At 39.8% G+C, this 288358-nt stretch overlaps 2 protein-coding genes and 1 pseudogene across 10 annotated transcripts in view; 1 reads left to right on the top strand and 2 right to left on the bottom strand.

The window, feature by feature from the left end:
• Positions 1-26259, top strand: part of Crb1 (crumbs cell polarity complex component 1) — a 181398-nt gene extending 155139 nt beyond the window's left edge. Inside the window, exon 11 of one of the 2 annotated variants that reach the window (XM_087580807.1) lies at positions 24344-26259. In XM_087580807.1, coding sequence (XP_087436933.1) covers positions 24344-24725 — 382 coding nt within the window. In that variant the 3' untranslated portion in view covers positions 24726-26259. 2 annotated transcript variants of the gene reach the window in all.
• Positions 26260-32241: 5982 nt separating this feature from the next.
• Positions 32242-33568, bottom strand: LOC148001650 (glyceraldehyde-3-phosphate dehydrogenase pseudogene; annotated as a pseudogene).
• A 19699-nt stretch (positions 33569-53267) lies between these two features.
• On the bottom strand, positions 53268-284783 carry Dennd1b (DENN domain containing 1B). 8 transcript variants are annotated; one of them, XM_087580156.1, is made up of 23 exons: positions 284584-284783; positions 278156-278220; positions 219486-219529; positions 199440-199489; positions 197462-197581; positions 180655-180724; positions 179821-179901; positions 174809-174868; positions 173596-173649; positions 170895-171005; positions 147981-148081; positions 142409-142454; positions 137789-137890; positions 126359-126484; positions 116389-116490; positions 88966-89056; positions 86374-86414; positions 85285-85353; positions 79973-80029; positions 79044-79151; positions 61074-61150; positions 59844-60060; positions 53268-59164 (listed from the first exon to the last, which is right to left on the bottom strand). In XM_087580156.1, the coding sequence occupies exons 1-23, from the start codon at positions 284637-284639 to the stop codon at positions 58631-58633; spliced, it is 2382 nt and encodes a 793-aa protein (XP_087436282.1). In that variant the 5' UTR covers positions 284640-284783; the 3' UTR covers positions 53268-58630.
• Between the last annotated feature and the right edge of the window lie 3575 nt (positions 284784-288358).

Raw genomic sequence — 288358 nt, 5'->3', positions numbered from 1 at the left:
CGGATGTAGATCTCTCCTGAGAGACACACCCAGAATACAGCAAATACATAGGTGAACGCCAGCAGCAAACCACTGAACTGAGAACGGGACCCCTGTTGAAGAAATCAGGGAAAGGACTGGAAGAGCTTGAAGGGGCTCGAGATCCCATATGAACAACAATGCCAACCAACCGGAGCTTCCAGGGACTAAGCCACTACCCAAAGACTATTCATGGACTGACCCTGGGCTCCATCTTCATAGGTAGCAATGAATAGCCTAGTAAGAGCACCAGTGGAAGGGGAAGCCCTTGGTCCTGCCAAGACTGAACCCCCAGTGAAGGTGATTGTTGAGGGGAGGGTGGTAATGGGGGGGAGGATGGGGAGGGGAACTATATAGAACCCATATAGAAGGGGGAGGACTTAGGGGGATGTTGGCCTGGAAACCGGGAAGGGGAATAACAATCGAAATGTAAATAAGAAATACTCAAGATACTTAAATACTTAAATAAATACTTAATTTAAATACTTAATAAAGATGGGGGGAAAAAAGAAAGAGCATCCATAACGAAGACTGAGTGCAGTGCTTATCTATGAACATAAATATAAATATTCATAAGATACTTTAACACAAGCATTTAGAAAAACAGTAAGAGTAGTTTATCCTGGGACCTATGATCCCACCAAGCACAGACTCTTGACAAAATTTACAGTACCAAGCATGAATTCCTTCCTTTGGAGCAGGTCTCAAATGGAATCAGAAATAAGTTGGCTGTCCCCATAATAGTCATGACACTACTATACCTAAGGCACAGTTTCCCTGGCTAGAGTTTAGTCTTATGCAATTGTAATCCCTCATAGCTCTTAGGGATTAGAGTCAGATATGATGATTGATAACTTTTCTCTTAGCATGGCACTGCCTCTATGGTACCATGAACATTAATTAGCCTGTAGTGAAGAAGGAATTTCCATTGTAGTACCAACTGGTTTATCTGTGTAAATATTTATCTATATAAAACTGTAACTATGTAGTATCTTCAGCCTTAGGCTCTTATCATCAAGGTCTGGTGGGCAACCAAGAGCAATGGGCATACCTTAAGCATAGTTTGGCAGAACCTTTGAGGTCTCCCTAGGTGCCATTAATGTCATGTAGTGTGAGGTTTAAAAAATGACATATTGATTTTAGGAAATGAAACCAGCTCTTATCATTTTTGTAAAAACAAATTGGATAGAAAACTAGATATATGGTAGGAATTTAGCATTTTAGCAATTATAAATACTAAAAAAAGTGATTTGTGGGGATGGAGAAAATGCTAAGTAGTTAATACCTTTACTCCTTTGTTCCTTCAGAGATTCTTAGTTCAGTTTTCAAAACTTAATTTAACCCAAGCTCCAGAGGATCTGACACTCAGCTTTGGCCTCCATCGGCATCTACACTCAAGTGTGTGAATGTGCATGTGTGTGCGTGCACGTGTGTGCACGCACACACACACACTCACACACACACATTCTAAAAGAAAATAATTTTTAAAATACAACCGATTTAAGACTGTTAATTGATTTATTATAATCACCTAAAACCTTTATGCTCATAATATTTATAAAATAAAATAAATGTTTATAAATATGATCTTGATCTTCATAATCTGTGAAAGAAATCTTTATTTAAAAGGATAATCATTCTATGATGATTTTCTTTTCCACTCGGTTGTTAAATACAGATTAGTTTCATTTGAATTGCTTTAATCTGTTTAAAATTAATTACAAGTTCTATTTATGCCTTATAATTGTGGCACCAGAGACTGATACAGAAGAATCCCAATCTTAAGATCATATTAAACTAGAGGCAGTTCAGGGTCAGTTCAGGCTGTAGACCAACACCAGGCAACGAGTAAGCAAAAATAAATCAAAATAGTAAGAAAGAAAGAAAAAAGAAAAAAAGCCATTAAAAGACCACATTTATGCAGAAAAAGAGCAATATATAGAAGTATCACATCTAAAGCACAGAAGAGTCTTTAATATTAAATTCTGTTCTTATTATTTTTGTACGAACAACTTGGTTTCTTCATACAGAAATTGCATTCAACATGTTTATTTGAGAAGTCTACTCATGACAGTTCTACCGTCTCATGTCAGAGTCATGATCAGAGCTACTTCCAAATATGTCTAACATTTCCACTATCATTCTATTTGACTACATTATAAAGGGAAATTGAATTGTTTAAATATGTCTTTTTCCATTTGACAAAGCTCATATTCATACCTTATCAATGAATAAGATCAATTCTAGTTGATACCTAACCCTTGGAGAAAATGTAGTTTGGAACTAGTGGCTAACATGCTTGGCACGCAAGCAAGAGATCAGAGGTTTGGATCCTAGTACTCTCAGAAATGCCTGATTGGCTTGGCCACCTGCCTGTAACACTGGCCTCAGAAGGACAGGGGATCCATGGAACAAACTAGCAAGACTAGCCATACACTTTTAACACACTCTGGGTTTGCCTGAGAGATGTTGCCTCAAGGAACAAGGCCATAAGCAGCTGAGAAATATTCCAGCATCAACTTTTGGCCTGCACACTCACACATACACACGTGTGCCTACACACATAAACAGACATACATACGCTTATGTTCACATCACACACATTCACTAGAAAAGTAATAGAACAAACAAGCAAAAAAAAAGAGCCCCAATATGTCCCTTTGAATTTTCAACAGCCAACCACAGATTGTGAATATAGAAATTACTAATAATTAGCTAGTTGATTGAATGAGTGCTTTTGTAGTTCAAACATCAGTTTCTAGCCTTAACATCCCTGTCTTTGTGTTGAGATCCCTCACTGTTATTAAATTCAGATACGAATAATAATATGTAATAACTGCAGAAGAGTGTTCCATTTTCTTTTTCAGAATAGGCTTGACCAGGAATGATCTCTGTACTATGACAGTGTCTTGGGAATCAGTGAAGCAACACTGCCCATCAAAGTATCATTGCTATCAAAGGCTTAAATTCTCAGAAATTACACTGTTCATGTTTAATTGAATTGTTCTTCATTTTTTTAAGTTTTATTTAATTTTTTTTATACTCCAGATTTTATGGCCTCCCTCCTCTGTCTACCCTCTGACTACTCCACATCCCATACCTCCTTCCCAAGCCCCTGTCTCCACAACGATGTCCCTAACCTTCCACTCCCCACCCCACCAGACCTCTAAACTCCCTGGGGCCTCCAGTCCCTTGAGAGTTGGGTGCATCTTCTCTGACTGAACCCAGACCCAGCAGTTCTCTGCTGTGTATGTGTTGAGGGCCTCATATCAGCTGGTGTATGCTGCCTGGTTGGTGGTCCAGTGTCTGCGAGATCTCGAGGATCTGTGTTAATTGAGACTGCTGGTCTTCTTAACAGGGTTGCCCTCCTCCACAGGTTCTTCCAGGTTTTCCCTAGTTCAACCAGAGGGGTCAGTAGCTTCTGCCCATTGGTTGGGTACAAATATCTGCATCTGACTCAGCTGCTTGTTGGGTCTTTCAGAAGGCAGTCATGTTAGGTCCCTTTTTGTAAGCACTCTATAGCCTCAGTAATAGTGTCAGGCCTTGGGGCCTCCCCTTGAGGTAGATCGCCCTTTGGGCCTGTAGCTGGATCTCCTTTTCCTCAGGCTCTTCTCCATTTTTGTCCCTGCAATTCTTTCAGACAGGAACAATTATGGGTCAGAGTTTTGACTGTGGGATGGCAACCCCACCATTTACTTGATGCTCTGTCTTTCTGCTGGAGGTGGGCTCTACAAGTTCCCTCTCCCCACTGTAGGGCATTTCATCTACGGTCCCTCACTTTGAGTCCTGAGAGTCTCTCTCACCTCCCAGGTCTCTGGTACATTCTGGAGCCCCACCCCTACACCTGTAACCTCCTACCTGCTGAGATTGCCTGTTTCCATTCTTTCTGCTGGCCCTCCCCCAGCAGAAGGCTTCAGTCCTTCTTCCCCACCCAATACCAGATCATGTTCCCCTCTCTGCCCTCCCCCAGGCTGTCCCCTTTCCCACCCAGTACCTCTATCCCTCCTGCCTTGTGATTGCTTTCTTCTTCCTCCCAAGTGGGATTGAGGCATCCTCACTTGGGCCCTTCAGTTTGTTGACCTTTTTGAGTTCTGTGAACTAACATGTTGAGTATTCTATATTTTTTTTGGCTAATACCCACTTATTAGTAAGTACATATGTTGCACGTCTTTTTGGGTCTGAGTTACCTCAGGATGATATTTTCTACTTCCATTCATTTGCCTGTAAAACTCAGGATGTCCTTGTTCTTAGTAACCGAGTAGTATTCCATTGTGTAAATGAACCACATTTTCTGTATCCACTCCTGGTGTTGAGGGACACCTGGGTTGTTTCCAGCTTCTGGCTATCATAAACATGGCTGCTATGAACATAGTGGAATACATGTTCCTGTGGCACGGGGGAGCTCCTTTTGGGTATATTCCCAAGAGAGGTATTGCTGGGTCTTTAGATAGTGCAATGTCCAATTATCTGAGGAACCTCCAGACTGATTTCCAGAGTGATTGTACCAGTTTGCAATCCTACCAGCAATGGGAGGAGTGTTCCTCTCGCTACGTTGTTGCCAACATGTGCTGTTGCCTGAGGTTTTGATCTTAGCCATTCTGATTGGTATAAGGTGGAATCTCAGGGTCATTTGAATTTTCATTTCTCTGATCACTAAAGACTTTGAACATTTCTTTAGGTACTTCTCAGTCATTTGAGATTTTGCTGTTTTGAATTCTTTGTTTAGTTCTGTATCCTATTTTTTGATTGAGTTGTTTGGATTTTTGGTGGTCAGCTTCTTGAGTTCTCTGTATATTTTGGATATTAGTCCCCTATTGGATGTGGGGTTAGTAAAGATTTTTTTCCCAATCTCTAAGTTACCAATTTGCCTTATTGACTATGTCCTTTGCCTTACAGAAGCTTTCCAATTTCATGAGGTCCCATTTATCAATTATTGATCTTAGAGTGTGAGTCATTGAAATTCTGTTTAGGACATTTCCCCCTGTGCCAATGAGTTCAAAGCCCTTTCCCATTTTTTCTCTTCTATTAGATTCAGTGTATCTGGCTTTATGTTGAGGTCCTTGATCCACTTGGACTTGAGCTTTAGGCAAGGTGACAAATATGGGTTTATTTTCATTTGTCTACATACAGTCAGTTAGACCAGCACCATTTATTGAAGATGCTTTCTTTTTTTCCATTGTATATTTGACTTTGTCAAAGATCAAGTGTGTGTAAGTGTGTGGTTTTATTTCTGGGTCTTCAATTCTATTCCATTGATCAACATGTCTGTGTCTCTACCAAAATACCATGCAGTTTTTATCACTATTGCTCTTTAGTATAGCTTGAGGTCAGGAATGTTGATTCCCCCAGCAGTTCTTTTATTGTTAAGAATAGTTTTTGCTATCCTGGCTTTTTTGCCTTTTCAGATGATTTTGAGAATTGCACTTTCCATGTTTTGAAGAATGGTTGGGATTTTGAAGGGGACTGCAGAGAATCTGTAGATTGCCTCTGGTAGGATGGCCATTTTTATTAGGTTAATTCTGCCAATCCATGAGCATGGGAGATCTCTCCATTTTCTGAAATCTTTTTCAATTTCTTTCTTGAGAGACTTGAAGTTATTGTCATACAAATCTGGACAAAATCAAACTCAAATCTATCTACCAATACAGTTCTAAAGAGATTCCTAGAAGAAAAACTCCAGCACAAGGAGGATACCTACACCAAAGAAAAGACAAGATAGTAAACATCTCACAGCAAAGCCAAAAGGAGAGACCACATGCACATAAAGTCACCTACAAATACAAACATACAGTCATCTACAGGAACTAACAGTCAATATTAGTGGACTCACCTCACCTATGAAAAGACATACACTAACAGATTGGATACACGAATAAGATCCAGCATTTTGCTGCATATAAGAAACATACTCCAATAACAATGACAGGCATTATCTCAGAGTAAAAGGATGGAGAAAGGTCTTCCAAGCAAATGTTCCCAAGAAATAAGCTCAAGTTACCATCCTAATATCCAATAAAATAGACTTTCAACCAAAATTTATCGAGCATGATGTGGAAGGACACTTTATATTCATCAAAGGGAAAATCCACCAAGAAAAAGACTCAATTCTGAACATCTATGCCCCAAAGGCAAGGGCTCCTATATTCATAAAAGAAAATTTACTAAAGCTCAAAATACCCATTGAACCACACACAATAATAGTGGGAGACTTTAACACCCCACTCTCACTAATGGACAGGTCACTGAAACAGAAATTAAACAGAGACATGGTGAAACTAATTGAGGTTATGAACCAAAAGGATTTAACAGATATCTACAGAACATTTAACCCTAAAACAAAAGAATAGACCTTCTTCTCAGTACCTCATGGTACCTTCTCCAAAATCAACCATATAATTGATCACAAAACAACCCTCAACCGATACAAAAAGATTGAAATAATTCCATGCATCCTATCAGATCACCAAGGACTAAGGCTCATCCTCAATGACAGCAAAAACAACAGGAAGCGCACATACATGTGGAAACTGAATAAGTCTCTACTCAATAATAACTTGTTTAGGGAAGAAATAAAGAGAGAAACTAAAGACTTCCTGGAATTTAATGAAAATGTTGATACATCATACTTAAACTTATGGGACACAATCAAAGCTATACTAAGAGGAAAATTCATAACACCAAGTGGTCTGGTAAAGAAACTGGAGAGATCTTGCACTATCAACTTAACAGCATACCTGAGAGCTCTAGAACAAAAGAAACAAACACACCCAAGAGGAGTAGAATGCAGGAAATAGTCAAACTCAGGGATGAAATTGACCAAATAGAAACAAAGAGAACAAAACAAAGAATCAACAAAACCAAAAAGCTGGTTCTTTGAGAGAATCAACAAGACAGATAAACCCCTAGCAAAACTAACTAAAGGGCCCAGAGGCAGTATCTGAACTAACAAAATCAGGAATGAAAAGAGAGACCTAACAACAGAAACTGAGGAAATTCAAAAAATCATCAGATTCTACTACAACAGCCTATACTCAACAAAACTGAAAAATCTAGATGAAATGGATGGTTTTCTAGACAAATACCACATACCAAAGTTAAATCAAGAGCAGGGAGGCCATCCAAATAGGTCCATTTCCCAAAAAGAAATAGAAGAAGTCATTAAAATCCTCCCAAGGAAAAGAAGCCCAGGGACAGATGGATTTAGTGCAGAATTCTACCAGATCTTCAAAGAAGACCTAATACCAATATTCCTCAAACTATTCCATAAACTAGAAACTGAAGGAACACTACCTAACTCTTTCTATGAAGCCACAATTACTCTGAACTGAAATTTCTTATAGATGAATTTTTTCCACAACCAATCCCAGAGGAAGTTTAGATCCATAAGTCATAGCTTATGACATAATTACAGATACCCTAGGTCCTTTCAGAGCTCTGACTCTACATTTATAAGAGCATTTCATTATGTCAGTGGATGAGGTTACTCAAAATCTTGGAGATTTGGAAAGAGAAAGGTAATGTTTTTTTTTCATATATATATATATATATACACACACACACATATATATATATATATTACACACATACATATATATTGATCATTAATACATATGTAGTCCTTTAATACATCTGCTGTAAACCAATAAGAGCCAAATAGCATGACACCTTTGAAAGCACACGGTGCCCATTGCTATTTATAAAACCTTCGCTTCATTCTTCTCTGCCTGGTGGAACATATTTGTCTTCAAAACATTCCAATAAAGAATTCTTTGCTCAGTTCCTGCCATCCCCATTGGTAGTGTCTGTCCCTCGAGCAACTTAAACACTTTGCTGTTGTGCATTTTATGATTAGAGGTGCCTCAAATTTGCAGAGTGTTTGCTCTGAACCCTTATGTACATTATTTTACTATGTACAAAAGTCTTAGGAGTTAGCCACTCCCTTTTACTGATGGGAACCCAAAGACACGATGAAATGTTTTCCTTATCCTTACAAATTCATATCAGTCAATCACGTCTGCAAAACAGCATGCCAATGTTTGTTGCAGGAATGACAAGATGGATGACAGGAATATGGGTATCTCGGAAGAGGAACGTGTAACCTTGCTAGGGTAAGGAAGGCAGAAAAACCTCACAGGGCAGATATTTAGCCCAGGACTTCAATGATAAAGAGGCATTTTCTTTACAAAATAAAAGCACATTTTCCCTTGATTTCATTTTTTTGCCTTGTATGATTCTCTGTTTTCAAAATGTGAATTTAAATTGTTTTTCACTAGAAAAATTGAGTTGCAAGGAAAATCCTGCTCCTGTTATCAGAGAGAACTTAGGATACCTGTGGTACTGGAGCCTCATAATGTTTATAATGGAGCTTTGCCGTGATTGATGGTTTAGTTCTCTCTATAACTGTGTTTTATTTCTGAGTTTAGAGAGGGAAAGCCTGGGAGACAACCATTAAATCCATTGACTTCCTTAGGGATCATGGAACAGGCTTTATAGAGTGGAGCGAAGGACTGAACTTTACAGTGCTAGACTGAACTCCCTCAGCAACAAGACAGAGTGACATGCCAAGGAAAAGCAACTGGCTATGGGACAAAACCAGAAAAAGCTGGTTGTGTTCCTGGGCAGAAAGAGCACCAGAGTCTCAAGATTTGGGGGCTGTGGCTGGGGACTTCTGCTTTTGCACCGAATGTGCCTTAGTAATTCCAACACTGACCGTGTTTCAAAAATCTCATGGTCAGAAAAGACTCACACCACCTTTCCCAAGTGCTCTCTCCTTCAGATTCAGCATATCTGGGAGGCACTGTGCCTTCCCTTCTCGTCTCCTCCCTGCCAAGCCATCTTCACTCTTAGCTGCCTTTGTCCAAATTTACTGTTCCCTGGGGGGCTCACTGACATTCTGGACTACAAGGCAGGAAGTCCAATGCCCTGTCCTTTCATATGGCCCATGACAAAGTTGGGAGTGACTAGAATCTGTGCCTTCTCTGTTTCCCCTGCAACCCAGAGAATGAAGCATCTTCCCAAAGTAACCATTTCAGCATGCTTGTCTCTTCAGTCCCTCTGGTAATGGGAATCACATGGAAGACAGAGTCAGTGAAATATAATACACGATTTTTATCACAGTAGTTTCAAGGAAAGCATAATCTCTCTTTAGAGAAAAAAACTAATTACACAACATACGTCCAAACAATCCCTAATTTGTGTTTCTGAGTTGAAGCAAATCATAAATTCACAAAAGCCCAACCAATGAGAGTGATTGCATCAGGAGACATTTTCATTGAGGATAGGGGGATTAAGTTGAGAGCCTAAACTACCTACTAGAAGGAATTTTACAGGACAGAAAGTAGGTAACACTCAAGAGATGGAAAAATGTCCTAAGTGATGAGATCCTGGGGATTATGTGAGGAGCAGGGGTGGACAGGCATGAGTGGAACAGCAAAGTTGGAAAATATGAGAATGTCAACTCAAATAAAAGAAGGGTCGCACAAGACTGAGGCTGTAACTGCTCAAACTTCTGTGACCATCAGGTCCCCAATGGAGAATCTTTAGAAGGGATCCTTCTTGGTCTCTGCCAGATAGTGGGTCACTTACTGCTGAGAGACATTATCTAGAGTTCTGGCATATATAGTCCAAGGTCACAGCATCAGAAACTTAAGTGTCTGATGAATCCTGCTTTCTTGTCATACTGGACATTGACATCCCTTGTGGCATCACATCATGAAAGTGGCCTCCAGGCCACTTTAGTATGCACGCTAAAGTGTAACTGTCTTCCAAAGGCCCCATCTAATATCATAACCTGGGGTTTGTTCAGGTTTCAACACATAAGCTTTAAGGGAAGTGAACACATATCACAACAGGACCTTTTCTAGCCCAAAATTTAATTTTGATGAGGAAAACATTTCTTGCCATAGTTTTGTCATTGTGTTGATTTAAACCTTCTTTAAAAAGTTTCATTTGAATACTTGGTAAAGTTAGTCATTAAAGTTTTAAGACATGATGCTGTCTATCTTTCTCAAAGGACCCAAACCAATTTTGGCTTGGGAAGTTTTAGATATAATCACATTAGGTCTTCCTTCCGGAAAAAAATAATGAGAAAAATTCCTGTGTCCAACCACTAAAAAGAGTCTCAGGGGTAATAGACTAGTGCACTTTTTACCCATCACCCTAAAGAGCACAACAGTGAGAGCGTATGTTTACTCACTTGAGAAAATGGCCCTGTTGGGTACTGAGCAGAGGAACATAACCTATTTTCAGAACCAGAGAACCATAGATTACAAAGCCGAACCCTGACTGCCCTAGGAGAGTTAGCCCAGGCACAGGAGACCCTGCTGGTTCCAGGACCAAGGGTCTAGGGTTCTTCTGGATGTCTTTCCCTGCAAAGAGATGCACGTGATGCTCTTTCAGTGCTAAGAAGCATCTACCATCCACCCTCTCCTTTCATACAGCCATGGGGCGTCTGTGTTCTCTCAGCTTTATACGCAAACCTAAGGCTCAAAAAACGTGAGTAGTTTTCTCCAACTCACATGGCACATCTAACCCTAAACCTGATTATATTTCTCCCAATATGTAGTTCTGGGCTTCTAATTTATACAATGAAGCCTTTAGAGGTTGTTTCAAGTAAAGTGCCATAGTAGAAAGTTCTCAGAGAGTTGACATTTCTTAAGGGCAGAGTGAGTTTTAAGTACATGTTCTTATTCATACAAAAAAATGTGTACTTCATGAGGTCAACAGTGTGCAGGGAACTCTGTGGAAGCTTTTGAAGAACAGCTCAAGAGGCAAATAAGGAACATAAATGTGAAGGTGATTGCAGAGTTTGCTCTATGCCCCAATGGGATCAGGTATGGATTTGTTTTTACCATTAATCCCCATGTATGCAGAAGCTAATTACCACAGGCAGTATGTAAATTATCCTAATTTGCAGCTTCCTAAGGTTGAAGGTTGTGTTTGTCTGGCTGCTTTAACTGCTTTACCTCTTGGTTACAAATATAAATACTCTCAAATAGTAGAGACTAACATAGGCTCTGTAATTTAAAATATTACTTTCAGAATCCGTAGGAATGACACCGCATCGCACTCACCTTGGGAGGTGAGCTGACGAAATGTGTGTGACTGTTTCATCGGTGACCTGACTGGAAGCAGAAATGGAGCTGTTCGCAGGAAGCTACCATGGCTAGGGAGGACAGTCAGCCTCCTTCTGATGGGAAAAATGACTTGAAGGAGGAGGCATTCTGATACGGGTGGAGAGAATGTCACATGGGTACCGCTCACATGTATGTTTTTCTGAGTAAAGAACTGGCCAGTACTGTTGGTTATCCAGAGTATGACAAAGACACCTTCATCTATCCCACTCCCTCTTCAAGATTTGTTCACCACAGGACTGCAGATTTTAGTCCTAGTCAGTATTGGTTCAGAGGTAGCAATAGATCAGGTCCTACACAGAGATCAGGCTAGCCCTCTCCTCTATCTGGCAGCAGAGAGCATCTCCCCATGTCTTTGTCTATCCTGGGAAGTTCCACTTGAGTTTACAAAGCCATCCCTTGTCTGTCAGTCCAGTTCAAAGTCACTTGAATGACTGCAAACCAACACAAGAGGCTTAATTGCAACGTGACAGGAGCAGAAGGAATTCAAGAGTAGCACAGTCAAGCACTGCGAGTGTCTACAGCCTCAGCATCAGGAGGGCTAAGAATTCAAGGCCAGCCTAAGTTCAATGACAGAAGCCAAAATTTAGGAAGGGGGTTGTTTTCTATGGCTTGGCAAATATAACCGCACATGGATCTTGAAAATATATTGCCCAGAGTGCTCTGTAACATGGACTGCAGGAGCTCAAGGATAGTTCAATTTTTTTTTTTTGCAACAGAAATGTAAGTGTTTTCTTCTGAATTAAACAGTTAGGCCGTTACATATTTTATACTTCTGATACTGTCTTCCTAGATTCTGTAAAGGACGATGCAGAATAACCTTATTTTTATCTTTCCGAGACTACAACATTACTATTGCCATGAGGTTGTTTAAGTATATTGTAGGGAGCATGGTGTCAGCATCCTTATCAAATGAATTCCCCATTTTTGCATGCTTTCTATACTTGATGGATATTAATGCTTCTAGAATTCATATACTTAATCACACTGGCACACCTTACATCCTTTATAAATAATAAGACATATATTTTTACATGCAATGAAATGTGTTCATGTTTTCCCATAAATAACATTCCAAATATCCCAGTCTCCTTTTTAACATTCCAGTTATGAGAAAATGGGAACTCCTATATAACGGTTTTGAAACTCTACCGAATGGCCCACAGGGAATATAACAGCATTGCCCTTCTCCCATGCTCTTGGAAACCTTAAATCTTTTCCACATTGGGTCAAGTGTCAAAGGCATTCTTAGTTTGTCCTAAATGTGCTTCTTTGTCCTCAAACCATAGTAAAGCACTGTCGTCAGTCAGAGGCAAAGGAACCATGTGTTTTGAGGAATCAGATATAAATGCTATGACATCCAAGAGGATTAATTGCCTTTCTTGAGACATTAGGAAATGGTTGTATAATTTTTAATTATGCATAAATTTCAAACTTTCCATCAAAGTCAAATTATGCTGATGTTAGTCAAACCTACGATCGGCATTGATTCAAGAACCTGCTGATGGAGTGAAAATACACAGAAACTTGTTAACAAGAGGTACAATTATCTGCGTCTCAGCAAATAGCGCCAGAGTGGCATGTAATCTACTGAGCTCAGACAGCCATGGCGAGTGAAGATCTCTTTCTTCGCTTCCCCGATAGTATTTACAGTTGGAAGCAATACATGGCTGCAATCTAAGTGCTGCACCTAAAAAGGGGAGCTGATGGCTTGATACTTTGTTTCCTGACACTGTGAACAGCTACTTTCTTACCCACAGCCTGCTCTGCTGTGTTAAGACTGGGGAGCAGCACAGAGCTGTTGTCTCTGAGCAGCAACCCTGGAAGATTTTCTGCATTGTTTAGGTTGTTTTGTTTCTTGATAGACATGCTGGGTGTTAAAAACATAGGACTGAAAGTTGTGAATTATGGGTCTCTTTCTTTGTTCTTCTGCTGAGTATTTCAGTGCCTCTCTCTCTCTCTCTCTCTCTCTCTCTCTCTCTCTCTCTCTCTCACACACACACACACACACACACACACACACACACACACACAGTGTAGACAACTTCCTTCCTAGTCACCAACTGTATACTTACTACGCACCTTCCTAGAATTTATAAAGAAAACCTTCCTACACACTAGCTTGTTCTACTGAAGCTTGTTCTCCTACGTAAAACCCTAAAAGAATTAAGGAAACAATGACAAGCCAGGAAACATGACTATGAAAGTATTCCCCCTAAGAAGACACTTGAACAACCATGCCACCGTGTAAATATGCCACACACTGCTAAGAACTGAAATTTCAGGGTAGATTTGGGTTTTTAATTCATTCGGTTTCCTACAAGGGATGCAGCTCTCTGTGACTGAACACGCTCTGTAATTTGAATACCAAGTTTTCAGATTGCCGGCTGTGTGACTCTGGATAAACTGTTTAAATAACCTTTAAGCAGTGTCTACATTATTAAATTGGGAAAATTTAGATGCAATGCCATGCAAAAATGCCGGAACATATTAAATCCTTAGTGTGTAAATTAATTTTCCCTTTTCCTTATACCACCCTTTAGTTCTCAAGCACTTCATGGGTAAAGCCATTGTCAAAAATGAGCACTGTGTTAGAAACATGGATCACCTGGACCGAATGCACTAGTAACCAAAGGTGTAGATGTCATTTTTGTAAAAATAACACATTTATTCTAGGCTCCGGAAACTAGGAAAATGACCCTTAAAACAGTAACAATCAAAAATATTAGTAAAAGTGGGCAATGAAACTTAGTGACCGAGGACCAGCAAGTAAAATCCACTCAAGTACACAAGCTTCTTTTTATGTCGTGGTGGTTTCTGCCCATGTGGACCACACAAAGAAGAGGACTCGAGCTGAGTTCTGCTGCGGCTCACTTTCTCCTGTGGAGACTGCAGCGATCCCATCCCAGTGTTGTTAAACCATAGCAGATGGCTTCCTTTTACACCCAGTGCTGTCAGCGGAATGTAAATGTGTCTCCTCACAACACTGAAAATACCAAGGCTGTGTGTTTAATCTGTGCTGTTCAGGCAGGGTGACCCTGAAAAGAACGCGAGCTCCCAGCACGTTTGGAGAATTGGCACTGATCCTGGTAAACAGGATTGGGGAGGATTTCTCAAGGTGGTGACTAATCACGGATTTTTTTTCCTGGGGTTCCTAGCCCAGACACATCCCTGAGATGAACAGTCCACATGGTGACTGGGTTGAAAAATTACAGGACCCAGGGAAACTCATTCCAAAGGAGTAAATGGGTGTGATCTAAGGTACGGGAATCGTTCGGAGGATGAATTAATTCCAAATTCCTTTGGGAGATTTAAGAAAACAAAAGCTCCCCCAGATTTCAGATCATTTAACATAGTAAAGGTAATATTCTTTTTTTAACAATCACTTCAATATCCTGGGGGTATAGAGGGACAGTGTCAAATATTGGCATGCTGCAGATGGGACAAAATGTCCTTAGCCATAACGTTGTCTGGAAAGAAAATCCTGTTTTGAGACTATTACTAGCTAACTGGACAAGCAAAAGTATGATGAAGGCACATTATTTAATTCCCTTAAATAGGTCTCAGCTGAATCAAAAGTAAGAGCTCTGATCTACATTTTATTAAAGTAGACCTTGACAACTGACCAGAGGTGAAGAGGTGTTTTTTGTAACTTGCCCTTGACACTTTGTCACGAAGGGGCAGGGGTCTTCTGCTCCCCACCCTCTATTGACCAAGTGTCAGCTACATTATTTCACTGTACATCTCACACAGACTTAGAGACTCAGAAATGTCAAGTGTAATTTCCAGCTGCATTATCAGATCTAATTTTTAACAGTCTATTATATTTTGTCTTAATTTTATGGATAAAGAAAGATCTGTTGTAGTTTGACAATATTTTTAAGTTCATAGGAAATGCTGTTAGATTTTGCATTTGCTCTCCTCCAAGAAGAAATACTTAAGACTCCTCAGTGCTAATAGAAACAAAGTATTTACCCAATTGGGCACTTGAACATTGAGGTAAACTGTTAGTAAAGTCAAACATAATTCTTTTTCTTCCCCCAACCCTGCTGATTTTAGACTTTTACCCATTTCAAATACCAACTTTGGGAAGGACTCTTCAGCTCTAAAACTAGGTACAGCTTTAAGAACTCCTCGAAATGGGAAGATTTCTATCTTTGCCGGCTGGGAATGCAAACCTACCCCACCTTCAGCAGCCCAGTGCCCTCTGTTTAGATGCACTAAGTCTCAAACTTGGAAAAGCAATGTCCGTGCCGTGAAAAGCTCCCCATTGCGGCGCCATGCACATCCTTCATCTTCCGAAGGCAGAGCTTAAACCCGAAAGTCTGATAATTTGATGGAAGCCGACAGTGACGATAGAAATAGCCAGTCCCAGGATTATTTACAGGAAGGTGCAATGTGCAGGCATCCATCAAGGAAACACTAGCAGAATGGGTTTTAGTTCTACGTCTTCTCCTTAAAATAAGAATAGACTAAATGGCACAATAGATTATATAAACAAGGACTTCAATGACAGGCTGTCAAAGTTAAAGTTATACATTTTACATGGGTGACTTGACGCCATACTCTATCACCTACACAAGGGGAAGCCAATTTGATTCTGGTCAATAAAATACAACCCCTGGAGCTGAGTTGGGGCCAAGCTGACATGGAGTGGCAGATTCTGACTATCTGCCATCCACTTATTCTGGGAGGGGATTCAACAGGAATTGGCACTTGCTACCATCTGGGGTGTGTCCTGTAGTTAAGTCCAATTTGATTAATAAACACTTAGCTATGTCAAGGGGACGAGGCAGCCGCTCGTGCCCCCATGCCGTCCTTGCTCCGGTAATTTAGTGCAGGTCTGAGTCTAAGTGGGACTAGTGATTCAAAAGCTGAATTTACTGCAGTCTCACAACTGTTGAAAATTAAACTACATGTGCTGTAAGTTAGGGGTTTACCAGGCTATGTCATTAGAGGAGGCTTTCACCCCCCACCCCAAAGGTTGGAATCTTTGCTGAATTACCGACGGACTTATTTGAATGTAGACTTGGACCAAATAATTTTCTGATAAGTTGGTCATAAATCCTCAGTAAAATAAGCTTGGTGTTCTCAGCGTATCTATTGGCTTTTTGATCATTTTTATGGCCTTCCTTTTACTGGTCAAATTATCCTTATATGCTCCTACAGCCTCTCTGACATGGATTAAGTCAACACAAACCAATGGACCTTCATTACTTTGGCAACTGGTTTTGATTTGGGGGCAATAAATGCAATGACACAGACTAGATTACCTCTGCGGAAGGAATATGCGATAAGCCACGGGGATGCCAGAAATTTCGCTCTCCCCGCCTCCCCCCACCACCCTCCCCCATCGTATAATGTAAAAAGAAAGGAAAAAAGAATCTACAGCACCCTTCAGCCTGCTGAGGAAAGTTGGAAGAAAGAAAGAAAGGTGGATGAGAAAAGAGCAAGGTACAGGTTTTATTCTAAGAAGGGCAATGGACACGCAAGGGGATGCATTGACACTGAGCGCCCAGGATTGTCCGTCAGTGAGAGCATTTGCTGTGGAATGAAAGCACAGGGGGGAGGGTAATGGAGCAAGCTCTAGAACAGCCAGGGACAGGGCAATGGGAGGAACATGAACTCCAGTTGGAGGTACAATCTCATAAAGAAAATCAGAAGGAAATGGGGGAGCAAAAGAGCCTTCCCCGAGATCAGCCAAGTTTCTGAGATTTTCGCCACCTTTGTTTGGCCTTCTCTGCGCCCATCCTTTATTTTTTCAAGCAGTATCGGTTGCAGGCTTCACACTTCACCACCTGGTATTTCAGCAAGCCTCTTCTTTGACAGCAGGCTTTTCTCTTCAGCTACAACACTGCTATTTCACCCAAGAAATTTAAGTTCTCATACACTTCATATTTTGATTTCTACAGTTACCTAATAATGTTTTTTTAAGTCTCCTTCCCGAATAAACCAGGGTAAAATCAACTGCACTTAGCTGTCAGTTGTCATGGGCCTCAGTATTACTCAAGTTCAAAGTGTCTCTCTGCTTTTTAAATTCATTTGATGCTGAATATGTCCTAATGTTTGAGCTTATGTATAAAATAATTGACACAATCGTTGATCACTTCCTAAAATGTATATACTATGGCAGATGTAGTTTATAAGGAAAATCAATCTTAAGAGAAGACTTCTTGGCATATGAAGATACACACACACACACACACACACACACACACACACACACACCACCACCACCACCAACAACAACAACAACAACAACAGGAATAATGAAGCCAGTGTTTCAGATAACCGGCACAGACAGTATAGATTAGGAAAAAAAGAAACAGGAGAAAATATACAGGAAGCTACTCCCCAATTCACTGAGGAAGAACAAATAGAGCTGCCCGTGATGTCCACAAGTTGTTCTGTGCCTAGGATGAGTAAGAGTCTCTCTAGCCACTCTGCTCCATCCTGCATTTGTGGCCCTGCAGAGGGACCTGCCTAACTAGGAAATATCCCAGTACTATGGCCATGTTTGTTGTTCTCCTTAAAGGAAAAGGATTATGATATTTCTTTCTGCTTAAAGAGCTTCCCCTCATCCTCCCAGCAACTGCCTCAGAGAAAACGAAGCCATGCCAAGAGCTCAACCTCCCTCCTAGACATCCTTTATACCTACCTCCAGCCTAGCATTTGCCATGCAGAACACCGATTGCTTGTGGATTTGTTCCCCAATCCCCGACACACACACACACACACACACACACACACACACACACACACACACACAACTATTGAACAGTGAGAACCTCTGTTAGACAATGGTTATTACAACTTCATTCTCTGCCTCCAATATCTTACAGGATCTCTGCGGCTTAGGAGTCATTCGGTAAAAATGCAAAAGAGTGACTGCATGGCCAGATGAGGAAATGGCCCCACCCTTAAACATTCTGGGCACTGTAGAAGTCTTCTTGTATGTAAAAATAATTTAATAATGCATCAAGCAGTTCGATGAGCCTTACAGCTGTGAGTCAATAGTGAGTGGCCAACCACTTTGTGCAAAGCTCTGCGTTTTGTATTATTGGAAAGTTCCAGAGTAAATAGATACCCTTTCCTCATAGTCGTCTGGGGTAGAATTTTGCCTGTGAGCAGTAGAACAAATGAGTAATGTTCTAAAAGTGGAGAGGACTGATTGAAATCCTGTCCTGCTGTGCTCTCTGGTGAACTGGAAAATGGCACCAGCAGATGACTCCTGATTCTGATGTGGCAAAAATAGAGAGTTACTTTGTTGCGGAAAGTGGGTGCCATCTAGGCTGTAGCCAGAGACACTAATCCTGCAATTTAAAATAAAAAGACTCACATAGAGAGAAAATAGATTTTAAAATTAGCAATTTAGACTGGCTATGCTAAGGTGTGGTGTGGGTTAGTTTTTACAGGTGCCTAAGTCTGGTAAGGTCTGGTTTCGGTTTTGGTTTTAGTGTTTTGATTTCCTTTGTTCTTTCTTCGGGCTATAGGGGTGGCAACTCAAGTGGAAGAGAAAGTGACTGGAGGGTAAATTACTCAGGTAGGTCAAAGATAGCGTTTACTAAACCAGGTCTAGGACTATGGAAATGAAGAAAAGACAAGAGAGAGTGGCGGAGGAGTTGGCTTTGGATGGGTCTGACCCCAGAGTACCGAAGAGAAGGAATCAGGGTAGAGACCTCTAAGTGTTACCTCTAAGTGGTATTGCATCATCCACACACACCGGATCACTCATCGGCAAACACCGATTTCTAAAAGGAAGCACAGAGGGAGTACGAGCAAGGAAGCTTTTGTGAGACAAACACGGACCTTGGTAATGGTTTGATAGATTGCCTAATGGATGCAAAGAAATATCCAGGTCTCGGAAACTGTTGCTGGTGGCAGCTTCCTTACTCTTTTAGTCTTCAGTAGCTCCGCTGCCACCAACACCCCAGGAAGTAATTACCTAACAGCTTTACTGGGAGCCAGGGGAAACTGTCTCCTCCTTCTGTGGAGTACACGCTTAGGTTTTGGAGAGATTTAAATCTCAGGAGAAAGGAAGTGTTTGGGAAGTGAGCAGCTCCAGAGGTGCTGCTGCTGGATGGGTACTTTGTTCACCCCTGTCACGTGACCATCATCCGCGGGTGGGATCCGCACTGTTCCAGTGCGTAAGGGAGAGAAGGGAGCATGGAGGGGAAGGAGAGAGAAGTGAGACGACGAGCATCTGTACCTCAGCGGAGTTCCTGTGGCAGCAGGGCATGTGGACAGTGGGCAGACGCCACAGCACCACGCACTTGAGAGATTAAAGCTAACTGCAGGTAAAAAGGGTGACCCCAGGGAAGGCCTTCCTGGGAGGGTGACAGAAAATAGTCACACCTCCATCATCCATCTGCATACTGGGAGAATTAAAGCTGTTTTTGTGTAGGAAACATCTGGCAAGCCCCCAACCCAAGGTCAAAAGAAACGGCAAGCTACTATCTCTAGTCAATAAATTTGTAAGGCATGTTGCAAGCTAAGTGAGTTTGGAAGACTGGAACTTGGTTTTTGCATGAGAGGAGAGATAATTTTTATTCATGAGGTCTCATGTTCCAAGGCAAACAGTGATATTGTTCATACCACCTGTTTCGAGAAGTAAAATATGAAAGCCATGTTCTTCAGACTCCTAGCTGCTTTTAGCTTTTGCCTAATTTCTGTGTCTAAAGTTGAAAAGAGTCAGGAAACGGCACAAAACTTAAGTCATAGTGATTAGCCCCGAAACTCCAGCAGTCCTGGACTTCCAGGGAGCTCATGGTTTGAAGCTCAGATCTTGGTTTGCTGAATTCAGGAATTGTGTTCCTTTCTCGTCACCATCACAGCACATCTGGAATGAGCATTTTTTCCTGAAAGTCTACAGAACTAAACAGGCCACAGTTGGGCTAATGAGTGTGTAAGTTAACTTTATGCTGGATCAGTTCATATTTTTCTCATTGATTCCCATACAGCCCCCAATATAGACCCGTCGGCAGTGCCTGGCATGGACACCCATGAGAAGGTCCCTACTTTCCAGCTTGTGTCTGTCTGAGACTGTCCTATATCAGTCTTGTATTTTCTTTTTTCTCCTGGGTAATCCTAATTTCAAACAGCAGAGCTGTAAAGACTTGCGACTATGTGGTGAGCGTTTATGAGAAAGACTTTATATTCCGGTGAGGGACTTTGAAGGCTGCCAATTGCATTCTTACACAGTTCTGTGGGGAATGGAGGGGGGCGTCACTGTTTAGATGTTCTCAACAACCCCAGAGAGAGCTGTGTTTTAGGGAGCAGCAGACCCAACTGATGAAGATGTGGGTACAGTTTAAGTGCCAGCCCTCCTCAGCTGCCTCCTGTCCACCGTGGCTGCTCCTAGGGAGAGGTGTATGAGCTCTCTGGGGCCACTGTTTCTTCTCTTTCCTGAGTCTTACATTCGGTAGAAGGAACATCTGCCAAAATCCCCTCCTTGCTGTTTGAGAACAGTTCCCAAGTCTCTTCCTTTAAATTTTCAGTACAGTATTCCCCCAACCCCCAAACTGTAAAGTGAACAGTGTATTTATGGTTAAAAATTGGCAGCTGTCACAATAATAATCTTAAAAACAAAGCTCTGGCACAGTCAGCATTACTATGGAAACGCCTGTTTCTAGCAACTCGCTGATAAGATGCAGTTCAAGGATTCAGGCCTGCATGGGAGTGTTTCACCGTCCATAAGTGAGGATCTAATTGTTACAGTGGGGATTCCCAGGAGCTGCTCTCTCCAGTCTTAAGGCTGGGTTCTTATCGCTTCCTTTAATTTGGCAAGAGAGTTGACGTGATGCCTTTCTACTGCTTTTGATATGCAGGTACAGATAAATATTCTAAGTGGTGTTTGGAAACACTCGTGGGAAGTAATTTTTCCACTAACCGCCAATTCACATAATAACGTTTTATGGTTATTTGCGCAACATTTAAATGTATACGTCACGCACAACCAAAACTCACAGGACGAAGCTGTACCCTAGACTGCCATCAAGTGACACAGTTTCTGTTTTAAGACACAATCCCCACACCTCATTCACTGTCTCTGCATGTTCCTACTCACCGGACATGGAACTGAGCTTCAAGAAGAATTTGAGTCAATTCAATCCACCATAGCCTTTTCCAGAAGCCAAATAGCCACTATTTTTAACCACAAAGGCTCATTAAAAAAAAAAAAAAGAAAAAGAAAAGAAAACCAGCATCATCACCACTCGGTGGCAGTTCATGGGGGTGGGGACAAATTCACAAGCAGCCCCTGTTCCAGGTGGCAGATGTCAGGTTAGAGGTGAGTGTAAAGGAGGCCAGGAAGAAAGTGGAACTCTTGATTGCTTTTTCAAGTTCCACATTTGGGAGAATGACCTACCTGGTAACACCATCCATTTGTGACTCTCTTCACTTTAAATGAACACTGGCAAGTTTTTTTTTTTTTTTTTACCTCCCGCTCCTTGAAAGAGTGAAGTGAGTCTTCATAAAAACCCTTATGGCCCCACAGTTTTTCAAGGCTGCTTCTAATACACTTATTGTTCCACGTTCTCCCAAATGGCTACAGCTAAGCCAAAGCGTTCAGAATCAAAGCAAAACATTTCTTTACTTAGTTCTAAGGAGTTAAAGATAATCACAGTTTAGTCGTAAATAATATGCACGTGTACATTTTAAAGATACCAGCATGAGAATGGGACTATAGATCGATGAAAATCTTTTAGAAAAGTAATCTTTATTATATAGTCTCTTTAAAAATTATTAACCTGGATATACCATTGCAAGAAAATGCTGACAAGCCCAGTGTTAGAACATGGCCTGTCCCTGCCGTTCTGGTCCTATCTTTTGAAAACTGGATCATGAGTCCATGTATCATTGAGGTTTGAGTTATCATAGGATCCATCTGGTTCTATATTCATATAGGATTGTTGAAGAATAACAGAGTAAACGATAGCCCTTCAATCATGGAAACTCAAAAGCAAAAAGTCTTCAAAGCAATTTGAAAATGCTGTTTACTTCAGCCCATGCTTAATGCCATGGTTTGAGAGAGTCAGGAGAATTATTTCACCAAAAATTTTTTTTGCAGGAGACCTAGAGTGGCTGCTTAGGTTCGTAGATGGTCTTCATGGTCAAGTGCTGAGGTGTTCCTGTACAAATCAATAGACCTGGAGATCCTAAACAATAATATGCCCTGTCTGCTGACAGCTATTGAGAACACACAGCCATGCTTTGTATAGTTTAGGCTTTTGTCTATTGTTTAGTCCCATCTTTTAGTATATGTGTTGCCCAAGTGAGCCCAGTCCCATCTTTTTAAGTCATTAGCAATACCCATCTTTACAGGGGAATAAGCAGTTCTCCAACTGTGAAATAAGTTGTTGATGTTCACGTAAATAAGAGGCAAAGCCAGGAATCCAAGCCTAGCCTCTTCCCCTTAACCACGTCAGTGTTCAGCCTAGAGTGGCAGAGGTATAGCCAGAGTTCAGCTCTTGACATCGCTCCCTCATTTGTTTCTCAGGGTGGTGAGAGAGCTACAGACAAGGTCTTGATTTCTCACAGGCCACCAAGTAAGGGAAGCAGGTTTGCACAGGGAAGTGTGGGCACCATCGAGGTCTCAGCCCAGGTTCCCTGTGACCATCTCCAGATACATTGTGCTAGGGCATAGGGGTTCTACTTCCCCAGAATAATCAGTCTTTCTAGTGACACACAAAAATGTCTAGAAACATTCAAAAAACAGAAGAAAGCAAAATGATTTGTCTCCTGCCTGTGTGGATATAAGCGTCCTATCTCATTCATCCAGGACAACAGCCGTTTACTCCCAAAAGGACACAGCTGAGTTCGGACAGTGACAACAACACCTTAAGAATGCTTTGTCTTAAAGCCCCAGGGAATAGTGCCAAGGGTTGTATGCTGGTCTACAGGTGCTTCTGATTTTGTCTAACCTCCTCTACCCTCTCCCCCCCAAATCCCACCCCACCTCTCTCTCTCTCTCTCTCTCTCTCTCTCTCTCTCTCTCTCTCTCTCTCTCTCTCTCTCTCTCTCTCCAACCTTCCCTCATCCATCAGATGTTCTTTTTTCCCCATCCTCAAAAATGAAGATCTAGATTCAGCCTTGATATCTTTGTATTTTTATATTCTAGCTTATAGATACCTACATAATTGATATACACTGATGATAGAAAACCACAAAAGAGCAAGGTTTATAGTAACTAGATCAAAGAAAACATTACAGGGACATCACTGTGTGGTATTGATAGTATTATTTGAACCAAACTCTGGGACAATAGCAACGATAAAAATGATTAAAGACAGCAAGGATATTAAATTGCCCAGAACATTTAAACACTGTCTGCATAGGTAACATTCTGTTGTCTGTAATGAGCAATGAGACAAGGCTCATACAGATAGCTAAATGGAAAGTGGGACGGCAAAACAGCTTATTCCTGCTTTTGTGCTCCAGAAGTAGTAGTCTCAACACATTATTTAAACAATCCACACACTACTGCCTCTCTCCTTAATGTTTCTATGCATATTCCTTATAACCTAGTGCTAAACCGAAAGATTGCTGCTGCTTTGCTAAAGTAACAAACACACTGCGATGGACATTGTATCAACCTCTGTGTACTAGGAAAACCCATTGCTGTCCCGGAGGGTTCTTGCTGATGTTTCTGTGTCTGGGCTCAGCATGAAACACAGTTGCTTTTACAAACATCAGTTGTTACATCCCATCCAAATCAAAATGATGACCCAGAAACCGATTTTGAAAGTCGCCCATCAGTCTTCCTTCTCTAGGGAAGTGTTCTTCAAGACCCAGCTAATTTAATCTTTCTCCCACAGGCTTTAAAACAATCACGTTGTTGCTTCAAAATCATAAGCTTGAACAGGGAAGGAAACAAATCATGAATGTCACAGTCCAATAAATTTAGGATGATTTTGCACATATATGGGTTCATCTTTTTCTGTTTAAATGAAGGATCTTAGTCATCCAGACAGCAGCGCTGAGTCAACAGAGTATTTCACACACATTTTCTCACTGCAGACCTTAGAGGCTACGTCGAGCGCCGTGTGTGCATGACTTGCTAATCAGAAAAGTCTGGAACTCCCTGGTCTTGTTACACTGCTGCTCCATCTCCTTGGTATCCATCCCATAGTACCACCATCCTAGCATGAACCTTTGCTCTAGAACTCACATAATCATCCCTTCAATCCTTGCAGTTGGCTGATGACAGGCTCGTGGGCATTATCACCGCCGTGGGCTCCGGAACGTTGGTCCTGTTATTCATCCTCTTGCTTGCTGCAATTGTTTCTCTTATCGCTTCCAACAAGAGGGCGACTCAAGGAACCTACAGCCCCAGTGGTCAGGAGAAGGCCGGCCCTCGAGTGGAAATGTGGAGCAGGATGCCGCCCCCAGCACTGGAAAGGCTCATCTAGGAAGCCCCCTGCTCCTCTCAGAACAGAGCAGAGCATGTTGAGTACCCTGGTCATGCCGGACCGAAGGTGGTTTTACATCAGTAGAGATACTTACTGGAACTGTCGGAAGGGTTTCCATAGATACCTCATAGACCTTCCTGAGGGTTCGCCTTACATGACTGTTTAGTTATGTCATCCATTCACAGAAGAGTGTCCCTGTGTCATGTCTGTCAGCCTCAGAATTAGCAAACCATCTTCCAGACAGAGAACACAGTATTTTAGAAAAACTCCAGAGGCTTCCCCTTAGACTCTTTCTTGGGTAATCCACATAAAATGATTAGTAACTAAGTGCCGTTAATTCTGTAGAGCCAAGAAGAAAAACTAGAATATAACTTTCACTTCTTATTTTGTAAGGAAGGTTTTATGCTTTGCTTTGGTTTGATGTTGTTTGTTGTTGTTATTGTTGTTTTACTGACAGTGACTCATTATATAGACCAAGCTGGCCTCAAATCACATGGACCCTCCTACTTCAGCTTCCTGAACTCTGGAAATATGTGTGTCCGACCGTGTTCAGCTTAATTTTGAAACTTCTATCCTATGGTAAAAGATTCCAATGGGACCTGAGGAGATCCCCTAAGTAAAGCAAGTGGTGTGTAAGTGTCAGAACTGGAGTTGAGTCCTCCTTACCCACAGAAGTGTCAGGTGAGTATGGCCCCTGCCTGTCATCCTAGGCCTTAGGAGGTGAGATATAAGGGCTCAATGGAGCAAGGTGGTTAAACTGTTACAGCAGATAAGTTCTGGCTTCAAGTGAGAGACATGACTCAATATGAAAGGCAAACGGTGAGTCAAGATGACTCTGTATGTCAATGTCTTGCCTGTACATGCATGTGTACACATTTACATGTTTGCCCAAACATGAGACCATATGCACACCACTTATAGATATAACACACAGGTGCGCGCGCGAGCGCGCACACACACACACACACACACACACACACACAGAGAAAGAGAGAGAGAGACAGAGACAGAGACAGAGAGACAGAGACAGAGATAGAGACAGAGAGATAGAGACAAAGAAACATATACATTCTGATCTAATTGTACGTAGCAATGAGAGTATGCTTTATCCTTCAATCACAGATTTAGAGAAAGTTATGAGAAGTATGTATGGTTTAAAACATGACTCAACCATAACATAAGATTGAAATAGAGCTGTTCTGCCCAAGCTTGCCTTTGTTGTTGTTCCTTCAGTAAGTTGGTTGATTGGTGGTTGGTGGTCTGTCTGTCTGTCTGTCTGTTTGTTTGTTTGTTTGTTTGATTTGCCTGGGATATTACATGTAAGAGAAGTAAAGAACAATTGAAGAACTTGGTTATGAATTACATCTTTGCCTACGTCATTTAGAGTCATTATTCTTTATGCAGATTTGCTTGCAGTCAGGACACTTCCTAGACAGAATTTAAGACAGTAAGAAAATTGTTTGCCAAGTCTGAAAACAGAGGTACTTTCCTCCAAGGAACTTTTGATAATGCCCAACAGAGATGGCATCTAAAGAGGACCCTGCAGTGAGATGGGCACTTGTGTACCCTCAAGGAGAAAATATTGTGTCTTCTGTTTGCCTATCATCTATTCTGTGATGGCTGTATCCTATATATGCTTTGAAATGCATGTTACACTGTTATAGTATAAATGAAATAAAATGGAAATATATGTACATTTATATTGGACATAAGCTAAATGAAATGACATAAACTTTAAGTCTTTCCCAATGACTGTCAATGCAGACAATCATGGAGCTTGTTTTGTATTAGCAGTTTCCCCACAGTACAAGAAGTCCTATAACTTCAAATGTGGGATCATGGGATCAATCACTGGATTCTCTCCCAAGAGCCATTGCTTTCTTTAAAACCTCCTGTTCCTCAGCTTCTGTTGTCAGCTGAGTATCTACAGAAGAGATTTCCCTGTTTCCCTGTCTCTGTCTTACTCCCCGCACGCAGACACTTGTTTCTCCTTCCCACTCAGATACTTCACGCCACCAACATGGCAACAGGCTTCCCTGAGCTCTCAGATTAGAACAGGAGACAACCATCTTGGACAACTAGGCCTCTTGGCCTTCCTCTTGCCTCTCTTCCCAGCCCCGCAGTACCTTTCCTGCTTTGCCCCAGTTAGCCCCAACTGTGCTCTGTTTCTTTCCCCACAGCATCTTTTCTCTTTCTGTTTCCTCTCATTAGACTGTAGTTGGTCGGGGAAATTCGTTTTATGGGAATTGTTGTCCAGCAACATGTATCATCTTGAAGAGATTTAACTCAGTGAAAGTGTGACCAGTGTTTCCTGAATATACGAACACAAACCAAGTCCCAGTGAACTCAAGATGCGTGCCTTCTAGATCAGTGAACTCCCTCAAGATATGTGCCATCTAGCTCTATAGCTGATCTAGGGTCCTAATCTCTGATCCCCCTCAATATTCAAATTGTGTTAAGCAAAAATTCCAGAAGGCAGATGTCTGTGGATGTCTACATGTGAAGTATGCCAATAGATACATTTTTGAATCCCACTGGGGCAATAACCTGTTAATAGAAGGTTTATAGAGGAAAAGCAAAATGAACTTTTACTTAAAAAATTCAATTTCTGAGTTTTTTAAAATACAGAATATAAATTGGTCTAACTGGTATTAGCACCAGTATGGAAAATTAGAACTAACTCCAAAAGTAATGAAATTCATTTAGGAAAGATGTTGAATAACCCAGTTTTTAACCTTCCTTTGGGATAAGCTTAATGTCACCAACATAAATGCTACATACATATACACGGACACATGCAAGTGGTCATAAATTATGAGTGATTCAATATTGAAAATGTCCCAACATGTACACAGTGATTTCTTACAAGCTGCCTTAGCTCACCGAGTATGTGTATCCAACACAAGCAAAATAGTAAAAACACTCAACGCTGGCAGAGCTAAAGAATTCATCTTACAAAGGATTTGCACCAAATGGTCTTTAAAAGGAAGACTTCATCTTAAATCCAGAAGTCCAACTCTGACATCACAAATGGTGTGCCCTTTAGCTCAGATTGCCTCTCTTGCTGCTCATATTAGGATGATGCTTTCCATTCTCTCATCTCCTGCTCACCTGAGGGGTGGAGTCTGTCTTCCCCCTGAATTTACACTGGCTCTGTGATCCGTACTACTGTTCTAGCCGACAGGATACCCTGGAAATGAAACTATGGTGCTGTACTACCTTGAGATCAGGCACCAGAGCCTTGCAGCTCATAGAAGGTGTCCCAAAGACTGCCGTGTGGCAAAGAAGTCTGGAGGGATTTGGGGGAGGTGGGAGGCAGCGGGAGGGAGAGTGTGTCATGCTGTCTGAGCTTGCTGCCTGCTGTGTTAAGTCAGAGAATGAACCAGTCATGGCAGATTCCTAAGAGTCAGTCATTGTTGAAAGCACTACTTAAAGGTTCCAGGGTGCAGTTATAGATAACTGAGACACAACCACTCCTATCAATGAAGTAGCTAAGACCAATGTAAGTGCTTCTGTGGTTGATTTGTCCTGAGTCTTCTGTATTTATTTGCATAGCGACAACACTTAGTATATTATTAAAGGACCACATAATTATGCTCAACTTCCCTCTGAGTGGTGAGTTTCCTCTCAGGTCCAGAGATGCTAAGGGTCACAGAGGCTGCAGTACAGCTCTGGTATAGTGGACACCACCCTCCTCCTTCCTGTCCAGAGAAACTGTGGTCCTGGGACAGTCCATGTGAAAGATACATCTGGTGTGTGTTTACAAGGAGCAACAGAAAAGCTGCTGCCGGAGGCCTCTCATGTGGCTTCTATAATCACCATGAGGACAAAGGGCATCCGGAAATGACAAGTGACTGTCACTTAAATCAGGCGTCAAGCTTGCCCCCACGAAACTCCTTACATGACTACTGTTCAGCAAGTCCTCTTTCCTCTTAAAGAGAGAGGGAAATGGTCCCAGGGGCCAACTCTGTTCAGTCACTTACCATGATTGAAATCAGCATCAGCTGCAGAAACTGAAGAACAACAGTCATGGGGCACAGAGGCAAAACTGGAAGGCATCAACGTTGTGATGAGGATTCTGAGGATAGGAAGGGATCCTGGCTGGACTCGCTGTGATGCTAGTGTGGTACCAGGCTGTGCTAACAGATGCTGCTAAATGAAATGCATTATGCCTCATCTAAGCAGGAAACAATGTTGAAAAGAAGACTTTGGCTTTTATTTTGGACAGTTAGGGGGTTAAGAAACAGGTTTCAATTGATGACTGGTCCTACCCAGGCGAATTGAACTAATCTGTGAAATGAGAAGCACGTCTCCATTGCACAAACACATTGTAATGATTATAACTGAAATGGGCCTATCTACAGTAAGCACACTTGGTAGATGGAGTACCTGTTGTCCCCGTGGCTAAGGATATTGAACACTTCTAAATATATTTATTCGCCATTTCGGTTTGTTGTTTAGGGAAACTTCAAGCCAGTTCATTACTGTATTTGTTGGCTATAGCATTTTGGTATTTAATTTTTGTAGTTCTTTATACATTCTGGATATTAATATGAGTCTGAAGTGTAATTGCTAGATTTCTCCTATTCTGTAGGCCATTCACGCACTCTGTTGACAGCTTCCTTTGCTGTATAGAAGCTTTTTAATTTTGTATAAATCTCGTTTGTCCACTGTTGGAGTTATTTCTTGAACTATTGGAGTCCTTTACAGAAAAATCTCGTCTATTCCGTGTTTTGGGCTGTTTCCCTGAGAACATTAGGTTTGGTTGTTTTGTAGATGCAATGGTGCTGTTGCTGATAGTGACTACTGGGAATTTTAGGATTTCTATGAGCATCAACAAAAAAAAATATTGATTCCTCTATCCTACTTTCTTTACCTTCCTTGTGTTTATTCAATTTCTGGCTGGATTTATGCTCCATGGTGTTTGATTCAAGCAATGAAATTTTCAATTCTGAAGAGAATATGACTTTTGATTTCAACCTACTTCCAGTGAACGTGAAATTTTCAATGCTTGGAATTGTATTGACCAGTGATGACAAAGAATTCATGTTTTTAATTTTAGCCCACTCCTCTGTGATTTGATACCCAGGCTGGAACACTTTCTGTGCTTCCAGAAGCCTGGGAACAACACCTGTCAAGTGTACTTGGCAGGGCTTGCCTGTGGCGAGCTGCTTTAGGAAACAGACATGGGGACTCTCCTTATGTTGGGCAACGGCCTCCCTTCAAAAACTGCTCCCAAGTACATCTTCCAGCTCTAAATGAAAATGTCTTGGAGTTCTTCACAGTTTGCAGCTTGAAGTTCTTTGCTCAAAAATGATTGAAATAAGGCAGACCCTAAATAGGAACATTCATGTGGCGTTAAGAGTCTCCAAAAACATTTTCCAGAACTCTGTTTCAACCCAGCCCTCTGGGTCACATTTGCATACAACATGACTCCATTCACTCAGTGCCTGCTCCCTGGCCACTGGAGAACGTCCACATTAGTTTTTCTACAGCAAAGCTAACAGACAATGTCCACCACTTGAATTAGTGATAGATGTTTAATTTTTTCAAAAGAAGCCACAGTTATATTAACCCCAGAATCAAGAACATTTTTGTTTGAATCATACACTGACAGAGCATAAACTCATGTGAATGCTTTTATTATTTATTTCTATGCTCACTACTTTTTATTTTACCGGGTTACATAAGGCCATTTTACAAAGTACACTTTAAGCATGCTCCCCTGTACCCTTGTACCTCCATTTTCTTTTCTTACCCTTCTATCTTTCTGTAAGTCCTCCTGGTCTCCCTGGACAGACTTAATTCTAATTTCATACCACCTGTATATAAAACCTAGGACCCATAAATGTCATAAAACATATGACATTTGTCTTTTTGAGCCTGACATAGTCACTTAATGTGGTTCTCTCCAATTAGATTCATCTTCTTGCAAATATTAAAACATTCTTCTTCTTTATAGCTGAGAAAAAGGGCATCTTATCCACAGGTCACATTTTCTTTATTGATTCCTCTGCAGGATGGGTTGGCGCCATAACTTACTTAATGTGAATAGTTCTGCAATATATTGATATTTAATAAGTATCTCTGTGAAATGTTGACTGGAATCTTCAGGGTAAACACCTAATAATGGTATATTGGGCTATATGGTGGGTCTCTTTTGTAAGTAACCTCCGTCATGGTTTCCATACAGATGACTAGTTTGTATTTCACTATCAGAATAAAGGGGCTCTCTTTTGTCTACATCATTACCAGCATTGGTGACTACTTTTCTTGATGATTGTCATTCTGACTGGTGTGAGATAGAATTCTAATGTGGCATAATTCTCATTTTTCTGATGGTTAGTAGCATTTAATACTTTTCACGTGTTTAATGCCCATTTGCTTTTCATGTTTTGAGAACTATTTCATTAGCTCCTTGACTGATTGGACTGATTTCTTGTTATTTGTCTCCCAGCCTGACTTCTTTTAAAGGAAATGTTTCTACATTCAAATGTTGAGGATGCATTTAAAACCACCAGGAGTAGGTTTAATTTGAAATTTTTTATAAAGAAAGCTCCAGTTAAGTCTAACTTAACTTGAATTAAGGGATAAAACCTTAAAGAATGATTTTTAGGGTAAAATCTGTAGATATCAATGTCCCCATGTAAAGCCAAATTCAATTTTTCCTAAAAGCATTTGACTTTTTTTTTCTTCAAATTCATTGATATTTACTTCTGTGAAAGAGAAAAATGGAAATCTGTCTTGGTTTGTGATTAGAATAATATTTAGTTTTAATTCACTGTCCTTCCACTGACAAATACTAATTGAATAACTAAATCTTACATAACAGGATTTAAGTGTCTCAAATAGAACAAAGATAAGGATAAACTACTTTACTATCTATAGATATTTAATCTGAAGAATGAGTGGCTAGGCTTACTGATAGAAATTATAATTATGATGTCTTACTATACACATACTGTATTCTTAGAATGAGAGAGGAGAAAGTCACTCCAAACTAAAAGTATATGAAAAAGCCATAGGAAATCTGATGATTCATAAACTAGCAAGAATTCATTAAAACAAGAAGTTTAAGAAGAGTTACCCTGTGGGGATGATAAAGATGGTCCTAGAAACCATAAATTATTAAAAATATTCCAAGGATAGTGCCAGGGATAGGATAGCTCCCTGTGAGCTTGTTGGCTAAGGAGGCCCCTTTGGTCACAGAAAATAATGCAGACAACTGATACAGCTTTTGGTTGCCCAATAGGATGAGTTAGTAAGAAATTATTAGTGAAGACACGACATGGCTCAGTTCCAGAACAGAGAGAAATCATACTAAACCTGAAATGAGGGCTCCCAACCTACTGGGTCAATCTCTTGAGTGTCAGATGTTCTGTATGCTGCTGGAGGAGAATTGTCATCTCATGAGTCTTACTTAGCTGTGGACTTGTCAGGTAAGATGAGCCTACTCATGCAATAAGCATATTTTTTTAAATTGATATGATGCTTGTTACACAGGAAGAAAAGTGTAATCTAGAACTATAAACTAGTCCACAACCCATGACTTTGAAGGTCTTAGATTCTGGTGGGGAAGCTGCTATTAGTATTTTGACTAGTGAACACGATGTGGTGGTCACATTCTACACAATGACAGTACTGTTGTAAGCTTTGGTAAAAGAACTTTTATTTGATGAATGCAGGAAACTTTATTGATGATATCCAAGAGAGTAGGGAGGGCTCCCTAGCCCCCCCCCTGTTTTTATGGGGCTCTGAGATGGACATTGTGAGGGAGATGCTCAGTGTTGGGGGCTGAGTTGGGATGGGGACTCCTCAGCAACTGAGGACCTTTCTCTTGCTCTCAGTATCTTTGCTGGGGTGGGTGGTCCATGGTTTCTTACTCCTTGGAGACCATGTAGGCCATGAGGTCCACCACCCTGTTGCTGTAACTATATTCATTGTCATACCAGAAAATAAGCTTTACAAAGTTGTTATTGAGAGCAATGCCAAACTCTGCATCAAAAGTAGAAGAGTGGAAGTTGTTGTTGAAGTCACAGGAGACAATCTGGTCCCCAGGATGCCCTTTAGTAGGCCCTCAGATGCCTGTTACACCACCTTCTTGATGTTATAATACTTGGCAGGTTTCTCTAGGTGGCATGCCAGATCCACAATGGATACACTGGGGTTAGGGACATGGAAGGCCATGTCAGTGAGCTTCCCGTTCAGCTCTGGGATGACCTTGCCCACAGTCTTGGCAGCACCAGTGGATGCAGGGATGATGTTCTGGGCTGCCCCACGACCATCACACCACAGCTTTCCAGAGGGGCCATCCACAGCCTTCTGAGTGGCAATGATGGCATGGACTGTGGTTATGAGCCCTTCCATGATGCCAAGGTTGTCATGGATGACCTTGGCCAGGGAGGCTAAGCAGTTGGTGGTACAGGATGCATTGCTGACAATCTTGAGTGAGTTGTCATATTTCTCATGGTTCACACCCATCACAAACATGGGGGCATGGGCCAAAGGGGCAGAGATGATGACCCCTTTGGCCCCAGCTTTCTCCATGGTGGTGAAGACGCCAGTAGACTCCACAACATACTCTGCACCAGCACCACCCATTTGATGTTAGCAGGATCTCACTTCTAGAAGACAGTGATGGGCTTCCCATTGATGACAAGCTTCCCATTCTCAGCCTTGACTGTGCCATTGAATTTACCATGGGTAGAGTCATACTGGATCATGTAGACCATGTAGTTGAGGTCAATGAAGGGGTTGTTGATGGCAACAATCTCTACTTTGCTAGATGCAGAGAAGGTAGCCCTGGTAACCAGGAGCCCTGGTAACCTGGTAACAGCCAAATCCATTCACACCGACCTTCATCATTTTGTCTATGGGACAAGGCTGGCACTGCATAAGAAGATGTGGCTGTCCTTGGAACAAGGAGGAGCAGAGAGTTGAGAACTTTTTTTTAATACAGTGGTCATTGGTGACTGCTGAGATGCATAAGTGGTCAAGGGACAGAAAATAAATGAGCATTGAATGATCAGACATAAATGGGATATCTATAACACTCCAAGGCTCTGGAAACATCACAGAACTGTCTGGGCACCTAAGAGCTGGACAATGGGGATCGATGGGGAATGGTAATGGCCAGGAAAAGCATGGTTATAACATTCGAAATCATAGCAGCTGTTATTATTTGTATAAGATCTCCACAAACTTGAGCCTGTTGACACCCTGTCATAAAAGAAGAAGCTCATGGGCTCCCACTCCTTCCTGCGGATTTATAAGCAGCTACAGGTAGATGAGGAGGGAGAGGCATTTTCTTTAGTGGTGTAGCCACTAGCAAGGTGAATATGATCTTATAAACAAACACCTACCTGTGTCGCCATAAAAAGCACTAATGAAACTTACTGGGTCTCAAAAAGACATAAAAGTGTAAGGGGGCTAGTTGGGAAGAGAAATAGGATGGAGAAGAGAATCAGAAAGAGGAAACAGGAGAAGGCAACAGGATGAAGTGTGAATGAATGTACACATGTGACCGTATCACAGTGAAAAAATTATGTGTACTTAACATTAAAAAGACATTTTAAAATGAGCCAGAGGCCTTTTTATAAGGGGAAGATAAAGAAAATTCTATTAACAATTAAAAATTAGTAAATCTGTTTGATTGATAGAGGATAATTTAAATCACTTGACAAGAAATATAAATTATTTTACCATCTCCCCTTTGAAGAAACAAGAGAAACACAGTGATATAATAAAAAGATCACACTTACTTAGATTTACTAGATTTCTAGTGGTGTATGGGAATGTCATTTGCTCTTTTTTAAGGTTTCATATATTTAACACCTACTTCAAGAGATATGTCTCAACCATTAAAAAAGAATCAGAGCTGTTCTAATTAAAAAAAACTTAATTTAAAAAGATGATCTTGTCTCTTCTCATATCAATTGCTTTATATTGTTATTTGTTTTTGTGCTTTTGGTTAAGAAGCAAAATGCAGAAATAAAGCCCAGTAAGAAATATTTCAAGATTGTAGACCGATGTGTAGTTCAAAGTTCAATGTTGACCCCTAAATGTTTAAAAACAAATTTGGTCAAAATTAGTCACCTATCACAAACTTGCTTGCTTAGAAGAAACTAGATGGAATGGTTTGCATCAGTATGCCAATTGTTCCAGTGCAATCCATTCTTGTCACTCTGTACAAAGCTTAAGTCCAAGTGGATCAAGGACCTCCACATCAAACCAGATACACTCAAACTAATAGAAGAAAAAGTGGGGAAGCATCTCGAAACATGGGCACTGGAGAAAATTTCCTGAATAAAACACCAATGGCTTATGATCTAAGATCAAGAATTGACAAATGGGATCTCATAAAACTGCAAAGCTGCTGTAAGGCAAAGGACACTGTTGTTAGGACAAAACGGCAACCAACAGATTGGGAAAAGATCTTTACCAATTCTACAACTGATAGAGGGCTAATATCCAAAATATATAAAGAACTCAAGAAGTTAGACCACAGGGAGACAAATAACCCTATTAAAAAGTGGGGTTCAGAGCTAAACAAAGAATTCACAGCTGAGGAATGCCGAATGGCTGAGAAACACCTAAAGAAATGTTCAACATCTGTAGTCATAAGGGAAATATATTAGAAAACTCAATTCTCGACACAGTTCAATGTGATTTGACTGTCTACCAACGGCCATTGTAATTGAAGTTCTTCAGGGTGACACTTTGGGACAGTAGCAGACATCTGTGAAATACAGCCTAGTGAGAGATTGTCCCCTCCCCTTTCTTCTTTCTATAGCTTTTTTTTTCTTGTTTTCTTTTTAAAAAATTAATTGGTTATTTTATTCCAAATTCGGTATCCCCTTCACAAACCCCCAGCCCAGCCCCGCTGCCCTTTGCCTCTCAGAGGGCACTTCCCCCATCCATCCACATTGGCTCACTCCCCTGAGAGGATAGAAACCCTGTCTCACCGTGACTTCTTGAATGGTGATGGAATTTCTTTCCCTACACAGTATAATGGGCTGCTATGCACCACTCTTGACAGTCAGCTAAGCCCCCAAACCATGAGCAAATCAAACAAAAATTTTCACTTTTTATATAGTTACCTGCCTCGGGTATTTCATTATAGTAATGAAAAAGAACTATCGAAGTTCTTAAAGTCAGCTTTTTACCTCCAAACTCAAGTATTTGTGATAATGATCTAATTATAGCAATAATTGATGAGGGCATAGGCATACGTGTGAACTTTCTAAAAAAAACTGTATTTAATATCCATGAAATTTAATCCAACTTGGTGTAACAATTATAATAAGGGTTTTCTCTAGTTTGTTTCCTAAGGTTAATGCTACTGTAAGTGTGGCCCCAGTGTTAAGTTAGAAACTTAACAGGTGAGCAGGTGGGGTTATCGTGGAGTTGAGTTCATTCTTTTCCCCTTTTTAAAAATGGGCTCTTGCTGTGTATCCCTGACTGGCCTTGAACTCTGGCTTCACACTCGGAGATACACCAATCTCCGCCTTTCAAGGGCTGGGATTAAAGACCGTATAATACCATGCCCAGCTAAATTGGTGGGCCAAGAAAAGCAAGACCTAATAAAAAGCTTGTCTGAGCCTTGAATCCCTCAAGGGTTCATGTCTCCTGACATGAGAACTTCCGCTCGTGTTCCTACCATTTAAATGCCATCAGTCATGAGTCTTCCCCAAAGCCAAGATACTTGTGCTGTACTCTCGAACTCATGAATTAAATAAGCCTCTTTCCTCTCTATATATATTGCCTATCTCTGTGAATTTTCTGAGAGCCATATAAAATTGGCTAATAACTCAGTATCAATGAATGAGAGACAGTTGCAACTACGATGAAAATGTGGACTCAGCTTTGCAGCAGGGTGAAGAGGCATCCTATAAACTATAACAGAGGCTGTGTAAACATCGTTTGCTTAACCCCTTCATCACACTCACCCGACCTCAGGTCCTCCTTGGTCCACTGACAAGCCTTCCTCACTGACAGGCAAAGATGGGAAAGATTCCAGAAGACTCATTACATGCCGCTAATGGGCACAATTCTAGACACACTGTGAGCTTGCAACCCCAGGCGTCCCTAGGTTGGATAAGCCCACATCACTCTGGTGACTTACACAGTTTGTGAATAATGAAAGGTGAGCAAAAAATGTGCCCTTTATATGAAGGTCTATACGCATTTCAAGCTGTGTTTCCTGGATCGGGGTTAAGTGTCTCAGCTAATTACCTCTTATTTTAATAAGGTCACCATTTGCCATATATAAGGAACCATGTCCTAAATTTTTCTTAGTATTTACTCTCCAGAGTGTTGTTTTAAACTTTTATCTCTATTTATTAAAATATTTCTTCATATAATATAATCTGATCATTCCCTTTCCCTACATCCTCCAAATCTTCCTAGCCATCAAACCCCAAACCATAGTAAAATTTAAACAGCACAGAAAGCAAACATACAGAAACACACACACACACACACACACACACACACACACACACAAAACCCATAAAAGGACAAGATAAGAAACCATGCGATACAGGCAAAAGACCAATGATACAAAGACTGCTGCAGCAAAGTTCTATAAGGTAAAAAAATCTACAAAAATAACATTAAATTTGTCTTGTGTTTTCCATATGCTGCTGGGCATAGGGCCTGGGGCCTACCCTCAAGTATGATTTACATACACAGACTTCACTGGGATAAAGTGATTTTGCTTTGTAAGCAGACATCAATTGGAGGCAGCTTCTTTGTGAAGTCTGAGAGCCACTGTCCAGTGCCCCCTCTCAATACCAGCAGCCCCTCTCCAGCTTGAACCTGTGTACGACTGGTAGTCTCTGTGAGTTCATACTTGTGTCAGTCTGAAAAGCACTGCTTCAACAGTGCTATTCATCCCCGCTAGCCCAGATGTATTTTTTTTCCTTCTCTTCATAGTTCACTGATCCCCGAGGGGAGGGGAATTGTGAAGACATCCTTCTTAGGCCTGAGTGTTCTGAAGTCTGTCACTCTCTCCACATTGTCCAGTTGTAGATCTCCATGCTGATTATCATCTACTGCAAGAGGAGGCTTCTCTGATCATGGCTCAGCAAGTGAGACACGGATTTATTGGCACAGCAGAAAGCCATTAGGAGTCATTTTACTGCTATATCCCTTTAGCAGAACAATAGTATGTGGATGTCCCCACAGGCCCATGTTCTAGTCTCAGTTTCTTGGCCACCTTGGAAGTGCCAGGTGAACACTATTAGCTAGCAGCCTGCGGATACCTCTCCTAATTTCTGTAACTCTCATGGTCTACGTATCAGATTGCCGAAGCTAAATCAACTGTGGGGCTTTGGTGGTCTAGAAAAAAGTCCCTAAGTCACTCCTTTAACAATATACAACTTCTACGATGCCCAGATCTTGGAGACTTAAAACTAATACCTGTCCTAGACAGGGTTCCAAATGCACATTTAAAAGACACCCAGTCAGTTTTGGAATATAAAAACATGGTTGCAAAAGAAACAAAAACCAATAGTGTTGCCCCATGTTTATTCTGGGTAGAACTTTTTATTTTACCCAATTATATGTATTTGCTAATTTCAAAAATATCAGAATGAAAACCAATCACATTTTATCCTGAGCACAATACAATTGATTGAAATCAAATTTGGTAAGAAAATCTTGCCTTAAAGAAAAAGATCTCACAAGATGTAGATGTTTCTGAATGAAGTTGAATAGGTAATTATCCAGAAAGGGTTTTTTTGTTTTTGTTTTTGTTTTGTTGTTGTTGTTGTTGTTTGGTTTTGTTTTGTTTCTACTGCCCAGAGCAAAAGAAATGTTCTCATATTAAGGGAGGGTTTAATAAATAGAAAAGAAAGAGAAAGGAAAAGCCAATTATAAAACACTAGCCTGTTGACATTTAAACTGTGACAAGTGGAAAAACATTTTTAAAAAAAGTTAAATCTGGAAGATAGGGCACTCAAGACAAACAAGAAATAAGATGCAAGTTATAAGGTTGAATTTATAAGGTTGAATATCTACCACACCAAGACATATCACAACCTGCATTGCAATATACTTTAGGGTCAGATTTGTAAAGAATTCTATCAAATAATTTAAATGTAGAGTAAGTTTTAAATGACCTCAAAACTCCTTCCTGCTGTTACCATTTTCAAAATCATTAAATAAATGTGTGAACAACACTAGAACAAACCAAATGTCAGTTCCTCTCTGCATATCATTCCACTTAGAAACCGAAATACATAATGATATTCAGTGTTAGCGCAGCACTTCTTCGGCAGAGCTTGTATAAAAAGAGAGACCACTGGACTTGGAGAAAAGGGTCCACATGGAGTTGAGACTTTGCTTAGATAAAAAGGGTCCACATGGAGATGATTCAGACCATGGAAAAGGAGGGACCAAATACTAGATCTTCTAAAACTACATGTACTAGAGCCTTTCTGTTGTCTGAGAATTTTGCCCACAGTTATTTGTAGAAATTACAGGGTTACCTTGCTGTGGAGTTTGTCCCTGGCCTCTTGTTTGAGCTTTGCCCTCACATTTCCACTGTAACTTCGGAGGTGAGATTTACTGATCATTAGTAGCTCCACCCCTTTCCTTTCATTTTTATTCTGCATCTCTAATGTAACATAATGTAGTGTAATGTTAGACTGTTCCAAAAAAAGAGAACACTGATTGATTTTTACATATGGAGAGGTAATCTAGAGGTATAACAACCTCCCAAAGTTCCACCATTTTGAACTAATTATGATCTACTTAATTCTACTTCAATACCACGCTATTAGAAAGCTACCATAAGCCTGATCGATTAAAAGCTGGAAATTCCAAGAAGAGCGAAGCAAGGTTTGTGTTTTCAAGGGAATAGAGTGGGCTGAACCTCAGTGCAGAAATAAAATTCATGTCTGGGAAAATTAGTCATTAACTCCACTTGCCCTCTGGTGCCTGACCTAGAAGCAATATGTACAGTGTTTGACCCCCATGGTCTAGAAAAGGAGTAAATAGGAGGCCAATCACAAACACTGGTAATTATGATAAATCTCTGGGGCTTCCTCATTAGTTAAAAGTGAATTCACTAGTTAAAGTGAAGTTACAATTACCTGAACCATAACCAGAAAGTATCTGTCAATGCTGTCTTCATGAATTCTGTCTTGTCTAAACAGTATATTTTCTTTCAGTCTTTAATATTTAGTCAACAGTCTTAAATTGCTTTGTGCCCTCCTCCAACCCTACTAGTTCTTAAAGAGTAAATTTTCTTCAAATATTTAGACTCATCTAAATTCTTCGCGGATATTTTCTGTGGTTAATCACATATCCTTGAAACGCAAGCACAGAATGAGTTTAGTTCTGAGGTTCCTAGAATTCCTACTTGCAATATGTGTAAGTCTGGACATTTGTGCTGTGTACAGAATTTCTAAATCTACAGTCATTAAGAGTCTCAGCTGACTCTTCCCCAGCACAGAGTGGATTTTTTTCTAAAACCAGTGATTTTTTTTTTTTCCTGTGAGAGTCTTGATACAAGGGTTTAGAGCTGTCATACAAAACTCTCATTGGCCAATGCTGTAGCTACAGAGCTCACAACTACACTTAGTAAGATTTGATCCACATGAAGTCTACCAATGTTTTACCTGCTCTCTCCTAGCAGAGTCTCACTGAACTGCTGTAAGTTTGTTTTCCTGTCTCAGACCTCAGTAATTTATGTTGGAAGTATTAAAGAGATATTTGGGATTTTGTTCGTTTGTCGTTTTTAGACAGGGTTTCACACTGTAGCCCCAGCTGGCCTTAGAGTTGATATGTAGACCAGAGTGACCATGAACTCACAAAGATCTACTGTGATGGTTTGCATATGCTTAGCTCTGGGAGTGGCACTGTTAGGAGGTGTGGCCTTGTTGGAGGAAGTGTGTCACTGTGGGGGTGGGCTTGGGGACCCTCCTCCTAGCTGCCTGAAGATTCGGAGTCTGTTCCTGGATTCCTTCAGGTGAAGATGTAGAACTCAGCTCCTCCTGCACCATGCCTGTCTGGATGCTGTGATGCCGCCATGCTCCCGCCTTGATAATGGACTGAACCTCTGAACCTGTAAGCCAGCCCCAATTAAATGTTATCCTTTATAAAATTTACACTGGTCTTAGTGTTTATTCACAGCAATAAAACATCTCCTTCTACTACCAAGTGTTGGGATTAAAATGTTTTATTTCATGTTCTTGGTATTAAAAGTCAATAGACTTATCTAGAAGTAAGTAACTAGGGGTTGGGGATTTAGCTCAGTGGTAGAGCGCTTGCCTAGCAACCACAAGGCCCTGGGTTCGGTCCTCAGCTCCCGAAAAAAAAAAAAAGTAAGTAACTAAATGAGCAAATGATAAAAAGTAAATCAAACTAATGATATATTGGTATTATAATTTTTAGGTAGTTTGAATGTACTGGAAGAAAAGTTTGTCCACAAGCAGAAACACTGATGTGGGCAAGAGCCTTCATAGAAAACTGCCCACCGACAGAATGCTAAGTACTAGCCTACATATAAATAGATACAAAGGACACCTTTTCTACAAAATCAAAATGAAAAATCATCTTTTAAAATGCAGACACAAGATGTTGTGGTAGTCTGAATTAAAATGGCCCCACAGACTCACAGGGTGTGCATTATTGGAGGTGTAGCCTTGTTGGAGTAAGTGTGGCGTCTGGCAGAGGAAGTCTGTCACAGGGAGGTGGGCTTTGAGGTTTCAGAAGCTCAAGCCCAGTTTCAGTCTCTCTTCCCGCTGCCTGTGGACCCAGCTACTTCTCCAACATCATGGCTGCCTACGTGCCACCGTGCTTCCTGCTATGGCATGTAGTAAACCTCTACACCTGGAGGCCAACCCCACCTAAATGCTTTCCACTATAAGAGTTAGCATGGTCACGGCATCTACGTGCAGCAATAAAACCCTGAAACATTGTTTCAAAACAAAACAAACAAACAAACAAAAAAACCCAACTTATTACCTTGTTCACTGTTATTATCATCAAAACTCAAACACAATGCATAAAATATGTTTCAATTGTGAGATAGAAAATGCAGCAAAGGACCCCAATCCATGACAGAAGAGAGAGACACAACATGGCAGGCAGCTGCCGGGAGCGCATAGCAGCAATGAAATCAACAAGTGGCATTTTCACTGACTTGATGGGACATGGATAGGATCTGAAGAAGCCAAAGAGTGAATCTATAATTGTAGAACAGAGCTATGGGGGGAAGAGACCTTCAGGAATATCCATCCAAGTTTTGTTGCAGATCTACACATGCCTGTGAAGTATATATCCAGCGGTAAAGACCTACAAGAGAAAATTAGATAGAACAACTCCCACATAAAAGGACCTTAGCTGGGGCTGGGGATTTAGCTCAGTGGTAGAGCGCTTGCCTAGGAAGCGCAAGGCCCTGGGTTCGGTCCCCAGCTCCGAAAAAAAGAACCAAAAAAAAAAAAAAAAAAAAAGGAAAAAAGGACCTTAGCTAGAAAGGCCTCAAACCTGAGACATGGGAGGATTACCCTGTAGAAACTGACTTCAAGGAAAGCCTACATCATAGCTACAATTAAGAATCACTGAACCCGGGGGAAGTAGAGGGTGAGAGGGACTTGGGTAGGGAGGATGAGGAGGAGGGGAGAGAGAGGGGCAGAATCAGGCATGGGAGGAGATGTACAGGAAATTGAACAGAGGTGTGTAGCAATGGGGGACGGGGAACTAGGTTAGCAACCAGAAAGTCCCAGATATCAGGAAAGCGAGAGCCTCCAGAACCCCCCTATGGGATGATATTAGCTGAAATACTCCACAAAGGGGAGAGAGAACCTGAGGTTAGGCATGCCATCCCCCCTACCTCCCCGGTGGGGGGATGGGACCATCCACCCATCTTCAAAATTTTAACCCAGAATCGCTCCTGTCTAAAGGAAATACAGAGACAAAGAGTGGAGCAGAGACTGAAGGAAAGGCCATCCAGGGACTGCCCCACCTGGAGATCCATCCTACATGCAGACACCAAACCCAGATACTATTTCTGATGCCAAGAAGTGCTTGCTGACAGGAGCCTGATACACCTGTCTCCTGAGAGGCTCTGACAGATCCTGACCAATACAGATGGGGATGCTCAAAGCCAACCATTGGATTGATTATAGGGACCCCAATGGAGGAGTTAGGGGAAGGACTGAAGGAGCTGAAGGGGCCTTATCTGGCATCAGTGGGCAGAAAGGTCCTGGGTCCTTTGAAACTTGATGCTCCAGTGTAGAGGAATGCTAGGGCGATGGGATGGGAGTGGGTGGGTGGGTGAGAATCCTCATAGAAGCAGGGTAAGGGGGGTTGGATAGGGGGGTTGCAGAGGGGAAACAGGGAAAGAGGGTAACATTTGAAATGTAAATAAATCAAATATCCATTTTTTTAAAAAGAAAAGAATCATTGGACCCATAATAACACAGATGAACAGCCAATTTTAAAAGATCAAAATGTTTGCTAAGACCTTAGCAGCATCCAAGAATAAAATTCAAAACTACTCAACAGAATATAATGAACACTATGATTGAAGAATATTTGCTATCTAACAAAACAGTACCAACTTTGTGGAAACAAGGAGACTTTACTCCATCATCAGACATGGTAACCAATAGACAGAGGCCCTGAAATGACAGAACTGATAGTTTGAGGACAAAAACTTGACTACTGTAAATACTGAAAACCATAATGCAATGAACACAAACAATTGGAAAATATAAAATACACAGGTTATGAACAAAAGTAGACTATCTGAAACCAAAAATAGATTAGATACAATTACTCAAAAATCATGAGATAGCCTCGAATATGCTCAGTGATGAAAGACTACAAAGGGTGAGTGGAGCAAACGTCCCCCTGAATGTATGCAGGCTGTAAGTTTATGAAGTAACAGGATTAAATATTAGAAAAAAGATAATTGTTAATCTGGAAAGCCAAAAAAACCCCTCAGAATGTGTGCAAAAGTAAGAGTGAGAACACTGAAGAATAGATGAGTTTTTGTAATGGAAGGTGAGATAAGTGATCGTCCTCAAACCCGAGGTCTAGAGGTCAAGGGAGGTGTGTGAGGTTGAACTGCGTGTGGTTGCAACAACCTACAGAAAGGACCGCAGAGTGCCAGAGACGGTGACAATGCGTGCTGTATAAAAACACTCTTCTGCTCTATCAATAACTTTCATGGGCAACTGTTTCAAGCAAAAGTCACAGCATTTTTAACATTTATGAGATAATTAGATGAGTAAAAAGGAACTGGATGACTATTGCACCTACAATTTAAGCAAGTAGCATATTTTTGAAGACAGACTGGTACACTCAGGATGAATATTTTAAACCCTAGCGCTCCTACTAACTTTTAAAGGGGACAGGAGTTATGCTGGTATAGCAAAGTGGTGGTAACACATTCTTTTCTAAGGTCCATGACGCTGCTATCCCCGAAAGGTTGGTTAGGTTTCTAATAAGCCGTGCTTTGCTCCTGTGGAGTAGGCATTTAGCCAATTAGACGGCTGCTGGTTGTCACTGGTGGCAGGACCTCTTATTGCACATAAATAGTCCTTGGTGCTGCCTTAGTACATTCTAAATCCCATGCTCACAGATAAGTGTACCTTTCACCCATCATCAAAGAAGCCTCTTTTTACAACAAAGGAGACCATCACAGAAAACCACGACTGGATACGATGCAAAAATTCCATGGATCATGGGGAGCCCAACCCCAGCAGATACATTTATACCACGGTTCCTTCATCAATGGCTCAGGGAGCATTTTGGAAGAGGGGCCAGAAAGATTTTAAGAGCCAGGAAGTCTTCTGTGAAACATCTCTCCTGGAAATGGCTGCATACACAAGGCCAGAACAATGGACAACAAGTTATAGTGGAAGGGGAAAATTGTCACAGGGTCTCACTGCTAGACAAAGATCTACAGGCAACTAATGCCTGCTGGGGAAAGGAAAATTAGTCTTTTCACAGGGATGAGACTCCTTATTGGTTGCTCAATGAGGAGTGGTAATCTCTGAGACAACACACATAAAGGAAACAAAAAATAGACAAATCCGGTTACATTTATATATTTGTGAATATGCATACAAACACACATTTATGTTACATATATGTATGTAACAATAATAAAAGAAAAAGAGGCTATTGATTTGAGAGTGAGGGGGACATGGGAGGGTGGAGGAAGGGTACCCAGAAAGGGCTGGAGGAAGAAGGGAGATGTTGTCATTCTGTTTCAATTAAAATATTTTAAAGGGAGAAAAAAGGATTAAACCACCAGTTATTATGATAAAGTGTAATCATGAAACAATTCAAATTTAGGTAGAAGTAAGAAAATAATGGAAAAAAAAACAAATAGGTCCCACTTATACCCATTCACACCAGTAATTAAATTATGCAAAATAACTGACCACAAATGGAAAGGCAAAGACACTTAGTTGGATCAGGGTAGAAAACTCCGTGAAATTTAGTACTAATAGGAAATAGAAAAATAGGGTCTGCCTTAGTCAATGCTCTGTTTATGAAGAGACACCATGACCACGTCAACTCCTATACAGAAAGCATTTCTTGGGGACTCGCTCACTGTTTCAGAGCTTTCATTCCATTTTCATCACAGTGGGAAGCATGGTGGTACACAGGCAGACATGGTGCTGAAGACGTAGCTAAGGGGTCTACCTCTGGAGCTGCCGGAAGAGAGAGCCACTGGGGTTGGCCTGGCCTTCTGAAAGCTCAAAGTCCACTCCTACTGATACATTTCCTCCAACAAGGCCACACCTCCTAATCTTTTCAAATAGTGCCACTCTCTGGTGACAAAGCATTCAAATATGTGAGCCCATGGGAGCTGTTCTTATTCAAACCACCACACTTGGCTGGGGAGAGAGGAAAGGTAATACTGAGGAAAACGAAAGGAGGGGGATTAAAAACACTAAAAATGCTTTTAGAAGACAGAGGGAATTATTTTATTTTATTCTAACTTTATATATAAGCATATATATACATACATATATGTATATATATATACACACACACACATATATATATATTTTTTAAACTGAACTTATACCATTTGAGGTGGCAGTGCTCATGCCCAAAGTCGCAGACTAACAAAAACCTCAGTACAAGGCAAGGAAAACCTCCATTCAAATAATTGGTCAGAGGAGTTTAAGATACACACACACACACACACATACACACACTCCCCTGCAAAACAGCATAGACCATTGCCATTGTTCTTCATGCCTCCCAAAAATTACAGGTAAAACCATACTGCTGAAGTTTGAGAGGAATGGAACAATTGAGCTCGAACTAACCTAAACGCCTTTCAAGATCTCATATATGGGGAGGAGCTATGCAAACTGACAAGGAAGGAAAGCAACCCAGCAGTAACAGCCAGACACCAGGCTTCTGCTGTAAGGCAGTGCCTTTCTACCTAAGACAGGAAAGTCTGACCCATGAAACTCAGCAATATGACTGCCTAAGCAGGTGCAGAAAAATGACACGCCAACATCGGTGAGGGCAATCTTTCAAGACACCACCTTCAAATGAAGAGCTACAGGGAATGAATGGCTGCTGAGGGAGGGAGAGACGACCTTCTCCAGAGATAGGGCCCCTTGGTCAGTTATCCAGTCCCATTTGGTCAGCCCTAAACACATGTACATATGAGCAAAACTAAACAATTTGACAGGTTGTATTTATTAACTTTTATCTGTATATAAATGTGTGTATGTATGTGTATGTATGCATGTATGTGTAAGAATGTGCGCAACAATAATATTAAAGAGTAAGAGGAGTTTGAAAGGAAGGGATGGAGGTACACAGGAGTAGTTGGAGGTGGGAGAAATGATATCAACACAGCACCCGTATATGATAGCCTTAGTAAATAAATCCATTTATAAAAACATTTAAGTCTTTAAACAGAAAGACATAAATAATTTGAATGCAAAAGCTCAGAATATTATACACTGTTCTGACAAGAAGAAAACTAAAGGTGAGTGCTGTGTATGAATATATTGTATATATTCTCTCAGAAGGAGGAATATTAACCTGCATGTTCAGAGAAATTTCATGGTGATGTAAAATAGGTCAGTCAGTCACGAAGACATAAAACTTCAAGCAGTAAGGGACTTGCTATCAGCTCTTTTAATCATAAGGTAAAAATTGAAAGGGCTCAAAGGAAGGATTAAACAATCTATAAGTTTCACTTGAACAATTCCACATTACTTTCAATAACTAAAAGACCACATAAGACACAAAGTGAAAAGAATGTAAGAGGTTTGAAGCTGGGTGCATTGCTGGGCGTCAGGAGCCCCAGATGTAGCTGAGGTAGGAGTGATTAAGCCCAGGAGCTCCAGAATAGTGTGGCCAACACACCAAGATCAATAAACAAATAAACAAACAAACTTAAACATCACTGTCAAATTGACTTCATAAGACTTATAGACCACAGAAGAATGCACATTTTCAACAACGTACAAAACATCCACTATGAAACAAGTCGAGATACATAAAAGTGCCTAAATTATGTAGAATATTTTGGTTTTACAGAAGTCAATAATAAGAAATTTATTCAAATCATAAGAAAGCCACACTTGTGAAAACATTTAAAAGTAGTGTATTCTCAACTAACAAAGAAGGCAGTGCCACATGCTAATGTGCCAAATCCTAATTTAAGAAAAAAAATTAAGCTGAAAATAAGCAAAGGGAAAGATATCAGGTTTATAAGTTTCCAGGAAAGGGAGTGAGTGACAGTTGACTGAGTGCCTAAGGCTTTCTATGGGGTAATAAACATATTCTGAAAAACACAGTGATTACTTAAGGCCATAGCACCCTGAAGACAGGCAGTTTCTGTTTGATCTCAGAAGCTAAGCAGGGTTGTGTCTGGCTGACTGCACCGATGAGACCCAGTTGGACATTTCAAATGGTTATATGTTCATGTGTTATGTGAACCTTGCCTTAGTTAATCAAAAATAAGAAGAAATAAGTGGTATAGAAACAGATTTAAATATTGTTAGTCTCTTAAAACAATTTAAGAGAAAAAAGAAGGAAAGAAAGAAAGAAAGAAAGAAAGAAAGAAAGAAAGAAAGAAAGAAAGAAAGAGGGGGAGGGAGGGAAGAAGGAAGGAAGGAAGGGAGAGGGAGGGAGGGAGGAGGGAAGAAAGAAAGAGAGAAAGAAAGAAAGAAAGAAAAAGAAAGATAGACAGACCGACCGACCAACCTTAGGCAGACTGACCAAGATCAGAGAAAAAGAGTCAAATCACTATTAGCAAAGATAAGGGGAGTTGTGGGTGAGGAAGCTGTTTTAGAAGATAAAGACACTTGTTGCTAAGCATTTCATGGTGGACGGAACAAGTTTCTGCAAGCTGTCCTGACTTCCAAATGTGTACTATGCCACACACTCATTCATGCACACAGGCACACAAAGGAATGTACAGAACAAGTTTAAAACGTCATCATCGATTCTATAGGCGTTAACAGAATAGTGAGCACGTATTTTTAGTAGACTGATGTAAATCAGTTTAAAAGTAGGCACATTGCTTGAGAGACACAAGTTATCATCACCCACACAATCTGAAGAGCTGGGTGTCTAAGGAAACGGAATTCAGTTTTAATCATTTCCTTACAACTCCACACTCAGATGACTTTGCACCTATTACTGCTGAACCAAACCAACATTTACTAGAAGAACTAATTCCATTCAACACGTTTGTTCCAGAAACTAGGGATGGAGAAAAAAAAAAACCCAAACAACAACAGCAGCCCCAACTCACTCCAGGACTCCTGTGCTGAGGTTGATACTGAAACTATGCAGATGCTGATAAAGACGACAGAGACATTTCTCAAGATGTCAGCAGCGGAAGTCTTAACCAGATACACTAACACACTGAATCCAGTGAGCCGTGTTTGAAGACAATGGGCTAAGCTCAGTTTAATTTAGGGATTCAAGGTTATGTTAACTTTGAAAAAAGAAGCATATCCTTAATGATATTATTGGACTAAAAGAGGTGAATCCTCTCAAATAATATGAGTATAAACACTTGACAATATTCAAATATTTAACCTGTGCTGTTGCAAAGACCTCTTGATGAACTAGGAACATAAGGAACATTCTACAACCTAGCCTTAACATCATTCTTAAAAATAAAAGGCTTGGTATCTACATAGAAGAGAAAGCTTATGGGTCACTTTTAAGCTTCTGATTGGTGGGATTCAACCTGAATACCCATAGAGGTTAGGTACCTGGTAAGAGACAAAGCGGGAAAGGAAGGGAAATGAGTGGAGAGATATGAAGAGATATAGGGGCAACTAGCATAGGAGTGGGGCAGTGGGAAGGGGGAGAGGATAGAGAAGGGGACATGGGGAAGGAAGACTAACAAGGACCTATAGAACAGTCCTATGAAAACCCACTACTGTTAACACTTTCTAAACTATATATACACATGAAAAGAATTTAAATGGAGTCACTGTTATCATTTTAAGCTACCCCCCACCTGCCAGGTACCTGGCCAACAGCCAGGTATGCTCAGCCCCACAGTTACCTGGCAATAGCCAGGTATGTCTGACACTCTAAAAGGGGCTTGCTTGCCCCCTCCTCACTCTCTTGCTCTTGTCCTCTTCCCCTCTTCCCCTTTGTCCCTTCTCTCCCCATTTCCCTCTCCTCTACCCTCCACATGCTCATGGCTGGCCTCTACTCCTCTCTTCTACTCTTCTTTCTCTCGTCCCTCTCCCTTGCCTCGTCCTTACATTAAACCTCTCCACGTGGAACCATGTTGGCCTGGTGTGGTTTGTCCAGATGCAAGCCGAGATTTCTACACCAAGTCACCGTGTAATGGGAGAGACAATGCCCAAACTAGACAGACAGCTCATGCCACAAAATAAAACGTCCAGTGCCAGGAATGGGTTACGTAGTGTTGTCACTGGCCAAGACAGTCCAATAGACCATCCGAAGCATCACAAACTATTTCTAAGTTTATTGTTTACTCTGCACAACCTGACAGTATGGCCCTGTTGCTATAGTCACTGCTTACTGATGTCGTGGAACATGGAGAAAGCAAGGGGCTGCCCATCTCGATTAAAAACATTAAAAGCTTTGAGAAACCCTAGCCACACTGACTGACCAAGAAATCGGTAAAGGGGATTCAAATTACCAGTATTAAGAATAAGAGAAAGACTATTAAACCATCAAGATGGCTCAGCAAACCAAGGCCTGCAGACGGTACTTTCTGCACACTACTGCAGGGGCAAAGCAGTCATCTGCCACTCTCACCCAGGTACAAACGCTGCGACCTAAAACAGAGATCTGCCTGCAAGAGATCCCTGCCGCAATGGAGATGCACACGTTAAAACAACGTGAGAAACCACTGTGCACCTAGTAGGTGCTAAACCATACTAAGACTGGGGTGGTGGTCCATACTTGTAAGTCCAACGTTCAGTAGACTGAAGAAGAAGGTTCACACGTTTGAGAACCCAGCCCAAAAAGACCAAAAGGAAAAAAAATGGTAGCACTTTGCCATTAAGTGATTTCCCTAAGAGCAAAAGGAGAGTGAAAATAAATGAGTGGTCCTGGGTGAACTTAATTAAGTACTCAAGAATCTTCTAATCAAATTATCCAGCGAGTCCTGGCTCACGTTACATTACAAAATGTTCACTTTTGATATCAGAACGCCATCCCCAAGAACAGCACTCTGATTTTTGTGGAAAAAGAGTTTTTATAGAGTGTGTATGACTATCAATCTTAACAACAGTTATATATATTACAATAGCTTCTGAACATTTTTTTTTACTAAGGTTTTTAAAGGCACACCAATTCCAAGTGTCAGCTGTCATTTGCTAGGAAACTGAAATGATTTTCTAACGGTTTGTTAACAAGCACATCTCCTCTGCAGGAAGCTTGTGAGATACAGTACAGCATTTCTCTAACATCTGTTTCCAATGTTGGGCATTGCCAAATGGTTGCAATTTGGATACTTACCAAATCTCAGAAAGCTTAACTCATCCTTTATTTAAATATATGTTAAGTATTAGGTTTGGGGTGGGGGAGTGCTGAAATATCAAATGAATATTATCACTGTATTTAAATATTTCCAACGTTAAGATTTTAAATATTTCAAAACTTTTAAAATTAGAAAATGGTTATTAAAAATAACTGCAAATCACAATGTTTACATGGCAATACTTTAACACCACCAGAATTATGAAATACTCGGCATGATTATAAAATAACGAAATGGAAGGCTTGTTTTCAGAGCTGTTCCTTGAATTTATAAAAATTCCCCGTGATAGGTAACATCTGTGGGTTTTCTGGAAGGCTTGCTCAGACGTTCTCAACAGCTGTAAATGTAAATGTCAGTAGCTGGCTCTGCATTACAAAACTCACAAAGTACACCTGTGCTGTTCTTCAAAATGATGCCAGCAAACCTGCTCCAGCAGGTATCCCATTTATTTGAGGAAGGGCTTCTCTCTTCCGTACTCCAAAGAAAATCAAGCTTTTAGAGGAACAGAGAATGATAGGCAAGCATGCATGATTAAGGCAGCATTAGGCACCGAGCCGGGAGTATGAGAAAAGGGAAAAGGTAAAAAAAACGCCAAATAATATAGTTTAAAAAAAAACCTATCAGGAAACTCAATACTGATATTTTAAAAATGTGCAGTGTTTCTGTCATGAAAGGGTTGTGCAACACGTAAGGGAGAATGTTGAGACAGGAAAAGGAGTTTTTCAGCAGAGTCCCTGAGACAGGACTTTGTGTTCTGTCCAACAGTGTGACATATCTTGGGACATGTCTTTTGTTTCCAGGGCCTGTGATAAAATATTCTGAAAGTAACTTAAGGGAGAAAGGGTTGTTTTAGCTCTTAGTTACAGGAGATTGTCCACTGTGGCAGTAGGAGCTGACAGGATCTGGTCGTGTTCTGTCCAGAATCAGGAGAAAAGAACAATGAATTCATGCACACTAATGCTCAGCTTGACTCCCACACAGCCGAAGATCCTCTGACCAGAAAACGATGCCCCACCCCACGGCAGGCGGGTCTTCCCTGCTGTAATCAGGATAGCATCCATACATTCCCAAAGGCCCTTCTCCCAGGAGAGTCTAGGTTTTGAAAGTTGACAGCTCTGACCATCACAGGGTTGCAGCCACACCCCAGCATGGTTATTTGTACTGCGGTACTTCAGGATGTTGTTGATGTTTTTGTCATAGTTACCTCATCTCTATAGTGCACTACCTATAGTGTCTACTCCAGAGATTGTAGATCTTCCTGTGCTTTGCTTGAGAGTGTGACTTTGATAAAAATCTGTAATTTTATAGTTATATTTTATACTTGAATATTCCAAATGCCCAGACATTTGAACTTAAGTGGATATTTAGGAATACATTTTATCCCCTAAACCACACATCAGTAGCTATATACATAGAGGTTTCCAAGAAATATTAAGTAATTCTAAAACCAGGTACTTTTGTATTAAACAGAGAAAGAAGGATGATGAAAGGTTTACTGTAGCTCATGGTTGCAGGGATATTAGTCTGAAGTCCTGTGTGATAAGGCAGAGTCATGATGCTGGGATCATAGGCTGGGGGCTGCTCACCCCAGGGCAAAGAGACAAGACGAAGAGGTTTCTGTTTACCTTGGATGACGTGTTATATTGTTGTTATGCTATCAATGGGTCCCTCTCCATTCATGTACTGTTAATGACCTGTAGACCATGGTATCACTGGACTCTGAGCTTCTCAGGCCCATTCTTCAGTACTTTAAGCTATATTCTTTAATTTATATGCAGTGACAAGTTAGAGTTTTCAGTTTCTGAATGTATAGACTATATATAGGGCCATCTTCCACATAAAGACACCATCAAGTACTGAGACGCATCTTGCCAAGGTAGCCAGGGATAACATCAAAGTCACCAAAAGATGCATACAGGCTTGTCAGGTATGTCCCTCCCCTCTCAGAACTTTGCTTTCCAAGTTGAAATGGGAGAAGTTCTTCACATTGTTCTCATACATTCGGAGCCCAAAGGAAAACACGCTTATTTCCTCACAAACCTCACCTCTGCTCTGTGTGGAACTACACAGCTTGCAGATGAAAATTCACCTTTCGGGTCCCGGAGCTCTGCCCACTGTGGCCTGACGACTTTCCCTGTAAGAGTCTCCGTGATTGCTAACCGGGTGGGAAATGCTAAAGTGTGCCTGTGAGAGCCTTTCCACAAATGATTTCATCATAAGGGCTCTAACCTAGTGGGTAGTATAATCCTTTGGATTTAAACTTCGAATAGATTATTGGGAGAACAGAGAACCTCTGCTAAGTGGAGACGTGTGTGTGTGTGTGTGTGTGTGTGTGTGTGTGTGTGTGTGTGTGTGTGTGTAAGTGGGTGGCTGGGGCTTGTCCTCTTCCTGTTTACCATGCTGCGCTCTCTGCCTTGGGTGAGCAGCCCCAGCCTATGATCTCACTGCTGTGACAGCCTTATCGAAGAGGACTACAGACTAATATCCCAGCAACCACGAGCTGCAGCAAACCTTTCGCCTCATCCTTTCAAGTTACTGTGTCAGTCCTCTTGCCACAGCAACAAGAAGGCTGATGGTCTTTCCGAACAGAACAGGTGCCGCTCCCACAGGGCAACCAGAAAGGAGGAGGCTGAAGCTGGTTTACACTGCAGCACTTCAAGGCCATTCTCTGGTAGCAGTACGGGACCACTGGTTAATTAGAAGAGCCATCACCACGACACAATGTTTGATTGTGACCAATTTTATTTTCAACGACATTGTTGGGTACTTTATGGCAAAGCAGAGTTCATCCAACATTTTATTTTGCATATTAAAAAAAGCTCCCAAGCAGTACCTTTATACAGAACATCTTCCCATAGGAGTCTCGTTCCGAGATGGCGGCCTGTAGCCGCAGGGGCAAGGACAATGAAGCACATCTCACCGTCTTGTTGCTCGTGGTTGTTTTGTTTTTGCTTAGTTTTGTTTTCTGAGCTACAGGTTATGTTGAATAAGTAACTCTTCAGCTAAAGGAACGAACACACACTTTGGGAACATTCAATCCTGAGTCCCTCATGTGGCCTTCATGACTAAGAGTTTTTAGGCACAGCTAAGGAATAACTGATCTTTAAAAATTTAGGTTTTAGTTTTTGGTATATGATTATTAAAGAGTTCTCAAAGCTACCTATGAAAGCTACTCCATCTAAAACACAGTGACTTCACACAGACAGTGCATCTAATATGCACAATGTAGTTGGTTTGTTCCGTCCTAGACACTGAGTGGTCCGAGGAGGGAGCATGGATGGCCCTCAACTAAGCTATCTAAGGACTGATACGGAAGTTTAAAAAGGACACACACTGTTGACACATCGAGGAGGTAATCATTTGAGACTATACTGTCTAGATAAAAGACTGTATTATCTTCAATTACTTCATTTCCCTAAAATGTGGCTGGAAAAACACGGACTCCTGGACTATAAAGCACTCCGTCAGCATTGCTGTTCAGTACCTTGGTTTATTTTTGGTTTATCTGCAAGTTGCATCCTGCCCACAGTGCTTCCTGCCTCATTCAAGTATAATAAAAGTAGAAATCTATAGAAGCTCCAAGGCTAAACAAACTATACATCATACAACAATTAATTTACAGTCAGAAGGTACTGGCAATGCCCTTCAGAAGCCTCAACAAAGACGCATCACAAAGTGTCCTAATCCACACACATGGCTATCACATAGATAGACCGTTCAGATCCATGTGCCGCAGAGTAGCTGTTAAAGGAATACAGACAGCCAGCGCTCGGTAGCACACACATTTCTGTTAAAGTAACAGTGTTGTCAATACTAATCAAAGGAACGTGATTTTCTTATTGCATATTTACTGTGGCTGAGGCAGTTAGGTATGATACAATAATGCAATCTCCACAATTATTTTAAATAAACAAGAGCACTTCTGCTAACAATACAAAGAGTAATTTTTTTTTCTGAAATCACATAGAACATTGCTACATACAGTTTTAGGCAAATACTGAAAGACATGACCTTAAGGCATCTGCCAGAAAAGCAGATGTGCATATTTATATAAACTAAACGACGCAAGAAAAATATTGCACAAAATCCTATGTTTTAAAATAAAATATTTCTGTCTCAATATACATAATTCCCTATTTTATAAACAAATCATAACATCAACTGGCTGTTACAAAGCCTTTCTAGTCCTTGAAGTTTTAAAAAACCAACACTAACAGGACTCTGGGCTCAACATGGGGAAAATGCTCACAGAGAATTGGCTTGCTAAAAAAAAAAAAATGACTACCTACATTAAGAGATGCTTGGGGAGACCCTACGTTTAGGGGTTCATTTTCCATTTTGAATTTTTATTCTGATTTTCAAATATCTTCTCAGACTGAAGACGCATTGACAGCAAGCAGTGGGGTTTTCAGGAGACAATTTACTCATAAAAGGGATCAACTTGTCCTGGAAGTCTGAGCAGAGAATGAATGGCTGTTGATTGCGAGAATGTCCACAGTCATTTGCTGTTGACCAGGAATTTTCCCTTTGTTAACCAACAACTACTTCATGGTCATTCCTGGGTCACACCATTAGCATTAGATCAGCATAGGATCTTAGTAACAGTCACACCTTTAGCTAAGAAGAAAAAGGCTATCTAGAAAATGTTGCTACCAAGATTTTTTTTTAATGTAAAATCTGGACTCCCATCAGCATGCTAGGTTCTTCCTTTATGTACCCTAAGTTACTCTTGAACTTGGGGACGTGGCCATCGATACTGCATGTCCTGTGGATGGTCAAAGCAAGGACTCAGCCTAGCAGTGCCTCCAAATCTATCCTTTAAAGTGGGATCTTAGCAGCATTCTAGTGGCTCACGTAATTACTCAAAGAGTTAATGATTCTGTCATTAGAACATACTTTAAATACAGCAGCAGTTCTTGAAAAGCATCTCTTGGTGTTGATTCTTGAGCAAGTACCGTGTAAGCAAATACATCTTTTCTGCATTTTATTATTATTGTTAATTATTATCTTAACGCCTGCACTTCCCTTCCCTTTTAATTGATTCCCTGGAGCTGGGTAATTGTTTATTTCCACACCCTTACATCCTTAATTATTATACCTTGCTCCTGACTGGTACAAAAAAATCAATAAATATTTTCTCAGTGAAGGAGAGTTACTAACTTTGAATTGGAAAAGTAACCCTGCAACAGTCTGATACAGGAGAGGCTAAATCAGGTGACCACCACTGTACTTTACTCAGCGACATCTTCACTTTAACAAAGCTGCGGCTCCACATCTGTTCTCCTATCTTTAGGCCCCTGACTCCGTGGATGCAGAGCCTGAGAGAGACTCAAGACCAGGCACAGCTCAGGGGTTGGATTAGCAACACATGAAGCACAAGATGCGGAAGCCAGAGCTCAAGTCTCTAGAGGAGCAGAAGCGGCTTCTCTGAAATGTTTAGTTTGGGAGCTCTCAGTTTCTAACAGACAGTGCAAGCAGAAACATGTATTCTCAATAGCAGGGAACTTATATTTGGTTTGGTTTAGGCAAAGCAAAAGATATTCCCTGTTTTTTTAAATTTCAGAACTCATCTTATAGTCTCTTACTTTTTTCTACTGTCTCCATCATAATACTGCGAAGTCTCATTTAAAAGCCAACTTCAAATACTCAAGGTTTGTGAAGCACCCACTTGCTTCCAGTTTTCTGGACATTTTTTAAAAGAATAAGGTGTACAGTTTTGTTTTTTCTTTTTAACATAAAGTAGCTGTTTTTGCTTGTTACAGTAAGGCACAGATCACTTAAGTGGCTTAAGACATTATTTGTGAGTGGATAAATGTTTCCAAATAGCCTAGTGCGACAGTGGAGCATCTCACAAGCTGACTCAAAGCAGAGAACCATGAACCTGTGGCCATAGGTTTATCAAGGACAAGGACTGGAAGCCAGTGTTTTAAGCTGCAATCAGGATGGTCTCACTTTTAGACAATGAATTCTGACATGAAAACAGAGAGCTCACTTGAAAAATCACATTGAAAGCTCTACACTCTGTCCAGAGCCCTGTGAGAATGCTTGCCCAGCACCCTGTGAGAATGCTTGCCCAGCAATGGAGCCGCCACACCAACCTTCCTCCTCCCACTCATATCCCCTTCCGATATGTGGCTTTCCTGTTATTCAGTAAACTGGGAATAATGAAGGGCACACGCAGGCAAAATCTCACAGCCTTGACTGCTATTAATGTGCAAAAATGAGGATTAAATATGCCCTTCTATAACAGGCCCATCCTCATAACGACAAGCTCCACCGTCCACTACAAAGGAGGGAATTGTTACCTCAAGCACAACTACCTATTTATATTTTGGAATGCAGTTTTAAAAAATGACCTGTGTAAATATTTTAAGGGCTATGTTAAACAAATCTCCTAAAATTCTGGCTAAAATTCTATTCTTTAAGTAAATACTTTAGAGTATGGCCTTCAATGGCTTTGCAAACTTTTTTTTTTTACTAAAAGATTTCTGAAAATCAATCATCACGTTTGAGGATGTATAGAACAGAAACATGGCAGGTTCAAATAAACCAACTGCACATCTAGCATGAGGGACCTGCATGTGCTTCAGATGTGCTCCAAAGGTAAACTGTGAGGGAGGCAGGTACCATAAAGAACTACAAGGGCTGTATTCTGATACTTGTCTGCCCTAAATAATTCTCTGTGCCTGCTCTTCCTTTCTTCTCTCTCTCCTGCTCTACTGCCACAGAACAGGTGAGGGACACATTCCTAGTGGAGAACCCCACAGGCGTTCCAAGTCAGCACAGCATGGCACACCCCTTCAGACGCTGTGAAAATGGTACTTCTCTTCTGTAATCTTCTCCCTCAAGCCTATGAGCTCATGCAATAATGAGAAACATACTACATACTTTACAGGAGCTGGACATCTGATCAATATTCCTAAAAACTTCAAGGCCATCAAAACTAAGAAAGTGAAGTGCCAGGGTGAGGAGACACCTCAGCAGACGTGATCGCAGAGGTACTTGAGAACTCTGAGGGGGAGAACGGGACAGAATGGGACACCAGGGAACAGCCAGAGCTCTGAATGCCATGCCGTGCAGCGAGTCAACAATACGGCAATGGCAGCATACTACACAGGATGCTAGCAACAGCAGACACAGGATCCATGGCTATGGGAACTCAGTACCATCTTTGCATTTTCCTACAAATCTACAACGTTTAAAATACAAAGTTAATTATTTAAAAAGCAAACACAAGGTAAGGCTATGAGCATCTTCACAGCAAGTCAGTTAGGAGAAGAGCTGGACAACTGCCTATCTGGACTCCACAGGGCATTTGGCTTTCTGGAGGTGGACTGTAGTTAACATGTACACAGAGATCGAACATTGTCTGCGGGGCTTCTTTGTAAGCAGAAGCTTTTCACTTCACATTGTAATTCAGCACTTAATATAGTTCACTGAAAGGTGAATACACACATTCACTTGTTTGGAAAACATGGCTGCATGTCTTTATAAAAAGCACGTAATTTCCACTAGAGTGCATTTGAACTTGAAAGAAATGGTGAGCTTAATTCCTGATAGAAAAAGGCATTATTGCTCTGCAGGACAAGACAACTCCTCTTTCAAGCTTCGCATGTAGCATCACGTGTTATCTGTATGCTTAACATAACTGGAGGATTAAGGCAATTAGTGGGTTAACAGTTTCATCAGTGTCAGGCTATTTTTGTTCAGTTTTGACATCTTGATCAGTTCATGCTCAGCCAGATTAGTACAGTACCTACTGGCTATATGTAGGGGTTATATATGCACACTTATTTTAAATAAAATGAACAGCATTAAGCACCAAATACTGGGAAAGCTTAAGTTCAAAACACACTTTCAGCCTATGTACAAATTAGTACCTGATTTAACAGCACAGTAGAATTCATTTTATGCTGGGGAACCAATGGTAATATAGATCCATGAGATGAACAGACAGGGAAACCAACTAGACAGCAGTAAGGTTATCATTCCTATCAGTGATTCTCTTTACTGTTCCCATCATGGGGAAGTAATTCCATGTCTCTGGAGAAGCCAAGAGGCAAGCAACTGACCCCTCTACTGGTACCTTAAGTTTGGTTTTCACTTTTGCTTTCTTCTGAAATGTTTAAACCTTGTTGGAAGTCACATGACATGTGACACAATGACACTACTTCTTGGAGAAGTCCAACATCTTTTGAAGGCTTCGTCTCCTCTTTCCCAGCTTTTTCCCAGGGAACAAAAGTAGACTGGCGGTTCCCAGGGCTGGGTACCAGCAGATCATCTGAAGCTTGACTTAGTGTTTGCTTCACCTCTGGTTTTCCTTTATGCGTCTGAGAAGCTTCAGGAGTGGCTGGCTGGAAACCGGAATCTGAAGTAGAAGCGGACTTTTCCACCACAGTAGGGACACTTACACTGTCAGCACTGAAGGGCTTCTCAGTGTTCTCCTCTTTCAAGATAAATAGGGAATCTGTCAACCCACTGGAGCAAACTCTTTTCCTGGGGGATGGAGGGAGGTGCTTGCCATGGAGGGCGCTGTCATCCTGCCCGAGATTCCACTCTCCCTGATCGCCAGAAGCACACAGTAGGGTCAGGTTATTCTCACTGGGAGCGTTGGACTTGTTCTGAGAAGGGAAATAACAACTTCAGAATACTTACAATAAAATTACTTTAGTAAATTGGTGTCCACTTCGAAAACCAGGTTCCCCTGTTTCATCAGGGACCTGAGCCTCGCCCCTGGGGTAGGAGAGCATTGACTGAATTCTGGCAGCTCCTGCCAGCTCCATGAAGTGGAATGAAGGGATGTCCGGTGGGGTCTCCACAAACTCTGGTTTCACATTCAAATTCACATAGAACTTTCAGTCAGAATGGGGTCCCCCTGCACATAATTCTACTTTAAGTTTTTAAAAAAGACTTAATTTAGTTCATTTGGAACTGCTCACTTTTCAAACAAGATACTAGAAGAAAAGATTTTAAGACATATTAATTATTGTATTTCTTAAAAGCTCAGAAATTTTTATAAAACTAGGAATTATTTCACATAAACATTTCTTCACAATGATGAATATTAAATTAGACACCGACATGGAAAAGGGCATTGTCTGGTAGCGCCAGGGCAGTGGATCCTGCAGCAGTTTTAGTAGCAGGAATAATCTATACGAATTACATTTTTTATCATACTTTGAAGTTTCTGTACCTACCTAGAGGGAAAATGCTTCTGTGAACTAAGTTTATTTATCTGATTGGGTGGCCTCGGCAAGGGCAAGAGTGCTTCCATTCCTCTGTAAGTTAAAGTCAACTAACCGTGGGCTTGTAGTCAATGTCGTCCATGGATCTGAAGAAATCCAGGCTCTTGGCGGGTGCCAGCTTTCCTTGGTCAGAGCTGTGTGTGCTCAGCGTGTCCAGGATCTCGCCCAGTAAATCCATCTCACCTGAGTAAGGAGCCTTCACCTGTGCATCAACAGAGTCGTCGCTCTCATAGAAATAGGCAGATGTTTCTTCACCGTCTTCAGAAGATATCCTGAGGAGAGAAAGAAGGTGGAGGAGTCAGCACAGGCTGAGTCTCAACTCACTCACTATGTCAGCAAAACAACAAAATGACAGCTGAAGGGGAGGGTGATGCTCCCTTTTAATCCCAGCAGTCTAGAGGCTGAGGCAGGAGGATTACAAGTGTGAGGCTAGTCTGGGTTACAGAAAGGAAACAGGAGAAGGGGAGGGGAAGGGTTAAGAGGAGGAAAGGAAGGTGGGGAAGAAAGAAGAGGGAAACAGGAGACAGAGAGAAAAGGAAGGAGAGAGGAGAGGAGGGGTTTGAAGGGCTGGCAGGGACATGGTCAAAGTCTCCACAGTCATGCAAACATCTATCTCAAATACTGAAAAACTGAAGCACACACGGTAAGAACAAATAAACACAAAGTCATGGCTTGATAATCTGAAGTCGGACTTCCATCAATCTCATGCTATAGGATTTGGGGATTCCCTAGAAACATTAGAATGAACACTTAGAAAGTTTGCAACATTCCAGTATACTCCAGTATATGGTTGTCCTTTTCTTACTCTATTTTAGAGAAGAATTGATATTCTCCTATGTAGACAGATTTATTTCATATGTAGAATGTCCATTTTATTAGAATGTATCTTAAAATTGCTAAACAAAGTGAAGTTTATACAGTTTTCCATCCTTCGTATCCAGTAACATTCTGAATCTCCTTCCTGGGATGGCTGTGGCGGTATCCTCCCCTTAAGCCTGCCTTGGCTCAGTCTGACTGACTGTCGCCAACTTCTTTCAGTGTGGGGTGAGAAGCTGACCTCATCTGTGCCATACTTTCCCCTCCTCGGACACCTCTGTAGATAACTCTGCTTCCCAAGAACATGGCATTTCAAGTCTATTGTGCCTGCCCTGTCCCAAGCCTCACTCCTCACAGTGTTGCAAGGGGTGCCATTTCTGTTTGTTGATGGACATTGTGAGGGAGCAGAGCATGGACTTTACTGGTGTCTAACACCATCCACTGGATAGGCCCAAAGTGCTGGACTCACTTGCTTGCCCTTTCGATGTCATCATCATCATCATACAGGGTGCCGTCGAGGCTCTTATGGGGCCTTTTCAAGTGTGCCTGAAAGATACATTGACAATAAGCTGAGTTACTGATTTGAAATGCCTCTTTAATAATTTTAAAGGAACAATGTGATTTTTAGAAGAAATACTTAGAAATATGTTTTCAAAGCTTTGAATGTCATCCACTAACCTGACAAATTAGATAGAACAAGGAGAAAAAGAACAAAGCAGCATTTAAAAAAGAATCAGCACTTCCTAGCTTTGCAAGAACAACTGGAAATACACATGTGGACAGTCACACCATGCATCCACATGCAACCATCACATTTTTAAAAGACACACCAAGAGTTGCCAATTTTATTCCCTATCACATCTCCTTCAAGTCTAAGTGTTTTAGAAAGTGCTTTCAATTCTAAGTATATAAATGAATATAATGCCAGGTGGTTTATAAAGCTGCAAAATGTAGGCTCTGGTTCTCCAGAGGTTCTGCAGCGTTGGGGCTCCGATTGTAACATTTTTAGATGATCTCAGTGTTGGATCTGAAGAACCCACTCTCAAAACCAAGATTTTAAAAGTAATGATTTATTATTTTTACCTGAAAATACTATATTATATATTCATTAAATGTTCTAAAATGTAAAATGTTCATGTTGACTGACTGATTTGTTTGTATGCACATGCATTCCATAATACACATGTGGAAACCAGACGACAACTTGTGGGAGTTGGTTCTGTCCTTCTACTCTGTAGGTTCTTGGAATTGAACTCAGGCCATCCGGCTTGGTAATAAGTACCTTTACCTGCTCGGCTGTCTGGCCAGCCCTAGGTATGTATTTTTAACAAATATTTGTTTTTAAAGATTTATCTTATGTGTATGAGTGTGTGTATGTATGTATGAATGTATGTATGTGTATGTATGGATGTTTGTGTGTATGTATGTATGAATGTATGTATGTGGATATATGTATGTATGCTTGTGTGTGTATGTACATATGTACATATGTATGTATGTATGTATGTATGTATGTATGCATGTATGTGCACCACTGCATGCCTGGTGCCTGCAGAGGCCAGAGCAGGGTGTCAGATTCCTGGAACTAGAGTTACAGACTGTTGTGAGACTCCATGAAGTTTCAGAGATCTGAGTCCTCCATGAAGGGTTTTTAGCGCTGAACCATCTTTCTAGCTCCAAGATGTCTTTAGCGCAATTTAAAAATTGTGACATCTACAAATTAACAATTACCTTTAATATTTTATATCATATAGACTATATCCATACATTTCATCTTTGGGTCAGATGACACAGGTCGGTGCTGCCTGTGGTTGCCATGTCTACAGTCTCCTGGACACCTTCACTTTCCCCTTTCCTTTGTGCCAGCCATGTAAAACATGTCTAAAACATTGTGTCCTATCCTCTTTTCCTGAAAACTGGCAGTTTATGTGGTGGTGCAGATTCCATTTCCAGTGACTGATGTTTGTTTCTGGTCATCATGAGCCATGTGGTGATGGGCATCTTTACAGTGTACTGTAGGCATGTGATGCTGAGTTTTGTAACATGCTTTGGGCGCGGCTGGCCTTGTCACTCATTCCAACTTACCTCAATTTTTCCCTTGATGGTTCCATTCACCTGCCATAACCACTGGTGGGTCTACTTTTCATTAGCATGATTATTCCTTTCATACTTGTTAGAATTTCATAAAAATACCTTTATTATTTAGCACTATATTAAAATACAATATAGACAAAAAAAGTGTAGAAGTTGTTGATGGGCTTTTATTTCTAAGGGTAAGTCACTGTCCCAGTATCTCTAAACTGATGACAATATGAGGTTATTTTAAATATTGTCATGGCTTGTATATACTTAGTACATTTCAAACCACCAGTTATTATTAATATTCGAAACACCCTGTCTTTGAATTTTGACTTAAAAGATGTTTATCTTCAAGACACACATCTTAGGAAAGTCCCAGGTTAAAGGATTCACGGTTAGGTTTTCTCTTGAAAATAATCCGGCGCAGGGGACTGGCCTTGACCTCCCCACTGAGAGTTAAAGCTACATAAAGAAGACCTGAGGAATTCTAAAATGTTTGCTTTACTGTTACACATGCTTCAATGTTTCAAACATAAGGTTTATATTTTTAAATCATCTGCCTTTTACCTGTTGAAGCAGGCCCATGTCTTCTCTGACATGATCTCAGAAAAGACTTTGGATAATGTCACTCAGAGATGAAAACTTGGTGTCATGGTGCTCAAAACCGTGTACCATCCTTCTGGGTGGGGAACTTTCACCTTGAATTTGCCCCTAGCAACAACCCCTAAGGGGAGAACTGCCTGTCTCCCAGCCCACAGACGTCTCCATTTGTTGCACTACAGAATAAGTCTTTTGGGTGTCAAGAACTGCTCCACCTGCTCACCCCTTGGGGCCAATGCTCCTAAGGTGAAGAAACATTGACACACAGACACACAGACACACAGACACACAGACACACACACACACACACACACACAGAATAAGCACTTGTGATCTGTGACTAAAATGTGTAACAAGTTCCCCATGAGTCTAATGATTAGAAAGTACTGAGGACAGGAGGTGGGGCTGGTTGGAGAGGGGAACAATTTTGTAGACGAAGGGGAGAGGGATGGGATAGGGGACTTAAGTCCGGGAAACCGGGAAAGGGAATAACATTTGAAATCTAAATAAAAAAATATCCAATAAAAAAATTTACTCCAAAAAAAGAGAAGGAAAAAGAAAAGAGAAAGTACCGAAGGACTAAGACTATGTCAGTTTGCCACATAAACCAAAGCTTCTTCAGTTGGACAAAGTTCTCAGAACTATCTAGAAACAACACCTATGTGTTGATACCACAACATTAGTTCTGGGAGGGAAGATCGATCTTACTCTGCTTCCCAAAACAGCAAAAGCAAGGAACAAACGATGTGACGCTCTAGTGTCATTGCAGTGAACTCTACCTGTGTGAGCATGGCTGCCATTTGCCACGTTCTAATAAACAACTGAAATGTCAAACAAAATGACTAACTCAGTTGCCGCTTGTTAAAGTCACACTATTTAAGAAGAGGAGAATACTAAGCAGGAAGTACATGACAATATTTTTGCTAAGTATTCTGCAAAGCCCCCACATACACACAGTAAGGTTCTTCCCACTTACCATTTCAGAGCCTAAATGAACTCCACAATAAATCCAAGTCCAAGTCACACACAGCATGAGAACAGGGACAGCGGCAACAGAGGACACACCATTTCCTGTTGTGCTGCAGATCCTGGATGCCCCAAGGTGCCTTAATCCCACAGCTGCCTGCCTGACGACAGCTCTCAAGTATTTCACCCAAAACACTCTTTGCACAATCTCTTAAGTCATGAAAAGAACCTCATCAGAAAACCTGTTATTTCACACTTCCTACCTCTATCAATTTTCATGGAGATGCTACAAACCAGTGTACTTTACAAGAGAAATTCATGTGAGATTTTTAGGAACACATAAAACCAACCAATAACCAGTTTCCTTTTTTGTAGATGTTAACCTATATCCAATGAAGACTCGAGCCACTGCTGGCATCTGCACTGTGGGCCTCCTGTGTGTCTTCCCCTGCACTGTTTGCTGTCTTGTCTCATTGGTGCCTTCATTTCTCCGGGTGATGGCTAACCTTGACTGTCAACTTGACACACGTGGGAAGAGAGAACAGAAGAACTGCCTTCTTCACATTACCCTGCTGGCATGTCTAAGGGGGCAGTTTCTTAATTGTTAACTGATGCAGGAGGCTCTCTGCCCATTGTGGGCAGTGCCACCCCAGGCAGGTAGACTTGGGCAACATAAGAAAGGTAACTGAATGCATGCCTGGGAACCAGTCAGTAAGCAGCATTCCTCCGTGATTCTGCTTCAAGCTCTTGCCTTGCCTTTTGCTAGGATAGACTGTTACTTGTAAGTGGAAACAAACACTTTGCTCCTCAAGTTGCTTTTGGTTTATCATAGCAACTGAAAGTAAAACAGAACACGTTAGAAGCTAAACAGAATAGGTATGTGATTTTTCCCACTGACATCGGCTTGTCCTTTCTCCAAAGCAGGCAGCTGACGCTTCCTGAACAAACAAATATCTGCATATATAGCAGGTAGGTTCTTGTCTTAGGGTTACTTTTGCTGTGGTGAAAGATCACGGCCAGAGCAAGGTGGGGAGGGAGGGTTTATTTGGCTTACACGTCATCTTACCGTCCATCACTGAAGGAAGTCAGGACAGGAACTCACACAGGGCAGGAAGCTGGAGGCAGGAGCTGATGCAGAGGCCGTGGAGGGGTGCTGCTTACTGGCTTGCTCCGCATGGAAGCTCTGTCTGTTTCAATACCAGCCCAGGGAGGGCCCCACCCACAATGTGCTGGGCCCTCCCCATCAATCACTGATTATGATTATCATTCTCTTACTTTAGGTTCCCTCTTCCCTGATGACTTTAGTTTGTGTCAAGCTGACATAAAGCCATTCAGCACAGTTTGTTGAGCATTTTTCTGGCTGACATCAGCCGCTTCAGTGTTCCTGAGGCACAGAGGGGCATAGGCCCATTTATTACCTCAATGAAGACTGAAGGACCATCTTTCTGTGCCCAGGCATTAGGCTATAATTGAGGCACAAGAATCAGCAAGAAGAGGGCTCTGTGTCCTTATGCATGTTAGTCTAGTGAATAAAAACTACACAAACTCTGACCATCACACCAACAAGCACAAAAAGTGTGACTTAAATTAGCTTCTACTAAGCTATCTCTGCTGTGAGAGCACTTGGTAAGAATCTGACCTAACAATGAGAGCCCAAAGGAACTCCATTCCCTGAGTTCTGAAAGGTCACAGGTGCTAAGGAGCTGATGATAAATAACTACAAGGTCCCTCCACTGGGACAATCTGGAAACATGGGAAGTTCATCCTGGCTTGGTTCGTTATCATGGTACTCATGCTTTCTAGGCCCCTAAAACTTGCAGTTACTCTTTTGATCACTAGGTGGCACACACTTATTACAAAGACAGCTGGACCTATGTAACACGGTGTCACAGAGAGTCACCATAGATTTAGCCGGAGAATGTGGGGGATGAGAATGTTGGCAAAGGTGGCCAGAAAGAACCAACGCTGGATTCCCAGATGATGTAGAGCACAGAAGGTCACAGGCTCAACTGTCTTCTAGGATCTTACTAAACGTTGGATCTTCACGTTAAGGGTGCATCTGTTTTTAGTTCTTAGCACCTCTTCATTCCACAAACATGCCGTAAGCACCAACTATATGCATTTCCATGGCGCACATTCAATAATAATAATAACTATCTCCTTTGCATGAGGAATAAACATACTGCAAACAGGAAATAAACCCCGCAACCCATTAGTCACTTAGAGTTACAGACAGGAGGGCGATTACCACGCCTTCTCGGATCCAGGTGTTACGCAGGGAAGAAGCACCCTGGGAATATAAAACAGAGGCTGGATGGCTCCATGGCTAAGAGCATGTATTGTTTTTGCAGGACTTGCATTCATTTCCCAGTACCCTTGGGTGTCTCACAACTGCCTGTAATTTTGCAGGCTGCTGAGACTTCTGGTCACGTTTACAAACCCTCACACAAACTGATGCACACAGACACATGGTTAAAAATAAAAAAAAATAATAAAATAAAATAAAAAGAAGATAAGGCAGGCAAAGCTTCTATCACTTAGAAACAAGAAATTAAAAATGAGACTTAGAACTGAATGTCACAAATCTCAATCTAAATTCTGAACATGTATAATTGTAAAATACAAGTCTGCTTCCATGAAAATACAGAGTGCATATTTAGTGTGTGAAAATTCACAAGGTTATTGCTAGGACGGTGGGAAAATGTTACAGTATTGAAAAGGAACGTCTATCTGTGCAATGAAAGCTGACGATGCTTCTTTCCCTTCCTGGAGCTGACCCCGTGTAGACACTGAGTGAAATAAAGAAGACTGATGCAGACAGGAACTGTTTAAAGGAAAGAAAACACACACGATCTCACAGAGAAGGACTAAGTCACAAGACCCCACAACTCAGTGTTTGAGGAGAACTCAAGAAGCAAATTCAGTCTGGTTGCAATAGCAAGAGAAATGCTCCCTCCCTTGCAATGCCTTCTGGGAAGCATATCAGACTGTACAATGGCCAAAGCCAAGGAGCCTGGTAAGCTTGCACTTACCGCTCTGATCACTAGATGGCAAACAATGCTAACGAGGCAAACTGCAGCTTAAGCTCAAGGGTGGGGTAGGGTGGGGATTGGGTTGGGGGTGGGGTGGGAGGGATAGGATTGATATGAGCAGGTGAAACAGCAAACAACTTGTTTCGCCTTCACAGAATTGAGATTCTGATAACGTATGTAACATTTCTGAGACAGACTCTGTGAAGTTCAGATTGGCCTCGGCTGCTTCACAGTGCTGCACAAGGCTGGGATTACAGGGGTGTGTGTGTGTGTGTGTGTGTGTGTGTGTGTGTATGTACTATGTTTTAGAAAACATAACCTAATCTCTTTTTAAAGATTTGTATGTGTTACTGCCTGCATGTATGTAAATCACCTGTGTGGAGTGAGGCAACCAAAATCCAGAAAGGCTTCTGCTGAGACAAAGTCTACAGCAAACGCCCGGTGTTATGCATAAAAGCCATTTTGGAATATGGAAATATCACAGAACAGTGCCTTGAACATGCACAGTGGTTTTGTTATTTGAAAAGAACTTTAAAATATTTTTTAAATGTTTAGTGGTAGTAACTGAAGCACAGGTAAAGACTTGCAGACGGTTTCTTTCCTTCCGTTTTAGATGTTTCCTTGAAGAGCTCACTTCACCACAAACTGTGCTGAACACTTTCCAGGTGTGTATGATAGGGCAAGTGTTAGCAAGTACTTGGGTAAGAATCAGAAAGGACAGAGCTGGGACTCTGTCCCAGGTGTGCAGAGCCCACTGACACTCTCTTTTCTATTATCACCTGCTTCCTCAGGGTGTCCTGGAGCTGTGAAAGAAAGGCTGCCTACAGAGCGAAGTCTCAACCTGACTTTAAAGTGGGGTTGTACTAGAGACGGGGATGATAATGCAGGAAGGCAGGACGCAGTGAGGCAGGAGGCTGCACCGAGCCTGAGGATTGAACAGCCTCCTGCTGGTGCACTTAGGGGGACTGGAAGGACTAACAAGTCTGATGATTTGTGAGATTGAATGAATTGAGTTGATGATTCTTGTTTCATTGGGTAAAAAGCTAAGGTCTTATGGAAGCCTGACACCAGTCATGAGAAGATGGGACAGTATCAAAATGTGTCCTTACTTTTAAAGGCTGGAGAGACGACTCAGTGATTTAGAATAGGCGCCTCGTTCTGTTCCCAGAACATAAAGCAGTTAGCAACACTCAAATTCTAGTCCCAGGAAATCTGTAGTGCTCTTCTGACCTGCCCTAAAGCCTGCTGTGGAGGTAAAGGGACATGGCTTACCTAAGACTGAAGATATACCAGAGCACAGAAAAGCCACAAGGCCTGGACCAAGTTCAGCCCTGCCCGAATGTGGCTCATGTAGACAGGACTTCAGAAACTTAGGATGAATCAAGAAAACTGAGAGAACTAGAACTTTCTCCAGAAGTATTCTACAAAAGCACAAGATCATAGCATTCTACTGATATGTTTATCAATAATAAAATCCAATTCCAGACACACAAACCCTCTTGTAATAATGCCATTAGAAAAGAAAAAGCACACTCATTTACAGATGCAAATATAATACTCTCTACATAAAGTCCAGAATTCAATTAAGAATTATGAGACAACAATGAACAGATAAACAATGCATGAGGAATGAATGATAGCAAAAATGGGAATTTTAAGAAAGAGTCAAGTGGAATTGATAGAAAACAAAGCAATACATCATGATAGAATAGATGAAAAATAGTTCCAGTGACCTCATAAGCAGATTTAATGAACACTGCATTCTGAAACAGGAAAAAAAAATGACCACAATTGAATAAAACAAAAAGAAAATAAAGCAAAACAAGTGAGATGAAGAACATTAACAAGGAAATAGGGTGCAGAACACCCAGAAGCTGAGCCCCACCATCAACGTGTACAGTGCATTCTGTTTCCAGAGTAGACGTTCTGTCTGTACCCACCTCTTTCCCTCCCTCCCTTGTTTCCTCCTCTCTCCCCACCTCCCTCTCTCCACCTGACCTCCTCATGTGTGTATAGTTATTGTAAATAAAATGGGAAAATATTACCTTAATATGAAACTGAGTGTCGTGAGCTTTGAAAGCAATGGGTAACAGACTCTAGTTCTCAGAATAGCCCACAGAGGCCATCGCTCACCATCATTTCACAGCTCATCAGGCTTAGGTTAGGAAAGGTGTGTGTTCACAGACCATCCATAGGACAGAGTTGCTATTCTTGTCTGCGTTCGCCATACTGTAAAGACTCAGATATTTCTGTTCCCTCCTCTTAAGTGACAAGGCTGATTGGCAGAGAGGGAATATAGAAGTCTTCCTGTATTTGTAAATCATGGCCCTTAAGAACTTCAAAAAAAAGCAAGTGATCTTCAAAGCTAAACTGGCAGGACTAACAATACTGGAGGTTCCGAGGAGACACATGGCCTCGAAAGCCAGGAAGTGGCTTACTCTGATAGTTAAATGGGACTCTCCTGGAGGATACATTCACTCTGTCCAAATCACACCACCAGTGCATTAACAGAGGCTCAATTTAATTTAGTCTTAATCTTTTCTAGCTTTCTTTTTATTAACTTAAAAAAATCATCAAGTGTTGGAGTTGACAAGACCCCTGGTTTGGCAAAATACTCATCCTGGAAACAGAGCGCTTTAGGGTTCACTCTGCCCTGTCGCTCAGAGACTATGATAAGCTGGCCTGGTAATATTCCAGGAGGCTAAAGCATGGGAACTAACTCACAGGATGCACGAGCACCTGCATCAAACATGGCTTCAAGCTCCGTATTAGGAAGCCAGCTTTCAAGGGCTGTACATGTGCTGGGTGACACCAACTGTGTCTTAAATCCCACTACCCTTTAGGTCTTTAACATTTGAAAATGCAAATTTGACCAGCGGTTTTACAGCTAGCTTTTCAGTGTAAGAAATTACTAGTTATCACAAAACAATATGATTAAGCATTAAATACCTCAGTGAAGAAGAAAAAAATTAGTGATCCTTTGAGAAGTGGCAGTCTAGTCGAAGATCCTGAATTTATAATGGGAATAAGCTACTATTAAAAAAAAAACCTTAAAAAGATAAAGGACAGAAAACAGAGGGAAAATATTTTCCCACGTTTGTATATAAAGTCTATAATGGCAATATTCATTAACTAGATTTACTAAATGGAAAAACTGAGTACATTTCATCTTTGTTTTGAGATTTTATACTTGTTATTTGAAGAGTAAATTCTCACATTAAAATGTCAATTTTTAAAAAAATTATGTATGATATATTTACACAAATATGACCACTTTCTGTTATGCTTTGTAATATACCAAGTCTCTGCAAAGTTTAATTTAGGTTAAATCCCAATTACTGAGTGACAGACAGCTAATGCTTCAGTGTCTGGCACTACAAATTACTTTCTAATGTTGCACACAACTTCCACTAGAGGGCATACTTGTAATCCAGAACCCATTTGTTTCTTTTTGAAACAATTTTAACTACAACCAAATATGAATGTTTGAAAGAAATACCGTTCCATAGGAGAAAATAACTTCCTCCTAATTAACAATACCCCACCTGTACATTTTACCAGAAAATCAACTGTGTAAGTTACAGGGTAAATTAGGTTAAATCCAATTTGAGGAAAACCTGGAATATACATTGCTATAATATAGTTTTATTTAGGCAATATTTTATGGTCATGCTCACTTAACGTATTTCAAAAAGTGTTATCCTTTAAAGCATTTAAAACATTTCCCCAGTACGTCAAGTAGCAATTTACCCTAATTATGCTTTCAATATCGAGCCAAAATAAAATCAAAAGTGGCTGCTTATCATGGTTGTTACTCATTTGTCTTCATAGGTCCTGTTCAGAGAGAAGGAAACTGTTCCCGGTGCTGAACCTAGCCATCTACCCAGTGCTAGTGAAGTCATCGATCTTGAAGGAGAGCCTACAATCACCTTACTAAGCTAGCATGAACTCTAGCTACATTCTAAATATCTGTCGCCATATCAAAGATATGTGAGGTCCTCAGACCTCATCAAGGAAACTTTTCTTTGCAACAGATGAAAAACACTGCAGAAAGTCACTACAGATCAAAATGCAGCGTTGTGGAACCCAGTTTCAATGTGATACATACATACATACATACATACATACATACATACATACATACATACATATCAAACAAACAAACCCGGCAGCAGCTAAGGCTCGGGACATTGTGGAAGAGGGGGCAGAAGCAGAGGTCCTGGAAGTTTACTGTGAGAGGTGTCTCCTAGCAATACCAGAACTGATGAGTACCTAACCATGGGCTGAACAAAGACGACAGCAGACATGTCTAATGTGGACAGGAGAAAGCCCAAGAGTTCTCAGCTGCACACAAAGAACAGGCAGCTATCAGAGCTGAGGTGGAGGAACTTGCTTCTCCAGTGAAAAGCACCAGCTGGGTGTGGATACCAAGTGGTGAGTCCTGAAGACATGTGTGTAACTAACAATGCACAGGCTGAGGAGAATATGTACATACATATCTGTACGCAACAATTAGTGAAAGACCACAAATCTGAGGGACAGTAGGAACGGGTATGTGGAAAGGCTTGGAGGGAATGATGTAATTTCAAACTATAAAAGTAACTGTATGTCTTATGTAAAACTTATTTTACAAAACTGCATATTCTTAACTTTACTTGCCCTCCTCTAACCCATGCCAACACAATTATTTATCTTGATTTGTTATTTATTATTATGTTTTCCTGTGAAGAAGTGAGTGGTTACTTCCTTCAGAATCATGCTATGTAACTTAGGCTGACTTTGAACTTGTGACGTTTCTGGCATGTGTCACTACAAGTGGCAACTATAGCAACTTTGTACACTCCCTAGGTCTTAACAAGGAGTGCTACCATTCATTAGTTATGTTTCGGAGTCCGCTAACTCTTATAAAGAAAACTTTGACATTAATATGTTACTGTAAACTACACACAACACATGAGTTTCTTGCTTTTTTATGAGCTACATAATTTAACAGCATCTAAGTTTTATATTTTAAATTGCACTTATACTGTAAGAACACATTGTATACATTTGTAGTGTGTAAAGCAGTTACTACCCATAAAATATGAACTGTCTGATTATCATATTCAATGAAGATAATAAGATGGTGGGATTTTGTTGTCATCCACACACACCCTTCTGTGGCTATGAAATTACGTGTGTGTGTGTGTGTGTGTGTGTGTGTGTGTGTGTGTGTATGTGTGTACACATATACATGTATATATACATATATCTACCTTTAGGGCACATTTTTTAAAGATGAAAGTATACTATTCATAAATTATAAACTTGTCCTAGCTATTTAATTCTGTTAGAATGACTTTTAAACAATTTGACATATAAAGAAACATCAAAATTTCATTTTTAGTGAGCATGTATATAGAAAAAATTATCAGTCATATCTTATAATGAAAATTTCTTCATCACTTACTTAAGGAAGAACTGTTCTCATTTCAAACTGCTAGTTTGTATATGAGCATTGTATATGAGTTTGTATATGAGTATTGTAGCGTGTGATAGTAACAAGGCTCTTAACCCTGTTCCGTTCATGAGCACTGTACGAAGTCCTGACTCCATTCCTAGTAGGTATTCATTGTAAAGGACATTGTAGACTGTAAGGGAAAGACCAGCCTTTCCTGCAAAGACTTACATGAACTGTCTGGATGGTGGAAAGGGGCAAACTCTGGCAGACTGGCTTTTGTCTTGGGCATGACACAGTTAAAAGTGATATGTGTGCCAGGGTTTTACTCAGGCTTAGCAACAGAAAGCTTCCCCAGTCCTCTTCCACAAGATTTTGTCACAGTGAAATGCTTTGCTTAGGGCCATCCATCTGTCAGTGTTGACTCATGATGGCTGAGCTCTCATGCTTGTTCACTAGTAGAGTTGTTAGCCGAGTGTGTGTGTGTGTGTGTGTGTGTGTGTGTGTGTGTGTGAGAGAGAGAGAGAGAGAGAGAGAGAGAGAGAGAGAGAGAGACGCAGACAGAGAGAAAAATTGCTGGACTAAGCCAAAAAATGTTTTAATCCTTTAAAGCAGATCCTAGTTCAGGTTTACAGTTTAAAATTTACTGTTAAAAGGGATTTTTCTCTTATTCTTAAATTTTTTCTATGCATTTTAGACAATTTCTTATGACAGAATTAGAATGAGTGGTCTAACATTGTTCACTAATGCTTTAGGATTCCATTAATATAAAACTGACAAGGGGTAAGTCCATAGGACGAGAGCTGCTCGGCACCAGGACCGATAGCAGTATTCTCGCTGGACCAAACAGGCCCTACTTTCAATAAAATCAGAGAAGGATCCTTTCCCTGGAGTCCTGTTAGGCTAGGGCGGCTGTTAGAACTGTCATCTCCACACAAAAGGGGAAGGGCTGGATTTTACAAATGTGAAGCCTAATTGGGAGCTCTTCATGGCTGTACCCTTGACATTTATTTAAGCCTCATCAACAAAACAGAAAATAGCCATACTAATTAGCAGACCAGCACACAAATTACTATTTGCTGGGAATAGATTATAGATTCACAGTCTACTCCAAAGCAAAGTATATTTAAATTCTTCTTGATAGCACGCACACTATAGACTTTGCTTGTGTTAAATAGAGATACATTCTTATAATGCAAATGATGACAATTTCACTTAATATTCCGAAAATCAAATAAAAACAGTCTTTCATTGGCAAGTCTTGGTGGACACTGGAAAAGCTTTTCACAGTTGGGTCTGATAATTAAAAAAACTCAGAAGAGGATGAGACAAGTCCATTCAGAGTCACTGTTTAATGTAGCTGACAAAAAACCAAACACCATCTTACAAAGTTACAGACGAGAGATTTATTCATAATACAAGATGCATACTGCTTTTCAAATCATATGCTAAAGTCAGCAGTCAGGACACCACTTAGAAAGAAGATGAATACCTGCTACGTCTGTGGCCGCAGTGCTGTCAAGTGACTAAGGACAGGAATTTCACAAGAGAGAAAAGTCTAATAGGGCCATTGTTACAAAAGACTTGGCACTCAAGACATACGTGTGTATATCAGCTGCTACCGACTGTAGACTATTGTACTTATTATTTATGAAGATAATTTATTCATATTATTTATAATTCTTACAGCAGCCTAGGAAAATAATGTATGGTGTTAACAATATATCAATTAAAAATGCAGAAAGCAAGACAAAGGGATATTTTATTTCACTGAATGTCAAACGCAATTTCCTTTTTAAAACAAAGTTCAGTCTAGCTCTATACTAATTTTTCTATCAAATGCACTTGGGAAAGATCACGGTAATGAAAATGTATCTCATATTGGAAGAGTGCTCCGTATAGGCCTAATGTGCTCTTAGGAATCACAGAAAGTCATCTGTGAAGGCGATGGAGAATTTATTTATTGCTTAATTTGCTTAAATATAATCGTTTTGCCATTTTGTATACCTTAAATATATACAACTTAAAAATCCATTTCTAGAAATTAACATGAAATACAAAAAACAAGTTAATAAATTATAATTGAAATGTCTTCTGTTATGAAAGCAAATCTTAATAATTAGCGTATGAAGATTCTCTTAGATGTTTGGAAAAAGCATTCCTGTGATTTAAATGTTTTCATCTTAAGGAATTCTATTTAAAACAAAGTATTTTTTTCTCATCAAAAAAATCTGTTCTCTCCGGTAAATATCATCATTAACATACTCTATTACAGAGCTGATAAAAAATAGTTTACAAGAGTGATTTAGAGCACTGGAACTTGTGAGCAGTCAAGAACTGAGCGTATTAGTGATGTCCGAAAAGCAGAGAGAAAAGCGCTGCCTGGTTTAATGTGCGAATGTGATGTACCGGCCACTTTCTAAACACACCATGACTTCCTTCAAAGACTGCTTTAGTAACACAATCAGAAATTGATAATGACACCTGAAATTAATAATAGTCTATGAAAAATAAGCTTAATAAAAGGAAAAATAGAGAAATTAGTTTGTTATAAAATAGTCTCATGAATTCAAAATATTTCCATGTTTCTCTTCTGTTAACAGCTGGTAGCTAGGAAAGGTCCTGGACACAATGGGTGCTGAATTATTAGATGAGCGGTCTTCTTCATAAAGACCTACTAGCCTCCTTCATTCCTAAGACGGCTGAGGCTCGACTGTTCCTACCCAAAGTCATGTAACGCCACCATTCCTACCCACACGTCCTGCCCTTCTGCCTTGTGATAATGTAGCCCATTATCTTTATGTCTTTATGACACATGAGCCTTTACCCAGCCTTCAAACATCTACAAAATACTTTTCAGTTCTTTATGCAGTGCTCAAGCTCAAATATTCTGTTACAAGGGTATAACACTGGCCAAATCAGACACGCAATCACACTTTATTCCCATAAACATTTCACAGCACTGGGATTATTCATCTTGACTGTTGATTTGAGAGCTTTTAAATGATCACGGCAGGTCTGTGAACTTGTTCTAGATCGACAGGGCTAATATGAAAGGAAGATCCACCTGCACGTGGGCAGCACCGTCCCACAGGTTGGGGCACAAATTGAATGAAAAGGAAGAAAGAGGCTCAGGCTCTCACTCACTCCTTCCTGACTGCAGATGCTATGTGACCCGCTGCCTTAAAGTCTACAACACCCCCACCCCCAGGGCTCATGACTTCACACCATGACAAAAATAAACCCTTCCTTCCTTTCTTAAAGCGATTTTGTCCTAGAAATGAGAAAACGATAAGAACCTTGGAATGGTAGCAGTGTGATCGCTGTGATCAATCCTACTATGTGATTCATAGTCTTTGGAACAGTGGTATAGGAAGAATGTGCAAGAATTTGGAACTTTGGGATAAAAACGACCATGAATGCTATACGTAAAGAGGAGCAGGCCATTCTCCCTGGAGCTGGAAGACAGGAGTGCTGACAAGAATGTGTGCACACAGGACTGGCTCATGAAATTTCAAATAGCAAGGGCTCTACTGGGATCTGAGCTCTTCTATTCATGTGGTAATGACATCAAGAATCGGGCTGTACTCTTCCTGTTTTCTGAAAACTCGTGTGAGGCTGACTATAGACGAGATGAACTAACTCATGTATATGGTGGAGGGAAATATCAAGGCAGGAGAGAACTCAGGCTGTGGGCTGCTTTCTTCCCTCATCCAAGACCACAGTGAGAGAGAGCAAAAAGTGGCACCAACTATGGATAAAGTACAGTGTGGTAAGAAGAGAGCATGGGCAAACCTCACCTTACAGACGAGGCTGGTTTAAAAGCAGCCAAGATTGCTAGAGATGGATGACATTAAGGATGAAACCTAGATTGATCACTGGGACAATAAGAAATGTGTTTTGAGGGCAAGACCTAACTTGTCATAGGCTCCACGTTGTGAAAATGCAAGTTTATCTGAAAGTAGATGGCCTGTATTGAGAATTTACTGAAGGAGCTCTGTGCTCTAAAGGAACTATCTAGAGATGTGTTTTCTCAGGGTCAGCAGACAGATGCTGATGCCACTGTGGTCCAAGGGAGCCAGGCACACGCACAGCTGGCACCTGAACTTGGCAGCTTTGTTCACCTACTGGTTGTGCAGGCTTAAAAGATAGAGAACTAAGAGTGTCAGGAATGAACACCGAAGTTCTAGAGAGCTGCTGAGGTGAGGCAATGAGTGACAGGGTTGCAGTCCCAGTACAGATATCCTAAGGAGCCATTTAATGAAACTAAGAGGGTAGAAATCGCAATGCAGACTCTCGAATTTTAAAGATCCAAAGTGTGGGAGACATCAGCTGAAGAAAATTGAGTGTACATACTGTAGCTGGTTCAACACAGACGCTATGGTCCCCCAGGTTGCGAAGCTAGAGGGAAGGGGCTACCAAGCCTTTTATCCAGATGATTCTATCATGAGCCAGATACCGGACATGAAGCTGCAGGATTTCTTACTTACTGGCCGCTGGTCTCATTTGGTTAGCTCATTGCCGTCCCATCATTCTTCCTTTACGGAGTGGCATTGTATAGTACAGTTACGTTAGTTAAGAGAAGGCCTGAGTCTCAGATGAGAGTAAGATTCTGGCAGTAGTAAAGGCTCTAGGGACTTCTGGTCGTGTGCTAAATGCATTTGGATTGTGGGATAGCTATGAGCCTGTGAGGACAAAAGGAAGGAAGGAAGGAAGGAAGGAAGGAAGGAAGGGAGGGAGGGAGGGAGGGAGGGAGGGAGGGAGGGAGGGAGGGAGGGAGGGAAGGAGAGCATGGTTTTACAGTTATATGTTTGGGTGTCAGGATGACGAAATCTGGAGTGGAGATGGCTCCTTTTGACTTCCACATTATGGTGTTTAGAATCCCATGGTAATAACTGGGAGGGAACTGGGAGGACTCCCTGTATTGCTTAGGTTCTCTAGACTGCTGGGTGACACCATTCCACGGGCTGTGATCCCAGAGTGAACTAGAGTGGAAAAGCAGAGCGGACTCTCAGTGCTCTTCTCATTTGTTCTCCTGACGTAGGCCATGTGACCAGCTGCTTAAACCTCTGCCACGCAGACCTCCTGATCCAGTGGACTGCACCCCAAACTGTGAGCCGGAGAAGCCCTTTCTCCCTAAGTTGTCCTTTTCTGGCCCTCACCTTGTGCGAGCCATGACTGCTGTCAGAGAAGCTCTGCAGGCACCGTATGGATTTCACTCCAAAGCTCATTTCTAAAGATGCAAGGTTTAATTGGTTAAAACCTTTAGGAGCCTACTCTAAAAGAAGAGATTACATTGCTATTTTTCTAAACAGTTTGCCAATATTTTTAGTGATATCAGCATTTGCACAGAAGTTTTAAATAGTTATGGCAAATAAAATATCTAGGCGTAGAAAAACATGCACACAGTCCCATGCCTGGATGGTTTGGCTTCAGGGCTGTTTAGGCTTACTATGGAGAAAAGCAATATACTTTAAGTAAAAATTAGTACTGTTCAACCTTTGAGTTGCTCCCAGCTAGTGATAAATGATACAGAACTGTTCCTTGATCCCGGGCAGCACAGGGACGCAGCTTCCTGTCACAAGGGAACAGCCCTACAGTGTACAGTGCTGTTAGTTAAGATGTTCAACCAGGGAAGCATCCTCAAAGCATTTTCAGCTCCAACATGAGCAGCTGTGCGGGGTCCATTAAGAAGCACCCATCACAGGATGAGGATCATTTACACAGCACTTCACCCTTGGATTGCCAAATATTGTTTTAATATCGGATGTCTGGGTTACACATTTATGTTTGCAGTAAAGAGCGTTTATTATCATTGTTCTATGATACTCTTTTCATACTGCACATAACCACAGATTTAAATGTCTCCCAGACTCACTGGGGTATAATAAACTCTTTGAAGACACGACGAGACACAAGTTAAGTAACCCATGTGCAAAAGGCTTGGGAAGAGCCCTGCCCCACAGTCTGTACTCTTTTTTTAGGTGCTACAATATCTGTAGATACATATGGAGATACCTTGTGGACATGAATGATCCTAATACCAAACTAATTATTCAGACAGCTTACACACAGAGTCCATATTGTAATAAATATTATAATAAGATTATGTTTAGAATGTCTGTGTGGGATGTTCCATGTCTGTATTAAGATGGGATTGTCAGAGTAGGTCTATTTGTTTCTCCATTATGTAAGGCCTGCGTGTGCTACTCTCCCACTTGACCAGCAATGCTTCGTTGAGAAGAATCAATGGCTCAAATGACTCCTAAAGCACTTGTGAGGCCCTGTAGTCTGAGACCGGGGCACAAAGGGTGAGCATCCTTACCTGGGAAAGCTTCTGCTTCTCTCTGGTTTCTCCCCTTTCATGGTGCAAGGTGTACACTGGTGTGTACTGTACCAAACCAGAACAGGTCCCATAATCCTCCTCATTGTCCTACACATGAGGAACAGTACAATTATTTTACAATACTCCATTTTTAAGCTAACGTTATTTCATTGGTAAGGTTATCTGTTAAACATGAAAAGAAAAAACATTATAGGTATAATTTTAAAGATTATGCTAAGGAAGAAATGATTTTCTATGGTGTGATCTAATCAATTTAAAAAATAATCCATACTTTGAGTAGTTGAAAAAAATTATATGAAGATAAATGTTCACCACTATTAGAATAGAATACTTTAAATAGTTTGTTTTCTTTAAAAGTAAAAATTCAGAACACAAATTATTAATAAAATTGCAAAGACGTAATTTGTAATCAAATCAAACACAAAAATATAGACTTATAAGCATTCATATGATATCTGGAATACCCATAGATTCAAAATCAAATTATCATATGTGATCTTTTATAAATTATGAATGTTCAATGTAGTGACCACCATTGGGATGAACCTATAAAGCCAAATGGTGGCATTTTTTATTAATTTCAACCCAAAGATATTTTTTTAAAATGATCAGCTGGAAGCAAGATCTCCAATTGTAGTACAAAGGCAATCAAACTTATAAAAACATATATCCTGCTAAAAGCATCTTAGAAGATGTCCACATTCTGGGATAAAGAATATGAAGATTTCTGCAGTGGATGCACGAGCGGAGCTGAGAGTTAGCTGCCATTAATACACTCTTGAACAAAGGGAGAGCATGTCTCAGAGCCATTACAGCATGAATCTCACACGGTTTGTAGAGCAGGGGTTACAGACTCATACAGTCAGGGTGAAGTAGGATGACCATGAAAACAGACACACGCACCGCACCTTGTGTCTCAGTCTGCTCTTCACCTCCTTCAGACCCAGTCTGGCGTGACTCTTTGCCTAGGAAAGGAAAGTCAATGTATCCAGCTTCTTACACTTCTATTATCATGTGCTAAATAAACAGCCATGTATGATTATCTCTAATAAGATTTGCCAACTAGCCATATTACTTAGAAAAGAAACAAATTATATCCTAGCGCTGTTTCCAGGGAGGCCATCTAATTACCATTTCATTAAGCCTAAACTGCTGTTTAAAAGGGTCAGTCTGTATTGCATACAAACACACAAAGGTTAACATTCAGCCTAGAGTCAATCACGCACCTAATCCCCATTATTAATTTAAAATTGTGACCAATGAAAGAGAGAGACAGAATCACAGCATTGAGTTATTTGGGCAAATGTGTAAGCTTCAGGAAACTGAAGTAATTTTATAGAGTGTTGTTGACGTGCTTTTTCAGACACATACTAGCATAGGCATCTTAGGGGAGAGCTATTTCACACATAGATTTTCCAGCAAAAGTTAAGTCACTGAACAAAGTTACACTACCTTCATATTTCTCTAGGGTTTGTCCTCATAATTCGGTGTAGGGTCGAACTTAAGACAACTAGGAGCTTCATAATGGTGGAGCCTTGGTTGCCCTGGAGAGTTTTACTCAGAGTATTCCAGGTAAAAACAGACAAGAGGAAGCCTCACTTATTTCGTGTTTCCTGACTGTGCCGGGTCTCAGATACACTGCACTGTTTGTTGCCCCAACTCCAAGATTACATAGCTCCCAAGACACCATAGAAAAGAGTAGTGATCCAGGAAGATTAAGTCTCTATTGTCTAGATTCAAATCTGGGTTACAATTAGTTGTGAAATCTAACTTCTCCATTTTCAAGGAGTAAGGAAAAAATAATGTTTTTAAAACACACCCATGTTTCAAGGCTCACCAAAAAGAGGACAGCATGAGTTTTACCTACACACACACAGTCTGAGGTCAGCCCCAAGGCCTTGCTCCCACGGTTAGTACTCACAGGCAGTACCTGTGCAGCTTCCTAAGTTGTTTTTGAGGAGAGTCAAAGTCAAGTTCTCTGAGGGAAAGGACCTTTCCACATTAGCAAGCATAAACTCAGAACACCATTGACATATGGTTAAGCGCTCAAGCCATGTTCTGAACTGAATATAACAATTATTTTCATATTACTTAAAAATAAAACGGAAAAATATTATAATAGAACACAATCTCCAACTGTCTAACACTAGAATATATCCTGGATTTTTGTGCTGTTGTTTGTTCAGTTTTGTTTTTGCATTTTGGGAAGTCAATAAAGACATTTCATTTCTTACCTTATTGGTTAAGCAATTGAATCAAAGGGTCCTATATCTAAACCTTTGTAGTGATAAAGAATGAAATCACCAAAGAAAAACTCTTTTGCCCTTACCCCGTGGACTTCGAGGCTAGCTTTACTTTACGTGCTGTTTCTCAATTATTTTCTAGCATCACAGTTCCCTTCCTGTCTACAGGGTACAGAGTTGAGCCTAGTGTCACTTCCTCTACAATGTCCGAATTTGTCCACTGGTTACTTTTAATGTCAAGCTGGAGGATGGAGTAAAGTTTCCATCTATCGTGCAGCTTAGGCACACAAAGTTGTGTGTTTCACTAATAAAATAACCTGATCAAAAGATACTTAAACCATTTAGCCAGATTAAATATGCATCTGGTTATGACTGGGTGTTTGTTGTGTCTTGTTTTGTTTATGGTTCCTATAAGCATGAAAGGGCACAAATTCAGTGAGCTTAAAAATATTTCAGCAGGCTGTAGTACAAAGAAAACCTCTAAGTGCAAGACAGAAATCATATCCACTTAAATGAAAGCACATATGTAACAATGGGGCTGTGACTGACCACTATTGACAGTGTCTCTCCTACAATACCTCTCATGGTCTCCGCTCTGACTCAAGATGAGCACAAGGCCTGACTTACAGTGAGTGAGTTGGGATTTCTATTGCTGTGGTAAAACACCATGACTAAAATCAACTTAGGGAGGAAAGGGCTTATACTGTCTTATAAGTCAGGGCAGGAACTCAGACAACGCAGGATGGTGAGAACAGGCAGTGGTGCAAAGGTCATAGGAGTGCTGCATAGGAGTGCTGATCCTGAGTGCTGATGCTAGCTAGCTCCTCCTGAGTGCTGATGCTAGCTAGCTCCTCCTGAGTGCTGATGCTAGCTAGCTCCTCCTGGCTTGTTCAATGTGCTTTCTTACACCACCCATGACTCCTGCCCGAGGACTCATTACCCACCATGACTGGGCCCTCATACAGCAATCACCAGTCAAGAAAATGTGTTCCAGGCCTGCCCACAGGACAGTCTGCTGGAGGGGTTTGCTCGATTGAGGCTCCTCTTACAAATGAGTCTAGCTAATGGGCTTGTTTAATAAATAACTCAAATAAAAACGTGTCTCATTATTTAAAAAATAGCCATTTATAGAGAAGCTAGGTAAACAAATACTGTCATATCCATATAATAGAAACAGGGAGTTTTATTTGTTGCAACTTATTTGTTGCCTTATTCTTACTTTAGTGAAAACAAGTGAATGCAAGCAGAGAGGAACGCTTATTTGGAAGGACAGTGTAATTGTGTGAGCCTAAGGAAACTTGTCGGGACTCAGCATCAAAAGGGCCAATGGCAGTTCAAGCTCATTTCTCTGGCTGCTGCTTGTAGTGAATTTACAGATTTGCTGGTGTGACAAGAAGCTCGGTGTGAGTTTGTTTTCAGAGGCTGTGCCATTGCATTGTGGGAAAACCCTCCTTCAGATCTAGACTTGCACCAGTATCCGGGGACAGTGGTGGATGCAGAAGGCTTCCAGGAAAAGTAAAGGGTTCCCAGCAACGGTTACAAGAAAACCAAAGTATCCTTAAAGGCTGGTGTTTCTAAAGAACACTATTACTTTGTTACACTTTAGTGTTATACAACTGTAGACAACTCAGAACAGCAGAATTGTTTTTGAAACAACTCTGTTGATTAGCTTCCCTGCCATAAAATGTAACTTTTAAGGGATTTATTTACAATAGGAAGGGGCCCTAAATACCACAATCCTAAGGCCGGATTAATAGGCTAAACCTTTATTAAAGTTGTTGTTGTTGTTGTTGTTGTTATTATTATTATTATTATTATTATTACTACTACTACTACTACTACTATTACTATTATTATGTGAATCATACATACATTTTACTGAGAATGCATCTAAAGATGGATTCTTATAGAATCACAACTGCCTTGGAAGCTTTCAGAAACAGAGAATACATATACCCATAGAACCAGTGAGAACTGGTCTCACTCAATACCAGTTCATTGCATTTCCCTTAAGGAGCTCATTGTCTTGAGATCAATATGAACATAAGTGACAAAGCAAATCCTACAATCTTTATGGAACAAGGGAAGGGCTGCACTTTTCTGGGGGGAGAGAGTAGTGGGAAGAAAACTAGGTGAAGCCTGGACCTAACCAGAGTCTGAGAGGTAAGGTGGTGTCACCAGTTCAGTAAAAAAAAAAAAAATAAGATGGATAAGATGGACGTTCCCAGTAGTGGGAATGGCATGAGCAAGGATAGAAAGTCAAGCATCCGTCCTTGACTGCAGGCAATAAGGAACAGCTGATGTGGACTGTGAGGGATGGGAGAAACCTCCACAGAACAGAACACAGGCGGGCTGGTCTCGGCTGGTCCCAGCCATAGCTGCTGTAGTAAAGAGTGCATTTCAGCATTTCATTACTCCTTTATTGCTGCTCTTGTCACCTTACTCTCTCGGCCAAGGGGAATCTCTGAAGAAACATGGAGCTAAAGCATCATCTAGTGAACAGATAGATACCACACAGTGTTCTGCTCATGTTCTCCTCAAGCAAAGAAGGAATATATAAAACATATTGTATGAATTGAACCAATTTCCCATCTGGGGCATTTGAAGCATCTCCTGTGGACTGCTTCAAAATTTACTAAACAATTTTGTTGATCCTTTTAAGTAAAACAGGATATACTTAGATTGTATAAAAAATAACTTTCCATACAATATTATTTTAATAACAGACTTTATTTTGTTCCATATGAACTCTAACCATTTTGTAAAGCTTATTTTAAAAATGGACAACTAGCTGTAGCCAGAGCTCAGGGGTAACAGTGCTTGCCACACCGGCATGAAGACCTGCATTTGATCACCAGACCTGAGTAAGGCTGGATGGACATGAAGCTGCACTCGTGTTCACAGTGCTGGAGAGGAGAAGGCAGGCAGGTTCATGAGGCTCCTGGACCTACCTTGCCTGACCTGGCCAATAGCGAGCTCCACACTCTAGTGGGAGACTCTGTTTAACATTATAAAGCCACAACTGGTCAGAACTCTGAGAACTAGCACCATGGGTGCCCAGCCCAACACTAAACCCACAGCACAACCTCACAGCTGAGGCTCAAGGAGGATCATGGAAACATTCTAGGGGCCAGAGGACCGGGGCAGGATGTGTGCTGCAAGATAGTATCTTCTACTGGAGACAGGAAATCTCAACAATATGGTTGCCTAAACAACTGACGTGTCCGTGGATGGAAAAATTCTAACAGGGACTGATTCCTAGACAGTGAACTACTAGACATTAATGGCAGTGAGAGAGAAAGAGAATCTGTCTCCTCCAGAATGAGGTTAGCTAAGCCCAAGAGATTATCCCTAACCACATGAGAAACATTTATATACACACACACATAAATAAACACACAAAATACATACGCATGTAACAATTCTATTGTAAGAATAGGAGGACATGATTTTAAGGAGTGGAAGTCACACCAGAGGAACTAGAAAGAGGGGAAGGAGGAAGAAGAGGGGAAGGAGGAAGAAGAGGGGAAGGAGGAAGGAAGGGAGGAGGAAGAAGAGGGAAGGAGGAAGGAAGGGAAGAGGAAGAAGAGGGAAGGAGAAAGGAAGGGAGGAGGAAGAGGGAAGGAGGAAGGAAGGGAGGAGGAAGGAGAGGGGAAGGAGGAAGGAAGGGAGGAGGAAGAAGAGGGAAGGAGGAGGAAGGAGAGGGGAAGGAAGAAGAAGAGGGGAAGGAGGAAGGAAGGAGGAAGAAGAGGAGAGACATAAATACAACAGTCATCTATGAAACTCAAGAAAATATAGAAAGTAAATATACACTGACCTTAAGTAAATATAAATACCATAAAAAAGAAAGCAAAAGACATGTATGCATGCAAGCACACACACACACACACACACACACACACACACACACACACACACACACACATACTACATGTAATTTCATCAGCGGAAGACTGAAATTCAGAGAGGAAACTCACAAATTTGTAGGCTGTCCGCACAGCAGGAGTCGCTTTGGTCACTGCTGTGTTGAACAATGCACCTCCTTTCTGAAAGAAGAGAAACATTTTTAAAGACTTGTGGGCAAACTGTCCTAGAAAAATGAAACATTGTCAGTAATACAGAAGAATAATTGTAAGTTAAAAGCCCATAAAGTTATGTCAATTACATGTATATTTTATATTTTATGATTTAAAACGGTTGAAATATTCTTCTCGGTTCCCTTTAGTTGGTGTAAAGCATCATCAAGTGTCATTTCATCGTGAGGTTGAAATAAGAGTAATGTGGACAATACTGAGTACAAACTTAAAGCTTCTCAACAGAGAGACGACAGTGATCAGCTGGCTTGATGTCGGGCAATAAAGACTTCATCTGTGGGAGATTTTCTTCATAAAACATAGCATACTAACAAAGCATTATTATCCAATAAAATCCTTGTCAAACCCTACTACTGCACCCTAGTCCTTTGCTTGCTTTCTGTTGCCATGACACTGATGAAAATCACCTTCAAGAGAAAAGGATTTATTACATCATTCAGGTCAGAGTTCATCATCAAAGGAAGCTCGGGCAGGAGCTCAAGCAGAAGCCTGAAGGGAGGAGCGTGGCTCACTGGCTCCCTTCCAAGCACCCAGTCAGCTGCCGTTTTACACCTCTCCCGAGCACCTGCCCAGGGTGGCACTGCCCACTGAGGGCTGGCCCAACAAACATTAGTCAAGAAAATGCCATACAGCCACGCCCACAGGCCAATATGATAGATGCATTTCCTCAACCAAGGCTCCCTCTTCCCGAAAGTATCACATTGTAAGAAACAAAGCAGCACACGGGTGCTCTGACCTATAATACAATTCGCAGGCAAATGCTGGCTTTGAGTAAGACTTTTACTTCTGAACTAAAGACTTCCAATTTAAATTTCCTTTATAATTATCAACAAAGTATAAACGAAAAACACTTAGTGTGATAAAATATACACATTTCAAATTAAACAGTGTTAAGTATAGCCAGAATACTTTTTCTGAACTTTTCTCTGCACTTTCTAGAGTGAAAAGGGGAGAAACAAGGCATATGCTTACCTTGACTGTATACACCCACTGTTGATATGACCGCGGGCTCCCTGGAACATATAAAAATTAGATGCCAGAGATAGCTGCTAAAAGGTAAAACCAGACACACTGCTAGCCCAGAAACAGCATGCTCAGCAGTCCAGCATATGTCCCTTTACTGGCCTGTTGTAAAAGCAGGACCAGGGTGCACCATACAATCAATCAGGGCTCATCCCAACAAGCCCTGTTCTTCATCCACACATGACCTAAGGCTTCACTACATTCTCTCAGGAGGTATAAGTTCATATTCAGCTTTTTATAGGTTATGAAATGTTTTCACCTACTGTATATGCTCTGCATTTCCCTACTGTAAAGTATGCAAAACAGGCAGTGCCAATGAGAAAGATAGGTTTCTGGTTGTGCCCTGGACCTCTAGAGTGCAGGGCCACCTGATGGATGACTAGTTCCATTGGCTGCCAACAAAAGTAAGAATTGAGTATTTTCAATCCTGATTCTTTGTTTCTTCAATGCAAAAATGCCACCTCTAGGACTGCTTAATAACAAAACAGGACAGATCAAGTTATACAGGGACTCCCTCCTTCTAAGGGAAAGGGGGTTGCTCAAAGTTGGGGCTCTAAAAAGAACACAGGTCAGGAAAATGGCCAGGCGGGTGGATGTCAGGGAGGAAGGGGTTAGAGGCAGGCAGTAAGAAGAGGGAGGGGAATAATGGAGCAGGCTGGGCTGAGTGGGGGATGAATAAGAGAGCAAGGTAGAGAGGAGAGCGGGAAGGAATAATCAACAGTAAACACTTCTATATGTACCACAGGGAAACCTGCTAACAGATGGTTCCCAAAACATGCTGAAATGCAGAGTTAACGTGGAGTAGCCTTATAATGGAGTGCAATGGTTTTCCTAAACAGCAGAGACAGAACAGTACCAAATTAAAAAAGAAAAGAACTCCTATTTTCTTTTCCATTTCAAATCTTCTGAATCAAGCATTATTAATATTATTTGCTAAGAACAATGTAAAATACAAATAAAAGTAGCACTTGACTGGCATCCCTTTTAAAAATACTTTCTTATTCCCTGAAAGTGATAACTGTAGAAACGGGCTTCCCTTTTGGTTAAGCATTTGTTCCCTCGGATTAGAACATTGGAGTTAGAAATTTTAATTAAAATAAATAACTGGAATTAAGTAGAGTACTACCTAAGTCAGATGCTGACCAAGCCTCATATCCTTCTAGGATAGAATGTAAATACCCATCATATTCACTATAATGCTACTATTTTTAGTGAATATCTAATAAAAAATGAATTAGCTATCCTTTCTTTCTGTGGTTTCTGGACTAGCAGTTATTACAGAATTTAAGTATATAAAAGGATCACAGCTCTACCCCATTACTGTCACAAGATGTCATCTTCAATTCTACAAAAGCTACCAGCCCCACGGGTCATAAAGATAATGAGACGGCAGTTATGTAAATACTGCGTAGAAGCCTCGAGCAATGTGTCCATAAGCTGACAATATTTTGCTTGTCTGAGTTGAAAAGTAAAAAGGTATCATTTTAACACGAAAGTTCCATTGAAGCTGAATTTCTGCTCAGGAGCTGAGGAGCGGGAGCTGAATGAACGAACCCACGTCGAGTTTGCTGAGTCAGACAAACTAACTTTCCCAAGCTCAGTGCCTCTCACGAGGGCAAGCACTTCTGCCAGGTGAAGCCCTATGGCTGCCAAGTCCATCTGCTCTTTGAGGAAATCTCTGTGCCCATTTACTTCTATGCTTTATGGCAAACAATAGGCACCATTTAAGAATAAAAGTAAGATGTGAAAGTAGCAGAGATGTACTTATTTCTCTCTATTTTCTTCTCAATTTTAGTAACCATTCAAATGACTATCGACCTGGCTATCAAAGCAAACCAACAAAGAGGTCAAAATGAACACAGCAAGACATGGAGGGCAGATGTGCTGTTCACAGGGTTCTCACAGCAGACAGACAGAGCAGCCCCAGTGTGCCCTCAGCAACCCTACTTGGAAGCGTCACTAAGACAATGGAGGACTCAAAGAAACTCTCTGTATGCCAGGGCTACACCTGCTGACAGCATGGTGACTCAGAACTCATTGCTTGCCCTCATAATACAACGTGGGATGTCACATTTGGAAGACATTCTAGTTTTGGAATGGTAAACTTAAAACTTTTCTAATCTTACTGCAGTCAGTTGACCAAAAATTGTAAACACTAAACACTTCGTGAAACAGGAAGCACGCGCACAGATATTCCCGCATTCTCGGCCACACTACACTACAGTGCACTATTCCAACCAGAGTCTCGGTTCCAACCTGGACACAGTCAGCACTCATCACTTTCTAGCAGAAGCTGCCATCGGGTGAGAATCAGGTAAAGGTTACAAATTACTTGGTTTTCTGTTATTTATTTTCAATAATACGAAGAGATTACTAAAGCCAATAACTACTAAGTTATAAGCTACCCTTACTGTGATAAGATGAAAATTGTACATAAAACAGTGTATGTTTACAAGAAAACAACTTTATAAAGGACAGATATCAGAGACAGACACGAAACTCAGATACTGTCTAGGTAATTACTGCCGAGATTATCTTTACCTCCACAGAAGCCACCTGAAGTGATCTCCTCTTCGAATATATCAGAGAAACCTCTTCCTGCATTGAGTTTTGCCAGTCGACCGTCAATAAACTGAAATTTAAAAGTTTCAAATGTTAATTATTCATTTTTATAACTTTAAAAATGACTTATAGAAAAAAATGAGGGGAATGCATAAAATAATGATGTCTAAAACCACAGGAGCCATGTTATTAACAATTTATCTATAAGAAAACCTTATATTACATGCAATTTTCTGTACAGATACACATATTATCGTTTTAATAATCTTTTTCTTCCAGACTGATAGTGTTTAATCCAAGAGCCAAACCACCTAACAAAAACTCTAATACCAAAAGAAGTCTTCTCTTAAGTTGTTGGCCAGGGCTAAGAGTCTCCCAAAACATACGGCTTATTGCAATTGTCTTTCATTGTACTCAAAGGTTGACAGTAAGACACCATGCACTTAAGAAACAGGGCCAACTTGATGTGCCTAGTTCTGCAGTGAACTGATGTGTTGGAGGGTGATATCCAGGGGATTCCCCCTTCTCAGAGGAGGGGAGAGGGAGTGGTGGGAGGAGCTATGGGGGAGACTGGGAGAAGTGGGGCTGATATTGGGATGTAAAGTGAAGAAGCAAATAAATTAATGGAGAACTAATACATAATACAATGAAAACCATTCCAAGCACTATTAAAAAATAAAAAACAAAACAAATAAACAATAACAACAGACACAGAGCCAACAGACCCTTAAGTTGGAACTAGCGTGTATGCCTTCACCCCGAGGACTAGCTCTCGCAGCATCAGAAGGCACCATGGAAGCTTCCAGAGGAGAGAGACATCCAGTCTTAGCTAGCTAGGACTGCATCAGAATAAGCATGGTACAGTAACCCCGAGGGTACAGAAGTGGCACACATTCCATGTAAACAACAGCTTTCAAATGGTTAAGACTTAATAAAAGGGAAACGATACCTAGTATTGGAATCCTAGGGAACTCCCAGTGCTACTAACATCATGGTAAATGGAAGAGAATCTGCAACCACTAATTTACGAAACCAGCACAATTCCTAACAACAATCTATAAACATTTGTCCTTATGATCACGGGTGACCATAGTCCTCACTTCTCACAAAGGAAACCTCTCTTCGCCAGATAGAGATCACAACAAAAAACTACAAGCAAACCAAATGCAGAGTTGTGGAGCCCAGTCCCAGTGGACAAATCCACAGACTACTCCACACCTAAGGCTCGGGGAACGCTGCAGAAGAGAGGGTGGAAAGACTGTAAGAGTCAGAGGATCAGCGAGTTTGCTGTGTGACTGTGTCTCTTAGTAATATTAGAAGAGAAGCCAAACCCATAAAGGCTCACCAACATGACTGCCCAAATATAAGGTGAACAAAAATGGTAACAATGGACATGCCAAAGTGGATGGGCAAAAGCCCAAGAAGGCCCAACTCTACACATGAAGTACAGGCAGAGTAAAGCTGGGAGCAGGAGCTGGGGCTTCAGCACCAGGGTATGGCACAAATGCCTAGCATACACTCCTAGTGCGGTTCAGTGCTGGCTGGAACACAGTCTTAGTCTGCTCAGGCCCCGACACAGTTTAAATGGAATGCAGCTGAAGGGGTAAAGATATTCAAAATATGTTAAAGGCCACACATTTTTACATTGATACACTGTATCAACATTTTATCTAGAGATCAAAGTCAGGAATACGATGTTGGTGTCTTCATTGTATATATACAGTAAGTGATTAATTTGAAAATAAGACAGTTAAAGACATGTAAAATTTCACTTGCACATGTTTTAACACAGGAGTATAAATCAAATTTGAGTGATGTAATTCCACAGACTAAGAGCCATTTTTTAAAATATAGGGTGAAAGGAAAATAATAAATTTAAAGCAATACACTACTTGCAAAGAGAACAAACTAAGGCATCCTTTTAAAGGACTTAATTTGTTCTAAGAGATTAAGAGTTTAAGACTTTTTAAAAGGTTTTTCTTTTTGTTTATGGAACATAATCCATTCATTTTATTAAATGAGTGGAATAGTTTGAGTCAAAAAAGAGATAAATCCCAAACCTATCTAGGGATTGTGCACTTCTGAGCGTGGGTAACCAGTTCATGTAACTAAACTAGTGAGTTGGGCCAACAGAAATTAATCACACGATAAAATGACACGTGCTATCACCGACTTTGCAAACATCCTGTCAGTGCGAATCAGACACTTCTCAACGTACACAGAGTAAGGGATGTTTTTGAATATACAGATATATAAATATCGACACCAGGTATAGATATCTATAAGAGTATTAATGGAGTGGAGAGTGGGACACGGAGTTCTCTGAACTCCTTTAACAATGTATAGTTCAATGACAGCGTTTCCTTTTCCCAAATCCATGTGGCTTGTGTCATCCCACCGTGCTATCTCTATACCCACTCGCAGCATGCGAGAGACCAGTCTTACGTACTGCTGCATACAATTTTGAAGTATACACACACACACACACACACACACACACACCAACTGATTTCTATTGCAAAAATGAGTTCATCATAATATATTGTTTGAGTTATAGTGACTATTTCATTTAGCAAACATGTTGTGTTCAGATAACTGAAAGACAGTTTTAAATTAGTTTTTTTTTACTGCTAGTAATAACAAGTAATGCTGTCAGCAGTAGTGACAGATAGAGCATCAGATAAGCAATCAGTAGATTCGGAACACAGTTGGAAAGCCTGTTTTGAAAGATGGTAGACTGAACTCATAATTTTTTAAAAGTGGTAAATTATAAATGGTAAATTGACATGAGGCTGAGGAGATGGCTGGTGAGAAAAACGCTTACAATTCACACGCATGCACACATGTGCACATGCACAACCCATCACACTGCTATCACTACCACTAATGACATCATCAAAAGAGGCTGGGTTTTGAGGAACATCTGAGGTTGTCCTCCGGCTCCGAACATGCACACACAGACAAGTACACTCACGCGTGCGGACAGACTGATAGACAGATGCACTGCACACAGTTCTCAGGACAAGTGAGGTCACATACAAGGAACTGTTCCTGTTCTGCATCTTCAACAGTGCCAAGGACCAGGTTTTGTCAACCCATACGGTATATCATATGAGGTAAGATTCTCAAGTACTGGAGTGTTTTTGCTTTTGCTCCTGGTATCACTAAAATCTGTATAAACAATTGTTTTATAGGAACTGGTTTAATGTAAAGAAATCATTGCTCTAAAGGCACTCCAGCATATAGTACTATTCACAAAAATCCAGCAAGGAAAAAAGGTCACAAATTTGCAAAAGAACAAGGTGGGTATCTGGAAAGGTTTGGAGGGAGAGAAAGGAAGGGAAAATTATGTAATTATAATTTAAAAAATTCAGAAACCTATTGAGTTTTCAAAATACAATTAAACATACAGTTAATTGGAAAATGTAATGCTTTTTAGAAAATAAACATCACGGCAGACCTCACCACCCCCTATCCCCCAACCCCGCCGAGCCAAATTCTATTATAATGTATTGTTCTGGTCAGATTCCAAGATTAAAGCTGAAATGAAGGGTCAGCTGACTGGCTCTAAGAGGTGAATGTATGTTCTCCTTTACTCAATTACCCACTTTTTCTGGTGTATTTCCAGAATAAATCTAAAAATCCAAAATAAATCATTATAAACATTCCATTACCTTTAGGGTCTACACAGGACAGAAATATTTAATTGTAATCCATCTAACAAAATTAGGATGTCAATAATTAGATTTCATGATTTTGATATTTAAAGTGTAGTATTTCATATGGGGAAAAAAACCTTAAAAATCACTGGGCTATACATCTATACAATGGAATATTACTCAGCTATCAAAAACAATAACTTTATGAAATTCATAGGCAAATGGATGGAACTGGAAAATATCATCCTGAGGTAACCCAATCTCAGAAAAACACACATGGTAATGCACTCATTGATAAGTGGCTGTTAGCCCCAAATGCTTGAATTGCCCTAGATCCACAGAACACGTGAAACTCAAGAGGGATGACCAAAATGCAAATGCTTCACTCCTTCTTTAAAAGGGGAACAAGAATACCCTTGGCAGGGAATAGGGAGGCAAAGTTTAGAACAGAGGCTGAAGGAACACCCATTCAGAGCCTGCCCCACATGTGGCCCATACATATACAGCCACCCAATTAGACAAGATGGATGAAGCAAAGAAGTGCAGGCCGACAGGAGCCGGATGTAGATCGCTCCTGAGAGACACAGCCAGAATACAGCAAACACAGAGGCGAATGCCAGCAGCAAACCACTGAACTGAGAATAGGACCCCCGTTGAAGGAATCAGAGAAAGAACTGGAAGAGCTTGAAGGGCTCGAGACCCCATATGAACAACAATGCCAACCAACCAGAGCTTCCAGGGACTAAGCCACTACCTAAAGACTATACATGGACTGACCCTGGACTCTGACCTCATAGGTAGCAATGAATATCCTAGTAAGAGCACCAGTGGAAGGGGAAGCCCTTGGTCCTGCCAAGACTGAACCCCCAGTGAATGTGATTGTTGGGGGGAGGGCAGTAATGGGGGGAGGATGGGAAGGGGAACACCCATATAGAAGGGGAGGGGGAGGAGTTAGGGGGATGTTTGCCTGGAAACCGGGAATGGGAATAATAATAGAAATGTAAATAATAAATACTCAAGTTAATAAAGATAAAAAAAATTACTGGGCTAGGGACAGCAGTCAGTGGTGCCTTATTTAGCAAGCATGGCAGTTTGTATAAGAATGGCGTGAATGCATAGTCTTTAGGGTATGAAACTCGGCCATAGGATTAGAAGGATTAAAAGGTATGGCCTTGTTAGAGGAAGTGTGTGACTAGGGGTGGGCTTTGAGGTGTCAAAAGCCTATGCAAGGCAGACCAGGTCTCAGGGTCTGTCTCTCTCTCTTCCCACCTCTCCTCTCTGCCCCACCCCCCTCCGCCCACCAAGCCACCTCCCACTGGTCCATCTCCCTATAGCAGAAAGGTAGAGGATGCAGATGAAGGGAGATGGGGGAGAAGTGAGAGTAGTAGAGGGAGAAGAAACCAGGTACATTATGTGGGAAAGAATCTATTTTCAATAAAAGGAAGAAAGAGAAAAATATATACTAAAAAACGTGTGGCTGGAGAGATGGTTCAGCAATTACTCTTTTTCTTTCTTTTTCTTTGGAAAAGAACCAGCAATATTTATTTCACAAGAAATTATTAGAAATCCGTATTTCAGTATCCGTTGGTCAATTGGCTTAGGACATTAAATGCTTGCTTTATGTATATGTAGCTGCAACAAAGACCTCCAACATTTGTATATAACTTTTCACAGAAATTGTCAGCTTCTGTTTTAAGTCACAAGTTTTAGGTTCCTATACAGGAGACACATAGCAATAATGTCCAAAGGCAATTCTAAATTTGCAAATGAAATATCTAAGATCACATTTAATATGGTAGTTAATTCTTTTTTTTTTGAACATTCATTTTTTTGGGGGGGATATTTTCTTTATTTACATTTCAAATGTTAACCCCTTTCCCTGTTTCCCCTCTGGAAACCCCCATCCTATCCTCCTCCCCCTGTTTCTACGAGGGTACTCCCCTACCTACCCGCCCACTCCCTACTGCCTGCCCACCCTGGCATTCCACTACACTGGGGCATTGAGCCTTCACAGGACCAAGGGCCTCTCCTCCCATTGATGTTCAACAAGGCCATCCTCTGCTACATATGCAACTGAAGCCATGGCTCGATCCATGGGTATTCTTTGGTTGGTGGTTTAGTCCCACAAAGACCCAAAAGTAGAAAGAGAACTTCAAATTAACTTCCTTTTATGACTATGATGTAAAAGTACTCAATGAAATTCTCATAAACTGGATTCAAGAACACACCAAAATGATCATCCATCATGATGAAATAGGCTTCATCTCAGGGGCACAGGGATTGTTCAATATACAGAAATCCATCAATGTAATCCACTATATAAACAAACTCAAAGGAAAAAAAAAAACCACATGATCATCTCATTAGATGCCGAGAAAGCATTTGACAAAATTCAATACCACTTCATGTTAAAAGTCTTGGAAAGATAAGGAATTCAAGGCCCATACCTAAACATAATAAAAGAAATATACAGCAAACCAGTAGCCAGCATCAAACTAAATGGAGAGAAACTTGAAGCAATCCCACTAAAATCAGGGACTAGACAAGGCTGCCCACTCTCTCCCTACTTATTCAGTATAGTTCCCGAAGTCCTAGCCAGAGCAATCAGACAACAAAAGATGGTCAAAGGGATACAGATTGGAAAGGAAGAAGTCAAAATATTCTTTTCTTTCTACTGCAATGTCCAGACATTTCCCCATTCCCTAGAGTCTAGGCAGATAATTTTGTTTCCTAATTTCCCCAAAGGAATAAAAAAAGATCAAGTAGAGAAAAAAGTATTCTGAGGAGAGGAGAAGAGTTGTTATTTTATCCCCTGATCTCACCTCCCTAAGTCCACTGCTGAAGCTCCTTACAGAAAAAGGCAGAGGAGCTGGCAGTCTCCATGTCCTCCCATCAGGCCTTTAATCACCATCCCCACCTCCACACCAGCAAGGCCTCTCGGTTATTTGATTAACACCCTAAGCATCTGACAGTCTAGCTCCTTGGCAAGCTCTCCCTGATTTCGGCCCATCTCCCTGCTGGACCACTCTCCTCCCACAGCTCCTTACCACTCTCCCAGGCTTTGACCTTGCTCATCTCACTTGGGAGTAATCTGATGGCTACAAAAACACTACTATCTGCTGAGGAACCCAGTTCTTTATCTCCAGTCAGTTTTCTCCTGTGTCTTATTTATCTGTTTGCCTACCCAATATCTTACTTGAATATCTAAACATGCTAAATTTAGCATTTCTGAAGCACAGTTCTTGTAAGAACATTTTTAGCCACAATCCCTCCAAGCTCCCTTACGTGACACCAGCACCTGTCCAGCTTCCTGACTCAGAAAGCATATGATTATCTTTTTTATATTAAGTCTTTAGAAATATTGCCTGGCCTCCTGGTCAAGACAGATGTATCATTCCATTCCACTGTCTGTCTGTTCCCCATTGCTGTCAGCTCTAAGCTGCAGCATACAAACAGCCTGAATCTCTTTGGGGTTCTACCTTTGGTTACCCCACAGGAGGGCACTGCTTATACTCAGACCACACCATTTTAAGTGATGCAGACAGAGACAGGGGCATGTATTTAAATGTGTGTACATACCATTGCTTCTGCTAGTACCATTTCCCCTGTCTTGTCCTGCTCTGTTTATTTCTCTACAGTGTTTACATGTTTTAAAGTTCTACAAAGTTATTTTGTTGCCTCACTCCCTCCCCTTAGGAGTAAAGGAGTTTCACCCCTACTTTGTTCTCTGAGACATCCCATTCAGAGCAGTGCCTTACAAGACTATGCATACATACTGTGGAGTGGTGGAAAAAGGGGAGAAGGGGTAGTAGCAGTCTCTACCTTGTTAGTGAGACTTCAGGACACTGGGGTTTAAGGACAGATCTGAATTGGTAAATTTAAAGGGAAGAGTCAATAATATGCCTGTTTTGCACACTCTCTAGGATTCTAACAAAGGAGGACTGACAGCCATCTTGAGTGCTACTTGAACTCAAAGTGCACCTTTTGTCCTGCTATGCTACTTGCCCTTAAATTCTTCTGCACCCAAGTGCTCTGTCCCTTTGCCTCACTTGCTGCTTTATTCCTTTGACACTGTGGAATACATTCCTGGTGCCACCTAATGCTGCAAGAGTCTGAAACCATCAGGTTACTCATGTATGTGCTGCTCTTAGCTGCAAAACGCATACCGGGAATAGCTACCATGACAAAGGTCAATAAGAAAACATGGAGAGTTATAACAATTTATTGTTTAGGTTAAAAGCTTTTTAAAAATCTCCCCAAATCCCTAGTTAACATAAAAGGAAAGTATTTGGCTTCTGACCCATTCCTTTTATCTAACAGCTTACCAAGTCAGGGAAAAGGGGTCATGTCATAAAATATGGTGAGCTAAGAATTTTGCAGATTTTCCATTTCTACACAGAACAAGAAACTGCAAATATCTCCAGTTTATAATACTAGTTTATAGCAGTACTAGTTTTGATGAGTTTTATTATATTAAACTTCAGATTTCTTAGATACTAAAATTGTCACAGTATTTTTTAGGCCTATTCCATATAGTAGATAGTTACTCCACTGTTTTTAATTTATCCATTACTATTAAATACATATTAAATAGATATTAGGGTACAGAATTACTTAAGACATAAACCATCATCGGTATCATTAAAGAGTCTATAACTCTTTAAAAAGAGTCAAACAAAAGAAGACATGTTTTGGCACAGGCCCAAAGATCCTAAGAGGAAAGGCTTATGAAAAGACAGAGGCCCAAACCGGAATGAGACACCAGTCAGTCTGAAAGCTAAGCTGGGGAACGTCAGGCAGGGATAGGGGATATTTAGAGCAGAAGGGACAGTAATGAGCACACAGGCAGAAGAGAATAAACATCGATGGCTTCTTAGACCTACTGCATGAAACTCACAGCCCAGACAACCCACAGATTGCTTAACCACGGGAGCTGGCGTTATAGCTTCAGAAGTGGAGCGAGATTACTTATGGTTACCTTGAATATTAAGACAATTAAAGAGGCATTCGAAAAGCACCTACTATAAAATCAGTTTTAACAAAGTTCATTTGTATTTACTCATCTCATAACTCACTCAATATTTTAGTCCTCAATTATAATTTAGACTCAGAAAAATGAAGACATGACATAATTATCACAGAATACATGCCAAGTATATCATTATGGCTGGAGCAAAAGTATTTGGTAAATGTAAGAGATGAAAAGAAAATAAAAATCAAAATCTTTTTGTTCTACAGAGGAACTTGAAACAGTAAGCTTGAAGTTCTCTATAGACCAAAAAGAGTGAAGAGAAATAAATACTCCAAAGAGATAAATACTACAAATGGATGTTCTTTCAATAATAACAATTCAATGGAATTGTTACATTACTAAAAAATAGAATGACTATTTTTCTTGGGTTTGAAGGTCACATGATGCAATTATTTATGTATTTACTTAGTGCATATTATCTGTGATTTTGTTTCCCCTTACGTGAAACTAAAGTTTTCTTTATTGAAATAGTAATCTTTTTTACCTATCAAAGAATATCCATTAATTCTTTATGGTGGTTATCACAGTAGTTTATGAATATTTTAGATTTGAATTCCCTAGTTATGTAAAAAAAGCATTACAGATAAATTTCCTTCTGACTTACTTAGCACTGACCACAGGCAGCATTCTGTGCAAGACTCCAGGCAAACATTTGATTCAGAAGTGCTCTCAATCTTAGGGAAGCTCATAACATAGTAAGAAAATAAATCCACTAAGATGGCATTTCAATTCTTAACATCTACGTCCCACGTACAAGGGCACACACTTCTGAAAAAGGAACAGTCCTACTAGGAACAATCATATATTGACATTTACACAGTGACGGTTGGAAATGTCGATATACCATTTATTCACCAACAGACAGGTCATCCAGACAAAACCTAAACAGAGACATACTGGAACAACACGCTATAAACCAAATGGACCTAACCGATATTTAGAGAACATTTCACCCAAACATAAAAGAATATACCTTCTTCTCTACAATCATAGAACTTCCTCTATAATTGGCCTCATACTCGAATGCAAAGAAAGTTTTAACAAGTACAGGAAAATAGAAATAATTCCCTGTGTCCTATCAGACTCCCACAAATTGAAGCTAGTTTTCATCAACAGAAACAACTGAAAGCTTACAACCTCACAGAACCTGAACAACTCTCCACTGAGGAAAAGTGGGCCAAGACAGAAATAAAGGAAAGAAATTGGGCTGGAGAGATGGCTCAGTGGTGAAAAGCACTGACTGCTCTGCCAGAGGTCCTGAGTTCAAATCCCAGCAACCACATGGTGGCTCACAGCCATCTGTAATGGGATCTGACACCCTCTTCTGGTGTGTCTGAAGACAGCTACAGTGTACTTATATATAATAAACAAATAAAATTTTTAAAAGAAGAAAAAATTAAAGACCTTCTAGAATGCAATGAAGATGAATACCCAGCATATCCATACCTATGAAACTCAATCAAAATGGAACTGAGAGGAGAGTGCAGAGTACTAAGTGCCTACATTAAAAAATTAGATAGTGCATGCTAGCAACTTAACAGCACATTTATAAGCTCTAGAACAAATAGAAATAAGCACACCCAAGAGGAGTAGATGACAAAAAATAATCAAACTGAGGGATGAGATAAAATAGAAACAAAGAGAACGATGAAGAAAATCAATGAAACAAAGAGTTGTCTTTTGAGAAAAATCAACAAGATAGACAAACCCTTATCCAAACTAACTAAAAGACAGAAAGAGAATATTCAAATTAACAAAATCAGAAACAAAAGAGGGACATAACAACAGACATCAAGGAAATCCAAAGAATCATTACATACTCCATAGAATTGAAAAATCTAAAAGACATAAATAATTTTCACCATAAGTACCTCTTACCAAAGTTAAAGCACAACCAGATATATAATTTGAATAGATCTATAACCAATAAAGTAATAGAAGCAGACATTAAAAGTCTCCAAATCAGAATAAAAATGCCTAAGGCCAAACAGTTTTACCTCAGAATTCTACGAGATTTTCAAAGAAGAGTTAACACCAATACTCCTCAAATTACTACCCAAAACAGAAACAGAAGACATATTGCCCAAATCATTTTATGAGGACACAGTTACTCTGATACCCAAATCACATAAAGAATCAACAAAGAAAAGAGTTGCAGACCAAATTCCCACATGAACAAAGATGCAAAACTACTCAATAAAATGGTAAACTAAAGCCAAACTAAATAAAAAAATTATCTACCATGATCAAGTTATTTTCATCCCAGAGATGTAAGGATGGTTCAATATATGAAAAATCAGTGGCTGTAATCCACCCTATAATCAAACCGAAGACAAAAACCACATGATCGTATCATTAGATGCAGAAAAGACCTTTGACAAAATCTAACACCCTTTCATGACAAAAAGTCCTGGAAAGATTAGGATTACAAAGGCTATACCTAAACATAAAAATGACTATAGCAAGCCTAGAGCCAACTTAATTAAATAGAGAGAAACTCAAAGTAAAAATCTATTAAAATCAGGAACAAGACAAAATTTTCCACTCTCTTTACATCTATTTAATATAGGATTTGAAATATTAGCTAGAGCAATAAGACAACTGAAGAAGAGCACAGGAATACAAATTGGAAAAAAAGAAGTCAAAGTAGAATTTTATATAATATTATATTATGTTATATTTCACAGATGATATGACAGTGAACATGAGTGACCCTCAAACTTCTACCAGGGAACTACTACAGCTGATAAACACTTTGAATAAAGTGGCTGTATACAAGACTAACTAAAAAAATAATAAAATGAAATAAAATTAGTATCCTTCTTCTATACAAAAGACAAAGAGGCCTAGAAAGAAATCGGAGAGGCAATGCCTTTCAGGATAGGCTCAAATAATATAAAACATCTTGAGGTAACTCTTACCAAACAAGAGAAAAATAATTATGACAAAAAAACCTTCGTCTTTTAAGAAAGAAACTCAAGAAGATATCAGAAGGAAAGATCTCCCATGCTCATGGATTGGTAGGATTCACAGAATAGAAATGGCCATCCTCCCCAAGGGTTTTTACAGATTCAATGCAGTCCCTATCAATCCTAGTCAGAGCAATTAGACAACAAAAGGAGCTCAAATGGATATAAATTGTTAAGGAAGAAGTCAAAATATCACATTTGCAGATGATATGATACCATATTAAGTAACCCCAAAAATTCCACCAGAGAACTACTAAACCTGATAAACAACTTCAGCAAAGTGGGCTGGATATAAAATTAATGCAAACTAATCAGTAGCCTTCCTCTAGTCAAAGGATAAACAGGCTGAGAATGCAATTAGGGAAATGACACCCTTCACAATAATCCCAAATAATTTAAAATATCTCAGTGTAACTTTAACTAAGCAAGTGAAAGGTCTGCATGACAAGAACTCCAAGTCTCTGAAGAAGAAAACAAAGATCTCAGAAAATAGAAAGACCTCCCATGCTCATGGATTGGCAGGGTTAATATAGTAAAAATGGCCATCTTGCCCAAAGCAATCTACAGATTCAACGCAATCCCCATCAAATTTCCTACTCAGTTCTTCATAGAGTTAGGAAGAGCAATCTGCGAATTCATTTGGAAAAACAAAAAACCCAGGATAGCAAAACTATACTCAACAATAAAAGAACTTCTGGGGGAATCACCATCCCTGACTTCAAGCAGTATTACAGAGCAATAGTCATAAAAACTGTATGGTATTGGTACAGAGACAGGCAGGTAGATCAATGGAACAGAATTGATGACCCAGAAATGAACCCACACACCTATGGTCACTTGATCTTTGACAAAGGAGCTAAAACCATCTGTCTTAGTTAGGATTTTATTGCTGCGAATAGACACCATGACCAATATAAGTTTTATGAAGGACAACATTTAATTGGGGCTGGCTTACAGGTTCTGAGGTTTGGTCTGTTATCATCAAAGCGGGAACATGGCATCATCCAGGAAGGCATGGTGCAGAAGGAGCTGAGTTCTACATTTTCATCCGAAGGAAGCCAGGAACAGACTGATCATCCTCAGGCAGCTAGAAGGGGGATGTCCAAGCCCACCCCACAGTAACACACTTCCTCCAACAAGGCCACACCTTCTCATAGTGCCACTCCCTGGGCCAAGCATATGTAAAGCATCGTACCATCCAATGGAAAAAAGACAGCGTTTTCAAAAAATGGTGTTTGCTCAACTGGTGGTCAGCATGTAGAAGAATGCAAATTGATCCATTCTTATGTCCTCGGATAAAGCTCAAGTCCAAGTGGATCAAGAACCTCCACATAAAATCAGGTACACTGAAACTAATAGAAGAGAACACGTTGGGGAAGAGCCTCAAACACATGGGCACAAGGAAAGTTTCCTGAACAGAACACCAATGACTTATGCTTCTAACATCAAGACTCCTCATAAAATTGCAAAGCTTCTGTAAGACAAAGAACACTGTCTTTAGGAGAAAATAGCAACCAAGAGATTGGGAAAAGATCTTTACCAATCTTACATCTAATAGAGGGCTAATATCCAATATATACAAAGAACTTAAAACGTTAGACTCCAGAGAATCAAATAACCCTATTTTAAAATGGGGTACAGAGCTATTCAAAGAATTCTCAACTGAGTAATATTGAATGACCAAGAAGCACCAAAAAAAATGGTCAACATCTTTAGTCATCAGAGAAATGCAAATCAAAACAACCCTGAGATTTCACCTCACACCAGTGAGAATGGCTAAGATCAAAAACTCCGGCGACAGCAGGTGTTGGCAAGGATGTGGAGAAAGAGGGACACTCCTCCATTGTTGGTGGGATTGCAAACTGCTACAACCATTCTGGAAATCAGTCTGGAGGTTCCTCAGAAAATTGCACATTGTACTACCTGAGGATCCAGCTATACTACTACTGGGCATATACCCAAATGATGCCACAACATACAACAATGACACGTGCTCCACTATGTTCATCGCAGCCTTATTTATAATAGTCAGAAGCTGGAAAGAACCCAGATGCCCTTCAACAGAGGAATGGATACAGAAAATGTGGTAAATCTACACAATGGAATATTACTCAGCTATCAAAAACAATGACTTTATGAAAATCATAGGCAAATGGATGGAACTGGAAAATATCATCCTGAGTGAGCTAACCCAATCAGAGAACACACACACACACACACACACACACACACACACACACACACACACACACACACACACACGGTATGAACTCACTGATAAGTGGATATTAGCTCTAAAGCTCTAATTAACTCAAGATACATCCATGGACCACATGAAGCTCAAGAAGAAGGATGACCAAAGTGTGGATGCTTCACTCCTTCTTTTTTTTTTTTTATTTTATTTTTTTTATTATCTTGAGTATTTCTTATATACATTTCAAGTGTTATTCCCTTTCCCGGTTTCCGGACAGACATCACCCTCCCCCCTCCCCTTCCTTGTGGGTGTTCCCCTCCCAAACCTCCCCCCATTGCCACCCTCCCCGCATAGTCTAGTTCACTGGGGGTTCAGTCTTAGCAGGACCCAGGGCTTCCTCTTCCACTGGTGCTCTTACTAGGATATTCATTGCTACCTATGGGGACAGAGTCCAGGGTCAGTCCATGTATAGGATTTAGGTAGTGGCTTAGTCCCTGGAAGCTCTGGTTGCTTGACATTGTTGTACTTTTGGGGTCTCGAGCACCTTCAAGCTCTTCCAGTTCTTTCTCTGATTCCTTCAACGGGGGACCTATTCTCAGTTCAGTGGTTTGCTGCTGGCATTCGCCTCTGTATTTGCTGTATTCTGGCTGTGTCTCTCAGGAGCGATCTACATCCGGCTCCTGTCGGTCTGCACTTCTTTGCTTCATCCATCTTGTCTAATTGGGTGGCTGTATATGTATGGGCCACCTGTGGGGCAGGCTCTGAATGGGTGTTCCTTCAGTCTCTGTTTTAATCTTTGCCTCTCCCTTCCCTGCCAAGGGTATTCTTTTTCCTCATTTAAAGAAGGAGTGAAGCATTCACATTTTGATCATCCATCTTGAGTTTCCTTTGTTCTAGGGATCTAGGGTAATTCAAGCATTTGGGCTAATAGCCACTTATCAATGAGTGCATACCATGTATGTCTTTCTGTGAGTGGGTTAGCTCACTCAGGATGATATTTTCCAGTTCCAACCATTTGCCTACGAATTTCATAAACTCGTTGTTTTTGATAGCTGAGTAATATTCCATTGTGTAGATGTACCACATTTTCTGTATCCATTCCTCTGTTGAAGGGCATCTGGGTTCTTTCCAGTTTCTGGCTATTATAAATAAGGCTGCCATGAACATAGTGGAGCACGTGTCTCTTTTATATGTTGAGGCATCTTTTGGGTATATACCCAAGAGAGGTATGGCTGGATCCTCAGGCAGTTCAATGTCCAATTTTCTGAGGAACCTCCAGACTGATTTCCAGAATGGTTTTACCAGTCTGCAATCCCACCAACAATGGAGGAGTGTTCCTCTTTCTCCACATCCTCGCCAGCATCTGCTGTCACCTGAGTTTTTGATCTTAGCCATTCTCACTGGTGTGAGGTGAAATCTCAGGGTTGTTTTGATTTGCATTTCCCTTATGACTAAAGATGTTGAACATTTCTTTAGGTGTTTCTCAGCCATTCGGCATTCCTCAGCTGTGAATTCTTTGTTCAGCTCTGAACCCCATTTTTTAATAGGGTTATTTGTTTCCCTGCGGTCTAACTTCTTGAGTTCTTTGTATATTTTGGATATAAGGCCTCTATCTGTTATAGGATTGGTAAAGATCTTTTCCCAATCTGTTGGTTGTCGTTTTGTCCTAACCACAGTGTCCTTTGCCTTACAGAAGCTTTGCAGTTTTATGAGATCCCATTTGTCGATTCTTGATCTTAGAGCATAAGCCATTGGTGTTTTGTTCAGGAAATTTTTTCCAGTGCCCATGTGTTCCAGATGCTTCCCTAGTTTTTCTTCTATTAGTTTGAGTGTGTCTGGTTTGATGTGGAGGTCCTTGATCCACTTGGACTTAAGCTTTGTACAGGGTGATAAGCATGGATCGATCTGCATTCTTCTACATGTTGCCCTCCAGTTGAACCAGCACCATTTGCTGAAAATGCTATCTTTTTTCCATTGGATGGTTTTGGCTCCTTTGTCAAAAATCAAGTGACCATAGGTGTGTGGGTTCATTTCTGGGTCTTCAATTCTATTCCATTGGTCTATCTGTCTGTCTCTGTACCAATACCATGCAGTTTTTAGCACTATTGCTCTGTAATACTGCTTGAGTTCAGGGATAGTGATTCCCCCTGAAGTCCTCTTATTGTTGAGGATAGCTTTAGCTATCCTGGGTTTTTTGTTATTCCAGATGAATTTGCAAATTGTTCTGTCTAACTCTTTGAAGAATTGGATTGGTATTTTGATGGGGATTGCATTGAATCTGTAGATTGCTTTTGGTAAAATGGCCATTTTTACTATATTAATCCTGCCAATCCATGAGCATGGGAGATCTTTCCATCTTCTGAGGTCTTCTTCAATTTCTTTCCTCAGAGTCTTGAAGTTCTTATTGTACAGATCTTTTACTTGCTTGGTTAAAGTCACACCGAGGTACTTTATATTATTTGGGTCTATTATGAAGGGTGTCGTTTCCCTAATTTCTTTCTCGGCTTGTTTCTCTTTTGTATAGAGGAAGGCAACTGATTTATTTGAGTTAATTTTATACCCAGCCACTTTGCTGAAGTTGTTTATCAGCTTTAGTAGTTCTCTGGTGGAACTTTTGGGATCACTTAAATATACTATCATGTCGTCTGCAAATAGTGATATTTTGACCTCTTCTTTTCCGATCTGTATCCCCTTGATCTCCTTTTGTTGTCTGATTGCTCTGGCTAGAACTTCAAGAACTATATTGAATAAGTAGGGAGAGAGTGGGCAGCCTTGTCTAGTCCCTGATTTTAGTGGGATTGCTTCAAGTTTCTCTCCATTTAGTTTAATGTTAGCAACTGGTTTGCTGTATATGCCTTTTACTATGTTTAGGTATGGGCCTTGAATACCTATTCTTTCCAGGACTTTTATCATGAAGGGGTGTTGAATTTTGTCAAATGCTTTCTCAGCATCTAATGAAATGATCATGTGGTTCTGTTCTTTCAGTTTGTTTATATGATGGATCACGTTGATGGTTTTCCTTATATTAAACCATCCCTGCATGCCTGGGATGAAGCCTACTTGATCATGGTGGATGATTGTTTTGATGTGCTCTTGAATTCGGTTTGCCAGAATTTTATTGAGTATTTTTGCGTCGATATTCATAAGGGAAATTGGTCTGAAGTTCTCTTTCTTTGTTGGGTCTTTGTGTGGTTTAGGTATAAGAGTAATTGTGGCTTCATAGAAGGAATTCGGTAGGGCTCCATCTGTTTCAATTTTGTGGAATAGTTTGGATAATATTGGTATAAGGTCTTCTATGAAGGTTTGATAGAATTCTGCACTAAACCCGTCTGGACCTGGGCTCTTTTTGGTTGGGAGACCTTTAATTACTGCTTCTATTTCCTTAGGAGTTATGGGGTTGTTTAACTGGTTTATCTGTTCCTGATTTAACTTCGATACCTGGTATCTGTCTAGGAAATTGTCCATTTCCTGAAGATTTTCAAGTTTTGTTGAATATAGGTTTTTATAGTAAGATCTGATGATTTTTTGAATTTCCTCTGAATCTGTAGTTATGTCTCCCTTTTCATTTCTGATTTTGTTAATTTGGACGCACTCTCTGTGTCCTCTCGTTAGTCTGGCTAAGGGTTTATCTATCTTGTTGATTTTCTCAAAGAACCAACTTTTGGTTCTGTTGATTCTTTCTATGGTCCTTTTTGTTCCTACTTGGTTGATTTCAGCTCTGAGTTTGATTATTTCCTGCCTTCTACTCCTCCTGGGTGTATTTGCTTCTTTTTGTTCTAGAGCTTTTAGGTGTGCTGTCAAGCTGCTGACATATGCTCTTTCCTGTTTCTTTCTGCAGGCACTCAGCGCTATGAGTTTTCCTCTTAGCACAGCTTTCATTGTGTCCCATAAGTTTGGGTATGTTGTACCTTCATTTTCATTAAATTCTAAAAAGTTTTTAATTTCTTTCTTTATTTCTTCCTTGACCAGGTTATCATTGAGTAGAGCATTGTTCAATTTCCACGTATATGTGGGCATTCTTCCCTTATTGTTATTGAAGACCAGTTTTAGGCCGTGGTGGTCCGATAGCACGCATGGGATTATTTCTATCTTTCTGTACCTGTTGAGGCCCGTTTTTTGACCAATTATATGGTCAATTTTGGAGAAAGTACCATGAGGAGCTGAGAAGAAGGTATATCCTTTTGCTTTAGGATAGAATGTTCTATAAATATCCGTTAAGTCCATTTGGCTCATGACTTCTCTTAGTCTGTCTACATCTCTGTTTAATTTCTGTTTCCATGATCTGTCCATTGATGAGAGTGGGGTGTTGAAATCTCCCACTATTATTGTGTGAGGTGCAATGTGTGTTTTGAGCTTTAGTAAGGTTTCTTTTACATATGTAGGTGCCCTTGTATTTGGGGCATAGATATTTAGGATTGAGAGTTCATCTTGGTGGATTTTTCCTTTGATGAATATGAAGTGTCCTTCCTTATCTTTTTTGATGACTTTTAGTTGAAAATTGATTTTATTTGATATTAGAATGGCTACTCCAGCTTGCTTCTTCTGACCATTTGCTTGGAAAATTGTTTTCCAGCCTTTCACTCTGAGGTAATGTCTGTCTTTGTCTCTGAGGTGTGTTTCCTGTAGGCAGCAGAATGCAGGGTCCTCGTTGCGTATCCAGTTTGTTAATCTATGTCTTTTTATTGGGGAGTTGAGGCCATTGATATTGAGAGATATTAAGGAATAGTGATTATTGCTTCCCGTTATATTCATATTTGGAAGTGAGGTTATGTTTGTGTGCTTTCATTCTCTTTGTTTTGTTGCCAAGATGATTAGTTTCTTGCTTCTAGGGTATAGCTTGCCTCCTTATGTTGGGCTTTACCCTTTATTATTCTTTGTAGTGCTGGACTTGTAGAAAGATATTGTGTAAATTTGGTTTTGTCATGGAATATCTTGGTTTCTCCATCTATGTTAATTGAGAGTTTTGCAGGATACAGTAACCTGGGCTGGCATTTGTGTTCTCTTAGGGTCTGTATGACATCTGTCCAGGATCTTCTGGCCTTCATAGTTTCTGGCGAAAAGTCTGGTGTGATTCTGATAGGTCTGCCTTTATATGTTACTTGACCTTTTTCCCTTACTGCTTTTAATATTCTTTCTTTATTTTGTGCGTTTGGTGTTTTGACAATTATGTGACGGGAGGTGTTTCTTTTCTGGTCCAATCTATTTGGAGTTCTGTAGGCTTCTTGTATGCCTATGGGTATCTCTTTTTTTAGGTTAGGGAAGTTTTCTTCTATGATTTTGTTGAAGATATTTACTGGTCCTTTGAGCTGGGAGTCTTCACTCTCTTCTATACCTATTATCCTTAGGTTTGATCTTCTCATTGAGTCCTGGATTTCCTGTATGTTTTGGACCAGTAGCTTTTTCCGCTTTACATTATCTTTGACAGTTGAGTCAATGATTTCTATGGAATCTTCTGCTCCCGAGATTCTCTCTTCCATCTCTTGAATTCTGTTGGTGAAGCTTGTATCTACAGCTCCTTGTCTTTTCTTTTGATTTTCTATGTCCAGGGTTGTTTCCATGTGTTCTTTCTTGATTGCTTCTATTTCCATTTTTAATTCCTTCAACTGTTTGCTTGTGTTTCCCTGGAATTCTTTCAGGGATTTTTGCGATTCCTCTCTGTAGGCTTCTACTTGTTCTCTAAGGGAGTTCTTTATGTCTTTCTTGAAGTCCTCCAGCATCATGATCAAATATGATTTTGAAACTAGGTCTTGCTTTTCTGGTGTGTTTGGATATTCCGTGTTTGCTTTGGTGGGAGAATTGGGCTCCGATGATGCCATGTAGTCTTGGTTTCTGTTGCTTGGGTTCCTGCGCTTGCCTCTCTCCATCAGATTATCTCTAGTGTTACTTTGTTCTGCTATTTCTGACAGTGGCTAGACTGTCCTATAACCTGTGTGTCAGGAGTGCTGTAGACCTGTTTTCCTGTTTTCTTTCAGCCAGTTATGGGGACAGAGTGTTCTGCTTTCGGGCGTGTAGTTTTTCCTCTCTACAGGTCTTCAGCTCTTCCTGTGGGCCTGTGTCTTGAGTTCACCAGGCAGGTTTCTTGCAGGGGAAAAGTTGGTCCTACCTGTGGTTCCAAGGCTCAAGTTTGCTCGTGGGGTACTGCCTAAGTCCTCTCCGCTGTGGCAGCAACCGGGAAAATCTGTGCCGCTCCTTCCGGGAGCCTCCGTGCACCAGGGTTTCAGATGACGTTTGGTGTTTTCCTCTGGCGCCTGGATGTGCACAGAGTGCAGTCTCTTCTGGTTTCCCAGGCGTGTCCGCCTCTCTGAAGGTTCAGCTCTCCCTCCCACGGGATTTGGTTGCAGAGAACTGTTTATCCGGTCTGTTTCCTTCAGGTTCCGGCAGTGTCTCAGGCGCAGGGGTCCTGCCGCTCCCGGGCCCTCCCCTACGGGAACCCAGAGGCCTTATACAGTTGCCTCTTGGGCCAGGGATGTGGGCAGGGGTGGGCAGTGTTGGTGGTCTCCTCCGCTCTGCAGCCTCAGGAGTGCCCACCTGATCAGGCCGTGAGGTCTCTCTCCGCTTCACTCCTTCTTAAAAGGGGTAAAAAAAATATTCATAGGAGGTGATATAGAGGCAAAGTTTAGAGCAGAGACTGAAGGAATGGTCATTCAGAGCCTGCCCAGATCTAGCCCATATATTTACAGCCACCAAACCTAGACAATATTGCTGATGCCAAGAAGTGCATGCTGACAGGAGCCTGATATAGCTGTCTCCTGAGAGGCTCAGCTAGAGTGTGACAAATACAGAGGTGAATGCTAGCAGCAAACCATTGAACTGAGAATGTGGTCCCTGTTGGAGGAGTTAGAGAAAGGATTGAAGGAGCTGAAGGGGTTTGCAACCCATAAGAAAAACAATGCTCCAGCTGCATGTGTAGCAGAGGATGGCCTTGTTGGGCACCAATGGGAGGAGAAGCCATGGTCCTGCCAAGCCTGGACACTCAGTGTAGGGGAATGTCAGGGCAGGGTGGAAGGGGGGGTGGTTGGGAAGAGGGAATACCCTTGTAGGAGAAGGGGGATGGGCATAGGATAGGGGGCCTATGAATGGGAAACAGGCAAGGGGAATAACATTTGAAATGTAAATTAAAAATATCCAAAAAAGAAAAAGAAAAGGAAAAAGAACTGCTAAAAAAATTTTTCAGCATCCTTAACCATCAGAGAAATACAAATCAAAACTTCTTTAAGATTCTATCTTACATCTGTTGGAATGGGTTAAGATGAATATCACAAATGACATCTCATGCTGGTGAGGACATGGAACAATGGGAACACTCCTTCAGTCCTGGGGGTGGGGGGCTAGAGGTGGGAACCTTGTACAGCACAATGGAAATCAAAATGGCCGTTTCTCAGAAAATTGGAAATTAACCTGACTCAAGACCCAGCTCTACCACTCTTGGGCATCTATCTGAAGGACACTCTTTCTTATCACAAGGACACTTGCTCAGTCATGCGTACCATGGCTTTATTCATAAAAGCAAAAAGTGCAAACAATCTATACGTTCTGCAACAGAAGAATGGATAAAGAAAATCTGGAACATTTATACCATGGTGTATTATTTATACCATGGTGTATTATCTATACCATGGTGTATTATGTATACCATGGTGTATTATCTATACCATGGTGTATTATCTATACCATGGTGTATTATGTATACCATGGTGTATTATGTATACCATGGTGTATTATGTATACCATGGTGTATTATGTATACCATGGTGTATTATGTATACCATGGTGTATTATGTATACCATGGTGTATTATGTATACCATGGTGTATTATGTATACCATGGTGTATTATGTATACCATGGTGTATTATGTATACCATGGTGTATTATCTATACCATGGTGTATTATCTATACCATGGTGTATTATCTATACCATGGTGTATTATCTATACCATGGTGTATTATCTATACCATGGTGTATTATTTATACCATGGTGTATTATTTGACCGTTTTTTAAAAAAATGATATTGTGAAATTTGCAGGCAAATAGATAGAACTAGAAAAAAAAGTCATCCTGAGTGAAGTAGCCAGACCCAGAGAAACAAAGAAGGTATGTATTCTCTTATAAGTGGATATTATCTATTAAGTAAATAATAGCCAAGCTTTAATCCCTAGATGCATCAAAGTTAGGTAAAGAGAAGGGCTCTAGGGGGATGTAAGAATCTCCCTTGGGAAGGGAAGTGGGAGTGAGGAGGAAATGCATGAAATGGGATCAGGATGAGGGTGGGAGGGGCACAGAGAGAGGGGGAGGGGCAGTATGGAGGAGTAATGTGAAAAGGCACTGCAGTGGAAACTTTCCGCAATCTATGAAGGGGTCCTAGTATTGACTGGTGTAAGGCGGGATACTAGGTCTGAACTAGCTATCTCTTGTAGTCAGCAAGTGTCCCAGTGGCAGGACTGGGTTGCATCTGGTTGAGTTGAATGAGGGGGTTCAGTGGAGATCTCCCAACAGTCAAGGCTGATGCTAGGGCAGAGGGTTGCTCTCAGCAAACTGACAGGGGAGCACAGGGGAGCCTCATTGCCTAGGACAACATCCACACCAATCACTGAACATGGAGAGGGCAAGCTGGTGCCTGTATGGAGCCTTCTCTGATTTCAATTTATTAAGTATTTTTCATATCTTCTATTTGATAGCTATTAAATTTCTCAGTCCTAATAAATTAGCTGAAAATCAAGTATTTAAAGTGATTCTTCCTAACATAAAACAAATGATCAATATATTCTTAACAAAATGGAAAAACATAGGCGTAGAAAAATACTGCAGATTCAATGACATATGGAGCTAGGGAACATAGAGAACTAAAATTCTGAGGGTAACAGAAGTAAATACCAGAGACAGGTTTGTGGAGAGAAGCGGTGGGCCTTGGTGACCCACATATGAAAAGAGGGGTGTACGAGAGGGGCCAGTACGCATATGTAAAACTGTCTAAGAACAAACTGAATTGATAAGAAATGTACAGTCCTTGTACATTTGAACATGAACAGGTACTTGTTATATAAAAATGTTGAGTAAATACATATTTAATTAGCGTATAAAAGATAAAGATTTTAGATGATTAATAAAAGAAAGTTTTAACTGAAATCTTCCCTACCATTTTCCTCCTCAAGTGAGGAATTAGCAATTGCATAAGCTGAATTGTTTTTCTCTTTTTGGGGATGGAGGGTGGACTGCCTATGTAAATGAGAGATCCTTTACTATTAATCAGACTACCTAACTAATCTACACTGCCAGTCAGGAGGACCTATAGTCATGGAGAGGTCTTAACTGCACAGAAGAAACCTAGAGTTTAAGGTTAACATGATAAACTCAGCCATCATCCTAACCTTGGGAAGTATATAAACAAAGGAACGATTTTAACCAGGGGATTTAGTAGCAAATAATACACAAAGAAAAACTTCCTTATTGTATTAGTATAGTATTAAGTAAAGGCTTAAGTCTTCATAAAGCTGCAATGTAGAGAAGTATGTGATGTCAAAATCATGGATTTGAGGAATTACGTCTGGAATTCCATCGAAATGTATTATCTAAGCAGGAATTAGTGCACATGGAACCCACTGTCGTCTGTCTGGGCCATGTGTTTACTTCATGGTATCATGTAATATAAGAGGTAAAGGTATCTGAGGCTTAGCATTCAAGTTCAATTGCTTTCAAGATGTGGAAGCAGAGACTCAGGGGGATTTACAAGTCAAACGTCAATAAAAACTCAACCCATGGAAGGGGAAGCCCTGGGTCCTGCTAAGACTGAACCCCCAGTGAACTAGACTGGTGGGGGGAGGGCGGCAATGGGGGGAGGGTTGGGAGGGGAACACCCATAAGGAAGGGGAGGGGGGAGGGGGATGTTTGCCCGGAAACCGGGAAAGGGAATAACACTCGAAATGTATATAAGAAATACTCAAGTTAATAAAAAAAAAAACAAAACAAAAAACTCAACCCATTAGAGCCTAAAGTGGAGACATGACCAAAAAATGCCTTCATAAAATATCAAAATTAACAGTGACTCTAAGTACCCGATAGTCAATGCTGATGATACAGTACAACAGGTAGCAACCGCTGCTTTGCTAAGGAAACCACATAGCTGCAGGCTGGGCTAGGGGTGCAGGGATGCTGAACGTGGGGGCATGTTAATAGTCAAAACACGTTTCCGAGAACTATTCTATAACATGGCTGTCACAGGTTATGATAACTCAGTATTTATTCCCAATTTGCTGAGTAAATTTTGTGTGTGCTCACTACCAAAACCATGTCAGATTAGTTAGCTAACAGAATGTGATTGCCCCACAATATGTATGTGGACACATATGTGTCTAAGTAAATATACATCAAGCCATAACCCTTAAACAGTTTTGTCAGTTAACGTTTGCAAAGCAAATATAGGATAGGACAATTAAATAAGTCAACAGGACTTAAATGTCCCTCTCTGTGCATCTGTTTCAGTTAGGGACTCCTATCCTGGAAGAATGAGAAGCATAGAAGCAAGCTGGGGAAGATGGGCTGGTTCATCGCACAGCTCGTAGCCCACCATCTAGGAAGCAGAGCAGAATTCTCGGAAGACACCCGGGGGCAGAGTGGATAGAGGCCATGGAGAAGTGCTGCTTACTGGCTTGCTCAGCCTGCACCCAGGACCACGAGCCCGAGGTGGCTCTATGCATGCTGTGCTGGGTCCACTCGCATCAATCACTCACTGAGGAAGTACCCCACAGGCTTGCCTACAGCCAATCTCATGGAGGCATTTTCTCCACTGAGGGGTCCCTCTCAGACACTCCAGCATGTTTGAGGTTGACAAAAAACCTAAGCAGCACAGCCTCTCTCTACAGAAAAGACCACAATCATTTCAGCTTGGTTTTATTTTTTTTACCTTATGTTTTTTTATCATATTTTATCATATGGCATAATCACATACCATAAATATAATTTTTGCTCATTTGGATACTTTATAAAAGAGCTCAACACTCAAATATGCACAACTTGGTGATATTTCATTCATTTTTACTTTTTCACAATTAATTTATTTTCCTGATACGGTGTTCTAGTCCATTACAATTTATTTAAAAAAATTCCCAGGCTGGAGAGATGGCTCTTGCAGAGGGTCTTAGTTCACTTCCCCACACCCACTCTGGGAGCTCACAATCTCCCCTAATTCTAGCTCCAGGGCATCTGCCCTCCTCTTCCAGCATCCGTGGGCACTGCATCATGTGAAACTAAAATAAATAAAAAAATTCCCTTCCTCTTTCTCTATTGTTTTATGGCTAAATTACATATGGATATAAATTCCTTCCTTCTTCAATTTGGATACACTGAACTTTGCAAATCAATTACATGGAGTATTTCATGGGTTCAGGTATGATTCTTGCAATGAGTGCCTCTGCTCTGTTTTCTGTCCTACCTACTAGAATTACATGGGATGTAGACCTTTCCCTTACATATTCTCTCCTGACTTCCTCCCTTATCTACTGTTTATCGCTATCACTGTATTCTGGGAGGTTTCTCCTTCATATAGTTCTTCAGCTCAAGGAATCTCCCTACACTTAGATCTAACATAGATAAATGTTTCCTTTAAGTTCAGTGATTATATTCTTCTTTAATTTAATATGATGTTGTTCACTGCTATCATAAGGATAGAACTCAGGCTGTCAGGTGTGGTGGCAAATACCTTTACCCCAGAGTCATCTCAGTAGTCCTTAACGTTTTTAATAATGTAATGTATTACAGTTTCTTCTTAGTAGATTAAACACACGCGCGCGCACACACACACACACACACACACACACGCACACACACACACGCACGCACGCACACACACGCATGCACACACACACGCACACACACACACATTAGATGACCCTGCAGTGCACCATTATGCTCTAGCACTTAACTTAGTATCAGCTCGGAGACAACAAGAGACAGGGAGCTCAAAGGAACAACTTCATCTTAGGAAATACACAGATAGAGATCTGAACTCATATATTGCTGTCTTTGAGGTAAAACTTCACTATTTAAAAGACAGTTATATTACCACAAAGTATATTTACCCACAAATTATTTTTAATTCATCAAAATATGAATAGCATTAATTAATCCTCATACCTAACTTGATACCTAATTCATACCTAAAGTGAAGGTAATTTTCAACTGGATGGCATATTCCCCACTAACAGTTTGTTAGTCTGGTGCTTCTCAAAGGCACTGATGTTCGGACCCTAGCTTCGAACTGCTCACAGCACAGTGTGGGTACATGCTGCATGCAGAGAGAGGCTTGCTTATATTTAAAGCTGCTGTGCGGAATAAGATGATCAAGTAGTTCTAAGTAAATTAAGTATGTAAACAGGATCTAAGACAACCTGATCTAAGATTTATCATCACACAGTACAAACAAATAAAACATACTGCCCAGAGCTGCAGGGGGCTCAGCAGTTAGAAGCACTTTCTGCTGTGGCCAAGAACAGGTTTCAGTTTCTAGAATCCACAGTAGATCTAACCTCCTCTGGGCTCCAAAGGACCCTGTAAACATTTGATAGACAAAAACTCACACAACATACACATATAAACATAAAAAACAAAGCAAAAACAACAACAACAACAACAACAACAACAACAACAACAACAACATAAGAGGCACATGCCTTTAATCCCAGCATTTGGGAGGCATGGGCAGGCAGAGCTCTGGGAACTCGAGGACAACCTAGTTTGCTATTGTGTTCTAGGCCAGCCAAAGGTACAGAGTGAGAACCTGTCTCAAGAACAAAAAGCCTAGTGTCTCTGAAAATTAAAACACCTGAATTATAGTGTCCATCTTGTCTACTCTGAAATAATAATTAGATGTCCTGAACAAAGCTCAGGACATACACGATAACTGATTTAAATGTATATGATCAATTGGATTATACTGTGATAATCTCAGTGCGTTCGTTCAGCATGCAGGTCCGTTTCTGTGATATACAGCATTCTGCAGTGCATCCCTGAGCTTATCAACTTTTCCTGAGGCATTTAAGATATTTTTCTTTCATTTTTGAGATTATAATATAATTACATCATTTCTTCTTTCCCTAACCTCCCTTCAAACCTTCTTATATGTCTCTCTTTCAAATTCATGGCCTCTTTTTCCATTGTTATTCCAAGGATGCACGTGCACACATACACATACACATAGACCCCTCAATATAGCCTGCTCAGCTCATACACTGTTACTCAGATATATGATTTCAGGACCAAGCATTGGTGTGCTCGTCCCTGGAAAAGAGGAAAAGAGGAGTGCTCTCCCCTTCTCACCTTCCCTAGCATTTCAACAGCATACGTGTTTCAAGAGTGCGCCACCACAGGAGCACGGCTAGGCATTCTTCTTTCTACTATACAAAGAAAACCCCGATTCAGAAAAGACATTCCTCAGGACATCTTGTTGCTGTGGTTGTCGTTGGTTAAACCTGAATGTAGTTTTAGGGCAGCAGGAATACGTTGAATGGCAGCGTTCCCTGTACAGACCAAATGTGTGTAGGCCCACTCCTACCTGCTTAAACAGCTGAAGGTTAACTGCAGTCTCCAGGAATTGTTTCATCACACTTGAGCGGTGCTTTACAAAGCTCTCCTCACAGAAGGTGATGGGCTCGCCCTAGACAGAAGCAAAGATTTTCAGGACATCAATGAAAGGTCAGTCAGAAAGAACTAGTCTCTTTAGGAGACACACTGAGTGTCACAGGGTGTATGAGATACAAAATCAACAATGGATCCTGCATAGCAGTGCAAGCTTGGAAGGAATAGTATTCTAGTGAAAGGCCTGTACGACAGGCCTCCTCTTGGGAAGCCCTGACACTCTTAAAACTGCTCAATCTCAGCCACCAGAAATCTAGCCTCAGAAAAGAATGTGTCACTTAAATGTAAATATTTAACATTAATAGCTTGATTTTTAAGTATAAAAATATCAAGTATACGTCAACAACTTGGAAAAGTCTACAGTTACTTTGCTTGCTGATTAGATAATTTTTTTAACATTTTTCCACATCAGATTTATTCATTGTTGTATGTGATGTTTGAATATTTTGCCTGCATGTATGTATGCTTGATGCCTTGGGAAGTCAGAGGACAGCATGAGATAACCTGTATCTGGAGTTATGGGTGGTTGGTAACCATCATGTGGGTGCTAGGAATCAAAACCAGGTCCTCTGTAAGAGCAGTCAGTGCTCTTAACTGCTGAACATTCTCTCCAGCCCCAACACCATTCTTGCTGTAAAGAATGTTGCATGTAATATCACTCACAATCACTGCTTGGTTTTCAAATAATGAAAATTGTTATAATTACCTTCCCTTAATAACTGCAAATACAATTCTGACTCACTGTTCTGGGTCAGGTTCCACTTGGCAACTGCCTTCAAGCTGACCAATGGCATCTCTGAAGGGTCTGAGGGGTACTCGACCAGACGCTCCGTCTCCTACCCACAAGGACTCACACTTCACACCCGGTTACTCTCATACACCTGCAGTCATCCCTTGCTGGCTGATTCCTCCCAATGCCTATACCCTAGCACATTCACTGTCCACTTGGCATACTTGTCATGTATACAGATAAGTGATTATAGTTCATGTTCAAAATGAAAGCGGAGACCAATGACAATTCACTTGCTAGAATGAACTTTGTAGCAATCCTTATATTGTAGTAAGGCATTAAAAACCATACTAGAACTGTGAAAACTATAAATTATAATTTAATTTTAAAGAGACTCTGATTTTAAAGTGCTCTGATTATAGGAATTTATAAGTAAAATGCTAGAAATTGGCTCTGGCGTATAAAAGTAATGACTAATAACATGGTGATTTAATTGCTGCCTTTTCCAGTGGGCTTAATGATGTCACACAACTACCATTTCAAGCAAAGTAGCTATAGTCACATGTGGGCATTAGTTAAAACATAAACATTAGACAAAAATCAAAGATTTGGTTCCTATGATTTGTTCATGGTAGCCTCATTTGAAGTACTCATCCTCATGACTAGTAGCAATTACAACATGTGTTCAAGAGATTTCCTTCAACATAAAAACCTCTTGGGCAGCATTGCTAGTAAAGAGAGATAATATGAACTATAAGGGAAGGCTGAAATAATCTATCAAGTATTGTCATAAACTAACATTCACCAGGCAATGACTTATCACAAAAATGATATTATACACTTGTAGTGACTTTTGACAGAAAGAGCTATAGAAGATTTCTGAATCTTACATATACAAACTGGATGACTTTACACAAATAATCTCTGGGTAAATCAAGTAGACCATAATTACTCATCCCATAAAAATTCCATCTAAGGGTGCAAGGTCAACAAAACAAACAAAAGAAAAAGAAAAAAAAAGACAATCTTGTTATAGACATGTCTACTGTACTCATGTTAATACAATCCTGTTATAGAGATATGTACTGTACTCATGTTAATACAATCCTGTTATAGACCTAGCTACTGTACTCATGTTAATACAATCCTGTTAGAGACCTGCCTACTGTACTCATGTTAATACAATCCTGTTATAGACATATCTACTGTACTCACATTAATACAATCCTGTTATAGACATATCTACTGTACTCACGTTAATACGATCCTGTTATAGACTTATCTACTGTACTCACGTTAATACGATCCTGTTATAGACTTATCTACTGTACTCATGTTAATACAATCCTGTTATAGACTTATCTACTGTACTCATGTTAATACAATCCTGTTATAGACTTATCTACTGTACTCATGTTAATACAATCCTGTTATAGAGATATGTACTGTACTCACATTAATACAATCCTGTTATAGACGTATCTACTGTACTCATGTTCCTATAATCCTGTTAGAGATGTGTCTACTGTACTTGTGTTATGAGAGCCAGCATCACAACTACTCACACTGGAAGTAGAGTAAATACTGAATGAGTGAGAGAATCAATGAAAATATGAGTGAAAGAAACTGAAGGTTCAGGAACACTTATATAGGAGGCCTATTTAAAAATTTATTCTTTGAGAACTTCAGATAACAGAGACTATAGCATAGGGACGTAAAGGACAAGACTTCACCTATTAAAGGATCCAAATTCCCTTTTTAAACTTTCATTTAAAAGGGCAAAGTTGGGGTTGGGGATTTAGCTCGGTGGTAGAGCGCTTGCCTAGCAAGCCCTGGGTCCAGTCCTCAGCTCCAGAAAAAAAAGCGGGGTGGGGGGGCAAAGTCTGAGAAAAAAGAAAAAACCTGAATGCCTGAACACACACTGCTACTGCCTAAGAATCTTACTCAGAGACACCTAGGGAATTGTTTTGCTGGATTCAGTCATTCAGGCACTCACAAGATCACTGGATCTATGTCTCCTAGGTTCCCAAATATATCTTATACAGGTAGCAGAACTGGGTGTCAACCATATGGTGCTGATTGTACAAACATACAGAATGTAAAAATTATTGGATAGAGGCTTGCACCAAGGTCTCAGAAAAAAAGTAAAGAAATTATTATAGAGTTGGGTCCACTGTAGGCTAAAATGCAATGGAGTCTAGGGTATAGATGTCAAGAAAACAGTATATCTTCCAGGGAGAGCTATAAGCACTGACTGAACGTGGTAAGAGAGAGATTATGTGTGTTATAGGTAATAGGTACATTGGATGGGGCTACCCAAGCCTTGTTGGAGCCAAGATAATAGAATAGCATCACTAGCCTACAAGTGTCAGACATGGAGCTTCAAGTAGATTGGTCACCCTGCTGTTTCTTTCTTTGACTCAGAATTTCCTTGCAATTGCTCTTCTGTTTCAGAATGCGAACAATCATTGTGTTTAGCTGTATACTGGAAATATAGATCTTGTTTTTACTTTTACAGTGGGCCATAGCCATCAGCATAAAGACTTTGTAATCTGGGCTTGAACAGGCTTTGGACTAATAAGACCATAAAAACTCTGGAGCTGTATCAAGTGCTTTAGAACCCTATCAGACACCTGTGAACTCTGGGCTATAGGCAGCATGAAATAGTTTACTATAAAGCCCAATCCGCTCATCTGCTTGAACAGCTAGTTTCAACTGAGGGAGCTTCAGTTGGAAGACTGAAAACTGTTTGGGATCTGAGACCCAGCTAGCAGAAATGGGTCAGAGCAGGCTTTGTGGGGTTCATTTTGATTCAAGCCTGGCTCTTTCCTTATTTACAAAAATATAAGGAACTTCTGATGTATGCATACTTGCTGTGAATTCCACCACTACGTCCACTAGACCTCTCTGTGCTAAACTCAATCTTCCCTTTGTAAGGTGCTTCGGTTCTTTATTTTGTCATAGCAAGAGAAGGACCTGTGCAAATAGAATTTCCTTTCAACTAGAAAACAAAAGCACCAAGAGTTCAATTTGCATGAAGTTATAAAACTCCTCTATCAAAGATTCAAACCCAGATTGAATGGTTCTTATGTTTCTATCAATTTTCTTCATGTCATATAGCATAGGAGTTTGAGGTCATATATTTGCATTCTTTAAAAAAAAGTTAACTTGTTGCTGGCTAAACGAAAAAACTAAAAATTTTTTATTTTGTGTAAGTCTGTTTACCATAACTACACTTGGTTCTATGTTTTTCTTTGTAAGGAAGAGGAAGAATAATCAATTTTCAATTGAATAAGCATGCTATTTACAAAGCATAAGTTAGATACCATAAAAAAGGTAGAATTGCTTCTCAGACATCTTAAAATGCTGTATACAAATTTAGAATTTGTGTAGGAATGTATAAATTACTCTGCTGGAAATTCCCTCAAAAATCTACCTCTAAGTAGTACCAAAATACCACTTCTACCTCCACAACATCTTTCAGATTTGGGCCTCCTGGTCAACCTTGATGCTATTCACTAGAGTAATTTCTTCTTTTTTCAATAAGGATGAAAGTCATACCTATCTCCACCCTCACTCAGCTCTGACCTAAAATGATATTAGTATCAAAACTGAACTTTGTGCAGATAGGAGAGATGGTCCGGCAGTTAAGAAAGAGTATCTGCTCCATCTCCAGCACACACATGGTGGATCTCAACTACCTGTAACTACATCGTTCTAGAGTGGCTGATGCGCCTCTTCTGCTCTCTGCAGTTACCAAACATACACATGCTGCATATACATACATGCAAGCAAAAACATTCATATACATACTATAAATAAAGTTTAAAATTAGCATAACCTTCTAATGCTGTGCTCTTTGTTGTTATAATATAAAATAAAATAAATATTATTCGTTAACTATATTATGAAAAAGGGAACAATACAAACTGCTATAGAAAAGCCACTGCAACTGCTATTAACCAATCCTGTATTAATCTTAAAATCTTGGCTCCTATCCCCTTTGGGAACCTATGGAACGTTATGATCATTTCCCTAGCAAAATGCACAAACTCAACTGGTGGCTTGCCAAGGTTTGTCTTAGTTTCATAGGAAGTCATAAGAATGCATCATGTGCTTATTATCTCCTGGTAGAAGAAACTGCAACACTACCCTCCGTCACCATCAGACATATTTAATATCTTATTCTTGTTGAGAAATCTCAGAGAAGGCCTCATAGAGCAGTGCTATACTAATATTTGTTAAGTTTCAGTTTCATTTACAAAATATCTCAAGCAGAATGAAGTGTATTCCTTACTTGCATCCCACCACTTAATTCTACTTTAGATGATAATATAGAATACCAACAATGTGATAGATAAATCACAAATATTTCCAGTATAATATATTCCTTCCAGCTGCTTAGAATACTGAGAAAAAGGAAAGGAATCACAGAGAAATGATATTTGTGTGCTCTTAACAAAATCCAAAACACCTATTTACCCAATATATTCCCCCTGAACCCCTTATTTTAAATATCACTGTCACATAATACCTGACTGAAATGACTTAACAGAAGAGAGGTTATCAACATGACAAATGAGGTGTGACAGTGTAGTTTCCTGGCAGCAGGAATGTGAGGTTGCTAATAACACTGCCATCATAGTCAAGAGGGAAACTCCAAGAACATGGTTTCTTCAAGATACAACAGCCCAAATGCACAAATGAAACCTGAGACTGTGTCAGCATAGACAGGGCCCACATAGATTCAAGTTAGATGGGGTCCCAGAACTGAAAGAAAGGAGTTAGCATGGGCTCCTACCTCTAACAAAAACTATTTGCCACTGACGGCAACTTGCAAAGGAAAAATTAATTTTCACCAGTGGAGGCCCCCTGGGTATATTAACCCAAGGCTCCATGCTCAACAGTAGGCAGTTAACATAGAATAACTCAGTGATAAAGATTTGTCTATGTCATAGTACTATGGTAGGCTTTTTGTGGAGGGGGTCTATTGGTCTTTTGCTTATATATTATGCTTTTGAACTTTGTGATTTTGTGGGGCTTTTTTTTTTAAAGACAAAAAGGGTGAAGAATTGGGTAGGTGGGGAGAATCTGAAGGGGGCTGGGAAGAGAAAGGGTAATCAGAATATATTTTATGAAAAAAATTAATTAATGAAAGAGAGACAGAGGGAGGGGAGGGAAGAGGAAAGAGAAGAGTAGGGGAGTGGGGAGGAACAAGGGTAGGGGCAGGGGCAGAGAGAATAGTGTGGAGGCAGAGAAAACTAGGCCAGAAATTAATACATAAACTCGACTAGTGCCTTGGAGGACCAAAACTGAAACTATCTGTCACCAAAGGGTCTATTTCCTTTAGTTTGATCCTCCTCAAGTTTTCCGTCTTAGATCATCATGACACACCACCGTAAGTCAGAGAGCAGGTGGGCTGTGAGTGATCCTTCCCCTTTAAACTCTCACAGTCTACCTACCCCTGTTAGGTTCACTGCATCTCACAATGCAAGACGCAGTCAATCCAACCTCAAAGGTCTCCCTTTCGTCAGGTTCAGCTTTGTCCAAAGGGCCAAAGTCTTCTTTATGTCTCAAGGCAATCTCTTACCTGTGAGTAGACCAGGCTCGCCTCAAACTAGTGATGATGCTCCTGCCTCAGCCTCCCTAGAGCTGGGATTACATGAGAATACCACCCTACCTGGCTTCAGTCAAAAATTTTTAAAGCAATGCCTAGTCAGAGAATCCATACTCAAAGCTTGTTAGAGGGTTCTCCCTTCACAGTTGCTCTATTGGACTGAGGCCACCAAAATATATTTTTGAAGAGATAAGATCATGAAATGATTATAACTTCTATATTTGGTTCTTTATTTTATGCCTAACAAAATATAATAAAAGATATAGGTCAAATATATAAATGATCAAATAAGCTCTGAAATAAACAAGCAAACGCTGTTAATGAATTGTGTACTGAGTAATATACAAAGATAACATGTGTGGTGGTTTGAATGTGACTGACCCCAGAGGCTCATATATTTGAATACTTCTTTCCCCAGTTGGTGGAACTGTTTGGGAAGGATTGAGATGTCCCTGTTTCCCTCCCTCTTTCTCTCTCTCCCTCTATTCTCTCTCCTTCTCTCTCTCTCTGTCTCTGTCTGTCTCTGTCTCTGTCTCTCTCTCTCTCTGTCTCTCTGTCTCTGTCTCTCTGTCTGTCTCTCTCTCTGTCTCTGTCCCTCTCTCTCTCTCCTTCTCCCTGTCTGTCTCTCTGTCTGTCTGCCAGCCACTCTTGTGGTTGTAGATCAAGATGTGAACTTTCAGCTAGTCCTTCATTCCACCATCATGGACTCTAACCCTCTGAAAGTTTAAAGCAAAATGAAATGATTTCTTTTAGACGTTGCCTTGGTCCTGGTGTTTTTGTCACAGCAATAGAAAACTAGGACAGAGGTTGGGCCCAGGAAGGAAGTTATTGCTATCGTAGGCCTAACAATGCTGTTTTTGGAGTAATGTGGTAGACTATGAAACTTGCACTAGGGAAGTGAGGAAATATTGTAACAGGATATCCTAGTGGGAGCTAGGAATAAAGTACCACTGAGAGCAATGTGGACTGTGGAGGCTCAACTCAAGAGGTTTTAGAAGGGAACAATAGCAACTGGGCTAGAGACTTTTCTTGTGCTATGTTGGAAAGGAATGTGACTGCCTTCTGCTCTTGTTCTAATAATTTACCTGGACTAAACTGAAAAGTAATGAACTCATTTCCTTGGTACAGGTGATTTCAAGACAGACTACTATTGACTCATCTTGATCCACAATACAAAACGGAGGGGTTGGGGTGGTGGCACATGAGGAATTGCATGAATCTTTTGAAACATCAAAGCCTACCTTAGCGACAGTTATTACTAATCACACTTATGCAGGTCTACGATGAGAAAGAACAGGTGGAGCAAAAGAAATAGGAAATAGACATCTTAAGAGAAAGAGAGCGGGGTTGGGGATTTAGCTCAGTGGTAGAGCACTTGCCTAGGAAGCTCAAGGCCCTGGGTTCGGTCCCCAGCTCCGAAAAAAAAGAACCAAAAAAAAAAAAAAAAGAGAGAGAGAGAGAGAAAGAGAGCATCAGGAAATGTAACGTTGGAGCACAGGCTTGTGCGGAGAACACTAGGAAGGCTGAAGAGAGGCCTGGTCTGAAAGGGAATAAAGGAAGTAGTAAACTCCGGGCAAGACCCCGCCTACCCAAATAAGTTCCCAGCCCGTGAAAAGAAAAGGTCAGATTTGCTGCTCCTAAAAATAAACATCGACAACATTAAAGCTGCTATTGATGTGACTAAAGGGCGCCGGGGTTCACCCCAAGTTGGTAGTCAAGCTTGGAAATGTCTACCACATGGTTCTGGGCTTTCGAGTTCTGAAAGGTACGTGAGTAAAGCGGTTATAGAATCTTCCTCCATGGCTGAGAAGAGCCACGGAGGCCAGGCATGTTGCACAGGAGTCCTTGAGAGACCAATGCATGAAGCTGAGATTCTTGGTTTGTGTTGGAAACGCCAAGATCTGGGTTCCAGATCCATGGGGCATCAGTCAGGAGAGCCACATGGCAGAAGTGGAGTCGGCAGAACAGAGGGAAGTGTGTTGTGGAAAGCAAAGCTAGAGGAGTGGGGCCGTCCACGCCCTTTGACCTCAGGCATGGAGCTACAGGACTGAGTTTGTAGTGGGGGCTTCAGTCTTGCATTGGTCCCGTATTTCCTCACTATGCCCACATTCCCTCCTTATGGAACGGTAAGGTATATTTTGTGCCACTGTATGTTGGAAGTAAGTAATAGAATTTCTTATTTTACGGTGGGAAAAGTGAGGAGAGTCCCTTGGGTCACAGAAGAAACTTCGGACTTTTAAATTGTGTTGAGTCTGAAAAACTGCGGGGATTCTGGAAGTTGACCTAGATGCACTCTGTATTGCAATATGACCACAGCCTCTAAGGCCAGTACATCATGTGGCAGTGTGTGTGAGAATGGCACCAAGCCCACAGACTTGAATATTTGGTCCACAGTTAGCTGCAGTTTTGGAAGGATTAGGAGGTGTGGTCCTGCTGGAGGAGATGTGTCACTGGGGTCAGGGCTTTGAGACCGCAAAGGACTCATCTAATCCCCACTGCTCTCTTGGCCTCACGAATGTAGATCAGAACGTGGGCTCAAAGCTGTTTCTTTGCTTGACCACCATGGACTCTAAAATCATAAGCCAAATTAAATTATTTCTTTCATAAGTTGCCTTTGACTCAGTGTTTTGTTTTAACAACAGAAAGGTAACTAGGGGTTGGGGATTTAGCTCAGTGGTAGAGCGCTTGCCTAGGAAGCGCAAGGCCCTGGGTTCGGTCCCCAGCTCTGAAAAAAAAGAACCAAAAAAAAAAAAAAAAAAAAAAAGAAAGGTAACTAATACAGTATATAATGATGTGTTTTATTTTTAATAAAAGAAGAAATTGTTTTCCTTAATAAACAGGAGTCCTTAAAATAGTAAAAGTTACTCCTCATAAAGAGAAAACAAAGAAAACTTATCTAAATACGGATGATTATTTAGAAGATATGTTTTTAATCTAAGATTGTCAGAGAATCAGCCTAGCAGCCTTCAGAGAGAAACAAATGCACCTGACTTGTGCCATTCTAGACCAGCTAAATTCTTGGATATAATTTAGTACTTTTAGGGAATTCAAATAAAAGGCAAGATGTGACAAGATATGCTGAATAGGTAAGGCCATTTCAGAAAGGGTTATGAACCAGGAAGGCAGTAAGCACTCAACTATCGCCACATTTTAAAGTGCTAATTTCCTTACCTTCTGCTCTCTCCTGCCCTAACTCCGCTATAATTAAGTTCTACTCTCTGTTGAGCTTCGTGGTGACTTAAGAAGATCAGGTAAGTGATTTTAAGTACTTGAACATAATTTATCAATTCACTCAAAAGTAAATATTCCACGTCTAGGACCCTAAGTGGGTGACAGGCCGAGGATCATGGGAATCTGGGCTGGCGATAATGAAGAGAGATAAAGCAGGAGTTGGTGGGTGCTGCAAAAATAATCTTTGAAGCACACGTTTTTGGTTTAAAGGAAAGCCCTGACGACTCCGTCAGCTGTGATATTAAGACGTTTCCTTTCTGTTGCCTCATTCTGGGGGCAGTCAGAACAGTTGATGAGAGGATTGCTTACAGGCTTGTATCTCAGAGCATCTCGGTAGGAGCCAAACAAAGCTGCCTGCGCCCTCAGAAAGGCCCGAGCCACTCCATCTCCCGTAGCTGTGGACTGCTTCTTCAGCTTATTTTTCAAGGCCGAGACCTGCATGGCAGAGAGGAACAGTTAAATTAACACCTCAGAAATTGGTACAGCGAGGTACGAACCCAATCAGCAGGCAAAGCGCAATGTCTGCAGGTCAGCCAAAATCCATCCCCCTCCCAGATAGCTTATCTTTTTAGCTGTGCAGAGCACCTGCTGCTCTGTTAATTGAAACAAGAGCGGGAGAGGATAGCAATGTGCTAATGCAAATTGGTTCATGCTCTCTTTTTTCTCCCAAGGCCTCTTGACATAAATAAGCTTTAATTATTTACAGTAAACTGCTTGTGAGGCACTTCTCTGCAGATTTTTAGCAATTATAACGTGTGTCTACTTGTTTGGAGATAAAGCTGGTTCAGGAGTGTTCATTTCTGTTGTGCATTGTTATTTGTTATGAGTCCTTCAAGATCATTTACAATTTTAGTTTCAGTGTGGAGGCATCATTTGCATAAGTAATTTTCACTTTTACTATCAACAGAAGAAAAGAGAGGACAGATAAAGTTATAGAGACCATATCATGAGTGGAAAATTATGTAATGCAAGTATTATATATTGTCTCATTTAAATTTCATCACATTTTCCTAAAAAAAAATCATGCTCTCATTTAGAAATAAAAAAAGTTAGGGCAAATGATAAGAACGACTTGGTTTTTACATCGTGACTGCTCTGGGGGCAAAGTTGTGATACAAATCTAGTGTCCACTGTTTCTCACCACCACATGCTAGACCGCAGTTCTGTATCACTGCCACATGAATCAGTGATCAGAACAAAATACAATGTTTTGAAAACAGAGATACTTTATCTGGGATATGCAAAGCTTAAAAACTGTTGAATTATTACAGTACCTTCTGCCAATTCTATCTTCTCATTTCAAGTGCTATGCACTTAAGAAGGCAGCCACGCTCCTGGGCTGATTTTCGGTGAGCGTACACTCAGAATGTTAACTCTTTTATTCATTTTACTAACTACTGTCAATAGAAAGCACCAAATTCCATATACATTCCCTATCGATGTTTTGAATAGAAAAATGTGGGGGAATAACCTGTCAGAGGTCATGGGGAGGGGAAATGGGGGAAAGAACTCTGTGAGGGGGACTGAGAAGGGAGGAAGCATTTGGGATGTAAATAAATAAAATAATTAATAAAAAATAAAGAAAATGTGAAACTGCATTACAAGTCTATTTTCTTATATAAATAAAAGTAAATTCAGTTAGATTTGAAATGTACTGCTCCCTCAACAGCATACTATCTGTATAGACTCCCGGGTAATACAAAAATATCATTTATCCTTTACCTACATGCAAAGGGGAATGTTTTTATTTCTTTGTTCAAGTAGTCCTGACTACTCTTGTAGATGCTGACTGTAATTGAAGTATGGACCTAATTAACAACTAAACTTTGAATAATGCTAATGAGAAATGAACACAGCACCAGAGGAAAGACCAGCTCTACAGGTGATAAACCTTCACAGTAGTGACATTTTCCAGTGTAAAGTCACAGTTACTGTGATCTCATCAAAGAAACAGACCCCCATTGGGTCCAATTATAACTATAGTTTTGAAAAATTATCGAGTTATGGTATTCATAATCTATGCAGAAAGGCCTTTGTGGTATAGGTCTTCTCCCCACAGCTGTGATCTTTTCAATTTATACCCTAACTCCACAGATTCAGATGAAAGTTTAGAGCCTAATTCATATAGTCACAAAGTACTAGACCTGATTCATTGCAGAGAAAGCTTTTATTTTAAAAATCTCACCTCACTTTAGGTAATCCATCTATTCAAACAACAATGCGGTTCAAACACATTTCAGACTTAATGTCCTTTAGTCTGCTTTGAAATGTTATTTTTCTATATTTAAAAAACATAGAAACAATCATAAAAATATATATTTAATAATTGTTCTTCTCATAAAGATTATGATACAAGGAAGATATTTCCAGCAATTAAGAACATTATGAAAGCTAAATGAATAGTTGGTTTTTAATATCTTTTCTACAAAAAAAAAAGAAAGAAAAAAGAAAACTCCACCTATTTACAAAAGCCATCACTTGTATCTTTAAAAAACAAAGTTCCTTGATTTATAATTCTCAGTAAAATGGACATTTCAGTTCTTCATAAAGCCAGGAATCAGTACTGACAGGAGTCAGTGTGCACTCGAGAAAAAGTGCAGCGTCATACATTCCAGCCTTTCTTTCACCAGGCTCTTGACTACGAAGGTTACCCAAACTATCCAGGAGATTCTGTCACAATGCCAAGCCCTTCCGAACCCACCAGACGAGGACACTGCCTTCACTTGTACAGTCAGTCCCCACTGAACATTGTGTGCTTAGGCTCTCTTGGCAGACATCCAGTACACAGGGAAGGAAAGGTGACTGCTGATGGTGGCCATCAGCTGCCTGGGCAAGAGATGTCCCTGTCCAAGTCCATATCTTCCCCAAATATAAAGGAGACCTCACATCTAGAATATTCTGCACACAACATGTTCTCACAATACATTTTATGTTCACTATGTTTTGAAACACCACTTTGAGCATGGAGTTAAATAAAATACACCATTAAATCAATTTCACCTATTCTTTGAATTTATAAATCAGAACTTGTGAGGTGTTGTATGGCTCTCATCCTCTTTCTCTTGGCTTGTGCTATGGTAAATAACCATCCTATCTAATCTCATATAAGTATGTAAGGGTTAAAATTTCCCAACAAGAAATATGCTAATTTTTCTTTATTTCTACATTATTTCAAGTACATCTCTAGGATTTTTTTCTTTGACTGTTCTATATTGCCATAACTGTCACTAGATCTGAGCAGTTCCAAGGGGCAGAGGGACAGGTGAATTCCAGATTTCTGTGTGTGGATACAGATGCTCAATAGTCTATCAAGATGAAATTGTTTTTAAAAACCCATTTCAGACATAAGTGAATTAATCTAATACAAACTGACTGTACTGAGCCTTGTTTTCATTGGCCTTTAGATCACTGCAGTAAGTCAACACTGGTTACCATTGCCCTTTGGTGCTAATTAACTTTTAGCAGTTTATAATCTATAATCTGATGGTGTCTCTTCTGAACCCTGGGTAATATCTGCTCTGGGAAACAGCTTTTCTATTTTAGTTCCAAGCTTCTACCTTTAGGTGTGAAATAAATGTACATCTTCCTATGTACTTGGAAAACTTAACATATAACTCAGAATTCAGAAAAATATTTAGAACTTTGGTTATGAGACTACCACAAATCCTGTTACACACTAAAAAATGCATGAGTCATTTTTCCCTTAGGAAATTGGCTATACTGAACTTTCACTTGCTAAAGATTGCGTTACAATTCTTATTACTCTTTATTTTAGACACTTTTCTGCCTATAAATGTATTTTCAGTCTAGTTAGATATTCATAGGTCAAAAATATTGAATAAAAAAACCTTTAGAAATAACTATTTTATTTCTCATCTTGAAAGATTGATGCCCTTTATATACGGAGACTTTGGGCATCGAAGCTACCATTCCTAGCATTAGAAGCAGGATTTTAGCAGTAGGAGTTTACAGCAAAATCAATAATATTGACACCAACTGTCCACGTTGTCCCTCTTAGCAACGAAGTGACTGTGAAGACAAAAGTCCCCAAGTAAACAGGGCAAAGGGTACAAATAGAGTGTGGGACCATGTGTTCATCAGAGTCGTGCAAGGGAGTCAGTAAGTCTGTACGCCAGGCACGTCTGCAGGGTGTTGTCAGAGAATCAGCGGGGGTTTCTCTTCACTTCTGTAGATCATTCTGATGAAGGAAAGTGACTCCTTTACCTAGATATTCTAATTTGATTTTCAGAATCCTGGTAAAGAACAAGGATGAAAATGTTCAGCCACAACAGTGATCAGCATGGCATAACCTCGAGGAACCATAACTGCCATGCATACCTTGGCTAATTACCTAGAGACAGTTAAGTCGTTCAAACTGCTAAATACCTAACTATATTCTACAGCTAAATACCTAAACTCTAAGTTTTTTTAATAAATGTTATTTTCACCTGTCAACAAGGAAACTTTGCAACCAATGCAGACCATTACAGAAAAGCACAACTGATCAAAATGCAGTGTTGTGGAGCCCAGTCCCGAATGACATATCTATAAGACAGCACCGGTACCTGGGGCTGAGAAGGAGCAGAGGTCCCTAAGATGGGTTCGCTGAAGCTGTGACTCCTACAAATGTTAGAAGGGATAGCCATAAAGTCTCACCAACATGGGTGCCTAAACACGAGCAGAATAAGGGTAACACCAATAGACATGAAAACACAGTCAGAGGAAATCCCCAGGTCCTAACCCTAGATAAACAATGCCAGGTTACTAAGAAATTCTAAGAGTAGAAAGGCATAATTAATTACTCAATACCAAACGGTCATCCCGGGAAGCATACACATACAAGTAACACTATATAGGCCAAATAGGCTGTATTTATACATTCAGAAATAAGCACACACACATGACAATCATTTTTAAGAGTAATACATTGACTCATGATGTAGGCCACTGGAATGGAAAAGACACAATGAGCTCAGCTGTGCTGAGAGTTGTGCTCATGTAAGTTTTCGTGCTGATAAAGATGGCGTCTAAACTCTGCCGAGATGACTTCGCTTCAGTCTCCTGGTTGCTGAGGTGAAAGCTGCCAGTGCACAACCATCCGTTCTCCCTGTCTTCTCTAATGGAAATTTGAAGGAAGCACGAATGACCTAGCTATTGCCTTTGCCACAATGGAGTATGAGCTGGGGTGGGCATACCTTACCTGCTTCTCTCATTTCTTCTGAAGCACAGTAGAAAACAAATCCTGGAGCAGATACCTTAACCCTGGAGGGAATTCTGTGTCTTAAAGACGGAAGTTGCCTCACAGCTCAGAACAACACTCCGTTTAATTATTGAACAGTAAATAAATTTTTAACATTTTGTAAGTGATCGCCTTTTTATTTGGATACTATAATTATAATGGTATGCCCTTTCCTTTCCCCCTTCAGACCTTCCCACACACTCTTCCTTGCTCTCCTTCAAATCTATGGCCTCATTTTTCATGAAAAGTTGCTCCATGCATATATGTATACACCTGCATATTCGTAAATATAACCTTCTTCGTCTGTACAATGTTACCTGTACATGTGTTTTCAGGTCTGACCATTTGGTATTGGATAAGAGAAATATTTTGATCAAGACTGATGAATTCTCTTTGCTACGACATCTTAACCTGTGCCCTAATCTATTTATCACTTTAAGTAGAAACAGGGTTATATAATAGCATGTTCGTCATATGAGATAAGAGCATAGACCAAACTCTGACTTCTGTAGTTCCTCATACCAGTGAGCCAGACTTAGCATTTAATGGACTGACACATCATCAGTTGCCAGCCAGGCCATGAGGAAATAGTCACATTAAGCCAGAGAACACTGAGCTCTCAAAGCTCCGTACATTACTATGAAAGGCAATTCCCTCAGGGACCATAAAGGCTAATGCTTAATTTATGTTCTCTGCATCTAAACCTAGAACAGGTCTATTCTCCATGTCTCAATGAACTAGAACTGCACGTCAATCTCTGCAACTGCACCTGTCCCTTTTCTTTATAACATCTGTTTACATCTCTAAAACTACATGAGTCACTGTCACAGTACGTGCCTTTAAACTGCAATGTGTGCTTTCTTATTTATCACTGTATTATTAGCTCTCTGCAGGATATGAGAACACAGTAGGTGTTTGATAAATACATGTTGAGCCAATGAATGTCTCAAAGTGAAGTAAACAAAACGGACTGTTCCAGAGATGACTTTACCTTAACCTTGTTTTCTCGAGCAGAACATCTATGGATGAGCATTGGATCATAATACATTCCAAAGTTCACCAAGTCATTACAATACGAGCAAAGTTTAGAACAGTTCCAAGGAAGTGTGCTCAGTATTACACACCACAACACTGTCTTCAGTATTGGGAGTCAAGGCTTCACAGGACTAGACTAAAAGGGAGAAGACTTGGAAAGATGAAAATGAAAGTCAGCCATTCTGTTGCCCCTCTTAATTAGCAGTAAGGGAGCAGACAAGCATGCCACTAATAGAGCATACGTGGAGAGTAACCGGGGAAGGGGAGGTGGGGAGTGACAGCCTTTAAAATGAAAGGCTTGAGGAAGTCCATGGAATCCACAAGCACTTATAGACACTAAAGGGAGGAAACACTAAATCAACTTCATAAATGACAAAAGAGAGAGGTGTAAAGAGGAGACTCACTAAAGCTCCTACTCAAGTGAGAGAAAACCAGGATCCTTGAAATATTCACAAGCATACTGAGGGTTGAGGGCATGTTTCTATTTTTCCCTGTCCTCTTCTTATATTTGAGCTGTAAATATTTAAACTACTCAAGAAAAGAGAAATAGTACTATCTGTAATATTTAACTTATTAGCAAACAAAAATCTCTTCTTTTAATATGATCACATGTAAGAAAATAATCATTTTAAAAGATAGAGTTTCACAATTAGAAAGCTTTCATAGTGTGGGCTTTTCCAGTCTGGCAAAAAACAAAATTTAAAAATTATATGTTATATTATTATAGGAAAATTCTGGATTTCTTTCTTTTTTCTATTATGAAAATCAAACAAAGGTATTCTTATATAGTAGTCTAGACAATAACTACACTGAGATTTTTAAAAGCAAACTTCTGTGTCAAAAAAATTAAACAGTGTAACTGTATTTCTCATCAGTGATCACTCAGCTAACGCTGACTAATTACAAAGCACAGTAGAGAGGCTGGTATGGCAGAGGGGTGTAACTGATGCCTGAGGGTGAGCATGCGCACTTCTCAGAGACAAATGAAACCAGTTTATTTCCTCAGCTCTATTCTACCCACTAAATGTCCTCCATGTTATGCTACAAGTTGAAGAAAGTTCCATTGTCTTCCCAGTCTAGACTACTGCAAGCATTTGTTAGAGACTTCCCTAACCATTCAGTACAATCAGGCTTGTAGCAGAGCTGTGACAAACCTAGAACTGATATCATAGCCTCCAGGGCCTTATCTTCTTTGTAACATATACTGTGTCATTTAACTTGTTAAAGCCTCCATATTAAATTAGGGGATCCAGTCAATGAGCTAAACATTTATTGATAATGTTCATGGCCACAAGAGACTAATTTATATATTTTATAATTTTAAGTTAATTTTAAAATCCTCTAAAATAGCCAATCCTTTCCTAAACTGATAAACTCTCTTAAATGTAGCTACTCAAAAATTTAACATAATGTCTCTTTTTGGGGGATTTTCTTTAGTTCTTTGGATTGCTCATGAGTTTTGTTGATGACTGGAAAATTATGCCTTTCCTTAAAATCATTAGCATATTCCTTCAAAAGATATTCTAAAGCATACGTGTAACAAGAGTGAGCTCTTACATAAGACCATTTATAAGAAGCACTTCCTAATACTTTAGTAATTTAAAAGGTTTTATACCAAACATGACTATCAAATATAGCAGCACGTAAGTTAGAAGGGTACACAGTGGCTGTTTGATATTTGTGATTTTAATTATACTGACTATTACACCTAATAACATTTAAAGGCAGTAGATACTTTTATAAATCCCTATCATAGAAAAAATATTTTCTAGTGATACTATTTGCAAGATGAAAATATCCTAAGAATGGTGCTGAAAAAATTTAAATAAAGTCTATCAAGTTCTGATTGCTTTCACAGGAGCAAGCTGCCTCTGAATGAGACTGAAAGCGAGCTACTCATTCCTCACAAACCAGCTGACAGTTCCTGTGAGGGATGACACTCTGCTGGTTGAGACACAGATAAAAGGACCAACCCTATCCACCACAGCTCTAGTTACCAACAGTACTTTCTGTGCTTCAACTTTCTTACCTAAACTAAGAACCAGCTCTTCAATGAACTAAAGTCATCTAAGAAGGGTAATGCACACTGCGGCTTTGTCAGCTGTCACTTCTCAGCAGCTTTCTTCTCTAAAACGTGGGTTATAATTGCTGATCTTAGCATCCCCAGGAGAACATATTTCCTAAATCATACTATAATTCTAATTATCAACCTGCTTTTCCAGCAAGCAAATAGGTTACGTTCTCACTTTATGAATAGTAACATTTTCCAAATTATTATAAAATACTAATAATGACAAAAATTAGGATGAACAGTAAAACTAAGAAACATAAAATTTTAAACTGCTACATAATTAAACTAAGTTTGTCTATAAATATATGAAATGAGAGATTTCAATAGTTCATTTTGTGAAATTAAATGAACTCATTTGAAATTTCCCCTGTTACATATAATTGAGCCTTTCTTCCCACTCTCATAAACACTACAATAACACTAACTTTGATTGATGGTTACTTAGCCTTAAGGTTTACTTTTTTATTTCAAAATACTCGAACTACATATGTTTGAAAATGTCTACATGCAATTATTATTAAAGTGAAGTCACATTATGTTCATACACAAGCTACAACAGCGTGTTTCAATGTGTCCCAGTCTCCCTCTGTGTTATCCTTAATGACATTCACAATAAAACACTTGAGTTCACTTTGTTTCTCTTTTTCCTTTCTTTCTTTTCTTTCTTTCTTTCCTTCTTTCTCTTCTTTCTTTCTTTCCCTTTTTATGATCCAAATCTATAGTGAAATGATGGAATCAAAAAACAACTGCTCTTGTCAGAAAACAGGAAGAAAGTTTTTTCCCTCCCAAAAGGAAAACAAAGGATTCCTGAAGCTTGCTCTGATTTATTTTTCCAATTTTAAATACCTTAAGAGCAGCGGAAGTGCTACTGGCGTGGTAGTATTTCTAACAGTCAATAAATCTAAAATATTATGTGTGAATATTGGAATGAAGCCATTAAGAAGATTACAGCATGCAACGCACCCGAGGGTCCACAGGAGAAAAGGGCTGGTAATTCAGGACAACTGTGACCACTGACCTTTGAGCAGCCTTGGCCACTGGTCAATGGGACACAGTAATAGAGTGCACATGCACACAGTCACCCAGCCTCTAAGCATAATTTAAATGCTTTGGTGGGTGATTTTAAAAGAACCTCCTTTTAAAATTCAGTTAACTTATTAACTAATCAAACAATGCCGATAGTAATACCTTTCAGACTTCAAGACTGAAAATTAATGTAAGTCAACACAGTCAGGGTTTCATCAGCTCTTTCTAAAGCGTCTGCCGTTTTACACTGTGTTGTATGTAATACGTTATTGTGCTTCCTATAGAGCTCTAAAAAGGCAGTCCTGGAAACTGATGATAATGAGAACTTTATTAGAGATTCTTTGAACAACAGTCTAAAATATTTTAAAAATTCACCATAACCTTAATAATGCACCTCCTATTTCCAACAAATGGCTCTCGTTCTATCTCAGAGCTTTTATTTGCCAAGTGTTCAGCATGCACAAGTGTGAGGCCATCAGACAGCAGAATCCCTGCAGTCCGTGTGCCGGGCCGGCTGGCAGGGCTCCTTCTACCTACAGCCTTGCAATGGCAGTTAGGCTAATGTGCTAATGAGGAATCTGCATAGACTCTTTTGTAATCTCATATTTGTATCTACACATCTCTGAAAGCTGGTCAGCATCCCTACACATTTAAATCAATATCTTAATTACAAAAAAATTATGTAAGAGAAGTACTTCTCAGTTCAAAGGAATTCCCATTATGCTGAGACTTCAAAGGCTCGTCTCAGGGATCGAGCTCGGTGCACTATACAGATTTTAATATTGTGTAGAGAAAGGCCAAGTTCCTCTCTCTTCTTTTTAGTAAACAACCCTTCCTCCTAAAGCCTAACAGTAGGTACTGTGCAGAGCATAAGGAAAGTGGTTAGAAAAGCTGGAATGCTATTTTCACAATTTCACTATGTAGTGAAAAATATTCGGATGGATTTCTAACCGCATAGCGCATGTATCCCGGCAGTCTGCAGAACTCCGTAAAGAAGCATCTGGCTGCATTAGGTAACAAGAGAGCATCAGTGTCCACTGGTCTGAGTCTGGACTGTTCACACAGAGCAACGTTACAACAATGAGAACATAGTTCAGCTTAATGAGCTTAAAGGTCAGAGAGTGGTTTGGTTATTGATAAGCATAAGTAATCTTGCTTTAATATTAAACTCCCATTTTTCTACCACTGGCTATAAGAATGAGCTAGGTTACAATTGGTTTGTTTTTTAATTGGATATTTTTAATTCACTTTTTGAAACTCCTTAATAATAAAGAAAAAATTTTGCAAAGTTTATTTTTAATTCTCAAATTTTAATAACTTTGAAAAGAATGGGCTTTTTGAGGGTTTCTAAAGAAGGGAGTCATTTTAAACTCAGTACAATCTTATTAAGATATTTAAATAGCCATTAAATACCTACAGAAATAGCACTAGTTTGCAATTTCGCCCTATATTAAAGAGCATAAAAGCCAAAACTGTAATTTTATACTGACTGTTTAATATAAAATACAAAATATATCCTATTAAAAACTGCAAGCAAACACACACACACACACACACACACACACACACACACACACACACACACACTCTGCAAGATCAAAGACCAAAAGAGAACTGGCACTTAATTTATCAGCTTTACAGACAAAAGACAGTTTTCGTCATTTCAAAAGGATCAGATGTCTTTTATGACAAACTGGGTTTGCAGTTTAATTTACAAATAGAATCTAAGGAAGCCTTCTCTGCTCTGCCACAGCACATGACCAACTGGAGGTTTTCATTCTTGTGGCCCTCAGCAGGACAGGAAAGATTAAAATAAAACTGAAATAATTTAGAGAAAACAAATAAATGTTTCAGAAAGTTGAGAGAGATCAAAGCCAGAATTTTCTGACCCCAACTGTACAAGCATTTCTTATTATATTGACCAGTGCCATCAGATCATTAATTAAAAGGAAAGGCGCTGGCAGGTGGCAGGGAAGCAAAAGCCGATAATTGGCCCCTTCTTCTTCTTGCCTTCAAAAACTCTCTCGTTCTTTCGCAAGACATGCCACTAGGCAGACAGAATGCCTACTTTGTAATATAATGATTAAGATGAGATGAAGAGACTTGATGTTTAAAGAAACTCTACCTAATGAATGCATCTAGCTTTTTAATTATGATCCCTTTCTACAATAAGGAATATGGTATTCCATTTAATATCTCAACTGCCAAAAGGAAAAAATATTAAAAATAGAACTTACACTGATCCTTCTTATAACCGTCATATACAATGACTTTAAAGGTCCAGATACAAAGTTAAAAACACACACACACACACAAAACCCATAACTTGAGAGTCCAGCAAAAAACATCCTTGACCCCTTGGACTTACCACATCACTGGGCAGGCTGTTCACGTCATTAAATGGTGATTCTAATGTGTTTGTGTCAACATTTAACATAACCACATCTTCCAATGATTTATTTTTCACTCTCTGTTTAAAAAACACAATTATGAAAATAACCTTATTATATTTTTCTTACAAAATTAAGATGAGTTTGGAAACAAAATGTATCTTGGTACATTCAGCTTGGGAAAATTCAATATTATAAAATAATGCAAATGGCTTTGCTTTTTGAGAAAGAAAATTTGACAATAGTTCATTTAAAGAAATTTGATTAGAATGCTTATACTTGAAAATTTCCTCATCTACTCTTAAATTAATATAACTGCCAAAAATTTAGCCCAACGAAAACTTGTAAAATAGGCAGAGGTATATCAAATATAAAAACTGTAGCCTTTACCATTTGAATGTTAATTCTATGATATGGTAATTTGTTCCCAGCTTCATATCTATTTTAGCATAAATACACTGGAGAGATTATATTTATATACTATCTCTCTAATAATTATATTTATAACAACTATGACTCCAGTACTGACCTACATTTCAGTGAATAAATGTGGTCCCATACTGCTCTACCAATATGCATCAAGGGGTGGGACTGAAAGTGAACTAGGAAGACAATGGAGAAACTACTCTCATGTGATTTCCCAATCGTGGCCTCATATGAATTTCTGTGTAAAGAGTAATACTTCACAGTCCATCAGATTGGCCGATCTTTCCATGTCGTTTGAAAATTTCGTCAGAGTATCTCGGTAAGTTTCCAAAAAATGGTGAACAATAAAAATTTTATCTAATTGTACCTAAATGGGAAATAGGTACAGATTACTCTCTGTTTGACATTATCTACTTAAATTACTGAATTGGTATCACAACACCCCTCAGAGGTAAGTGATGCAGTCAGAGAATGAAATACAATCCCAAATCCAGAATTCCACATTGATGTAGGCTTACTGGTGAACGGAAATGAATAATCTGAATACAGACTTTAAATATCCTTCTGCACAAGGCACTTTGTACTTTCAGTTAAGTGCATCGAGATTTTTTGCTAGAGAGAGAACAAAAGAGGAGGTCTCTCCATGTAGCCCTGGCTGTTCTGGAATACCGTGTAGACCAAACCAACCTTGAACTCACAGGGATCCTCTTGCCTCTCCCTTCTAATGCTGTGATTAAATGCATGCCCTACTAGCTATGTGTTTCAAACTTAAGTAGTTTAACCAGCTGATTATTAATAAAGTGCCTCTGATACATTTTGGATTTCAAGTCTTTGAGTATTTAGCCAAATGTCAAGTTTCCTAAACAAGTGAGACCTGAGATGAGGAATGTCTATGTGGTAAGAAATCCACACTTTAGACTGTGTGTTCTTGAGGGACACTGGCTCTAAAATTTGTTTTGTAAAAGACATAATTACTACAAATTCAGAGTTAAGATATGTCTACCTCTAAGTTATTATCAAAAAATCATTTTTCTGGTGATATAATTAAAATTCTATACACGTCTATAAATATATTTATTTCCTTTTCCTTTCATGTGTCCAAACACTCAGACATAGTGACTACCTGCCACCAAGACCTTCTGATGACATTAGCACAAAAGTCTGAACAATGGTATCACTGTGATATATAGACTTTTCCTATTGCTTTTAGATTTTAAGGCAGATGTCAACAATATTAAATTATATTCAAGGGACTACTGAAGAAACCGAAGAATCTGCTCAGTACTAATAAATAACCTAAAACCTTAACATCAAGATAAATTTATTTAAGCAAAAGGCGCAAAGTAGGTTGCTAGCACTCTTGTTCCTCTCCAAAGTGAAGTGTTAGCAGCTCTGTTTTCTCTGACTAGGCATGCAAGTCAAAAATGGTATCTCTTCCTCTGTCTCATATTTTTATATCTTTTGAGGGATGCAATTTAAAAGAACACATGAAAATGACTTTTTTTTCAGAAAAGTAAGAACATACTGCTGGACCCAGAATGAGAAGCTGGTGAAGAGCAATGAGGTCTTGAGTGTGTAAATCTCCCTTGTCCTATAGATTCAGCCCTTGCACACTGTGGCTACGTACATTATACACACTGGTGTGCACAGGGCAGCAATCACAGAACCCTTCCAAGGAGTTACTCAGGTAAGGACTTAGTCAGCACTTAACTTCCCCAGAAGGCTGGAGTTCAGGGAGAATAACATCTATTTCCCTTATTTCAGAATAAATTTATACTTTGAAATGATACTTTTCAACATTCTTTACTGGCAGTTATATTAAAAACAAGTGAAAGGAGGTTTCAAAGGACATAAGTTTATAAAGTTATAAAGTCATGCTTTAGAACCTGGAGGGCTTTCTACAATTAATAATATTAGCTGAGACTGTGAGGACCAAAAAGAGGAGAGCACTTTTTTAGATTTTCTTTAAAATGTTGCAATTGCAAAATATATATATATGGGGGTACGAAAAGTTACTCATTGTTATCTCACAGAATAACTACCCAACTACTTACACTATTTTAGAACATGTATTATAAAAATAAAAAAATAAAAATTTGAATGTTTGATAGTGACATAATTTAGAATGAACTTTATAGTTTAAGAAAATTGCCCAGATTTTTAAGTTCATTGGTGTTTTGTCTGCATGTATGTATGTGTGAGAGTGTCAGAAGCTCTTTACAGACATGTGTGGACTGCCATGTGCGTGCTGGGAATTGAGCCCGTGTCCTCTGGAATAGCAGCGAGGGCTCCTAACTACTGAGCCATCTCTCCAGTTCCTTATGCACTTGGTTTAAAGGAAGTTCAGATGCATCTTCTCCTCCCCGTCAACATGCAGAACACAGGCTGAGAAACGACATGCTCACAGCACAGGAAGGTGGAGCAACTCCACACAGTCCACCATGGCTCTAAAAACCCTACTTCAAAAGAGGAATCAACTGAAAGTTAAAACGGTTTTCTTCAAAACAGTAATTTTCAAATATTAAAAAAATCAAAAATCAATTTCAGAAGATTGAGGGAAAAATAATTTAAATATATCTTAATTTTTCAAAAAAATTTAAATTTAAACTTTCTTTTTAAGTGGCCAATAAGTATGTAATAAATTAAATACTCAATGTGTTTCCTCACCCATCATAATTTGGAAAAGACTAATTATTTGTTTTAAAGGTGGTTTTAGATGTATTCCACACATAAAAATTAATATAAGGATACCAAATACTCTCACCAATTTTAAGTATTGTATCTAAGTAGATACAATACAAAATTATGTGTGGAATTAATACATTTACATTAATAAAACTTTATTACTAATAAGAAAGAAATCTGAGCAATTAATTGAATGAAAGTCAATGTAGCGAAATTCAGGTTATATACTACCTGATCTAATCACAGATAACACCTACCTGTTCATGCCTCATTTCATATACTTCATCCTTGGCTTATAATAGTTTCTTAAAATTAGTAAAATATAAGGAGTCACAAACTTATCCCACTCTCACTTCAATCCTAAACACATGTCAAACCTACTAAAATCCATTAAAATCTAAACTTTAGTAACAATGAAACAAAAGAATTATTGCATTAAGATTTTGAAAAAACTTCTCAAACCTGAGAATAGGTAGAATTCTATAATCAAAGGTTTTCTCAAGAATTGGGCTCTATTTTAGCACAGAGCCGTCTCAGATCAAAGCAAAGCCCAGGACTGGACACTAGCATTGACACAGTAGGCAGAGCAACCTGAGTGGTCAGCGCGCTCACTAGGTCCTGTACTGCACTGCAGAAGCTACCCTGTACAACAGCAACCGAGAGATCCGTTCCCATGACACTGACATCAGCTAACAGAACGATGCCACTCAGATGACTCAAACCTGTGTTTTAGCCTTTTGGTAATTAATCTGATAATCTTACAAGAAGCCTTTTCTAGAAATCTCATAAACTATAAACCCAAGTGTTTAAGTTTAATGAGTTGCAGTTTGGGGATAAAGTAAACAACAAAACTCATTTTGAAATTATGTGATGACAAGGAAAAAACAAGAGCCCTACTAACTTCATCTTCTACAGTGGGACTGAAACTCTGAAGGTGAAGGATATTCCTTGCCCTCTTACTTCTGCCTGTCACCAAGGCCTGGCCTAGCATTGGGGGCACCCTTGCTCAGCCTGTTAAAGACTTGAACCACAACAATGAACCACCAAGACTGGTTAATACATTTATCATTAGTATGTTAAACTCACATTCTGCAAATCAACTGATAAACTGAAAATAATGAAGTGTAAAAGAAACGAAAACTAACTTGGTGAATCATAAACATAAAATTTAATTTCAAAATATTGTACCAAATATAAGATACAGAAAATCTCAAGTTGTAAGAAATCACTATCAGGGAACAATGATTTTCTTATTTAAAATGACCACATGACTTCAAGCACAACCATTCCCATAGGTTTGACGGTGTCACAGGGCAAACTAGTACACTTCATTAAAGGGACACTTTCAGAAAATATTCTCTTGAGTATATCCATAATGTCAATCTAATACATCCTAGAATTAATCAAATATGCTTTTTAAAAAACCTTTTTATCTATTACTTCTAATTAATTAGTTTTATAACTATCTTACTGTAAAAGATACTCACCTCTATGAGACTGGAGTGTATTCCAATCAGGTATGGCATTGGGGCACTAAATTAAAAATATATATGTGTATATAGATTCATATAGTTCATTAAAACTGAAACAACATTAACATCATTCAAATGCTTAAAACTTAATTTCAAGTGCTCAGTCCACCATAAGACATTACAAATGTTCAAAATTATGTAATATATAAAAGTTAAATTTCATTTTTAGGCCATTAATATATTTAAGATTGGTTGATATAAAAATCTCTAAATCCCTTATTTTTAAGACAAAAGTTCTATACCTAAATAACATTTTATTTAAGAAGACTATCAAGGTGTAGGTCAAATATTTCTAAATAACTATCAAAAGTATCTCCATTTCTTTTCCACATTATCTCTTGGTCAGTTTGATTATTTCTGCTAGTTTAGTGGTTTCGTTATCCTGTACCTATGATGTCATGGACACTTGGGCACCAAGTCTGTATCTTGTGTTTTCTCACTGCTCTAGAGCCTGCAAGGCAGACACTGTCAGTCCCCTCTGTGCTCCTTCCCTCAGCCACCTTCAATTTATTCTACTTTCATTGCTACTGAACTAATAATTTTAATAAAAAATTTAAGCCTAATAATGATTTTAAATTAACTATTTCAGGTCATGACTTAGGGACCATACAAGATCCAGTTACTAGGAAAGAAACTTGGATGCAGTGAAAAACACTGAGGAAGGGACACACTTTCTCCTGGATCTTACACTCTAGCAGAAAATCCAGACACTAAATCAATTTAATATGTTAACATATGTTAAATTAGGTAAATGTTAGACATAATTGTTAGGAAATAGAAGATGCAATGTATTCATCTTGAAATTTTAAAAAAGAAAAAAGTGAGGGCAGACAGATATCCATGAAAAGGATAAATAATATGAGAAGAAACTATTTTTTAAAAAACACATTTTTGGGAATCATTTATAGATATCCCTGACCTTTAGCCTTTTGGACTAATGCAAATCCTGTTTCGCAAAGAATTACTAATGTTCTGAGCATCACCGTTACTACACGGACCTGCCCAGGCTCCCACATTTGCACTGTGCTGCAGAGGAGAAGTACCAGGTGATGCTAACAGACATCTGACCACTGCCCTCCTCTCAAGACACCTCAAAGTTCAAAAATTAGTTAAGGCTAACTGAACAGTAATCTGTATAGCCACAGTTCCAGAAACCATAAGCCATGCAGCTTCTCACTCTCGTAATTCACATTCCAAGTTGCCTTTTTCTTGTAGCCAAGCTCCTTCATATTCTTTTAAATGTCTATGCTACGGGTCATCTGGATGGAGTTGGTGTGATGTTCTGGAAACATCACTTGACTGCTTACATGCCTTGATCTCCTTAGGAACTAACACCTTTTGTACCTTCAAAGGGGAAGAGAAACAGAAGAGGACGGTTGGACCTTGCTGAAGAAGGGGAAGCTGATTGGTGAGCTAGTCCAAGTTCTCATCCCTGGGTTCTTTCTATGACCCCACATTAGACATAAAATGCAAATCACTATCCAGGTCTCCAAGAGCAGCTTTGGGTAACTGTCACAGAACAAGATGGCCAACTTCCAGTATTTTAAATATGACACGTCCACCAAACTTCAAACTTCAGTATGGCAATATTAAAATCTCTACGGGAACATCCAGGTCCTCTGAAGTTTAGACTATCTTACCGATAATATTTACAATACAAAAATGCCCACAGCATCTCTAATTGCAAAGGATGTTTTAAGGAGAGTTAAATAAAATACCCAAACCTTGTAAAACAAAGAAGTATATCCATCTTACAAATGTTGGGCAAACACCAAGTAGAATAGCATTTCATAAAAGAGGGGCCTAAACTAAGACAGTAACCTTAGGAAATATATCCATTAAAAGCTCTTCAAAATGTTTTTAAAAGCTACTTTCTTTCTAAGATGATGCTTTGTACATCAATTTTGCTTTTTACAAATGATGTGTTCATATAAATTAAGGTATAATTAAAATTATAAAAATGGAACCACTGAGCATTGCTTTTCAGTTCATTTTTCTCACTAGTTTTTTGTAAAATCCAAAATGTACAGTTGCTTGAACTAAAAGCACTGGAGTCTAATTTTCTAAAATCATAATTGACAGAATGAAGTTCTGATAGTCAAATACATAGGTGCTTCTTTCCCACTGGATGGTATATATTTCCCACTGGATGGTATATATTTCCCACTGGATGGTATATATTTCCCACTGGGTGGTATATATTCTACTGGGGCATAAGCCAAATCTCCTGGAAAGTCATTGTGCAGTACTAGCTGGCCATCGTACTCTGATGAGGGATTTGGTACATCAGGAGGGCCCAGCGTGGACCCGATGGTCTATTATCTACATGCAAGGCTGTCTCAGGGCCCACAGTCTGGGGAAATGTTAGAAGAGACAGTACAGGTAGCTCAGAACTAATTCTTCTTTGTGATAGAACTCTACTCAAAATCACTTTTTTCCTTCCTGAGCTTACTTATAAAGAAACTGCCCTGACACATACTATTGCAACAATCAGGTAGTCTGAAAGAATATATTTTTTAAATTTTATTCTTCTCTTTTAAGCTAAATTTGAATATTTAAAAAAAATCAGAGAAGCCAACTAAATGACCAACTTAAATACCACTTGAGCAGATTAAAAACTCCATTATTATCTTGGTGGTCTTACAGTAACACTTCTTCCCATATACGTCATAGGTTTTAAGCATCTGACAATAGATGTACTATATTGGAGGACAGTTACTTTGCTTAAGAAGAAAACACAATAATATCACATAGCAAGAGTGCTGTCCACTACTGCTCAGATGTCACCTGTGTCTCCTTTGCGTGACTCTGGATAGTAATTGGAATGTTATAGGACTATTCTATACTTGGATGTGTAGAGAGAAGTGAACACATAGCCATGTGCATACATTAGCAACTTTCAGTAAATAAACAAGTAAAGAAGTTTATTCATTGCTTTACATATTCACAGCTTGCCAAATAAGTGGCCTTTAAATGTTGGATGGGTGAGTGGGTGAGTATGTGCATGAGTGGGTGGGTGGGTGGATGAATGGATGGATGGATGGATAGACCAACGAGGTAGTAAAACTGTCAAAGGATCAAGATGTGATGTTCATCTATGGTCACAAGAGGGCATTATGGTTCTCCAAAGTCTAGGGCACGTTACCAATACGGGGTGCAAACATAGATAGGTTTTATGAATCCACAACTATTTCAAGACTTGCAATAACCCAATCATTCTGGAAAGATAACCAAGATATATATATTTATATTTTTTTCCTCAGAAAATGTGGCCCATGTGTAACCTGGTATGAGTTATTTGCTCAATAATATTGAGACCCATGGGATAACTTTTATTTTTTTGCTTCCTTCAGCAAATATCAGTATGATCCTAATATCAAGGATATAAATAGAGAATCATTTTCCTAGGAAACTATTAAATCTACTTGCATAGATGGGTAGACAAAACTGAGACTATCACATGACTTTAAGCCTCAGAAAGTTTCAAGTAATAACTTGTTTGGACACTACTCTCTATTCTGAACTAAAGATTACTGACACAAAGGCTGTTAGGACTTGACCTAAGGACGATTTCTACCATTAGAATTAAGCAAGCAAACAAGTAAAAGAGAAAAAATGGGGAGGAGCTTTTTTACTTATGGTGGAAGCAACAGTGAAGATCTGATTGCAGGGTCATAATCAAGAAAATAGTTCTGGAAAGAATTTGTGCATTGTTGAATACTTTTAAATTAAGCTTTAGAAAAGTTTAAATATATAACACTACAGAGAATTGACCTTAAAGGTGTGTTAACCCAGGCAGCTAGAACATGTTACCAAAAAAAAATTATGATGCAACTAATATTGCAAAATATAATTCTATTATTAGTTCTCAAATGTTTAGTTCTAGGGTTTTGTATATAACAATCTATTGTCTATGTCAAAATGAACAAACTATATTTTCTACATTTAATGAAAAAGAGGGGGGTTGGGGATTTAGCTCAGTGGTAGAGCGCTTGCCTAGGAAGCGCAAGGCCCTGGGTTGGGTCCCCAGCTCCGAAAAAAAAGAACCAAAAAAAAAAAAAAATGAAAAAGAGGTTTTAAGTGTGTTGGTCAAAGGAAAACTTTTAAAATGATTAACAGGAAAGCTTACTCATTGATCTGACTTTCTACTTACGATCTGTGTGTGTTGCACTTCGTGATATAATGACGTTACATCCTGTAGTCTCCTAAACTATTTCTCCTTTCAAGTTCCCCAAGGAAAGAACCCCAGTAGTGAGTCACTGCCTACCTTCTTCACAGCATGAGCACTGCTCTTACTACACTATGGAAACACACAGTACAGCAGCGTCACCAATCTGGACAAGTGCATGCATTGTTCTGAAGATGGCTTGTCACAGAAACTTAACAGAACACCTACCATACTTTTGTATAAAGATGGTGTATTTAAATAATCACAATCCTTAAGTAACTTTAAATAATATCTTTCATGACATTTTTAAATAAATACATCAATTCCAAAGAACTTTGATTTTTACGAATACTGGCTTTGATATAAAGAAACCATCAATGTCAAATGATTTCTTTCCCTCTCCTCCTAGCTCTTTCCCCTGCCGTGTGTGTGTGTGTGTGTGTGTGTGTGTGTGTGTGTGTGCGCGTGTGTGTGTGTGTGCGTGTGTGTGTGTGTGTGTGTGTGCGCACTTGTGTGTGTGTACACATGTATCATACGTATATATAAATTCATGATTTGGAGAAAGAAATCTCAACAAATTTATTCAAAATTAAGCTATGCCTACAGGTGATTATGCGATGAAAACAATTCTTTACCCTCCAATAGCAAAACTATTACAATGGAGTCTAGTTCTTCTGTTGCTTCACCAAATACAACCAAGGCTTCTGCTCTGCCGTCTACTCCTTGTCTGGCCTCACAATATACAAGCCTTGCTATATTCCAGTCTAAGAGAACAAGAAGGCCATTGGCCATTGTTCTGGTTTCTACTGGCCCGACTGGACTCAGATTACTGAGCTCACTGGGAGTGTTTCTGAAGCCAGCCAGTTCTCTCAGTCACTTTCACACTTTCTACGCTGTCTTCATGGCTACTGTAGGCTGAAACTTTGCCTTCTACCAGACTCAGAAAAATTCTTGTCTTAGATGCAACCTCTTTGACAATGCTGTTGTCAGGGTGCTGATAAAAAGAGATATGAAGGAGAAGGTGCTGCTGGTGAGGTATGAAGCTTACCCTGAGCGAGCAATGGGATTATGGGTAGATTAGGAGCCGTGTGTAAACTTTGAGCCACAAAATAAAATTATATTTCTTACTTACACATTATTTTTTCTAAATAACTATTGAAGACATTTGCAAAATTTAAAGAACTAAGTTTGTCAAATCTGAATTTTTATTTTTGGGAAAAGATACTCTGATATATAATAAAGTACTCCTTAATACTTACAATTAATCTGCAAGTCAAGTTTCTGTGATTTCTTTAATCTATACTGACCATAATATAAAGGTCTTTTTCCAATGGTGAAATCGGGCGAAGGCCAGCTTACCAGCAGTAGTCCAGCAGGTGTGGAGGAAGCACAGGGATATATATGTGTTGCCAGTACATCGGGTAGAGCAGAGCGGCCGATCCATGGAGACAGGCAGTTAACTAAAATTCACAGAAGGGTAACAGTGATGAGGAGCTGCTGACCCTCTAACAAAAAGGCATGTTCAAAGTATCAAAGATAAGTGGTCATCATAGCACAATTTACACGGTGACATAGCTCACACTGTTTTTACCAACTCTACATGTAAAAGTCTGTGTCTCAAAGGTCTCTCTGAAAAACACACAAACCGCAAAAGAGCTTTCTTGGGAATCATATGCAGATTGCTATATTCAACTTGAAAACCTAGTTAGGGTCAAATTTTGGACCATAAATAAAATTTGAACGGAAAAAACCTCAGTGAGTCTCTCAGAAAATATTATAGGAACTGACAATTTGTGCAGCACAGTCTGCGCATCGCTCAGATTAATACAGCACGATTAAATATGGGAAGAAGAGAGGCTGAAAGCTCCTGAGGGATATCATTAGGGCAAATTGCCAAAGAATGAAACATGAGCCAGTCAGGAGAGTCTGGAGCTGCGCGAATACCAGGGGACTTCAGTGTTCGACAGTCGGAGCCTCAGTAACGTGTGAACTGTGGGTTATGGTATCAAGAGACTCTGTTCACTGACACACAGAATGTCACTATTGACCAGCGAGCTGCCCAAGCTTGACAGCTGTACTACAGGAAGCCAAGTATATCATAATTTCATATTTAAACTGCTCATTCCAGATTAACATTTTGTTTCCTAGCTTTCTATCAAGCAGCTGCAATTACACTGCTGCTACGTTAGACATAATTGCCATTTTAATTGTTGTGTTTTGGCAAGCAGTAAGTAAAGAATTCTAATGCTTAACAAAGGGATACCATTTTTTTTCTCCCTAACTAATCCTCGTTCACATTTCTTTCTATGTGGCTTTTATTTTTAAAATTATTACAGTTATAAAGTATATTCTTGGTGGTTAAAGGAGTAATTAAACCAGTGTTCTTTTTCACTGTGCAGTGTTTTACAATAGTCTCCATGTCAAGGTTCTCAAAGAAGTCCTTTTAGCTAACTTGAAGGAGGATTTTTTTTAAAAAACTATATGAAACTAAACCATATACTTTCCATAAGAAAATTGCTCCATCTTTTTAAAAGAAGTCAAAATATACACATAATAGCTACATTTAAAACAATAATACATGGACACAAAGCAATCAAAATCTCATTAACAGCATCACCATTCTACATGTAAGTATAAAATGACTTCATTCAATATAAATCAATTACAGTAGTGTGACCTAAAATAAAAATATTTCAATTTTCAATCACCTGTTCATGTACATTATGCATTTTCCAGTAAGACCTTTTATCGATGTTACACGACAATAATGCAGTCTGACTCAGACTCTGGTACCAAACCAGAAGCACTCAAGTGCCTTGCAAACTGGCTGTGTTAGTTTATCACAGTATTCTTTCAATACACAATATTTTTCATTCCTTAATTACAGGAAACACTATGCCACTAGGAGGCATTAAAATACTTCTATTTAACACGGACAGACCAAAGATCTGAGCAGATTATAAAGCAGATTAGAGACTAAAAGTGAGGCTCAACTACACACTGCCAAATTCTCCAAGAGCTTTCAGACGCTGATTGTGAACTGTACATTTTTACGTCTTTCTAAGCTGAGAGTTTACATTCCTTAGAGAAGCATAGTTATGTACCTTGTGCATGTGGAAACAAATTACTTTTGTAACATCTCACTTAAACTTTTAAAAAGGAAAGCTTACCTTTCTTACTGAGAAAAGAAAGTGAAGCAAAAGGAACAGCTTATCTAAGAGGAGGAGCCGCCATGAGGGCGAGATTCCACTGAGTGCATACCTTGCAGACAAACGCCCAACCCCTGCAGCTACCCTACCCACACGCCCAAGCCCCTAAGCATGTAACGCAGTGTGCACCAGCGAGCAATGGCGCTAGGTGGTGAGAAGGACTGGCTTCCTAGAAGATGGCTTCTAAGACCATACATGCTGTGTCACAAATCCCTGCACTGCTCAGAGTTTGGCAAGTGACACCCTTGCTAATCAGGCCTACTCAAGGAGAACTGTCACCCAGCCCTTGGAAACATTCCAGACAAAAGGACAGGGAGAAGGTTAAGAATACAGGACAATCTCTTTTTAGCTCATGTCTGCCTTAAGAAACCCCACTCACTGTATCACTTGAATGAATACACATACTATAGGGCTTATTTATCTACTATATGTAGGCTTCAGACTTCCATAGGTCTATAAGGAATTATACTTCCCCAATGATAGGAATATTAATTAAAAGTTGTTCTCAAGTACAAGACATTCAAGCACATACTTATGAAGACAGAAGACCAAAGAAGATCCAATGTGCACATTTGACCAACAGTACACAGAGCTGTAGTGTTTTAAAAATTGAGCAATTACATCATGAAGTTGAATAGAAGACAGCAAAGTTACAAGTAAATAAATATCATAATTATAAGAAAATAGATGACAGTAAGTCACTAAGCACAAACATGTAGGTTGGATGAAATCTAGCAATCAGTTTTCCAAGTGCAGAGTTTGGAGACGGGTAGAGCTGCATGGCCTGTGATAGCTGCTCAGAGAAGCTGGTCTCAAGTGCCTGGTCATTAACACAAAACGTTTGCAGTGGATGGGGTACAAGTACGTTCTGTCATTGTCAAAACTCTATGCTTAGATGACATGAATTGCAGTATTTCAATTGCTTAGTGAAAGATTATCTGAACCAGATGGCTCTTCGTATATATAGTCTACCAACAAAATATATACAAAGATTAAGTTTAAATGTTTTAAAGCCTTCTAGTAGTTATGAAATCAGGAAAATCATAACATCTTTACTTACACCAACAAAAAAGTATTACCTTCTATATGCTATCACATAAGACACACAGAGACCCAGTGTTAAGAGGCTTACATGTCTTGGGGAAGGCTAACTGTAAGGCTATCATACTTTGCAAACTGAGCATCCTTATCTAAAACCTCTAAACCCCAAAAGATTCCAAATTCTTTAACTTTTTTCAACGCCAACATGACACTAAGTAGAAAACTGCACACCTGGTCTCATGTAACAGGTTCCAGTCAAAATGCATGTGTACTAAAAATATTGTTTAAAAGTACCTTCAAGAATTAAAAATGGAAATAGAAGCAATCAAGAAAGAACACATGGAAACAACCCTGGATATAGAAAACCAAAAGAAGAGACAAGGAGCTGTAGATACAAGCTTCACCAACAGAATACAAGAGATGGAAGAGAGAATCTCAGGAGCAGAAGATTCCATAGAAATCATTGACTCAACTGTCAAAGATAATGTAAAGCGGAAAAAGCTACTGGTCCAAAACATACAGGAAATCCAGGACTCAATGAGAAGATCAAACCTAAGGATAATAGGTATAGAAGAGAGTGAAGACTCCCAGCTCAAAGGACCAGTAAATATCTTCAACAAAATCATAGAAGAAAACTTCCCTAACCTAAAAAAAGAGATACCCATAGGCATACAAGAAGCCTACAGAACTCCAAATAGATTGGACCAGAAAAGAAACACCTCCCGTCACATAATTGTCAAAACACCAAACGCACAAAATAAAGAAAGAATATTAAAAGCAGTAAGGGAAAAAGGTCAAGTAACATATAAAGGCAGACCTATCAGAATCACACCAGACTTCTCGCCAGAAACTATGAAGGCCAGAAGATCCTGGACTGATGTCATACAGACCCTAAGAGAACACAAATGCCAGCCCAGGTTACTGTATCCAGCAAAACTCTCAATTAACATTGATGGAGAAACCAAGATATTCCATGACAAAACCAAATTTACACAATATCTTTCTACAAATCCAGCACTACAAAGGATAATAAATGGTAAAGCCCAACATAAGGAGGCAAGCTATACCCTAGAAGAAGCAAGAAACTAATCATCTTGGCAACAAAACAAAGAGAATGAAAGCACACAAACATAACCTCACATCCAAATATGAATATAAAAGGAAACAATAATCACTATTCCTTAATATCTCTCAATAACAATGGCCTCAACTCCCCAATAAAAAGACATAGATTAACAAACTGGATACGCAACGAGGACCCTGCATTCTGCTGCCTACAGGAAACACACCTCAGAGACAAAGACAGACACTACCTCAGAGTGAAAGGCTGGAAAACAACTTTCCAAGCAAATGGTCAGAAGAAGCAAGCTGGAGTAGCCATTCTAATATCAAATAAAATCAATTTCCAACTAAAAGTCATCAAAAGAGATAAGGAAGGACATTTCATATTCATCAAAGGAAAAATCCACCAAGATGAACTCTCAATCCTAAATATCTATGCCCCAAATACAAGGGCACCTACATACGTAAAAGAAACCTTACTAAAGCTCAAAGCACACATTGCACCTCACACAATAATAGTAGGAGATTTCAACACCCCACTCTCATCAATGGACAGATCATGGAAACAGAAATTAAACAGTGATGTCGACAGACTAAGAGAAGTCATGAGCCAAATGGACTTAACGGATATTTATAGAACATTCTATCCTAAAGCAAAAGGATATACCTTCTTCTCAGCTCCTCATGGTACTTTCTCCAAAATTGACCATATAATTGGTCAAAAAACGGGCCTCAACAGGTACAGAAAGATAGAAATAATCCCATGCGTGCTATCGGACCACCACGGTCTAAAACTGATCTTCAGTAACAATAAGGGAAGAATGCCCACATATACGTGGAAATTGAACAATGCTCTACTCAATGATAACCTGGTCAAGGAAGAAATAAAGAAAGAAATTAAAAACTTTTTAGAATTTAATGAAAATGAAGGTACAACAGACCCAAACTTATGGGACACAATGAAAGCTGTGTTAAGAGGAAAACTCATAGCGCTGAGTGCCTGCAGAAAGAAACAGGAAAGAGCATATGTCAGCAGCTTGACAGCACACCTAAAAGCTCTAGAACAAAAAGAAGCAAATACACCCAGGAGGAGCAGAAGGCAGGAAATAATCAAACTCAGAGCTGAAATCAACCAAGTAGAAACAAAAAGGACCATAGAAAGAATCAATAGAACCAAAAGTTGGTTCTTTGAGAAAATCAACAAGATAGATAAACCCTTAGCCAGACTAACGAGATGACACAGAGAGTGCGTCCAAATTAACAAAATCAGAAATGAAAAGGGAGACATAACTACAGATTCAGAGGAAATTCAAAAAATCATCAGATCTTACTATAAAAACCTATATTCAACAAAATTTGAAAATCTTCAGGAAATGGACAATTTCCTAGACAGATACCAGGTATCGAAGTTAAATCAGGAACAGATAAACCAGTTAAACAACCCCATAACTCCTAAGGAAATAGAAGCAGTCATTAAAGGTCTCCCAACCAAAAAGAGTCCAGGTCCAGACGGGTTTAGTGCAGAATTCTATCAAACCTTCATAGAAGACCTCATACCAATATTATCCGAACTATTCCACAAAATTGAAACAGATGGAGCCCTACCGAATTCCTTCTACGAAGCCACAATTACTCTTATACCTAAACCACACAAAGACACAACAAAGAAAGAGAACTTCAGACCAATTTCCCTTATGAATATCGACGCAAAAATACTCAATAAAATTCTGGCAAACCGAATTCAAGAGCACATCAAAACAATCATCCACCATGATCAAGTAGGCTTCATCCCAGGCATGCAGGGATGGTTTAATATACGGAAAACCATCAACGTGATCCATTATATAAACAAACTGAAAGAACAGAACCACATGATCATTTCATTAGATGCTGAGAAAGCATTTGACAAAATTCAACACCCCTGCATGATAAAAGTCCTGGAAAGAATAGGAATTCAAGGCCCATACCTAAACATAGTAAAAGCCATATACAGCAAACCAGTTGCTAACATTAAACTAAATGGAGAGAAACTTGAAGCAATCCCACTAAAATCAGGGACTAGACAAGGCTGCCCACTCTCTCCCTACTTATTCAATATAGTTCTTGAAGTTCTAGCCAGAGCAATCAGACAACAAAAGGAGATCAAAGGGATACAGATCGGAAAAGAAGAGGTCAAAATATCACTATTTGCAGATGACATGATAGTATATTTAAGTGATCCCAAAAGTTCCACCAGAGAACTACTAAAGCTGATAAACAACTTCAGCAAAGTGGCTGGGTATAAAATTAACTCAAATAAATCAGTTGCCTTCCTCTATACAAAAGAGAAACAAGCCAAGAAAGAAATTAGGGAAACGACACCCTTCATAATAGACCCAAATAATATAAAGTACCTCGGTGTGACTTTAACCAAGCAAGTAAAAGATCTGTACAATAAGAACTTCAAGACACTGAGGAAAGAAATTGAAGAAGACCTCAGAAGATGGAAAGATCTCCCATGCTCATGGATTGGCAGGATTAATATAGTAAAAATGGCCATTTTACCAAAAGCAATCTACAGATTCAATGCAATCCCCATCAAAATACCAATCCAATTCTTCAAAGAGTTAGAACAATTTGCAAATTCATCTGGAATAACAAAAAACCCAGGATAGCTAAAGCTATTCTCAACAATAAAAGGACTTCAGGGGGAATCACTATCCCTGAACTCAAGCAGTATTACAGAGCAATAGTGATAAAAACTGCATGGTATTGGTACAGAGACAGACAGATAGACCAATGGAATAGAATTGAAGACCCAGAAATGAACCGACACACCTATGGTCACTTGATTTTTGACAAAGGAGCCAAAACCATCCAATGGAAAAAAGATAGCATTTTCAGCAAATGGTGCTGGTTCAACTGGAGGGCAACATGTAGAAGAATGCAGATTGATCCATGCTTATCACCCTGTACAAAGCTTAAGTCCAAGTGGATCAAGGACCTCCACATCAAACCAGACACACTCAAACTAATAGAAGAAAAACTAGGGAAGCATCTGGAACACATGGGCACTGGAAAAAATTTCCTGAACAAAACACCAATGGCTTATGCTCTAAGATCAAGAATCGACAAATGGGATCTCATAAAACTGCAAAGCTTCTGTAAGGCAAAGGACACTGTGGTTAGGACAAAACGGCAACCAACAGATTGGGAAAAGATCTTTACCAATCCTACAACAGATAGAGGCCTTATATCCAAAATATACAAAGAACTCAAGAAGTTAGACCGCAGGGAAACAAATAACCCTATTAAAAAATGGGGTTCAGAGCTAAACAAAGAATTCACAGCTGAGGAATGCCGAATGGCTGAGAAACACCTAAAGAAATGTTCAACATCTTTAGTCATAAGGGAAATGCAAATCACAACAACCCTGAGATTTCACCTCACACCAGTGCGATTGGCTAAGATCAAAAACTCAGGTGACAGCAGATGCTGGCGAGGATGTGGAGAAAGAGGAACACTCCTCCATTGTTGGTGGGATTGCAGACTGGTAAAACCATTCTGGAAATCAGTCTGGAGGTTCCTCAGAAAATTGGACATTGAACTGCCTGAGGATCCAGCTATACCTCTCTTGGGCATATACCCAAAAGATGCCTCAACATATAAAAGAGACACGTGCTCCACTATGTTCATCGCAGCCTTATTTATAATAGCCAGAAAATGGAAAGAACCCAGATGTCCTTCAACAGAGGAATGGATACAGAAAATGTGGTACATCTACACAATGGAATATTACTCAGCTATCAAAAACAACAAGTTTATGAAATTCGTAGGCAAATGGTTGGAACTGGAAAATATCATCCTGAGTGAGCTAACCCAATCACAGAAAGACATACATGGTATGCACTCATTGATAAGTGGCTATTAGCCCAAATGCTTGAATTACCCTAGATCCCTAGAACAAACGAAACTCAAGACGGATGATCAAAATGTGAATGCTTCACTCCTTCTTTAAATGAGGAAGAAGAATACCCTTGGCAGGGAAGGGAGAGGCAAAGATTAAAACAGAGACTGAAGGAACACCCATTCAGAGCCTGCCCCACATGTGGCCCATACATATACAGCCACCCAATTAGACAAGATGGATGAAGCAAAGAAGTGCAGACCGACAGGAGCCGGATGTAGATCGCTCCTGAGAGACACAGCCAGAATACAGCAAATACAGAGGCGAATGCCAGCAGCAAACCACTGAACTGAGAATAGGTCCCCTATTGAAGGAATCAGAGAAAGAACTGGAAGAGCTTGAAGGGGCTCGAGACCCCAAAAGTACAACAATGCCAAGCAACCAGAGCTTCCAGGGAATAAGCCACTACCTAAAGACTATACATGGACTGACCCTGGACTCTGACCCCATAGGTAGCAATGAATATCCTAGTAAGAGCACCAGTGGAAGGGGAAGCCCTGGGTCCTGCTAAGACTGAACCCCCAGTGAACTAGTCTATGGGGGGAGGGCGGCAATGGGGGGAGGGTTGGGAGGGGAACACCCATAAGGAAGGGGAGGGGGGAGGGGGATGTTTGCCCGGAAACCGGGAAAGGGAATAACACTCGAAATGTATATAAGAAATACTCAAGTTAATAATAAAAAACAAAAAAAAAAAGTACCTTCAAGGTTTCATGTCCAAGGAATATATGAAAGTTGAATGAATTCTGTTTGGATTCAGATGTCAAACTCAAATATTTTATAATGTTTCTTCAAATATTCTAAAAGTCAAAACACTCTGGTACTGTGTATTTCAGACAAAGGATCAACAACTGTCAGCTAGAAATGCTATGAAGAAATCTAAAACAGAGTAAGTGCTGAATAACAGAGAAACTTGTATAGACAGAGGACTGGAAGAGAACTCTGATGTGACTGAATGGGGCCCAAATGAAGTATGAGAACAGTCTTGTAGACCTAGGGAGAACATTCTCTCTACAAATGAAACAGTAGTCAAAACCCTTGGCATAGTCTCTCCAGAGCACGAGGAGGCTGCTCAGATTAGACAGAGCTAGCAGGAAGACGGTAGGAAATGAGATCTGGCAGGAAGTGGATCAGTGGCAGGATACGGCAGAGTCTACACTTCACTCTTCCACAATCTTGAAGAGTGGGAATCATGTTAATACAGTACTAAGATGTTAAAATATACAATAAAGGAGTGCAAAGGAAAGTATATATGTAGGGACACTTGTGCAAGAGTGAAGGGAGACCAGTGTAACAAGCCAAGGAAGAAGAATCACCTGTGTGTGTTACAATTAATAAATCTCTACACTTAAAGAGAATGCACAGCTCAATGGTCTTTCTGTAAATTAATACTACCTAAGATTATTTGGCTGGCTAGCGACAGGTCTAAGAGTCTACACTGCTTTTCTACGAGTTAGTAGTTTCTTTACTCCATCAGCTATTTCTTTCATATTTGAATCAAGTGAATACTATAAAGAAATGTTTGGAGAAATACCAATTTTACATATGCAAAGGCAGATTCACAGCAAAATGCACAAAGCATACAATCCTCTCATATCTCCACATATGCATATCTTTGTCATTATCAAGATCTCCCAGCAAAATGGTACCATTTACAGTTAGAGAGCCTACATGAACACAGTATTTATGCACAGTCTTCTCCTGGGGTTCTACACTCTAAGGATATGATTAGGTTTACAGTGATTCATACCCACATTATACTACCCTAAGACATTTATTAAGAAACTAGGCATAAACCTACAAAGTATACAAAAGAATTTATAGAGGGAAAACTACAAATTGATTATGAACCCTAGAGCATTGTTCTCTGTACATCTATAAGTTGACTAATACCTATATGCAAAGCAAAATCCAGACTAGCACGTGCATTCTTAAAAGAGAAAAGCAAAGTTGGAGGACACAGACCATCTGGTTTTTGAATGCAAGTGTAATGCCACACAGTGATGAAGACAGGTTAATACTAGTGAAAGCACAGACAGATCTCCTGAGCAGAAGAGGTGTTCAGAAAATGACCTCCATAAATACAATCAGCTGAACTTTGACAAAGAACCAGACATTAAAACCAAGTGATGGTAGTATTTTCAACAGATAGCATTGGAATAACCAGACAACAAAATTGAGTCAAGCCTTATTATGCCTTTCACAAAATTTGGCTCAAACAGATAACTGGCCTCGATGTAAATGCAAATTTATAATTATCAAAAAGGTAGCACAGCAGAAAAATCTATATGCCCTGGGGCTTGACTTTTAGACAAGACACCAAACGCATGATACATGTCAGAGACCTGAGAAGCTAAAATTAAAAGCAAAGGTATGTTCTAGGGGTTGAATGTGTAGCTCAATGGTAGAGCATTTTATCCACATGCGCAAGGCCCTTGAGTCAATCCTTACCACCATAAAAAACAAACATACAAACAAAAACCCCACTGATTTATTTTGTAAATAAAAAGTGGAACAGAAGGAAAAAAGGAGTGGAAGGGAGAGAAGGAGGGAGGGAGGGAAGGAGGAAGGGAGGAAGGAGAGAGGAGGGATTGCCTAGTAAAACAGCAGTGAAAGACACACGTGAAAGGGGACTTTGGTCGTGTATACACACAAGCCCTCTAGACTTCAGCAATGAGAACCTCCATAAGCATAGGCTAGAGACCTTAGCGCACTTCATCAGGCAGTACACACAGATGGCAAAGGAGCACGGGGTCGTATGTACACCATGAGGGAAAGGCTCAGAAAGGCAGACTCACAGCACCCTGCTGTCTCCACTGATGGCCAAAGCCCACAGCAGGACAACACTGGAGAGAGTGTCCTGAGCCAGCAGCTTTCAGAGGTTTCTGGCATGGATGCAGATGAAACGGCTACTCCAGAGGATAGTTTGGTAGCTCTGCTTCTTTTTCTAAATTCTTCATTAAATTAAAATACTGTTTTACATTTCATTCTCTCCTCTACTCCCTAGGAGGACATGATAGTCCATTAGAACTAGTCTAAGAAAATATTTTAGAATAGACCATTTTAAACATAAGCCATTATCAAGAGGTCTGGAGACTGATCCAGACTGGAAGTCGAGATCTGGGAGCTGGTGGATTCGTTGTCTTGTGGGACCCATGTTTCTTCTCCACACATGGCCCCTTTGTTGCAACCATACATAAGGGAAGTGTGCAGACATATGAGAGGACCGCACCTTTTATACGAGCACTGTATCTATTCATGAGTATTCTTTTCTTAATTAGGGTTTCAATTGCTGAAGAAACACCATGACCATGGCAACTCAACTTTCTTTTTTCCATTTCAATTAACTTTAAAAAATATTTATATATTTACATCCTAAATTCTGCCCCCCCCAATCCAGTATACTCTCTTCCAGGGTTCCTCCCCCCATTCCCCTCCCCTTCACCTCTAAGAGAGTGCCCCTCCCCCGTACTCCCCCACCCTGGTACAGCAACTCTCTGCAGGATTAGGTGCATCCTCTTCCACTGAGGCCAAACAAGACAGCCCTCTGCTGCATTTCTCCAAGCAACTCTTAGAAAGGAAACACTTAATTGGGGTTGGCTTACAGTTTCAAAGGTTTAGTCCATTATCACCAAGTTAGCACAAGGCGGTGTGAGGAGAGATACTGTGCTAAAGAAGAAGCTGAGAGTTCTACACCTTGATCTGTAGACAGTAGGAGGAGACTATTCCACACTGGGTGGAGCTTGAGCATAGGAGACCTCAAAGCCCACCCCCACAGTGATACACTTCCTCCAATAAGGTCACACCTACTCCAAGAAGGCCACACCTCTTAATAGTGTAACTCCCAATGGGTGATCATTCAAACAGATGAGTGCATGAGGGCTAAACCTACTCAAACTACCACAGTTCTCATCTCAAGTTAATCAGTTTCTAAAAGTAATATTGTCCCACTGACAAGGTCTATGTATAAAATTGGGGGGGGGATCACACTCAGACTAAATAGGACCAACTGTGATGCCTGATTCCTAAAAATACTTCCTATCTCTTTACATCACACCTTTGGATTACATCAAATCTTTGGAAAGTTCTAACCATGTCATCGTGGCCACTGTTACAGTTTCTCATACATAGTCAAATGACTAAATTTTTCTTGTTTTCAGCCTTTAGATGTTTTTCTGTCTATCAGGAAGTTGACACAACACTGGTCATCAAGAAAACAACCTCCAAATGTGACCATTCCTGGAAGTGTGACAGGAGCTACAGTCACAACTGCAATATGAGTTGCTTCAAGACGCTAACATTTTCATCTTCTTGTACAATCCCTGCCTACTGTCACCTTCATCTGACTTGGCTTTTATCCGTTAAAAGTCCATTGCTTTTGGTTCCCATTTCAAAGCCTATTCAATAGTAATTTGGGTACATTTTCCTCAGGTGAAATTTGAGTACATTTTCTTTGCAGTCTAGAGAAGGTGAATTTCCTTTTATTCCACTACAACAACCCTTAAATCTTCGTATATGTCTTCTCCGTTCACAAGCACTTAAAGTGCAATTAAGGACCATGGAATTCCCATGTGGATAAGATAATTAGGCAATTTGTCCTTATTTATAAAAAAAAAATTGAATGGAAGAATTATTGTTTGTGACTAGGAAGAACCATATAGAAACTCTTTATTCAGATTTATTTTTGTCATTTTACTTTAGTTAACATTTTATTCTGTATCTTCTTATTTCCTCTGAATGCCTTTCTCCTCTCCTAATTACACACACATATGCGCATGTATCACAGAGGTTTACATACACTAATCACATATAGGTCGCTTAGATATGCTATAAATTCCTTTCGAGAATTTGACTTTTATGAACTAAAGTAGCAAGAACCATCTTTGCATTCCACAAGAACTCTGAGTGTGTTTTTCTTTGTGGCAGTGACTGCAAATGGCAGGCTTGCATTCTAATTCCACTGATTTCCACTTGGACATGACAGCTGACTGAGTAGGCTTGCCACACTGACCCACTTAGAAAAGGCTTGTTTGTTTTTTTTTAGTTTCAGGTTTTTGTCTGGGAAGAAGGGTATGTACCCTGAAATTTTTCTGTTCATAATTGTACTAAGAGAAGAGGATGGAGAAAGAATATGAGGCAGAGGGAATGGAGGAGACCAAATAAATAAAGCCTTCTAAATCAACATGAGCAAAACTCCAATGAACTTACAAAGACTGAAGAAGCATGCACAGGGTCTGCACAAGGTCCTCTGAGCTTATTTTATATCTTGCAGTTCAGTGTTTTTATTGGACTCCTGAGTATATGAATAAGAAGGCGTCTGACTCCTGCAACCTCTCTTGGACTCTTATGTCAATCTGTCTTATCCAACATTCACGTGACAATCTTGCTTTATCTTATATTTTTATATTTAAAAAATATATATCAAATCATCCCATTATAGTATTAATTAATATGCAAATTATATTTCTATACATCAAGTATAGTTTAAAAGTAAAACTGAGTGTCACTGAAGTGAATTTTCTATTTCCTATAGAAAGTGTGTGAGAGGTATTTACCTGTGTGTGCACACGTGTGTGCAGTGCATGAGTTTGTACATGCTAAAGCAAATACCACATATAGTTTTCTATTGCTCTCCATCCTTAAAGGGGGGAGGAGTGTCTCTTCTGATTCTAGCTAACCATGTCTGCTAGAACGGCAGCCTGTGAGTCACTAGGAGCAGTCTGTCTCCTCTCCTTCCGTGTCAGGCTAACACGTGTGGCCATCGAAGCCCAACTTTTACACAGGTCCTAGAACTCTAAAATCAGCTCTTTCTGCTTGGGCAAAGGGAACTCCTAGCTCCTGAGCAATCTCCCCGTTGGGAAAGAGCTTCTACTAAAATGCTAGGCTTGTGTCACTGACACCACTAGAGAACAAAATGTAAAGTTTAACATCTTCAGACATAGCAACTGACATCATAATTTTAACAAAGTCACCAGGTGGATCAGTAGGTGCTAGCCTCCAAGACTGAAAATCTGAGTGGGTCTTCAGAATCCGCATCAAAGAAGAGAAGAACTGACTCCTCCAAGTCACAGGAACAGGTACATACAGGCAAACAAAATGTAAACAGGTTAACTTAAAAAAATTCATCAATTTACAAAGAAATCAATACTTTAATTAATACCCTAGCTCTAGAAAAATTTGCCAAATGTCAAGTATTTCCTATAACATAAAGATCTTCCTTTGTTTTGGGGTGTTAACTATTTTAAATTTCCTTGCACTTCATGGCTGTCCTGTTTGATTTGGGGTGCTGTGGTAAAACACTGAACAAAATCAGCTCCACTTACACAGTAAAAGATTTAATTACAATTGTAGCCTACAATTCCAAGCCACGGTCCTTCACTGAGAGAATTCAGATCACAAAGTGATGCAGACTCAGTGGGAACACCACTTCCTGGCTTGCTCAGCTAGCTTTCTTATACAGCCCAGGACACCTCTACATAGGTATGGTGCTGTCCACAAAAGACTGAGCACTCTTTTGCTAACGTGCCAACAAACCAGTCTGATAGAGGCAATCCCCAACTGAGACTCCATCAGAAAAAAAAAATGGCAGCTGAGCTAACTAGGAGAATAAGGAGCTGTTTCTGCATTGGCAGATAAGGTTACTCCCCGCCTTATAAAAGACCTAAATGCCACGAAACCTATTTGCTAAAGAAGTGTTGGCCACTGGCTGCAGTGACTGGCTTCCATAGACAAGAGGAAACAGGAGTGAAGAGGACTAGAAGTGGAGTCAGGGTTGTCTCTCTGGTAATTCTTGATACTTTTCTCGTAATGCAAATGAATGGAAATTTTCAATAACAAGACAACAACAAGCCCCATGATCAACTTGGAGATCCTTAAGGAACAAAAGACTGTGTCATTCGACCAAGAAAAATCTCAGCCTTCTGAGGTGCTGACAGAGTATGAAATGAAGATGGGATGGACAAGAAAAAGCCACAGGTATCAATCACAGCCTCAGGGCCAGTTACAGGAACAAACACAGCAGTTTCTTTTGCCAAGCAGATGAAATCAGAGAGTGAATACGAAACAGTCTTTATTGAGAGTCCTACACTGACCTCATACTATATATACAGAGGCCAAAAGAACCCTAAGTCACATCAGCTCATATACTGAACAAGAATCAATTCTGCAATATAAATTAACACAACAAAAAAGAGCTCAAGATGTACTGATCCTTTTCCAGAAGTCATTAGCATTGAGATCAGCTTCTTTAAAAATTAAAAATCCTGTAACAGAAAACATATACACAAACCCATTGTTTAAAAAGACAAAGTTTACATAGAAATTGGCCTCTCATGCATAAAAACACAATTTTTAATTTAAGAAATTGTAACTTAATAAAAAGCTCAAGGACTTCACTGATATTTCAGCATCAGCCTTACACAGGATATAGGATGTGTAGGATAGGAGGAGCTGGAAAACAAACATTTTAAAGTACTCAGAATCTTGCAAAGGGAACACGAAAACACACCTGGAGAAGAATAAAAGGCATAATTTCCTGTATTCACTCAAATGTTCTTTTGTTAAAGCCTGCAGTACGTGATTACTCCCTGACGAGTCAGTCTCGTGGGAGCAACCACATCTGACAAGAGGTCCACTGCACAGTTAGTTCCTCAGGAAGCTGGGAACACATTTGGCCCAAAATCTAGCTATTCCACTCTTGGGAATATACCCAAAGGACACTCCGTCCTACTACAAAGAATAGCTCAACCATATATATTGCTACTCTATTCATAGTAGCCACAAAACTGTAAACAGCCTAAATGTCCATTAAGAGATGAATGGAAAGAAAATATACATTTACACTATGAAATGCTGCTCAGATATTTTTAAAAAATTACATCACGAAATTCTCAGGTAAATAAATAGAGGTAGAAAAGAATCATCTAATCTAAACCCAAAGACAAATATTGTTACGCATGTGCTTAGTGGATATTATTTGTTATGTATTTAATAAACAAGCTACAATCCATAACAACAGAGATTAGGTATAAAATAAGGAAAGGGGAAGGGGGCAGATAGATCTCTCTAGAAAACGGAAATAGAATAGAGAGTTCTAGATGGATGGGGGAAACTAGAATGTAAGGACCAAGTGGGGAGAAGGAGGAATAGGTAGATGAGGAAAGGAATGGTGAGGGACAGCTAAAAAACTAAAAATAAGGGCCATGTGAGAGATAACATGAAAACCTAATAGAAGCTTTGTAAATATATAAATATATGAAGGCAATCTAAACAAAACTGCCAAATTATGGGGGACATGGGGCCCCAAGTGGACATCTATAGCCACCAAATGACGTTTCTAGTACCAGAATTAGGATGCGTCTAATTGAGTTGATGGCCAAACAGGTCCCTTAAGAACCCCAGGTTGTTGCCAAGGCTATGGGTTTGGCTCTCCACAAATTGACAGCAAGGTCCTATTGCTGAAGACAACATACACGCCACTCATTGAACACAGGAAGTGATGGTGCACAATACCAAAGGAGAAAGGTAGGCACCAGCACAGCTACAAACTACTTGATGTACACAAGTTAGCCTGCCTGCAACATACGCTGGCACAATAGTGGCACAGGCCTTGTGGGAATAACCAACCAGTATCTCTGTGAGATGGAACCTATCCAGACACTGCCCGGCTTGCCAAGAACCTGAGAAGAGATAGTCCAAGGACCTAGAGAAAAGCAAACGCTACTAATCTACTACAGGAACGTAGTAGCAATTAAATGATTGCTTAAAAACATTCTGCTATTCTTAGATCAGTGCCTGGCTTACCCATCATCAAAGGAGCTTCCTCTTGGAGTAGATGGTATGGGAACAAATAAAGACCTACAGCCAGGTAATGTGCAGAGGAGTGAGAGATACTCAGTTCTCTTTGGGATGTCTCCTCAAATCCCTACCCTCAGGGCTCAGGGAACCCTGCAGAAGAGGAAGCAGAAAGAGGGTGAGACCCAGATGGAATGGAGAACAAAGAAACAAGGCCTTCTAGGCTCAGCAGAACTGACTGACACACATATGAACTCGAAGGCTGTGGCAGCATGCACAGGACCTGCCCAGGTCTGCACCAGACGGGAGTCCAGGCTCTGTGAAGACGAGTGGGCACATGCCCTCACCCCAAATCCAGAAGCTATGTCCAACTGGTAAGGGACCACTTGCAAATAAAAAATCAGTTCAGGCGGATAGAGCCCCACTGGGGACACATACCAATGCCCGACAGTAAATGGCCAGCACCAAGCGAACTCTACGGCATCTTTGGAAGTACTTTATTTCATAATACTCTGTCAGGTTTTTGTTTTGTTTTTCTTTTTTTGTTTTTTGTTTTTTTTTTAACACCTTACATTTCTTGTGAATAAACATTATGGCTTTAGTATTGTTTTTTATGGGATTCCTGTCTGTACGAATGTGGATTTCTTATGTTTTTCTCCCTTTGGATCTTCTTTCTTCTGTTTGTTTCTTTTGTCCTATCCTGGTTTGTTTGTTTTTGTTTTGTCTGGGTAGGGTAATGTGGCATTTACTGTCAATCCGGAGCATAGGAAATGGGCAATAAACAGGTGACTTTTCAATCTAAAGCACTGAGTAATTCCACACAGACAATCTTAGGAGTAACCTAAGCAGGAGGTGAGTATGGGCACTCAAACTCATTAGAAATAGGGAAGAGGAAACAAAGTGAGATGCTCAGAGGATCTTACTAAGCTCTGCTAGAAAACCTCAAGCTCACTAGTAGGAATGAAATTATACAAGGAAAAAGCATAAAGATATTTGGTTTTATAAGATAATCATGGTAAAAGGGCAAAACTACATGAAGGTTGAAAATATATTCTTTAAGAGTCAGACAGATTAGTTTAACTATACACTAGTTTTATGAGGATGGAAAGTTTGCCTAAGTTTCAAAAGTTGTTTTTTAACTATCCATTTTAGACACCAAGAATACTTATCACATAGTAAGTCATAATTAAATCATTTAAAATTATTTGGTCATAAGAATGGCTAACTCATACTATGCACGTCATAGAGATGATACTGATAACATCATATACAAATCGAGATGATGTTAGCAATCAATATATGTCACTAAAAGGAATGTTTGCAAGAAGTGAGAGTTTCCTTAACTAAGATAGTGGGTAGCTAGAATGGAGACCAGGATCAGAGAAAAAGAATTACATAAGCAGAATCTATGCATTTCTGTTGGGGAAGATGCATGAGTGGGTGAGGCCATTTGCCAAATCAGCCCTAAACACTAAGAGGTGATTATCAAAACAGATGAGCTCTCTTTGAAATGTTACGTATGGTATCTACGGTCAGTTGCTTGACAGTTTATAACTGGAGGACACACATCGAAAGAGAAATGCTGCTAAACTCCAAAAAAAAATAAAACAAGAAGAAAAAAAAACCATAGAAATACAGAAATCAAGTTATCTTCAGCAACAGTCTGGTCAAAGAATGGAGACAGACAGATGATAGATAGGTAGACAGACAGACAGACAGACAGACAGACACAGATGTTTTCTTACACTTCAAGTTTATCAATAGCACAAAATTAAGTCATCACTCTATATAAAAGGTAATTGAGCTAACAGAAATCATCCAGGATCAATTGTGTTGAGCCACATTGTAGGAGTTGATAGAATCTGCATAACTGAATGCACCACTCGAAGGACTCCATGGCTGTCACAAGAAACCTCCTGCTGTATGAAGGGAAGGCCAACTGTATGCTTTCCAAAGACAAAGGCTGCTAAACTCAACCAGAAAAGGGTGCACACTTCCCTGGAAAACAGGAAAACTCAGAGAAAGGGGAAATAGAGTTGCCGGTAGTTTTATTTTTAAAGGCCTCCTCCTCTTCCTCTTTATTCTCTTCTTCCTCCTCTCCCTCCTTTTCTTTCTTCTGCTCCTGCTCCTCCTCCTCCACCACCACCACCAGCAGCAGCAGCACCACCACCACCACCCTGCACACATGCCTTCCTGAAAAGCATTTCCCAAGGGCCTCATCACAGCCATTTCCACACTTAGTCATAGTCACAGAGAGATAGATACACTGTTGGGCAAGGCAACACACATATATCAAATAACACACTGGGAAACAGAGATATTATCCGCACTTTCATCAACTTATTCGGATCATAGAGATTTTAGGATAATGCAAATTTTAAAATTGTTCCTAGAAGACCTCTAAGAAAATTCCAGATACAAAGTTTTCACTGTACTTCTCTGCTGCAGTCTGAAAAACATAGGGCAAAAGCACTTCAATAATTGCAATCAGGAAGCAAAGCTGGGTACATTCTGTTTTTTCCACAACTGTTCAGTCTTAATCTCCAGGAAAGGACACCATGCTCGAAGCTTCAGTTAAATGAAGATACACTAAGAGAAGAAAAGTGAATATGTACAATGCAGATAATGATGTCAAAGTGCTCTGGACTCTCTCAGTCAAAGCCTACGGAAACTACTAGTTAATAGCTGATTTTCTGCTCATAAGTATGTATCTTTCTACATACACCCTTGATGGAATTAGTGAGAAGGTGAGAGAAGCACATGCTTGCATGCCTGGGGGCAGCAAAAACAAAGACGAACGTACACTTTATTAACACAATTCCAGCACTCACTCTAAATATCCCAGAAATGCATATATAATCAGAAGTCCGTAAGTGGTACGGATACATCATGAAGATGATAGTTACCATCTATATGTTGGTCAAAATAGTGCTAACATTTAGACATCTGCTTTAAAGAGATACATTGTTTTACCTGCTTTTACAAGCCATAAATGTATACCCTAGTTAACATATTACTGACAGGATGATGAGAAAGAGCTCCTGTCAGATGCTGGCCAGCTGGGTGTTTGAGACAAAATGCACAGCCCCAGCTGACTAGTTAGAGGAAGTCTGGTGAGGTACAATTACAGAGGCATATGACAAGGCTTCACGCCTGACTGATTTGAGAAGCCATGACATGGCTTTAAACAGCAGTCCTCCTGATCTACAGTCACAAAACAGCAATAAGTCAACTGATACAACTGTGTAGTATCATGATTTATTCCTCTGCTTTGAATATATGAGACCATAAAACGATGTGCTAGTCTGCTAGGATTCACTCCGGCTTAAAACATGAGGCCTGCCTACAGCATGCATAAAATCAACGAGCTTGTCTGGGACTTTCAGAAGCCATTCAGTGTACTTAGCAGTACGTACATCAAAGAATACAAGCAAAACTGATGATGTCCTAACTCAATACACTTAAGCATGTAAACACATGGTAACACGAACACTACACCACACTTCCATGAATGGGAAAGGGCTCATTAAAAGTTCTGAACCATAAAAGAACTGATGACTGCTTTACATAACTTAAAACTAATGATAACGTGTATACCTTTATGAAAACTACACATTATCTTAACTACAAACAGAATATGAAGAATGTCATCTTCAAGTTACCACCAATGAAAATCACCAGCAAGTTCCAAGGCTGGCACACATTTTAACTGTGAAAATTATGATGGACAAAGAGTAATGGCCAAGGGGAAAAAAAATCTCACAAAGTAACAATAAAATTAGGAATATTAAGACACTTTAGCGTGCATTCATTCTTAACAGTAACTCAAATGCTTACTGTATATGTACAAAATAAACAAGGGATGTAAAGCAGCTTCATGCATTAATGTGGAGCATGACAAAGTGTCTACGATATATGAAAATACAAAACAGAAAAAACTTAGAACCAAGGCAATTATTACTCTTCCTTTGTGTGTTTTAGTAATTTCATTAAAGTTTTTTAAAAAAAAGTTTTTATCTAATTTATGTTTTAAGACCTTGGCCTTATAAGTCACTCCACAAGTAATTTACAGCACTTGCATTTATTCAGACTGCATATACAAGAAAGCTCTTCAAGGTAGCCCCTTCCCACAGATAAGAGTGTAGAGATTATAAAAGCAAATCTGAATTACCAGTAGTTTTCAAAACCCTGGGTTCAGATTTACTCGTGCGTTTTCCTAAAGAGCTGTTATATTTTACCCAAAGAGCTCACACACAGCTTTGTCCCAAACTGTTTGAATTGTACCTCATTAGAGAGAGATTCCATACAAACACACACACACACACACACACACACACACACACACACACACACACACACACACACACCCTTTGTACACAATACAAACCTACCATCCACTCCAGCTTGTACATACTTATTTCACCTTTTATAACCTGGTACACACTCCACATGGCATAACAGCTGCTTTTTCACTCGGCTGTTATTCATGCCAGTTTAACAAGAGCACACAAACCGGCCTTGGTTGCCTTACTGCTGAATTCATAGTGTCGAGGACACTGACAGGCACAAAAATATTGTAAGCATGAATTTCTTCCTAAAACTACAAGACACCTCATATAATATTCTCTGTCATCGTGAAAATAATTCCCATCAGAAATATCCTTAAAATCTTGAAATTATTATGTGTGGAAAATAAGGAGGAGCAGGAAGGGGAAGATAAAGAATGGTCCTGTACGAGTGGCCAACCTGAGAATCAGTCAGAAGGATTCCTCAGCAGCTCTAAGAGGAAACCATAACGGGGGTCACTCAATAGTCCTTATATCCTGATGCTATCTCCTCATATCTACATAACTTACTTCCAATATGCACATATTTTCAACTTAAAAGATAATGATTGTAACAGTATTATTTATTCAGTATCTCAAGTTCATGTGAGTTTGACGCGAGGACCGTAGGTGTGTTCCGTATAAGGAATGACCACCTGATTTGGTTTACACTTTGGATCCCCTGCAGCTTTAGGTTTGGGAGTGGGCATTTAACTGCTTTGAAATGCTTTGGATTTAGTTTTGTTTTTTTTCAATTTTAAGACATACAAAGTTTACCTCATATCTGCATGCACCACGTGTGTGCCTTGGGCCCATGAAGGCCAGAAGGAGGCATCAAGTCCCCTGAACTGATGTTACCACCACAGTGAGCCACCACGTGGGCGCTGGGACCACACTGGAGCGCTCTGCCAGAAGAGCCAGTGCTAACATCAGCCACTGAGCATCTCTCCAGCCCAATAAACCTCCCTTGTAATTAAACATTGACTCGATAACCTGGAAGAATGCTAAAACTGTAAAATGTAGTCTAAAATGCTACAGTTTTCTAAAAGGAGAATTTTATTTCTAGTATAGAATAAAATACTGAGGATACTTTTGTATAATTTCTATTTGTATTTGTATAAAATTTGTATAAAATAAATGAAGAAACAATATATTTAATAATGGTTTTAATATAGGACAGTTTATTCAATTAACTTATTTTATACATTCTGAATTTGAAAATACTTAAATTTTATACTTAATGAAAAAATATTCACTGAAAATATGAACTCTAGCAAAATACTTTTGAATCTTCTTCTATAGCCTAAGAAAAGCTCTTGTATTCTGCCTTTCTCACAGTAATGAAGAGCTTCCAGGAGAACATCAGACTGAGTGCCATAAAACCTGTGATTGATAAAAATGCTACTTTGACTTTTAAGTTATTATCAGCCTGAAGAGCTCCTCCAAACCAGGACTATTATAGGCTCCCCTCCTAGGCCCCGAGGCGACAAAGATGAATCTGCTATTACCTGGTTAGGATAGCAGCTATTATCATGACCCGAAGTGTCTTTCAAGTAGCTCCGATGGAAAAGCTACAAGTGAATAGTAAAGATCTCATAATAGCTCTTAAGAATTCTCCACGTGGTCAAGGCACTAAAATGAACTCCAGAGAGTTTAAAAGGGGGAAAAAACACCTCTTCTCCTGATAAGGAAAAATAATTAACCGACTTAATGCATCTGAGAAGCCTTCTATAAATCAGACCTTTATACTTCAAGAGCCAGATAAAAACCATATATTAAAAATATGTAGATATTGTCTTTTAAGTACACAGAGCACAATTCTAAATCTGCAGACATGTCTAGGTCTTTTTGTGAAGCACTCAACACGTGTTAGTCAAAGGGGCCCGAGTGAAGGACTCACAGTGCTTAATTTGCTCGAGGTAATAATGATGCGCCTCTCGTGCAGCATGCTGGCGTACAACCGCAGCATGTTGTTCACATCCACAGCTACGAAGTACTCCGTCAGGTTTCTCTGCACAAAGGAAAGGACTGTTAGAGCTACCGAACACATGAATACAAGGGAAAACATTTTATACATTTATCAGTTCAAAAGATGGTATTATTAAAATGGCATTCATTAAAAATAATTAAATCTAACACTATTCTGATGACATAAGCAGGGTATATTCTACTGTCATTTAAAGCACTACCTATTATATGCAAGCATTTCTCAAAGGACGATCACAGAATCCCACATCCTAGTTTTCCTCCCCACACTGCAATCTCCCCAGCTCCAGCCGAAACCTCATGAATTATCCTTAAAGCATGTATTCAAGGATCCCAGTTTTAACCAACTACTCCTGGTGATTCGCATATCCACCAATGTCTGTGAAACTACTATGCGGGAAGACGGCACTTGAATTACTTCATTTTTACCATGCCTTCTCAGTACCAAAGGTACCCAATGGAGAGGGTGGGTTATATACATTCTTTTGCTTCATTACTAAAGAAAATATGTAGGTTTTACAGCCCAACAGGCTTCCTTTTACTACTATAATCAAATGTAACTTTGTGATGTTCTAAACTGATTCAAGTTAGAGGATGCTGGGTAAAGATCTGAAAGGCTGAAATGTTTTTGAGCAAGAATATAGGAGATCTATCTCTCAACTAAATAAAGTCCAAAGGCTCACTAAGTGGTGTTCAACTGGTGGGAAGAGCTTGCTTCCCACTTTCTCTGAAGCTTCCTTCGCCTTCTGACTCAACATTACCTTTGCAACCTACAACCGAACTACAGTTTGATAGCATCACAAAGACTGGCCGTCTCTACGTGAAAAGTCACTGCCCTCAATACTCAGCACTGTGGATGTTTATAATCTGTTTCCCTCAACAGGACAGTGGAAAAGTGTGCCGGGGGGGGGGGGGATAAAACTTCAGTTTCTTATATTCTCAGTAACCAGACTTTAATAGAATGCTCATTTCTTTAAATATTTTAAAATATTAGTATGGAAAGATGAAATTAGAGCTTTCCTTTAGCTCAGCAGGTAAGCCATTTGCCTTCAAGCCTAATGACCTGAGTTCAACTATTGGGGCTCGAATGGTAAAGGAGAGGGCTAAACTCATAACTTGCCATCTGACCTACACAAATTCTATCATATTCTCCCTCCCTCCTCATAGATATGCACATACATACAGACAGAGAGACATACATAATGTGTGTGTAAAAAATTGAAATTAAAAAGCAAAATTAAAACTATAAGCTGTTTGCTAGTGAATGTAAGATAGGGTAACTAGAGAGAAAGAAAGAGAGTAAGTCTGTATGAGACTTCCAAGTGACCGGATCATGGCTGAGCCCGACCACAGTAAGCAGCCAAGATTCTGTGCTTCTCCAGCACAAAGGGCAAGGATTCATTATTAGACCTGAGAACCTGGATGGCCTATCCCAAACCCACATTGTAAGATCAAGGTCGTGCAAAGCCTTTTCCTAGGATTTATTTGAGAAACCCTTTCAATGGAATTCATAAGACTTATCTTTCTAAAAGTTTTAATTTGATAGACTTGATTTAGTATTAGAAAAATTACAGTTGTGGAGCTTGGGAGGTGGATGACTTGGTAAAATGCTTGCCGCTCAACCATAAAAACCTGAGTTCACATCCTCAGGATCCAGGTAAACCTGAACACCAGGGCAGACTCCTAGAAAGGTAGCACTTGGGAGGTACAGGCAGGTGGGTTTCAGAAAGGATTGGGAAGCACCAGCTGCAGCCCTTCTCACAAAACAAGATGGGGATCACAGGACATCAAACGCTGTCCTCTAGCCTTCTTATGCACTCTCACGGTACATATACATGTATGCATACACATGGGTAGCCACACAAATGAACCCATCCACACATGTACACAAGGAAAATTTACATTTGCATTCTCTGCCTTCATTCACTGAAATGTTTGACAAAGCAAATGTTATGATAGTTTGAAAACCAAATGAAAATAGCACGCACCTGAGGGAAATACAAGTAATTTATGGAAACAGTACCCATCTGAGTTAATACATGTGTATCTGAAGGAAACCTCCCTGCCGACCTTCCTTTCATTGATGGCTTATAACAGATTTATTCTAATGTTCTAAGAAAAACTAAAGGGAGTCTTTCCTTTCCCACAGTTAGTAGACAACGTGGAAGGATATCTATCACTTCTACTTATCTATTGAGAGCTCCTATAGAAAAATATTAACCTTTTTAGAAAAATATTAACTTTTGAGAAACACAAAGTGTTTCCAATATAGCTACAATTAACAATGTAACAAGCATTATTTTTTACAATATCCTCAAGTCTAATAAAATGCTTACTGCATTAAATTAAAACCAGGCAATCAACAACTGGGACACTAACAATTTAAACAGTTACAAAGAAGTCTAAAATCCAGTGGTCTACTTACTAAGGTGACTGTAAAGGGCAAAATTTCCCTGTTAGCATTCTTCCCCACTGGCAGAAGCCACACCTTAACACTGCCTCACATTTCAGACAGCTACCCTCAGGAGCTAAGTATTTATGCTTGTCCCTTAACTGACCACCCTGGTCACAGACGTCTGTAACTGCAGTTATAGAGGTAGAGAGCAGACACTTACACTCTCCGGGATGGTTGGAAGTCCAGTTATGTCCGGTGTGATGAAACAGGAGTGCTAGTCGGCAGAAACAAAACACAGCAGGAAAAGATTACATTCCATACCCCTTATAATTTGCAATCAAAATAAGAAAGAGCACTTTCTGGTGAAGGTCACAGACTACCACTCTGGACTTGGTGAATGTAAAGAGTCTTATATAACATGGCAGATCTAAGTAACTTTACTAATGACAGTCTGACTCAACAAGTGATGGTCCCAGAATAGACTCTGAAACTGAACAGAAGCAGAGTAAGAATCTGTACAAGTATTAAGTCAAAAAAGAATATATTACCAAAAGGCTACATATACATACATATACATATACATATATGTATAAAAACATGTATTTTCAAAATATACTTATATAGACTGAAAAATAAAAGCAGGTTATTTGAAGAATCTATAAAATCTACTGGCTCCTGGGTTTCTCTGATGAGCTCTAGTAAATCCATTTTGTAACAAGTATACTTGTACAGAAAAGAACAATGAAAGATAATCTTTCAATAATTAAATTTTTAAAATGTATTTGCTATCCAAAACTATGACTTTATGGTACACCAATAAATAAGTATTAACTTGCAGAATATACAAAGCAATAGCACCAGATATTTACATGAAAAGGATACTGAGTCTCTACATTCCAGTGTCCTAAAAACATTGTCTACCCAAATCAAACTGCAATCATCCAACCACTCTATTTCTGTTAACAGTATGCTAATGATGTCAATGCCTTAATTATATAGGGATTGACTCAATATTGTCTTAGATCTAAAGTTAAGAAGAGAAACGTTAACAGTATTTTGAACAGAGCAGAACTGGTCAGAAGCTGTTTCACAGAGTCATGATAATTTTCCAGGGAGGAAGAACAGTATGAGATAAGTTACAAGATTATCTTGTGATAAGAAATAATTGTGACAGGAATCTCATGCAGTGAATGTACATCAGCATACTACTGGAAAGAGAAAATGCAAGATTGGATCTATTAAACACCTTTATTTGTCTGTTTTTTATATTATTGTGCCTCAGAAAAATAGGGAAAAGGAAGAAATAATAGAAAACATATTCTAATTGATTACTGTTAATAGTCCGTTTCCATTTTCCAAAGAACCATAGTGAATCATAAAGGCATAGTGATCTCAGCAGAGTGATTGCAGAAGGCAGCGTCCTGTTCACTCACCGGCATTAGTGAGGGGTCATCTTTCAGAACTTGCTCACTGGCAATAAATAGCTCTTGGTTCTTATGAGAGAAAAATGAGTATTTTACTTCAAAGGGGAAGCTTACACAAAACCATTCCTGTGTCCTGAGGAAAATCCATGTTGCTACATTATCCACTGAGAGTATATGGTGACATTCATTAGCTAGGACATTCTAAATTTTGACCTGCTAATCTATCCTGGAAATGCCCTCTGAAAAATTTTGCACTGTGTGTAGAAAGGCAGTGGACATTTAATCATTTTAAAGTACTTTTTAAAAATCACCTATATAGTAACTTTTCATGAAATCTGCAATATTTCAGTCATTAATAATCACTTTCAAGAGTTCCAGTAAAGACGATACAGAGCATCAGTTTTAACTGTGAGATAAAATTAGTCTCCAGGGCAAGTTCACAACAAGTACTGCCCAAACTGCCAACCACTAATGGACAGTACTGAGTGCACAGCAATCTGCTATTGAAAACAAAACAAGTTACTGAACTTCAGAATTTACAAAACTGTGGCTTGGAAATGAGTACACAAGATTTGAAAACTGTTATAAACTATTAATCCAAAAGTCTAACTGCTCACTATACCTATATAGAAAGGTGTTTAACATCAGCAAGCTCTAAAGACATCCAACCAAAACTGTAATATGCTACTTCACTCCAGTTTGGCCAATATTGTAAAGCAGAAAACAAGGAGAAATACTGAGGAACCTGTAAAGAGAACACTGATACATAGCTGGTGGAAATGGAAATCTGGAAAACCACTATGGGAAACAACATGGAGGCTTCTCCAAAGGGTAAAACCAAAACTGTCCTATCAATCCAGAAATCACACCCTTTATGCACTCAGAAGAAAGGATATCAGTAAACCTGCAGGTCATGTTCAGTGCAGTGAGAGTGCACACCCTTGTTCATGGAAGCACTGTTCACAATAGCCAAGAAAGAAATCAACCTTACCTTCTACCAATAGATAACATTTTTAAAGGTAATTTTATTTATGCACATGCACAAATATGGCAAATGACTGTCTAGCTATTAAAAGTAAAATTTTGTCAATTATGGTAATATGGGAAAATTGGAGATTGTTTCATTAAGTGAAACAAGACAAATAACCATGATTTTATTCACATAGTCAATCTAAAAATATTTAATAGAATCAGAGAGATATCACAGCATAGCGTATCAGCAGGTACAGTTATTTTATTAAAAAGAAAATAAGGGTTTGAAACACAGTTCAGTGGTGGAAGACATGGCCCGGCTACCACACCAAAACCAAATATATTAACAGAGTTCAGTATTTGTAAAGATTTATTTAAATTTATATGATGTGTGTTTGTATTTATGTACACACATGTGAAGGTGTCCATGGAGGCCAAAGGTGGGCATCAGATCACCTGGAAAGAGGGTGAGAAGTACGAGGAGCCAGTGACTAGGCCCTGGGAATAAAGCTATCCTCTCCAAGAGTAGCCAGGGTCTTCACTGCTCAGCCATCTCGACAGCGCCAGCGTCCATCTTCACTATGTAGGAACCCTCTGCGAGTGCTACCTCGCTACTTAATTAAGCACATATGTGATCCATCGCTCTCTGACAAGCATCTGGATTACTTAAACACACAATAGTTAAAAAGAGCGATGTCTTCTTGTCGTAAACTCCAGGGCTCCTCTGTTGTCCTCACTTCTCCCTCCCCCTCCTGCGTTCCCACCAACCATGGTGTCTACATTATTTGGATTTCAGTGCCTTGGGAATCTTGAGTCTCTCCTTCCTTGATCTTTTCTTTAGTTCTCACAGAATTTCCATTCTTTTTCATGACAGTCTGGGTGAAAAGATCTTAGCTTTTCCTATATACTTCCAATAACCTATTTAGAAAAAAATCCCAAGTCTCCTGGGTTTTCCAGTCCATAGTCCCCAGTGGAAATTAATTCTATCCACTTGGACAGTTTGCAGCAAATGAAAACACACAGAGAGAAGTCAGCAAAGGAGAGAACAAGCATGGTCAAGTGTGTGGTAAGGACTTCCTAAGAGCAGGAACAGGGCAGGTTCTACAGAGAGTCAGACCACAAAGGGCTTTGCAGTGAATGGAAAGGACGGTGTTCAATTAAGATGCTGACTAGAATGGTAAGACAAGTGAGGTACAAAGTAGTGAGGCAGAAGAAAAAAAACTTAAGAGTAAAATTAAGTGCTAAATGGACGACCCTGAAAGTCTAAGCCAAAAGCTTAGAATTTTTCTATATAAAATGGGAAGTTACAGTAGGTATACTGTCTATTTGGGAGGCTAAGACAGAAGAATTGAAGACTGGATGTCATCAAGACCAACATAGTGAGGCTCACAGCCACCATGAACTCACTACTCTGCCTCAAAATTTTAAAAAAAATTAAGGTTCTTAGTCACTTTAGTAGTATCAAAGGGTGTCCACCTATCTCATGGAGTGGTTTTCCTACGGAAAGACTGAATACCACTATTCTGTTGAAGGAACGTAGCAATAAAAAGATTCCTGATGACATATTGCTGTACCCATACATCCGTGCCTCACTCAGCCTTCATCAGGCAAGATTCTTCTTTCAAAAGATGGGGATTAAGAGAGACCCAAAGCTGGAGCCTGTGCAGAGAATGAGCGACATTAGAGTACTCCGCCCTAACGAGGATGCATTTATCAACATGTTTCCTTCAAGACTCAGAGATCTATGCAGAGGAGGAAGCAGAAAGAGTTTAAGAGCAAGAGATGATGAATGACTCCAAGTAAACAGTGTCTTCCAGACCAAAACGACTGCTGCACATAGAAACCACAGAGACTGTACCAGCATGCACACAGCCTGCCCTGGGCCAGAGACTGTACCAGCATGTACACAGCCTGCCCTGGGCCAGAGACTGTACCAGCATGCACACAGCCTGCCCTGGGCACAGAGACTGTACCAGCATGCACACAGCCTGCCCTGGGCACAGAGACTGTACCAGCATGTACACAGCCTGCCCTGGGCATAGAGACTGTACCAGCATGTACACAGCCTGCCCTGGGCACAGAGACTGTACCAGCATGTACACAGCCTGCCCTGGGCCAGAGACTGTACCAGCATGCACACAGCCTGCCCTGGGCACAGAGACTGTACCAGCATGTACACAGCCTGCCCTGGGCCAGAGACTGTACCAGCATGCACACAGCCTGCCCTGGGCCAGAGACTGTACCAGCATGCCCACAGCCTGCCCTGGGCATAGAGACTGTACCAGCATGTACACAGCCTGCCCTGGGCACAGAGACTGTACCAGCATGTACACAGCCTGCCCTGGGCATAGAGACTGTACCAGCATGCACACAGCCTGCCCTGGGCATAGAGACTGTACCAGCATGCACACAGCCTGCCCTGGGCATAGAGACTGTACCAGCATGCACACAGCCTGCCCTGGGCCAGAGACTGTACCAGCATGCACACAGCCTGCCCTGGGCCAGATGACACCAAGTACTGAGAGAAGGTAATGGACACAAGGTCCCACTCCTAACCAAGAATCTATCTGCAACCGATACCTACTGGGAAAGGGAAAATTAGTTTTCTCCCATGGAGTGTCACTGGATACCAACCATACCCAGGATAGGGCAGTCCCCACACCCAGGTGTAGCTAGCCAACATAAAATAGATTCCATTTTTGTTGTGTGTGTTTTGGTTTGTTAAAGTATTTTTGTTATACTTGTAGGGTTTTGTTAGTTGTTTTGTTTTTGGGTTCCGTTTCTGTTGTTGTTGTTGTTACTGTTATTATTTCTGAGAGAAAGAGGGATAGAGAAAGGAGGGAGGGAGGGAGGGAGAGAAGGGAGGAGAGGGAGTGAAGGAGGGAGGGGGAGGGGGAGAGGGAAAGAATGAAATAGGGTGGGTGACAAGGGCAGGGATGATATAAGAGTTTGAAGAAGAAAAAACATGATCAAAATATACTATATGAAAACAATATCATATAAGTTTAATTTAACATGTGTCTCTGAGGGAGAGTGATTGTCTAGAATACCAAACAAATACCATACAGGTCCATTGACAATGTTTAAATTTCACACAAAGCGAGGAATTGCAATGTTTTTAACAGAGAACTTTATATCATTTAAGAACATTTACTCTGACAGTCTTTAGAAGAACAAACTTAAGGGGAACCATGGAGAATCTGAATCAAACTGACAACTGTGGGGACTTCAAAAATGGATTAAGACAGGACTGTTATTGCTGATGGTGGAAGCAATACAGGCATGAAGACTGTTATTTTATGATCATAACAATTTCATTATCACTCAAAACTGCAAAATGTCTTACATGAATAAAGATTTCAAGTAGGATTTCCTAAAACAAAAAAATTTCTTAGCCTATTAAATTTTCCTCTGTTCTTAGCAAAAAAAAAACAAAAAAAAAAAAACAAAAAAAAACAAAAAAAAACAAAAAAAAACAAAACACCCAACATAATCACAAGAAATAAAATTTAGCCTACTTTATTTGAAAATTTAATAAAAGATATGAGTGAAAGCTCCATACTTTGTTATCAACAACTTTTGATATGAACAAGCCCCACAAATCCTGGGCATATGCACCTAAGTAGATGTTTCTGGTGAAGTTCGCCAACAGTACCCCAGCAAACGGGCACAGTAGGCTTGCTGCTCACACAAATGCTGATCAAAGGTCCAGGGATCAGAACTACACTTGACGGTGTGTTTGCATGCAAGGAAAGACAGAGCATTTTAGCTAGAATTCTGCATTACTATAAAACTTTCTCTTGTGATGCCCACCTTATTTTAGAAAATGTGTGTTTATGTGTGTTTGTGTGTGTGTGTGTGCATGTATGCATGCATGTATGTGTGTGCAATTGTATAATTTTATTATTTATGGATTTCACTTCTTGATATTAGCACCAGCAAGGTTAATACCATCACTGACATTTTCATAGAAACACGGTGATTTGCAAATGACTCCTGGGTCAGCTGTGTATTCTTAAGTCCCCGAAAACAAATTTTGCAGCACTCACCACACTCAAGTGGACGGGAGTATTTGCCTTCGGTACTGGGTGGCTATAAAGTGATTTAAGAGTTTCATTCAAATCATCTTCCTGAAACAAAGAAAAGATCATTTAATAATTAAAACACAGAGGGGCTAAGTATAATGTAAAATACCTTTGGATATTACTAATAGGAATGTAAAATGGTATAGCCATAGCAGAAAGTAATATGTATGGTCTTTCCTCAAATAATGAAATACACAGTTGTCCCAATACCCAGTAGTCACACCTCCAGATCTAGAGGGGAAAACAAATCCAAACGTAACTACAAGAGTTAGTTGTTTGGTTTTATTTGAACAAAAGGATTTGTGTATGCCTGAAAAGCTCGCTATCACCATGAGTGGGTGATGAGGGAGGCAGTTGACCAAGCATCCATGTGAATGTCTTCTTCACAATGGACACGAGGCTGCGTTCATGTCTACTAAGAGATGAGTGAGGGAACAGCCCCTATGTCCCCATGCAACTAGCCAGCTGTACAGCAACAGCACAGGACTGGGGCCTTAAAGCTCGAAGTTAAGTGACATCAGCAAGGACAGACATGGGTCCACCTGTGTGGTGTCCTCCAGTTAAGAAGGCATATAGACATCATGGTGGTTGAGAGGGTAGAGAAGAAAATTAAATAGTAAGTTATAATTCATTGAATACAGAGTTTGGGTTTGTTTGGGTGTGTTGTATCAGGGATTAAAACAATATGACTGTGATAAATACCATAAAATTCTAAACTTTAAAAATGGCAAAAACTGTTCATTCTATGCTATGCATATTTTAACACAATAAAACAAGAGAGAAAAAAAATCAGCTTACCAGTTCCTTGGCCAAGTAATCTGCCAGAGTATTTAGAAGTTTATAATACACTTCAAACCATGGCAAGTAACTGTAAGAAGAATTTAAATGTATATAAAACACCTGAAATTTAAAACTAATAAATAAACAGGTAAATGAAAAGTGAGTTGCTATTCTTTAGAACTGGTTGATCCTGAAAACAGACAAGAACGATACCCAGGTTTTCTCTAGCCATTCCCTACTGTTAGCCAACCCACTTCCGTTTTACATCGACAGCCTGTCCCCAGTGATTCATTCCTATCTCAAAGCAACCACCGCTTGAGAGTATGAAAGGTATTTATTATGGTATTGATTATGGTATTTGCTGTGGAGATGTAAGACCATCTTCATGTGAGTGTCCTAGAATGCACACACAAATTAAGATAGCAGCAACGTTAGAGGACACCACAGTGCAGGAGTCACATTGCTTTACACAGAATACAGCACATACTTGAATCTCTTTTAACTATTACCCAGCTGATATATAATGCAATAGAACCAGGTATAGAATTTATTCTTCAGAGAGTGCACCCATCATTACAGATAAAGACTACTCTAAAACGTATACACATAAATTGATTTTCAATGACAAACCTAATTATGATTTAAAATTCATTTTGTTATATCAAAATATTCTTCATTTATTTGCTTATTTAATGTTTTTATTTGTTTATTCCTATATTTTCAAGCAGAATCTTACTATTTAGTCCACAATTATTTTCTAATTCAGTTTGTCACTTTTCTCTCAATAAAAATTAACAGCCTATTTAGTCCACAATTATTTTCTAATTCAGTTTGTCACTTTTCTCTCAATAAAAATTAACAGCCTAGGAACAATGAGGTGGCTCCCTTATAAGCATGACGAGTTTGATTCTTGGAAGCCACATAAAGAAGGAACAAAAGCAGTTCCCCAGAAAGTTGCCAAGTGATGTACATATGTGCAACATGACAGGCATGTACCCACACTCCCACACACTATTTATACCCAATAATATTAAATTATGTTTTAGAAACAGCTGAACCCTGAGATACATGAAAACAAATGCATAATGAACAAATGAAAAGCTTGACAAAAACAGCACAGCACAGGACTGGGGAACTTAAAACCACCTGGAAAAGTAACTAACAGAAAACAAGAAAAAGAGAAGGCAAGAAGGCCTCTGGGGTCAATCCCTGTGATCATATGATGTTGGCTGGAGAGAATCACCTCAAAGTTATCATCTGACCCCACATAGACTCTATAGCTCACAAGCCACAACCATTCCCCCACATTGATAATAATTACATTTTATTCTTCTCTCATACAAAAAAAAAAGTTTTCAGAAATCCTAACAGATGAGAAAACAAAACAAAACAAAACTCAAAAGTAAAGAATAGCGTAATTAGGAAATTATGAGAATAGCATCATAAAATCTCCTGGGATCTAGACTAAAAAGAGAGACACGGTAGCTAGTAAGAGGGGAAACAGCACATCAACCTGTATCCAGCCCGGGAATAATGGTAGCTCCCAAAATAAAAGTAAAAACAGCACTTCTTAAAATACTACCAGAATGGCTCCCTGCCCTTCAGATCTGAATCTTCTGACTGAAAGTGTGGTGTCACAGGAAATGGAGAAGCCACACTTCAGTTTCCCATGAAATTCAAGAACAGGAATAGAAAGGAATTGGTATCCCCTAAAGATAAAAAGGAGACTCCAATAGAGCATGCACAAATTTCACCAAACCCCCGCACCAGAGACGCTGCAAGTGAGAAGGCAATGCTTTCGAGCCAGAGGCAGGGAAACAGGAATAGAGTGTGAGGGGAGGACCACACCATGCTCACCCACACAGTGACTCACAAAGTCTCCCCCCCCCCACCCCCGGATTCAAGGAATCAGGCAAACCAAGGCAGAATGCAGAGTCATGGGAAACACAGCAGGGACCACAAACAAAAGCCAAGTCCGGGGACAAGAGTTGTGCAAAGGCCTAAGATCCAGTCTCACAAGGGATGAACTTGGGGGAGAAGACTGGACAGCTTCACAGGAGGCATGTTGATGCTTTGTGAGGGAGCCTAGAAAACTGGATAGATGCATGACACTTCTGAAATCATTTAGAGAATGTGAAAATTTGAAATATTAATTAAGTGACTCAAACCATAGCTTTTAGATAACAATTCAACTATTTTTTTTAAAAAAATATATTCTTTGAGATTACAGCTTTTAAACTAACAACTCAATACAACACAGGTTAACCCACCATGGTTTCTACATTTGCTGGTAGTTTAAAATCATTTGCTCAGCAGGCCACACCAAATGGAGAAGCAGGAAGACCAATTGCAAATCTTCACTCCTCCTCCTCTCCTGCAAATCCCTTCTCCCTTTCCTATCTGTAGCTCTGAAGCAGACCACCAGCTGTGGTCTCTCTGCCCCCATCTCTGGTGGAGCACAAGGAACTTCTCCAAAGTTCCTTAGCCTACTCTTTCTCCCCCCTCTCCCGCCCCCCATTCTATATCCCAGCCCCTATCTCTAGCAGACATTCCCTGGAAACACAGCAAGCTGCTCAGGGAAGCCTGTAAGCTAACTGTAGACATTCCTCACCTTTCCGTCCACATCCAATCATGTAGTCTTGTCCCTAGCTCTGTAGAATTCCTGCTGTTGCCTCTTTCTCTCTAAGCCCCAGTCTCTAGCAGATCACAAAGAACTCTAACCTCCCTCACCAGTCATTCATTGTCCCAGCCCCCAACTCTAGCAGGCTTGACCTGTGAACCCACCACACAAGCCTTCCAGAGAAGCCAGAAGACCAGCCACACAGGTAGACAAGTGACAGTTCTTCACTTCTCCATATTCAGTCCCCAAGTCCCATCCCAAGTTCTGAAGCAGGCTACCTGTGTGGATTCTCCTCACTCTCTATCCAGGGGACTAATTGGATACATATAGAATCCCAAATTTTCCTCCCTCCTGTATACCCTCTCAGTGCCCCCCACCCCATCTTTTAGCACATTCACCTTCCTAAATCTCAGTTCCCAATTCCTAGAAATGCCACTTCGAAACAAACTGCCAGTGGCACAGCTAACAAGATCCCAGAAGAATTCTCTACCAGGCAACACACGGCCACCACACCTTCCTAAGAACCAGACAAGGCAACAGAAAGCAAGGAATGAAACATCCACCACAACATAGACAAACCAGATATCAGCACCTAGAATTGCAATCAATCCAAACCTCGATGCCTAGACCCAGTGTAGAAACACAGTGAGAGACAGAGCCAGAGTCTCCACTAGGGACAGGAACCCTCTAAACAAGGTCCTGAGAAGTGAAACATAACTGAAGCACAAGGAAATACAGTAAAATAGCCTTTATGAGCATAATAAATGTTCTTAAAGAAAAAACATATAAATCTACTTTTAATACAAACCCTATGAAAACAAGCAGTGAAAGGAAATAAATAAAAATAAATGCTCGAGGCCTGGAAGTGGCAATAGAATCAATAGAGAAAACCCGGATACAGGGAAAATAAAAAATTCAGGAACTCAAACAAGAAGCTCAGAAGCAAGTCTCAACTACAGAAGATGAGAGACAGAACAAAGACTCTTCGTCATTGAACACAAGATAGAAGAAATGAAAACTTTGGTCAAAGAAAATGTTAACTGTAAAAAAAAAAATCTTGTGACAAAAATCCAGGAGACCTAGAAACTATTAAAAAATTACATCAAAAAATAATAAGGACAGAGAAAGGAAAAGAAACTCAGGTCAAAGGCAAATAAATATTTTCAACAAACTAATAGAAGAAAATTTCCCTAACCAAAAGGATGAGATGCCTATCAAAATACAAAAAGAATACAGAAAACCAAATAGACTGAAGAAAAAAAATTCCCCTCAGCATATAGTTAAAACACTGAATAAAAAACAAAATAAATAAGAAAAATATTAAAAGTTGCAAGGAAAAGGGACCAAGTAAAATATAAAGGCAGACAGACCTATTAGAATAACACCTGACTTCTCAGTTGAGACTCTTAAAAGTCAGGAGGGCCTAGACAGTTGTTCTACATTCTAAGAACCACACATGCCAGATCAGACTACTATAGCCAGCAAATCATTTAATCACAATCGATGGAAAAAGAAAGGCACTTACACAGTAGGTATCTATAAATACATCCCTACAGAAGGAGCAAGAAATAAAATTTCAGCCTAAAGAAGATTAACCAAACCCAAAAAAAGGGAATAATTCCAGAATAGCAAATCATAAAATGAGGGGAAAGAAATAATGGAAATCAACAGAAACTCTCATCAATAATTCTCAACATCAGTGCTATCAGTTCCCCACTTCCCTCAAAAGACAGAGACTAACAGAATGGATATAAAAACATCCAGGGAGAATGGATACATCTCCCTGTTGCCTCCAACAAACACGCCTTAACATCAAGGATAGATATCACCATGGGGTAAAAGAATGGAAAAACATAATCCAAGCAAATGAACCTAAGAACCACACTAGTGCATCCATTTTAGTATCTGACAAAATAGACTTCAAACTAAAATGAATCAGAAAAGAGAAGGACTTTACATACTCATAAAAGGAACACTCCACCAAGATGACATCTTGATTCTTTACATAGATAAGCCCCAAATACAAGGGCAGCCAACTTGGTAGAAGAAACACTACTACAGCATAAATCGCCTACTGACTCTCACACACTGACAGTGAAAGACTTCACTATCCCACTCTTGCCAGTAAACAGGACATCCGGACAGAACTAAACTGAGAAAGAGCCCATTTACATTATGACCCAAATAAGTATTTATGGAATATTTTTCCGAACACAAAAGACTATACCATCTCAGGACTTCCTGGAACTTTCTGCAAAATACATATAGTCAAAAGCTAAGTGTCAACAGATACAAGAAATAATTGAAACAATACCCTGCATCCATCTACCATGGATTAAAACTGGATATCAACAACAACAGAAATTACGGAGCTAAGGTAATAAAAGCAAAATGATTCTGGCACAATAATAGACATGATAGTGAATGGAGTTTAGTTGAAGACCAAGTAAAAGTCCACACACCTATGGACACTTCACGTTTCATAAAGAAGTCAGAAACACACTGGAAGAGACGGCATCTTCAAAAATGGTGCTAGTCAAACTAGATGAATGCAATGGGTCCATACTTACCGCCCTGCACAGAACAACTCCAAATGGATCAAAGACCTCAAGATAAAACCAGATACACTAGATCTGACAGAAGAGACAATGAGGAAGAGGCTTGAACTTATTGGCATAGAAAAAAATCCTTCTGAACGGAGCACCATTAACACAAGCACTGACATCAACAATTAATAAATGAGACCTCATGAAACTGAAAAGTTTCTTCACAGCAAAAGACACTGTCCTTTGGACTAGGCAGCAGACTACTGACTTGGAAAAGATTTTTACCATCTATACATCCAATAAAAGGCTAATCAATATCCAAAATATATAAAGAACTCAAAAGCCTGGATATCAAGAAAACAATTTAAAAATAGAGCATAGACCTAAACAAAGATTTCTCAAAAGAAAATCAAATGACTGAGAAACAAAGAAATGTTCAACATCCTTAGTCATCAGGAAAATGCAAGTCAAAACTATTTTGAGCTTCTATCTTACATCTTCAGAATGGATAAGATCAACAAACCAAATGACAGCTCATGCTGGCAAAGATATGGAATAAAGGGAAGACTCAACCGTTGCTGGTGGGAACGGACATTTACAGTCACTATGGAAATCAGTATGGCAGTGCCTCAGCACACAGGAATAGATCTATCGCAAGGTCCACCTATACCACTCGAGCACATCCCCAAAGGACTCTCTACATCCTACTGTAGAGACACTTCCTTAACGACATTCATTGTTCCCCTATTCATAATAACTAGAAAAAAACCAGTCTAGATGTGCCTCAATGGATGAATGGATAAAGAAAATATGATAGATTTATTCAATAGTACTACCAAGCTATTTTTAAAGTATCATGAAATCCCAGGCAAATGGCTGGAACTAGAAAAAAACAGACACAAAAAAACAAATATATGTATTGGCTTATACATGTGTATTAACTGTTAACTTAATGATAAACAAGCTGGATAGAACCACAGAGGCTACAAACAGAGTGAGGGATTAGGACTTATAGCTAGATCTCCCTAGGAAAGAAAAACAGAACAGATATTCATGGATGGACAGAGAGCAGGGGAAGAGAATGATACTGGAATGGGAGGATTAAGCAGGGCGAGGCTAAGGAAGAGGGAGGCAAAGGACAGATATGGGGAGAGACAGCTAACATCAAGGGCCATTTGAAGGGTAGCATGAAAACCCGCCACAGTAAAAGCTTCTTAAAATACACACATAAGTAAAGGAGAACTCCATGAAATCACCAAAACACAGGGAGCGGAGCCCCAACTGGACCTCTCTTGTCACCAAATGAAGCTTCCAGTACGAGGAATGAGTTATATCTAACTGACTTGTACACCAAAGGGATCCCAGGAGTCCCCCCCAGAGAACCCAGGCTGTGCACGGCTGCCCTCCACAAACTGACAGCAAAGCCCTACTGCTGAAGACAACACCTCCACAATTCACTGAACACAAGGGAGCCAGGCTGCTGCCGAGCTAGAACTTGCATCACTGTGGGCTAGTGTTTTGGTAATGGAAAGTACCCTCCATGCTGCCGAAGGAGAAATGCAAATGCCAGCGTAGCTAGAAAGCCTCTGTTCTGTCCTACTTACAAGATACGTTAGTGCAATGACGACACGGAGCTTATGAAATTAACCAACCAAGATCTGATATGATTTACAGTCCATTCCTCAGACTAAATAGGTCAGAGACCTGAGGTAAAACAAATACTGTTCAAAAACAGACAAGAAGGAAGAGTAGCAATAAAAAGGCTCCTAGCAAGCTCCTGCTGTAGGAGTATTCACAGCTCAGTGTCTTGCTCCTCCTCCACCACACAAGCTTTCCTTCTAGAGAAGATGACAACAAACTCAGAGACACACCCCTCCACAATCAGACATATGCAGAGAACGAGAGACCTTGGAACAGTCATCTCTAAATGATGGCTCCATCAACCCCCCCCCCGACTCAGAGAGCCCCTCAGAGGAGGAGAGAGAGAGTGAGAGCCAGAGTGAACGGAGGACACCAAGAAAACAGGATGGAAGTACACGAGTTCACAGAGAGGAGACAAACCAACAGGGCTGCACCGGATGGCGGACGGTGGACGGCGTCCCAGAGCTCACAGGCGAAGACAAAGGCACTCAGCCCAACCAGAAGCTATCTCCAAGCGGACACTTCCTGCAAGTAAGATTTAAGTTTTCTCCAAGAGAGTCTTACTGGGGAAACAAACTACTCTTTAAAGGTAGACTGCACGCCCAGTAGTAGACGGCCAACAGAAAAAGAACTCAATGGCACCTTTGGAGATTCCCTGTCTCATAATATGTGGTGGGGGTGCCTCCTCCTCCTCCTCCTCCTCCTCCTCCTGCTTCTCCTCCTCCTGCTCCTCCTCCTCCTCCTCCTCTTCATCTTCCTCTTCCTTGTCCTCGTCCTCCTCCTCCTCCCCTTTGTTCTCTACATGGCCTCTGTGTGTGTGTGTGTGTGTGTGTGTGTGTGTGTGTGTGTGTGTGTGTGTGTGTGTGTGATCAATCTGTTTCTTGTGTCTTTTCCCTTTGTTTTGTCCTATTCTGGTGTTTGTTTTGTTTTATACTATTATGTTTTATTTTCTCATTACCCCTTAGATGCCTGTTTGTTTTCTGTGAGACAGACAGGAGATAGGCCCTGATAGGAGGGGACATAGAGAAGTGGGAGGAGTAGAGAGAGGGAACACCATAATCAGGATATAGTACATGAGAAAAGTATTTTCAATAAAACAATGATTTGTTCTTCTAACAAGACACATAATGGTGTAACAATGAAATTCTTCCATTTGTTTTTACTTCATATTAACAATTTTATCTGGAAAAAAAATACTATTTCAGGAAATTGCAATATGTCCCATCCCTCAAATCTATTTGTCCAGGTAAGGAAACTCTGTCCTAATCTGCTCTCAAATACCTCAGGAAGAAAAGAAGAAGAACTGGTTGCAAGTTCCCAGGCTACTATAAAAACACTCTAATTTCCTAGTTATACACCATTAGAAAGTCAGTTAGTCTGCTCTGTGGACGAAATGCCTGTGCAGTCCTCTCAATCGTCGTGCTCTCCTCCTACACTACTGTTTTCATTCGCTAGCCACCAGTCTCAGTTTATTTTCAAACTGTGGGGAGAAAGCAGAACTCAATTTTCATTAAGCACCTAACGGGACTATTGACTTATTTTTAAGTGATAAATTATATTTATAAATAATACCTACCTCCACATTCAGATATTACATCAGAATTTTTCAAAGTTCTTATTTATGATAGGAATTGGCACCTACATATCTTACTGCTTTGTGAGCATCCAACAATATTAACTTTCACAGTATCTCCTCCTGATACCAGACTGACTCTGTCTATTGCAGATTAACATTGTTTAACAACAAAGTTTACCTTTATAATGCATTTCTTACACTCTCTTTGAGGCCGGCTCTGATTTATATTGTGAGTGGGGAGTATAACTCAGAAGCAACAATGAGTCCCTGGGTGTAGAGAGGAGAATCTAAGAGTCTCCACATCTATAATGTCATTACAGGAACTACAACTTGAAAACAAAGCACTAAAGGTACACAGAACCCAATGCTATATATTTTAAATGAACTAGCTCATTCAACCATTACAGTAATAAACTCCAAAGTCTGCCAGCCTTGTCACCATGAATAGTGGGCCATAGCTTAGGAGATTCAACGTGAATGGCACCCTACTCAGCCCGCTGACTATTATGAGCTCCTGTCCATTACACACAGCTAAATATATCTCAAGTCAATCTGCTTTCAACTTTTCACTCTTTTGGAAACAGGACCTTGATCCATGTGCTAGTCTGGTGTTAAAGTGGCTCCCCTCTTGACTCAGCCCCCCAAATGCGGGATATTGCAGGCATTCACTACTATGGCTGGCCGAAGCTTACTAAACTTAAATAAGCCAACATATAGTAAAGCAAAAACAAAGGTCAAAATACATGGTTAGCACTCAAAGCATTACTTTTACACCTTTCAAACCACAGGTTGTCCAGAAGGTGAAATTTTCTCAGATCCATTTAATTATTTTGTCTAACAATTTGGTAATCCTTGCCAACTCTAGGTTCGATAGCTTCTATGTTCTTTATACTGCTAACATTTAGAAAAGGACTTAGCTTGCAACATGGTAAAGATAGCAAAAATCCATGTGTCAATCAATGCACAAGCCTAATCATAATACTCATAATGATGTTATCAATTCGACAGTTTTCTTGGAACATAATAGACTTTTGAAATACTACAACACACTCGCATCACTGCAGGATCACTCCCTGACACACCAGCATATACTATCACCACAAAGAACCAAGTGCAAGCATGTACTGGTTCTCAGCGATGAACTGCTCATTGCAATAAATCGTTCACAATTTTAATAGAAAGAGCACTCATAGCCGAGAGAAATTAGTCTGTAAACACCCAGGTGCGCTCCTAGGAACATGAGGAAGCAAAGGCATTCTTTTTGTTGCAATTCCACAGCCATCCAGAGGAGAGGCTGCAGACTGGCCATCTGCAGGGGCAGCCAGCCAGCTCAGGGCTCCCTTTTCTATACCAGTAGTTCTGTGGCTTTGTTTAATGTAATAAATTGTCAGTTTCTAAATCTCAGATAATACCTTGAGAAAGTCTCATTTTCTTTTCCACTAGAAATCATAGTAAGTGGAATCTGGCCACGCACCATTGCTCTGACAAAAGCCTGGAGCTGAGGAGCTCCTTGGTGCCAGCCATGTGCTGTTCAGAGCATGCACTTTCCTCAGTTTCCTAACCTCCCGCTCATTCGAGTGCTCTACCTAACGGATCCCTGAAGGAAATTTAATTCACAACTCATGAAGCAAGTGCTAAACAGAAAACACTATTCCTAACTACATTTTCTGATGCTCCTCAAAGAGTGAAATAATCCCAATGTTTTAACAAGATTCTACTTCACAGATTTGTGGCAAAATAAATAACTCCCCCTTTTTTGAAAGCATTTTGTATAAAACTTTTTATTTAAATATAACACTACACAAAATAAATATTATAAACCATGTATGCCTTCAAGGGTTTGAAATATCATGGGTTTGAAATTTTGGGCTGTTTGTTTTACTGTGGTTTCTTGTATAATTTCTAAGCAATATATGTTCAAAATACATAAGTTCACTAACATATAAATTCTTAAACTGATTACCACTAACTGAAATTTCCCGTTTCCCCCAATTTGCAAACATATTTTTATAACCAACAAGAATCCAGAAAGTTAAAACAGACAACAAAATGTAGAAAACAAATTTGCTTTTTCATTTAAATATTTTTAAAGTTAAAATTTAACCTCATGAACAAACTGTGTGACTAATAGATTTGCAAATATATGAACATAAAAACTTTACACTTCTAAAAGCAGGAGACTGTAAGTATAACCTGTAAGACTGCTTTAAATTTCCAATGAAGACAAGAGGCAAAAGACAGATGCATACACAAAATCAGGAGTTCATCTGGTGGCGTCGGAAGACTCCCCAACACTTGGATTTCCACTATAGCGCTAGTAAAATTTTTACATCCTAAAGTCAAAGGTTAAATAAAGGAAAGGAAATGCTCTTTGTCAAATAGTCAGCGACTGTTACCAGTCGGAGAGATCAGCAGGAACCTAATGCAGAGTAATCAAATAAAGCTAAGGCAACTGCCTTTCCTTAGGAAACAGGAAAGCTCCTCATGGCTACAAGCTGTTTGTCCACTAGAAAATTGACACAAAATGTGTAAAATTGAAACATTCTGCTTCTAGGGGATTTGTCCAAAGGAAGAGCGGAAAGTCTTCAAGTTTAGTATGAGTTCCAGGTACCAAAGGGGGAACAAAAAGCCTTAAACAGAAACCTGCCCACCTCATTAGAGTATTTCATTTTGAACTCTTGGTGACGTTTTTATAGTTGTAAATTTTTGTTAATGAAATTAGATGTGGAAGAGTATTTCTTGAATCTTTGCTAGCATATGAAAGCAATTCTAAACACAAGCAGTAAGACTTAAGTTAGTGGTCTCTGAGGACAGCTTTGAAATCTTGTTAAACCAGGAGAGACGCTTCAGAAAAAGAACTCAGACACACAGGCCTCAAACTAAATGTCGTTTTAATATTAAATTGAACTGAATTTTAATTTTTCTTTCAAAAATTAAACAATATAAATAGAAATTTTAAAAACATTAACTGGCAAATAATATGAGATCATTCTAGGAGAAAAGCAACACATTCTTTTAGTAGCGTGGGTGCAGTTCCAACTATCAGAGGGAAAGAATAAAAGTGGACAGAAGATGATAGTTTCAGGAGCTATGATGAACTACATTAAAAATAGTCATGCATTCTGCAAATTATAAATACTGACAGTTGATTTATATTTTAACTTGATAAACTTCACAAAAATGTAGACATGTGGAAAGAAGTCTGCAACATAAACGACACAATGCAGGCATTATGTACCACAAATACAAACAGGGTTTGTTTGGGGCTTTTGTAGACGTGTGTGCTCTGTGACTTGCTGAAAAAAGCAAAATTTCAGTAAGTTTCAGTTATATTAAGTATAAAAATTCCAATTTAAAGGCTTTGGCAACCTCACTATAAACATTTCCTAAAGCTTCCTCGGCATCTAGTCATAATCAGAAGAGCTGTTCTCTCGCCAGCTGGAAGCTGCTACAGATGGCAATGTCTGGGAAACTTTGAGTAGCTCTGCAGTTACTCTTATATTCCTTCCCTGGCTCTTACAACAAAAATTACTATTGACTTTGAGCTTTAAATGTGTATATAATTGTATGTTATATGTGTGTGTAGTGTTTGAGTTATTCCAAACTTTTTCCTAATATATTTTCAGTGTACAGTACAAATCTAGCAAAGCTTGCTTCAAGGTAATAAAAAGTTTCAGACATATGTAATATCATTTCCATTTTACATGGACATCAGAGGAAAGCAGCTATAGCTGGGTTCCTAACTGTCATAGTCACCCCGCCAGTCCGGTTCTTTTCTGTCAGAGGTCATTATTTCACATCCTGATCTTAAATTTCAATGGCACAGAACACAACTGTCCTGTCTATCCTCAATTCTACAGCACTGCCCTGACCAGTCTTTGCCTGCCATGCCCACTGCAACACTAGTAAGAAAACGTGCATCCCACAAACACACCATAGATATTTACCTGACCAAAGATTATCTGGATACATTGCTACCTATTTGTAACATAATGGCTAAAGTTCTTATTATATTTGATCATCTATATAATGATGGCATCTTAGAATTTTAGGTCAGTAAAATGCTATATAATACAATTTTTATATTTTACAATATTTTTTTTGGAGCTAAAATGTGATTACATTGTTTCCCCTACCCTCTTCCCTTTCCCCCCTCAAAATTCTTCCATGTACACCTTTGATTTTTGTAAAACTCCATGGCTGACTTTTTTCTTAAACGTTGTTGCACAGATATATTCAAATGCCTGATCAGTCTGTATACTGTTACTTGTATATAAGTGTTTCCAGGGTGACCATATAGTATTAGATAACCAATCTGTATGCTGTTTCTATAAGACTATTTTAATACTATTTCATTAATTCTTTGAGAATTTCACCATTTTGTTTTGATCATATTTCCCCCACCCCCAGCCCCAACTCTTCCCAGATCTACCCGCACACCCATACCCGTCCAACTTTGTGCTCACTTACTTTCCTTCCTTCCTTCCTTCCTTCCTTCCTTCCCTCCCTCCCTCCCTCCATCTCTCTCTCTCTATCTCTCTCTCTCTCTCTTTCTTCCTTTCTTTTCACACCAGTGCGTGTTGTCTAAATATTCTTTAGGACAGGGTCTGCCTTAGAGAGAATGGCAGTTTACCTACCAAGAGTCATACTCTTAAAGAAAATTGAATTTCCCTCTCCAAAAGCTATAAATGATCACTAGTTTTCTAGCCAAGGGTTGCACTTCTGACCCACCTCACCATTCCATGCTGTGACTTTTATCTGGCTTGGGTTTGTACTCGTCATGTACACGCTGTCAACATTACTGTGAATTCTTCTATGTATCATCCTTGTCATACCTTGAAAACACTGTTTCCCTGTAGTCATCCACCATTCCTGGCTCTTATAATTTTTAGCCCCCTCTTCTATGATGATCCTTGAGCCTTGAGGTGGCAGGAAATGTGATATACACATGGCCTACCATCTTTCATTCTCTGCGTGTTGACTACTTCTGGATCCCCATTTTAGTTTCCACCTACTGAATGAAAAGCTTCTCTGATAAAGGCTAGGATGTGCACTAATCTGTGGGTATAGTAGTCGATAACTAAGAGTCATGGTAATGCTATGTTCATTTAGTAGAATAAGTATACTGTAGAAGTGTCCTGAAACATACAAAAGATTATAAATGCAGTTACTCTATAGTGGGATAAAACTCCAACTAGACAACAAATAAAAAAATAGCAAAAAATAAATGAGAAAAAAACAATAGGTTATCCTTTTGCATGTGTATGAGATATTGGCCAGTCAGGTCCCAGAGACACCCCCCACTGCAGGATACTGTCATTGTTTTTGGTTACTCTCCAGAACTTGCTAAGACCCTGCTGCTGAAGACATCACATTTATCAAGCTGCAACTCTCCTTTTCTCAATCTTTTCATTTACTTATTTGTCAAACACCTCTCTTTAGACTATGAAGAATCCCTTGGAGGCCAGATGTTAAGTAGATGCTGGGGATGCCAGAAACAAAAGAGTTCAAAAATCTGATATTATCAAATTTCCTTTCACAGGACTATGCTACTTGATAATCTTTCAAAGAGTATATAATATAGCATCCATGTCTCCTCATGATGATTAAAAATACTTACATTGTGCAACACGGAGCCTCACTATGTAACCATTGATGGACTGAAACTGTCAATGCCCTGCTTCCAGTTCCTCACTGCTAGAATCGCAGGAACGCCCTACCATGCTGGGCAAATCTGCCTACCTAAACGTGCTCATTTCTTCTGCCCTCAGGAAAACCAGCTGTTTACATTATTTCTGTTCCTTGTAAGTGTGGTCCATTGTTCTCTCTACTTAACAGATGCTCAGTACGAAGTTGCTATCAAGCCCTACCTAAGTGCTTCTCAATCTACTCCTACCAATTTACCTCATGAATTTACTAAAATATGTCCTTCTGTTACATACTGTACAAGCAAATGGCTGTCACTGTGTGATCAAGCACACCTTTCTCTAAGGTTTCAGGATTTCCTGTCAGATACACAAAAGCATTCATTACTATAACACATCGTTTAAAGTGGACAGTAAGTTCCTAGAATATTTAAAGCTTTATCAATCTTTTCAGTGATTGCATGGGTGGTCAAGTACTGTCACTCAGAGTGGCCAAGCTAACCACTATAATTCTTCTCATGGTAGACTTCAAAATTATTTTTGAAAAGATAAATCTGACTACAACTTAAATACATTCATTTAATCATTTAATACAGCAACATTCTGAGTAATTTGTTGTGATCATTTATTTCTTATTTACTGTTGAATAATTATATAAATTAGCTATTCTCAAAGGCCACTGTAATGCCCTGACTTTGAAGACAAAGATGGAGACTATCCATGAAGCCTGCGACACTTTTCTAATCCCACAGAAAACAAGGAGTTCCCTTTAAAAGTTTCTCCAGGATATTTCACCAAGTGTGAATCATCCTGTCCCTTATGCACCAGAATCACAGTCAGGAACCAAAAAGAGACTAAATATAAAGGACCATTTTAATAAAAAGCAAATAATCAATGACGCTTATTGTAACACCATCTTAACTGACATGTATATTTTCACTTTTCACTTCTTATATTCACATATTACAATCAGATTTTTGCAGGTAAAACTATTTCTAACTCAGGAGTCTCAATATTCTGCTGTTCTCCCAAATGTACAAGTTTGTGTCAACATAATAACTTCTACAAATTAATGACAACTGGCTTACAAATATACATACTACACATTTTTATCAATTATTCAACATGAAGTTTATTTTGTGTTTTACATAAATGTTTTAAAATAATGACAGCTTTCCTAAGTTTAAAAACTATCAGAAACGTATTTAAAATACAGTGAATATTCAGTATTTATTTTGGCTTGCTAACAGTTTCAATATATTCAAGATATTCTGAATTAAAAAAAGAAAGAAGTTCAAACTCTTCAATTATATATAATATTTGAAATTCAATTTGAAGGTAATTGGGGAAACTACTGAATCCAGAGTCAAATCTAACAAATGATGTCAGTAACTCATTCTCTGACGAGTTATCAAAAATGATAGGGGACAATGGATTATCCAGCTCCGTCATTTCTTTGGAGTGTTCTTATTAAATCCCAGGTCTCACTATATAGCAGAGACTCACCTCAAATTTACAGTCCCCTGCTTCAGTCTCCAAGTGCTACTATACTATTACAGGCATGCACTACCTACCATACATGGCTCTCAATGACAGACAAATATAGCTCAGTAGCAAATGGCCAGAGAAGCCATTAGTTTCACACCAGAATGTGCTGTTTAATGAGACCCTCAGTAGTTCAGGCATTTGAATGCTTTTGGATACTTGGTGAGTTGGTCTCCAGTTGGTGGCTGTCTTGGTAGTCTTAGGAGATGTGGCCTTGCTGGGGAATGTGTGTCACTAGCGCTGGGCTTTGAGAGTTAAAAACATTGGCACAATTTAAGTTGGCTCTCTGATTTCCTGCTTATGGTTTGGAATATGAGCTCTCAGCTGTTCCTCTCATCATGCCTGACACATGCTGCCTGCTGCTATATCTCCCTACCATGATGAGAATCGACTCTGATCTCTCTGAAACCATAAGTCCAAGATACAACCCTTCCTTCTATAAGTTGGTTGGTATGGTGTTGTGCCACAGCAAAGCAAAAGTAACTAATAATCAAGGTTTCCCTCATAGATGTTAACTATAAAATGAGTGCTATTATCTATGGAGGCTAGAATTACCAGTATCCATATTATAAAGTGAAGAATTATATCTTTATAGGCTACATCAACTGCCAACAATTCAAATCAGTCTTATACAGGAGGGCACCATGACGTCTAGCACAACCAGCACATACCTAAAACCCCATTTACCTCCAGCTTATTGTCTCCACGGGGATGGGTAATATGTACAATGAGCAGATAGCCCTCCCATTTGTCTAAAGAAATTAGGAATATAAATTTTACACAAAGCTTCCTAAAATATATAAGGTTAACAACATCTTTTAAACATTTTATTCTCTAACTTCTTCCCAAGTACAAGTTTGCAATCTTTGTCTTAAACCAGCAACTGATTCACAAAGATCGCATGTGTATCAATGACAGAAAAGAGCATGTTAACTTTACTAAGTGTTATCCTACTTACATATCACAACTCACGTGTTAATATCTGATTTTCAGTACTAAATAAAAATAACTAATCCTTACAATATTTAGTTCTTTTTAGAAAAATTTTAACATGTTACTGGTAAAGAATTTACTCTATATGTGGGACAGAAGGGAGAGTACTTATCTTACTTGGGTTTAGACTGAACAGGTAAAGAAAATTAGAAAAATTATGAAAAGTTGCTTTGTTTTTATTTTTTGAAATCTCAAGCATGATACAGCAGGGCAGAGGCACAATCTGTTTTGTAGCCATGTTTTGATTGTAATTACTCACCTAAGAATACACAAACAAACTCTGCCTCCAGATGTGAGCCTGCAGAACCCAAATCGTTGCTTACTTTCCATGTCTGTCAGGACGAAGGTAAAGTGCTGTCCAACTTGATTCTGAGACACCCTAAGACATAACAATATCATAGTATTAAATCTGTGCTGATTTTCTTGAAGATAGAAAGACAAGACTAGCGTTTGGCCTTGGCTTCGCCTTTCCAATACTGGGTTCTAGTAGCTGAAATGATGTTCTATAACTAGAAGGGTCATGAATCTATTATAAACCAACTCATGAGTCATGAGTCAAGCATAACAATAGTTCTAACAGTCCATGGGGAGAACGCAACACAAATGCCCCACGTAGAGGTCAAAGTTCATCCTTACTGTCAAAAGAGTAAGCTACGCATAAAATACATCATGAGGTTGGAGCCAGAGTTACTCACTCTGGGGAAGAATCAACAGATTCAGTCTCTACACTCAAATTCTAGCCCTCCCCTTGTCTAAATTAACCTACTTTTCACAATTTTTAACTGCCTGCATAGCAAACCATGTTTTTCATCCTCTAAAGGTGATCACCGCCATGTTGAATTGCCTCTTCTGTTGACATTCTCACCCAATGTGCATCAAGTACTACTGTTACTTTTCTTAGCATTGTTTTTTGGAGCTATCAAAAAGCTGCATAATCAAACTTCAACTAAAGAATACAATCCTGACTAAAGAGCCCTACTGGTGTTCTACAATGAGTTTTACCTGATTTTAAAACTGCACTTCAGCATAAAGGATGATGTAAAACTAAGCAAAATATTTAGCCCTGCTTAAAATGCATCAACATACTTCCAAATACTGGCTCATAAAGCCACAAAAAGACTTCATGTTCTTTGTCCCAAAACAAAATATTGATAACATAAATTTTGGTTTTAAAAGAATTGTACAGATTTTGAAATTAAATAGATTACTAGCAGTATTCTAAAACTGTAAATTATTTTGTCACAAACAACAGTTGCTGAACAAGAACACATATAAGTGGCCAGGACAAATACATATCTAGTCTTATGCATGTAAATTAAATCCTCCAGTGACTAATATGTCCTCTAGTGCTCAAGATTTAGAATATCCTCTTGCAGTTTTTCTTCCTCTATTTTATCATTACTATTGATTTAATACTATAATTTTGAAATTTGACAGAACAACTAATTCTCCAGAAATAAGATAAGTAAATAATTTTTCATCAGCAACATTTATTAGAATCAACTAACCCACTATGAGATCTCTTTACTCTCTATATACTAAAAATTCAGTCTCACTAATATTTGGCAGACCGTCTTCATAAAATGATTTTTAAAAATGTTTTTATAGTACATTCCAAAAATAAAACTGACAATACTGATCAGCCACATGAAAGACAAGAAATGTCACTATTTCCAAAGAACTATCTATTGTGTTAACTTCCAAATACATAGAAGAAGTTCAGTTGGCACTGGCAGTGAAACACAACCACGATGAGATTGTTGAAGCTAGTGGGGACGTTTCCCACAGCCGCTCTCAGTAGCACATTGTTGTATGACGCTGTTCTTAGAACCAACTAACAACAAGTTACAACCTGGCACAGACGCTCTTCCAGTTAGGATGATCAGGAGTGAGCAGCAAAATCCTAGTTTTAAAAGACCTTCTGAAGGCCCCAATCAAAGACCAATGACATGTTTTTCTCTAATGCTTACATCTATACCTGAAAACTAAGGAGAAGAATCAGAACTGCGGCCAATGTTCCTTTAAGAACACCTGTCTGGCCAGGGTAGAGGAAGCAAAGGACAGAATAATCTGAAAGGCTATTTCATTGTGAGTATTATCTAATTCTGAACCTCATGCCTGCCATATTTGCATAGAAGAAAAACAAAGATATATGCCATTCTTTAAATGCTATTTGATCATTTTGAGGTGTTGCTAACAAGGAATAGCGTTACCTTACTCATTAACTCATACTATACCTTTCCACATCGAAGGGAAAACAGAACCTGGGCACACTCTGCAGAACTTCCTAAAAATGCAAATGCAAAATAAAGAGGACACTTTACAATGCTTTTTAAACATGCAGTTAAAACTTTTTTGAAACATTTTCAAGGAGCCTGTGAAGTATTTTTAAGACAAAGGCACTGGTTCTCAGACTGAAATAATTGATTATTAAAAAGGACTTAAGTGTGTGCTTTGGCAGATTGCACTGACAATGCCCGGCAGCCCCAGGAGGGAAAGGGCTGGCCTGAAGGGTATTAACACCCTTCGCATCCCCGCGGGGATCCTCTTCAACAAGGCCATATGGATCTCACAGGGAGCAGAGCACCATATGGGCAAGCTGTGTCTGCCTGCCACAACTAGTACCACAGGCTAGCCACAGGGATTTTTCACAGATCCTGGCTCACAAACATAAATGTTGTTTCAATTAAAACGCAGGCAGAGAAAAGGGAATGAAGTTGGCAGCAGAATGAATTACTAAGAGGCCTGATAACTCTGTACATCCCAATACACAAGTATTCAAAAAATTCAAACGTTGTATATTCTAAAATGCATATTTATATCTTATAAACACTTGTTACTAAATTTATTTCAAATAGCCCTCTTAAATGTTAGCTTAAAACAAGTATCTGTTACAATGTAGCTAAAGATAGAGTATTTAAATATAAAAATCAATGTTTTAGTAAAACATAATAATCTCATTAAAATTACAACAAAATGCAAACAACGGTAAGATAGTTGGAAAAATAAGGGAAGATGTAGTTGATGTACCTGAACAACACATTAAAATTTAACTCCAAATCTATAGTTCTACAGATAATTACAGACATCATACAAATTAAAGGTAGGGGATCTTATAAAGGAGCAGAAACTGAAAACAATTCCTATGAGGAAGCAAAGGAGCAAATATCTTAGCAAAGCTGTCACTTCTACAAATGTTTTTTTACAAATAAAACAAACACCCAGTAAAATGAGACAGATCCTAACACTTAAACCTATGAAAATACAATACCAAGTATTTCCAGGTAGAATTTCTTAACTTGAAGAGATAGATAGATGGATAGATAGATAGAGATATAGATAAAGATATATACATCAATTATCAGTCAAAAATAAAATGCTGTAGAAATCCAATAGCAATACCTAGGAAAGCTTCAAGAGAACTCACACACAGACCAGTAAGAAGGGGAAAAAAGCGCCTTAGGGCAAGTATGCAGCCTTGCTTATGAATGTGTACCATTAAAAGTTTGAGCATAGGCCCATGTTTAGAGAAAGTTATTTTACTCTTGACAATATTTTGCTAACTGTAATTGAAGAAGTCACTAGACATGAAATAAATTGCTAGAAAACAGCTTATTACAAAGGAGGACAGTTGTTTTCATTTGACTGTTGCTTAATCATTAGCTTGTGTCTCATAATGTAGTGAGGTCATTTACTGTATTTACTACACCTTTAATTAGTGGTCAGATAAACTGCTACAAAATTAAGCACATAATTCAGAAACAATAAAAAACATCCAAAGTCAATGTCTACCTCTAAATATATGTAAATTCGCTATATATTTCACATCAATTTTAGTGCTCAAATTAAAGAGGAAGCCTCTCTATCAGTTGCTTAATCTTTCACAAACGCCCCCTCTTTTCCATAAGCAACATGCATGCCACACTCTTCTGCACAACAGCAGCAGCTCGCTTCCCAACTGGCAGGAGCATCCCTCAGGGGACAAGTCTTTAAACCTCTTCACTCTTTAAAATTCAGCCAGCCAGCAGGTCTGTAGAGGAGTGTATAAACAGTATAGGAAAAAATCCTCCTCTCAGCTCTGTCAGTGACAGAGCAGCTCCGCTGTTGACAGTATAAGCAGGGTACACACAGATCAATCGCCCAAGTCCCGCAGCTCCTAGACTGGATTTCCTCCTTAATTACAGGTGCAATACAAAGGAAAGTTAGGAAGAGGGGGTTGAACTGAGAGCGGAAATGGATTCAGATTCAGCATTTGTTCCTTCAGTCATTGTAATAATAGTGATAACTGAAAGTTATACTTCTACATATATTAGAAATAACTGAGGTTTTATATTCTCATTCTCTTTCTATTACACACACACACACACACACACACACACACACACGGAATTACTTTTAGATATGTATTCATAGGTTAGTCAGGTTTGCCATACTACTCAATGTAAACATGAGACGTTTCCTGTGTTATTGAAAATTTTTATTCCTACAGAAATTTCCTTTACCAAGAAAAAATTTAGGGTCAGAATATTTTTTATAAAAATATATTATTCTCACATAAAAATAATTGCTTATACATGTCAAAGATAAAAACAGAAAGAACAAAGAATGAACTAGAATATGAAATTATCCAGAGGAAGGTACCAATGGGCAATAATGGATACTTTGTACATGTTCTAAAATAAGACATCTAACTATCATATTAATGACTGGAAATAACTCATGAAACTTCTTAATTGGGTTATGAATGTGGCTCACTTATAGCCTTGTAGAGAAGCCAGGGCCGTGAATGAGAAACTGCCCGTTAGATGGACGGTTTCCCCGCAGAGCCTCTAAGCAGGAACAAGCAGTTAAGACACAACCCTTTCTTAAATATTCTAGAGTCCTCGGTGAAGCCCCAGGTCTGCTTTGGACAGGCTGAAGATGAAACACATCATTTCTGAACCCTGCTTCCACCTGCCCACCGCTTCCCAGGGACAAACGGCAGCTCGCTCTGAGGGGCCATAATCCCCCCTTCCTGCTCTGCAGAGGAAATCTGATCTACACTCATGATTTCAGCTTTATGGATTCCCACTTCATACAGCCTAGGCCTTTTTATGAAGCCCATAATTATCCATATATACTTTCCCACATCATTTTCTGAAGTCCAACATCTCACATTTACACTGTTTAGAACTGAGCTTGTCTCAGTGACAGCCCTTGAAATATAGTGACAGAATCCTCTCTGAACACACCCAAACCAAAATTATGGCATCATTCAGACCCTCCTCTCTCCCATATATAACCAATCATTCACCAAAAACCGTAATTCAATTTCATAACTAGCCTGCTCCCCACAGCTGCATTTGACAGAGTTCCTCTTTCAGTTAACCTTTAAACCTGCACTCCTGTGACTTTATTCCACTAGGACAAAAATACCCACTACAGTGGAAGTTGCAGATTGGAGTGACTGGGTCCTCTCTTCTGGGGGTCAAAAGGCCCAATCCTGAAGGTTTCCTGTGGGTGATCATTGCTCCTCCAATTAACACTATAATGAGTGATCCTAGGACATTGTTCGACAACTGGCTACATGATAACCAACAGCTGGACACACACAAGCGGAGAGACAAGGCAGATTATTCAGGCTCTATTTAACTCGACATCTCCCTCCAGGAACCAGGAATCTTCTCCGGGTCTACTCTAGGCTGGCTTTCGTCCTTTCCATGTGCTTGTAGAGTGACCCAGAGCTTTCAGTACGTCACACAAGCACGCAGCAGCAATGCCCAGCATCCAGTGAAGACACCATCTCTACCCACCTTTCTACAGCTCACCGTGTGTCATCTAGTTAGACCAACAGCCCCTTCCTGAGCCAGTCATGGAAAGAGGTGGTTACCTCTGAGTCCTGCCACAGGCATGTGTGGAAATGCCAGAATTCAGTGTCATTTAGCTTTCAAATGAACTTGAGAAAGATAATTTCAGTAAACTAATGTTTGTAAGGCTCTGCACAATAACAGTATAAAATAATAAATTTACATTAAAATTCTTAATGTAAATATAAACACTATATGAGGATAGTTCTCAATATCCATAATTGTAATTTATAAATTTTTTTAAGATTTTATTTTATTGTATGAGTACACTGTAGCTGCCTTCAGACACACCAGAAGAGGGCATCAGATCTCATTACAGATGGTTGTGAGCCACCATGTGGTTGCTGGGATTTGAACTCAGGACCTCAGGAAGAGCAGTCGGTGCTCTTAACCACTGAGCCATCTCTCCAGCCCCCCATAATTGTAATTTATTTTAAAAAAAGATTCCAGAATCTCTTTTTTTAAAAAGAAGTGGCAATTTTAATCTATTTGGCAATTTTAATTCAAAGTTTTCAAAAAGGGCGTGGTTTTCTAAAGATAATATATAAATATAATCTTTAGCATAATAATTTGCATATCATTTTATCTATCTGTACTTTATAAAAAGGACCTATAAACTCTACAACAACAACAAAATAACCTACCACCCAGCCACAGGAGTCTGAGGAACAGAACTGAGGCTGAGCCCCACAATGTGCACTGAGATGAGACCGGGCACCTGAGGGAAGTGCCAGGGACACTGTTGGACACATCGCTCACTACATCTTCTAAGGAAAGGTAGGCACACAACATATGGTGACTCCTTATTAGCAGAGAGGGCATAGGAAATGACGACGAGTCGGTTTAAACATCATATCCTTTGAGAAATGTCTTAAACTCAAGAGTCTATTTAAAACTTGAAAGAATGGGGAAAAAACAAGCTAAGCCCAATAAGATATGTTTCCTCTTGGTTTTCACATTTTTCTGTTTTGTGTTTTTAATTAGAAATAAAACTCATCTTTACCCTTCCTAAGTAAAAAAAAAAAACACACAAATCTGTGTGTTTTTACATTAATATTGTTTAGATTACTAATTTTAATTGACTTCACTATCAAAAATTCACAATAAATTATCAACATTAGACTTCAGTAGGTCCATGAGGCAGATGCAGCCAGTGAGAGATGTGTGGAATGTATTGAGAAGAGACCATGCTGGTAAGACTGTGTCAACTAGACATCAACTCAGGCCATCTGGAAAAGGGAACCAGACTGAGCAAATGCCTCCATAAGCTTGGCCTGTAGACAAGACTACAGGTGTTTTCTCCTGTAACAACTAGGATGGCAGAGTCAGCCCACTGTAGGTAGAGCCACCCACAGGCAGGTAGGTGGGTCTGGGCTACATTAAGGGGAGTGAGCCAATGAGCAGCACTCCTGAGTGGTTTCTGCTTCAGTGTGTGCCTCCAGGATGCTCCTTCTGCCCTGATGTACCTTAATGAGGGACTATATGCTATAAGATAATATAAAGCCTTTCCTCGCCAAATTGCAACTGAAAGCAAACCAGAATACATACATACACACACACACACACACACACACACACACACACACACACACACACACACACACACACTGAGGGAGGGAGGGAGGAAGGTAGGGAGGGAGAGAGGGAGGGTGGATGGAAGGGTGGGAGTGAGGGAGAGAGAACGAGTGTGTGTGTGTTTGTGTGTGTGTGTGTGTGTGTGTGTGTGTGTGTGTGTGTGTGTGTGTGTTAGTTGTATATTGAAATATCTCTGCGGTCTCCTGTCATCTTTGATTGATCTAATTCACAACCTAAAACATGCTTATGCACAAAAGGAGATGGGTGCTGTATCTGGCAACAGAAGGCATAATTCTTTACCTCCTGTGCATTTAATAAGAGAAGCTTTTAAAAAGAATGAAAACTGTATATAAAACAAATGAAGATCTAGAGATTTTAGTCAAAAATTCCATCAGAAAATACCTTTAATGTTTGGGGTTTTATCATGTTTTTAACTTTTCATAAAAGTGTATACTGTTTATCTTGAACTTATAGCACCCTATTCTGTCCACCCTCCTTTTCATCCCCTTCCCCTCCTGTTAGTCCCCTTTGTTCTGCAGTTTCAATTGTTATCAAATACACATATATTGTATATGTCTATATAAAACCTAGGAACCACAAATGAGAAAAAAGACGCAAATATCTTTCTGAGATTGGCTTTATTCACGCAATTTCCCTCCAGTCTAATCTGTGAGCCTGCATTAGACATACATACCTATATTCCTCTGAACGGCTGACAAAGCAGTCCATTGTGTGTCGATACAATGTTTCTGTTCCCAGTCCTCTGTTGACACATACCTAAGCTGGCACTATGACTTAGCTATTGTGAATACTGCTGCAGTAACTATTGACACAAATTGTCTCTGCAGTATGTGACCTGGGAGTCCTCTGGATAAATACCTACATAATGGATTTACATTCACACTTTTAAAAAGCCTCCATACTGACTTGCATAGTGAAGACCAACATTACATTCCCACAAACACAGTATAAAAGTTTTTGTCCACATCCCCACTCTCAACAACATATTTTGTCATTTGCTTCCTTATTGAATATCTTACTGACTGGGGTGAAATATAATTTAAAGGAATTTGGATTGGACTTATCTGATTCCAGTGAAGTTGAACATGTTCACTCGCCATTTGCATCTTTTTGTGAACTCTGCTTATTTCATTAGCTGTGTTACTGACTTAGTTGTCCACTGATTAGTCTTCTATATATGTTGATATTAATATAACCCCATATATACAGCTTGTAAGTACATTTCTCACTTTATAAACTGTATCTCCATTGGAATAACAAATTCCTTTGTTGCATAGAAAATTTCTAATTCATAAGGACCCATTTATTGGCTACTGCCCTGAATTCCAAATCAACTGGTGTCCTTATCAAAAAGTTCTGCCTTATAATACCTTAAAATACTATCCTTTTTCCTAATAATTTGATAATTCAATCTGTATACAGAGCAATAATGAAAAAATGCATGATATTGGTACAGAGACAGGTAGGTAGATCAATGGAATAGAATTGAAGACCCAGAAATGAACCCACACACTTATGGTCACTTGATCTTTGGCAAAGAAGCTAAAACCATCCAGTGGAAAAAAGACAGCATTTTCAACAAATGGTGTTGGTTCAACTGGTAGTCAGCATGTAGAAGAATGCAAATCAATCCAACCTTAACTCCTTGTACAAAGCTCAAGTCCAAGTGGATCAAGAACCTCCATATAAAACCAGATACACACAAATTAGTAGAAGAAAAAGTGGGGAAGAGCCTTGAGCACATGGGCACTGGAGAAAATTTCCTGAACAGAACACCAATGGCTTATGCTCTAAGATCAAGACTCTACAAATAGGACCTCATAAAAAAATTGCAAAGCTTCTGTAATGTAAAGGATACTGTCATTAGGACAAAATGGCAACCAACAGATTGGGAAAAGATCTTTACCAATCCTACATCTGATAGGGAGTTAATATCCAAAATATACAAAGATCTCAACAAGTTAGCCTCCACAGAGCCAAATAACCTATTAAAAATGGGGTACAGACCTAAATGAAACATTCTCAGCTGAGGATTGTTGAGTGGCCAAAAAGCACCTAAAGAAATTTTCAATATCCTTAGTCATCAGGGAAATGCGAATCAAAACAACCCTGAGACTCCACCTCACACCAGTCAGAATGGCTAAGATAAAAAACTCAGGTGACAGCAGATGCCAGGGAGGATGTAGAGAAAGAGAAACACTCCTCCATTGTTGGTGGGATTGCAAACTGGTACAACCATTCTGGAATCTGGAGAATCCTCAGAAAATTGGACATAGTACTATCTGAGGACTCAGTTATACCACTCCTGGGCAAAAGATGCTCCAACCTATAACAAGGACACGTGCTCCACTATGTTCACAGCAGCCTTATTTATAATAGCCAGAAGCTGGAAAGAACCCAGATGCCCTTCAACAGAGGAATGGATACAGAAAATGTGGTACATCTACACAGTGGAGTACTACTTAGCCATTAAAAACAGTGACTTCATGAAATTCATAGGCAAAATGGATGGAACTAGAATATATCGTCCTGAGTGAAGTAGCCCAGTCACAAAAGAACACACATGGTTTGCACTCACTGATAAGCAGATATTAGCCCAAAAGCTCTAATTACCCAAGATGCAATACACAGACCACATGAAGCTCAAGAAGGAAGACCAAAGTGTGGATGCTTCAGTCCTTCTTAGAAGGGGAGATAAAATATTCACAGGAGGAAATATGAAGACAAATTGTGGAGCAGAGACTGAAGGAAAGGCCATCCAGAGACTGCCCCACCTGGGGATCCACCCATATGCAGCCTCCAAACCCAGTCACTATTGCTGATGCCAAGAAGTGCTTGCTGACAGGACCTGATATGTATGTCTCCTGAGAGACTCTGCCAGAGCCTTACTGATACAGATGAGGATGCTTGCAGCTAACCATCAGACTGAATAAAGGGACCCTAATGGAGGAATTAGAGAAAGGACTTAAGGAGCTGAAGGGGTTTGCAACCCATAAAAGAACAATAATTATCAGATCTGCCCCCTCCAGAGTTCCCAGAGACTAAACCACCAACCAAAGAGTAGACATGGAGGGACCCATAGCTCCAGCAGCACATGTAGCAGAGGATGCTCTTGTTGGACATCAATGGGAGGAGAGGCCCTTGGTCCTGCCAAGGCTCATTTCCCCAGTGTACAGGAAGCCAGGGTGTTGAGGTGGGAGTGGGTGGTTAGAAGGAGGAGCATCCTCACAGAAGCAGAGGAAGAGGGCTTGAGAGAGGGGAGAACTGGGAAAGGGAATAACATTTGAAATGTAATTACATAAAATATCCAATAAAAATGCAAAAAATAAAAGAAAAATAAATAAATAAATAAAAGGATCAGCCATAGAAATGGCAGGTTCTTCAATTAAATTAACCATTCTGGACTCTATGTTGAGTTATTGGGTTTTTGTTTTTGTTTTATTTTTTGGTGTGTGTGTTTTGTTTTTTTAATGAGGAAAAAGTGTTTTGAGTAGTCAGCTTCTCGGTACATGTATGAAACCATTTTGTTCAGTACAGCAAATAAACATAAGCCAGCTGAACATGGAAAAAAAAAAAAGATCTTTGATCCACTTGGAGTTTATTTTCTACAGACACAAAGATAGGGATTTTAATTTTATTTTTTCATTTGAGTATGCAGTGTTCTCAGTGCCATTTGGTCAAGAGGCTCGCTTTCAACCAGTGTGTTTCTAGCATCTTTGTAAAAGCCAGGCAACTACGATGTGTGGGTTTACACTTGCACACGCCACTGAATTCAACGGACCTGTGCAGTTTCTGACAGTGCCACTGTTTCTGTTGCATGGCTCTGCAGTTTGACTTGACATCCCCTCATCACCTTCATTTTGCTATGATGGTTTCGGTTACTGGGGGATTGCTGGGGTGAGGGGATGGATGTTCTGTGCTTCCACATGATTTGAGACTTGTTTTCTGTGTAAGATAAGGTTTGCACTGAATCTTTAGATTACTTCTGTTGAGGTATCTGTGTTCATCATATTGCTCTTTTCAAATCCAGGAGTATGGAAGGTCTTTCAATTTTTAGTATCTTCTTCAACTTTTTATTTTAAAGGGTTTTTACTGCTGCTGCTGCTGCTGCTGCTGCTGCTGCTGCTGCTGCTGCTGCTGCTGCTGCTGCTGCCACCACTGCCACAACCGCTTCCGCCACTGTTTTGGTTTTCATTTAAGATAAGGTCTCACCATGTAGAACAATCTAACTCTGAACTCCACCTTCCACTGTCTCCGAGTACTTGGGTTAAAGACACGTGCCACCAAGTCTAGCTAGATGCAATAAGTTTTAACTGCATATGTCTTTCCCTTCATGAAGCAGATATCCTCCAAGGTATTCTACCTGCCAGGCACAACTACAGCGAATGGAACACAGCAATGGGCTCTTTCTTAGTATGTTTGTTATTGGTATACTGTAGACTATTGATTTTTCCTTGTGTCCTGCTATTTTGCAGACATTGTTCATCAGAGCTAAGAATTTTCTGGTGGAGTCTTTTGCTCTCATACATAGAAGCTAATTTCTTGCAAATAAGGACACTTTGATTGCTTCCTTTCAAACCTGTATCATTTTGACTTCGTCCTCTTCTGTTCTTACTCTTGCTAAGAGTTTGAATACCATGTTGCATGAAGAACAAAAATAAGCTCCACCCTTGTCTTGTTGAATTTTGTTTTGATTTCAGACAGGGTACGGAAAACTGACCAGTAACTCCTTCGCATAGTCGGTGTTGATTTTGGAGTAGAGGAAAGGAGGGACTCCAAATCAGTGTGTGTTAAGAGAGAAAGCATGGCAGTGATCCAAACAGCTGGAACTGTTTGGCCTCGTGTAAGCTATGCTACCTGAGCTGTGCCTGAGTGTGTGAGGACTGCACAGGTGCACATCCCCATTTCTCTAGTCCAAAATCAACACTGAGTGTGTGAAAAATCAACCAAGAAAATATAAGCATGTGACTGAATAAGATAACAAGGACAATACAACATTTGGAGCCTGAATTCAGTAGAGATAGAAATGCAGACAAGAGCTCAACCAGAAATGATGAAGAAATTGAAAAAGTCAATAGCCCAACTAAAACCTAAGAGGGACAACTTAAAGTGGAGTGTATCAAGTAGAAGAAACAACATCAACACTTGAAAATAAAGTAGAGATATTTGACCAATAGGCAAAAAATATTTAACCACAGGAAAGGAACATGTAGAAATTGTGAGACATCATAAAAAGTCCAAACCTTCAAATTATAGAGAAGGCAAAATGAAGGAGAAGAATCTCAGGTTATTACAGAAATACACAACTGGTCAAAACGCAGAGAAAAACTAGCTGTGGACACCAGTCCCAAGTGTTACATCTCCAACACACTCCCCACACCCAAGGCTCAGGGAGGCATCATAAAATGGGGCAGAATGACTGTAAGACTATGTTTCCTATGTATGACAGGAAAGCTGAACCCATAAAATCTCAACGAAGTAGTTGCTTAAACCAGACCTGAACCATGATAACACTAGCGGACATGCCAATGTGGATTGGAGAGCTCCCACAAGGTCCTACTATGCCAGATGAAGAGCTACAGGCAGGAATAACTTCTAAGAGGAGAACTCCTTCCTTCAGATGATCCTTCTAATTTGTTACTCAGTATCAAGTCATCAGCCCTAAAAAATATAACATATGATTCACACTAAAACCAATCAGCAGATTGTACTTAAAGATTTATATTAATATATGTAACAGTAAAGAAAATAATTTGTGACATAGTTGGAAGAAGGGTTAGTAAAAGAAAAATGAGGGAAATTATTTAAAAATAATACTCAAATATGAAGTTCTCAAAAATATAAATATTTTTAAAAAGAAAATTCTAAAGTCCTTGAAGAAATGTCCCTCTAAAAAAGCATGAAGTAGCTGTCTTCATGTCTCCTGAACGGCCTCGTTTGATGTGTATCTGTCAAGGAGCAGAACACTTACCTATATGCTTGCTAGCTGCACTGACTGGATTGAGGAGCCTTTTCCACCTTTTCATTCTAGGCAGCCTCAGCCTTTGATGGTGAGCACACTTCTCAGAGGAATCAGAAAGATGGATCTTGTGTTCTCAAACAACCTGCTAGTTTGTGCCTTTTAATTATGGAGTCAAGATTGCTGGTATTCAGAATTATTAAGAGGTGTATATTACTGCCTGTCATACTGTTGGTTTATAAGATTTTGTGCATAGCCTTTCCTCATTGGCTTAACTACTTATGCTAGCATGCTTTAGTGTTTCTCCAGCTTCTGGGTGTGTCTAAATTTCCAGTTTAAAGGAGTACTTCAATCTTTTATATATTTGAAGATACAGCTTAGAAGTCATGAATTCATAGTCTGTTATTATCAGGAAAAATTAGTTCTTCAAAGATAACAGATGGGGTTTTTTGGAGAGTAGGGTAGTCTCGGTTATGAGCTTCTTTAAGAATGTGAAATACATCATTGTAAGACTTTGTGCATTTAAGAGTTTTTGCTGTCAAATCTGCTATTACTGCCAGACCTGCCATTTCATGTGAGTTGGCTTTACCTGAACTCTCCCCACATTTTTTTTCTTCATTCTATGTATTTACAGTTTTAACTACAGTGCAATGTGGAGAGGTTGTTTGCTGGCCTTGTCTATCTGTTGTTTTTAAAAGCCCCTTGTATCTATATTTAGAAAATATTCTGCAATGATTTTACGTAAATGATTTGTCTCTCTTTAGCATTAAATATTTCTTTTTCTATGTTCACGACTCCTAGATTTGTTCTTTCCATAAATGACACACATCAAGTGGGGCCAGGTCACACTTTATTAATTTATCTTTTGTTATCTGTTGGCTACAATTCATCTACTTTGTCTCCCAGTTTACCATTCTGAGCTCCCTGTGATCCATTCTATTGTTGGGGCTTTCCATGACTTATTGGCATTTTAATTTCCAGTTTTTCAGTTCAGTTTTTCTTCCATGTTTCTGTTGCTTTGCGGAGTGCCATTTTCAGATCCTGTTACATATTCCTGTTCAGACGCCTTATTACATAAACTGTTCTGCTGTTGTGTAGAATTTGGTTTTGTGTCCTCTGTGTGTTAGACCATGCTGCATGTGCGCTCTCTGATTTCTTCTGAATTATTTGCCTGAGATTTCACCTTGACGCTGCCATTAGAAGCCATTAGTGTGGGATCAGTAATTCTTAGAGGAGCATTGCCTTGGGTTTTCATATCTTGTGTTATTTGCACTGAGACTTGTTTTCTTGGGGTCATGCCACTGGCTAAATTGTTTCTAACAATACTTACATAATGAAATGTTTGCAGTGTTCAAGAGAATCAAGATTGTAGTGGTATATTGCTTTTGTCCTGGTACACTATATGGGATGCCAGCATTATTGTGAGAGACTACTGTCTTAGAAGCAATTACTATTAATGGATAGACCATTGTGAAAATGCAGTAGTAGTCAAAAATAATCACACTTAAATCACGCTTAAAGGCTAATCATTTAAAAAATAAAGGAACATTGGTAAGACTGAAGCATAAATAAGTTAGTTACTGTGAATGAGTAGGAAGCAAAAAGAAAAATAAAAACAGAGTAAGGCTAGTAATTAACACTGTGTGGATGGAGAAAGTACATCAGTCTACGACTATACTACCCTGACCTCTCTCAACTGATCTCAGAAAACACAGATGTTCAGACCTCAACAGTATGTGGAGGAGAGAAAAATACAGGGGGAAAGATAGGGCACGGGGGAAGTATTGACAAGGGGTGATGGACATGAGGCAGTTTACACGAAAGGTAGAGTAAAAGGACAAGTTAAAAAATGCAATCCAAAAATAATAGGAGGGATGGTAAAATACATATGAAATAAAAGAGGGAGCTAAAGGATTAAACGGGGATGGAGATACGGGATGGGCAAGAGGAAGAGATGTTAGGTGTAACAACCAAAACTAAGGACATATTTTTAAAAGCCTATGCAGAGCAAGTTAGTTTCAAATTACAACTTTTTACAACAGTGGTTCACAAGGTTCACCTTGCATGGGTGAACAACAGAGCTCAAAAAGACACGGGTTATTACATAAAAGCCACAGGGCCAGAAATGAAATATTTCCTACTAGTTATTGGCCAGGGAATCTCCACAAGCTTCCAAAATAGCACTGTTTTTGGCCATTGTCCTTGGTTACCCACCATAAGCATACGGAAAGGCTCTGCTCTTAAAGACACCATGCACATTGCCTGTAGGACAGAGAGAAGTCAAGCTCAAACAGAGCAGGAAATACCTTCCTGTTGGCTAGCTTCCGTGATGCTGGAATGTGCTGTGCAGCTGGCCTTCCGGGAGAGAAAGACATCAATGGTCTTACCCAGTCCTGGACATGCATGGTGCAACACTGACCTTCCAGGTACGAGGGGCTCACTAATACTGGCGCTACTGTTATGGGATAACTATCTGCTTTTTGGTTGGATATGAGGTCTACTCCACAAGAGGGAATTTCATGGCTGATACCATAATCCTGATGAAAAACAGCTTATGGCTATAAAAGTCATAGGCCCAAGGGTAGAGCCTGCTATTTCTATTCTGCTAGATAGTCACGCTGTCTAACTGTCTTCTAAATATTTATATTCACAGACTATGACTGTTCTTAACCTTGTTACCAGAGCTTCCTTTTGCAGTGGGTTGAAGTTAATGATCAAAATATTGAGCATAAGAAACTGAGTGTTCAGCCCTAAATGGGACAGCTGTATTCAACCACATACACGCACATGCACCAAAGCCAGGGAACACTGTAAAAGGAGGCAGAGAGCATAAGGGTCAGAGGAGGGAAGACATGCTATGAGCTCTGTCCTCTGGACATGGCATGGCTATCACTCTCATGAACTCACAGAAGCTGTGGTTACCCCAGCACACCCCCCCCCCGTACTGAGAAGCTATTGGCAATAGATAGTTGTTGGAGGATGGAAAATCACCCCCCACCCCCTTTTTCTGAGGATATGACCACTGACTAGTATGCTTCCCACGCTCCTGTGGGCTGCCTCATGCACATGCACAAATGGGCAGCTCAACTCAGTAAGCTGGCCAAATAAAAAATTTAAAAAATGAAGTTAGAGGTAGGGCACGCTAGAGGGAGGAAAATGGATTACGTATTGTATTTCATTGGATGCATATATGAAACTCTCAAAAAAGACTTTTAAATTCAGTAGATTAATATAACACTAAGACTGCCCCAAATCTCAACATCCTACAGACTGTATAAACCCTGCCAGCCTGTGTTGAGATGACCATGGGAAAAATGATAAGGAAGAAAGAGAAAACAGAAAAAAAGAAGAATAAATGAGCTAGACAGCAGACTAGAACAGAGCAGGATGGAGATACCCTGATAAACTGAAATTGGGTATTAAATAAAGAACAAAAGTGAAGAGAGAGCTGGGTAGGGGTACAGAGTTCTAATATAATCCAGCCTCCATGTAACTCCCACCTCAAATCTTCAGGAATTCCTTTCTGGGACTCACTGATGTCCGCCACATACCTGGGCAGTCCTTTTTGAGGTCAGGTCACAGGTACTGGTACGATCCTTTGGTGATCATTTGTGAATGCTGTCCCTAACCTCAGAAAAGTGCCCTTTGAGTTGCCACACAAAAGCTGACCTCATCTTCATAGGTCAGGATGTAAATGTTGGCCATAGGCCAGCATGCTCCTTCCCAGTGTCTGTCTTTGTTGCCCCTAGTCTTTAGTACTGAACAGGTTTTCCCCTAATTTAGTACTGTGTGGTTCTTATTCTAAGTTTTTCTTATCATAAAAGATCATAGATTGACTAAGACAATCATGCTAAGTGAAATAAACATCGTTCAGAATATTCAAAGAAGCATCTAAAACAGTCATGTCCACATGGTGCTCCCAGAGACAGTATAACAATCAGTTGTGCAAGCTGCGTAAGTGCCAGAGGTCTACTAAAGATTTTGCTCAGGGCTCACAATATCTGGAATTACATAGAGTGGTTAGATCTCGTGTACTTATTCCTACACAACAAAAACACCAAAGGAAAGTACACCCTTCCTATCGTCTATATTACTGTCCCTTAGTGCAGTCTGAACAACTACAATGGCAGTCAAAGAAGTCACCATTCAGAATGATGTTCTTAGCCTTAAAGGTTACTTCCTAGGGCATAAATGAAACATGTGGAAACATCTTACATAAATGCCCTTGATCGTTATTTATTTCTTTTACACCAAGAGCAGGAAGCATAGGCACAAAGTTCCTCATCAACCAGACCAGTTACTTTTGTATTCTTACCACACAGTTCACATATTTCACACTAACCCTCTGGCAGTTATTTAAACCAGATCTTGTGCCTTAAATTCTTGTGAATTCTTCCACTCCCTAAATCTTAAAACTTGGAGCTAGATAACATGATTCTCCCCCTCCTTATTCCCTAGCTGATCAATGATCTAGTCAAAGTTTTCCCCTTGCATTAATTCAATCAATAATCCAACAAAGGCTTTTGAATTCTTCCGTTTACAATACAAACCATTAAATGGTCCAAGATAGCCATCAGGAGTCATAAAAACATAAAAGAAGTCAGTATATTACCCATCTCTTACAGAACAAAAATAGCTATAAAAAGCCTGAGCGGATAAGGTTATCAAACTCCCCTTTTTCACCACGGAGGGGTCTGTAGAACTAAGTATCTCTGAGATCCCTGTCCTTAAGCCTGTGTCCCAGGTTCACTTGCACTAGTGAATTCTGTAACATCAGCCTTGCCTGAGAAGTTACACCCTCCTAGCATGGTCAAACTGGAAATATTTGGCCTTAAAGCTGTGGTCTTCCTCCCAGGTGCCTCTGTCCTACACTTGAATGCTGACTCTCCACTAGTTTTGAATTTCAAACTTCAGAACCTTGATTTTCTTTGTGTACAAGAATAACAAAATCTAAGTAAAGCTACATGAATCCCTTTGCCTAGGTTTTGTAAAAAAAAAAAAAAACTGTTAGAATTTATTCTTAATTAATCTAAACAAATCAAAATAAGCTATAATTACAGACAAAACATAATGGAATAAACATCAAATTGTATAATATTTGGATAATTAGGTTTAAAAGAAAGAAACCACTTACATTTTAAATTAAATATTCACTAGTACAAGCAGTTAAAGAAGTCAGCATATTATATAAGAACCTAAAAGCTGACTTTTACAAATGGGTCCATATAAAAAGGGCCAAAATTAGTGTTCTCCTTGAAATGCTCATACTAAACATCCTAACATTATACTTTTCAAGACTTAAAATGTCTGGCATATGTAAAATCTATTAAAATGCACATAATTTATCTGAATCAACATGAAAATATACCTAATAAATAATGCTATTCATCTGGCTCTTTTAGTTCTCCCTTAATATACAAATGTGTTTCTTTCCCCAAAATACAGCAGCTGGGAATGAAAGGAAGACTTCACGTGATCATTTTTACATCATATTCCATCATCTTTTCACTAGTTTCTCTGAGCTTTTCTTTGAGTGAGGCCCTTTCTTTAAAAGGAGGTTTCTTTGAGATCAATCCATATTTCCATAATCCACACTGCAGTTTCCTCCTCTTCTCCCCAGGGAGGACCCACCCCCACACCCCCAACCCTGGCTTACAACTGTCATTAAGCCCTGTAACAATAACAAGACAACAAAAGAGCTGATGGGCATGAGGCTAGCTAGTACCATATGCTGACCAAGTTCAGTATTTTTAGCTGATAGAGAATATGTTTAAATCTAAATGTTTTAATAGCAAAGTATCTTCACATCACTTGCTCTCCCGAACTGCATATCAGGCAGAAACTTTACATACAATGAGCAACCTTATTCTTTTCAAAAGCGTTCTCTACTAAGAACGCAATGAAAACGAGCAAACCACCATCAAATACAGAAGGGGAATCAGTTAGTGAGGGCTCAGCTCTTCCCGGATTCAACTTAAACCTCAAGAGGTTTAAGACTCATTTTTAAAGCAGCAGGCAGATATGAGCAAGCTTGAATACAAAGTAGCATAGTCCATGTGAACAAGGAGTTTATGTCAATTTCAAGTCCTTATTTCCTTCAAGCAACATCTAGGCATCTCACTGTTTCCGTCTTTTCACATTCGACCATCTTCACCTGTCACCTTCTTTTTCTTAAGTGAAAACTTAGATGTAGTTCTGAACCAAGTGCCCAAACCCTCCCACTAAGACTGCACACTGCTCAACCTGTGGGGAGGGTTACTTCACTCTGGAAGAGTCCTTTGCCCCTCTGCATCTCTGAAGCTCACTGCAGAACTGAAGCTCAACTTCACTTTTGCTGACAAAAACGTTTCTGTGAGAAACTTGTATTTATTTCCGCCTATATCACACATGACTTTATTTCTATAGGCTGTAGGGCACAGTGAGGCCTTCCTATCTGAACAAAATAATTTGTAGAGTTAGAATATAATAATTTCACTATAAAGATCCAGATGCTCACTAACGTGAAACTTTCCAGCCTTCGGCAGAGAAGTTATGTCATTCTTGCAGGGCTGCAAACACATCATCGCAAATGTTTCTTAAACACTTTTTCACTGCAAATTTGTGAAAGCACAATTTGTGCCAGCAAATACCTAATCCATAAAACTAAATATAGAAAATATCATTGTCTTTCCAAACTAGCTTCCTACAGTTGTCCATGAAAATTTTAATTTCAATAATTCAAAATAAAGCATTATACAGTAAAATAAGAGTGTGGTCATGTTTTATATTAAATTTGCTAACATTTTACTGGCAAAGGAAATAAATCTTGTAAGAGTTGACGATCTGGTTCTCTTCTTAAGACACAACAACATAACAAGGATATAATACTGTATATTCCTACCAAAAGCATACTGACAAGAAAGAATAGGTATTTTAAGGTTACTAAAAATAGTTTCAAAATGTTTGGAATATGAAACAAAGAAAGCATCTAAATACAATTAATTTTTTTATATTTACCCATTCTCACTATAAATCCTAATGTCTTTAAAAAATTAACCAATTTGTCATATGTATATACAGAGACATATGCATGTGTATGCATATACATTCTAATAAGAGTAGTGAAATAAACTTTCCTTTCATATCAAAAATTGGTTTATTTTAAAACATACAGTTTTAAAAATTAATTTAATAGTCTATAACTGTTTCTGACTATTTTTCTAATACTAGGGTCAATAAATTATTTCTGCATAATTTAGATCTTCATAAATAAAAATCTTCACACTAAATAAAATTACAAAATACCCAGATATCAATGGCTCAGTTTACATCATGAAAATCTTTGCACTAGCCAAATCCCTTTTAAATCAAACAGGGAAAGGAAGTTGAATGAATAAATACAACTGTAAGTGGTCACAAGTTTAAGCACCCCTTCTAAACACACAGTACAACAGCTACACTTGGTTAACATAAAAGACTGAAGTACCAGAGTTTGACTGTCAGGCAGCTAGCTGGCAGCCTCTGCATAAGAAAGCCCTAAAAGGATACAGCTGAAATGCATGCATCAAAGTATTTCTTTTCCTTTGACACACTTAACATAGCTTAAACTTTCCAAATATTTCCTACAGGATTTGCTAATGAGTAGCATGTTACTAACTGACTGACATGATGACAGTGAGTGGCATGTACCCCTGCCCAACAGCATTTGTAAGAGCAACATTATTCTATGGAAATGAAAGGAGGAACTTGTCATGAGTCAGTGGCAAGCACTCTAACCGTCACACGGCAAACTCATCAAGCTACACTGTTCATTCACACCTTAATGAAACTCCACTATATTTACCATAGCCCCTAAAACCTTTCTAAACGGAAGCTTACACAGAGCTTCCTGGACTATCCTTCCTAGAACATTAGTTACCTGTTTTTCCCACTGTGGCCAAGATAACTTTTTTTTTAATCTGTCACTCACTCTGCAACCCAAACATTTATTCACACGTTATTATATGCCAGCCACTGCAGCATGTGGAAACCAGGGGAAAATGAGAGACAGTGAGTTGGGAAACAGGAAAGACTTGAGGTATATAACAGGGGCTAAAAGATCATACACAGGTTGCTGTAGAAACTCAAGAAAGCCTTAGAAGAAGTAACTTCCAAGCTGGGGTTTAAGACTAAGGAGAAATCTCAGCAATAGGGTAGCCCAAACAAGACCTCGTCCAGGGAAATGAAGTCAGCATACCAATGTGCATGATCGAACTCTCCTAAAGCCCTACCACCAGATTAAGAGCTACAAGCAATTAATGACCTCTGAGAGAGAGAACCAACCTTCCCCAGGGATGAGCCCCTTGGGGTCAGCCCGGAAAACATACATTCGAGCACCACTAACTTGACTCAGTAGGTTTATATTTACATATTTATATGTATGTCTATATTAACAGCAGTAATTAAAGACAGCATAAGTAACAGGAACAGAGAGGGAGTCTTTGGTGGTAGAGCCAGGGAATAGTGGATGAGGAGAGATGGCTATGACAACGGGAGATTGAAGATGATCAAAGTGGATTTACATATGTTCAAAATGTCATAATGAAACCTAGTGTTCTACACAATGAATAAATGCTAGTAAAAAGTTTTAAAGACAGCGAGGAAGCGCTGTGTGGTGGTGCACAGCTTCAGTTCCAGCACTCTGGAGACAGGCTAAGTGGAATCTGTAAGAGTTCAAGGCCAGCCTGGTCTAGTAAGTTAATGCCCATTTGGTCACATCTAAATATTTTTCTGTATATTCTCCATACTTTTTCTTTCTCAAAATTGATCAAGAAAAAATAATTGCAGCTATCCATAAATAGTACCAGTAGTTCATAGTAATAATGATACTTCAACTTAAAATGTTTTTAAATTATGTTTCCAACCTGATCTCCAAAGTCCTCTGGGAATTTCCACAATACCACAGGATCTGCAAACAAGTGACACACGTTATTAAGAAAAATTGGAAGATCTGTAAGGCAATGATTTTACTAATATTCTTATAATGACCAATTCTGATTTTTTAAAACACAATGAAATTCATTTCTCTATTTTTATAAAATTAGATACTTTGAAATTTGGGTTTAAATAACCTTAGAAATAGAGTCAAATCAAATTTATAATCTAATCAAATTACTAAAAACTATTCCTTTTAGTAAGCTATTTATTGCACGATTCAGATTTTAAGGTTCTGAACAATACATTTCCAATATAACTACTTATAAAAACACTAGATTAGATTGAAAATAAAATATAAAAGCAGTAAATAATAATGATAAAAATAATTAAACACAGCCTCAGAGACTAAACTAAATTGTCCTAAAATTCCATTTTACATTCCAATGTAGTGTGTATAATCAGCTCTCTATCAGTTTAAACTCTTAGATTTAAACTCTAAGATAATATTTAAGTAGTACATAAGGTATTAGGCAGGTTTAAGACAGCTTTTTAAAAATAAATTTGATTTTGCAATATATTTTATTCTAAAATATAATTTATATATATTAATTTCTAGATACAGTATAACAAATCAACAGCTTTATAAATATTCATACAAGTTGTTTGTTTTCAAACTTCTAAAGTCTCCATTTTAAAGGTGGCAAAGGATGGTATTGGTAACTTTAATTAGTACAAATAAATATTTTGACCATGTTCGTAATTCTGCCCCCCAAAAATGAAGCTAAACATTTAGAATAAGGTTGAAAGGGTAACTGACATGGATGCTGATAAAACTAGCATGCCAAGTGCTTCCAGTCAGACAAAGTCTAAACTCCACCTCAAGTAAAGGACTCAGTGGCCCACAGATGCCTCTACGCTGTGCATCCAGTCAGCAGATGGATACCTACAGTCTTATTTCAAAACCATTTTACAGTACATTTTTAAAAATAAAAATCCATGTACTGAATTTCTTTGTGGTTAATTCTAAAACACTATGTTTAATCCATTAAACAGCTAGCAGCACTGGCTAATATAATACTTCCACTTGTAAGTTCAATGAGGCTATTTTTCTAAGATTTTAACTTTCAAACAAACAAACCATGCTTTTCACAAAACTTTTAAATTAATAATAACTAAGGAATTAAATTTTTCCATACAAATCAATTAAATAAGCCATGTAAAACATATAAAACAATATAGTAGAAATTTATGAAAAGTTTGCAGAGACAAACATCAATCATGTTTACATTCCTGAAGTTAATGTGAAAAACGTCCAAGGTCAACTGAGAGCCCTCAGGCACAATTGTCTTGCAGATCGCATAGACCATTACATTCCCAAACTGCATAGGTTTGTGTAGTACTTTTACCAAAACTGTGGGCTGTTAAGATTTGAATGTCATAAGACCAAAGTATACAGGAGATGCTTCATGGATAAAGTATGACAGTCAATGGATCGTAGGAAAAACAGATCATCGCACAAAGGCGGGCTAGTCACAAGGCACAGAGTGGGCTTCAGTGCAGACCCAGCACCACTCCCTCTTCATCCACTGTCTTTAACAGGCAGTGCCCTGCACTGTGGGCTGCACTTGGCCAGGGCTGCTTTAGCCGCCTTGCTTCTCACACACCCCTTGCTCATCCATTCATTTTTTTTCTATATACTATTCTTGCACAGAAGTGAAACAAATGACCATATGGAAAGGTTTATTGGATTAAACATCTAGTGGAAAATATCCTATTTAGTTTCATTAAAATAATCGCATCCTTCAGCAGCATGCAAAACAATATTAGAGTCCAGTGCATTCACATTAGAAATGGATTAACTTAGTTATTGCTTATGTGGTTATATTCCAACTATATATTTGTAGCAACCTTTCAGAGTACTGCAAAAGAACAAAAGACCTGAGAAAAATAATCCAATTTTGCTACTTCAAACAAAGCATGAGTTGTCTCTTCCCTGAGGATTACTTCAGATCTTCAAGCCGACCTGTCGGAGCCGATTTTCTGGCGATCTTATGGGTGAGAGATGAGAACTGTTGGCGGGGCTGTGGAGTGGCGATGGGGGACAACGTGTTGTTCTTCCCACAGCACCCAGTCCAGGGAGACTCCACATCCTACCTAGAAGCACTGTTGCTGACAGGAAGAACACGGAACTTCACTCCCACAGAATTACAGCATAAGCACACAAATTTTGTTTAAATCAGTAATATTGTAGATAGCAATAAACTACTGTTTGTGTATGAGCACAATGTTTTTAAATTATAATTTTTGAACTATAAACTAAGACAAACTCTGTGATTCAACATTTCATATTTTCTACCCTTAATGAAAAAATTAAAATACCTGAAGATACTAGTGAGGACTACACTAAACTACCAAAAAAAGGGTAAGAAGAATGTTCCCAATTTTCATAAATGAATAAAAATCTCTGATTCTGAGGAATTCAAAGATGAATTAAATATATAGTTTCTTTATAAATAAGGCTTTAGAAAAACCACAACTCAGTGTAACTTCTGGAAAATATAGAATATACTCTCTTTGTATTTTAGTTGAGGACTAATTTGTCTATATTCTTACTTTATGTATATAAATGCTTTGCCTCCATGTATATATGTGTATCACTGTGCCTGGTGCCCAAGGAGGTCAGAAGAAAGTAATGGATTTCCGGAAACTGGAATTACGGACAGTCATAAGCCACTGGTAAGTGCTAGGAACCAAACAGGGATCCCCTCTAAGAACTGCCCTTAACTGCTGAGCCATTTCTCAAGCTCCTTGATCATAGCTTTTGCCATGCTTGAGTCATTTATATTGTAGAGTGAAATATATGTACTAGGAGAGCAGAGTCAAACTTGAGAACTTCTTAGTCTCATTATACAGCTAGCTAATTAAGACTGGAGCATTGTTGGCTGAACGTAAAGGAGAACTTGACCTCAAATTCTTTCCAATAATAACTATCCTTATGGCCTATCTAACTAAGATCTACCTACTTCATTCAAATATAAACCCTTGCCTTCTGACTGTCCATAGCATTCATGGACTAAACATCAAATACTGTCTAGGTTTTGTGCAAAGCATCCTTTTAACCAAGATTATCACAGGACAATTCAACTCAACTTGAAAATTCCTTCACTTGGTAAATTAAAGAAAATGCTGCTAACAAACAAATGTCTTTTGAAAATAAATGAATAAAAATTATTAAATAGAAATGAGTGACTTTTTAAAAATGTTTTTTTTTTATGTTTTGACCTATGCAGATACCATCGTGAAGTAAAAGCAGGATCCTTACCATTTACAGAGAAGAGAAACATTAAATAGAAAGCACATATAAGTAGGTTATGGTGGTGCATGCCTTTAATCCCAGCACTTTAGAAGCCAGCCTCAGAGGCGGAGCACTGTGAGTTCAAGACCAGCCTGGTCTACATAGTGAGTTCCAGGAGAGATTCTGACTCAGGACACAGCATTTAGGAGGCAGAGATAGGTGGAGACCTCTACGTCCTTGTCCAGCCAAGTCTAGGATAGCCAGGACTACAAAGAGAGACTCTGCAAAAACAGGGGGGGCTAGAGGGGGGAGGTAAGCAAAAGAAGGAAGGCAGAGGGAGGGAAGGAGGAAGAGGGGGAAGGAGGAAGAGAAGGGAGGAGGGGGAGGAAGGGAGGGAGTAAAAAAGGACTAAAATATAAAGTAGCCTATGAGGAACTGTCACTGAATGACTGGATGAGTTGAGGCTTTGCTGGCTAGTTTATATTAACATGACACAGGCTAGAGTCCTTTGAGAGATGGGAACCTCGATAAAGAAAAATGGTTTTATAATATCAGGCTGTAAACAAGCCTGTAGACATTTTCATAATTAGTGATTGGTGGGGAAGGGTCCAGCCTATTGTGGGTGGTGCCATCCCTGGATTAGTGTTCCTGGGTTCTATTTTTAAAAAGCAGATTGAGCAACCTAAGGGAAGTAAATCAGTAAGCAGTACCTTTCATGGCCTCTGCATCAGCTCCTGCATCCAGGTTCCTGCCCTGTTTGAGTGCCTGCCCTGATTTCCTTCAGAGATGGACTGCAATGTAGAAATGTAAGCCAAATAATCCTTTTCCTCCCCAACTTGCTTAGGTCATGAAATTTCATGGTGTTACATAGGAATATTACCCCTAACTAGGAAAGAAGTCCTGCAAACTGACATTATATTAACTCCAATGAATCTAATCATCACCAATGGATAATTTGGGCAGCAGAGAATATTCTAGACTAGAAAAACAGTATGTATATTGACTCAAAGAATAAAAAAAAGGAAAAACAAGTATCGTTTGTAAAAGCAAGCAAAATTTACCATATCGAGAATATAATGAACATAGTGGAGCACGTGTCCTTGTTAAAAACAAGAGCATCCCTGAGTGTTGCAGACAAACAGGTGGAAGTAGAGAATACCATCCTGAGTGAGGTGACCCAGACCCAAAAGGACATGCTTGGTAATGCTCACTGATAATAGATATTAGCCAAAAAGTTCACAAGACCCCTGATACAACTCACAGACCACAGGAGGCTTAGCAAGAAGGAAGAGCCTAGTGTGTTATAGCCCAAACCCACTTAGAAAGGGAACAAAATTATCATGGAAGGAAGACAGAGGGAAGAACCTGGGTGGGAGAGGGGAAGAGGAGGAGAAACGGGAACATTATCGGGTACTGTGGTGGGGAGAGAGGACAGAAGCCTAGAAGGCCAGAAGAATGGATTCAATGCTCGGCAGTTTGGGCTGGGAGCTGGGAGAACCTCTAGAAAATCTCAGACCTGGGATGGGAGAGGCTACCAGGACTCAATGGTAATGACATCAGCCAAAATGCCCAACAGTAGGGAAATGGAACTGGAAGAGACTACCTCCAATAAACACTCAAAGCCCCCAGTTGATGCAGGAGACCACCACCCATCTTCAAACTTTTTGACCCAGAATTCCTGTCTAAAGGAAATGCAGACCAAGAATGGAGCAGAGACTGAAGGAAAGGCCACCAAGTGACAGACACAACTTGGGATTCAACCCATGTGCACACAACCCCTGACACTATTACTGATGCCATGATGGGCTTACAGACAGGAGACTGGCATGGCTGTCCTCTGAGAGGCTCTACCAGCAGCTGACTAAGACAAATACAGATACTTACAGCCAACCATTAGATTGAGGTTGGGAACCCCTATGGAAGGACTAAAGGAACTGAGGGATTAAAACCCCATAGCAACGACAACCGTGTCAACTAACTCAGACCCCTCAGAGCTCCCAGAGACTAAGCCACTAACCAAGAAGCATAGTCCAAGGGCACATGAGAAGAAGAGGACTGCCTTATCTGGACTAAGGAAACTGGATCCCCCAGAGAAGAGAAATGCTGGGGGAAGCATCCTCTCAGAGGAGGGGGAGGTGTGGGGGGAATGGAATGATGAAGTCAGGGAAGGGGCAACAGAAACAGTGGCAATTCATGCAATGTAAATAAAATAAAAATTAAAAAAAGAATATAATATAGCAGGGAGAGAGTATGAAAGTATGGGGCTGGACTGGCAAGAGAAGTGGCAGCAACCGAAGAACAAAGAATATCCAAGGAGCACAGAGCAGTTGCCATGCTTGGGCATAAGGGACATGGCATACCCTTAGAGATGAACAAAGAAAACAAAATTCCTTGAGTTCTTCATATATTTTGGGTATTAGCCCTCTGTCACATGAAGGGTTAGTGAAGATCTTTTCCCAATCTGTAGGTTGCCATTTTGTCGTACTGACAGTGTCCTTTGCCTTACTAAAGCTTTTCAGTTTCAAGAGGTCCAACTTACTAATTCTTGGTCTTAGCACCTGAGCCATGCCAGCCATACCAACGTGTTCAAAGCTGCTTCCCACTTCCTCTTCCAGTAGATTCAGTGTGTCTGGCTTTACATTGAGGTCTTTGATCCTGACCCATTGGATGTCAGTTTTGTGCAGGGTGATAAATATGGATCTATTTATTCTACATGCAGATACTTAGACTATCACCAATACTTGAAGACATTCTCTCTGTTCCACTGTACGGTGTTAGCTTCTCCGTCAAGCTCAAGTGTCAGCAGGTGTGTGGGCTTATCTCTGAGCCTTCTGGCCCACTGATGGACCAGTTTGTCTCTGCACTAATACCAGGCAGGTTTTTACTACTGTGGCTCTGCTTTAGGTCACGGATGGTGATTCCTCCTGAAGTTCTTTTACTGTTCAGGACTGTTTGGGCTATTCTAGGTTTTTTGCTTTTTCTATATGAATTTGAGAATTGTTCTTTTAAAATCTGTGAAGAACTGTGTTGGAAGTTTGATGGAGAATATGTTGAATCTGTCTACTGCTTTTGGTAAGATGGCCATTTTCACTACGTTAATCCTGCCAATCCATGAACAAGGGAGATCTTTCCATCTTCTGATATCTTCCTAAACGTCTTTCTTCAGGAACTTGAAGTTCTTGTCATACTGGTCTTTCACTTGCTTGGTTAGAGTCACATCGAGGTATTTTTATGTTACTTGTGGATATTGTAAAGGGCACTATTTCCCTAACTTCTCCTCAGCGCATGTATCACCTGTATAAATGAAGGCAACTAATTATTTCGAGTTAATTTTGTATTCAGCCACTTTGCTGATGGTGTTTAGCACCTCTGGGAGTTCTCTGGTATATTTTTTCTGTCACTTACGTACACTATTAAATCATCTGCAAATAATGATACTTTGGCTTTTTTCCAGTTTGGAGACCACCCTCAGTAGCCAGACAGGACCCCAAGAGGAGGGATGGGGACCCCAACCCACCCACAAAACTTCTGACTGGAAATGGGTCCTGTCTGTGAGAACTGCAGAGGCAGGGGTGGAGTAAAGCCTGAAGGATGGCCAACCAGTGGCCCCTTTGAGACCCATCCCATTAGCGGGCACCCATCCTCCACACTATTATGATGCCATGTTGTGTGTGCAGACAGGAGCCTAGCCTCCGAGAGGCTCTACCCAGCAGCTGACTGAGAGAAATGCAGATACCCACAGACAAACACTGGACAGAGGCGGGGACCCCTGTGGAAGTTAGGGGAAGGACTGAAGGAGTGGAAGAGGATGGCAGCCCCACAGGAAGACCAACAGTGCCAACCAACATGGCCCTCTGGGAGTTCCCCAGGACTGAGTCACCAACCAAAGGGCATACACTGGCTGGTCCAAGGTCCCCAAAACATGTGCAGCAGAGAGCTGCCTTGTCTGGCCTCAGTGGAGGAGGATGAGCCCAATCCTGCAGTGACTTGGTGCACCATAGTTGGGGTAACAACTGGGTGGGGGACGGGGGCGGGGGGTGTTTGCCATTTCATAGGCAAAGGGGAGGAGGGGTCAGAGAGGCACTCTACAACAGGGGAACTGGGAAGGAGGGGAGGGGATCAACATTTGAGATGTAAGTAAATAAATAATTAAATAAATACATTTAAAAGAAAATAAAATTCACAAGTGCTGCAGGCCACAGTGAGGTGATGGTCACAAAATGACAACCACACTTACAGACATAAAGCCATAGGAAGTACAACAGGGCAGGGGAGAGAGGCTGACAGAGAACCTGTGTGATAAGCACTGGGCAGGAGGTTTGTGTCCAAGCGAATGACTAAGCAAGGCTGTACATGAGGAAGGCAGAGATGGAACATTCAGTTAGACTCCACGTTCTCTGATAACAATATGTATTTGTGCATGTTGACAGAGACCAATGACATAGTGGAAAGCCAGCAAGGAAGAGACCAAAGACCCTTAAAAAGACCAGAGGAGGGTGGAATGTGAGGCAGCACAAATACCTAGACCCACACCTTCACGCTCTAGGGAGCTCTCTGAAACAAACTGGACAAAGAGGTATGAATCAGTTGTTCACGCTAAGTATTCAGTTTAGGTAAAAGTTTAATCTGGCATTGAAAACCAACAAAGTGGACTTTGCCATCATGATCAATAGCCAATGTGGGAAAAACATCTGGTAGATTTAGTCAACAGTCAAGTTTCTGTCAGCCATAACTAATGAAAAGAGAACTTAAAAATGTGAGTAGCTATAACTATGAATTAGTTATCATCTACAAATTTCAAATGAGAAGTAAGCTTTTTCAATAAAAATACAATACTATGTGTTTACCAAAGTATACAAGTACATTTAAAAAGGTGTATTTTCAGACGTATGACCATTCGGAAATGGTGTATCTGAGAAGTATGATCACAAATGGAAGCACAAGTAAAATAACAAGATGTGGCCCTGGGAGTGCTGACTCTCCTCACTGCATCAGGATGACTGTGTCCCCAACAGAGAACACGCCGAAATCCACAAAATCAACCCACCTTACCCCACACTGGGCTAAACTGAAGAACAGTCTCATGTTCTGACCAAGTGTGCCACACAAATGCCCTTCTTGTACAATGCTGCTGTGTGAACATATTTAATAGCATAGACTTATATAACCAAAGTAAAAATTGCAATTTGTCAGATCTGCTGAAGTATTTCAAACTAACAATTATTGTGACTTTATATTCAACCTGGTGGCAAAGGGTTTAGGAAAGCATTCTACACAGTTATCTAGGACCACATCGAAGCTCCCATTATCAGAACAATCAATGCTTTGCATTTTCCCCAGCATGCACCACAACAAAGTGTAAAGATACCACTCATTCTGTCAAATCTAGTAATGCAAAGATGTGATTCACACACCCACTCCAAAAATATTGTGAATTATTTAACATCACACATTTTAAGAACAAAAGTAATATTAAAAACAAAAGAATTCATTTCTGATCATTAAAATTAGAGAATATTCAATCCCAATAAAGCATATAGTCAGATGTTTGTACAAGTTATTTTAAAGTTAACACATAATAGGTGATAGACAGGCCAATTACCAAGGTCTAAGCATAACACATTGACTACATCTATTGAGATGTCAGAGCTGCCCAATAAATGTGTCAAATACTAAGACAACTGAAATGTATGTATGTATGTATGTATGTATGTATGTATGTATGTATACCAATCATTAATACAAAACTTCACTAACTTCTTAAGGATCTGGTAAACAGTTCTCTTAACAACAGTGTGCAACAAAATGCCAAGAAAGCTCTTATTAAAGCCCAGAATGCTGGATCTTATCCACAGAACTTCTTATCCACATGTGTGGGTCTAACAAGCTCCACATGGTCCTGATTCTGCGCACCCTGTAAGAATCACACCTGAAGACCTAATATCAGACCACATCCTTCTTACAAGGATTAGCATTGAGGAATTTAATATATATTAACTATAAACACTCTATGCTATGCCAGTAATTCAGAATCCTCTGTATTTTTTGAAGATTTGTTTATGTGTACATATACCCACAGAATCCAGAAGAGGGGGTGCAATCCCACAGTGCTGGAGTTACTGGTGTCTACAGGATGCCTAGCTTGTTATGTGGGTGCTGAAATCCAAATTCCAAAACTCCTGATTGTGAGCAAGTGTTCTCAGTCAGAGAGCTATCTCATCAAGCCCTAGAGTCCACTTTACTATGTACATATACATGTGTGTCTTCACAGAACTAGGAAAACCACCATCCATCACAGCAATTACATCAGGAGATGATTTCATATAAAGAACACTACTGAATATTTTGGAAATAATAATACATGATGAAAAATGCTGACATCCTAATTCTATTTCTAGGTCCCAGTAAAAATAGAGTCATATCAAAATTGAAATGTTTCATGGCATTTACAGCTGTATCATCTCAGCAGCAACCACGGAGGACTTACACACACACACACACACACACACACACACACACACACACACATATGTTAACATTCCCTCTGTCCCTAATGTATATGTAAATTACAGCATTCCACTATCTAGATTATCAAGAGGGATCTTTTTGTAAGTCACACTCTTAGCTCTGTGAGGAAACACTTTCTGCTGTTTTCTTGGGATGATTTATTTCTGAACACTAATCTGCTGTTTAAGTGGTTACTTCCCTCTGAATAACCAGGAGGAGAGACATCTGTGACACAAAGCCTCTGTTTTTACTGTTAACTCCATATTCTCGAGAAAAAGTTCATGCTAAGATAAGACAGAATCTTAGAATTTTCTGGATGAAGGAATCCTCACCCAGTCTTTTCTGCATGCAGACCTAGAGCTGTGTGTCCTTTGTCTCCATGCTGGGCACTAATGCAGCAGGGAGGGGCACAGGTGTCTGCTTCTACCGTTACTCTGCTGCACTCCACAAAACACAGCTCTCTGCTCACTAACAGCGCCATGGCTTAAAAGACATTCACAGGCAGGATTACTTTATTATTATCTAAGATATTTCCAGCAAACCAAATACTAAATTGTTCATGCAAAGAAAAAGTCTAAATTCTACATACTTCGTATCAATAGTACCTGAGTTGAGTACCTCAACAGTACTCAAATACTGTTTAAGTTCAAATAAGTTTAAATCATATATAATTGCAGAGGACTGAAAACTTTATTTTAATGTTTTATATAACCAGTTGCAAAACAGACCACACATGTATTTATCACTTTACAAAGGTAATATACATATTTAAAGCAATTTTAAATGTGCTCATTTTCTCACCAGTCTTAAAAATGCACATAAGCAATTATCACATAAAGTCCAATTCACTGTCCCCTTGTTGATGGCCTCATTCTAAACAGTAATGTGGAGAGGCAGCCTACTCCTATATATTTTGCAACTATAAAAACAATAGTTTAATTCTAGCTGTTCTAAATGTTTCTTGTAGAATGATATAAAATTCATTTCATAATTCAAAATAAGAATGCTCTTTTTGTTTCTATATTAGCAAATTCCGACTGGACGATGGAAACAGAACCTCAAAGAACCTTAGGAAAATATAACCCAGCACATAGCATATCAGGTATATCATTGTGCCTCCTCCATTCCTTTTACCCAAGACCTATTATGATAAAATGAAACCCTCATCAATCACCTGATAGAGTAATTCCAAACTTAAGCAAACAGGGCTAATGGGTGAGAATTGAATTGAAAACACCTTGACAAAGAAAGCAATTTCTTTCCTTCGCACTCCTCTGAAGCTGTGGGTGAGCACGGCAATCGAACCATCAACCGTGAGGGGCCATCTGTCCCAAGGGCCCTCCAGGACAGGGTTCTTTCTTTTTTTTTAAATCAACAAACAAAAAGGGAAAGAACTGCTGTAGCACAGATGTTCAATCCTGATTAATCTATGACAAGGAGCCTACAACCGAGAACCAATGTTTTGACATTTTTCAGATACCAATCATTAAAAACCAACACAAAAGTTTTTACAAGAACACAGAAGAAAAAGTGAGGAGCTCTCTTGTGGAAAGATGCTCTGCGACAAACCTGACAGAACCAGCAAATAGTACAGCATTCCCTCATCACCCACCTCCATGACTCTCTCAAAAGTGAGAAGCAATGCTTTAAGTTAGTGTTGCTGTTTAGGATTTTTTTTTTTTATTAACTTGAGTATTTCTTATATACATTTCAAGTGTTATTCCCTTTCCCGGTTTCCGGGCAAACATCCCCCTACCCCCTCCCCTTCCTTATGGGTGTTCCCCTCCCCATCCTCCCCCCCTTGTCGCCCTCCCCCCAACAATCTAGTTCACTGGGGGTTCAGTCTTAGCAGGACCCAGGGCTTCCCCTTCCACTGGTGCTCTTACTAGGATATTCATTGCTACCTATGAGGTCAGAGTCCAAGGTCAGTCCATGTATAGTCTTTAGGTAGTGGCTTAGTCCCTGGAAGCTCTGGTTGCTTGACATTGTTGTACATATGGGGTCTCGAGCCCCTTCAAGCTCTTCCAGTTCTTTCTCTGATTCCTTCATCAGGGGTCCTATTCTCAATTCAGTGGTTTGCTGCTGGCATACGCCTCTGTGTTTGCTGTTTAGGATTCTTTGTACAGGTATGACCTCAAAAGATATATTTTACCCACAATATTCAGTATATTTAACACTTAGAACTAGTTACAGAAATAACTTTATCACTCTGAAATGTAAATTTAACCTATCACAAAGCAGGTTCATTTTATTCAACATTAATTTAAAGAATGTTCACATCACACCAAATATTATGAGTCCAAGCACAACTTTGGTCAAAGGCTTTCATTTTACTACAAAGGTAATGAAGTACAATGTACTACTGTACATAACAGAGATTTAATCATTTCAAAATAAGGAAGAGATCAGAATCAGAATCATACCAATTATAAAAAATGAACTTGAAGGGAGAAGGGAGGAAGGCAGGCAGACTAAACAGACCATATACAATAGACGTGAGATACAGTGACCTGAGACGGGCGCAATGACAGCACTGTTAAGGAAGCACGGGGAGATGCGAGCAGAGAAGCAGAGAGAAACAGCCAAAGGATGAGGGACAAGAAGGAGGGAAAGAGGGAGCAAGAGACAAAGAAAGAAGGAAGGGGTAAGGGAGAGAGGGGGGAGAAAAAGATAGGGACAAGAAAGGAGAGGAAAAGAAGAACAAGAAGAAGGGGAGAGGAAGGTGCAAGTTTCTGAAAAATAAAGCCCAGAATGTTAACGGTCCTAGTCAGTCTCTCTGTTGTTGTGTAAAACACTAAATAAAAGTCACTTGGAGATGAGGGAGTTTCTGAAAACATACAGGTTCTGGTCCAACATGGAGAAGAGCCAGAGCCAGAGCTAGAGGTAGAAGCACGCAGACAGCAGCAAAGCAAAGAGCCTGGAGGACTGGTGCTGATTACTGGCCCGTGTCCTCTCTGTCCTCTGTATCCTCTGTGTCCTCTGTGTCCTCTGTGTCCTCTGTGTCCTCCGGATCCCTCAGCCACCCGAACGCCCAGGAGTAGCACTGCCTGCCATGAATTGCACCCCAACTCTCCCACATCAATTAGTAATCAAGAAGACACCCCACAACACACAAACAGGACAGTTTGACAAAGGCATTCCTCCACTGAGGTTCCCTCTTCCAAGGTGGCTCTAGTTTGTGTAAAGTTGACAAAAATTAACCAGCACAATAACATAAATCTACTTAGAATTCTAAAAGATTAGACCAAAAGAGAATGTGTATAATGGGAAAGGAAGAAAGTTATATGAGAAGAATTAAAAACTTCCCCAAAACTTGAGGCACAAATCTGCAGAGTGAGAAACCATGGCAAAGCGAAGAAGGATTTTGAGAGAGATGCTAGACACACATCACAGTGACACTACAAAATATAAGATATGACTATGTCTAAAAGCTTCCAAGAAAGAAAAAATATTGTATTTATAGGTCTTACAGCAGACTCCTTCAAAGAAGTAATGAAAGACAAAAAACAGTGGAATAAATACTCAAAACCTCTAAGAGTATGGTAGTTACACAAAAACTGTATGAACAGGATGTAGCCAAAATACACTTTAAGAACTGAAAGGAATAACCCGCCATATGCAACGCATGTACAAATCCATGCCAGACAAAGCCTCACTGTGCAGAAGAAGAAAGTGAGCACAGTGTCCCATCCTTAACCAAGAAGCCAATTATGCCGATACCTCACAGAAACAGAAGATCAGTTTTCTCTAATGGAGTGACACTGAGTAGATCAACTACACCCTAGAACAGGACTTAGGCTCGGGAACTACTGGCCAACACAAAATGAACCAACTTTTAAAATGAGGAAAAAGATTAAAAAAAAAAAAACTTAGGAAAAATCTTCCTAAAAAGTATTCATAACTGTCCTGAACTGAAAATAGGATATATCTTTACCCTTTAAGTCGACATTATGGCTGATATAAATATAATGCCAGTACTTAAAAATAGATTAATTTCCTAGAGAGAGAAAACTAACAGTCTGAACAAACATACTAATAATTAAGTGGTAGAACAATTTTCAACCCATTTTCCTTCTAACATAATTATTACTTATTGGGGTTATAATTTAAAAGAGTCAATTGGGCATTCAAATGGAAAATAGGGATTGGCTTGGGAGGCAAGCTTGGACTGACTGAACCTGAGACTCTCCAGGAGGACACCGAGTTAGAAGGCCAGCGGACTATGTCAGATGAAGGAATAAGCATAATCACACACCACTGGTGACAAGGAGGGCCTGCCCACATAGGTCAGGCTCCATTATGTTCCACTAAAACAGACACGGCTATATATCTTCCCTATGTAGACATAAGGCTCCAGCCTCCCTCCTAATTGTCCACTCAGCATGCCAGTACAGCTTAATCTCTCTTAGAATAATTTAATCCTTTGTTTCTCTGCATGAATTGGCAAAGAGGAGGATGAGGAGTCCCCATCAGTAACTTAAAACAAACCTCACATTCTGTAGCTAGTTCCTTTCCCTCAGGTATCACTTCCTATATGGAATGTAGTGTTCTCAACTCTTGTCAACAGAAGGACCTAAGGAACAGCACTTCTAGAACATGATCCCTTGGCTCCGCTGCAGACATTATTAGGAATCTGGGGTTTTGTTAGTTTGGTTGGCATGAGTTGGGTTGGGTTGGGTTGGGTTGGGTTGGGTTGCATTGGGTTGGGTTGGGTTGGGTTGGGTTGGGTTGGGTTGGGTTGGGTTGGGTTTTCTTCCCCCAAATACGGTTTTCTTTACTTCTAAAATGATCCCTTGGCTCTAGTGCATACATTATTAGGCATTAGTAATTTTTTTTACTTCCCCAAAATGAGCAGTTTGCACTTAGAATCACTGCCCTCATGTTCTTGTTAAAAAAAATAATCTCAAGGCCAGAGAGCTAGTTCCCTGGTTAAGAACATTTGTTGCTCTTCTAGAGAACCCAGGTTCAGTTCCTAGCACCCACCCAACTCACAACTGCCTGTAACTCTACCGCTCGGTGATACGACTCCTTTATCTGACCTCTGCTGGCACTGGGTGCACACATACTGCAATTACATGCATACTCTAGTATCACAACTCATCCACATGAAATAAAATCTAAAATTATTAAAAAATAATAAAAATAATAATCTAAATGTTTCAAAGAAAGGAAATATTTGGATGCTCTTCAGATTTCAATCACTCATAGTCACTACTACTCAAACTCAGAGTGACATGCTGACAGTGCCCATGTCACATTCAGTAGGCTTCAGACTGGACAGCATTTGGGCTTTCAAATTTTCTATTTAACAATGTTAAATAGTCTATAGAGATGGGCAAAACTAAGACAAACTGATTTAGGAATCAGAAACACTTCTAGTCCCAAATCCTCCAAACCTGCCATGTCACAGAGGAAGCAGAAATCTTTCAGAGAGGCCCTAAGCACAAGCAGACGTCTTCGGAGAGAGCCGGGTATTTGCCACCTCTCTACACCTGAGCCTCTTGGCCTGTTCACCTCACTTTAGGAATGGAAGGGGCAGCAAAGCCTACAGCCCTAGAACCAGCTTTGTTATGTGCCCTTGCCTTCGCTATCCTGGATATGCAATCACCTCAGTCCTGTTTTACCATGGTTCCTATCCATGCGCCCGCTTCTGTCCTAATCCCACACTAATTCATCTGACAAGTCTTCCTGACACTTGGCTCCTCTCAACAGCTGCATGAAGTTAATCCTAGGATATATAAATGTTCAGACACTTTTTACTGCTGACATGAACAAAAATTTCTTAAGGACCTTGACACTGATGATTCTATCAGAGATTCAATGCTTAACAACACATAGTTCCATTTATTAAAACCAATTAATCGTGGCAAGATTCTGATTCCAACCTTCCTATCCAATATAAATGTCTACTCAACCTTATCTTTCATACAATTTTTCCCAGGTCCGAAGATTAACTTATTCTCCAACACACAGTGAAACCCGTTCTAGAAACCCCTTCCTGTTTGCACACTTGTGTGAGTTCTAGAATTACTCTGGACTTTAAGCATGAGGCCTTTCTGAACACTAACCTGCAGCCTGTTGCCTTTGAAGGCATGTTCACTGCCTGAGCCTGCCAGTTTAGGATATTATACTGTATTATGCAATTAAAATATTTCATCTTCTCACAATTACACCTACTAAAGGCAAAAATCATGTTATATACTTTAGATGGCTACTCTGTAAAAGTAACCTTTTTGGTCTTTTAATTGAAGGTTTCCATTCTTACTCTCTCTCAATTCAAGGAACTTAATTCCTCCCTAAATATCTATTTATTGAACACAAATTTCTTCATTTTATTTTGAGAATTACCCAAACTGATCTAACATAAAATCTGATTGATTATGACTTAAAAGAAATATAATTAAATCAGCTATAGTGGTGTGCTAGATGGTGGCTATCTAGACACAAATTTAGTCATCTCTAGGAAGATAAACTTCAATTGAGAAAAATGTCTCTATCAGAATAACTGTAGACAAGTCTGTAGGGCATTTTCAATTGGTATGGGGTGGTAGCTCCTCTAGGCAGTTGGTCCTGGGGTGTTTAAGAAAGCACAAGCCAGTAAACAGCACTCCCCCAGGGCCTCTGCTTCAGTTCCTGCCTTGAAGTCCTGCCCTGCCTTCCTTCCACGATGGACTAGAATATGAGAGTCTAAGCCGATACACGCTGGGTCACCGTCTCTTACACCAGTACTGAACAGGCAGCACCAAGGGGACTGCTCTTGAGTTCTCAGGACATGCTTTCCCAGTAACACACACCAGCAAGGAAACGCCATGGTACTAAGACAACACATTTTATGAAAGAAACAGCAAACACACAGTAAATAGAAAGACACTGTCCCTTGAACTTGTCACAAAGTATTTTTAACTGAAACATATATCATAGTAGGTTCAGAATCAATTGTAAGATCTTAGATATCTCTTATGTCACTAAAGAGCTGGAATCTTTGTGGTCAGAACAAATGTTTGTCATGATAAAATTTAAAACTTTTAAAGTAGCAAAATAGGAAAGCCCAAGCATGCATTTTACTAATCATCAGAGTAATAACTTCACCATGTAAATGAGTCTCTAGAAAAGTTCTCTATAAACCTTTAAAAAATGGAAGTACAAACACTAATAATGCTTCAGCATGATTATAAAAATAATTTTCACCTGCAGAACTGAAAATTTTAACTCACAGTATCCAAATGCACTTTGAGAAATAGAGGTACAGCACACAGAATTTAGAAAACACAGTGAAAATAATTTTTAAGATTGTGTGTGTGTGTGTACATGCACATCTGTCTCAATTTATATGCACCAAGTGTGCTGTCCCAGGATTTCAGAGGACGTTAGACTGCCCTGAAACTGAGGTTACAGGTGAATGTGAGCCCCTTGGTGTGGGAGCTGGGAACTGAGCCTGGGTCCTCTGCAAGAGCAGCGAGTGCTCTGAACCCCTCGGCTATCTCTCCAACCCTATAATTCAATATAAAACTATCCTCCTTCCGTACAGACACAAAAGGCATTTCAAGGTTATTTCAAGGTTAAATGCACACAGATTATGTATGCAAGTGTTCTGGCATGTTTGGATAATGTAAATGACTGGAGTAAATCCACAGAACACAACAGAAAATGCAGAACTGTGGTAGAAGACAGAGCCCACGCCATTGCTCAGGGCAGCGGGTACTATCTACTCTACTCATATGAAATGTGGGTTGGCCACTGAAAAATTAAATTAGAAAGAAAGTAATTTTATTATCTTTCTGTTGTGTATACTTGTATATGTGTGCGCGCACGTGTGTGTGTGTGTGTGCGCGCGTCCGCGAGTGCGCACATGAGTACAGGATGCCCTCAAACAAAGTTCAGGAGAACTGGAGCCCCTGGAGCTGGCCTTACAGGTTCTGGTGAACAATATAGTTGCTGACAACGGAGAGCTGCAAGAGCATGAAGAACTCCACACCGAGTCATCTTCCCAACCACGCCCTTTCTCTAGGACTAAAGAAGAGCTGCAAAGACTGCCCAGCAGTTAAGCGCTTTGGCTGCTCTTTCAGAAGACCTACTTTAGATCCCAGCACCCACATGGCTCCTTACAACCATCTATACAGCCAGTTCCAGGGACCTGACAACCTCTTTTGGTTTCCTCGAGTACCAGTAACATAAAGTATACATGCACACATACAGACAAAATACTCAGACACACAAAATAAAAATAAATACATCTTTTCTTTTAAAAAAATTAATCAAAAAGGAACCAATCACATACTTGAAATTTTTAAATCTGTTCTAATGGCTTTTAGAATCAAGACAGTGTGTTTTGTAAGTTCATTTAAATGTTCTTTACTAAATACAGAGAATGTGTATAATTCTAGCTGATGGCAAGTTTATACTTTAAAATGAAATGAACAGGCATGGTGTATATGCCTATTATCCCAGAATGTGAGACTGATGCAGGAAGATTGCTGTAAGACAGGTCTAGCCCGGCTACATAGAGTATTCAAGGTCAGCGTGGAATACACTGTGAAACTTTCAACAACTCAAAACAATAAACATGTAGCAAATGCTCACAAACCAGTTTACTTGAACTCCACAGTTTTAAAGTCAGAAACAATTATAGTGGCTACATACAGATTATAAAAATGACATTTTGAGATGTGTTAATTTTTTAGACATTTATATTTATGTAAATAACATATCTTAAAATTGAATAGAACTTACGACCTTAAAGGAACATCCTAGCTTTCACATATGCTGGTGATATTATACAGTAACTTGTGTGGTAGTCTGAATAAGAATGGTCTGCACAGGTGCATATATTTGAGTGTTTGGTCATTAGAGGGTGGCACTACTTGACAGGGATTAGAAGGTATGGCCTTGTTGGAGTATGTGTGGCCTTGTTAAAGGAAATATTTACTAGGGTGGGCTTTGGGGTTTCAAATGTTCAATGCAGGCCCAGTGTCTCTGTCTCCCTGCTTCTGCAGAATTCTTAAGCTACTTCTCCCTCCATTAAACCTGAAACTATAAGCAAGTCCCAAGTAAATGTTTTTCTTTATGAGTTGCCATGGTCATGACATCTCTTCATACCAATAGAATACTGACTAAGACACCCAACACATTAATGGGATGAGCAATTAGTACCCCATAGGACACTGGCCACTAGGCAGTCTGAGAATAGCAACTTCTGTTTTATTCCACTGACTCCCTCAGAGTAGTCACAGACAAAAGGATTCAAAAAGAATCAGAAAAAGGAGACTCTTATTTAGAGCAGCAAAAGTAATTATACAAAGGTATATGTAAAAACAAAGGTATATATAAAATATATATAATAAAAGATGTAAAATTACAAAGGCATTTATAAACATCAACTAACAATCAGGGAAAAAGAAAACAAAAGAAACGTCTGAGAAGCAATAAAAACTCCTTCGCCTCAGCTGTACATTTGCCGGTCTTCTCTTCACAGAAGGGAGCAGTAAGCTGCTATGTGAACAAGATGTTCTGAAGAAATAAGATTATAAAGTAAGAAAAGCCATTTGGAATTTAACATTTTAGGTCATGTTTAATTACACCATCAGTTAATCCCTTAACAATTCAGTTTGGTAGGCAGAGGGCAAAGTTCTGAAGTCTGACTCAATATGGATACACCACACTCTACTTCAGTAGTAGCACGTAGTCTTTCTCAAGTTACGTCATATTCTGCCTTGATTGCCACCTCACACAGTAATGGTGATGACAGCAACCTCCTTGAAGGACGGAGCGATGAGGAGCGCACTGCAGGACACCTGGTCAAACTGTGCACCTAGACATTGTTTACTGGGGAAAACGACGACGACAATGACGACGACGACGACGACGACAATGACGACGATGACAACAACAAACCTTTTCCAGTTGCACTGTAGCTTAGCCCTTGGCACACAGCTTTAATCCCTGTAGCTGGAAAATAGACACGCGTGCCCTCAGTACACCTCTTTAATGCCTAGCTATGAAGGCAAAATTTTGTAGAAGGAAGCACTTACGTTTGAAAGTGGTGTCTAATAGAGTGGCAGACAAAGTAGCAAGTCAGAGAAAGATTTGACAAAAAAAGGATATTCCCAACTCTCATAAGGAGGGAGAGAAAAGGGAAGCTACTTAAGAGCAATGCAGTGAGAGAAAAAGACAGAAGGCACTTTTGCTGAGATAACTATACAAAGACAGGTTAGAGAGAGAAAGAGAAAAAGAGAGAGAGGCAAAGAATGAGAAGGACCCAGAAGATCAGAACAGATTGTTAGAGTTAGAGGTCAAGAAGAGCAATTCAGAAGAAACTGAAAAAAGCCTGATTGAATCAATCAGCCTGCAGGAAAATTTAAGCCAAAACAGCTTGAGTTGAACCAGCTAGTCAGAGTTCAGAAATAACTAGAAGAGGTGAGCTTATTAAATAGGAAGTGTCAGAAACTGAAACATTCTATTCCTGAATAAGATTGTATGGAGGCTAGAAGCTTCCAGGACTAGGCCTAGGTTAGCAGACAGGCAGTAAGCCTCTGAGACAATAATTGCTACAGGAGAATAAAAGTGAATTTTACACAAGCATGAACTCAAGTTCTGAGCACACATTGCTCATGACACTCTCAAAAACGTAAGTCTTGTACCTATTTGCCATCATTAGCATGCATAATACAATACAAGGCAAGAAGAATGATTTTAGATGTAAGTGTACTAGCCATGGTGAATGAAAGAAATGCACCTTAGGAGTTCTGACACAACCAGGATCACAGGTGGGACAGGCTCCAGTCAGAAGCAACCACGGCAGGTAGCACTAGACATGGCCAGATGGAAAAAGGCAAGAACATACACAACAGAAACCAAGTCTACTTGGCATCATGGGAACCCAGTTCTCCTACTACAAAAGGATGCCCCATCACACCAGAAAAGCAAGATTCAGATTTAATATCAATCTCATAATGACAATAGAGGACTTTAGGAAGGAAATAAACAACTCCCTTAAAGAAATACAGAAAAAAAAACGGAAAACAGGTAGAAGCACTTCAACAGGAATTAAAGAATTACAGGAAAACACAACTAAACAGGTGAAGGAATTGAACAGAACCATCCAGGATCTAAAAATGGAAATAGAAACAATAAAGAAATTACAAAGGTAAACAACCCTGGGGATAGAAAACCTAAAGAAGAGATCAGGAGTCATAGACACAAACATCACCAACAGAATACAAGACAAAGAAGAGAGAATCGCAGGGGCAGAAGATACCATAGAAAACATCAACACAGTCATCAAAGATAATGTAAAATGCAAAAATCTCCTAGGCCAAAACACCGAGAAGTCCTGGACACAATGAGAAGATCAAACCTAAGGATAATAGATATAGAAGAGAGTGAAGACTCCCAGCTCAAAGGGCCAGTAAATATCTTCAACAAAATCATAGAAGAAAACTTCCCTAACCTAAAGAAAGAGATACCCATAAACATACAAGAAGCCTGCAGAACTCTAAATAGACTGGACCAGAAAAGAAAATTCCTTCCATAGCATAATAATCAAAATAACAAATGCACAAAACAAAGAATACTAAAATCAGTAAGGGAAAAGGTCAAGTAACTTATAAAGGCAGACCTATCAGAATTACACCAGACTTCTCACCAGAGACTCTAAAACCCAGAATCCTGGGCAGATGTCATACAGACCCTAGAAGAACACAACTGCCAGCCGAGGCTACTATACCACCACCCCCTCAAAAAAAAAAAAAACCTCTCAATTACCATAGAGGAAGCAGAATATTCCATGACAAAAACAAATGTACACAATATATTTTCACAAATCCAGCATTACAAAAAATAATAGATGGAAAACTCCAACATGAGGGAAAGTTCACCCTAGAAAAAGCAACAGAGTAATCTTGCAACAAACCCAAAAGATGAGAGACACGCAAACATAATTCCATCTCCAACAACAACAACAAACAATCACTACTCCTTAATGCCTCTTAACATCCATAGACTCAACTCCCCAATAAAAGACAGAGACTAAGAGAATGGAAATGGGCCCAGCATTCCGCTGCCTACAGGAAACACACCGCAGTGACAAAGACAGACACTACCTCAGTGTAAAACGCTGGAAAACAACTTTCCAAGCAAATGGTCCCAAGAAACAAGCTGGAGTAGCCATTCTAATATCAAATAAAATCAAATTAAAAGCAAGAGGTATCAAAAATGATAAGGAAGGACACTTCATATTCATCAAAGAAAAAAAGTCCACCAAGATGAACTCTCAGTCCTGAATATCTATGCTCCAAATGCAAGAGCACCCACATTCACCAAAGAAACCTTACTAAAGCTCAAAGAGCACATTGTACCTCACACAATAATAGTGGGAGACTTCAACACTCCACTCTCAGCAATGGACGGACCATGGAAACAGAAACTAAAGAGAGGCATAGAAAATTAACAGAATTTTAAACAAACAGAAATTATAAACAGAATTATAAACCAAATGGGCTTAACAGATATCTATGGAACATTTCATCCTAAAACAAAAGAATATAACTTCTTCTCAGCACCTCATGGTACCTTCTCCAAAGCTGACCATATAATTGGTCTCAAAACAGACCTCAACAAATACAAGAAGACTGAAATAATACCATTTATCCTATCAGATTATCACAGACTAAGGCTGGTCTTCAATAACAACAAAAATGAAAGAAAGCCCATATACACAAAGAAGCTGAACAATGCTCTACTCAATGATAACTTCGTCAAGGAAGAAATAAAGAAAAAAATTAAAGACATTTTAGAATTTAATGAAAATGAAGGCATAACATACCCAAACTTATGGGACACAATGAAAGCAGTGCTAAGAGGAAAACTCATAGCCCTGAGTGCCTGCAGAAAGAAACAGGAGAGAGCATATGTCAGCAGCTTGACAGCACACCTAAAAGCTCTAGAACAAAAAGAAGCAAATACACCCAGGAGGAGTAGACAGCAGGAAATAATCAAACTCAGGTCTGAAGTCAACCAAGTAGAAACAAAAAGAACTATACAAAGAATTGACAAAACCAGGAGGAGCTGGTACTTTGAGAAAATCAACAAGACAGATAAACTCTTAGCCAGACTAACCAGAGGGCACAGAGACAGTATCTAAATTAATAAAATCAGAAATGAAATAGATGATTTTCTAGACAGATACCAGGCACCGCAGTTAAATCAGGATCAGATAAACCATCTGAACAGCCCAATAACCCTAAAGAAGTAGAAGCAATCATTAAAAGTCTTCTAACCAAAAAAAAAAAAAAAAAAAAAAAAAAAAAAAAAAAAAATCCCAGGACCAGATGGGTTTAGTGTAGAATTCCATCAGACTTTCAAAGAAGACCTAATATCAATACTCTTAAAACTGTTCCCCAAAATAGAAACAGAAGGAACACAACCCAATTCCTTCTACGAAGCCATAATTACACTTATGCCTACACAACACAAAGACTCAACAAAGAAAGAGAACTTCAGATCAATTTCCCTTATGAATATCAATGCAAAAATACTCCATAAAATTCTTGAACACATCAATAAGATCATCAATTATGATCAATTAGGCTTCATCCAGGGATGCAGGGATAGTTCAATATACATCAACGTAATCCACTATATAAACAAACTCAAAGAAATTAGAGTCGTGTAATTAGATGCTTAGAGGGCATTTGACAAAATTCAACATCCCTTCATAGTAAGAGTCTTGGAAAGATCAGGAATTCAAGGCCCATACCTAAACACAGTAAAAGCAATGTACAACAAACCAGTAGGCAACATCAAACTAAATGGAGAGAAACTTGAAGCAATTCCACTAGACAAGGTTGCCCACTCTCTCCCTACTTATTCAATATAGTACTCAAAGTCCTAGCCAGAGCAATCAGACAACAAAAGGAGGTCAAAGGAATACAAATTGGAAAGGAAGAGGTCAAAATATCACTATTTGCAGATGATATGATAGTATACTTAAATGTCCCTAAAAGTTCCACCAGAGAACTACTAAGCTAGATAAACAACTTCAGCAAAATGGCTGTATATAAAATTAATTCAAACTAATCAGTAGCCTTCTTCTACTCAAAAGATAAAGAGTCTGAGAAAGAAATTAGGGAACTGACAGACTTCACAATAGTCACAAATAATATAAAATACCTCGGTGTGACTCTAACCAAGCAAGTGAAAGATCTGTATGACAAGAACTTTGAGTCTCTGAAGAAAGAAATTGAAAAAGATTTCAGAAGATGGAAAGATCTCCCATGCTCATGGATTGGCACAATTAATACAGAAAAATGACCATTTTGCCAAAACCTATCTACAGATTCAATGCAATCCCCATCAAAATTCCAACTCAATTCTTCATGGAGTTAGAAAGAGCAATTTGCAAATTCATTACGAATAAGAAAAAAGCCCAGGATAGTGAAAGCTATTATCAGCAATAAAAGAACTGGAAGATCACCATCCCTGACCTCAAGCTGTATTACAGAGCAATAGTGACAAAAACTGTATGGTATTGGTACAAAGACAGGCAGGTAGATCACGGGAATAAAATTGAAGACCCAGAAATGAATCCACCTACGGTCACATGTTCATTGACAAAGGAGCTAAAACCATTTTCAACAAATGGTGCTGATTCAACTGGAGGTCAGCATGTAGAAAAATGCAAATCAATCCATTCTTATCTCCTTGTACAAAGCTCAAGTCCAAGTGGATCATGGACCTCCACATAAAACCAGATACACTGAAACTAACAGAAGAGAAAGTGGGGAAGAGCCTGGAAAACATAGGCGCTGGGGAAATTTTCCTGAAAAGAACACCAATAGCTCATGCTCTAAGATCAAGAATTGACAAAGGGGACCTCATAAAATCGCAAAGCTTCTGTAAGGCAAAGGACACAGTCATTGGGAAAAAACAGCTACCAACAAACAGATTGGGAAAAGATCTTTACCAAACCTACATTCAATACAGGGCTAATACCCAATATATACAAAGAACTCAAGAAGTTAGACTCTAGAGAATTAAATAACCCTATTTTAAAATGGGGTACGGAGCTAAACAAAGAATTCTCAACTGAGGATTATCAAACGGCTGTGAGGCACCTAAGAAATGTCCAACATCCTTAGTCATCAGGGAAATGCAAATCAAAACAACCCTGAGACTCCACTTCACACCAGTCAGAATTGTTAAAATCAAAAACTCAGATGACAACATATGCTGGCGAGCATGAGGAGAAAGGGGGACAATCCTCCGTTGTTGTTGGGATTGCAAGCTGGTCAAACCACTCTAGAAATCAATCTGGAGGTTCCTCTGAAAATTAGACATTGTACTATCTGAGAACCCAGCGATACCTCTCTTGGGCATATACCCAAAAGATGCTCCAACATATAACAAAGACACATGCTCCACTATGTTCATAGCAGCCTTATTTATAAAAGCCAGAAGCTGGAAAAAACCCAGATGCCCTTCAACAGAGGAATGGATACAGAAAATGTGGTACATCTACACAATGAGTACTACTCAGCTGTTAAAAACAATGATTTCATAAAATTCATAGGCAAATGGATGGAACTGGAAAATATCATCCTATGTAAGAACACATGAACACATATGGCATGCACTCACTGATAAGTGGCTATTAGCCCAAAAGCTTGGAATACCCAAGATATAATCACTGACCCCAGGAAACTTAAGATGATTCAGTCCTTCTTAGAAGGGGGAACAAAATACTCACAGGAGGAAATGCAGAGACAAAGTGTGGAGCAGAGCCTGAAGGAAAGACCATCCAGAGACTGCCCCACCTGGGGATCCATCCCATAAAAAGTCACCAAACCCAGACACTACTGAGGATTCCAAGAAGTGCTTGCTGACAGGAGCCTGTGTAGTGTCTCCTGCGAGGCTCTGCCAGAGCCTGACAAATACAGAGAGGATGCTCCCAACCAACCACTGGACTGAGAACAAGGTCTCCAATGGAGGAGTTAGAGAAAAAAACTGAAAGAGTTGAAGGGGCTTACAACCCCATAGGAAGAACAACAGTATCAACCAACTGAAACCCCCCCAGAGCTCCCAGGGACTAAACCACCAACCAAGGAGTACACATGCAGGGACCTGTGGGTCTAGCTGCATATGTAGTAGAGGATGACCTTGTAGGGCATCAATGGGAGGAGAAGTCCTTGGTCCTGTGAAGGCTCAATGCCCCAATTAAATCTCTAGAACAGAATAACTTCTATTCTAGAATATTGGACTATCCCAGAAATCCTGAAGTTGGCCTTCGAGGTGGTTCAGTGAGTACGGCTCTCGACACGAAGCCTGATGATCAGGGTTCATCACTTGGACCCAAATTATTTGGAGAATGTCCCCATGTTGTCCTCTGACCTCCATATGTATGTTATGTCACATACAGAATAAGTACCATTTTAAGAAATTTTAAAAAAGAAGACATGCACCAACCAAATTGACAGGTTAATAGCATTTCCATCTCCTGCACACACACACCCTCACACACTTCCCCTCATCAAGAAGATACAAAGTGCAGCCCCTTGTTTCCTATAGCACCATGCTTTTACACTTATTTCATATAGGAATCCCCCAACAGACTGAGAGAGGGACACATTATCTAGCTCAGGCTAGCCTTGAACTTGTGATCTTTCTGCCTCAGCCTAAGTGCTAGAACTGCAGGAATGTGTCACCAGACCCAGATCCCTAATGAATCCTTATATATTTACAGCTTTGGGCTAGAATTCAAACTCACATTATACTACAGCTTCACTAGTGGAAGTTCTTACCTAACTTGTTCACTTTATATTTCCCTCTCTTTCTCCTTCCCCTTTCTCCCATTATTCCTCCTTGTTGTTACTAGTTATAGCCAGGACCATCTTCTCCCTTCTTCCCCTTCTCCTACACATCCTTTGTCTCCTTTAATCAGTTCTTTTAGAATACAATCAAATCTGCTTACCCTCTAATCTACACACAGCTATTCTCAGGATAACTTACTTACTTTCCTATTGCCAAATTGGAGGCCCAAATCCAAGTCTTAATTATTGCCAAAACTCCTATCTGAGAAGGACCAGTGTTGGCAAGAAAAAGTGAAACAAGTCGTTTATATTAGTCATGCTGACAGGGATTAATATTTACGTTTTATCAAATCTCAATTACATATAACTACATTGTCAGTATTCATAATATTCATATAGGTTCAAAAGGAAGTCTCCAGATTCTTTCCTTGCTAAAACTGCAACTTCCCTTTAACTGTTTAACAATGGTGACCTCTAGGAGATTTTGTATTAGCAGAATAAATGCCAAAGGGACAAGGACCAAATCGGGGCCTCGTAGTATGACCAGATACTATTTCTATGAAAATACACCATCACATTAAACAAAGTAAGAAATGAGGAAAATGGGTGACAAGGCTTTCGTCCACAGTTGCAAATGGTAAGTAATCAGAACACGACGAAGGTCTGCGATGAGCCTTCTCAGAACAACAGAAGAGAAAATGATTGCTCTCCCAATCCGCTCATCTGTACTGGGCTCTGCTATACACAGTCTTCCTCGTAAGAAGTTAAACAACTGCTTGAGGCTACCGAGTCAAAAACCACACTTGGAAATCTGCATTTCTTATGAGGATTCGAGTGCCCAATCTCTGGCAGTCACCCACTTGACCTGCTTTTAGGAGCTCAGCACACAGACCTTCATCAATGTCTCCCTTCCCTCTCCGCTATCCTAACACGTTTGCTGCTTTCTGCATGATTTTATGGTCAGAGGTTAAACTGCTAAGCCTTCACCTTCCAAGAGATGCTTCTCCCCTCCCATAATGGGCTTTCACAGTGTGCTGCAGTCGGATTAGCTCCTCTCTCAAGAACAAAAGCTATGTCTTTGTCCCTGTTGTTGGGCGTGGAGCCCCGCATCCGAGGAGGCTGCTCCTTCTCAAATGCACAATTATGGAACTGAGAAGCAAGCCCTGAAAGCCTCTGGGTCTAGACTTGCACCAACCAGCTAGCCAAAGAGAAAATCCTGTCAGGCACTCAGCTGAAAATTAACTAAGGCATCCTGTTGAGAACCTGATGAAGATGTTATTATTTCACCATACGGTAAAACTTTTCCATTATTTACCATAGTGATAAGAGAAAAACTTTGAGTTCAATGCCTTAACAGTCTCAGTCACTAATTCCCACATAGGTGAGCCAACGTGTTTTCTAAAATATAGCCCTTGTCTGTACACACTCCTGAAACAGGCTTGATCATGTCCTTCTTCTACATTTAAAAAAAATGTGCCTAACCAAAGATTCATTCAAAAATTACAGTTAATTGTCTTTTATTTGTAGTTTTTGCAACAGATATTTCTTGTTCAATTTTTTATTACAATATTTATCAATGAAGGGACTGATCAAAATGCAGGTCAAAAGACAATTTTATTATCTTTTGACATAAGTATTAATTTATAAAGTTGAACAATGATGAAAAAACCAAACAGGTAATTAATTGAAACTTAGAATTGGAAAAGAAATAGTGAGTAATCCATAAATACAAAAATGATTTTGAATTATTTTTAATTTTAAAATATTGAATACATTGAACAAATCAGGTCATATGAGGCAGTAAAAAATTTGTCCAAGTCAAATCATAGATGAATTCAGGAATACCTACTATAGAATGAGAAAGACTGTACCTTTTCAAATTCTATCATAGAAATTACATAATATTTTACCTATTTTCAAAATTATCTAATACAATAGGTTAATTTTTAAAAAAATATAAGAAACCTTATGGAATAATAAGAACAGTTCAAGATGATGCACTTGAATGCAAGTATTTATTAAGAATCAAATTGTCGCATATACAATTAGATAAACTGATTCCCCACATTTTAGAAAATAGAAACTTTCAACAGTAATTATTTCAGGAGGCAATGAACATCATAACTAATAAAAGAGATAGATGTATTCTTAGGACATCATCGATGCTTACACACAATATATGTCTGCCTTAGCAAAGCATGTATTCACCTCAGGATCGCATGCAAATCTAAACCTAGGAAAGATGCTTTCCGAGTAACCAAATGTACACACAATGATGAGCAAAACATAAAACATTTCATTTCTACAATAGGACAAAGTGTACAAAATTTGAATATATTTGAAAAGACAACATTAAATGAAACCAAATACCATTTGGTTAAGTCTGATACATGAATAATATAAATGATAAATATAAAAAAGAATCAGGTGCTGAAGAGATGGTTCAGCAGTTACAAACACTGGCTGCTCTTGCAGAGGACCCCGGGTTGATTCCCATCACCTACAGGGTGGCTCACAACCTTCTCTAACCCCAAGAGCTCTGACAATCTTTTCTGGCCTTTGCAGTCACTGCAGGCAATATACATTCAGGCAATATACCACACATGTTAAAAATAAATAAATGCTTTTTAAGTTAACAGAATACTACAAACCACAAAATTGAATGGGACTATCATCATAGCATTAAGTGTCTTCTCCTCCCGTGAATTATCTTACCAATGGAAAGGCTTGACTTCTCCATCAGCACCACAACAGACAGTGCTGCATACCTGTCTCTCAGCTACCTGAGACACAAGCAGGAGGAGCACTTGAGCCTAGCAGTTTGAAAAACAACACAGCCAAGATACCATGTCTTTAAAAAAACAAAAACAAAAAACTACTTACACTAAAAACACAACGTTGGTAAAGACACTAAGGAAAAAGAATTCTTAAACACTGCTGGTGGGAGATCAAATTGGTACAGCCAATATGGAGAATAGTGTCAAGTTTCTCAAGAAAAGAATAAAAATTAGGCTGAGACTAAATCTCAGTTTATCATGTATGAGACCCCAACATCGATCTCTTGTAACCCTCCTCCCATACCAACAATGTCTAAAAATCTACTATATGATTAAGAGAAAACATTGCTATACGATTCACAATAAATATGTCACCAGCTTATATGCCTACCAAGAGATAAATAAATAAAAGGGAAAGACCAACAAAATATGATTCACTCACAGACGAGGTGTTAGGTCCCCTGGGATTAGACTTAGATGGCTGTGAGCCACGCAGGTGCAAGCAATCAAACCCACTCTTCTACAGGAGCAGCCCGTCCTCTCAACCACTGAGCCTTCTTCTACCCTCCTTGTAGTGTTCTAAAATCTCTGAGATATGCAGGAACTAGCATTTGAAATTAGGGAAGAGAGAAGGAAGGAAGAGCTGTAGGCAAAGACGGACAGCACAGCCGCGCTGCTTCCATGCAGGTGCCCAGGCGCCTGGAGCTGGAGTGAGCTCCTGCAGGCACACAGGTCACCAGCTCAACACCAGCATGAACGGCCAAGTGCACGTCAGCTTCGGTAAGGTCCTCATCCCTACTTCCTCAGCACTTGACCAGTGAGAAAAAGGTACAATGTCCGATCTCCTTTTAAGTGATGCTAAGCATTGTCAAGGAACAAGTCCTTAACGAAGGAAGTGACGTATAAAAGATGCCCCTGCCTGGCCTCTGAGGAAATGTCCTCCCTGAAGTACTCCTCTTGCCTGCCATATGACTTGAACTTGGACAGAGTTAGTGCCTTGGCTTTGACTCCACAGACAAGAATAAAAGCCTAGATAATAAGAGAAAATCCAGGGGAAAGAAACATGGAGCCCCAGATAACTTCACAGAGTAGCACCCTCCAGATGGACCATCTGCTTCTCAACCTCCACATTCTCTCAGGCTTCTGTTTGGAGGATTTCCATTCTCAGCAGATTGGCCATTATTCTTTAGAACACAGATTAAAACTGAATGGACAGTTTTGAAAGCTGATTTAGAAAAACAGCTTTAGGGATTATCCTTGAACACACAGGAGGTAGAGAAAGAACCAGAAAAAAAAATGATCTTCAAAGCTGGCTCTGGAAACTAACATAACTTGGACTCTAATGTCACTGTGTGCCCCTGGTACTTTTAGAGAAAGACTGCATGCAAGTTCATATGGACGGATGGATAGATGAATAGATGGATGGATGGACGGACAGATGGACTTTCTTCTCCTGAAAAAATGAACAGACAGTTCTCTCCTTGATAGCAAAGCCATGTCAGTGTTTCAAAATGGAAATATCACTTCGTCATATCAAAACTGAAAGGTAAAATTCAGCTTCCTTGTACATGTGCACAAGCATGGTAGAAACTACAAGCTAAAACAAAGTGTCATACAAAATCACACTCTACCTTGTTTTTTTTTCAACAAGGTCTCTCCCTAAACCTGTAGTTCACTGATTCAGAGTGTCTATTCTCTCAACATTCTCCTGTCTCTACTTGTCCAGCACTGTGGTAAGAGGCTGTAGTGGTATGAACAGATCTGGCCCCCAAAGACTCATGTTTGAATGCTTGGCCCAACAGAATGACACTATTAGGAGGTGTGGCCTTACTGAAGTAGGTGTGGCCTTACTGAAGTAGGTGTGGCCTTGTTGGAGGGGGTGAATCCCTGTGGGTGGAAGCTTTGAGGTCTCCTAGGCTTAAGCTCTACTCAGTGTGGAATTCCAGTCTCCTCCTGGAAGCCTGCAGAAGATAGTCTCCTCATGGCTGCTTCAGATCAAGAAATAGACCTCTCAGCTCCTTCTCTAGCAATATGCCTGCCTGAATGCTGCCATGCTTCCTGCCATGATGATAATGGACTGAACCTCTGAACCTGTAAGCCAGCCCAATTAAATATTTGCCTTTATAAGTATTGCCTTGGTCATGGTGCCTCTTCATAGCAATGAAACCCTAAGACACAGGCACACAACACTTGTTTTTCTATGGGTTCCAGAAATGGAAGTGAGGTCCTCAGGCTTGCACCACAAGCATATTACTAGCAGTCATTTCCCCAGCCCAAATTCAGTTTCTTTTTTCTACCTACACAAGGTTCAAACTCCAAAATATAGAACCTTAGCCAGGTGTGGTAGCATATACCTTTGATCCTAGAATTCAGGAGGCAGAGATAGGCAGATATCTGTGAGTTCCAGGCAAAACTGGTCTACATAGCAGATCAGTCAAGGCTACATATAAGACCCTGTCTCAAATAAATGAATATATATATATCTCACCACCAAGTTTAGGTCAGATTTGATTCTCATTCAGTACAGAAGTGCGAAGGGCAGAGTGGCCCGCCCTGCTGCTGCATGTTCTGCAAATAGACCTGCTTCACTGTTTCTCTAGTTACCAGAGGATTCTGCCTAGCTCCATAGAGAGCATTTTAAAAGATAACATGGCTTTTAGTAAGAAAGCAAAAGTGTAAAGTTTGAAGTCCAAGCTGAGATTTGCTCAGTCTTCACTATCAAACTTACTTTTAAAGAAAATCACTAAGCTCCTTTTCTTGAATTAGGCACACCCCTATTAGAAACAGTGACTGAAGCACTGCCCAGCAGCTTACATTCACTTTAGCAGAAACTATGTCACATTCACTTCACAATAGATATTAGACTTTTGCTAATAAAAACATATATTAGAAAATGAAAGTTGGGTGATCTATCAAAATCTGTCTAGAATTCATAAACTACAGATGAAAATGTTTACTGAACTTAGTCAAATTTTGCATCAAATATATAATCCAATCTATTCGTTTTGAGACTCAAAGACACAGAACGGTTTGCACAATCACTATATTTTATTATGAAATGATAAATACTATAAATGCCATAGAAATTACCATTAGAAATGAACATTTTATTGCTATGATCTTTAGAGATGGAATTACTGAATTATATCCAAGGTCCTGCTGGTGCTGTACCCTTCCTTTTGTGACTGCCATATTTTTGCTGTGTTACTCATTCTGAAAACAGCTTCCGTTTCATGCAGAGCACACGTCCAGCCCTCCATTCTTTGTCTCTTTAAACTACCGCATAAATGAAATTTCTTAATATAGTAATTCCTTATTATGTGGCATTAGTTCCAGTCTACCCCGCAAATAGCCACGGATGGTCAAGTTTCTCCCATCAAATGGCAGACTAGCAGTGTGCTAAGGTATTGTTGACAATGCCATTTATTGATCTGAGAGACATGATGTGTCATCAGGTCCAACCTTATGTCATCACAACAGCCACTGCCCTCTCCTTGTGCCTGGTTCTTAACCTAATTAAGAGTCCCTAAGTGAGTGTGAAACCTTTATCAAGTCGGTTAAATTAGTTCTCACTGAAAATGAGAACACCTTGGGAGGCTGAACTTATAGGAACAAGCCATACAAACAAGATGATGGCTACCAGAGGCAGAAGGGGAGATGCTTCAAGTGGGCTCACTGCCATGTTCCAGGCAGAACAAGTAAACCAGTGTGACTGCAACTGAGGGAGTGAGGAGAAAGATGCAAAGGATGAGGGGACTCAAGCCATGGTATAAAGAGGGCCACATAGGTCTCTGGAAAGTCCTTCCTGTTTATTTGCCAATTTAAAAGATATGTGGATGGGGAAAAGGGAACGATGGGCAGAACAAGGAGAAGTTTTGAGAGAAGTTGTAAACAAATTCCGATTACTATATCCAATGTGCTACGCAATGTATTGTAAGAATTACTGAAAGAAAATCCTAGCTGTGATCATTTCAGATGTAGTTGAAAGCAAAATATACTTAAAAGTGCTTACACCAAACATTAAACAGGCAGTATTTTTGTTTTACAAGTGAGCTTTGGTAGAAAAACTACTATGTGCAAACTAGTCATGTAACTAGTTCTCATGCTCAGGGAGAACTCCAAATGAGCCCTGTCACAGGCTCACTCCACAGCACCCAGAGATGAAGGGCAGACTGGGAACTAACGCTATAAAGCACTTCTCCAAAATAGATGAGCGTTGGTCATTGTCACTTGCCTTTATGATGTCCAAAAGCCCTTCCCTGTAATTCTGAAGGAAGGCCAAGCTCATGTCTAGGTTAATGCATAATAAACCCAATGGACAGAAAGATAAAGAGCTCTGTGTTCTGACTACAAAAGAAGCCAAATTTACACATAAAGACTATTTTCTCGCTAACAAAAAGTCTCTGTTTTCTGAGATTTCTCAAAGCTACAGAGGAGAAAGGATGAGGGAAGTAAATCATTATCCTATGTGTGGCTAGAGCTAGCTTCTTTCCATCAAGATCAAACACCACTGGCTGATACAAAATAACATTTCCTGCCAAGTCCTCTCACTGAAGCACTAGTATCTGCCCAGCCCTGAGCTAGAACAGCCAGCATGATTCAGGCTCATACTCCATACAACCCACACTTCAACACAAGCAAGGACATGGGAGCCAAATGAGGACATGAAGTGATTCTGATGCCACTGCTATATACTTATCAATGGGATAAATAATCACTAACGCAGTCAAAGAAAAATCATTTCAAGTTTGTAAAGTTAATAGCAGTATGCTTTTTTGTGTGTATGGGTGTGTTACCTGCATGTCACTGACACATGTGCACCACAAGCATGCCTAGTACCGGTGGAGGTGAAAAGGGAGTATGTGAACTGCAGTTATTCCTGGAGTTAAACTGGGGTGTTGGGAAGCAAACCAGATCCTCTGGAAGAACAATGTGTGTTCTGAAGTCCAAGCCATCCCTACAGCCCTTTAATAAGTGGGAGGAATTTTGCTTGTTTGCTTGCTTACCTACTTGCTTATTCTTAGACTTTTTGAAACAAGGTCTCTTCAACGTAGCTCTGACTATCCTGGAATTCAGTAAACAAACTAGGCTGGTCTCTAAAACACACTGATCCACCTTCTTCTGCTTCCCAAGTGCTAGAATAAAAGGCAGCACCACCATGCCCAGCTTTTGAATATATTTTAATACAGTACTTTAAACCTAACTATCCAACCGACAATTTAAAATACAAACTATAGACCAGATATTTCTAATACCTTAACTAAAATTTATTTGGCAGTCTATACATACAACATGGAGATAGCTCACTGTGATGGCTCTCCCATTCATTCCGTAATTCTGAAACCTCGGCATGAAAGAACTTCAAGAAGCTATACTTTCCCAACAGTAAAAGGCCACAACTGAGAAACATGACATAGAGCTGTTGAAAAGTTCAAAGCTAACTTAAGATTATATATGTAAAACCTCACTTTGCTCTGCAAGTTACATTTAAAGTACACAGGATAATGTAATGTGGTACTGTTCCAAGTAAGTAAAGACAATGAAATATGACTGTCTTCTACAAATTGATAGTAAGTTTTATTTTTTCAAAACACAATCCATATAAAGTTATGGCATCTACAGCTGAGGGTATGTTCCTTCAGAGGCAGAACATGGCTTAGCATGTGCAAGGCCTTGGGTTTAACCCCACCAACAAAAACATTTCAATGGTCAACATGCTTCATAGAAGTTAAGTACTTAAAACTAGTGCTTCATACAACCTCCTTATTCTACATCACCATAAAAGTAATATGGGGTTTTATACTCTGGTGACAGCATTTGTATTTCATGCTCAGATCTCTGCTAGCCTCTGAAATATGACCATCTGCAAAGTATCTACTTTATAATATTCTGAAGAATTAAAAACTAGTATCCAATTTTAGGACTATTAGAATCTAGACAGTGCAATACTGTGTATACACTTTTGGCTATCAAGTGCTGATAGATACAAAGCAGTCAACTCACTATAAGCAATATAAAGTTAAGCTAAATATTATAATACAATAGTGAAAATATCTTTACTGGATTAAAGGAAAAGATTAGAAAAATGAACAGATAAAGAGCCAGTGGAATAAAACAAACAAAAGACCCATATAGAATATGTAGAGCTTAAAACCAGCAACAACTTTGAAACATACAAGTCACTACATGGGTCTACTATATGTAAACTGGCAGCCACAGTGTAGATCAGAGAACCTGAGAACTGAGTGGGAGAAACTACAAACTAAAGAGCAGAGCAAAAGGACACTGACTAAACAAAGAGCCTTGAGATTTGAGTTCTTACATCAAACAGTCTAATAAGCAAGAGCTCTGTATGTCCCTAGTACATGTAGATGCAGGAAAACTACTGGAAAGTAAACAATGATCTACAAATTTACAGATCCAAGAGCCCTACCCAGGAAGAGAAAACAGACAAGCACAGAAAAAGTACTTTTTCTGAAAATTCCCCATACAGAGGAAACACTGAAAGTAGGTATACATTATCACAAAAGACAGCACTGGCTAACAATTATACCGAGGTTCCGTTTAAACCTATGGTTACAGCACCCCCTGTAAACCAGCACTTGAGAGGTAGAGGCAGGAGAATCATGAGTTTCTAAGAATCCAGGATGGGCTCCACAGTAAGCTCCTTGCTCCTATCCCCACCAAAAAACCAACTGGTACAACTGTTTAAAACTAGTAACAATGACAAAATAGCAGATTTCATCCTAACCATATCAATAAATGCACCAAAATGTAAATGTACTAAGTATTAATTATAGTCAGTAACTATCAAACTATGTATAAAGGTAAAACTCAAATATGTTAACTGAGAGATATAAATAGTTCATATAATTTTATAACAGAAATAGGAAAAGAATTTCATGAGAACACTAATCACAAGAAAGGAATTCCAATTATAGGAAACTAAATGAAGACAAAATGTATTACTAAAAACAGAGAAAATAGTATATATTATAAAGAGCTAGCTTATAAAATAAACTGCTGTGACTGTGGCTATGGCTGTGGCTGTGGCTGTGGCTGTGGCTGTGGCTGGGGCTGGGGCTGGGGCTGGGGCTGGGGCTGGGGCTGGGCCTGGGGCTGGGCCTGGGGCTGGGACATGAGCCTGCAATGCCTGCTACTCAGGAGGCAGAGAGAGAAGGATCAACAATCTGAACATGACTTGGCAGCGGAGTAAGGTCAGGCCAACCTGGAGACCCTGAAACAAAAGGCGACAGGCACTGGGGATGCAGCTCAGTGACAGACCACTTGACCAGCATGCACAAGGAGATAACCATCATAACTGTGCACATCACAAAATAACGTCCAAGTAGTAAAACAAAAAAACTAAGAATCTGAAGGGTGAGAATCAAATACACAACCACATACGAAATTTTTACATTTCTCTCTTGTCACTAAAAGACACAAAAATGACAGAAAAGACAAAAAATTTGGAGAATATTACCAATCAATTTTACCTAACTGACATTTATACAGCAGGGAATCTCCCAACTGCAGGAATATAAATCCTAGTTATGGCATAGTGAATCTCCACCAAGATAAGCCACATTATGAAGCCAAAAAGTAAAACATACATTTTTGAGGAGTAATAACATATGCTCTGATTCAAATTAAAATTAAAAGCAAAAGAAAAATTATAATCAATAATAATATACCAGAAAAAATAAAATTAAATACATTTCTAAATAATGCACGTAATTAAAAGCAGTAATTAGAAAATATTTATAAGTATATAATTATGAAAGCAAATATCCAAACTTATGGGTTATAGTTGAAGTACTAACTAAAGATGAAATTACGAATTTATGACTGTATAAGACCAGTGGGTCTCAACATGTGGGTTGCAACCCCTTTGGGAGTATTGAACGACCCTTTAACTAGTGTCCCCTAAGACCACCAGAAAACATATTTACATTACGATTCAGTAATGTAGCAAAATTACAGTTATGAAATAGTAATAAAAATAATTTTATGGGTGGGTCACCCTAACATGAGGTACTGTTTAAAGGGTAGCAACATTAGAAAGGTTGAGAACCACTGTATTAGATAACATTAAGGTCAGTCGATGCTGTTTCCAAATCAGGAAGCCCTAAAGAAATTAAAATCAAAATAAATATAAGAAAATAACAATGAGCAGAAAACAATGATTAAAACAACTGCTTTACTTACATACAGAAGCCTAGCATGGCTGCCCTCCAAGAGGCCCCACAAGCAGCTGGAAGAGTCAGATGCAGATCCTTCCACCCAACCAACCAATGGACAGAAGCCAGGGACCCCTGAGGAGGAGGGCAACCCCATAGGAGGACCAGCAGTCTCAACTAACCTGGAGCCCGAGACCTCTCAGACACTGGATCACCAACCAAGCATCACACACCAGCTGATATGAGGCCCCCAACACACATACAGCAGAGGACTGCCGGGTCTGGACTCCGTGAGAGAAGAGGCACCTAACCCATGAGAGACTTAAGGCACCAGGGAGGCGTGAGGTCTGACGGGGTGCGGGGAAGAGAGACATCCTTTTGGAGACTGAGGAAGAGGAATGGGATGAGGAACTGTCCGAGGATGGACCAAGAGGGGGATAACGACTGGAATAGATATAATAATAATAATAATAATAATAATAATAATAACAACAACAACAACAACAACAACAATAAATGCAAACATTAAAAATAACTGTTCTAATAAATCAGACCCTTAATTGGTTCTCTGAAAATATCAATAAAGCTGGCTAGCACCTAGGACACACTATTAAAAGACAGAGATAATACACAGATCATCAATTTTGGAAGAAAACTGAATCTTTCCAGTTTCAGTCCCTGCAAAACATTGAAAATAGGGGAACTAGAGACATGATGGCTCAGCAGTTAAGAGCACCGGCTGCCCTTCCAGAGGTCCTGAGTTCAAGTCCCAACAATCACATGGTGGCTCACAACCATCTAAAATGGGATCTGATTCCTTCTTCTGGTGTGTCTAAAGACAGCAACTTCATAGAGTGCACTCACATACATAAAATAAATAAATATTTAAAAAATTAAAAGTAAGAAATTACATTGACAGCTTTGTCCCAACTAGTTAGAATTAAGTGAAGAAAACTCCTTAATACAAATTATCCAAAATGACACAAGAAAAATATAAAATATTGACCTTTTATCAGTTTAAAAGTTGAATTCATAATTAAGATTGTTCAGCAAACAGACCTTTAGTCTCAAATGGTTACATTCATTTAATTCAGTTGTCACTGTAATGAGACAATCTTATCAGAAGCACAGATTGGTCCTAGTATTCAATCGATCTCTGGTGAAAAGCAACAAAAGCAGAAACTTTGAGATTAATCTGGGCTGCGGAGGGCGAGATGGGGAAGTACGGGCTGTATAGCATAAGGACCCGAGGTACCGCTCAGAACCCAGTTTTAAAATCAGGTTGGGAATGGTGCTGCACACTTGTACTTCCAAGGCAGAGAGGAGGAGACCATGGAGCCCTCTGGCTTGCTGTGAGCCAGCCTAGCCTACAGTGGGTTCCAGGCCAGCAAGAATTCTAGTCTAAAAAGAAAGAAGAAAGAAGAAAAAAGAAAGAAAAAGGCAACACTTGAGTAACAACAGTGGAGGTTGTCATCTGGCCTTCATATATGCACACGCAGGTGCACTCATACAAATGAACACACACATACACACACACACATAGTTCAACGTGGCTAAAGAAATTAACTTAAAAACAAAAAAACATTAGTTGATAAATATATACTAAAAACCTGTAATGTATCAGATGTACAGAGGATGAAAATAGAAAATGTATCAAAATGTCAACAGAAAAATGGCATAAAATCTTTCAGAGGATAAATATCTTTGAAAACTTGTACAAACAGTGAAAATAGTCAAAGTTGGAGAAACGCTAAACAGAGGGAATGGGTAAGATGGTCAGGCCGAGCGAGAAACTACTGAGTGTGACGCTGTAAGAGGGTACACAGCACTATAAAACTGTCCAGACTGGGTGTTACAGCGTCTGCACTGCAGTGACAGTGGTGTGCCACTGACAATGTCACGTGACAGCCTTGGACAGCAGCACTATCAATCTGTAAACATATCCAGAAGGATGAACAGTAAAGGCTGTGGACGCTGGGTGCGAAGACGCCGTGTCCATGAAGAACCACTGCTTAAGTAAGTCACACGCCACTCTGAGTAATTCTGTGCATTTGAGGGGCAAGGAATGTATGGAAACTCTGACTTCCTGTAAGTTTCAAACTCAGCCTATGAGGCAGTCACTATTTCCTGATGAATTTTAAACTTCTCTAAAAAGTAAAATATTTTTGAGCCAATGAATTGGCTTGGTAGACAGAGGTGCTTGCTACCAAAGCCTGATGATCCCCAGAACTTCTATGATAGAAAGAGAAAACGGACTCCCACTGGTTATCTTATGAACTCCATACATGCCATGGGATGCATGCAACCAGGCATATAACACATACACATAAAAGTAATTCATTTTTAAAGTAATATTTAATACTTAGAAATTTTATGGTATATGTTACTCAACTAGACTTTAATGAAGTAAGTATATTTAGAAAATAATGTAACAATATTCAAATTAAACATCCTTTTTCTTATTCATAAATATAACTTGTTTAGTCCATACAATTAAAGAACTATATTAAAAATAATTTCAAGCATTATCGTTATCAAAAATCTAAGCTGCTTGAGTAATGATTTAATACTGACAGAACACTGAAGTATTTGTGCATACTAAAGTAAACTATTTTGTTAATTTCTGAAACAAGAGGGCGAAACCTAGGTGGTTGAGAGTACTGATGACTGAACAGAGCCCCTCTGAACTGTGAACAGGGCACGTGCCCTGGTAAATGTACACAAGAATAAACCAACTCCTAGTCACACACTGTCATAGCCAAGTCAGTGCACCGCTCAACCTTCATCTGAGAAGCACTGTTTACAGTAAATGTGACTAACGCAGTGAGCCACAACTGGCCAAGGTGCAGACTGCAGATGCTCGGACCTAAAGAGAGCTTATATAATCCACCCACCCCTCCAAGGGCTCACTGGGAAAGACAGGGCTGCAAGAGTGTTGATGCCTGAAGCAGTGGATGGCACATGTACAAAACCTGAACGAGTCCCAGCCAGACCAAATCCCAGCATGGACAGCATGGAATGAACAGGGGACTTGGGCACACAACCCCACATAACCACAAAGTGGATGGCAGCAATTGCTAGCTGCTGAGAGGGGGAAAGATGGTTTTCTCTGAAAAGTGTAGTCCCTGGTAAATCAACCACTCTCCAGTGGAAGAGCACACATCCACAAATGGCCAGCACAAACTGAATGCGTGAAAGTAAAAGAAAACAAAGACAGAAAGCTGGGTAAAAGAAAGGAAAAAAGTTGGAAGAGGGGGATGAATATGATCAAAGCACATTGTATGAAACTCTCAGAGAACTCACAAAAATAAAGGAGCATACGTTTTGTGAGGAGATAAGCAGCCAACATATATTAAAAGTTTACTGACATTCCTAGGTATTTATTTAAAGTAAATAACAATACACAGTGATATATGTGAATAGTAGCCTCAAACAATGAGATTCTATGAGCAACTCAATCCCAAATAGATGTGTCTTCAGAACCAGAGGAAGTCTAGGCATGATGCACACTTTTAACCCCAGCACTTAGGAAGCAGAGTCAGGCAGGTCGCTGAGTTTGAAAGCTGTCTATATAGAGTCCAAGCCAGCCAGAGCCACATAGTGAAATCCTGTGTCAAAACACACCAATCAGAACTGTGAAGTTGTCTACACTAAGCTGTCAGTGAGTGGTGAGCCCAGTGATAACAAAGTGTAATGCTCATGCACATATATACGCACACAGAGATGTCTATAAAGGTATAACAAGATTATTAACCACAACGCTCTCACATGACAGCTTTAAAGTGGGTTCTGGTCCTTCCTATTACCTTATTTCAGTTGAATTGTATACAATGGGCCTAAATGAGAAGCATTTACACTCACAGGTCTACATAGACACACAGCAGTCTAAGGCACTCAGAGACAACCTGGCTTAATAAGAAAAGTTAATTCTACTTCAAGTAACCAAAGGACTCATTTGGGCCACTCATAATTTACTCACATTTTCAATATATAAATCTATGTGTATTAAAATTAGAATAAACATTAGAACTTAAGTTTCCCTATCTATGTGACTCTGGTCACTTCATCTTTATACACTTCAGTTTCTTCAAGATTTTAATATCTGTTACATGGTTGACATGAAAATCAAATGAATTATTATGAAAAATACTTTCTAAATTTTAATAGTAGTAATAGTAGTAGTAATATATATTTACGAATGCATACTGAAAAAATAGGGGAGATATTATACAGGGTATGAGAACCACAAGAGAGAAGACTATTTGACGCTCAAAGCCGGAGGACAACTTAGTAGAGGTAAGCACGGTTCCCCAGCACGTGCTCATTCAATTGCCTTCAAAGCACAGCATCGCATTATGTACTGCATTCGAAAATGTGACTTAAAGAATTTACTAGAACACCCCACAAATATAAATGCAACCCAGAACTGGGACTTACATGGAGCCAAGCAGGCAGACACCACCATAACCCAGGAGAAAGAAAACCTGAGCCTTCCTGTTGTCACAGGTCATCTACGGTTCTGTTACTGGAATACCCTAGGGCTGGCCACTCACTGTATGTTCCTGGAGTGCACCTATGGTGGCTATGAGCAGAAATATGCATGTGTGGGGAAGCGCATGACTACCTCCAGAGTCAATGGCTGGACAGGAAACTCAAGCTTGGTCCAGACTTCCCTAACCATGCTACTTCACAGATGAGATGAGGTTCCCCCAGAGTACTGCCATCTTGAGCTACCTCACTGCTCAGACAACATGCATGGTGATACTGAAGAAGAAAAGACAGAAGTGGACATCATGAAAAAGCGAATCATGATTTCCATTCGCAACTTGTATGGCTCTGCTACAGCGGGGGGGCTGAAAGTTTGAAGCCACCATGCTAGGAATAGCTACCTACATGACTTAAACAAACATCACTACTCCTGGGGAAATTCTCACAGTTTACAAGGGGAAAATTCACCTTTGTGGATTTCTCACTTAGGATATCTTAAGCCTGAACCATATGTTTGAGCCCAAGTTCCTGGATGAGTTCCCAAATCTGAAGGTTCTCATGGGCCTCTTTGGGGCTTTAGTGAAGAGAACTGTGCCTGCTGCCTGGCCACGTCTTCAAGATGCCCATCGATAACAAGATGGCCAAGTAGAGCGGCATGTGCATACACCAAGCAAGAAATGCTTACACTGTTTGTTTTGCTCCATCCTATCCCTAAGGATCTCCACTCTATCTTTTCTCTCTTTTTAATAGACATTAATAAAATAAAAACAAATGATGGTATGAGTCATCATAACTATATCAGAGCTGCAATAAAAGCAGCGTGAAGTTCCAACACAGACTGACTGTGGGAATGAAGCTGGCTGAGTGCCTCCTGCTGTCAGTCACAACTAGAGGGAGAAATGGTCTGCTGTACTAGATGCGATGTTGCTAGCATACATATATTAAACAGGAGAGTCATTCAGTGTACCACTTAGTCAGTGCGGAGTGTTTATTAACATAGTGCCAAAAGTGAAAGGAAAAGAAGTCACCGAGAAATAAATGTTCTATCACCTCCTCCTCCTCCCTTATCTAACAATAAAATAAGGGGAAGGGGGGTGAAGACATTTTTTTTTTAATCTGGAGAGGCCAAAAACCATGTAGTAAAAAACAAAGACAGAATGCCATGGTTTTACTGTCTGATTCAGAGCAGCTCTTCCCCACCTTCGTAGTAATCTTCAAATAGGAAGAGGAGGTGTTCAGCAAACAGAGGAACTTCAATCACCCAGAAACAAAGCATACTAGTTCATTCCATTGTAATTACTTAGTTTGCAAGAATTCTGTCTTTATGAGAGAAGCAGTCCCGTGTGGTGCTTTTAAAAAAAAAAAAAAGCTACTTTAGTAAGCCTGAATTTATTTCTATCTCACTAAATTGCACACTTCTTTGATAGCTAGGCATAGGATTATCTAAGCATTCCTTTCAGTATCACATGACATTTTAAAAGACAATTTGTCAGCAAGAAAATAATCGAGAACAGGTAAGGGGGTTCCATAGAGCTAAAGGGAAATGAGCATAAAGTAAAACGGCAGTCAGCAAATCACCATCTGTGCACTACGGAAGCATCATAGTGAAGTCGATATATTTGTAAAATTAAAATGAGTTAGCAAAAAAAGAGGAATTTTTATATGTTCAGTAGACGAAGACCAACCAATGGAACAAATGTGCTCTGAGACTTCAGAGTTCAACATAATGCTTTGAATGTCTGGAAAGCAAGCTGGTCATTGAAGACAAGACACACTGCTGCAGTGGCAGAATGACATTAATACAGACGTTAACTAGAGGTGGGGGGACAGGTGACCAGTACAATGTGTCCTCCCAGCAAACTGGCAGAAGATGACATCCATCCAGGTAAAAGGTGGAGGAGAAGATGGAATCAACAGAGGAAATGAACAAGAAGGAGAAATGGAAACCAAAAGAAAAGTGAGCAGGACTGAGACGCCTAAACCCCAGCAACAGTGCAGAACCTGTGTGGGACAAATGCTGTGCTGTTGGAATGCATCTAAGGAAATAAAAACAGTTCTTACAAGAAAAGAACATGCTATGTTCACACATATAGACAAGTGATGTTCCCAAAAAGATAAAGGCAGCATATAGTCCAGCCATCTTTCCAAGTGACCTCACTAGTGACACACGAGAATCACTGTGCTACACTACCTAGTAACACGAGGGACAAGTGAGGTCTCAACAATAAAACTTTCAGGCTCTAGGTGGGATAAGACTGTAGCCAACAGAGGACACTTGAAGGTCCTGATCCACATTTTCACAGTGCCAACTCCGCTACAAGCTGTTAAGTTTCACAACAGCTCTACAGACTCCAGAAACCTGAGACCTCGTCAGCAATGGTACCAGACGAGCTGCTTTATTAAATAATGAAGGATTATCCTGAAGCGAGCAGCTACATGACTGAGAAACAGAATGTTCTGCCAATCATGATTAGCAAATTTAATATAATCGCCCACTTTATAGATTTTAACAGCAAGGCCAAAGCACCCTTATAGTTCCTAATTTTTATTGTCACTGTTAAATCCTATAATTATCTTCTGTACAAGATTAAAATCAAAATCCCTCACTGGTATACTGTGACATTAGCTTAATATATGTTAAATATATATCTATACATACAATGCAGTAAGAGAATAGTAAAAAGAATGTACCTGCTTAAATCATAATAAAAATTACTGTTTAAAAAACATGTGTGCATGTGTTTGTGTGTGTGTGATGTGTGATGTGTGTGTGTGTGTGTGTGTGTGTGCTTTGCTATTCTATTACTCCTCCTAGCTTTATGATAAAAAGAGAAGGGATTTTAATTGCTCTCAGATTAAAGACTCTTTGTAAAAACTAAGGCTCACTGGGTAGTGGCAGCACACACCTTTAATCCCAGCACTTGGGAAGCAGAGGCAGATAGACAGCCAAGGCTACTACACAAAGAAAGTCTCCCTCAAAAAAACAATAAATACATACACACACATACATACACACTTACGTACATACAAACATACCTACATATATACATATACACACACATACATACAAACATACCTACACACACACACACACATACATACACACTTACGTACATACAAACATACCTACATATATACATATACACACACATACATACAAACATACCTACACACACACACACACACACACACACAACCTCAAAAACCTTATTAAGCCATAATTCTAGCCTGATTTCTTCCAAGTCCATTCTCACTGTAGAATTCTGCCACTCTACAATGATATACTCGATGAAAGCAATGGAAAAAAGGAGGTTCTCACCATAAAGGAAGACTTCATGAAGGAAGTAGTCTAGTGTCTGTCAGTAATGGGGTAGACAACTGAGACCATGAGAAGCCTACAACCCTGGCCAAGCCAGCCCAGTGGCTTCCTGTCATTACAGGACTATTTCTCAGATGTACCACAGAACTGCTGTTATTTTCTATGGCATAAATAAAATTAAGAAACATCATATACAATACATGTAATATACAATCTTAAGCAAATTACATTTGTTTGGCAAATATAAGCTCCATGAAATGTATTAAATTACCCAGGGAAAATATGTATATCAATAATTTAACAAAATCTTGCTTCAAGACAATTCCTAGACCCCAATTAAATTTCATAATCAAGAAAATTATAAAAAAAATCCAGGTAAGCAGAGGTGACATCATTAGTGGATAGGCTTGCATTTACTGTCATTTTAATTATAAACCAGTCCAGACTGATATTCCTAATCCAAAAATCTGAATAATTCCTCAAAACTCTGAAACCATAAGCATCAACATGACATCACAAATGGAAAATTCCACCTCTGACCTCCTCAAATCTCTAGTCCCATTAGTAGGGTACTACGATGGGAGGATTGCTGTAAGTCTGAGGCTAGCCTGATTTAAATGTGACTTCCATGCCAATTCAGGCTATAAGTGAGACATTGTCTCAAAAACCAAAAGATATAAACAAACATACCAAAAGGTGTGTGTGTGTGTGTGTGTGTGTGTGTGTGTGTGTGTGTGTGGTGTGTACAGACATATATATGCAGATATAACTTCAACCATTTACATATGTATATGCACACATAATTTATTATAAATTAGCTTCAGCTATACATAATTGAATCTTATTTTAAATTTTGGTTCTATTCCTAGATATTGCACATGTATGTATAAATATGAATGTGTCTGTATGTATATGTACATTTAATTTGTGTATATTTAAAATATAAAATGACACTCAATTATTTTATATATAGGTAAAGTTTATACACATACACATAAAAATATTCAAAATTTTGAAAAACCCTGAATGTTAAACAGTCCTTCCCAAATATTTCATAACCTCTTGTTAGTACTGATTTTTATAGAACTCAGCCGATTACCTCAGATCCCACAATTGATACCCTCTGAGAAGTCCTATACTTCTGTGACGTCTTCAATGTCAACAGCACCCATTACAACTTCTCAGCTTCTGAGCGGTAATCTTAGAAGTCTGGACACTTGCAAACATAAGGGAATTCCATCTGACTACGACGCACCTGTGAAAAAGTTCTGAGGCGGAGAGGACCAAGAAAAGTATGTCCTGACGGAGGTGTAGCAGTGGCAAGACATGTCCCTAGCAAGCACAAGGTCAAGGACCATATCCCCAGTGCCAGAAAAGGAGGGAGGGGGTAGAGGAGGGGAGAGCACAGAGGGAAGGAGAAGGGAGGAAAGGCGGAGCCACACCCAGTATCTTCCTTGTCTCACATGAAGCACACGCAAGTTTAACTGGTAACATCACTATGATGGTGCAGACTTCTCTGCCAAATTTCCCTTGGAACACGAAACTAACTTCTAAGCTCAGAGCGCTCAGAGCTTCACCAGCCTGCTCTTAATGCTTCCCCAACACTGAACAGAGGAGGTGGAAGAAGTCCGTCGCTGACTTCCGCTAAGCTGTCCCTTCTTCCAGGTTAACAGTTCTCATTCAAGTGATTAGACTCTTAACACAGATAACCACCACAGAGCTTAGAAACCAAATAAACATTTCTCTATACATAAGGTTTAACAGCACAATTTACAAAACTCTTCTCCACAACTATGAAATTGAATCTCATAAGAACTGAATGCCATGCAAAGCTTTTACAAATACAGAAAATGAAAGCAATACAAGTCAAAGGACCTGGCCAATGCCACGCTCCTACTCAGTAATGCGGTTACTATCAGAGGCAAGGCAGCTGCAAAGGCTTGTGGACAGCCACCCCTGCCTCACCGACCATACCCAGCAAGATGACACCCTGTATGCAGAATATTTTGGATTCAACTGTGTCTTTAACTGTGAGACTCAAATATTTACATACTTGTCCAAACAAGTAATGAATGTTAGCATTACTATTATTAGGATAAGCATTCAATATCACTACCAATACTATAATTGCCATTAAACATTAGCATGTTATAATTTTTCCTATCAATTCCCAGCCTACATCTCTTCATTAACATATCTGGATCTGTTCACAGTAAGCATACAATCATGATAAAAGTGCTGCCCTTACAGTCAAGACAGGACTACATGATTCATGAAGCCGCACATGTCAGCAAGACAGTAAGGGCCCCAAAGCTAGCGTTTAAGTCCTTTGTGGTAATAAAATTTGTATGTGTGTGTATACATACACACATATATATGATAACATAGATAAATAGTAAAAGTGATAACCGTCTACTAATCCAAATAAGTCAAGCCCACTAGATGCTTTACAACTATTACTGAAATACTATCGGACTTATAGAAGAAATTAAGTTATTCAAGATCTTTAAAAACAATCCCAAAATAATTACACAATTTCCTGTTCCATAAATGGGACCTGAAATACTTGGACTCTAACAAGAACTATTTCTAATTCTTTTTAAAGCATTTTATGCATATTATCCCAGGAGTAACAATACACAGACCCTAAAGATATGTGCTGTTCCTAAGCACTAAATCACGCCTCTAGGGTTGAGCACTATTGCCTGGGACTAGAGTTCAGCTCTCAGCACCCCTGTGAGGTGCCCCCCAGGCACCTGCAGTCCTGTGCACACACCCATACACAGGCACACACATACACATAATTAGAAATATAAATCTTTACAAGCGCACACACCTGAATTGGTGGAGTCTGAAGCCAACTAACATTAGGGCCTAGAATGAGCGCATAACAACAGCCGTCAGCTGTGTTTTACAGCTACTCAGGGAACAAAGTTTTAAGGCTGCCTAACCATAATTACTTGTAAATGTGATGACCAAACACTCCCTTATATGACTGCATTTCTTCTACCAACCCCAGAAATATCTACTTCTGAAATTAGTAACTTCTGGAAGCCCACACATCTAACAAATGACCATGGAATATACTACACTGATAGCTATGTGCTTTTTTTTTTTACAGGTTCAAGTGACAAATAAGGAGGAACTGAAAGAGGAAGGGCCTTGCCTGATCTTTATCATTTCTGCCTACCAAGTCACAGTCTGTGGTTTATCAACAGTTCTACTTTTAAATGTCTTAACTGGAGCACCCACTTGATGTGATGATAAGAATCTGCAATCTTTCAAAGTCCTTTACACTGACATCTTCTAAAAGATTTCAAACCCCCACTAGGTTTGAGGTGTACAAGACAATCTTATTCTAATTTTACTTTAATGACCCAAAATAATTTGCCAAATAATTCTGAACACCATTCATATTCATATATATATACCTACCTACCTACCTTCCGTAGGTCCCAAGTGAGACAGGCACTTGACGTCAACAGCTGAGAATCTAGTGGACAACACTCAGGATGTCAGTGACCTATACTATTCATAATCTTGTTTGCATTGTTTTTAAATTCTATAATTTCATTTTCCAAAACTATGTGTTTTTAAAGAAAACAAGTTTAATGATAAACCACTAGTAAATCCTCAATACCACCTGAAGATTTCCAGGCCTTTACCAGCCCAGAGGCTGGGGATGTGGCTCAGTGCCGGGCTCAACCCCAGCACGGCCACAAAAAAAAAAAAAAAAAAAAAAAAAAAAACACAACACTAAAACAATAATCATCCTTAGACAGCTCGACAAGTGCTTTCCTAGTATTAAACTCATTTTACACACTGAGGAGTCAGCAGTGCCCAATCAGGACAGGTTGTACTACACTAGCAGGAAGGAGACCTTGGTTTTTTCTCCTTAGCTCAGTGGTTCTCAACCATCTTAATACTGAGACCCTTAAGTAGTTTCTCATGTTGCGGTGACCCCAGCCGTAATGTAATATCTGATATGCAGGATATCTGATATGCGATTCCTGTGCAAGGGTCACTCAATCCCCCATAGGAGTTACTCTCCCTGGGCTGAGAACCACTGCGTTAGATGTGTTTATACCAAAAGCAGTCTATCTCCTCAGAATCATTCACAAGAGTTTAAACGAAAAAACCCAAAATAATTTGAAGAAAAGATAATCGCCTGACACCAAGTGATGGCTGGAAACTATCTAATAGCTACATCCTCCGTCACCTCACAGCTGCACTGTCCTTAGACTCATACACAAAACGAGTTTGGAAGGGGACGGGTGACTTCACGTTACTGTTACACACCACAGCCTTTACTGCATTATTACAATTTGGAAGTGGCACACTCCGTTCAACAATTTTTACCTGTGCCTGACTCATAACTGGCACGTGGGAAGACTCACTGAAATGAAGGAGAAGAGTAAACATTTGTATGGTGCTGAGGCACACTTCCCTCTGCCTGGAGCACAGGAATACGTAATAGAACTCTGGGACGGTGCGATGGCTCAGTGAGTAAATGTGCTCGCAGACTGTTCTCTGACCTCCTTCACGCACATGCCACAGGGTAAGCACGCATGTCCACATGCACGCTAAATGATAAAAAACGTAACTTTAAAATTAAATAATTAATAATTATATAATTGCAGCCAAACTTAGAATTATTACGGATTTTCAAAATATCTGGCTTTATAAACATCACCATGAAATATCTGATTTAAGAACTGATTTAAGAGCCTGGTTCTTAAATGGTTAAGAGCCTGGGTTCCACATCACAGAAACAGATTCAAATCCCAGTCCTACCTCTTGCCCTGTGCATGTTGGGGAAATAATTTGACCTTTCTCAGCCTCCACTTATCTTCCTGAAAATACAATCTCTATCTCCTATAATTAAAAATAATATGGATATATAGACACTTGTTATATTTCCTGACATATTATGAATGCCAAATATTATTTTTATCACTATTTCTGTAAAACATCCAACTTAAAGTCCAATCAGGAAAATAAAAACATAATTAAGGGTCTTTAATTATTATGTTACAGCTTTATTTAATTAACTAGGGATGTTTCACATATAACGAAATTTAATTAATTTATTGCACATATTCTAAATATACTTACATACTTATTAGAGTCATTAATTCAAGAATTACTGAACATTAATAAAGCTGGGAGAAATATAGTAAGGCCCAACTAGAATGTTCCTTTCTGACAAACCTATTTTTCATTTTATTTTATGTCATCATTCGGTTGTGCTGGAGATTAACCCAAGGAGCCAATCACACATGCTAGCCAAGTACTTACCACTGAGCTACATCTCCAGCCCTAGACTGTATCTTTTTAATTAGCCTGAGTTTACAAGGCTTTCTTTAAATTTACAATGTTCCCCTGAGGGCTGTCTATCAGTTGTTCACACCTCACTGTGAATTTACTCATATAAGTCCTTCAAGTAACACCCGCCCACCTGATGTGTCATTTAAAGAGTTGGGGAGCAGCTGGGTCATTTTATAACAAAGTACTAGGGACTGACACATCCCTGGGCAGCAGGTAACTGTCCACTGCCCCACAGGAAGAGAGGCTCACAAGTGTTAAAACAACAGAGCAGCTTCTCCTCTAGGAAAGTACAAGCTCCCTTATTTGCTCTACTGTCCTGAGCTCTAACACCACCCAGGGCTTCACATATGCTAGTCAAGAACTCACTGCTGAGCTGTGGCTTCCTAAGCAAAGACCTCCCAAAACTCAATCCAGTGCCACTGTGGGCAAGTTTTCCACTAGGCCAATGATGGCCCATTATAGAAATAAGAACGAATACACGTTCTTCTATAGATAAAATTAATTGCTATCTGAAATAAATCAACTTATCCTGCAGTTTTATACAAATACTGTCCCACCTTGCCTGACACATCAATTCAATCGTACAACACAAGAATCTTGTGTTTAAGTGCTAAATGTATACCACAGTAGATAAATATTGCCTCAGACTCACAAACCAACATACATCTTTGCAGGAAAGACAGGAAGCAACGTGAAAACATAAGAACAATCTCCCCGGTACAGACTACTGTCACAAGTATTCTAAGAACATATCTCCTTGAAACTCTAGAAGAAACACTCTGAGGAAAAGCCTAACAAACTGTTGCACTGCACCAGCTCGGCAAGGCCCGGGCCAGAGAGGTGAACACGGGATGGTGAACACAAGTCGGGGAACGGGGGCCCAGGCCTGGGGCCCCACATCGCCGTGGAGACCATCAAAATTCAAAGACAAGGGGTCACCTCAGACTACAGTAGCAGCAAAAGACATGAAACAACTAAAGCAGCTACTAAGACCAGATCACGGAGTATGAAATGCAATCGAACCCTACCCAAGACACAGAAGCACATCCAAAACAGTGATGCTTAACCTGCACTTTACACAGCAGCGGCTCTGGGAAGAAACCGTAACACCCTACACAAACAAAAGAACACTTCACTATTTGCTACTGGGAAAAATGGCATGTTCCACAAATAGGGTTCTAACGAATCACATTAATTTTGTTCCCAGTTAGTATCTATGGGGAAATGAATAGTTTCATTTTCATGAGCAATGTAGTAGTATATAAATATTTATAGTACAGATTGCCCTCATTTGTCCTAATATATCTGGACAGAAAGGGACTTGCACAGCACATGCTAATGAACATAAACCAGGTGTGCTAAGACAGCTACCCTAAGAACATTTGACTTGCAGAATATCCAATGACAGTCAATACCGTCAAACACTCCTATAGCACTTCAGTGTGCGTTCCCCAATAGCATTCTACTTCCTGGGCTGACTAGAGTCTTGTGATGTGAGACAAGGAAGGGAAACATGAGTACTTGATAGGAGAAACCTAAACACACAGAGTACATCAAAGTATGTCATAGTGTGTGTGTGTGTGTGTGTGTGTGTGTGTGTGTGTGTGTGTGTGTGTGTGTTGACTTTGAGATATGGTCTCACTCTATAGTAGAATGTGAGAATGCAGAAGATACCTCAATGCCCAACATATACATATACATACATATATATTTCTGGGACAAAAGGCTGAGGTGCCTATTCAACAATCAAGGTGGACACTGGCCTCCAGATTCTCCCTGCGTTCCTCAGTCCCTACCAGTGACACGGTCCTCCTGGCTGGTATGCCCTGCACCTGCCCTCAATTGTCCAGTGGCTAGAGGGGCTACTCTTTCCTATACAATGCCACCATTTCAGTTACCTGCTCTCTTGGTACCTTAGGGACTCCTGGCTGCTGGGCTAGTTCCCCTCTATCCCCATGTGGCAGAGTCCCCCTGGACTCTCCTGTGTCATGGCTCTCTAACTACTCTCTCAAACATATCTACAAAAACTTTACTCCTCCACCATACCTAGGTGCAGCCATGATTCCTTTCCTTTCTTTAATTCTTTTTTTTTTTCCAATTTGGTGAGGAAACCCAAGACTACTCATTTTTTGTTTCCTTCCCATTTCTTTCTTTCTTTTTTCATTCACTAGTGTTCCTGCTACTGCTGTGCCAATTTGTGTTTAAGACTGTTCTACAAGCACAGTTGTGTTTAAAATAACTCCTGCAAGCAGTTCTCTGAATTAAATGAGTCAGCATCTGCTGTCCGTCCGACAGCCAGCACTAACCTAATCCCAATGGATACACTTTTTCATTCTATATTCACTAAGGATGTCAGATTCTTCAGTGAGCTTTCCCTTAAGAAAAAAAACTAATGTGGTTCAGGAAGAATTTTCTAGAAGGTAAACCAACACTTAATCAAGCTACCACTATAACTATGCATGACTATATTAAACTCTTTATGAACATAGTAAGTCCCAAAATGCTATTCAGCAAACTATGTCATCACACTATTGAGAGAAAATAATGAAATGCGGTTAATAAATGCCTTCTTAGACAAGGTATGGGAAAAAATTAAAATTATTCAACTTAAGATTCTGATTTAAGAAAATGAATGCTGTCAAACTGTTAACATAAGAGGGAGATTTAAGAAGGAGATAATTCAATACCAAGCTGGAGGATCTCATCAAAGTAAAATAAGATAAAAACCCTACAGTAAAAGGACTTGATCTCAGAGAAATAATCCAGATAATAATACAGGAATAAAGTAAACAAAATTTGCTAAGGATGTGTTTGAAACTGCTAATAACTAGAAGTGTTAGATTGAAGGCATTTAATTTGAAGATATAGGCCTTATAAATGAAGAGGAGTCCACAGTCTATGAAAAGAATTATACAAGGAAAAGTTTAGTAATTGTTGGAAGAGGAATTATAATTAATTTATTAATTTCAGAAAACACACAGTATTTGAGTTTTAAATGACCTACAGCACACATCATTAATATTCTGTGCCCTCAAAGATTAAAACAGAGACTGAAGGAACACCCATTCAGAGCCTGCCCCACATGTGGCCCATACATATACAGCCACCCAATTAGACAAGATGGATGAAGCAAAGAAGTGCAGACCGACAGGAGCCGGATGTAGATCGCTCCTGAGAGACACAGCCAGAATACAGCAAATACAGAGGCGAATGCCAGCAGCAAACCACTGAACTGAGAATAGGTCCCCTATTGAAGGAATCAGAGAAAGAACTGGAAGAGCTTGAAGGGGCTCGAGACCCCAAAAGTACAACAATGCCAAGCAACCAGAGCTTCCAGGGACTAAGCCACTACCTAAAGACTATACATGGACTGACCCTGGACTCTGACCCCATAGGTAGCAATGAATATCCTAGTAAGAGCACCAGTGGAAGGGGAAGCCCTGGGTCCTGCCAAGACTGAACCCCCAGTGAACTAGTCTATGGGGGGAGGGCGGCAATGGGGGGAGGGTTGGGAGGGGAACACCCATAAGGAAGGGGAGGGGGGAGGGGGATGTTTGCCCGGAAACCGGGAAAGGGAATAACACTCGAAATGTATATAAGAAATACTCAAGTTAATAAAAAAAAAAAATATTCTGTGCCCTCATGTTATAAAAAAGAGACCACAGCAATGGAAAAGTAATTAAGCTTGGGACATGGGAACACATTTTAGACAAATTTCTTAATTTATCTGGGCTTTTAATTTCTTCGTAGGAGTAGCACTTCCTATCCTGTAAGATTTTTGTAAGACTTAAGAACCTAGTACATTTTTTTTAATCTACAGACTTGTGCTTGGCTTCAAGTAAACACCCATAAATATTTGCTGCTGCTGCTTCTTACAGTCAGTTAGCAACAGGGGGGAGGGGGAGGGGGTAGAAGGACAGGACAGAGAGAGAGCAGAATCCTCAAGCCAAAAATGAAAGCCTTAGAAAAGGCATTTTGACTAAGGAATCGTTAGTTTTCATCTCTGTGAAATGTCCAGTCTCCTTGGAGAACGTGCTGCAGAGTGCTGTAAGTTTTGTGATTAGAACTGCAGCAAGGCTGTCTCTGCTCTCTCTACTTTCCTGTCTCTGTGAGAAAGTGGGCAAGCAGAAGGGTGGCAAAGGCAATGAGCTTGGAGAGCCACCAAGAACAGCATTAAGATCTAAACTGTAGCACTGTGTTCTGGAATACAAGCTACTGGCAAACTGTCTTGCCAGGAAAGTCTCCATTTAAAATAAGAAACCAAAGCCAACAAGAAGACATTACCAGAAACAACTCTATTAAACGGAGGAGACAGAATACAGGACATCATCAGGTCCTCTCACAGCTTCAAATCTGTAGGGTCCAAAGGAAACTACTTATTATACAGTATTCTAAAATGTGTTGTGTTCAGAAATAAGAATAAAATTCCTTGAAACAAGTGCAGACGGCAACAGATTAGATGAAGACACAGTATATCGAGCTACAGTTCGCCAACCAGTCGAGTCCAAGTGAACCGGAAGTGGAGAAACGACTCCCTAACTAAGCGCACTTGCTGCTCTTCCAGGATGCAAGGTCAGCTCCAGTACCCAGGCCAGGTGGCTCACAATCACCTGTAACTCCAGCTCCAGGAGATTCCTAACCCTCTTCTGACTTCTGTAGGCACCAATATGTGCACACACACACTCACATAAAAAGAAATAAAATTTGTTTTTAATCTGACTTCTGAACATACATATAAAATGAAAAAGACAAATAAGAAAGTCAAATATTTTGACATGAAGAGTAGAGATGTTTGCCCAGGGCACATTTTCTATATGATGAAATGAGCCATCAAAAGAACAAAGTGATGCTCTCAACAACCCTTTACAAAGAATACTTCAGCTAGTCTCCTATTACCTACTCCTTGCAAATTAATTAGCAGGCCTATCGCAGTGATCCTGATTACAGCCCTCCGTCCCTCCAGGGGCCATGATGTCCTCCTAAGCAGTGGTCATAGCCGTGACAACTCTGCCACTGAGGTTCGGCCTGACAGTTTCTGAGGGATTTTAGCAAAGGAGATTTCTGGTTCTAAAGCAAGAGTCATAAAAGCCAAAGTCCCCCCCCCCCTCCTCCTCCACCTGCAGTCATATTCAAAAAAAGCAGGCTTCCAAGGTCTGCTGATAGTCATCTAGAAACCACAAGACATCTAAGTCTTCAAATGATAGGACCTGTAATTTCATAAGAGCTGATGACTCATCCAATGGCATTCCTCTTACACAGACTGTCAAATGCCCATAGTTGCAGGGCCATTGTAAAAGCATCCTAAGTTACATGGCTTAGTCTCCTCCAAGTCAACCACAGTGACAGAACAACCTTCCAAACAAGCCAAAATACAACCCAGGTTCTTGTCAAAATAGACAAGTATTGACAGTTAGACAAGAAATATTCTAATACTTTTCAAAGAATTTCCACATATTTCCCTTTATATGTTTACCAATAAAGAAGGTAATCGATCTCTTAATTTGGCATAAAAGTATACATCTCGATCCCACTTACTTATAAGTGCTGTGACTTTTTAGATTATAGTTTCATAGAACCTAAGACATTCATTATGTTCTCCTGATTTAAAGCATCAATGAAGGAGGAGAGGGTGACATTTTGATGTGGTTGAGTGTAGCTTTGAAGGAAGCCTTTACGCCAGGTGCAGAGGCACACCCCATCCCAGCACTCAGGAAGCTGAAGTACAGAGCTCCCAAGTTTGAGGCCAACCTGAGCTACGGTAGTGAGAGAGTGAGAAACAGTATCAGAACAGTTTTAGAAGCTGCTGTCCAGTAGGATGCTAGAATGGACTAATTGCTTGAGGCTCCAGCTCAGTGGTTCTGACTTATAGAGTGTGCACGTGGCACTAAGTTCAATCTCTAACAGTGTCTAAGTTGGGGGATGGAAAGAGGTTGATTTGAGGTAGTCCTGACAATTCTCTGAGCTAGGAAGACAATCAGTGGGTAAAGAGCTTGGCTCACAAATGTTAAGACCTAAGTTCAGATTCCCATAACTCAAGTTCAGTGAGGAAGACATGCATGCAATCCCAGCTCCAGGAGGAAACAGGGGGAGACAGACAACCTCCCCAAGGCCACCCCGGAACGCAAGAGCAGCTCGCCTGGTGATATACACAATAGCTGTGAGCAAGAGACTCCATCACAAACAAGGTAGAACGTAGGGAAGGGCCGACCCTTGACAGTCTCTTCCGACCTCTACTCATACAACAAGGCAAGCATGTGCCAGTGCTCACACAGGAGCAGACACAATCACACACATCACAGACATAAGAGAAGCTAAAAATCGTCTATCTTTCCCATTTGTGATATTTCCAACTTCGCCAGACCATAAAATACTAATGAAGATGTCTCTGGAAATCGTACATTTTACAGCAGCCACAAGGCGAGATGGCAATAAAAGAAGTTAGTAAAAGCTGTACACTGGAATAACCAGTCATAAAAAAAGCAGAAGGAGCAAAGGGAGGAAGCAAGGACAAAACCACGGAGCCCTTACACGAAGGTCGAGGATTCTCTAACACATGCGCAGACCGGTTGTTATATGAAGCAGCTTCATTCCTTTATAAGACTGCTTTGTGACCTGAAGAGCACCCGATTCCAATGACCAAGCGCCCAGCATTCCCAAAAGGGCCTTTCCTATTGTGTAGCATATCAGCTAGCACTGCTCCACACAGCTGAGGTTAACAGCACGGTACTTCTTTTAAGGCTAACCCATGCCAGAAAGATACTATAAATTTAAGTAGGGTTTGGAAAACTAATGTGTGTGTGTGTGTGTGTGTGTGTGTGTGTGTGTGTGTGTGTGTGTGTGTGTGTGTGTGTTCCTTCAGCATAACATTCCCAAACTGCACAGAGGATATGGCTGTGCCTGGGGAGAACCCATGTGAACAAACTTTACCACGTAGAGGGCAGCGAAGTTGACTTTTCTAATTGGAAGAGGCTCCTTAGACCTTAGGAGTTCTTGCTAGCTGGCAAACCTGATCAGAGCTGTAGTTGCAGCAGGCCAGAAATGAAACACATGGACAATCCGGAGCCAAGAATGTGTGTGATTTCCTACCTAAAATTAGCCGTGCCTACTTCGCCACAGCTGGCTTGGGCTGGGCTCCTCTATTTTAAGGTGTACAGAGCCAAATTACTTAAGAGCATGTAACTGCTGCCTAGTCTTAGGACTAAGAGTGTCAGAAACTTCCCTCCCAGGCTTCAGATGGCTAACAGGTTTCCACAAACCCCCACACTTACTGGCCTTGCCACTGGGGGCTAAGTATCCTGGAGCTATGTACTATAAACAGCCATGAAGACATACCATGCACAAAATAAGCAAAAGGAGATGCCCCCTCGTCTTTGACAGATACGCCACTCCCAAACACACAGACAAAAGTGATGAAACTGGACAAAAGTCACAATACTTTAAAAGGCAACTATTTGCCTTTCCATGAAATTGTTCAGGTCTGACCATGAAAACCTCCCAAGTTTTGCCACCCGTTTACCTCCCCAAGTGCTGTGCAACAGGAGGGAATAAACCCGATCAAAGGGGCTACTCGGCCTACACACTGCACTGCAGAAAGAGCAGAAGGGACTGGTGACCGTCCCTTTGGTGCTAGCAGGAGAACTGGTGTTGTTTTCTGTTTAGTGGTGCTGAGTTTTCAAACACAGATGAAAGAAATTGAAAAAAGCATACCTTCCCACCACGAACAAGGGCAGTTTTGTCAACAGGGAATAAAACTGGGCTGTAAGTTGAAATCCAAGCTGCACAGATAACATCAGTGATTTCTACAACCCTAGCATCTATCTTACTACTAGCAATTTGAGACACTGGCGCAGACATTGGGCACTATCAGGCTCCTGATGCTACCACGCTCTAGCAGAGCACAGTATTAACATTTGTTCTGACACACTCGATGGATGACCTTTGGAGTAAAGGAACACACATACCTTCATTTTCAGAGGCATGACACTTCACTTTTAATACCAAGTCGAAAGTTCTTTCTGGATTTTCCCTAAAATAAAAAGCACCTTGTTATATTTACTTTCCACAGAAAATAGCCATTATCTATAAAGTTTCTATGCAATAGACGTTTCCATACATGTGGTACTAAGGATTGAACCCAGAGCCTATTCGAGTTAAAAACTCCATCCCTGTAATTTACTTTGGTTGCTCGAGACAGGGTTTCTCCGTGTGGCCTTTGTTGCCCTGGAGCTCACTCTGTAGACCAGGCTGGCCTCTAACTCAGAGACCTGCCTGCCTCTGCCTCCCGAGTGCACCATCGCCTCTAAATCTGTCTCAGCATGCATATTCTGTGATTCTCCCCGACTAGGCAGTAGAAATATAAAGGAAAATGTTTTATCAGTTTGGTAAGTCATAGTTCAGACTTTGGAGTTCTGAATCAGGGGACAAAGTATGTCAGCTCTGAGAATGCTTTCTCACCTCTAATGCACCCTGCCCACTTCACAGAGCAACGTCGATGTGGGAAAGAGCGTTGTGGAGTGTACTTTCACCCTATCGAATCAAAACTAGACAGCCAATACACCCTTAAGCATCTTCTCAAGCTGATCTAACACAGGCTGTCCTGCTTTCTCCAAAGGACCTGCTCCAACCCAGAAGATGAAAACCTGACTACTGCTGCATCCCAGACCCTTTCAGGAAAGCGCTCCGTGGACAGGGCATTTAGCACAGGCTCCTGAGATCTTTATGGTACTTTATGGTACTTATGCGCGTGTTCAAAGTAAGAGAGCTGTTCACACACCCTGAGGAAACAAAACCTAACGAAAATTACTTTCCTTAGATCAGTTATTTTTAAGGAATTTGGACATTGGCCTCCTTGTTAAATCCTCCACAGAGTACAGAAAGTTTGTTTCACTTCCTTTAGAAGTTACTAGTTTGGAGTCTTTCTTCTTCCTAATTTCTTACACTGCACTCCTAACCTATTTATCTGCTACATTTCAAAAGGCAGACTGGAATATACTGAGATACTTAGAGCAAACAAAAATTTGGTTTTGTAACGTCTCTTTCCATGAGAAGGTATAAGACTAAGTCTGGGGATGTGGCTCACCAGTATACAGTATCTGCCCTAGAGTGCTTGAGGCCTTGGGTTTGACAATAATGGGAGGGAGAGGCAGGGGAAACTGTTAAAGGAAAAGACATCACAATGCAAAAAAAGTGATGATGTATATTTGAATTACTTCTGTTAAGGTGAGTGCCTCTGTACATTAGCATTTTAAATATATACTTTAAGATATCAATGCTACCTCTCACTTCTAAACAAACATTGATTTTAAATATTTACATATAAATATACATATAAATATATTACGTGACATTCTATAGAACTGGAAGGAAAGACAAGCCATACAAATTAAATTTACAAATATCCATTTCTCCACTTCCTCATCCCACCCGCTTAACTTGTTTCATGAGCATAAAATGGGCTCTGGGAATTTTTTTTTTTAAGTTCCCTCATAGTACAATTAAATGTCCAAAGGGTAAGTGCTTTTTTTAACCACCCTGCTCTCTATGGTGTCAAACATTAAAGGAAATATTCTAAATTGTGTAACGTTTCTATTTTCATAAAATATTTAGACTTTGTCTTAGATAAATTAACTACTGGCTCGGTTATACTTCTCCGCAATCTACAGGGCCTTTCACCGTGGCTCTAATACACAGTGAGGTAAAACGGAAGGGGAGGGGGCGGTCAAAGAAGACGAAATTTCTTCCCAAAGTAAAGTTTCCAGAGAAAAACAGCAAATGCCTATCCCTAAGACACTACCAAGCAGAGCCTCCACCGTTATTCAAATTGCTTTTTACCTACTCCCTACAAGTAAAATGGCCAATGGTGAAGGGCCAGCCACCTTAGCGCATATACCACTCTGCAAGCAGCACACACAGCGCCGGCATAAACAAACGCCGCTTTCATTTTAAACGAAGGAAAAGGATCAGAAAGCATCTCAGGCCACCGTGGAAAATCATCCTAAAGGGAGCAACGAGGATCCTAACGCCGGGGGAGCGGTTTCCTAACCACCGCTCGCAGAGCCGCCCGCTCGCCCGCCCGCCGCCGCGGCGCACGGCCGACCGGGCCCAGGGAAGCCGGGTCGCCCGGCGGGCAGGCTTTGCGGCCTAGCGCCGACCGCCGCGCAGCGGGCCGTACCGGGCAGGCCGCACCCGGGACGGCGGAGACCTGGCCCCGCCGCCGCTCACCTGGTCCTGCGGTCCATGGTCACATGTCGCTGCGGGGCCGCCGTCGCCCCGCGCCCGCACGCCCGCACGCCGTCCGGGACGCGCTGCTCCGAGCGGCGGTCGGCCCACGGCGCCCTCCGCGGCCTCGCGGGGACAGCACCGCGGCGACGCCGCCCCCGCCCCTGCCCCCGCCTCTCGGTTCCCGCGACCCGGCTGGCGGCGGCTCCGCCACCTTCCGCGAACCAGGAAGTCGGCGGGAGGGGGAGGGGGCGCACGGGGACGCGCCCTGCGGCTGCACCTGGCCGCGCGGCCTCGGGGCCGGACCTGCCCTCCTGCTGTCCTGGGAACCGGCTTCTGCTGCCGCTGTCCCGGAAAAGCACTTCTGCCCCGGGGTTCCCACATCGCGACTCTCATTCATTGCAAATGGGGAGCTCAAGTGGATGCTCCGGCTTCCGCCTCACTCCTGCCGGTAGCCCGATTAGTGCTCTCTGAATCCCAGAGCCGCCCCCTCCTGATTCAGGAATGTTCAGACTTATGCACCTGCTAAACAGCTCTGCCAAACAGCTCCAGGAGAGGCTCCAGTTGCCTGCACATATGGGAAACACATTCCAGCCGCAGACACTGACGCACAGCCAGGGACTTAACTTTTGAACACACAGTGGCAGGCCCCCTAGAGTGTCGTCTCTAGGGGAGCTGAGAGGGCACCACGAAGGATGGAGGAGGTGAAACCCGATTTCCAGAACTCCGGAGCAAGTGTTTCTGTAAGCAGTGATAAACACTGGCTCGGTGTTTTCAACACCTGAGCTATAGGTACCTTAATCCAGAGCAAGAGACTGGATCGGAGATAAGTAAGCAGTGGGCAGTGGCAAAGTTGAAATCTAACCAAGCTCGGCTGTTGCTGTTTCTTACTGTGACTTCTTATTGCCTTGTCTCCTGCTCTCTCAAATTCGGGATCTGATAAGAAGATATTTAGAAAGATTTATGGTAGGCATTCAAAACGTTGTCCAGGGCTCAGGCTCCCTAGAGACTGAGGAAGGCTTTCTCCCAGCTAGCATTCACCCTTGACAACGCTAAAGTGACTGTCACGCAATAAGGTTTGCTTCAGACTGTATCCATACAGAAAGTACGAGAATGAGGAAACCAAAGTGGTATGAATGCGGTATGAGTCATGACACTAAAAGTCAGACAAGGAGCCTTGGAAAATAAAGAGTAGATTTGATCTTAAACTTTCCTGTCAAAAATGGTGTTGTTCCATCAATACAGCAAGACATATTCCACAGCCACAAACCTCTTATTTTAAAAATGAGCTCCAAATGTAATTGAACAACAAAACAAAAGGACGCTGTATCAGTCCACACTGTGTGGTCGCCCCATAACTTGGTGTGAGATGCTTAACTTCAGTTTCTCGCTTCCTGCATTTGTAAAATGGGAATTATGACTTGCATATCACATGCGTACTGTGCTGTTCAAGTTTAAAAGCGCTATGCTTCTTGTAAGACATTTAGAGAAATCAGTGAATTTCAGTTTCACAATTAGGCCTACTATACCATGGCTATATGGTTTTCCCAGATACAGGTTTTTGCTGCCTAACTACCAAGTTAGCTTACTCCAAAGACTTGAAATGAATTCTGTAACTAAAAAACACTTCTGCCCCAAGTGTTACTGAAATGTGCAAGCCTCTTCTTTCATTATAATTAATTCTTCTCCAAAGAAAACAGTCCTGCCTAGGATGAGTGTGCCAGAATTCTTAGTCTGGGGTGAGAAAACAGTAACAAATGTTTTCACCACCCACTGTAAAGAGACAATTAGTTACTGTACAACGTTAAGATTGTTACTCAGTCAAGCTATACTAAGTATGAAAATGCCACGTATTTTTACTCTGTCAATCACATTTGAAGCCAACTACAATAAAGAGTTCGATATTATATAAAGCTTAATAAATAAACAGAGACATGGTTTATAATACATAGTTTATCACAAAGTACTGGAGAAAGAAGTTAGAATAAACCTGTCATGGTTTATTAAAACCAATGGTATAATTTTGGTAATGTTTGCTTCATATAAAATAACATTACTCATAGAGAAGTTTGCAGAAGGCAAAGTTTCAAGTTGGCTGTTACGTTTTTCCCAAGGTCATATTTCAGCAATAATAATTCCTACTTGACAATCACATTTTTAGGACCGTGGCAATCGAAGAACAAGACAGTAGGATAGTATTGGCAGGGAGCACATAACCGGAGCAGACTGTAGATCTGTGTTAGAGCACTGCCCACCAACTACACGGGTCTGGTTTGATACCCAGCGCAGGGAGAGGAGAAAAAGAAAAGTGTATTCTTCAGCTCCTGAGTGTGGTCTAAGTATGATCTTGACGATGAACGTGTTGATGTCCGTTACGAAGTTGCTTTCGTCGTTGACACGATTCAATAAGGGGAGAGGTCAATTAAGATAGCCTAACCTCCTTAGGACTGTCTATTTCAACTTACACTTCTGTCATTTTTTTTTGCTTTATATAGTTTGTGACTATATTATAATAGATATTCCAATTTATGAGCACTGAGCCTACCTAGTAAATCCAATCGCTTCTCCTATGTTAGGATTTTTTTTTTTTACCTTCAATGCTTGGTTTTTGTTGTTGTTGTTTTTGTTGTTGTAGTTGTTGTTGGGGTTTTGGTTGGTTGGTTGGTTGGTTGGTGTTGGGGCTTTCTTTTGTTCTGTTTTGTTAATAGTGGGTTTCCTGGTATTAGCATAGCTCTTTTGATCTTTTTACATAGAAATGTTCTAAACCATTATGTTTGAGATTTTTCTTCAATGCCTGATTGTGCCCATCCTCCTCAAGGAACAACCAAATGGTCTCTGGCTAACATCATTTCCTACTGGTGACGTGATGTGGAAGAACCCAAGTCTGGTGCAAGTCCGGTTTGTCTTGTGAACACGCTCCTCTGTTTCTCAAAGTATGGACACCCACTGAGATAAGACTTCTGTGTGCCTTCGAAGTGACATGCTATAGCATGCAGGAGTACTCCTTCCCAGTCTCTTCCCTCTGGGAAGAAGAAAGAAGCATGCAGGACGCTCAAAGGTATTTCAAAAGTGATTCTATCACTAATGCTTTAGGTGTAATATAGTCCAAGCATCTTGGCTCTCGGAATAAGTATCAATTATATCTGGTAATAAACTGCATTTATTCCTGCCATCTAATGTGCTTCCCATTCATTTTTTTTTCTTTTCTATGTTCCTTTCCAGCTTTTTTTAAAATTGACATTTTTCATGTTTTTATTTCTGGTCTCCTTCTGCTCTAAGCTAATACTAGGAAGTAATGGACTTTCTATTCATTAACTAGACACATGCTGGCTCTGGGCCTCAGCAGTTTATATCGAAGTTTAAGGTTTCAAATAACTAACTTAGAATCTGGTTTTTAGAGATGCCCTGCTCCTCAACTGTAGCTGGCGCATTTCCAATCAGCCATTCCCTAGAAGCTAACTGGACATGGCTTCCCCTTAATATTCTTAGGTTAAGTTTATTAATAACTTCTAATCTTCCTTTACTATGAAGAAAATTTCTTTCAACAAAATATTCATCAAGTCAAATTTCTTAAGAAAATATCCTTAAAAATATGATTTCTTCGTGGCTGGATAGGATGACCCATGCTTTAACCTTAGCGCAAAGGGAGGCAGAGACAGGTGGGTCTCTAGGAATTTGACACCTGACAGACTACATGATGAGACCCTGCTTCTTTTTTTTTTTAATGCCTTAACTTGAGTTTTAATGTTAACTGATACAGTGTTAACAAGGAAAACATTCTCCTAGTGTTTCCTACACAGTCTATAGAAGTCTCAAACATTTGAATCTAAAGGCAAAGTTTCCTTCAATAAAACATGCATACTATTGAAATAGAAGCCAGGAGGGAGAATGAAGGAGGAGTATCTTTGTCAAGAACCTAGTTTCTATGTTGATTCAAAAGTCAAATTCAAAGATACCTTCCAGTGTGTAGACAAAAATGCCACAGACAAATTGTGATACCTTTATTACCAAGCCTGAACATAAGCAAATAATTATCAGTTCCAAATGGTAAGTTACATTTATTTCGCTGTTAAGCACTGAATAAGAATATTATCAAAAATCATGTAACAAAACATCTTTCTTTCCCCTTCTCCAAGCAATTTATCCCAAGTTATAAAATAAATGATCTTACCTCTGACCAGCTTCTGCTAGTTCACACTTCTCTTCATTCCTCAGCCTGCCAGACATTGGAAAAGTTCAAACAGTCCTTGAAATTAAGAGCAGAGATGATTGACAGGAGAGTGGGACCAGGAGATTGTAATGAGAGGGCTTGAATTTTCTTCAGGGACTCTGAAAAATCTCTCTTGAACTTCAACAAGCAGTACAATGTTTGTGTAACCCTGTGCACTGCATGGGAAGCAAGCTCCTGACCCCACCCACAAGATACTCCACATAAATAAAACATCATCATTGTCTGACAGCCCTGCTCACACCCACTGAATGCTTCAGTAGAATGAGTAATCCCATCCAAAGAGCAAGGTCATTAGAATTTACTGGAAGGACTCAGACAAGAGTATCTAATATGATACTGGGGATCCAACAAAGTCAGCAACCTCTATAAACAACCCTAATCCTGATGTAAAAGAACATTCCCAAAAAACATTCCTGCTTGTCAAGTTCTGCTCTCCTAAAGTACAATCACTAGACAAACATGCTATGTATTACCATACACAACTGGCACAAAGGGTGTGGGGAGAAGTAGCATGTCAGCCATTAGAACTCAGTCAAATAAACACCAAGGCAAAACCACAAATCTACAGACTAAAGAGATTGACAATCCCAGCATATTTCACAGCTCCCTCCCTTCCTCGTTCCCTCCTACTACAAAATAAAAATTAAAACCAGGGGTTCTCTCTCTAAAAGTATGGGCATCCCCTCGCCTCCTTACTGGTGACTGCTTGTAGCCTTCTGTGAGAAGGCAGAAGAAGCTGCCCAAGATCTCCATTCCATGTTCATTACATTTATTTTCTTTGAGAAAAGACACTGTCTCTCCTTCCTTTCTCCATTCTCTGTTCACCATGGAGTAGTTTTCTTGCCGTCCTTTGGAGATGGCCAACAGGGACAGCTGGACATGGCTAGAATGGGAAGGAAGCTTTAGGATCCATGACTCAGCCTGATCGTCACCTGCCATCTTCAGTTGACAATGGTGTTCTTGCATCAGTGAGGACAAATGGCACCTTTGGCCTGCTACATGGAGACTTCCCGAGTCTTCCCTTCACTTCCTCCATGGGTCAGGAACAGTCAACCCAGTGTGTGCTGAGCACAGTAATTATACTGTGTCCTCAATGTGGTCACTTAAGAAATATACCCAATAAACACTGCTAATTCCATTCTGTGGTAGCATAAACGAAGCCATTGATTGCTACGTGATTCATGCATTACCTCTGATTTCTAATTCAAATATGTTGTACATCTTCTTTGAACAAGCAGGTATTAATCCTTAAGCAATGCGTGCCAGGATGTCTGTGGCGAGCCCTAATAGTAGAATTGGACGGAAAGCTTTAAATCCAGTGGTCTTCTCAAGCAAGCCAACTGGTAAAACCACTTCTAATCTGGGAAAGCAAAAAGGCACATGTTTTGTCTTGATAGTTGAGTCACCATAACATGGCATGCACCAGAAGCACAGACTTTACCGCATTTGCTATTATTGTTGCCAAAGGCTTTGTGATCATTTGATTAGCTGAGTCCCTCCATAGTCCTGTGAGGTATAGATTGTGGGAAAAGCTGGCACCGTAAAGATGAAACAGGAAGCACTCTTTCCAGGGACACTGTATTCCTAAGATTGCCTGCATGGAAGAGTGTACTTTCCCATCTACCAGAGCCACCCAGAGACACAGGTTAGGATTATTGTACCATTATACCACAGAACCATTTCTGAAATCCATTTTCTTCATAAAGAATATGCCTTCTCTCTGACTAGGACATTTGCTCGTTTAAAGCAAAAGGAAGCTTCAAATGAATGTCTAGCATTTGCTAGTTGATGACATCTGATAGTTTTTAAATGGAGACTATCAACAACATTCAATGCTTTTATGCAGTCAAACTTTATTGTTTGTTTGTTTGTTTGTTTGTTTGTTTGTTTGTTTTTGAGTTCTCTGGCCAAGTTGTAGGATTTAAAAAGCATTATATAAGGAACTCAAGGAGGGCTGGGCAGTGGAGGCACATGGCTTTACACTCCTTTAATCTCAGCACTTGGGAGGGTGAGGCAGAGGCAGGTGGATCTTTGTGAGTTTAAGGTCAGCCTGGTCTGGAGAGTGAGCTCCAGGACAGACAGCCAGGGCGACTCAGAGAAACCCCTATATCAGGAAAAGAAAGGAAAGAAAAGAGAAGAGACGGGGGAGGGGGAGAGAGAGGGGAGAGAAAAAGGAGAGGGGGAAAGGAAAGTAAAGAGGAAGGGAGGAAAAGAGGGAAAGGGGGAGGGAGAGAGATTAATCTGCTACTGTTTCTCCTCCATCCTCCTATTACAGAAATGAAAGCTAAAGTTAAAAGACATTTTATTAATCTGTAGAAACACTAATAAGGAAAAGCTTTACTTAGAAACTCAAAGATTCCCTGGTTCTAAAAGATAAAAAGGGAAAGTTACAAAAACATTCATGAACACTCTTAAAAACTGAAAATAGGCTTTGTGATTATCTTTTTATATTTATTTTTATACCCATCCTTGACATGAAACAATTCAACATATAAATTTTAACAATTACGCTAAAATTATGTACTGTGGAAATTGGAAGGTACACCTTACTGGTAATGGGTGCCAGGCAGTGGCTCTGAGTTGACTGATAAGCCCAAACCCCTAAGCTAAACGCTATCTGGCGTTTGCATGGCTTCCTTTCTACTTTTGCTCCATATTGCCTCTTCTGGTGTGGGCTATTCTGTGCTGTTGTCCTTTCCTCCATGCATTAGTGAGCAGAGCCTCCAGAAACGATTCTCCTTTTGTTGTAAGCTAGCTTCTGAATACCTTTACCTCTTCCAGATGACTGCATGAGTTGTGGCTCCCATTGCTTCTGTCACCCTGACTGGATACCCCACGCATGGTAATTTATAGCAGAGGTTGGTTTTGAGCATGGTTCTGGAAGTGGGAAGTCCAAGAGACTGATACTGATATTATAGAACATGGGCCCACAGCCTGTGCTCCAAACCATTTAGCTACCTGTCCTCTATCAATCAACTGGAGGAGCCAAATTAACAGTGGAAAACAGCAAAGGTGGAATTTACGCACACTCTGGGAAGAGGGACAAAGAGATCAGCAAGCCATACACACACAAGGTTATCTTCGCTTGTGTCAGAAGGGTGGTGTTTAAATAGAAAGCAAGAGCTAAGCATAACCACGCAATCTGGCCAAGGTGTGGTCCTCAGTCCACCCCTGTCTCATTTCCTAGTCTCTCTTGCCAGGTGAGATTCTCCTGCAATGAAATCGGACAAATTGTAAATCTTTTTCCTGGAGACCAGTTCCTCCTCTCTGGGACAAATTCCTCCCCTGAATGCCCCAAGGCTTTGGGCCTTTCTTCTCCCAGTAAGAGATTCTCATGAAGATTCACCTTTCTAGAAGCCCATGCATTCTATAGTCAGTTCACCAAAAGGTGTGTCCATCCGCGTCAGACAGGTTGGTTACATTGTCATCCGATGACAGCCTTGTTAATATTCTATAACATGGTGGTGGGTATCTCCTAATGAGAAAGAGCAGGACTGTGTCTCTAAACTATCACCATTTTTGTCCCTAGAGACCAACCTCAAGGGGGTTTATAATCTAGGAATCAGAGAACAGCAACAAACACCTAAGCATATACATAGTAAGTTGTCTCACAGTGACAAGTGTTAAAGCCTAAACAGATGGTGGACCAGGAAGACGGGTAGCAGGCCATTGAGCTACGGGAGATGAGGAAACATCTCTTCGGTGGTGACATTTG

Source organism: Rattus norvegicus, chromosome 13 (genome assembly GCF_021556685.1).
Source record: "Rattus norvegicus strain SHRSP/BbbUtx chromosome 13, alternate assembly SHRSP_T2T, whole genome shotgun sequence".
NCBI classification, from domain to species: Eukaryota; Metazoa; Chordata; class Mammalia; order Rodentia; family Muridae; genus Rattus; species Rattus norvegicus.
This window is presented reverse-complemented; position numbering and strand designations above follow the sequence as displayed.

Excerpts from the sequence above, each read along its gene's own strand:
- Dennd1b (XM_087580156.1), bottom strand. The coding sequence starts at position 284,639 with ATGTCTGGCAGGCTGAGGAATGAAGAGAAGTGTGAACTAGCAGAAGCT. Across the intron at positions 137,891-142,408 it reads TACACTCCAGTCTCATAGAG|AGAGTGAAAAATAAATCATT; the intron begins GTGAGTATCTTT and ends TTTTTTAAACAG. Across the intron at positions 59,165-59,843 it reads ACATTGACTACAAGCCCACG|AACAAGTCCAACGCTCCCAG; the intron begins GTTAGTTGACTT and ends TTCCCTTCTCAG.